The sequence below is a fragment of the Pagrus pagrus genome (genome assembly GCF_965226575.1).
Source record: "Pagrus pagrus genome assembly, chromosome: 18".
Taxonomy (NCBI): domain Eukaryota; kingdom Metazoa; phylum Chordata; class Actinopteri; order Spariformes; family Sparidae; genus Pagrus; species Pagrus pagrus.
Genome location: NC_140202.1, coordinates 9,630,040 through 9,889,135, shown reverse-complemented (window position 1 = coordinate 9,889,135; position 259,096 = coordinate 9,630,040). Strand labels below are relative to the sequence as shown.

Sequence of the window (259,096 nt, the reverse complement as noted above, 5' to 3'; positions counted from 1 at the left end):
CGGATGCAGTAGAGTAAAATCCTTTGCACGTTTTAAGTGTGTCCGACGTTTTAGCACAATGTAACTGTTAACTTGTCTGTAAAAATCTATTATTTATTTGAACAGGAAGTTTAGAGACACAAACGTATTTATCATTCCTTTCTAACTAACTGCACCAATGTTTTCTTCTTCTTCTTCTTCTTCTTGCTCATTTGCATGTGCAGGAAGTCAGAACAAGACAACAGTAACATGAACCGTAATGTTTGTGAAGTAATTTAGAGAATCTGTTTGAGCTGTAAAATGTTTGGCATTATTGATATCAAGCCACTAAGTAAGTATCATATTCTGACTACATTAATGGAAAGGACTAAGGGATGTCTTCCTCATTGAGACTTAGTATCTCTGAGGCTAAGAAGACATTAGTTTAAAGGTGCAGGTTCAAGATTATGCATCACACATACTGTACATCCAAAGAGTGAAGTCAGCACATTAATAATGTTACCATAATGAGGGTTTCCTGTCTGCTCTACTGTCTGTTTATAAAGGAGTGGTTTAAGTGGTTATTGCTACTGAGAAGCTAGAATTGCACTTTTATTCAAAAATATATGGAAACAATTAACCTTTTATTAAATATAATGTTTAGAGCAAGAATGAATTAAGTGAAGGAATTTTGCAAATGTTTACATTTTTATTCAAATTATATTCAGTGTTGGTAAAAGTACCCAGAAGTCATACTGTGTAAAACTAAAGATATCATTAAATACTACTTTGGTAAAAGTGAAAGTCACCTACAGTATATGAAAAGACTTGTTATGAATAGTACTTGAGTGAAAGTCTTAAAGAATATGATATTAAATGTAATACATGTACTATCAAAAGTAATTTTCTGGCAATAAATGCACTATAGTATTAAAAGTGCTAATGAAAGTAAATTAAACATATATGTACTTACATGTACGGTATATCTTGTATATTGCGGGTCGACTGATTAAAGGTCTGGCTGGTTATTTGATCTGATATTTAGCATTTTTTCTGATTTAGGTCAGCGTATTTTTTTCATCTGATTGCAAATACAATGGATCTGTTTGTTTTGGCTCTGATGCAGCGTGCAATATGGAAAGTAATGAGTAACTAAAGTTAACAAATACATCTGGTGGAGTAAAAAGTACCAAAATGTAGTGAAGCGGAAATATAAAAAAAAATGAAAACACTCAAGTAAAGTTACTTGCACTTGTAAAGTACTTGAGTAAATGTACCTAGTTACATTCCATCACTGAGAGTATTATTATCTTGAAATATTTCAGATAAACATAAATACATTTATTTGAATAATGGCTGCAATAATCTGCTCTCAGCATAGATAATAATGTTATTGTTTGCGTTTGCTTTATATCACATTTTAATACAATCACAATCCGTTTGTTTAGCCTGGACACACAGTATGAGTCCTGCTCCTCTCCATGTATTTGTGGTTTTAAACAACAAAGGTAGAAGTGGCAGTGGCAGTAGTCTCCTCCCTCCCGAGCTGGCACACTGCACTCCCTTCTCCCGCATCTTGTTTGAGTTGAGTGGAGCTCATGCAGGGCAGGGCAGGTGTTTGAGTGATCTCCATAGCCCATTTCCCCGGGCCGTTTATCATTGTCACAGCCCAAATCAAACTCTCCCCCCTCAGCTCCTCAGCCAGTTTTCTTAAAGATTAACAGATCTGCCTCAGACGTAGCTGCCTATAACAGCCCACTGCTCCCTCTTTCTCACTCTGCTCATCTCTCACCTGGTTGATTTTGTGCACCTCATCACCTGTGTTGCTCTTCAGTTGCCTCATGCCGTTCCTCTCACCGTAAGTTCACAGGTCCTGTCCCTGTCTGTAAGCACAGATAAATCGCCTCTATTTTTCCCCTTTGCCCCCCTCCACGATACATTTGCAGTTAATTTATTTTGCCTTGGTTTCCTCTCCCCGTGCCTCTCCTTCCCCTTGATCCGCAGTGGAGCAGTCTGGAAATGATTTTGACGCTTTAGTTGTAGCGTGCAGCTGCCTATTGGGGACATTTTGCACTCCCTGACTTTTTATTACGAGGGAAATACCATAATAGCTTGTGAGGGAGAGATCTTTAATAGAAAATTGCAGAAGGGATTTTTTCTTTTATAACTGTAAAGCTTTAAAGTATTGCTGTTGTAAACACGGCAACTATTTTGAGAGGAAGCATTGCTGTTGCAAGCAAGATACATAGATATAATCAAGAGTGTCTAAATGTAAAAACAGCCTCTAAGTATGTTGCAGATATACTGCGCATACATCTTTGCTTCCTATACGTTGTGGAAGTGGTCAGCTAAGGTAGCTGTGAAGTTGTGAAGGCGTGACCTCTGAGGTTTGCTGCGTTATGGGGCCTCCACCCTGACACCTCTCCCCGCCCTGCTCTTATCCTGCTGACACTAAAACACCCACCGACCCTCACGTGTACTGCAAGCATTCAGCTGACCGGGCAAATCACTTTTGGCACTTCTACATTAAGAAAAAACATCAGTGGCAACCACAGGTCAGAGATAACAGCACAGAACTCCCACCATCATCAGTTTTTCTAACTGAAGAATTATGTGCACGAGTGATTAGTTGTTTAGCGGAAGAGACCAGCTTTGTGGTTAACATCTTGAAGCTGTTCATGCCGTATTTTCTAAGTCTAACTTGTACTAAAACATGGAAATACAAGACTGCAAAACCTCTGAAGATGCTCTACAAATGTCCAACTTTCCACACAAATATAATCTGTCCTCCCTTTTCAGTCATGATTTCAGAATGACTTTTAAATGTATTTCGTTTCACATCGCATTATAACAACAGCATGAATCTGCCGTTAAAGTAGTCCTCAAAAGTTCTTATATATTGGTATATTTGATTGGAAGACAGCAATGAAAGAAAAGCAGTTTTATACACAGTACTGAGAGACTGTCCTCACTATAAAAAAAGAATTGTTGTTTGTTAAAATATCTAAAACAACCTATGGGATTCAAGGTTTAGCTGGCAAATGCCTACAGACTGTGTCAATTGACTTTTTCCACAACAGACATTTTTTTGACGTGCTATTTGTAAGAAAAGTTGATTTTTGAAATAAATAATAATATAACACTAATAATAACACTCCAGGACTGTAGGACGGGTCGGCTGCCATCCCAAAGATGTGCTTTACCTGCTATGACAAGTCAAAATGTCTGCTGTGAAAAAACTGTGAAAAAACTTTTTCACAGCAGACATTTTTTTTGAAATGTGACCTTGATGATATCATGAAGGTTATCTAAAACGTCTGAAAAGATTTTAAACATGGCGTTTGAAAGAAGTGGGCAATCGCCCGACCCATGTATGTTCCTAAAAGTCAGCATATCTCAATTCGACCATTCTTTTTTTTGTATCTGTATCTTTTGAGCCTCCAACACTTAAGGACGTTCAAAACTCAGAACCTGGAGTACCCTTAAAGCCAAACCATTCAATTCCCCTGAACTTAACCAAGCAGTTTTTCTGCTTTAGCGTATTCAAAACCTTAACTGTGTTTTGGCAGACGAGAAAATGGATATATCAATCATTTCTGTAACATCTGGGCATCAGATAAGAAAATTCATTTTAAGAAGACCGACTGCATGTGTTGTAATTTAGACCTTGAGGTCTTGTCTCAGACAAGACTTTGAGCGGTTGAGACCAAGTCAAGACCAAGGCAGAACGAGACAGAGTCAAGCCCAGTGCAAGTCCCCCACACTGCATAGGAACAAAACTTTGTTAGCACATGCCCTGTTCCCTTCAACCGAAACTAGAGCCCTGAAACATACAGCATTGGTAGCTGATACATATAGCTAATATTTACTACATTTGTTTGGGTGAGGGTGAAGAGATTTTTGAAGAGTTTTGGTACAGAGGCGGAGTGTAAACATCAGCTAGCTAGCTTTGCTAGCATCACTTAGACTAATCTAACCTTTCTTTGTGCAGATAAAAATTTGACATTGTCCCTGCTCTCCGTAAGCGTTGCAGAATTTACATACTTGGACGCCATTTTGCAGATGAACTTTTTGTGGTTTAGGGAGCCAAATTTTATTCCAGAAGATTTGGCTGACATCTCCGAGAGACAGTTTCTTCTACTGTCTTCTGCTTTCACTGTCTTGTCTTGGTGTGCATGTGACGGGTGGTGGGGAGTCTTGAAATAAAATTCAGAGTCGTCTTTGTCTGAGACTGAGGCAAGACTGAGAAGAGACAGCTAAATAGTGATCTTAAGACCAAGGCTGATCTTGAGTAGCACAACACTATTATGGACTATTAAAACATGTGATAGAGCAGGAATTTAAAAAAACAACAACAAAAAAAAACCAATATGTCTGCACAATATTACATTTTGTGGTGATGGATTATTGTGGAGAGAACTCCCTCAAGATAGTGAGATCTCTTCCCATTTTACAGCCAATTATGTGGCCACTGGTCAAACAGTTGTTTATATCACCACCACTTTGGTCAATTTGTTACCGTCCCTCCATATTTCAAGTGTGCATGTGTGTGTGTGTGTGTGTGTGTGTGCCATCCCACAGTCCCACAGCCTAGTGGTCGTCTGGCGGTTTAAGGGGGGGAATCTCCACCCCAAGTACAAAGTTGGCTAATTGCCCCCCATAACTACACCACACACCCATATAGACACACACACACACACACACACACACATAAATAGTGACACTCACTCCGATGTTCTCTGTTGTTCTGCCGATAGGAGGGAGGAGGGGAGGATTAATCCTAATTGCGGTGTGTGGGAGCCTGGAGAGAGGCCAGGATTACTGGGGGCTTCTCCATGATCCTCAGAGATGCTGATGGTAATGCTCCCTGCCCATCCCCTGGCAGTTGCCTGCGGCGTATACGCATATGCATCGGACACATGCCTCCCACGCACGCATACAGCGGAGTACAGTTTCATGAACACAGCAGCCCATAAGTATAGGTTCTGCGTCCTGAATCACCGGGGTTTGGTGATTCACTTCTCCCAGTGCAACCTTAGCCTCTCTCTGAGTGTGTGTGAGGCTGTGGCCTTGCGTCAGGGCTGCTGCGCTGCTGTTTATGTCTGCTGTCGTGTACGCAGGCTGCACCCCTAGCTGACGCACTACCGCCTCAGTGGGGTTAACCTAGTCTACTATGGGAGACATTTAGCCTTCAGTCCACTGTCTTCTCAATCACTGACTTTGTAGGTTATTTTTTTTAGCTAATAAACAACATTATGTAACTTTTTAACCTTAAAATTACAGCTTCAAAATCATTCTGATGGTACAGTGTCTTGTATTAGGGTGAATGGTGTCTCTAGCCCTTTTCACACAGAGACTCCGCATTCTCCCGCAGCGGAAGTTCGCCAATTCTCCGCCTTTTTTCTCCGTTGAGTGAAGGATCTGTTTAGTTGTCAGACTGTGAACACCATCAGATCGACACGCCCCTGCTCCGCACCGCCGGCTTATCCATTCACACAGACCCCGGTTAGCCTCTGCTGCGCCTCTGATACTACCTCCGGAGGCACATCAGAGCCGCAGCGAAATTTCACCCCTCGCCACATCTGAAACTTTCACACAGAGGAGGATGCGGAGAATCGGCGCATGATCCCCGCACTCAAAGGGCAGCGTGAATGGGGCTACTGTCTCAGTCACTCCAACCCCCTATTACTTGTTTTTACACTATGTAACTTCAGTGAAAAGGGAGGATCACAGCGTTACATACATGTTTACATCAAGATACAAGTTTTCAACACATGATGTAATGATGTTTTGTTTGTAGTTAGCACCTGCCTTAGGTCTGACAAATAGTTACAGACCTGGGATTTGTATTTATAACAGTGGTCTTGCACTCAGAAACTGTGGGGGGCACCAAATCGCACAAATATGTTGCTTTAACTTTGACTGTTAACCAAATGGTGTGCTTGTACTTACATTGAGAAAAGAAGTAGACTGCATGTGGTGCCCTGATTGCTCAGTGGGCCGAGTATTAAAAGAATATTTCAACTTTTTGGAAAGAAGCTTATTCACTTTCTTTCTGAGAGTGTGACCAGTATGGGTTACACCTGCTGATATAAGCTTGTCATTGGCCCTTCCGCTATCTTCATTTTAGCTCTTTTAAAATTTCTGTTGCTAAAGGAAATAACAACCTCTGAGCGAACAACCTACACATTTTTTAAAAAAGTGAAAGTTACCCTAACCTTAACGATGTCGCTAATCTACAAGTGAAAACAAGCAGTTATTACTTTTTCTTTCGTGGGGATTTAGCCATTTTGAGGCCCGGGGTTCACCACAACGTTTCACCAGGATAAGTTCCTCGCCGACAATATTTTGCAGGGGTATGTCTGTATGCTAGATATGAAGCTACAACCAGGAAAGGCTTAGTTTAGCTTAGCTTAAAGACTGTAGCCTGGCTCTGTTTTTACATTTTAACATTTGTCAAATTAAATAAATAACATATAATGCAATGTGCTTTAGAAGCGTAGTGAAGCAGATTTTGTCACTTTCGGACAGGCTAGTTGTTTATCTGTTTCAAGTTATGGCTTCATATTTGATGTATGGACTAGAGAGTGGTATTGATCTTCTCCTGTAACTCTCAGCAATAAGGCAAATTTCCCAAAATGGGTTTAAATTTGGCCCATATACTTGTTTCACCTGCACTTTTCCTTTTCGTTACCCTTTCATTTCTGCAGTTCTTAAATGTGATTATGAAAAGATTTAAAATCTTAATCTATATAGGATCTCCTCAATCAATAGTAATACTAGTGTACAAACATTTTGTACATAATTTTGGAGGTAGTGTGTATGAAAAGAGGTCTATCTTGTGAGCTCGTCTACCTTTCAGCATGGAGCTCCATGCTGGGCCCTTTCTGCCCCGTCAGGCCTCTCCACCATTACTGACCATTGTATGAGAAGCCGCAGGCCTGCCCTCCTCCCTTAACAAAATCACGTCAAAAAGCAATTAATATCTTAATACCTCCATCAGCGGCGACCGCCAAGCCGCCAAAAGGCCGACTCTTTGTTTTTTCCGCCCCAGCGTCGGCGGCTGTGGTGCTCTCGCCTGGCCCGTGGTTTCCTTGGTTTCATTTCCCAGTACCCCGGTGGTCAGCTGTGGTTTTCCAGGGGGCATGGGGTAGGACGTTGTGGGCAGGAAGGTCCCCCACTCACCCTGAGCATTAAGTACTACTCTCCAGGCTTGAGAGCTCCAGTAGCTGCAGCCCTGGCCCCATCTAATGCAGTGGCCTATGGATCAGAGCTGACCAGAGACACTTTGCAGGCGGTCCATCCATTAAGGGCATGCCAGGATAATTGTCGACACCTCTGATCATTGCAGTGTGTTTGATCTCTGGGGATGTTTACTGTGTTGGACTGGGTGTCTTCTCATTTATTTGATTGTTGAGGCAGCTTCACTAAAGAGCCCTGCTCTGTGGTTTGTTGATGTTGTGTTTAGAACAAGAATTACTTCAGCATTTTTTGTCTCATACAGATCAAGGCATGTCGGAAAATGATTAATGATGTTGTCTCCTCTGTTCTTAAGCCACATAAGTTGAAAATGCTGACACGGCCATTTGTTTTGTCTTTACATAGCTTACATGAGCTTATGTTGCACAAGCATCAGCCAGGTAATATTAACCACACAAATTCTTCTCGTATCACTAACCCGATTAAAGTGTTTTCCCTGTCTCCCATCCACACACTCTGCGAACACAATACCTGGTCTCAGTTAGGTGTTTCTTTTATAGCTTAGCCCTTCAAAGGGAAGAAAAGGATTGGTTTTGACTTCTGAGCCATGGCTCCACAATATTTGGTTTCTCTACATTTTCATTCATTTCTCTTGGCAGGCGTGACCAGTGACTGGTGGAAGGTCTTGGCAGAACATGCGATAAAAGCTCATGATTAAAGGGACTAAAATAAGTACTGTATATAACTCATGTATTCATTAACCACTGAGAAGAGAAACAGAAAGAGCAAAAAAATATGTTTTTCTTTTCTATCCTGGCTTGGCCAGTTAGTCTATATTATAAATGTACAATATATTCATCTTCATCTCCTCCTCCTTTCTTCTCTCTGTTTATCTCTGCTTCTCTATGCTATATTGTACCTCCTCATTGGGAGGGCTATACGTGTCCTCTTTGGCTCATGAATTTATGTGAAGCATAATATATGATCAGTGTGGTTGACTTGCTTCTATGCCTTTTGTCAGCTCTTGTTCACACACATACACACATACACACACACACACACAGTTGTGTAATATATGTATATCTATATATATATATAAATATATACAGCGAGTGCACATCTACACGTCGACTGTCCAGGGTCATCTGATCCCAGCCAGCAGGCCCAGGCCCACACACCTTGGCCGGCTGGGTGGTGGTGCCTTTGAGTACACTGTAGTGGTTTGGCCCCGGGCCCCGGCCTGGCTTGCCTGCCAGCGTCTGTGCTTTAGCTCCTCTGGACAGTCCATCTCACAGTGCTGTCAGAGACTTTGCCATACTGCTTTCCTTTACATTCAGACGGCAGCTAAATAGCAGCTGTACAAACACATATACATTAAACCAGGCAGTATTAATGACTTTATGTTGGAGGCTCTCTGCGGCGGCAGTTCTGATATTCTAGGGAGTTGTAGTGGTCGATGTAGTGGTGGTGGTCTTATGCGCAGAAACGCTGACTCTTTCAAGGGCACGAGGTGGCGGAGAGTGATGGCGCAGTACCAGCTGGAACTGGCTAGACTTCAGGAAGTGGATTTTGAAGCATAAGAGTGATCACCCGGACTTGGACAATGTAGTTGGCGAAACTATTGGGTTACAAGTGATTTGGCTATAGTGAGCACATTGTCTTCTCATAATGACAGGTTTTATGATTATGGGGTTCGAATACTACATCTGCCTTGGGCTGCAGCCTTTTCCAGAACTTTGATTTATCTTCAACGGGATGAGACAATGAACAGATTGAACAGCTTCAGTCGTGATTGTTGAGGGTTTAAGACAGAGAGAGGTTGTTACGATCCTATCCTGCACAAGCTCTGAGTGAGGCCCATTGTAGAAAAGATTGATTTACTATTTATCCCTCTGACAGCGCAGATAGGGAAGAGTCATAATTCTGTGCACTGGGGAGATTAAATTCCTGTATCGCTGTCAGCTACATTAACTGACTTCCTGGATCTCAATTCAATTAGCGCAGCAGCATTCTCTAGCATTAATAAATCAATAGTGATGGCCTGCTGATAGGCGTGCTGCGAGCAGTATATTGAAGATGCTTTCTGCGCATATGCATACACTCAAACTCATCGCTGTTCATTACTGCTCATTAATGATTCCCAGCCCTGCTGTAGTCAGATGAGCCAACTAGAATGTAAGCTGATGGTTAACTACACTTCCCCATGGCAGGATGGGACGTGTTTTTTAAAAACAGACACAACACAACACACACCTATTGATATAATCTCTGGCGATATAGGAAATTACAGCTCTACAGCAGTATTTACCCTCTTGATCAGCTTACTATTGCTGCCGTTCAGCCAAGTAATTAAAGACCGATTGTCCCTCAAGGCCCCTAACTTTTTACTTAGTACTTCAGCAAGGACTCGAGCCAGGAGACGTTTGTGCTTGTGAGCCGGAGAAAAGACACAAGCTATTGTTTTCCAGCCGCTAAACCTCCACAGCTGTTTGGAAACCTCTGTGACAGCCAGTGGAGAAACGGAACCAGAGCAGAAGGAGGAGGAGGAGGAGGAGACAAGACATGCTATTGCAGTTGACCTTTAAAGCGCTTTTCAGCACTAGCAGAAATGTCAGAATGGGTGGAATAAAACTCATAATACACTCCCTTTGCTTGAAGAAAGGGTTCAGCGCCATTGGATCAGCTATCTGGTATTTAAAGTATTATTTCTGTCATATCAGCCTGTAAAGCTCATCCACAAACACAGTTTGATTTATGTTCCTGCCCAACATGTCACGGTAATGGGCTCTTGTGTATAAGGTGTCTTTCAGTACCTGTGTACACTTAAAGGTTGTGATTTGTTGACTCAGATCTTTATCATCCTCTTCATCTGTTCCTGTCGCTGGCCATCTCTCTAGTTAACTGCTCTGCTCACTGTTTTCCCAGTGGATACTCCTGTTTCTTAGATGTTGATTTCTCCCTGATTACACAAACTGTGCGTCACTCTGTGAATTGCCAAGGACTAATTTGGCCAGCGGGCCTGATGAGACAGTTGATAAGGGCATTGATTGGCTTTCCTTCTGAAGGAGGGAAGGATTTCATTGGGACAAAGATATGGGGGTAACACAGCATTCATTTCAGTAATCAGCCCACGGTCCTCCCTCCTTCCTCTCCTTTCCCCATTTGGACAAACTCTTCCCAGAAGTCTTTCAATATGGATTACACTGCGTGGTGCGCACAGTGGTAATTCAAGGTGAAATAAAACTCTTCTAATCCGATTGGCCGCAGCAGTGAGAGAGAATCGGAAAGTCTAGAAGGACAGACATCAAGCTAGAGGTGATTAGATGTATGTGTCCCTTCCTTTGATGCCCATATCTGCCTATTTCTACCTCTGGAAGTTGATTTGGTAGTAACGGTCTAGTGAGCGTGTCCTCAGTCAAGTCCCTGTCTCCCCCTCTTTCTGGATGCGAGCGCTGCTCCAAAAAATCATAGGCCTTCATTATCTTCAGTCAGGCAATTTTGGGAACCTAATACTGTCTAAGGATTGGAAAGCTTGCCCCCATCAGGGCTGGGGCCTGATCAAACTACTTGCACCAGGAAGGGGAGTTAAAGAGAAGCACGCCCGCCAGTCGGTTCATCTCCCATCAAAGGCATATGGTGCAAATTTGATCAAAAGTGTAGGGGGGAGGGTTTCAGGGGCCATTCACGTCGCTGATGTGAAAAATAAGGCCGGACTGTAAAAAACCAAATCAAACCATGGTCGGCTCTCTGGGAGTGATTAGGGCAAAAGAAGAACCAGCTGCCGCATCGTCTACCGCATCTCAATCTCCTCCATGCACTGGCAGCCTGCTGGCTGGGCAGGGCAGAGCGAGAGGGGGAAAAGACAAGTGCTCATCCCTTCATCTGCCTCAGCGGCTTCTGAGCTCTGAGGAACCACAGAAAGAAGAGACGGCGGGCAAGCGTGAGACGTGATGGTAAGAAAAAACTGAATTTGGAGGTGTGGAAAAGAATAACAAAGGAGGGATTGAAAAAGTGTGGGGATGGAAGCAGAAGAAGTGCAATAAGGTGACTGAGGTCAGGGTTAGGAGAGAGTGCAGCAAGGCAGGAGCAAGGATATGGGGGCCTGCTTCAACTCCTGTGGGATTTCAAATGGAAGAGTCCCAGTTTGTCCTTAAATATTCATGTGTAGTGTGAGCTCAAACCTCTCCTAATGTGCAGTAGTGTCCCTCCCTAGTGACCAGGCCCTCTGTGGATGAGTATACACTTCATTTCAAATTACAGCCTCTCATTTGGACAAACACTCATAGATTGTTGCTTTATTGCTGTGCCATCCTGCGTTGATGGACTTTAAAATCACTGAATTATAGACCTTTAGTGTCAAAAGGTAGAGCAGTTTATTAGCAAAACGTGAGGGTTTAAATTATTGGTGATTCGAGTGCTTATAGCAACCAAGTTATATCCATTATAATTTAAGTTTGCAAACATCAATTTTCTTAATTGATTTAATTAAGAATGCTGACACATTTTAAAATTCAGCCAGCATTTCTCCATATTTCAGTTTCTGGAGAAGCGTCTCCATTCCCACAAGTTAAGTGTACTCTGAGTGTAACCCTGGGCGACCTCCTCAGTGTCCTTTGACTTAATGACAGCAGTAATTGAGACGAGATGGAGAGAACTCATCGCTCTCTGACTCCGGCTGCATCCTCATCAAACCCCTAAAAGCCCCTTTGTCCTCCACAAGGGAGGGGCGTGGGACGGAGCTGAGAGGGTGTAGGGACCAAAGGGACTGTATACTTTGTATTTTACGCCTAGAGGTAGTGACTGTTCCTCATCACCATGAATCATTCAAAATACTCAACAGAGCCATTCAACATCCATCTTGTCCCCATAATTCAAGGCCATAAGTTCGTTTCATCTATTAGCAACGCTCACACACGGTCATGCCTGTGCTAATACACGCACATACACACACAGTCACAAACCTTCGTGTCCAGGAGCAGTAATCAATGCCATTACCAATAGAGTCACAGTAGTCAGTGCAGGGCACGGCCTCCTCTCTGTCCTCCAAAGCCATGACCAGGTCCAGAGGTGAAGGTCAAGTTGCCAGAGTGACTGTCCCAGCTGGAGCTCGACCACAGAGCAGAAGGCTCAACCTCGCTCTCCGTCTGTTTGCGCATTCTGCACTGACCTGAGCTTTTGTCAAGGCCGAGGACCCCCAGATTGTGAATGGTCCCTCCGTGGGCCCTTGTGGTCACAGTCAGCAATGACCAGGCTGTTGGAAAGAGACGGGGTCACGGCACAACAAAGAAGTCTCCTGTTAGCTGCGGGGTCGGCAGCAGGGCAGGGTGACGGCTGATGATATTGATTAGTTATCTTCATATTGGAGCCCAAGGCCTTACTGTATCTGTGCAATGATTGATCCGTTCAACTATTAGTTTGGGCATTCAATTAAGAAGGCTCCTTTTTACAGATCAATGACTTGAGCTTCAACTCGGCCTGATATTTTTTTGGTAACTTTATAATATTAGAAATGCTGAATTTGATTAGAAACACAAAATAATGAGGATGAAAGCATTCCACAGCTCTTCCCTAGTCGTTCTTTGGTCCCAGCACTATGGTGCACGCTGTCTGTATTATTGTGGTGTCGCCATGGTGGTGTCTGTGTTTGTGTCTGCCTGTCTGTGTGTGGACACATTCCTGCAAACACAGTAATGATGAGTCATTGTATAAACTTCATCCTTACGCCATAGCCGTCCTGTGAAGACAAGCACAGAATGGTGATGTAGAAATATTTGCCATATTATAAATTAATTTACTTGGTTAATGAGCTAATTAACATAGTTAACTCTGTTTAAAAGGTGTTATTAGTAAGATGATGCTTTAGTCGCATCTATTTGAAGCTGTGATGAATTACTACAGCAAAATCCTGTCTTCCTTCATAACCCTTTTTTATTCATTTTAAAGCTAATTTTTATGAATTGTCGAACAAATATGGCAACTTTGCATCAATATTGCATCAATAGGCCTGCAAGATATGTACATTTTGTGGAATAAAGAAACAAAATACAACTGTGTACACCATTAAAATGTTATAGTTTGGGCATCCTGCTGGCCTTGTGGTAAATATGTTTACCTTATACTGTGAGCACATCACCCTGGTTCAATACCAGCTAGGAAAAAATACATATACCAATCATTACAAATGGCTGGAATTTATGTCTGTTGTAATGGATGTCACATTTAAGAGTTGCTCTGCAAGCTGCGATGCAATGAAATATATGTGTTACATCAGTTTGACGAAGCAGGTGAACTGTACCAGATTTATTCAATATACCTAACCATCTTCACATGGTCAACTTTAACCTACGAAAGTATGATATATATATCTGTGTGTGTGTGTGTGTGTGTGTGTGTGTGTGTGTGTGTGTTTCTGAAAATGATATTCCCATGTTTGATACAAGAATTGTACAACATTAAACTTCTCTCATATCATGTGTTCCACTGCATCATAATCACCAATGTGCCTTTGCAGCTGTTGTGATCACATTGCAAGATATTCTCTAGTTTGACTTAATGTCTTGGAGTGGACATGAATGATTGGGATGACTGAGATATAATGACCTGTGACTTAAAATTAATGTGGGTCAGGTGTATTAAGTGGTCCTCTCCTCCCTTCCCACAGCCATCTTCAAGCTTGGCTTTCATTTGGATCTCAGCTACACACCTGTAAAGTTTGGTGACTGCATCTTGCACGGGTGTGTACTTAAAACCACTTCTGTGGTAGCTCCCGCTACAATGGGTGTCTCTAGGACCACATTTTGCCTGCTGACACATACACAGACACACGATGAAAACCATACCAGCACCCCTGTCGCCACTGGTAATAAATCTTTGAGCTACATTGCCTAGCAACGCAGAACTGCAGGGATCCTACACCTGCACTTACTGTAAATAAAGGAATAATCCAAACTTGGACAGCTTCTGAACACTCTGACATATGGAAAAGTGAAAAAAGTTTGACAATCACCCCCCTTCCCTGAGTCTTAGTCATTTTTCTTCCCCTGTGCTCAACCGTATGGATGCATTCAATCGGAAGCCGTTCCCACTGAAACATGCTCTTACACAGTGAGCGAGTAAACCTTTATGTTACCGCCAGTCGAGTGGGGAGCTCATTTGATGGAGAGCCCCTCTTGATTTGTTTGTGGCTCCAAAGAGGCTTACGACACGCAAGCTGCCCCTGTTCTGCTCTGATAAATGGTTCTGGTGAGAGGGAGGAAGGAGAAAAAGTGTGTGTGTGAGACCTCGCCAAAGACTTTGGGGTTTTTAACAGCTTAAATATATTAAGAGACAATCCCCTGCAGGCACGCACACACAAAGCACACACATACATATTCAACTAATAAGTATGAATCCAAACAGATATATGTTGAGTCATGTGTTAATGTCCATGAACATTCTCACACACGCACACACACACACACACACTGGGTGGTATTCATTCAAATAAACCAGCGTGGTGGGAAGCTTTTCAGTTCAGACTCCAGAGGACAGGGTGGCTCCCCATACTTCCACTCTCTCTCCATCCTCCTGCAGAGTGTGGCGTGAGTTTGCTTAGTAACACGACGCACTGAGCTGTCTTTTTGTCTTCTCCATGCCGACCAGGCTGGGCTGTAATTGAATGTTACCTGTCCCACCCAGCCGGTCCTCGGCAAAACACTGCCACAACCGATTAGCTCACACTGTAGCTATGCTAATGGTCCATGAATACCCAGGGGCCCTAGTGGAGCGTCTGTTCTTGACAATGTGTGTGTGTGTGTGTGTGTGTGTCCTCTGCCTCTTTGTCTCTGGGACTATTATGTGTAATGAGTGAGTATTATACAGCGAACGGCTGCTGACCGGCCACACAGAACGGAACACAGTGGTCACGCAGTTGTCCTATCGACTCCCCACAACACACACGACTGCATGTCAAGAGCGGGCTGTGTGTGTGCCAGTGGAAGGCATATTTGCTCCGGCTGATGGCAAACCGCAGCAGTGGAGCCTGTGGTGGCCTGCATTTCCTTTAATATCCTTGCTAATGTACAGAGAGAAGCCAGGGCCTCTAGAAAGCCACTGGAAGCCAGCCAGACTTCCTAACCTACCACCACACCAGTCTTATGTAATGTTTTGATGAGTACAGTAGGTAGTGTTTAGTGTGGGAGATGTAAATGTGGACACGGCAGTGTCTCCGCTCACATGAAAGGTCTCCATTTGTCTGCACTTTTCCTTCACTTATCAGTTGTACTCTGTTTTTCTTGGGATTCACGGTCCCATTTTAGTTCAGTTTTACTGTTTCACTGGCACACAACCTTTACTTTGACAATCAATGAATGCATTAAAGCTAAAATATAATATTGGCACCAATAAAAGACAAACTCAGGCTACTTTGGATACTATTAGTCCAAGGGCAAGATAGTCCATCTCTGAAGCTCACACCCCTTCTGGTAGATCACTATGTATTTCAAAAAATGAAAAATGTATGGTAGTGAATGGTGAGAGAGGAATAATTTTTGGATCCTGTTCGAATTTTACCATGAATAACACATATAATGTTTGTCAATTTAAAAGATATTTTGTCAACTCGAGAACGTTGCAGTTTTTCATAAAATTAAATATAAGACTGTGAAGATACGAAATTAGAAGGACTACACATCCAACAGCCACGCAAATGACGTCTTGTTTAACCTTCAACAAAACTCAGAACCAAAACCTTGTAGAGCTGATCCTGTATATTAGCTAGCTCACCAAACCGGCTAACTCTCCTTTCCCTAAACTGCATATACTTGGCCAGTGGCGAGGTGTCAGCCGCTGTAGTTCACTGAGCGGTTTTATACAAAACTAAATGGCGTTTCATTGTATTTACGACAAACTGACTTCATGCACTTGCAAAATGATGTTTTAAATTGACAAACATTTTATGTATAATCTGTGGCACAATTCAAACGGGATCAAAAATATGCTAGCTGTTTGCCCCCGTTTATTCATTCCTCTCAGCTAACTCTCTACAAGAAAGCTAATAAGCGTCTTTCCCAAAATAAAGAAACTTTTGCTTCAAGGCAACAAACAACCCGTAAATCAAGGGGCCGACACTGTTGTTGTGTTTGTGCACATGTTTAGTCCTTGAATATAACGTGACCCCGCCTTTTTAGACCTAATCACTAGAGAAGAATCTCACAGGTAAACAAAGCAGAAGCTGAAATCAATCATGGAAAAGAAAGGCAGACTTCGGAGTGACAATACATAGAGATGATGCTGGCATAGAGAATATTGAGAGAGAGATGTTGGTGGAGTAAAGAAGTGGTGGGGGTGTATTGCAGCCTCGACCACACAAATTAAGCATGGCTTCATGCACAGACCTTCATTGCAGGATTCACAGCAGCTGGAGAAACCACATCTCCTCCCATGGAGCAGAGCCAGGGCCACAGCCAGACCCGAATAAGCATCATCTTTTTTATACCACAACAGAAAAAGAAAGAAGAGGAGATTGAAGGGGGGCGGGGGTGGGTAGAACGGTTTAGAGGGCTGCAGTAAAAGGGAGGCTGTCTGCAATGGGGGTTTGGGGCCGAGGAGCTGAGGAAGGAAACCACAGGAGGATTACAAGCGAGGGGCTCCGTGTTTCAGTTAAACTTCTCTCTCTCTCGGAAACCGTTATATAGACTTGCTGACCCTCTCAGCCTTAGTCAGAACTTCCTGCCTCTGTCTACCATGCAGAACCCCTCACCCGCTTCGAGCCAAATCACACCTTGCAGCTGGACTGTGGCAGTTCATGAATTACTCTACAGAGAGGAGTTCTTGCCCAGACTCACTCCCTCGCTTCCTACTTACAGCTGGGGGGGCACATAGAGTTTTCAGCTTTCTGTATTCTTAGCTTAAAACTGGCAACTTTTGGGTTGGCTGTCACCAAGTCGCTGAGTAGGCACACCTGAGGATTGCCTGTCTGACAGCCTGGGACGTAGCAGCTGCTCCCGGCTCTTTGATGAATGGCGAATGAAACAAGAGTGGGAATAGGAGAGGAAGGCTCACTCACTGGTGTCCTAAACCTGCCTAGCACTCTGTTATTTCTCCCGTTCTGAAACTGCCTGTTGACCTTGGTCATGTGACAGGTCTGGCTGTGGCCCGGGTGTTCCGGCCCAGTCTGGTCAGGTCTGGTCTCTCTCCTCGCGTGGGAGGAGCTGCGCTTGGCCCGGCTCGCCGCTCAGCTCGCCTTGCCCACGGAGGTTAGTGTTAACAATGGGTGAAAGTTACAGCTAGTGTCAACGCAGGATAATTGCACCCTTTCCAGTGGTCATCCTTGGACCAGAGCTATATGCGGTGTGTGTATTGACTTTTCTTTTCCGACCCTGTACTTTTCTTATTTAACAGTTTTTCTCTTTGTCCTTTTGTCGACGGAAGTGGTTTCGAACTGTTATCTCCTCACTTTGAAAAGTTTAAAAGCACCCACTTCTAATTAATGCACAGCTACCAAAGTCTGTCTCTTCACTGTGTTTGTGTGTCTTGTGCAGATTAAGGTTCTGACCACCTACATCGTACAGTAGAAGCCCCAGCAGTCACTCCAGCTGCTGTGCATTTGCTGTTGCCTTTGTAACACAGCAGTTGTCAGGGAAATAAATGCAATTAATATTCTGCTATCATATCCTGTTGCTGCCTGCACATCGTTGAGAGAGTCTTAACATTTATATTTATTATTTACGACTTTAAAAAGAGAGAGAAATGTGGTTAATTAACAGTCTGTAGAGCGAATGCCCCCTCACATTACTACTCATCTCCTAAAATCTGGATAGCAAGAAGAAGGGAGAGCAGCAACATCTGCAAAAGAGCCTCTGTAATTATATCTGAAGATGTGGAGAAACCGAGGGGGGGGGGGGGGGGTATAAAGGAATAAAATGAAGGGGGTGAGTAGAGAGCAGGGGGAAAGAGAGACAAAAAAAAAAAATCTGACTGTGAAATGACTGCCAGATTTCTATTTGTGCGTCTTGAAAGGCCCGTGTCTCTGCCGCAGCATATGGGATGTGGGATGAGAGCTCTGGCAAATCAAAGGCGCACTGGATAAAGATCTCTGGAAGCCCATGCTAGTAAACAGGCCCATAAAAGCGGCTTGCGGGGTGGAGCGTCAAAGAAAAACTTGAACGTCTGCCCACCTCCAATAAAGCCAGAGCTTCTGCAAGGCGTTGCTTCCAGCGCCGCACATGACGGGGCGCGCGGGGCTGCCAGTGGTTTGGACCTTCATCATCGTATCATATCCTCTGATTAAGGGCTATCAGTCATGAAGAATACTACCGTGTCTCTGATGGATTTTCCAACTTTTCCTTTCGAGAGTTTGTCCTCTTTTCATCACCCTGCATGCCAACCCTTCTCCAATCTTCACCATACCCTTTCAACCTATATTACACACATTTCGACCTCTTTATTTCCACATCCATCCTGTCATTTTCTGTAATTACTATCCACCAGTTCTCTTTAATATTACCCACTCAACTATTCTTTTTCCAACAAATGAGACCATCCTGCAGTAGCACTTGTAGCATTAGCGGTAGCTGTCCAAACCCCTGAGTCAGCAGATCTGCTCTGACTTTGCAGCTGCCTAATTTTTTGCACTTTATCGCTGCCAACTGTCGTTGCACACTGCGCTTTTTTTTTTTTTTTTTCCTCCATCAAGGATGTAAGTGTTTGTGACATTGTGGGTAGAGGGGGCGGAGGTGTTGAGGCCAAACTATTTCATTTGCAACAACTCAAACCCGGTAGCATTCCAGTGTAGGCAACCCTCCTGCAGTTTGCCCGTGAGGGGAGAAAAAAAGGGAAATAGAAAAACATGGCTGCGAGCTTTGTGGTAGAGGAGGCTTCATGCTGTGTGGCATTTGTGTGTTGTTGTTTTTTCTTTTCGGTGAGCAAAGTACTTCACACCACAGAAAAACCTTTTACCTTGAACACTGATAACAATAAACATTATGAGTAAATGTAGGTGTCCTCTTTATCACAGTTATCAATATATAAAGTTTGGGGAGAACTGAGCGTACACTGGAAGTCAAGAAAGAAGCCTGCATTAAGCTCTCATCTTTGAGAAAGCAGTCTGTACATTAAACCAAAGCTCAATTTCCCAAGGCTTTGAGGAAAACGAGTTTAAAACTTACATCACACATGTTGAAAAATGTGGCAAATATTTAATCCACTCACTTTAGCCCTAGTAATCTTCCCCAGTGTCTGTGGACAGCATCTCCCAACAAAGAGCACTCTGTGTGAAGCCAGACAGAGCAGTGCCCTCCAGTGGTGTAGCAGCTAAAAAGGGGCCCTTCAGAGCCGCTTCAGCTTTACATGCATTCCTCCTTGGTCGTAGTCAAGGGCTCCTGGCTGACAAAGGCACACACAGCAGCTTTAAAAAAAAATCTGTTTCCACCACAGTCTGAGGAATGTTTATCAGTGGTAAGCACACTGCCCTGGAAGCATATGGTGTGGTTTCACTGCTTTGGGTGCACGAGAGGTGAACTTAAGGAAAAGTCGTATGATCATAGGAGATCAACGGATGGTTGAGCATGTGAGTTACTGTAGTAGAAGATTCTGGTCTGTGGTGTTCACTTACAGTATTCATCTGACAAAATCACTGATAACATAAGTGCAGCATTAATTGATATCCTTTTGAAAACCTTTCCTTCAAGCACACACTAGCTATCAGAATCAACCTTAAAGGCATGACATAGATTCTGCCATCAGATTTTATTGTCTGAGATGCAATTTCAGGGAGACACTCCCAAAGCATGATGGGATACTAACTGGCACATTATCTTTGGGTCACACCTGCTTTCATTATCATTTTTGTTCACACTTTGTAACCCACACGTCAATGTTATAATTATTTCATTGTAGCTTTTTTTAATTTTTATTTGAACACAACACATCCTGAGAGTGGTGGAAGGTAAAGATGTTTATTTAGGTTGTAAAAATGTTGGTTGACGTGATATTTCAGCATCAAACGTGCATTTTAGAGGAATGATATGCACACACTTTGAGATAACATAATTAAAAAAGGCAATCTAATAGTATGTAAGCTAGCGCGTGATACAGGGGTTTTCTACCCGAAAGTTATTGTTAAGCAAACTATGCAATTCTATACCACACAATTCATTTACTTCCTAACAAGTCCTGCTTTTCAAATGTATCACCTCTATAATAATTACATGAGCAATGCGCAATAGAATGCAGTTTGCAATAGCTGCATAGTAAATATTACATTATAATGTTCAGTTTCTGTTCATGTATTGGACAGCATTATACAGTACTACAGGGGCCATTGTATTACAGGTTTTTACTCCCTAACACTATTTGTACATCACATTCTGCTGACGGAATTACTCAATACTTGAAAAACACATAAAATCTCTTCTTAAAATATACATATTAATGCCATAAAGTCTGTTAAAAGACTGCTAACTCCACAGACTCATCATATATTCACAAAGGCTCCTTGTCTCTGTCAGCAAGGCTTCCAGTGCCCTCACTTTAATGACCCTCTCCCCAGCAGGCCTCGTTAACTTCTCCTCAGAACAAATTAGGAGGTGTTACACATGTCAGAGGTCACTCTGCTCTCTTTGCAGCTATGCAGCTCTCCCCAAATTCACAACACATGTTCACATCGTCTGTAACCCTAAAAGGTGTTAACTCAAAGTTCACCACCTCATTTAAATCCCTGGTTACGGCCTCGGCTCAGCTTCGCTGAGTCACTAGAGAGCAGGGGCAGTTTAATCAGGAATGAACAGACAGGAGTTTATGCAATGTGCTGAAGCGTTGCTGGCTGAAGCCCCTGCTCTGTGACGGACAGTTGTTTATCTGTGGTCCAGATAAACTGGACCTGCTGGATTGTGAAGTAGAGGGACTGTGGTGGGTGTATCACAGTGGGTGCAGGCCAGGGATGAAGAAAGAAGAGGAAGGTGAGGAGACTGTTCTTCAGTGTTGTTGTGCCACATGCTAATCGAATTTTTTATGATGATGCTTTTTGCTCAGAAGCATATTTTGCTTTCTAATGTGGTATTCAGTTTGCAGCCCATGATAATAGTTTCATCAAAAGTTGTACTGAATATTCAGCCCTTCTGTGTTTCAATTTTGCTAAAAGGGAATGCCTTTTTTTTAATAATTGATTTGGTCCCCATTGATAAATGGTGCATTAAAATCTGCTTTTCCAATATGAATCAAATCAAGCTCACAGTTGCTGTTTTACAGTGAAGATTATCAGTGAAATCAGAGCCCACCGGATAGGATTAATATAACACCCCCTGCACTCTTTGGAACAAATACACTTGTTTATTTTGGTCTGTACCCCGTGATTTCTCGAGTGTAAGTGTAAATTACATGTCGCCACCATTAAATATTGAACCCGATGGAGCGTGAATAATTAATGACATCACTTCTTATGCAACGTTGGCCAAGGAGCTGGCCCAGAAAGGGCCCCGTTTGCATTAGGCTCTTCTTGAGGTTAGAGGCTGTGGCCACCGTACCCACCCATTTCTTTTTAGCAGGCTGATGGATGATCGCAGGAAGTTCATAAAAGAAGATCTCCCCCACCAGAACAGCATCGTCTTGGGCAGGGAATGGCAGAGTGCTGAGTGGATGTAAGTGCTTCTTCAACCACAACTAAGTATGTTCTGTGGACCTGAGGACTCTCAAGATGTGGGCAGGATGGGTATAATGATTCGTTTGGAGGGGAGAATGGTGTGTGTATATATGTGTGTGTTTGTATCTGAGTGTGTGTGTGGAGAGAGTGGAGAGAGTGGTACGGGATAGGTTACCCACACAGCTTCCAAAGCCTGTCAGCTGCTCCATCTGCCCCCAAAAGTGGTGTGTTTGGGGTGGCTCTGGCATCTGAAAGTGCTACCGCTTCAAAAGTTTATTCAATAAATGGAGAGCCATAATTATTGTGACGATAAAAGCTCGAAACCACTGATGGAATTCGATGAATACGACTTCCCTGACACGGGTCCAGCGAAAAATACTCAGAGAAACTGAGCACTAAAATATAAAGCTAGAAACAAAGCATGATAGTAAACACTGTGTTTATTGTTAAAGATTTTAAGCTGCTGTAAGTGTCCAATAGTGTGCATTACTGCTGTACAGTGTACTGTAGTGCAGGGAGCTGTAAAAGTCTCTCCCTATACAGTTCAACAGTATCTCTCCAGCACACTTAGCTCCCCCTGGCAGTAATCAATACAGCTTAATAATAACCTATAATCAGTCTCGTCACGTTGGGAGTGATGGTGACTGATAGGCCTCCGCTGTCCGCCTGGCGCTCCTGCTGACACTAATGCACCGACTGTCTATGGATGACTGTTTATTACTCAATAAGGACATTTGGAAATAGCCTGATCAATAATGAATGGTGCTCCCTTAACTCTGCCTGCATGCATTGAGGAGGAGGCAGAGAAATAACATGTAAACAACAGAGCATCTTGTCTCTTGTGTTGACTCCGATAAGAAGAGTTTTACAACAGTGAGGGTGAAGAGCGGGCTTTAAAAGTGGTAACTTACTCCAGAAAAACAAAAGATCAGTGGAGTTTGTTTGACTGCATGTTTAATAAAATAAACAACCATGAAGCACTCAGATTCTTTGCTTAAACCTGCAGTGCAGACCTTTTTCTTATATAAATTAGCCTCAGTTGCCAAAACAGAAAACACAAAGATTCTTGGTTTCACGTGATTAAACAGTAATTAAAACATAAATCCTACACACCGGACCTTTAATGTTCGGGTTCAGTGTCACTGCTCTCCTTTGTGTTGGCTGGCAGATGTTTTCAGTAATTGTAAATTTGCTACTTGCCCAGAACAAAATTACAAACAAAGTTAACAACTAGCTGAGCTAAAATGAGGATTGGACAAATTAATGATAATGTGCCCAGAAGCATGTGACAATTTCAGCTGATGAAGCTTCATGTAATATTAGTGATGCTATAATGTAAAAAATGCTCCCTTTACAAGTAAAAATTGTAAACATTGAAGTGGGTTTGAATGTTCTGGTTAGTCAGAATGGAGCAAATGTATCTTTTTTATATAAACATGTTGATTTTGTATGAAAAGTCTTATTATTCGAGTTAACTAATAAGTAGTACAGCTGTCAGGTAAATCTAGTGAATTAAAAAGCTCAGAAGAAATATGGTGGCTTCAAATGGGATAACTGCTTGGTTGACTGAACCACTGAGTCACTGTCTGCTGTGAAGAGAGCACACACGTCAAGTGGCAGTATCCTTGTTATACTGCTTTACAAAGCTATTCAAGTGGCTTGATTCATTTAAACATGACCACCAGTGATTGAGTTAAGGAAACAGACGTGATGCTGTGTGAAGCTATAATTTTGCTCTGTGGACTGAGGTGGCCTTCCCTCTCAATAGTGAACCATTTCACACGGTCAACACGCTTTGATTCTGGCCACTGAATGGCCCTTTTCAGCTGACGCTCTCACTTTGAAACAGCAAGGGCGACAGATATATAAAAGCAGCTCTTCAGGCCTTAGAAAATATTTGGGAAAAACCAAAATAGTCTGGCACTTACGAGAGAGTGAGCGAGAGAGAGACAGAGAGAATGACGTTTTTTTTTGTCAGTTTACCTTGAAGGGCGACAGGCAGTATATCTGCCTGTTGAAATCTCTTTGGAAGAAGAAGATGTTTATTTTTTTTCCTTTTGACCACAACTTAGAAACCCAAGGAATCTGCTGTTCTCTGTGCGCCACCGTCTGATGGTTCAGTGTTTGCCTCCAGAATCGTCGGAGCAGGGTGGAGGTTGGCGGGGGCCTGATTGACTCTAAAAGTGGCTGAGGTTTCCTCAGGTTCTGTTTGGGCATACCGAGACCATCCTGTGCTGAGCCCGGCCTAACACCAGAAGTATCCCAGCTAGAGAGAGAGGAGACGCCCCGTCGTCTCCCCATCTCTGTCAAAATATTTGTTCCGCATGGATGGGGGCTGGATGTGTGTGTGCGTGTGTGCGTGTGCCTATGTGTGTGTGTTTAATAGGATGGTCAGTGGGACTTGTGGCGCTCCATGTGTGGCCAGTGCCCAGGCTGTCCTGCCACCCTCTGCAACCACACACACTCACTCATCTCACCTTTGCAGGACGAGTGTATGTCCGTCCCTGTCCACACACACACACCCACACCAGAGTCAGACCACCCAGGCAAGTGGGGAACCATGAGAAGGCCACTTTATGCTCCCAGACAGCCCAGTCCGACCACAGTGGCGCCCCTCTAACACCCATGCAGCCGCTATTACCCACAGAGATGGTGTGTATGTGCGCAAGCGCATGTGCATCTGTCGGTCTATCCGCCTGCACTGACAAATGTGTGTGGACGAGGTAGTGACTCTTCTCTTTATATTCTGCCAACCACAGGCTCCAGCACATTTAACTGGGTTAATTTAGTTAAATGACTCCAGTACAACATCAGACATTTCACATTTGCTACCTGGCAAGCCCTGAAGTGTCCAGCCTCAGTCATTATTCCACTGCTGTCTTGAATACCACCACTATCCTTGCTAATATTTACTGCAGTGGTGTGTGTTGATAGAAGCAGAATGGGAGGCTGGATTGGTCAAAGTGCTGACATTTATCCTGTGTGTTTGTGGCTGCAATGGTTTGGTTGGGGCTTGTCATGTGACCGCCCCGGTTTTGTTCCATCTCTCTCTGTAGATCATCACCCAACCAGAATGGAAATTGCCAGGGACAAATTAGCCACATATGTTGAATAATGGTTACAACAATTGATTGGGCACAGCTTGCCTTAGTTCCTATGTGTGCGTGTGTGTTACTGATACAGCATGTGTGCTGTAGATTTCTGAATGATTGTGCTCATGAATTAAGGTTGCGTGCCTGCGGAGCACTGTGTCACTCGTTGCATGTTTCAGCACGCCAGCTGGTATGTGTAGAGAGCAACATTTGCATTTGTTTTTGTTTCATCCTTGTATCGATTCCTTGTAAGCGATCAACTATACGCCCGGCGTTTTCTCCGATTGCTGACATTCCTGATGAGGGAGGAGGAGACGCGAATTGTGCCGACAAATCTGGAAGAGCATGAGTCAGTCTCTGTGATGCTTTTCCAACCAAGCCTCCCACCACGCCACGCATGCCATGGCAGCCATTCCACCTTTGATTGACGACTTCTCCTATTGTCGGCCCTTGTGCCTGTGATCTTTTTAATAACGTTTGTTTTTGCGCCCGCTGTGCTGACTCATGGCACGGATGGTGCTCCAGCCCAAACAGTGTGCCGTGAAATACTCGACTTCTGCCTTCATGTGAAGCAAATACAATAATACATTCACATACTTTGTTGTCATCTCCGGAGCTCATTTCATCTGTTGATCAGCTGCTATGCTAACCAGCTAGCCTGTCTCATACAACTACTTTGTAGTGCAAGAGGCAGGTTTCAGCTGGGAGATATTTGCCAGTGGCAGTTGCAACACTTCACAAGCGCTCTTAACTTTTTGCGTAATAAACGAACAAAAAGGTCAAGAAAGGAAATATTCTAACATCTATTTTCCATACCAAACAGTAAAATACAATCCAACACCTTCTGAATTCAAGTTTCTCTTTTTTTTAAATCAGGCTAGCTTAATTGCCTTGTTTAGTCATGTAAAACACAATGGCAAGGCTGCGTTCAGTCCCAGTTTGGCGCACAGCCGTGTCCACCCTCAGGCTGCTAAGCCTGGTTGAGCTGCGCGCCGTTGCCTGTGATGTCTGCCCTGTGATCCAAGGTCATGGTTCAGGCAAACCCTAACTAATTAGCTAACAGTATCTAGCCAAAGCCAAGGATAGCTAGCAAAGAGCAGCAGTTGTCAGTCACTCTAGTGATTGCTATATTCCTGGAGCTACCTTCAATGCTGGTCGTATTTGACAAATTACATCTTTAAACCCACAGTCCGTATCCAGTGAGTCAGACTAATACGAGTATGGAAAAGGTGGAAATTGCCATGTTGTAATGAGATAATTCTTCCAATATATCAGGTTTCTAAAATAACAGCACGTTTGCTTTATTTTGTTGATTATGTAACGCACTCTGATTTAGTTACAAATAGTTTTAACCGCATGTTACCAAATGACGTTTTATGTGGCGTGTTTGAAAGTGGTCATCAATGGGAAGGATGAGAGCGAAGGAAAAGCAGAAGAAAAAACAGAAACATTTTTAGAGACACCGTTGCTATTGCAGCCGACACCCCAGTAGGAGGATGAAACTGCCGGGGTGAGCTGTCCATTGAGGGACAGAGCCTCCTATTTATTTTTCTTTCCTGCCTTCTGATTGGCCGGCGGAGGCGTGCGGCCAGTGAGCGGAGCGCTTCCCTTCCAGAGCCTGATGACAGATCTAAAGGATAGTTCCCTATCCCCCTTGTTACAAATAACTTCCTCTGACATGTTTGGGCACGCTGACAATGTTTTGAGTGAAAACAGCTTTCAGGGTTGGATGGGATACAAGCTTTCAACCCCTAGGGTGGGCTACTTCTTCAACCGCTGCTTTATCCCTCTGAAGAGAGAACGCAAGTGGGACCAAAAACAGAGACGGAGCAAAGCTGGGATTAAGGACTGCAGAAGACAGTGAAGTGCCATGAATAAAAACAGTTGGGACTGTAAGCATTTTGGCTTTACAGCGTGACACAGGCCTGTTTTGTCTCTTTTACTCTGTCAGTGCTTTAAAGACAGCAAGAGGAGGGAGGGGACGAGCTGGAGCAGAGGTGTGTCATTGTTGACACAGACAGGGAAGAATGCCTGGACAGTTTTCCTCTGTTACTGTGACTGGATCCACTTCTGTGGTCTTGGCTGTGTGTTTAGAAGCAGTTCCAGGTCGTTGCATGTGATCTGTGTCGTGGGCACAGACGGGCTTTGTGTCTGCAGTCTGCCCTATGGGTTGGAAATCATTGAGCAGAACATATTGTGCTGCTCTGTTTAAATGACAAATCCTTTGTTTTGAGTCAGCGTAGACATACAATTGTTGTTGGTAGTCCTTCTGTTTTTAAGTCCATCACTAATTGTCCACATGCTGAGCTCGTCATTTGAACAGCAATTGTCTAATTATAGATTAGCAGCCGTAACAAAAATGGCAGGCCTGTGAATTTCTCTGTTTTCTGGTCATTTTAAAGTAATAGCAAAACTCAGCACTTAAAGGAAAAGTTTTTAAGCAATGTGTTGGTCAATGCATCCTGGGCCTCACTGAAGTTGTGCCGACCCAACTGGCGTCCGCTGCATAAGAGAAAGGACCTACTCGCCGCTAATAGCGACATATTTAAGTCCAAAACAAGAAAAAGATGCCACAACGAAAGGCAAAATTCGATGCGATTTCCATGTGGAGCTGACAGACTTACAGATGTCCACTTGTCATCGGATCCCCCAAGACACATGTCAATGCCAGGATTGGACTTTTACCCTCTCTTTTTATCAGCGGTCCTTTGGGGCAAGTCCTCCTGATCAGGCCCATCAGAACGCTGGTACAATTGCCTAATCAGAGGAGATGGTGAAATCAATGAAGTGGATGGATCCTAACAGGAATCTGAAATGAACACCAGCCCCGAGGATCAATGTGTCTTCGCCTCTGTGTGTTTGTATGTGGGAGTGTGAGCGGCTGACGAGATTCGACCTTCGCCAGGACAGCAACGCTTTCTGCTTTGGCTGTAATGGACCACTTTTGGGAAATGATAGAGGGGGAGGAAGCGGAAGACAGAAGGGGTGTTAATTAGAGGTCGAAGGTCTGCAGAAGCCACCACAAGCCACTTTACTAAAGTCAGAGCGCAATCTTTTTGAGGCCAAATCAATCTATCTATCATATGAAAGGACAACTGATCCTGCATGATCAATCGTAGCCACCATGAAGGATGTGCGAGTTGAAGTGAATACATATTGATTTAAATCACGGCAGTTGCATTGGAAACCAAAAGCAATAAAATACATTTCGATAGCTACAGCAAGGACTAAACCCCGAGGATCTGACAGATAAGATGAGCAAGAGAAAACACATGAATGAGAGGTGAAGAGCAGAGAGACTAAGGAGTTGCTCATCACCATCTCTTCACCATCTGGTCCCCATCACCTCTGCCATGACTCCAGTGATGTCACTCTAAGAGGAGATGGTACCAATTAGAAAGCAGACTGAAGACATCTCCTGAACAGGGAGATATGGGCTCAGTCCCAGATCTCTGTATCGGTTAGAGGCTTCGAAGGATAGCACCTTTCATAGACGATGCATGTATATGTTTCTAGTTACGGCGTTGGTGTTTCCACGTACAAAAGTATTGATCCTGTAATCGTCATGAAAGAAAGTTCTTCAGCTTTGTAGATAATGGCATTCTGGCTGGGAAAATCCACCACGTTTTAAAGCTCTTCTGTCACCTCAGGAGCGAGACGACCAGCGCTGGCTCTCCTCTTATTTCTTTATCAGGAACGGAGACGGGCCAAGCGCTTTCCCAGAATCTGTCAAGGACCGGCGAGCACAACGCTTCATCCATCACAGGAGCCAGCTCCACAGGCTTTTCATTTTACTGGGGAGGCCCACTTCAGAGGCCAGGCCCATTAAGTTTTCACATTCGTGTCCCAACGCCTGTCATTTGGCTCACATCAACCGAAACACTCTTTCATTCTCGCTGTTTCTTTCTCTCTATTCCTCATGTCCCATTTATCTTGATTTTTCAGTTTCTCCCTCTCTGCCCCCCATCGCTCCATCACTTTTCTCACTTCTAATGAGGAGTGAACTCGTTTTGAAAATTATGACGTGGTCCTGAGGTCAAAGCTGCAAATGAAACACATGTTTCTGAGCTCACCCAAGACAAAGCAAGGGAAGATCTGCCGGGCTTTCAAAATAAAGCTGCTTCAGTGTATGTGTGTTCTGTTCATGGTGTGACGATTAGTTCCCAGTTATCCCACACAAACTGAACATTGCGCTGTAATTGCTGGTTTCACAAAACAATGTGCCTTAATCCTCAAGTCACGTGCGTAACAAACATAGATTGCGAATGGTGCTGGTCTTCCTCAGCAGTGAAGCAGAAAATTTCTGGATCTGCTGAATGGTTGAATTGACCATCTAAACACTATCAGGTTGCTGCTATTACTCTATTTCCCCTCCTAAAAGCATTCCGTGCAGTGTGTGTCGTGCTGGAGTGCCAGATCACAGGCTAACATTGTTGACAGTCAGATTTAGTCTTGGAACAGACCTGATGCCTCAATCGCTTTTTCCCCCTTCATCTTCTCTGACCATTTTAAAGTGGTTCTGGTATCACTGCCAATCATTCTGCAAACATTTTCCCTAATAGGAATCCGATGACTCAAGGCAATTTATCCTTCATACTGGCGCTGCCTAAAATTGTTTTGAGTCCGCAAATGTGGCGTGATAACGTTTGGTCTCAAAGGAGGTGAAATGGCGTCTCCGAATTATCCTTGTTATGGGTCTGTACTGTTACACAGTGATGCAACAATAACCCCGAAATACTCTGTTTCAGACTGGTGTCTGTTGTGTGGGCCAGTGGTTTTCAATGGAGGGGGGCTCGGCCTCCCTGAGGGCATCAGGTTTTGCCAGTGGGGCCTCAGGAAATTGGGGAGAAGATGAGGGAAAATGGTAAAAATGAAGGAAAGAAATATAGAAATAAATTATATATATATATATAACATATAAAATAAGTTGAATTTAGAGGGCAATAAAATGCACCACAGTTTCCTTCCTGGTTTTTACAGATACAGCCTTACTCATTGCGTTTTGACTTTAAGCGTATTGGCTAGTTGGCAGGTAAGCTAATCTTGGCTATTGCTGTGTAACTGACATTCAGTTTGAAGGCTTGTGACACAAGAGAGTTTGTCTTAATTGTAAATGTGCTGTATTGTAGGTCCTCCCCTGAGAAATCTAAGAATATCTAGAATATACTGTATAACATTACTTAAAAGTTGGATTATTTTTTTAATCAAGGGATTAAATGTATCTTGTGTTACATTTCAATGTTTCTCACCAAATCTTTGAGGATAAATGCCGCTTTTTTTAAATTTTGGAACCAGCATTGTGCATCCGTGTTTACAGTATGTCAGCTAGTAGTCCTCTTTCCCCCACGCTGGCCCATTGCTGTGGTTTTTAGGTGCACTACCAACATTGTTATTGGTTGATCAGTGAAGTAGCAATAACGACGACCTCGAAGGAATGTGTTGAATCACCCGCGTGTGTGCTGCACGCTCTGACCTGCTCTTAAAAACTCTGCTCCATGGCACCCCCAGTGGAAGAACAACTCCAAGCGTACCTTTAATTCATTTCTTTAAGTTTGAACATTTGAAGCTTTTATAGCCAAACCAAAGAGTGAATAATTTGTTCTGCACAATATCATATAAAACATAGCTGTCAAGTAGCGCACGACTGAAAGCCACTAAAGATTTTTGAAAAGATTTTGAAAAACACTTTAATAAATGATAACAACCATTATCAGGTAAATAACAACACACATTCTGTTCATTTGAAAACGTGTGTGCAGTGAAATTTACTTCCCTCCAGCTCTTCATTACTGAACATGCCACACACTGTAGTAAACCCCATGTATTACTCCTGTAATAGGTGTTCTGATTGTAACCACAGCTCCCAACTCATTAGACATGAACAGACATGACCGGGGTTCGGTTCTGCCATCTCATTTGCATGCTCTCATTGTTGTTGTGCCAAGCTGAAATTTGTGGCAGTCCACATCAGACTGCCAATAAGGCAGCATTCAAAGTAAACACGCTGAACATTCCTGTGTGTTGTGATTGTGGCGCAGTGTGTTCTCACACGTTTCTGGAGCGGCGTTTGAGCCACGTCTTGCCCTCTGCATGTCAACACTCGACAGTTAGGGTCCAAAGAGAGAGTATTGATTAGGGGTCAGCGGTGTGCCGGCAGTTTATTTACCCTCCTCTGCAGCTCGCAATTTGAAGGGAGGAGCTGACAAACTTTTCTAAACAACCTCTTTGTCAATTTCGACCTTTTCTCCTCTCTTATCCCTCTCTAGCCCTCGAACCTCCATCCAGGAAGGAAGCAGTTGTTGTGAAAGACTTGGCTGGCTTCCTCTGCACATCATCTGTCAGCTGTCTCCAAAAAACAGCAACAAAGACAGAAGTGGTTTTGGACATTGTTCTATCACTCCATCGACGTGTTTGGGTTATCTTGCAACGCACCAAACATTTAGTCTGAAGTCTTTTTGCATATGTGCAGCACTCCAATGAAAACTCCACATTTACAGTATTTAATCTCTAGATTTTGATTCGTTTACTCTTTTACTCTCTTTCCCTCTCCCTCCCAGCTCTTTAAGGTGTTTACATAATGAACATATTGAATTTGTTACTGGGCCCAAGTCTTATTTCCACTTCGCTCTGGGTAAATAGAAGGAAAGACCCTATATTAAAACATATTTTTAAAATTATATGATAATTAAACCAATTAGAAGTTGTTTATGGGCCCGTGCTTGGGTTATGGCCACTTTGGGCATGCCATTGAACAATGTGGATCTTGTTTGGCTGACGTTTGAAGCGGTTTGGCTGTTTGGAGGGTCCTGTTAACTGAGACTTTTAAATAGCTGCTTTTTGAAGCCCTGTCGTGTGCTCAGCACTCAGCCCAATCCGTGGGCTCCTGGAAACCCGAGGGGAACATTATCAAATTTAACACAAAAACACACATTCTGTTTTATATTTTGTCAACCATATCCCCTGCACTGACCCGGCTCCTGTAAAAAGACACTGATCCCTTTTTTCTGTCAGGGCTCCACCTACTGTATTTCAACATGTTCGTCTTGACTAGCAAGTGTTGATCACAGTTGGCTGTCTTTCAAATTCCCTGGAAATGTCGTCGGTGTGTTTCATGTCGATGAATCATGTTAGCATGAGTCCTTAAATCACCTTTACACGGGCCTGATCTTTCACAAGCTACATTATGCATCAAAATATTAAAATGTTTATCTAAATTCACATTTAGATGCAGCACAAGTTAAGTTGTAAGCCTGTAAGCTTTTAAAAGATCTCATTCAACTTTCAAATTTCATTACAGCCACCGTCTTGCTGCATGGAGTTGAGCAGAGACGGGCGAGAAAGCCGTGCGTCAGTGCCTTTCCCTCCCTTACATTTCAGAAAAGGCTTTCACAAACCACTGGTAAAAATGTTTCTCTCAAGTTAATGGTCCTCTCCTCACACTTGAGACCAAACAGAACAAACAAAAAGCACTTATGTCAAACAGCATCCTTCATTACATAGGAGAGAGAATGTTTTATTAACTCTAAATAAGCCCCACACCTATCGTAAACACCTATATTACTGTAATGCTATCATTAAATGAGCCAGAGGAAGCCTTTCAGCCTGATAAACAGCAAACAGCTCTCCATTTGCCTCTGACTAAAATGATTTAATGGCCAGATTGAATCAGTGAAATTAAGTTGTTGTTTCAGTCCCAATGTATAAGCGGCTGCAACCGAGCCAATGGGAACTTACATTATATTCCTCTAACTCCGGGTAACTATGACTTCTGAGAAATTGCAGCTGTTCTGATCATTTACAGAAAGAAGGCCAAAACATAATATAGTAAAAGTTTCCCAGACATGTCAAGAATATAAGTGAAGAGGACATTAAATATTATTAAAAAGAAAATATAAAGCCTTTTTCCAAAAACAGACCTTGGACCAATGCCTGTCACGTCAATCTCATTATCATATCAGCACGAGCAAATTTATAAATGTGGCGGGAAACATAGGAAGTAGGCCAGTGATCAAATGTGTGCCAGGATCCAAATAGGAAAACTAGGTCAAATTAACCAGTAAAAGATGAAAAGAAGAGTGAAATAAATCGAGTGTTAAAGGAGACCTATTATGCTTTTTCGTTTTTCCCTTCCCTTCAGTGTTTTATAGGTTCATGTAAAAGATGTTGAAAGTCCACACCAACAGAAGCTCCTCTCTCCCACAGAAAACACTGCTCCTGAAACTCCTCGTCAGTAGCGCCCCTTTAATTCTGTGACTTTGTGACATCACCCTGCGTCACCCATATTCCGGGGTGGGTATTGAAGAGACAGGAGCTAAAACAGACAGTTTCAGATAGAGGGGGAATACAGTGCTGCAGCACTGGACAGTATGAGAAAAGTGAAGTGTTTTTGGGACATTAAAGCACGTAAAACTTTTCTGATAGTAATCAAAAATACAATTCTGAACCTGAAAATGAGTTAATATGTCTTCCCTTGACTTTATCAAGAGATTGCTGGTAAAGAAAACAGCTTTTCCCTTTTTTAAACCCACAAATTGGAGGTTATGCAACCATAAATCTTTCCACGCCCTCTAATATTGTTGAGTGTAGATAGACAGAGCATCATTACATCGTCATGCTGCATGATAAGGCCTTGTTTACTATTAAATATCAAACAACTTGATTCATCCACATGCCTCCATGTGTGGAAGGACTCCCAGGCCTGCAATCACACCTCTGGTTAACCATTATCTTACATCAGGCTTAGCATGCTAGGCCGCAACCCAGATCAGGCCTGAAATGGGCGGTTGATGAAGAGTGTGTGGGGGGTGCGAGCGTTAGCGGCGTTAGCTGCAGCAGCGGCAGCAGCAATAGTCCTGCTTGGGGTATTTTTAACTGTCGGCACTAAAAGCCTCATTCAGCCCCACCGTATCCCCCCACCCACCTCGTAACCTCAGCCAGAATACCTTCACTTCTGTTTACACAGCACCACAGGCAGGCTTGCCAGCTGTTTACACATGCGCACACACACTCAGACGCACACACACACACACACACACACTTGCGCATACTTAAAAAACGCAAATATGCCGCATGCTTTCTCTGCTACACACACTCAAGCACAGAACACATCTATATAAACTCAGCCTCCATGAAAACATATTCATATTTGTAGACACACAAATAGACTCGTCCCCTCACGCTGTACGCACACACACCATGTGATTTGGCCTGGGCCTGTCCCGTCTGTTGGTGTGTTAGAGGAATGGAATGTGTAAGAAACGGTGCCCACACATCGAGCAGCCGCCCAGCGCTCGAGTTGGCATCGCACACACAGCGGGGAAGTGTACTGAGTGAACAGCAGGAGAGGAATGCAGACAAATAACTTGTCATTATTGGACAATACTGCTGCAATTAAGCATGCTCTTTCTCACCTTCTGTCTCACTCTCTCTATAATAATGTCGGGAGATAATGGGTGGCACTATGTGACGAGACGATGGTTATCTCTGAGAGCCAGCCTGAGGGCAATCAATCATTTTGGTGAGACAGCTTTATGACTTCTAATGAATTTCTCCCACGCCACCACCAACGCTAGATATTCAGTCGCAGCCAGAAGTTTTTGACTCCGGGCTGAAATCTGAAGGCATTTATCCGAAGTTGCGCTCTTCTGGCAAAAGAGTCTGAGCATCTTCTTGGATGTGAGTGAGATCTCAAGTTGTCTCTGGGTAGACAGACATTTTTTTTTTCCCACACCTACTGTTCGAGATGTTTCAAAATTGCATCACCCCAAGTGCACAGTGGTCTCCTGGGCCCCTGCCTTTCTTTCCCTCTGTTAGCTCCTAAGTCTGGTCAGTGCTAATGAATGAACGAGCGGAGCTGTGGCTAAGACTCTCTGTATTTTTAGGGCTGTGAGCCTGCGGTCTATGCGGCCTGTCCCATTCAGAGGAGCCATGGGGGGATATTTTTGGCCACGGGCTGAGTTGAGTCCAGGCCCACACAGAATCGCTGACAGACGCAGGCGAGGAGGAAAGAGGGATGTTTTCCTATTGGGAGGAAACCAGACCTGATTATGGAGGGGAGAGAGAAACCAAGAGAAAAGGCAGATGACTGTGTTTGACTGTGTTTGACTGCGTGTGTGTCTGTGTGTCTGTGTGTTTGGGTGTTTGTATGGAGCAGAGATGAGAAGAGATTAAAGATAATTTTTCTGATTTTCACACCCATCCTCTTTGCAGCACACATAATTGAAGGCTTAAATTTGACATTTAGGTTTAACAAAGAAGACATTGCTAGTTTAACACACATACACACACAGACACACACACACACAAGGTCAAAGCAACCATACAGCATGCTCACATGCAAATCAAAACAAAATAATGATAATTACAGCTATTGTTTCCCAGTTTTATATTATTTTATCCGTCCACAGTTGGTTTAGTTGGTATTAATGATATTAAAGATACCCAGTCTTATTTATACAGCTCTCCAGATGCTATTTCAGTTGGCTCACTGATTGGGGCGATTTGCATGCTCCATGTAATGTGGATACAGCTCTCAGGCTATGATTCCCCATATTAATATTTAATTGCCATCAAAGTGTGTTTTCAAAGTATAGGGTGACGCTCCGGTCTCTCAGCCCAGTCACGACAGAGCTGATTCCGGAGCGGGGTGAGGAGCGTAGTGCGGTTCCAAAGAGACGGGTTTTCGGTCATCTTATCCCTCCCTTCTAATGCGCTGGCACCTGTAGCGCCTCTCCAGCAACAGTAAATCACATGACCATTTCCTCGCAAAGAAATCCTAGTCCTCGTGCCAGATCCGTTCAGCTGCCTCGGCCCAAGACATGTTGAAACCCGAGGCGACGGCATTAAGAATTAAAAACGCTAGAAAGTGGTCCCCGCGCGCGCCTTGTTTTGTCATCAATGTTCCATTAGTGTCACTTTATTCCACGACTCCCCTCCTTCTTTGCTCGCCGTGTTTGAGTCAATATCGGGAAAGCAGGCCCCTTTCTGCCCAAATGGTTACAATATACCTTCTTCACGCCTTAAGAGCTGACAAAGGTTATTAGGCTGATCTGCGTTCTGAGCAGCAAACAAAGCCAAGCTGATGAATCAGAGACGCTAAAGATATGTAATCTCAAGCCCTGGGAATTCGCTTGGAGAGAGAAAGTGTGAGGGGGACATGAGCTTGATGAAGTCCATTAATTATTGCGAAGCAGCAAATTGAAACCATCATAAACTCCAGAATAAGAGACACATTTCTCAGTCGGTCCTTCCTCTGTAGTTAACCTTTAATGTCTTGGTTTCAGAGTGGGGTACCTGACTTCCTGGACAGTGGCCTTGGTGTTTAGAGGGCTGTCCTCCTGCAGGAAGCCTCATGGATATAATACCTATGTGTGGCTCCAGCCAGTGGCCAGTGTGGTGATGTTGATACAGAAGCAGACCCGACACACAGCTGTTGTTTATGATGTGGCTAGCCCAGGTGGATGGGCCACAGCCACAAGCCAGCCTAACCCCGAATCCACAGATCTATAGTCCCAAACACAGCTGTCTGAAAGTCTTTTGGGGGAAACACAGTTCGATCTGTCCGAGCAGGCCTGAGGCACAATTCCAACAGCTTTTTAGCAAGGACAAGCCAAGTCTGATCACAAACAAGTCCATCTCTTCTAAGTGGGGCTTTTTAAAAAGAAAAATATGTTCTACAAATGTATGAGAAGAAAGAAGTAGTGTTGCTCAGTCAATAAAGTTGCCTGTTCAAACGAAATTAAATAAATCCAGAAAATTGTGTGTGAATATCAATACGTTAGGTCGCGTTCCACTTTCCATTTTCTAATAATTTCAAGAAAGGAGCATCTTTGTAACTAGTAATTTAGTTAGTTTCCTGGAACCATTATTATATATTTATTATATTTAAAAAAGAATAAAAAGTGCCTGAAGCACAGTCAGTAAAGGCCGCCCAGTTAGTTTTCTACAAAAAAGTCCAGTAATTATATAGTATTACATAAAAATGGAAAAAGTCAGTTTGATTGGGTTCATAAGAAACTATTCATGTCTAAAAATAATTTCCTGGAAATAACTGTCCGGAAACTGGGTTCATTGGAAAAATTGAGTCAGACATCCATTGGGTAAGTGAATGAAGTTTATTTAAATGTCGTAGCACCTTTCTAGAACGAGCCTCACAAGTCATTAATTACATAAATAAGCAAATTACCATTTTTAGACACAAAAACATCCGTGAGGGGCCAGTCTGTGCAAGTGAAGGTTTTCAGAGGCTGTTCTAAATACAGACCAGGCTGCTGTATAAAGTCTATAGAAAGGCTGTTCCAGCAAATGGAAACCACAATGGGAAAAGCTTTGTCACCCTCACTGTTTTGACCAAGCAACTGGTCCACAGTCATCTACTGTCTGTCTGTCTTCTGTCTGTTTGTCTGTCCGTCCTTAAAGGAGTCTGGATGAGTGGGGAGACATGGTCAGCTTTATTTTTTTTCTCTTCTGCAGTGAGGTAACTGTAGGTGCAAGTGACCTAAATTCATATCTATTCTAAGTAATTCTTCTGCTTTCCAAAATAAAGTGCTGCAGGGATGATACATTTTTTGTGAGCTAACCCAGAAATTAGCATCGCTCTGGTACCCTCTACAAAAAGCCTGTGGGGTTTTTGAATAGGATTTTGGATTACTGCCAAAAAAGCTATGTGGCAAACACAAGTTTGTGATACTTAGATGTTTAGTCTGACAAGATAATCTTCACAGATGGACACCACCTGTATGGCTTTTGAAGCATAAATGGAAAAAAAAGAAGGTCATGTTAGGCTTTAAACGAACTACATTGCAGTCGCATGACTTCTACGTCACCAACACTAAGCATCCTCATACTATACACACTTATCTATAAATTGATCAATCTACAAGTTGTAAAGTTAGAAGTTAGAGTAGTTTGCAAGTAAAGTACACATGCACAAGTACAAGTACGGACTACTAAGTAGGTGAGTCTCTGTGTTCAGCGTGATGATGTTTAATGTCCCCGACAACCTCTGTAGTCTCATTTAGTCCCTTGATAGCAATCACTTGTGACACTTAAATGCTCAATAATTGAAACATGGGGTATTTACTGACCTTATTTCAGACATTTACTGAAAACCCATTCAAAAAAAACATCGACTTTGAGACGAGGGAACTGGAAGTGCAAAAATGCTTACTAATGTCAGTGTTTTAGGACTCATTCCTGTTGCCTGTATGATTGCATGGCGATGATTTTAGAAATCATAGCCTATCATAAAATCTTCTAATCAAACTGCTGACAATTTCTGTGTAATTAATATTTGATTTTCTGTTTTGTAGAAACTCCCAGCTGTATTGCCCAAATGTGCCTGCTGTAAGTCTTCTTCGTGTTCACTGTAAATGGCGCATTATTACAGGAAATTTCTCAGGGCACTACCATGTGCAAATAATGTTGTTTCTGTGCTGTTATTAAGAAACAAGAGGAACTCAAAGAAAAATGATAATCAGTTCTTTAGGGCCAGACAAGGATATTGCACTCTGAGAAGCTTTCAGTGTTGTCTAATAAGGAAAATACAAGCTTTATATGATTTTTTATCTCATGATATCTAAAATTGGTAAACCCATAAGCGGCAAACATCCTCAAACGTTGTTAAAGCCCAAAGGCTTTGTACACTGCTTGCATTGAGTAGCACTGATATGCATCTACACACACAAACACAAAGGGAGTAACAAAACTCTCTGCTCCCTGTCCTCCGAGTCATCTTACTACATCAATAAATACAGCAAAATAGCATTAGCAATAACTTCAACTATATGACCAGGCTCTAATATGATAGAATTAGTATCAGTGTTTTAAGGTTTGGCCATTTAGGTGAAATCCTAAGCCGGGCAGGGAGTAATTTGGACACAGGGAAAATTGATTTTGACCATCAGCACTTTCTCATTTTCAAACAGCGCCTGCGGCTAAATGGGTTAGCCTGTTAAGCACATTACACAGGTAGCTTCTCCTTTCCTCCCCAATGATTATGTGTCCGCCTTGAGCAATTGATATTTCTTGCAAATAAGAAAATTATCATATTCCATGACTGGAAAGAGAAATTAGGGCCTGCTGTTATGGTGTGGAGTCTCAGGACTACGAGAGAAGAAGGGCAGAGGAATATTTTTCTTTTCTTTTTTTGTTTTTGAGGGTGGGGTGTGTATCAAATGTCCTAAGCTATATTGGAATTGGGGCGCTGTCAGGCCTCATCAATAAAAATATACAGTGATAGACTGTAAGTGGTGGAGGGGGGACAAGGAGACTAAAGGACGGGCTTTTACTCTGTGCCGAGGCAGAAAGAGCTGGGAACATACTGTAGGGTGTGTCATCAGAAAGCTGTAATTTCATCACCAAATTGTGCATTGGTCTCATAAATCATAACTCTAACAAAATTTCTCCTTTGAATTTTTGTTTTGCTGCTGCGCCTCACTAAAGTTAAAGAAGCATTTCAGCCAAATCAGCCATCATTTAATTGATACATTCATCTAAAAAAAATAAATAACAACAACAACCAGATTCCCTCTCTTCGTCTTATCTTGTCATCCCAAGTAAGCAAAGACACCCCGTAATGATCAGTGGCCAGAAACACATTCACTCGGGGCAGTCAGGCACCAAAGACGCCATGAGGCACCGGTTGCTAGCAATGAGGTGTGTGCCATGATATGAGTTATTGAGCCTGCTGCATATGCAGTCGGTGGGGCCTTCCCCCTGCACCGCACCCGCCCTGTGGCCTGAGAGGCTGTCTGCAGACTGTAGCTGGAGCCCCTGGTGGTCTAAGTGGAACCACATGGGGGAACATGATAGTGGCGCTTGGCCAGAGGAGAAGTTAACCTGGGCAGTGCGGCACGCGGCTTCAGGCTTGTGAGATGGATGGTCACTGCTGCAGGGCCCGACCCCTCGGCATATACACTGAAGCACTCATACACAATATTATCACGTACATACTGTGTGTACGTTAAATGGCAAGCCTGAACAGACACTTTCCCTCATTTTCCTCAATGTACACAACTCATTCATCCTCCATCCTCTCAGGGGTTTCCTGCGGCTGAAGTGCCCTCAGGATTGGCCAACCGATAAGGAGCATTTACCGTAGGGCCAGTCAGCATGTGAACAACACCAAACACACTAATGGGAGGGGGACAAAGCCACAGGCCACAGACATCCAGTAAACAGCAGACCACAGTCCACGAGATGTATGCTCTCTCCTCCATTTGACCACGCAGGTATACCGAGGCACCAACCAGAGTTGTGACTTCCTCAAGTCTTTTGTGTGTTACCACTTGCTGTGTGGCCAGGGTAACTTGAGTAACTGTCTACAGTAGCATGTGTATACCAGCAAAGGGCCAGCTACTGTGGGATAACAGTGTCATGAGGTTGGTTGCTGTCTTACACCTCAGAAGGATCTTTAATCGGTGGGTCAGTTGTGAGGAATAATCAGTCTCTGGCTCTATCTAATGTGCTCTGCAGCCATGTGCTTCCAGTTAAGTTGGCGCTCAGCCCTGAGCAGAGGTTAAGTGAAACTACCTGCTCCTCTGTGTCTGGCGATTATTTGCTTTGTCCGCGGCGCTGCCAGATCATAAAACATTTGCATCCACTTTCCCCCTGCGCTCAAAGTCCCTGAGGTTCATTATTGTTACGCCTGGACGTGTGGCTGTACAAGGCTGCCTTTTTAATGTCATACTGTGACAGCCCACTGAGGGTTTCCCTAACAACATGTACCACGGGCCAATATTTCAACAGCAAACTATTATGCGCTTCAAACCTTTTCCAAAAAAGGTTTCGCCCCCTCCCCCCACTTCATTTACACAATATTGATGATCATCAGTCTGGAAGTGATACAGTAAATAATGAAAAATGAGGTTTCTGCAGGCAAATGGGATGAGACATGAAAGCAGACTGGAGTGCTGGCTCTGGTTTCCTGTCTGAATGGCTGTTAATTAATGGAGCAGACGAAGGCCATAATTCTTCACCAGCCCAGGACTGCCACATTGCCGGGCCACTCAGTGATCGCAGTTGTCCACATGCTGCTGGCCTCTTGCTTACATTGTTTTGCTCTTCTTTTTTTTTAGTTTGAAAGAATCCATGTCTATTAGTCTTCGAGAAATCCAAGCCACTCTCTCTCTCTTTCTTTTTTTTTTTCTTTTTTTTACCACACACACTCGTAGAGAAAAAAGACAGATAGGGAATCTGAGGCAGCAGATCTAACTAAGATCAAACCTTTTTTACCCCCTATCAGTTTGGAAAGCCAGTCCGTTCTAAATGATCTCCAAAACCGCAGGTGATTCGTCTCTGTCTCTCCCCTTGACTTCGTTTGCAGGATTCAAAGATCAAAAGGCCACGCAGCTCGTCTGAGATGAGCTCTAATCGCTTGAACTCCAACGCAGTCATTAAATACAGTAGTGTGGATGTCTCTGCCCGCGTGCCAGCTAAAAACGGCCTGCTCTAAATTTCTGCTCTCTTTAGCAGACGCCACTCATGGGGAAACATTGGCGCCTCCCATAGACTGTGATTAAAGTAAATGAATGAAACAAGATACAAGGAAAATGAAATGATTAGTTTTTATAGTAACCACGACGACTGGCAAGGCCCCACTGCTCCAGAACGGGACCGACTGAGCCAATAAAGCGATTGCATTCAACTGTAAACCAGGGGGCGGGCAGGAGGGTCGAAGAGCATAAAGCAGAGTAAGACAATAATTACATTGGTTATGTATTCCAACCCATAGATCTCTCTATGAAACATGGTCGGCTTTCAGACATGTTTGAAATTCAGAGGTAGAGTCAGAAATCCCCTGAACAATGCCTGGTTTCCATCAGTGACAGACAGTACGCCTGATGTTTCCGTCAAACATGTGACTTCCATCAAAACAAACAGGAACAAACTAAACAGAACATCAACATATTATTACCTTTTAAGCAGTCTTGCATCGAATTCCTTCCATTAAAATGGCTAAATCACTACACAGGATGTTAGGATTACTTGCCATTTTCAGTGTGTAGGTTGTTAGGGCGGAGGTTGTTCCGTTGTCGGAGGTGGACGTTGAGGTGGATGTTGTGTCGGAGGTGTACGTAGTAACCGGGATTTTGAAAACCCTACATGCACATAGCAGAAGAGAGGGCAGTGCTGTCTGAAATAGGCGCCCAATGGTACAAACCCAAATATATCAGGCCACTTACAAACTCTGTTCTCATCCTCCTTCTCTGCTTTGTTCCCCTTCCCATGGATTATTTCATCTTTGTATTGTTTTCTTTGTTTTGTTGTTGTTCTTTGTTAAGCATCTTTGAGTATTCAGAAAAGCGCTATGTAAGTCCAATGTATTATTATTATTTTTAGCTAAATACACTATGTTTACCTGCTTGTTGCTGACTTTGTCTGTGTGTCTTTTTGTAGTAGGCAGATAGGGTAAAGTCGGTTGCTATCCCTTTTTTCTATAAACATTTGCCTGAGAAACAGCCAAAAACAGAAGGTGAACAAAAGCACTAAACTTGGGGGCCGAAAAACCAAGACAGTAAGCTGAAAGATGCTATGAAGTTCTGAATATTTGAGGAAAACTGCAGTCGGGTGATAATTCTGACTATAAATGACCCCTTTGATGTCTATGTGGTCATGTGATGCATTAAAATAAAGTCAATATAATGGCTGCTTTAATGTTTGAATTGCAACAAAAGTTCAGGCTAAAATTACACTACAGCTTCACCTTTGACCTCGATTGCAATTTAAAAATTAGATTCCTCTAAATTCCTCCCCACCATAATGATCACCCAGTCACTCTCATAACCCATTCCCACAACATAATGTATGTCTCTTTTTATAGACTTAATCTATGCATAATTCATATTCATGGTATTTGTTTTGGAGCTCACTTCGTGACCTTGTTTTGCAGTGTCAGCTTCACTCTTCTTGGCCGTATTTCTTTTTTATTTTTGTGTTTTTACACCTCGTTCTCCCTCTCTGGGTCTTTAGGCGTGGGTGTTAAAAGGGACCGCATTCCCAAAGGGGACAGTTTAAGTCCCTCACAAGGGGAAGCAATCAGACCAAAACCTCCAAATGACGAGTGTCGTCTTCTTCCCTCCTCATCCGGCTGGAGCCTGTGAGCGGTGGTTGGTTTGTCCCATCGTCACAACCACTTCTGGGCTGGGGTTCCCCACTGAGAACCCACACGCCTGAGCTGGAAGGGCTCGGATAATGAGACACTATGTGGACAACAAAGGCATCTGCCCTTGCTCTTAGTCACATTGAAAGTATTTATGTGAAATTCCCAACCTCAAATACAGTATGTAGAATCAGAGTTTGGACAGTGATGCCGTTGACTGGCAAATTACAGACATGGTCATGGTGGAAAAGGTAGTATATGTCAGAGAATATGCTTTGCTAGTGCACATGGAGTAGCAATTTAATACATCGCATTAAATTATTGGGCCTTTCAACTAAACAATAAACAGTATAGGATCTTTTTTCAGTTGAATGTTGTGTGTCATTTTGCTTGCTATCAGAGAGGGATATGAAACACAGCGTCCAACATTTAATGAGTGGGTCATTAATGGCCTCAGTAATATTCGTAAACCAGAATTGGGCGGGGGAGGCTGCAGTAATTAACCACATATGAATTAAAACCGTCCACTCAATTGGCTACTCCTCACACTCATCTCACAACCAGCAACCCCCACCACCGTCACCCTCTACTGCCTCTCTTCTGTTTGATCCCGGGCCTGTCGACCCACCAGCCCCCCAGTGCCCTCTTTCATCCCACACCCACCTGGCACGAGAAGAAAGGCTGCCTCTAAACACAGCGCGCAGTGGGCTGGGCCGAGCCGGCATCATGCCATGCGTACATTTCCACATTCTCTCATCGCCTGTGCTGTGTTTCCTCTCCAGAAGCCATACATCAGCCACCGCTGGGCCTGAAGCCTCGCCCTGCTCTGCTCCTTTCCGCCTCGCAACACGACTACAAAGCCATGGGGTAAATGACAGGAGTGGAGACGCTGTACAGCATGACTGGAAAAGAAGAGGAGGGGGGAAGTATTAAAGTGAGCACAGATATAGGGGCATAGTCAAAAGCCCTCTGGTGTATTAAAACATTCAACTGCATCGCTGATTGTCTCATTGTGGAAGTGGGTGAGGGTGTAGATGTCATGGCTGCTTGCCAAGTTGGAAGCTTCAGGGCTTCCTAGAAGGGCACAAATTGTCACATGCACCAGTGGCCAAACCCAAACCACCATGACCAAGGGTGGAAGTGACATCATTCCCTAAGGCTTGGCAGGCTGGGATGATGGCATTATAATAGCGATGGCTTCACAATTGGAGTTACGGGCCAAGAATTGGTTAACCGCTGAGAAAAAGACATGGGGGTGCAATGAATGACAAGAAAGGAAAGAAGGGATTTGTCTCGCTTGTCAGGTGAAGGTTAATTTCTGTGGCATGTGCCATCTAGTGGTATCCTCCAGTAAAATGCATTAAACAGTAAAATACAGAGTGAAATATATTACATGCGATAGAAAAATATCCAAATATCTAACTTATAGTTTGTTTGTTTTTGTTTGTTTTTTGGGAAGTGAAGGTCACATGACTCCTGGCCCAGGTGTGCTGATTAGGCAGCTAACACAGGTGCTTTGAGGCAGTTCATTCACTGTTTGCACCATGGCTGAGATGGACTCCTTAATTCCTGAGTGCATTAAAAAACAAAACCGCTCACCTCGAACTTCCTCTTGAAGAAGAAATAGAATAAATGCTTTTAAAATGGAGCTCACTGACTGCTTCTCCTTCTGCGATCATAGCAGTTAAGTCAATCCGGTGGATTCCTACAAAACAGCTCCCCGTAGACAGTTTTACAGCCGCCTCATCAAGTGGCACCATTTCAACACCTATGTTAGGATTTGCTCAGAGGACACTGAAGCTCTACGCTCAGCACCGGGGGCTTTCAAACGAGTGATACTCCCGAAGCATCCTGAATGTGTGTTTATAAACAACACTCAATATTATTGTGATGTCTGAGCTGAATTCGATAGATTCCTCCTCTGTCAGTTGTGCTTCCGCTGCAATACGATCCGAAATTACATTCAACAGCAACAGGAGACGGGCATGGCTCATTCGCTCTCTGTGCTGTAGCGCTCCTGCAGCCTCTCTAACTTCATCATGGGGGCTCGGCGGGACTCGCGAGGGGCCATGGGAGTCTGAAAACACCCTGGTCCATTACTCAGAGTGGGAGGCTAACCTGGAGTTAGAGTGTCTTGGCTACGTCCATCAGAGTCCCATGTCTGGCTAGAAGCGTTCCCTCAGAGACTTTTGGCTTTAATGGACTCTGCTAAACGCATTCTCTCTGTATATTACCTTTAGCATTGGCCATATCTGGTTTCTATATACTGTGTTTACACATGGCTCAAGCTTGTTCAGCCCAATGCTCTCCTTTTCTTTCCTTTCCATTGCTCCACTCCTGCATATATTCCTTTTTACTCTTTTTCTACATTCCTATGTTTTTGTTTGCTCTCCGTCGACAGAATTTCTGTTTTCCCCTGCATGTACAACATTTAAAAGTGGACCTCCAGTCTGAATTTATTTTCCACAGCACGCCTCCTGATCCTCCCAAGAGGGTCAGATTATAGCCCACATTAGGGCAAACACCTCATTCATTCACACACATAACCCTCCATCACTGCAGATTGTCTGGCTGAGACAGTTCATTGACTCTGGAATATCCGTCATTGTTTTCCCTGTCCTGTTCAATGCTCCCACGTGCGCGTCTGGTTTTAATGACTGCGAGTCACCCACAGGCACGTAATAACTTGACGGACCAAATAGTGCCAATACCACACTGGAAATTTTTACACTTTAAAAAAAGTGTTTTTCAGCAGCAATTGCTTTTGTCATTAATTGTATTTGGTTGTCATGGTTTGGTTGCATGCCGTGGCTCTGTCCCCCTATCTTTCCTCTTCTGCCTCGAGGTCTGATTCATCACCTCAGCTCTCTCACCTTCGTACAGCTCCTCATCAACAACCAGTCCTTCTGTTTTTAAAGGAAAGCAGAGCCAATATTTGCAAGGATGTCGCTGTCGCTTCAGTTTTGAATGTTTGGTTCTGCTCTGTCCGACTGTACCTGACCATCTGCCTGCCTTTAGTAAGTGTCTGCCTGAGTAATGGGTAACATCGAAAGTGGCACAGCAAAATTATTTTGTGCGTAAATAAGCTGATGCTGGATGCTTGCAGGTTCTGCAACCCAACTAATATGATATCTTTCTCCATTTTGGACTCCATTCCAGGTCAGTGCTGTCAAGACGGTCATTGGCATGTAATTAACATGTCAAGTTCACCAAATGTTTTTTAATTCAAGATGTTTTTAATCAACAAAACCAAGAAGACATAATGCAATAGTTCTCAGTAAATTTCTGGGGAACAGACAAGAGGAAAAGAAATTGAACAAATCTGACCACTTGAAAGTAACTTGAAGACATAAAACAAGACAAACTAATTAAGTACAAACATGGTGCCACAGTGGTCTAATGGTGAAGGCACATACCACATAGCTGAAATATCACCCTTTTTTTCCCTTCTCCCCTTCTCCTTACTTATGTTTTCTGTCTAGTTCTACCCTGTCGACTGTCAAATAAAGGCAAAAATGCCAAAACATTAATCATTTTAAGTGCAAATAAGTACGACAAAAATACAGAGCAGTGGCAGCACATTTTCACAGTCAAAAGAGTAGAAATATATACTTTCTATTACATTTTCTTCTTTGTATAAATTACAGAATGAGTTCAAATGTCAGAAATATTCCCCTGTTACTTATTATTAGTCCCTTTGAAAGAGGACATGTCCGTCAGCAATTTTAACCATTCAGCAAATTTTGGACATGACTTTTTCTGCCTCCTCCAGTAGTGGAGAACAATCCTCGATGGAGAATACCTGCCAGTGCAAGTCCACATTCTTGTTGGATATATTGTTTCTTTTACACTTCCATTAATAATCATAAATGAGTCTCATTTTATGAAGTTTAAGCGGTGTAAAAAATGATCCTCTGTATGATTTTGTAGTTCGTGGTGTTCGGCACTGCACAAATGTTGCTCATGTATTAATGCTTGCTGGCTTTTAGTTGCAGAATGTCAGCCTGCCTTTTAACTTTTTAACCATATAACAGCTGCTTCTGAAACACCTGCTTTGTTTCCTAAATCAAATGAAACCATATCTATGAACCTGTGTTGCAGTGTATCTATCAAAATGTTCACAAAAGGTCAGTTTAGTCTTGATATCACATGATCTTCATCATGATTTAACCAGTTGTCATGAATTTGTAGATATATGTTTCAGAGCACGTTACAGCCATTCTTTCCCTAACTTCTTCTTTGAAGCTCAATTTATGACTGTTAGGGTTGCATTAGTGGTCAAAAATATAAATAAAAAAACAATTCTATGATTTACAACACTGTATAAATGTATTACTTTTCATTCATTCATTCCCAGGAGAAAACTCTGCACCTTGAAAATGACTAAATTTAAAATTTTCTGCCTCACAAAATCAGTTTGTTCATGAATATAAAAGATCTCTTCAAGCCCTAAATAGTTCAAAGAATAAACCTTACTGACCACGAAGAAAGGGCTCATTTATCACTCTGCAGTTCACAGTGTGTTGTTGTTGACACTTGTTTTAGATATTTGGCACTGGCTCGCTCATCATCAGATTTGGAATTAGATCATCGGCGCCTTGAACTGGAGATGAAAGGAGCCACTACAGTTTTTGCACTAAACAGATTGTTAGTTCTCAGAGCCCCAAATTGGGTGGGAATGGGATTCACTTTTTGTGTGTGTGTGTGCGTGATTGTGTGCTCCCACATGCATTTTGACACGTGTGTGTGTCTTTGTGAGGTTACTTGATGTGGCAGCTGATTTTGCGTGTGAGGCAGAGGACAGATAGGGGGAGGCCTTTTGCCTACACAGCTGCATGTCCAGAGGCTGTTGACTGGCCACCTCTTATCGCAGCCCTCGACAACAGCGTATTGTTAAGCCAAGTGAGAACTTTACTCTCTCATTAAGGTCACTGGGTAAGAGGATGGGAACTCAGTAGCGGAAACCCATGACACTTTTGGACCCCGCTTAAGGGAATACACTTGTGTTGAACTTGCATGTGGGTATGGTGGTGAATAGATGCTTCACAGCAGATATGAAGCTCAGTGCTTTCATCTGTGGTGAGAACTCAAATCTATTGGTGATTGTCGCTGTGGTAAACAGAGACACAATGGCATAAGTGAAATCAAACATGAAAATGTGGCCTTTTTTATTTAATATTCCATCTTAGGTTTAATAGGACTGCCACTTCTGGTAAAATATCAGGGAAATGCCTCCCTCTTGTGGTAAATGTGAGTTTAATGGGCTGTTGTGGGTTCAGTCACTGCTTATCATCACTTCAGTACGCTTTTCTCCTCAAGATGCACATCTCACAAACACTTACCTCTGATAGTCCCACTCGGCCCCTTTTGCCGGAATCACTCAAACTTCTTTTTTATCGCGTCCTCTGAGTTTATGTTGTTGTTGCACTTTAATTTTGATCAGTAATTATGATCATAAAGTTTGTGGATCAGTCTGAGTTCCTTTGGATGACAACACAGGAGACATCTGTGTGCCCGCAATGTACGGCCCGTGGAGCTGCTCTCCCTGTGGTTGCAGCGAGTGGAAAACCCATAATGGCCTTTAATTGGGACTTTAATTGTGTGTGGTGGAGCAAAAGCATTGACTACAAAACTGGTGGTATTTGAGTGCATGCATGCAGCTTTTGTGTAAGTATATGTGTTGCTCACCAAATCCTCTTCCTCTCTTGGCCTGTGAACGGCTTCAGTTGGAATCATAGCACCGTGTCAAATCATACAAGCCATGACTTATATGATAATTATTTGGCCTACCGGGGAGGATGGTAATTCAGTCAGTCAAGCTCTGCAAAGACATATATACACTGACGTTTGTGCTGACACAAAGATGCTTTTGGTGTGAGATGTTTACTGTCCGAAAGGCTCTATATTCACTCTATTCATCGATGCCCTTTGGATATGTTTAACACCAGCAGCAGCTGCTTTGAAATCAATGGGAGGCATTTTGAAGACAGACGACTGATAATGACGCTCTGTGAGGAATGTTTCAGCTGAAAAATTGCTTGATAACATATGACCTTGTGAAAGATTGTAATTTCTCTCCCAGAACATGTATAGCTGGAAAATTACAGACTGATGCCCGCCGAGCATGTGAGTTTTATCATCACCCTATTTTTTATGTTAATGAGCCTGCTACAATGTGGAGTAGATAGCATTGAGAGGCATTTAAAAAATAAGGCAGTGAATGAATGGATTGGAAGTGTTGTACAAATGTGGTGGAGATAAAGGTGGCAGAGCATGTGTTGTACACAGAGAAGAGAACAAGAGCAGGAGTGAGGAGGGGAGGAGGAAGCAGAGAGATGACACGGGACGGGTTGTGTCTGTCATGATTACACTGGCACCAGCAGGAACATTTGGATGAGATGGAAAAGAAGACGCCATCTTGTGTTCCATTCATGTCTGCAGTGCCTTGGCCTCTGTTCCTATACATACACACACACACGTGAATACAGTCACACACACACACACACACACACACACACACACACACACACACACACTGGCAGAGCGAGGCAGAAGCTTGTGGTTCCAGTCCAGTGACAGCGGCCTGTAGTCAGGGTGGCGACGCTTCAGGAGCAGCTCCTCATATTGGAGAAGCATGTTTGTGTTGGCCCTGAATTAATAACTTTTCATTTAGTGCGGAAATGACAGGAATAGTAATTAAGGAAATGGAATGATTTTATTGGCCATGATGTTTATATTAAGTTCCAGATGTGAAGCAGCTGCTTGCGCAGCAAGAGGCCCTGCCCCCCATGCGCTATCTGGAGGAACTCTTATTAAGATCAAGATAACAACGGCAGTTAAATGTATCTCTCTGTGTACAAACAACATAGTATCTCATTCACAGCGTGTAGCAAACTGAACTAATATCATGTCCGGGACAAGGTCATGAAGTACAATGGGTTCTGCCCTGTATTAATACATGTACCCCTAAAGTGCAATTTATTTGCAGATATAATGTTACTCTATTTCAGGCCTGATTTGCCTGACTGGAAAAGTTAATATTGAGGAGTGGCTGTTCAGCATTTTTGGGTGGCCCCACCACATGGGAGATCCACATCGTACTGCACTAAAGTTCAGTATTGTTAAAAAGGCAATGACAGCGTGTATAGATCAGAAAGCCAGTTTGGATGTCAAACTTAGATTGAACCAATCTCTATGATAACTAATGAAGCACAAGAATGAACAAAAAGACTTAGAGGGTAACGCCACCAATTTTACACATTAAAATGTGTTTACAGGTTTTGGGGAGCAAGACTGCATATGTGAAAAAGTAGTAAAAAGTCTTTTGTGGCTCCAGAGGAAGCTGGTTGTAATCTGATAAATTGCCTCCAGTGATGTCACTCAGTGGCTAAGTTGCATTGGGGGGTAATGTAGGCGCCAGATTTAAAAAATAAAGAACAATGTGTGGAATAATAAATGTGATATCTCTGGTTCTGCTGTTTCAGTTTTGATCACTTGTTTTCTGTCCACAATGAGTCCACCAGTGTTATAGGAGTGCAATGAGGACCAGCAGACTGCTTTTGAAAACCTGGTGCCTACATGACCCACAATGCAACTTAGCCACTGAGTGACATCACTGGAGGCAATTATTAACATCAGATTACACACAGCTTCCTTTGGAGCCACAAAAGACTTTATACTACTTTTTCACATATGCAGTCTTGCTCCACAAAGTTGCATTGTGGGTCATGTAGGCACCAGGTTTTGAAAAGCAGTCCACTGGTCCTCATTGCACTCCTGTTACCTTTTAACCAAATCTAGATTTTTGTTACAATATGTACCTAAATTAACAATAATGTTCACACATACTTTACTGTTGATCCTGATGTTTCTGTACTCTCTTGACTGATTTATATCAACTAATGTTTGTTCTGTGCAGTTTTTTCTTTATTTGAAAAACTGTTGCTAAGCCGCTATACCTTGTGTTTATACAGGACATTAACATTAAACATGAAGGTGCAGTTGTTCCTACATAAGTTCTTGCTATCCAGCTCTCTGTGCAAACAAAACATGTCAGTGCTTCCAGGGCAGTGAGTGAAAGCACCCTGAGGGGAGTTAACACATGAGAATACTTGAGAGCTGTAAAGGATGTGTGGGTGACTTTAACAAAGAGATTAACAGCGATTGAAGAAACACACCCATAAGACACATTGTAAACTCTCACGCTCGTTTTGTACTGATGTCTGGGAAATTAAAAGTCATATACACAACTCTGAAACTGTGTCTGAAACTCTGCCATTAAATCTGAATGAAATACAGAGGAAATGCGAGTTAGTTTCATTCTCTTTTTTCAAGTTACTTTCCTGTGTCTCTGTCTTACTCATTTTGAGAGTCATTTATTATGAAGATGTTTTCTATTTTGCATGGCGGTAGTAGAGCCCAGCCCATTACTGTAGCTTATGATGTTTTGTTCTGTTGTGATGTGCTCCCATCTGGTTTCCAGCAAAAATGCATCACTCCATTAACATTGCCTGTGATCTAGAGGATGCTTTAATCTAAGACTATAAACTCCACTTAATTACATCCTCCGAAAGAGCTCTATTAGTATAATGCAATCAAACAGGGAGCACATCCATTTTGGCAAGTCAAACATGCTTAAATGGCTCTTGAAAGTGTTTACTTTCGTCTTCTGATCAGATTGTAGAACCATATTTGCAGGTCCTAGGTTATGCTCCAAAGCCCTGATTGATGCTTATGTTTTTATCGTCAAAAATAAGATGCACTGATAATACGAATGAGATTTCATTTTGCTGCAGCAGGAAAGGCCATAACAGTTGAGTGTAGTGGAGTCTAAACAGACTCTCTGTGTGGCACACTGATGACTTTATGCTTGACCTTTCATGCCTCTCACTGTTTTACCTCCAGTCATATTCATAATTACTGTCTGTGCACGTCATGCCAATTTCCATTAGTCTAGCAGTATTTTTCGATGAATTTAAACTTCAAAAGGCTGTGAGATGGCCTGGTTTAAAATTATACACAAAGACATTACTGTAAAACAGAAGTTGCCTTGCAATTTATTTTGCCACGGTGCCATGATAAAAAAGATCTAGTGCACACAACTGATGCAACATTATTGGAGATAATTATTCATTTCTGTGGTTATATAACAGGTTTGACGTGGTATAAAATAAATGGACTCTGATGACATTAAACTTCACGAAAGACACTCTAAGCAACAGTACAATAGCATCTGTTCAACAAGGGAAAACCTCCAGCTCTTTGAGAGAGGATTTTATTTTATTTTTTAATCATCTTCAAATATTTTGTGTATGTAGCTTCCTTGTCATTATGGCCCTTTTCATGTGGTTTCACTTCTGTCTTCTCCTGCACTTTCTTAATGAGAGTAAGACATAAAATGGCAGCTCTGAACTATGCACACAGTCATACAAAAATGAAAAATAAAGGTCAGAAGCTCAACTTATTATATATGATGGAGGAAAGTAAATAATTGGAGATTAAATGTATTTGTGTTGTGATTTGTAATTGTTAACAAAATATCCGCTGCAAATATTAGAATACCAAAATCCTTAGCTTTGTCTTTATGTATACATCTTTCATATGGAAGAATACAGCTCACATAATTCAAATGGTGTTACTTTTACTGATGCAAATAGTTATGTCAGTGCCACTGTATTTCTGAAATATAAAGAAAGGAATAGTATTCAAGATTAGAAAAAATCTAATAATAATAATAATAATAATAATAATAATATGTATCTTTCAAGAACAGACGTCACAAATTCACATTGATGTTTTGTTTGTTTTTTCATATAAAAAATAATGAAATTTAAACGTTTACGTTTTCTTCGTCATATCCGGTCTGAACGTCACACTTCCTGTCTTCTTCCTTCTCGTAACGTTAGCACAGCAATGGCGTCCTGTAGTGAGGTTAGTACTTTCTTGAATTTAATGTCAAATGACCCAATCTAGTCGGTGTTGTGGCAGATCACAGTCTGTTAATTTGATGCCATGAAAGCGATGTTTTCATTTTGCCGGCGGAGAATGTGTTTCTGTCTGCTGCTTGTTGTTTACAAGCTCGTGTTGTTGTGCTAAGCTAACCGACGTTAGATATTGCTATGTTAGCTCGGGACATCTGTTTCCTTCCCTTTGCTGTCTGGCAGATACAGTCGACTTTCTTGTCTGTGTTATACTTAAATCCTACTTCATGGCGGTAACGTTCACTGACGTTATTTTCAGGAGTCTGTTACAGCCACCGAAGAGGAGCCAACTGAAACGCCAGCGTCCCAAAAGAGAGAGTCGAGACTGCGCAAGTTTCGAGAGTTACATTTCAAACGGGTGAGCTGTTTCACATTTACGTTATAGAGAGAAAATACTGTTTTCTACTGTTATTCCTAAGACGTGTGTCTGTGTCGTGGTGTTAAGGTGGACACAGCTGTGAAAAACACCCTTTAACACAAGCAGCAGTTCAGCATCATGTCCACATACACCGTCTGGTCTAAGTAATAAGGTGTTTGGACCTGGATTTCTGATAGACCCACTCGCATCCAGTTGCAGCATGTCAACATGTGCTGTTTTCTACTGCAGAATGAAGCACGCAAACTCAATCACCAGGAGGTTGTGGAGGAGGACAAGAGACTGAAACTCCCTGCCAACTGGGAGGCTAAGAAAGCCAGGCTGGAGTGGGAGCTCGCTGAAGATGAGAAGAAAAAGGTAATTAAGTATAATATTCATGAACTCTATAGTGCTGTGCATATTCAGCATGATGATAACATGTCACCGATCAGATCCTAAGGATGCCCAAGTTTTTGTTTTTTAAACTGATAAAAAACTGCTTTTCATGGCCAGTACGGATCAGATAAACGAATACATTCACATTTGTATTTCAAAAAGAAGTTACTAACCTGCAGTTTATGCACACCTGAGGGTCGGGAAAGCTAAGATGTAGTAGACTTGTTCCCTCCTCTCTGAACCCTTGCAGACCATGTCTTCAAAATTGCAAAAGAGTTGTCCTGGTTCTGTAGTCTGTACTGGGTGTCTCTACACGGGTGCAGCAGTTTGTCTGACGTCATGATTGCGACAACAGGTTACTTGAAGCAGAGATCAGACAGCGTTTCCGTATCATAAACTAGCACGTCTGTAGGTTCAGTCGTCTTGTCATATTTGTCTCTAATATAATTTGTGTCCCAAATTGACATACTTGTACTCGAAGCTGAAATGCCATAAAATTAATGGATTATATTATGATAATTAGATTAATTAAAGGATAGGTGAAGTTTGCTCAAGATTATGGGCACTTAGGAGAAATAGTTGTTTTAAGTACAACTGCACTCACTAAAGAAAAGTGTTGTGCTAGTTTATTGATTCACTGCGTGAAGTATTTAGTTAACACTTTGTCCTAAGTTTAGTTTTGTTCATGGCTAAAGGATCACGACACTACTTCACAGTGCATCAACCTCCATTTGGCTGGGATTTGTTTGACTCCTCCTGCACTGTGTAATTTCCTTATATCTGTGGCTGTCTGATACCTATATGCAGCCTAGACATGATGTTAGTGCTCCCTTTTAAGAGAATGATGATAATGATTCAGTGGGTGCTCCCAGAGAACCTAAAAAAAGCCACCATTGAATTTTGAATATTCCCACAAACTCAACCCAGGGAAAGTTTACTCATGAAATATCAAATGAAAGAGTCTGATGCATTGAGGTCTGCTTTGTGTTTACTAAAAAACAAACATTTGGCTTTTAGGCTTGTGCTGACAAAGGGGAGGACTATGACAGAGTGAAACTGTTGGAAATCACTGCTGACGATGCAGAGCGCTGGGAGAGGAAGAAGAAGAAGAAGAATCCAGACACAGGATTCGCAGGTTGGTGACAGACGGACATAGAATGTTGCAGTGTACCCTTTGGTTGCACTTGGTTTATATTTAAATGGTAAATAATGTATCAATCAAGTTGGGCTGGTCAATGTTTTTTAATTTTATTTATCTTCAAAATATATAATAATTTAATCAGGTATTGGTCTCAGAAGAACCTGTCTAAGGCCCTGGCCACTCTTAACCCTGTATTTCTTAAAATTTTACTTTGGTCTTTCATACACACTTAAACAATGCTTTAGGTCACTGAAAACTTAACTTTTGGAAAACTCCTTCCAGGGTGAAGATACTCAGAAACTCCATTGTCTGTGTTTATGTAGGGAGCAGCAGAAATAGATTTTTGGAAAAATTGTCACAGACAGCCACGTTTATCAGTGTTTGCATCTTTGGCAAATGTGAACTTGGAGTATGTCATATGATGTTGTGGAGTACTTGAGTTTGTATATTAACAGAATGGATGTTACAGTGCATTCAGAAAGTATTCAGACCCCTTCACTTTTTTCACTTTTTTTTTATGTTGTAGGCTTATGCTCAAATCATTTAAAAGGGAAAACTGAAATATCACACTGACATAAGTATTCAGACCCCTTTACTCAATACTTCATTGAAGCACCTTTGACAGCGATTACAGCATCGAGTCGTATTGGGTATGATGCGATAAGCTTTGCACACCTGGATTTGGGGATTTTCTGCCATTCTTCTCTGCAGAATCCTCTCAAGCTCTGTCAGGTTGGATGGGGACTGTCGGTGGGTGGTCTCTCCAGAGATGTTCGATTGGATTCAAGTCAGGGTTCTGTGTGGGCCACTCCAGGGCATTCACAGAGTTGTCCCTAAGCCACTCCTGCATTGTCTTGGCTGTGTGCTTAGGGTCATTGTCGTGTTGGAAGGTGAACCTTCGGCCCAGTCCGAGGTCCTGAGTGCTATGGACCAGGTTTTTACTAAGGATAGCTCTGTACTTCGCTCTATTCAGCTTTCCCTCAACCCTGACTAGTCTCCCAGTCCCTGCTGCTGAAAAACACCTCCAAAGCATGATGCTGCCACCACCATGCTTCAGCGTTGGGATGGTATTGGGCAGGTGATGAGCGGTGCTTGGTTTCCTCCAGACATGATGCTTAGAATTGAGGCCAAACAGAACAGAGGCGTTCATGTATCTATCACTGAGGAGAGGCTTCTGTCTGGCCACTCTGCCATAAAGCCCAGAGCGTCTAAGTTTTGCAGTGATGGTTGTCCTTCTGGAAGTGTCTCCCATCTCAACACAGGATCTCAGCCAGAGTAACCTTCAGGTTCTTGGTCACCTCTCTTACCAAGGCCCTTCTCCCCCATCTGCTCAGTTTGGCTAGGCAGCCAGCTCTGGGAAGAGTCCTTCTTGTTCCAAACATCGTCCATTTATGAAATAATGGAGGCCACTGTGCTCTTGGGACCTTCAATGCAGCAGCTTTTTTTTTTTGTAGCTTTCTGTGCCTTGACAGAATCCTGTCTCTGAGCTCTGCAGGCAGTTCCTGCAACCTCATGGCTTGGTTTTTGCTCTGATATGCATTGTCAGCTGTGAGACCTTATATAGACCGGCGTGTGCCTTTCCAAATCACGTCCAATCAATTGAATTTACCACAGGTGGACTCATGAGAAATGGGAGGCACCTGAGCTAAATTTGTGTCATAGCAAAGGGTCTGAATACTTATGTCAATGTAATATTTCAGTTTTTCCTTTTTAATGAATTTGCTAAAAATTGAAAAGTTCTGTTTCCACTTTGTCATTATGGTGTATTGAGTGTAGATTGATGAAGGGGAAAAAATTAATTTAAACGATTTTAGCATAAGGCTGCAACATAAAAAGAAGTGAAGGGGTCTGAATGCACTGTACTTTGTCTATGTTTAAAAAGACACATACCAACATTGAAAATACACTGTTAGTTTTTGTGTTATACCCCCGTTTTTATATATATATGTGTGTGTGTGTGTGTGTGTGTGTGTGTGTATATATGTATATGTATGTATATATATATATATGTGTATATATATATGTGTGTGTGTGTGTGTGTATATATGTATATGTATGTATATATATATATGTGTATATATATATGTGTGTGTGTGTGTGTATATATATATAACATATTATATACATATATACAACAGCAGCAACATTGTATAGAGCTGGTTGCATGTAAGGACCCATTGGGATATTAATCATCCCAATTTGATCTACCGACAAAAGACTTGCTGTGTCTCCTAAATATGGCTGCCATCTGTTGCATCAAAACCTCTTCTGAATTAAAACCTCTGGGGAGAAAATTATCACCAGAGGGGCTTCAAGAGAGGAAAGGAGAAGGAGAGTTGCCTCTTCATCCCCCTCTTAACCAGCCGCAGGTTGTGCTGCTGAGCCTCGTGCCTGCTTGGTGTTTGTTCCGGTAATTATAACTCAGTCAAAAAAAATTCTCTGTCTCACACAATGGACTGCAGGTTATGCAGAGGCCCAACTGCGACAGTACCAAAGGCTCACCAAGCAAATCAGACCAGACATGGAGAGCTATGAGAAGCAGAGGGAAGAATGGTGAGTAACGCTGCTCTCCCATCTTTCTTTGCTGTGACAGTACTGTACTGTTCAGACAGACAGCTCAGCATAGGAAGAAATGTCTTTGTGCATTCCCACTTACAGAGCCATTATACATCAGGGTGTCTCTGCTGTTAAGAGCGTAACTGTGACAGTTTTAGTCAAGTAAAATAAATAGTAACAATTTGTTTGGCATAATCATCATAGAATTCAGCCATCACATGTGCACAAAGCATTTTCTATATGATAACTTGTAACCTTGTCACTAGCCCTGGGGTTAGTGTTGACATATAACTGCCAACTCCTGGAATAAATCGAAGATTTTATAGTGCCTGCATGCTAAGGCAGACAAAAAGTTCACTGCCTGCAGGTTTTTCATCCTTAAAGGCTGACGCATGCAGAACCGTGAAGGATGCACCAGCACATTATGCCCTGAAACCAAATCTTCTCTCATTAGGAGAACCATAATCACAATGGTGGAATAGAAAAATCAGTATAAGCATGTTGAAATGCTCGTTATCTGTGGTTATGCATTTCTAATTCCTTTGCTGGTGCTTCACAGCGGTGAGGACTTCCACCCCACATCCAATAGCCTGATACACGGTACCCATGTCCCTACAAAGGAGGGCATTGACCGCATGGTGGAAGATGTTGAGAAACAGTAAGTCACACTCACAAACATGCAGGAGAAGAACAATGCCATACCCTCTCTTGACTGTCCACTGATTCATCTTGCTCTCAGCCTGACTCACTGGGCACCACTAAGATAAACCTTAGTACCAAAGGACTTTTCTTTGAATCCGCTCTCTGTGGCTGTTGCCATTTAAGAAGTAACAAGAATCATTTTACCAGACTAACCAGCTAAACACTAATGATGGAAAACTTTGATACAATAATGAACTGTACTCAAGGCAGGCGATTAGTCGTACATAAAATGTCCCTTTAGTAGATTTTCCACCCCCGTTATCTAAAAAAAAGCAGCAGTGAGCTCAGCATTGTTGAGTCAACCATGCCAAAATATGATTTGCTTATGCAATTCGAAAACCAAAACTTTTCCATGTTTCTCAGAAAGACAGTGGGCTCAGGCAAATGTTTTTATCAGCACTAGCCACCAGAAACGTAGTGTGCGAATAGGTTTGGTTATATGACTATCTCAGACTTAAATTATTTATGGATGAGTTTGTGACCTTGTTTGCCAATTTGAAGTGGAGGGAGTTTTGTGTGAACCAGTATGATCTGACCAAATGTCAGTTCATCCACGCTCTGTCAGTCTAAATGTTTGTCTCAAATATAGTGGTAGACAGAAGTACATTTGAAAAAGTTGAAAGCAATATCTCTTTTTAGAAATCATGACCTGGTTAGTGAAGATGATCCACAGACCTTGTTGTGAGCAGTTTAATGGAGGAACTATTGTCTATCTTCCGAACTACACCCACCAACCGTGTCACTGCACATGATTAGATCCATGAGGAAATGCACATGTCCTTCTGTGCGGTGATATGGTTTCTGGTTGTATTTCGGTAGAAAGAAAATCCGACATGATACGACTCACAACAAAGTCTGTGGATTATCTTTTAAGCAGAATATTTCTCAGCGTCCTGGTCAAACAATGGCAGACTATGCCAATGACCATATGTCAGATAAATGGCCCATACTGTACTTGTGGTGAGTGGGTCTGGATAAATGGTTAGCAAAGCTTTATGAACGCCACAAAAGAGGCCATTATAAAGACAAAACGGGGATCAAACGGTACCTTTAGTTTCCGGTACATTTAAAAGACCCCTCCTTCAAAGAGTGAAGTTTTTCAGTAAGTTTTTGTCTATGCTGCAGATGTCCCTCGCACCTGTGACTCCCCTGGTCTTTCTCTGAGCTGTTCTATATTTAAAACAGTCTAAGACTTGTGTTAGAGATGCAACTGTGGGGCATTAGACAAGGATTCAGCTGCCAGGGTATGACGCACAACAATGCTTTGAAGACAGTGAATCAAAGACTGGGAGCTCACAAATTGACAGTATTTTCCTCTGAGTATGTATGTCTGTGTTAGGTTTTCCATCGCCACTCCTTGCCAAATTTAAACGCACCCCCCCCCCCATCCCAAATTATTGCCTGTAGCCAATTATTGCTATTGGATATGCCATGGATAGAGGCCATACTGGTTTATGAAATCCTCCCTAAGCTGCTTTTTTATTTGCAATTGTCAGGATCGAGAAGCGTGCCAAGTACAGCCGACGCAGGGCCTACAATGACGACGCAGACATTGACTACATTAACGAGAGGAACGCCAAGTTCAACAAGAAGGCGGAGCGTTTCTACGGAAAATACACAGCAGAGATCAAACAAAACTTGGAGAGAGGCACAGCAGTCTAGTGGGTCCAGTCACCTCAGCGGACATGTTCGCTGTTCTAGCTTTTTGTCTTCATTGAGGAGTCTTGGATGCATCTTTTTCTTCTCAGGACTTGCTGCATACCAAGAGTGTTGAAATACTGAAATGGGCTCTGTATTAAAAAGGCGGTGTTTTTTTTTTTTGTTTTTCTTTTATATCATGCTGAGGTTTGAAAGATAATTAAATTTTCTGTAAAATATGTAATGTGTGGAGTTCTTTGTACAGTATTAGAAGTTAAAACAACACTGTTATGATTCTTCTTATTCTTTATTTTTAAATAAACCACTTACAATTATCCAGTTATCTTGCACGCTTGTTGGTTTCTCTGTTGGTTTAATGCGTGTGGTCTCATGACGAAGGCGTTGTGAGCGTGAGAATGAGCCACCATTAACTACCATCAAACCTCGGGGCATGTCTAGGAGGAGATGCCAGCCAAAAGAATGTTTTAGTGTAGGTGCACACAAGAGATAAGGCCCAACAATTGAGCAATTGAATTTATTTATTATTATCACCGGCATCTCAGTATAACCAATTAGCCCCAGGGCTGCAACACAAGCAGGAGAGCCTTGTGACTGCAGAAGATTTGAAAATGGGTTCTCATGCAAGTCTCCTTTTACTGAACTCCTGCTTGTGTCAACATAGGGGTGTTGTTCCCTCAACAGGGCATTGTTTTGTGTAGGCAAAGGCTGACCAGCATTGAATTGAATCAAAGTTTATTACTATAATTGTTGTACTGGTGGACCACGCTGACTAAATTTAAGGGGAAGTACTCAACAGATAATGTGCGAAGACGAGTTGTTTATGTCTCGCTGATGAAGGGTAGGGGAGGTCTTTGATAGCTGACTCCGGGTGGATTAAGTGCTCTGGTTTATGATTGTGATATTTTTGTAGTCTTATCTGATCAGCTCGAGGTTAGTGACTGGGAATAACACGGCATAAATCCACTGTTTCAAATCTGACACCTTTGATTCTTTCAAGGCCAACTGCCAGTTAAAGGGTTCCCTGTGAAGCAAAATAGGTTTAATTTAAGCCAAGTCAAGAAGAAAATTACTGGATAAATAACAATGAATGTCAATAATCAAGTTTTTCCATAGAAACAAGGAGCCTAAAAGTGAGTAATTGGTGACAACTCTTTAAAAATCTCATAAGAATTAACGTGTATGCGATGGCTCCACAAGATAAACCTGCCTGTCGTCTATGCTTTGTAACTGCATATTAGTATCAAGTGAACAGTACCTTCTCCCTGGTGCAGTATCTCTCCTGATCTAACCTCACCGGGTTAGGTATTTTAATGTTTTATCTTCTATCAGGGTAATTAATCAGGATTACAGGTCAGTTTACAGCCGGAGACATGCAGTCTGCCAGTCAGACATGTTCGGAGCTGTGATGTTACCTTTTTTACTACAACAGTTTGCAACATACATCTTAATATCAGCCTGAAAAGTCTTCAGGGCTGACTGAAATTTATCACCTCAATAGATAGTTATCTCACCGAATAGAAGTTACCTTCTGGCAAGAATTCAACAGTAGTCTTAACATATGCCAAGAGCCCGGGAAGATAAAAACACAACAGCTCTAGGGAAAGAAGCACAGCCGCCACAACGGCAGGATACATCAAGATACTCAAGAAGGGGCATGTTTAAATCCTGTGTAAGCAGACAGCCGATGGTGATAGATGGTTGGTGATCATCTGAGTTCAATTGGCAATAAAGAGTTGTTTGTGTGGCTGTGATTCCAAGATAATGACTGATACAATATTACAGGTGTTTTACATAGAAGACACTTTGACTTCTCATTGTGGGAAAAGCCTGGGTGGTAATAAAAACATTTACGTGGCTCTGTTCCATTCAGGTGTCTCAATAAGAACAGTTATCCACTTTGAAGCTAAATGAAATTCAGCCATTTCTATTTTTTCCATTTTACACCAGTTCTTTCTCTGCTATTCGATGTCAAAATGTCCTTCATGAAATGGCTGATGTCAAGAGAACTAGAAATCATAACGAACAGTGTGGCTCTACTGTGGAATGGTTTTAAGTATGTTCTTGAAAACACTTCTGAACTAATACAGCAGCATTATATCTACTTTTGGAACAACTTCATCAACTAGCCTGATTATCTAAGTGAATTTACTTTTTTGTCACCAAGTCACCAAGCAGACATTGGAGGTGATTAAGAGGTCCGAAACCAGCCAACCTGTCGTAAAAATCTCCCAAAAGAAATATTACCCATGTACAGACATTAAGTCATGTAATACTGGCACCTTGTGGTCATTATGAGAACTTGCATGACTTGTAATCATTTTCATGTTGACTTATTCAGTCATGTACTTGTCAGATGCAATATCCCAGAAAAGGCTATCCTGTACTACAGACCTATTCAATTGGCAGGCTTTCGATCATTTTGCTAGTAGGCTAATTTGCCCATACATTGGTTATGTCTGTTGGTAAACAGCAAAGCCCTCTGATTTGATTACGAAGTTTTAAGCCAGGCTGAGGGCATCTCCAAAATCAAACTGACAGCCTACTTTTAACATTAAAAAGGTGCTTTTTCCCCCCCATCGCTTTTGTATACATGTTTATTATAGATTTAAACTCTGAGCCTCACGGGTCAGACATAGGGAATGTAAGTTATAACATAACCCTTAAAACAGAAAAGTATCTTTTACAGTGCAGTAATTGTTACCCAATTGTAGATGTACTCACTGCTGTGGCTACTTACTCGTCACCAGGCTATTCCAATCGATATTTTTAGATTTCTCTTTTCAAAATAAAGATATTGCATCACAAAAGGTGAGATTTTGGTTGACACTAGCATACACCACTATAAACTTTTTACTTCAGTAATGAGTATGGAGTTAACATTTCCCAAGCATTCAGTTGCAGAGTTGTGTATTTATCCTCAATTGTTTGTGTACCCTTGCATGAATACGTCATTAGGTTGCGCTAGAAACTGACTAGAAAGTACTAGAAGGGAATTCCTGTAGGAATAATTTACCTTGATATTGTTCAACAAGTCAAAACTTTCTCTACATGTATGATTGTAGTCGGTATTGGAAGCTCTGAAACCTTCTAATTTGATTAACTTCCAACCAAAGCTTTTCCCTGAACACCTTTTCAAGGCCCAACATTGAGTCACCGAGTGCATATCAGTGATTTACCAGACTAGCTACAAAAACAAACGGAAACAATCACTTTTTATTAAATAAATATCTTTATTGGACCAATGAACAGCACCACACAAAAGGGAAAAAAATAATCCCACCTGAACGAATTCTCCACTTTCGTGTCACTTAATTCTTTAACATCTGAAAGAAAACGTCGGCCATGAAAAGAAAGAATGTGATATGTACAAGCTATTTACAGTATTTACAGTGTCCATGTATTCTGCCACACACTATAATATGGCGAGTGTGCGTTTGCGTGAGTTATGGCCTGCTCTGACTGGAACCCAGTGGCCATAGGGCTTCCTGCTTTCATAGATGTCCACTCTTGGTGTTACCTTAGCAGAAGATGGAGCAGCTACCGTTGGTTTGGCCACAGAATTCTGATAGGACAAGATTAGGAGAGAAGACACAGCTGTTAGAGCACATCAATATATGTTCAGGTTAATGTAAAGCAGTGTTTAAGGGAAAAAAAATATTAAATTCAAGTCACTTACATTAATGCTGAAAGAGATTATTTTTCTTGTTGGGGACATCTTTGGGCTAGGCATATCATCAGGCTCCACCTCATCGCTCTGTTTCAAAAAGACAAGAAAATCAGACAGTTAGAGATGTTCATAACACTTTTGTTAAAGGTGAGCTTTGACAGTTTGTGAAGTTCATATAGATGGTTTATAGCTTCCATTGCTAATACTGATATATATACACATATAAAAAGTATATAGAGTACTTCTATTGCACAAGTAATTATTAAAGTATTAGCTTCAACAAACTGCAGCGTCCCCCCTCCCCCCCACATACAATTGTCAAAGGCTAGGCTCCCTTACATGAGTGCTTCAAGAACAGACCTTGAAAGAGAATAAAACAAAAATAAAGCCAACAAAAGAAAGTAAAAAGGATGTCTTCTCTGTCTAAAGTGGCAGAATGATGGTGACGTAGGTTTCCCAGCCCCTCAGCACACCGCCCGTGTACCAACTTATCTTTGGCAAAAGGAGAGGAGTTCTTCGTCTGTTTTTAGCTCTCTTGACAGGAATAGTCACTACAACGCAGTCCACACGCCTGCCCTCCATCAGCGAGTGGCAGACTCTGCTAAATAACAACGACCCATTTCAACTGCAAGCATAAATACAATTGTCATGTAAAAATTCTGTAAGTCTATATGAAGTGGAGTCACTGCAATATAATATCTGATTTGCTTGATCATTATGTGTGATATTAGCATCTGTATGAACCTTGTGTATCATGTCTAAATGCAATTCATCTACATATGTGTGTGTTTACTTGCAAAACTCTGGTTGATAAACTAAACATTGTCAATATTACAAGAGTCATCAATTAAACTTCAACGCATACACATATTGTCGTCACCCAAGTCACATGACAGCCCTTTAATCCCAGGTGCCGATGAGTGAAGAAGACCACTGTCATGTTATCTATGAAGACAGGAATAAATACAGAGAGTATGTGTGTTCCCTCAGGGGTCCAAAGGTTAACACAAGACAGGAGATTGAACACAACACAGACCTCAGGCATAATAACAGACATTGCACTGTGCTTAATATACTGTGTATTTGTTGAAACTTTGATAAAATGGTGTGACAGTTCGGATCAACTGTTATAAAAAACAATAATTCTTCCTGTACAGCAAAAGATGTGAAAGTCCATTTCCCATGTGTTGAAAATATAAAAAGGTAAATATAAAAGGTGGTATGGAAAATCTTTTAGCCATCCCTAAAATGCCTCTTGCCTCGTCTTCACATCTAGTCCAAGATAGAAGAATGTATATTTCTAGGCCTATATTTTGAATTCCTGACAAAGCCTTATCTTTGGTGTGCAATGTGTTCAGTGTGAAGCTGACAGTCACTCCCAAACACCCACCTTTGATGGAGTCTTTTCATCGGGATCATGTCTCACCCATGTCTCTGGCTCTGGTGACACCTGTTTGGACTCCATTGACTGCTCTGACAGAATTGGTTTCACACTCTCCAGGAGTTCCAGCTTCTCTGTTCCTAGGATCTTCACAGCCTTGACCTTCGAAGCTTTGACGAATTCCCTTTTATCTGGGGAACACAACCAAGATTTGAGAGAAGATTTAACATTTGCAGTTCAACATTTCTGTCAACTTCAAAGTCTGCCTCCCTAGGCAATATACAAATACAGTAAATATTATTCCCTTATTTTATCCAATCAACTTACCATCTGAACTTAAACTGACGGGGTGTGTTGAGGCTCTGGACTTCGAGTGGCTCCTGTAGGCTCTGGATGGGGATCGAGACGACCTGCATCTTAAACGGCTCACATCTCTCCTGTGCCTGGTCTGATGACTGGAAGACCTGGAAGATGACCTGTACTGACTGTGACGCGAGTACCTGTCTGGCGAGGGTGAGCGGCTGAAGGAGCGAGAGTGGGCTCTGCCATTTCTGGGATGGTTGTCACAGCGACAGCGGGAGGACCGTCTGTGGCATCGGGGGTGAGAGCGGGACCTGGAGTGAGAGGAGGACCTGCTGCGGGAAGATGATGAAGACCTATAACGTCCCCTGTAGCTGCCACGTCCTCTGTGGCGACCAGAACCAGAGGAGCGGCTGCTGCCACCGGGGCTTCTGGAACGGGAGCGAGATGATGAAGGGCTCTTCTGATCAAAGATCACATTGATGCCATCACTCTGGCGAGCTTGGGCCATTTCAGAGTGTGAATCCTTCACCTTGGCCATTGTCTTGTTTTCTGCTAAAAGCTGAAATGAGACAAACAAAAGTCCTTCAGAATATAACTTTATACAGTTGTCAGTATACCTTTAACTAGCGGACCCCTTGCAGTCATAGTAGCAATTAAGTGCGTCATAGATGCTTTTTGAAGTGCCTTGATGATATCAGCCATTGTTTGTGGCTGTGTGTAAGCCTGTTGCATAACAGGTTTTTCAGTGCTGCCCCTAGCGAGCAAAGCAACGTCATTGCAACAGCTGGCAGGAGAAGGCTGGAAATTTCCACGATGACGCAAGCTAATGATAGCTTATCTAGCTTGAGCTAACGCCTGGTAGCACGGTAAAGACTTCCCATCTAATTCCTTCGCTTATGTTTATAAACAATGTTTACATAACTATAACGGTTACATGAACAATGCATCAGTTTTAACAAAGAACGATTAAAACAAGCAGTCGTTTAGCTACATGTTACAATAGACTGACAAACAAAGTTATAGTTGCGGCCTGTGAATTTCTTACCAGCTCGATTGTAGCTTGAAACCTTTGTCCTGATAACGTCGGTGAAAACGATGTAGAAAGTCTGGTCGACAAACGTTATTCGAGATGATGATTTAGAAATATAACTCAAAACTCTGAAATTTGTTGGTTTGAAGTATAATATTTACGATACCGAAAGAGTTTCTTCCTCGAGGTAGCGCGTTCAACCGTCGTCACAAGCGAGTCCGTAAATGGTGGACGAACCAGTTTTGAGTAGCCTCTGGGACGTTTCAGTCACGTGTTCCAATGTGACGTCTCAGTCACGTGTTCCACTGAACGATTTGATTCTTTTGAACGACTCACTGTCCGGACGGCTCTGTTTGGTACAAATGAGAGGAGTCGATTCGGTCGGGCGAAAAATATTACTTTTATTTAAACTTCCACGATTCTCCAAAGTGACATTGCCACATGTGCCATTAACTTATAATGTGTGAACCTGGATTTGGGACTAAAGAAAGCCGATTCAACATCAACTCGTTCTGATTCTGTCTAAAATGTTCAAAAGAATCATTCGTTAAGTCCAACTGGCAAACCAGCAGAAAACTAAGTGTTTGGATCCACTACGCCAAAAAATAGTGAAAATATGGTAGAATATGGAAAGCAGTATCTGTTCTAAATGCATATTTTGTAAAATCAAGCTCCACCTTGGTGTCTGAGTGCATGCAACAAAAACACATACACATGCCAAATTTCATGGATGTTTCTTAAATTAGAGGTTATATTGTCTCCCTTTAAAACGAGTGCTGTATTTAAGTGTGACTAGACACGGTCACGTGACAAGAGTGAGATAAGGAACAAAACAAATGATGTTGATGATGAGTCTACTCTTATTGAGGGGTTAAGAGGGGGGAATTGAAAACAGCATGTGGACTGAAGTTGGTGGTGTTGCCCTTTAAATATAACCTCGCCAGGCACGCAATCTCGCGATATTTTATGTAACGCCCAATCTGTTTACCTTGCTTCCTCCCTTTTCACTTGGCTATAAAGTTGCCTGCCGTGTCGTCTGCACGCCGTCCTTTTGTAACCTGCAAACGATCGAGCAGAGATGGATATTCTGACTGTGCTGCCGTCCAACTTTGGATATGTCATATTTACCTACCTATACAGCTGGGTGATGCTGGGGTACTTAGCAGTCAAGGTTGGGGGTGCCAGGAAGAAGTACAATGTTCAGGTAACGTCCGTTGAAATGAGTGGAAATATTGGATAAGACGTTTGATTGAGTAAAGTTAATACTGGACGCTCATTGCTGTTCAGAATGCATTTTCATTCAGTGTCTCTGGCTAATTCAACCTATATTTGAACTCTCCTTCACTCTGCAGTATCCCAATATGTACAGTGACAAGGATCAGGTATTCAACTGTATCCAGAGAGCACATCAGAACACCCTCGAGGTGTACCCTCAGTGGCTTGTTTTCCAGACCATTGCAGCTCTCGTCTACCCGGTATGTATCATTTGTGCACACTTATTCATATACAGCCAGGAACTAGTTTGTGTGCTTTGTCTATATCCTTTCACCGTACACGTTGGGTTTAGAGACCTTTACCACACATAATGTCTGATGTGTGGGTGGGGCAAGCAATCCTGATGATCTTTGCCATAGATCCTGCAAATAACAGTCATGCTCAAAAAGACAGTGTCACAGTGATTCAGCATATTTTTTATCAAACCGTGTTTCTCAGCTATTGTATAATTCTTTCTGTTTTTGTTCATGATCCCAGTTATCAGCATCTGTGCTGGGGGCTATTTGGGTTACCAGCAGGTTGTCCTATGCCTGGGGCTACTACACAGGAGGTAAGAATGACATTATAAAATGTAATTGGGAAGCACTTAATGGAGAGCAAAAACACCTTAATTCAGCTATTCCACTCTTTTTTATCTCTCTATGAAAAATTGAAGAAACATTTACCTTTTTATATAGAGACCACCTAATGTTGATTATAATATAATAGTATATGTGTCAAAGTGTAAGGGCCCTTAAGGAATAACACACCAAGTATGATAAGTTGTGCTGAGTCAGATGTTTTTGTAATGATCACTGATTTAAGGTCATAAGTCATCCACCTTCTTATCTATCACTGCACTGCCAGTATTTTGGTAGGTCACAAAATTACTGCAGTACCAACCAGTGTATTTTGATCCCAACAGTCTTGTCAGACTCTCAATAAATCATTTCACAATTGCACAAAATAAGGATAATGCAAAATATAATTTTGTCACTTTAATAGTAAAGGCTGCAGTCCAGTTGCCAAAGAGGTGACAGTTTAGTGACTGCCCCAGCACTTTTATTGCTCCTCACCCTTTTTTGGTGAATAATTTACAGAAGATAGGATATGAGCTCAAGGTAATGACTAAATTATGGGAATTGTTTAGCTGAAGTGGTTTTAGAGCAAGTAACGAATTTCATTTAATGTGTTATCTGTATAGTATAACCTGCTCAGAATTTCAAAATCAGACCAAAACATTCCCTTTTGAAAAAAAAAAAAATCAATGATTTTATTGTATTATATCCATCGTATTCATTGTGGTTTCATATAATTCTCCTTTGCTGAAAGTTTGTCCTGTTTTATGTTTTGTTCTAGATCCAGCAAAGAGGATGAATGGTGCCTACGGCTACATTGGATACTTCGGTGTCATCATTCTGTCCATATGTGTCGCCTTGCAACTGCTTGGAGTCTTTTAAGACGATCGTCATCTTGTTTACTCATTTATATTGGCTTGGATTGCATTTTCAAGTGTACCAACTGTATCAAAGCTGAACAATTCTACAAATGCTAATGTGAAATTATGATGCAAACATATTTTTATGGACCACTAACTTGATATCTTTATATTCCAATATTGTTAGGAATGTAATCATGAACAATAAAGTGGATGCTGACTGATGCTACAGCACCAAATATTTGTCCAGCAGTGCTCTGTTCAGCGTTGCAGGAATTTTAGTTTGTGAATAATCAAAGGCTCAGCAGCAGGCATGACGGCCCCATGTGACTCACACATGATGTCTCAGGAACAAATCTCCCATTAGAGCGCACAGCAAATGGCTTAAAGAAGATCTACTCGTCATTGTGACAATATAAAAATACATATAAGAAAATGTTTTATTGATTGTGCCCAGAAAGTTGTTTCCTCTGAGATAATCAAAGAGTAAACTTTTCTCCTGTTATTTGATGAACAGCATGATTAAACATTTATTTAACTGCTCTGCACCTGCACCACTAAACCAACACAGTCAAATGCAAATAGGCTTATATTCAAGAAAACGCATACATCCATTATGTAATAAACCTTCTTTCATATTTACAGTGCCTATAAAAAGTATTCACCCCCTAATTGTTTTCCCATTTTATTGCTTTTATAAATGGAATTATGGTCAACATATAAATAATGTACAAAACAAAAAAATTACAAAAGAAACTTTAATGTCAAAGTGAAAAAGATTTCTACAAAGTAATGTGAATTAATTAAAAATATATAATGTACAATAAGTGATTGCATAAGTATTCACCCCCTCTAAATAAACTGACCTGATTCAACAGAGGACCAGCCAATTGGTGCTAGTAGTCTCACAATTAGTAAGACTGAGATCACCTGCGTGCAGTGAATGTGTCTCAAATGATTGTAGTATAAAGACACCTGTGTCTGGAGGTCCAATCAATGGTTAATCAGTTTTCCTGGCTACAATTACTCCGTGAAGACAAAAGAACACTCTAAGCAACTATGTGAAAAGGTTATTGAAAGACTGCATACACAACTGTTGCCCAGGTTCTTCACCAGTCAAAGCTTTATGGGAGAGTGGTAAAGAGAAAGCCACTGTTGAAGATAGCTCATTAAATCTCAGCCAGAGTTCACCCAAAGACATGTGGGAGACTCCAAGGTCAACTGGAAGAAGGTTTTTTGCTCTGATGAGACCAAAATGGAGCTTTTTGGCCATCAGACTAGACACAATGTTTGGTGGACATCAAACACTGCACATAACCACAAACGCACCATCCACACTGTGAAGCACGGTGGTGGCAGCACCATGCTGTAGGGATGCTTCTTGGTAGGAGGCCCTGGAAGGCTTGCAAAGGTAGAGGGTAGCCTACAATGAATGCAGCAAAATATAGGGAAATGCTGGAGGATAACCTGATTCAGTCTACAAGAGAACTACGACTTGGGAGAAGATTTATTTTCCAGCAAGACAATGACCCAAAGCATAGGGCAAAAGCTACACAGAAATGGTGTAAAGACAACAAGGTGAAGGTTCTGGAGTGGCTGAGTCAAAGCCCAGACCTCAATCCAATAGAGAATTTGTGAAAAGAGCTGTAAGAAAGCCCGATTGAGACCTACCCACACAGACTCAGTGCTGTGATTAAGGCCAAAGGTGCATATACCAATTATGGACTTGAAGGGGGTTAATACTTATGTAATCCCTTATTCTACATTATATATTTTTAATTAATTAACATTACTGTATAAATCTGTTTTCACCTTGACATTAAATGGTTGTTTTTGTTGTAAATTCTTTGTTTTGTATATTTTTTGTATATTGACCATGCTTCCATTTATAAAAGCAATATAACTGGAAAACAATATAGGGGGTGAATACTTATTATAGGCGGTGTATGTATATTATATATTATTTATGTCTATTATGCATATTTATGGGTTCATCTATGAGCGTAGATATGTGTTAGTTTAGTAGGCCTCTCATGTATTATTTTCAGGATCAAGTCCAGCTTATGTTTCAACCTGCAACAGCTTCAAAAGAATGTGAAACTATTGTAAATTGGCTCTATAAAAGACTCATCCATTGTGCTACCTTAAGGAACTAGTGCTAAGCTCGTACTTCCAACGTATTGACCCCTAAATAGCCCTTGTGTACGGAAATGTAAGCATTTTCTTTGTAAATTATGAAGGCAAGAGTTATGAAGTACAATATGTATAGTTTGGGTGATTGTAAGATAAGTATCACATATATTCAGTACTTTAGACTATACTACACTGAACTATGTGTAGTATAGTATGGTTTCGTATGAACTATGTTGCACCTTGTTGATTTATATTTAATCTCTTTTAGTATGAACTTGTTACGAGGTGGACCTGCCCACATCAATACGCATACTCATACATCACGTCTTTGACCTTATTTTGAGTGGTTCGTGTGCTTGTAATGTTGGACAAATTCCTATTTTGTCCACAACACCTGAAGGCACCAATATCAACAGCGTCAGAGGCTCCCTCATCAAACGAGTGTGGATCAACTGCGCATGTGCATGATCGAGCTCTGTCGGAAGCTAAGTCGGATTTATCCAGGGGGTCCACAACAAAAACCAAAAATAAAAGGTAAGAATTGCTTTGAAAATGACATTACATTACACCAATGCTGCCAGGGTGAGTGTTTCTGCTTGGTACGACCGTTGTCGTTTGAGTTTTTCTAATATTTTAGCGACTTCGTTGCTAGCAGAAAGCTTCAAGGAAATGTTTGCTAGTGCCAAAGCAATGAACAAAAGAATCCGACGACACTGCCGTGTTTTTATTTTCGGTTTCAATACACTCTGTATTTTAACAGCTATAAAGTTTACACCTCGATAGACTTGTTGTGGACAGTTGTTAACGAGCTTTAGTGTAAAAATCAGGAGCTGGTGATTGTAGATGCTTGGTGTAAAAGCTATGGAGTTGAGCATCATACTTCCTACAGTATTTACAGCGACTGCGCACAAACATTTAGCTTACATTGTATTATAAAGTTCTGATATCAGTTTGTGGGGTAATTGAATTTGGCTTTTAATCATAATGAACATTTGTGTTGTCGAGATGACTGAGTATTTCTCTGAAGTGTTTGATGTTGTGATCCCTTTGACGCCTTGTTGGACCTAACGCCCTTTTCCCAGAGTCATGTCTGGTTTTCTGGACGGAATCCGGTGCGGAGACTGCGAGTGCAATGTGGACTGGGGAGAGAGGAGAAACACCATCGCATCTGTAGCTGCTGGAGTTCTGGTATTTGACACATTTCCCAATTTAAGCCAAAGAGACTGAGGAGAAATGTAGCCTAACTCTGCTTTGTCTTCCTGGCCTTTAGTTACACATGATTTGTGTATGCATAGCTGAGGATTCCTGTTTTAAAAGACTGGGATTCAGATGTATTACACACTAGACATGCATGCTCATACTTGTCATTAAAGCACTCAGGCTAACTGTGGATCTTGTTCTCGCAGTTCTTCACTGGTTGGTGGATCATCATCGATGCAGCAGTGAAGTATCCTGATGAGGGAACGTTTCATCATGCCTATCACACCTGTGGAGTCATCGCTACAGTGGCCTTTCTCATGTAAGACACACTTTGCAGACTGTCTGTCACAGAAAATGTCAGATTCTTCGTCACAGGGTTTGATTGTTTGGTGTTGCTTAATCCTAAAACCCATCTCCAGGTCTTTCTCAGCATATGTTTCTCATTTGTCATGGATATTGAATTGTTGCTGTCACGTGACTCAAGTATAGGGTTTTAGTCATGTGATAATCAGTGGTTGTCCTATTGGGAAGGTGGGGTGGTGTTGTTGCCCTCGTCTGTGCTCAGCGATAGTCTCCGGTGTCAGATGTGGGCAGCCTCCTTCATCTTTCACTGGCTGTCCACTGACTCCTGATTGATGACTACTCAGTGAAGTCAATCGATGCTGTGAACGATTTTAGACTAGTGTTCACAAACGGCTGCTATCACATGATTGAAATTTTATATTTAGGTCACATGATAACAACTAAACCATCTCCATGACATCTTAGCAATGCCATCTGCTAAGTAGGGCCATGACTTGGGGCTAAAAGCTTCTGATACACCAAGTAATTGGACCATCTTTAATCTATTTCTGAGCTTGTTTGATCCTTCAGCTTTTAATTAATGTAATGCCTTTATTCAGACTGCCTGCAGGTACTTTCAAAGTCTCAAGATGTCTTACATTTAATTTTATAAATATTAGGTATTTAAAAGTCATTTAATGGTTTTACATTTGATTTTGTGACATCTTATTTGCCACAAACAAACAATTCATTTAATTTTTATTTGTCCTTCTTGTAATTTCTTTTTGTCAAAAAGAAGCAAGCTCTTCTGTGTGAAAGTTCATTTTTCTGATGTTACAAATCTTATAACCTGCCACTAAACCTAATACTGTCTTTTTACTTCTTACTTCCACCTATCTGTTGGCAAAATGTAGTTAAACCTAACTGATTCCAATAACCATATTCCCACATAATGCTTACCTTTTATATTTACCTGCAATGCTTGAAAAATAAAATGATTATTGGTCTTAAATTTGATTTAAAAATATCTTCAAAACACATTACATTTAAGTGTCTGTTACCTCTTGACGCCATGTGTAATTCTTTCAGTCTAAGGGACATGCATACTTATCTAAATGTTAACATGGGATCTGTCAACATAAGCAATTAGGTAAATGTAATTCACTACGTAGCATCTGATTTATTTGTAATGATTATTTATATCATTTGACTCATCTAGGATAAATGCTGTTTCAAATGGCCAAGTGAGAGGAGACAGCTACAGTGAAGGCTGCATGGGACAGACAGGTGTGTATGTTAGGATATGATGAACTACTCTATATTGTGAATATATTTCCTTATAGACACTTAATTTTCTTCATTTACCATTTACAACGATGTCATATTGACTGGATATTTTAAAACTGTCACTCCTTTTCTACCGTACTTGTGACCTATTTACAAACTGTTTATTTTATTACTGTTACAACATACATGCAGTAAACACAAACCCTAAAAAGAAGCGCCGTGTGCAGTCACTCAGTGACCCACCCTGTCTTATCTCTGTTTGCAGGCGCCCGAGTGTGGCTCTTCCTTGGCTTCATGCTGGCCTTTGGCTCCCTCATCGCCTCCATGTGGATTCTGTTTGGAGGATTCGTAGTGCCTCGTAAGTCCTGTTTGTCAGCTTGTACAGACAGTTAAGTGAGCAGTTTTGAGGCGTGACATTGAGAGGCATGTTACAGTATGTAGCAACTCAGAAGTGTGTTTTGAAAATGTTATTGTAGAGAGGCCAGTATGATGCAGTAACTTATTATAAATGTTACAACCCTGCTCATAAGAGAAATAGAAGCAATATAAAACAATATGTTGTTGGTAAAAGTAAAGTTATTTACAGGGGGACAAGAATTGTTAAAAATGAAAATAGGTAAGGCCAACTACAAAGGAAGAAGGCTAGTGGATGCTGTTTAAATCAAAGAAATAAATATAATCAAAAGAGGACTGTTGCAACAATAAAGAGATGTGTGCAACTTTTTTTTAAAAAACTAAGTCTGGCGCAGTCCCCAGGTAGTTAAACCGGTGTCTCAATACTAGTTCACAAGTAATCAACACTGATCAACATAGCAGTACCGTCAGTACTAGCAATAAATATGAATTAGCATTAGTGGTACTGAAATTTCTAACTTTGATATGATACAAAACCATTGAACTACAATACAAAATTGACACATCATTGAGGGTATAATCTTTTCTCTTTTGCAGAAAAGCCTGTTGTGTATCCTGGAATTGCCGTTTTCTTCCAGAATGCATTCATTTTCTTCGGGTAAGCTAATTTTCCTCAGTGGCATCTTACTTCAAACCAATGCTATTTTGTGGAACTATTTTTCTTATACTGTCTTCTTGTCTTCTGATCAGGGGTTTGGTCTTCAAGTTTGGACGTACAGAGGATCTGTGGCAGTGATCGACTCTTGTGTGTCTTTATGTCCACTGTCTACACTCTGCTTTCTATATTGTATGACACAATATGCTTTAGCGGTTATTCACTTTATATATCAACTTTTTTAGCTTTCCAATTAACATATTTAATTTATATCATTTGCTGTATAATGGCTTAACCATAACTAAGCACAAATTCTCAGATTCCTTGAAAGTTGAATATTTTCAAGTGTGGCACATCTTTAAATGTGTCTGTTTGCACTCAGACTGTGTAGCCATGTTGTTAAAATGGTTTACAACTGTATAAAAAAAGTGTATTTTGGGAGCTTTACTGTCCACATTTCCTTTTGGTATACTTACTTTTATGACATCCTTTAATTTCAACTGTCTCTTAAGTGAAAATATCATAAATTATTATGGTACAAATTATCATTGAGGGCAATATTCAATAATACTGTACACATTTACTGAATGTAACCATATGGGGTTGTTTGTATTTTTCTTGAAATAACATCAGCTCTGAAACTTTGCAGTCATTCAGATTTATTGTTGACAGATAAGTAGCTCAATACTGTTGACCTGAAGTCGACAAAGGGTTTCACAACTGTCGGTTGTTGTATGTGTACTGGAGATTTGTATTTGACTGCAACACTTATCCATTTACTTGTGTAACATCCAATCCATGGGGTCATTTTCTGACAACCATGGCAGCATTAAACAGAAACATACTGAGCAGTAAATGACTCTTACGTTCATGCTTCTACTATTTTTCTCTTGCAGAGTTCCAGCTTTGAAGTTTATTTATCCGAGTCTTGCACACACAAAAACATATACGATCTACTTTCCACAAAAGTAAAATTATAAAATAAAAATAAAATTATGTATATCAAAAGTTGGTATTTTCAAGGGCAGACTTCTCCTTCTTCTTACTTTCGCACTGCAAGATGGGGAAACTGCAAAACATGAAAATGTGGTGTTTTATGAATCAAGCTTGTTATGGTATAGCACAACCAAAGTGTCAAGTGCATTCACTATAGCTAATTATAATTGATGATATCTTTATCAGTGCAGATATAGAATTATTTTCAGCTCATAATGTGTTTGCTTGTGAGAAGTTAAAGACTCGATCGCCTACCTCCCAGAAAGCCTGATCATCAAAACACTTCTTGTCTTGGGGCGGTCTCCAGAAGTTCCACTTGAGTAGGAGTCCTTTAAACAATGACATATAAAAGTAATTTAGGGAAACTCACAATTGGTAGATATGACATATAATACAAACAATTTTATTCATTCCCCAAGGGGGAAACTGCCAGGCACAGTACATATAGAGCAGTCAACAGGTGGGACAATAGAAAAGGGCATACACATTTCAAGGCAGTACAAAATAATAATAAATATAATTAATAGTGTCATCCACAATGGACTTTCTGTCTTTTCTGATGGTACCAGGCTGTTGATAGAGAGAGGACTTACCAGTAATAATGCCCATGAACACACTTAGAGAAACGGTGAAGAGGACAGTGCAAGTGTGAACCACAGCACATCGGATTGCCCTACAAAAAAAAGGTTCAGTTACACAGGGTGTCACACCTGTTGTGTGTGTATTTGTATCATATGACAGTTGTATTCTTACGTTGTGTGATCATCACGATCTCTTATCTGTAGGAGGAGCTGTGCTAGCCATCCCAGTAGACCAGGGAGTCCATGTGTGCTAAGGATAGCACAGGTGTCATGGCATTGAAACACAAGAAGCAAGTGGTTCTGGAAAATAAGAGTTTGTGAGAAGTTATGATGCAAAGATTATTTATTCAAGAGGGTAGGTGTGCATGTGGTGATGGAAACCTTGAGATATCGGAATCCAATGGTTGATACGACAGCAGCAGTGAATCCAATCGTCATGGCTTCCCATGGCTGATGAACCCCTGAAATGGAAACCCCAACAGCAACTCCGCCAGCAAGGATGCATGACTGCATATGGATCTGAGAGAGAAGTGGAGATATACAGTATCAGATCTCACTGGTATTAAGAGTATTGATTGATTAAAATTTTTACATAAACAGGTGAAAATCATTTCACTCCAGCAAACAGTGACTCTGTGAAAAGGCGTAATCGTGAGCTAACATCAGTGTCTTATCATACCAGGTTGACTTTTCCCTTGGGACTCGAGAGCACAGACAAAGCAGCTGCTGTAACAGCACTGACAGCCAGGGCCAGGTAGGTGCTGCAGACAGCCCCCAGCTTCCTCCCAGGTGTATGGGCATCCACGAGAACTGAATTAAAACTGGGCCAAAACATCCAGAGAAATAGAGTCCCTGGAGAAAAGAGGATTTCCATTCAGATTCTGCTTTGCTAATTCATGATTTGATAATCCTCCCATTTGAATCACCAGGAGTACTACAAGTAAAAAAAACTTGGACAATACTCACCCAACATGGAGAATAATCCTGTTTTGCGGTCAAATTTCTCTTTTTCAAATTGCTGTTCTGATCCATTCCGATACAGGATCCAGGTTAGCATGAGTCCAAAGAAGGCCCCAAAGATATGAAGCCGCATGTCCTTCAAAGGCTCGACCTAGAGTAAGAAAACACCATTATAAGCACATAAGGCAGCAGGCCCAGTTAACATCCCCAGACGGGCCCTCAGTACCTACAGAACTGGCTGATGTTCTCACCACCATCTCTAACCTTCCCCTTGCAAAGGCCGCAGTCCCAACCTGCTTTAAAACCACCACCATCATCCCAGTCCCCAGAAAGAGCCCATTCACTTGTCTGAATGACTACAGGCCAGTTGTGGCTTCTATAGCCACATTATAGAGAGCATCTTATAGAGAGCTGCATCCCTGGAGCACCACTGTAATGGACTGCAAACGCCTGCAGAGAGTGGTAAAGACTGCTAAGAAGATCTTCGGGGGAATCCTTTCCCTCTCTACTGGACATCTGCCACCTGAGAGTCCACAGAAGATCCTGCAGCATCACCAAGGACTCCACCCACCTCCAACACAGGGTTTTCACCCTTTGACCCTCTGGCAGGAAGTACAGACGTGTGAAATGTGGGACCTCGAGACTGTAGACCCTAACCTAACTCAACATATAGGAAGCTTCACTTTGCTGCCTGACCCCAGTTCACACACACAGATACACACACATACACGTGTGTGTCTGTCTGTGTGTGTGTACGTATATATATATATCTTTTACATATTTTATCTGATGATTCTTAATGTTTCTTATACTGTTGTACTTCTAGATTTTTAAGATATTTTTATATCTCATGTTTCATTGTAAAACAGCATTCAGAATAGAGGGCAAAGGAAGACTTTTGATTGTAAAGGGAAACTTGTTTCTTTGCATTATGACAATAAACCCTTTGACTTTGACTTAGAAGCACACAGAAATCGCTCACCTGCAGCAGGGTGTGGAGGAGCCATTCATTCAGGACAAACCCTAAGACCTCCAGCAGGGCCATGAGGACGAGTTGGACAGGGTTGGTCTTCCCCAGCACAACTCCGATTGAAATGAGGGCAGAGGCTGCGCACATCTCTGCATCTACTAAGCTTTAATAAAACATTATAACCATTGACTTAAATAACAGAGCTGTATAAATAAAAAATAAAAACTTCTGGATATTGTGTTTGAAATTTTTCAGAAGTTTGTTGATGCTAATTGATAAATTCCAATTAAGTGACGTTTTATTTTGCTATACTGTAGGTATGGCTGGGCGATATGGCCTTAAAATTATATTGCAATACTTTTAGGTTGTATTGCAATACATGATATATAGCTTGATATTTTGAAATCTCCTCAAAAGCACTTCATAAATGCTAGGACTATGCTACAAAATCAAATTTCAGTATATTTTTAAACATATATTAATTACCTCAATATCGATATTGCAACAATATAGTGTATGACAATTGGTACTTTCACAAAATATTAACACAATGAGAGTTTTGAAAAGTAATCATCAGTAATGTGGATATAATGATTAGGTAGGTAAAGGCAAGTATTAGAACAAGTAGAACACTGTGGTAAATTCAGAAAATTACATTACTTTACTGTAATCCAGCTTTAAAACCAGGAAAGGACATACCATAACACTGTAGAACGATATCCAAAAAATAAGATAAAAGTCTCATATTACGATAACGATATTATATCGAAATATTACCCAGGCCAAGCTGTTGTTACTGTATAAGCACAAATAGTAGTGATTGTAGTAGTAGTGATTCAATAGTGACTTACCTTCTCAAATTTATCCTGATCTTTCCTCTGTAATACCAGGAATCAATTCCATTAAGTATGACAGCCCATTGAGTGGCCACAGCAGCCACAAGGAGGTTGAACCCAGTGCCACTGAAACCATATCGCACAAGAAAAGTCCACAAGAAGCCAAAACCAAGTATCACCATCACATTCACATCCTGGAACTCTGCAAGAGAAAAGTAGTGAAAAGCTTTCAAAAGTGTCAAATCACAGTACAGTCCTATACAATACATCACTTCTGATGGGTTGGACTTTCAGGAGACAGCTGAGGTCATCTGCCCCTTAAAAACCAGCAACTGTATGAGCTTATCAGTGCCCAACAGTAATAACTGTCGTATCTCCCCATATACTCGTGGATTCAAGTCAATATCAAGCTTGAGAACGAATGACACAGCTTAAAATGTTTATTTTTTTTGTTTGTTTGTTTTTTAATACACTATTGTGTTATACAAATGTAACGTGATATTTACTCTTTTCAGATGATCTCACCCTTTAACCCACCCACCCTCTTCCAAACCCACTACTTACCTGGGTAAAAGTTGCTGAAAGTGTTCCCATGTACTTTTACATTGCTGTCGATCTCAGCGTAAAAGGCATATATGAAAATGAAGCCTATCTGCAGAAAAAGCAACAAAGGTGCCAGACGGGAGCGCAGACTCGGTGCGTACTGAGGAGCCATTAGACACGTTCCCTGACCACTTTCCTTACAACTGACGCATTTGAAGCCCCGACGGTTTGAGTAGGGAGCAGCCCGAAACTCAAAGTCGTTTTTATCAGCTGCTGGACGTCTGATTCGTCTGGTTTGACTTGAAAACCATGTTAGCCTGTCTTGAATTGCAAATGATGAGAAAACAAAGCCACACAGCAACACTTTCATAATATGTAAAAGTAAAGTCATTATAGTTCTCTATAGACCCTCTCTATGGGAAACTGAAAGAAAGGTCAAATTATTAGCCTATAATACCACCACATGTAGACAACTATAGACTGTACACTGATTAGGCTCATAAACACCCTAAAAGTAGCCTATGTCACAAAATAAATTACAGACTGCCCAGCGAGAATTTTATGGAAGCCCATTTCCGCCAGTTAAAGAGAAATGGAAAGTAAGACGTACACTAAACTTGATCAAAAACATATTCCCATCATGATAAATCATAAATGTGAGATCAAAAAACCCTCATTATCTCATAATTATGACTTTTTAATCCCATATTATCGATTTTTTGGGTAACTTTTCTATACTAATGTTGACCAACATTGAAAAACATGAAATTAAAACCGAAATTATTAAATTAAATACCAGTATTTACTTTCATAATTTCGGTTTTTATCAGAATCAGAATCAGAATACTTTATTAATCCCCGGGGGGAAATTGTTTAAATTGTTAATTTCATAGTATTGACATTTTATATCACAATTAAAACTTTTTATTTTTTAATATTTTTGGATTTTTTAATTATCATCTATATTTAGCAGGAACGGGCTTCCATACATTGACAGTAGGCCATATATTATAGGTCACTGCAGAATTGGCCATACATCTTTAAACATCTCTCTAGTCATTATTTTTAATATGCCACTTTGTTAGGGTCCGAAAGACAATGGTAAACAAAATGCCATGCGTAAAGTTCAGCATAAACAAGGATGACTGTCTGCATCCCATACTTTATGATCAAATGCACGCACACGCGCGCGTACACTATGCCCACGTACACTATGCCTACATTTTAACCTGAAAACACAATTGCAATACAAGGCCTTGAGCCAAGTCTGTCCATGAACACACACAAAGGCACTGATATAAATAACCCCCGTATGCTGGAATGGATGTTTTGTGCGGGGCACAAAGGGAATTTTGTCCCAAAGACTGCATATTTTCTGCTCATAATAAACCAAAGGAAGAGGCTCCAAGAGAAGAGCCCGCCTCCGCGACGATCTCATTGGTCGATCAGCGATGCCCAATTTGTCCACAAAAATCTGATTGGTTGAACGGTGAGACCTTCCACACGCAGCCGCCCACGCCCCCTCGCTCTCCCCTGTTGTGATTGGCGGAGAAGAGCTGCGCGACCGGCCACGGCACAACATCAGTGGCTCATCTCTGTATCCGTCATTGAGAGAGGCCTCGGCGGACAGATTGATTGGATATACCAGCCGTCTGACAAGTGGACGTAAGATACAGCGCTGTTTGGACTTACAGAGTCTGCGCTAACAGAAAAAGAGGAGGTTCCCGAATAGAGTCCTTTATTTATTTCTTTGTTTCCAGTGGGGAAAAATAATAACAGCGACGTATACCACCGTCACTTCATTTATTATCATTGTCCGTATACACAAGAAAACTGGATAAGATTACAGTTGTTACTCGAAGGCCAAAGCCAAGGGGAGGAGGATGAAGCGGCGCAATGCGGACTGCAGCAAACTCCGACGGCCGTTAAAACGGAACCGAATCACTGAGGGTATATACGGCAGGTAACTTATATGGAGCCTGACAAGAGGGTCTTCCTCACGACAATAATGGGGGCCACTGAATGGGGATGTTTGCGGCTTGATAGCTGCAGCACGCATAACTTCACAACGTTACCATTAATGTCAATGAACTGCCACTGCTAGCTATCTTATTACCCTAGCTAGCTGCTAGTAATAGCATTAGCGAAAACTAGCAGTATGTTTTCGCTTTACATTAGCAAGTAACGTTAGCTGGTAAGCTAGCTGTAGCGCTAGGCCCCGAAACAGCCTGTTTTGAACCATGTCACAATGGTCAGTTCACAGCAGTGTTAAAGTTTGAACTAAGTTGTAGTGGATTTTTGGATAATATTAAACCCTGACTATATACAGTGTGCCCACGCCAGTCGTCATCTGTTTGCAGCGTCAAAATTAGCCGCTTCACTGCTAGCAAAGGTAACTTGTGGTAGCTAGCACCGCAGCAGCTTTGTCTACTCATTGCCAACTTCTCCACACTTATTCAGGGATACTGTATATTAACACTAACTCTAAGCATGAGTTGATGAGACACAGTCAGTTAGTCTGACCTCTGAGGAGCTTGTGTTGCACTATTCAGTTCTGTTGACTTATAGATGCATAGTTGTCCTTCCCAGCTCTACCTGACAGGTCCTACCTCTGTGCGACTTCCTATGTTTCTGAATAACCAAACGTTTAAGGGCCACTGGTTTACACACGTGGCATCTAGACTAAGAGGTGTGGGGCCCTCCTTGAATTGTAGAACAGGTGCCCCCTTCACAACACAGTCATGCTTTGAGATCAAAGAACACCCCTACCTTGTCACTTTATGGGTCTCAGTGCTGTAACAAAAAATGTCAATGGCTGTCAAATATATCTACCTTAGTTAATTGTGGCACAAGGAAAGAGTCACCAACTAATTGCCATTTTCTTTGTGTAAACCTTAATACCACAACAGAATATACTGTAGTTTGACAGGCATTTCCCTCTTCCAGGTAGCCCCTTAAATTTTGGTGTACTCCCAAACAGCACTAGGCTCCAGACATACGTCTTACACTTGATTCACCTCCGGCACACACCTCTTTGATGTAATGACTTAATGTTTATCTGCCATATACTCACTTCTGAAGGTAAGATGAATACCAGAATAAGAAACACTGTTGTGGCATATTTGTTTTCCAAAACATCTTGTGTCATACAATTTATCTTTTATTTTTTTAGTACCTTCCTGTACCTGAAGTTCCTGGTGGTGTGGGCACTGGTTCTACTGGCAGACTTTGTGCTGGAGTTCAGGTTTGAGTACCTCTGGCCGTTCTGGCTCTTCATCCGGAGCGTGTACGACTCCTTTAGATACCAGGGGCTGGTAAGTGCAATTGTTCTCACTATTTATTATGCTTTCATAAAGGTGGAGACAAACCACGGTCTGAGACATACTCATCCTTTCAAATTTTTTTCAACACTTGATTTTTATAGGTTGCAGTAAAATATGCTAGTTCAGTTTTAGATTATCATCCTGTTCGGATTTGCCTGTTTCAGAGTTGAGTTTGCTGTAACAGTCACTGCTTTTGCATGCTGTTTTGCGGGGTTTCTGCAGTAACCTGTTTTATTGAATGTCATTTGAAACAGCAGCGAGCAATAATTAGATAAGCCCAGATAGATTTCTGTAGGTGAAATACGACTTGTTGTCCATATACTGTACGTATATGCTTAACTGGGCTTTTAACAATGTTTGTGCAACAGATATTCAGAACAACAGAAATGGTGCTTTGATAGCAGTGTGGTACTGTGTGTCTTTTTAGTAAGTAATTAAATCCTAAATCAGATTAAACCTGAAATACAGCTACAAAGAAAAGTCTAAATGCTGTCGCTAAGTCATACGCCACCACTGGACTGCTTATGGTTATTTGTAAAATACTGACACATGCCCACAGTACCAAACTGTGGTCCACATGCTTTGAACTTAATATAAACATCTTAATGCTGTAGCATTATTACAGTAAACCTAAACATGTTAGCTTTGATTCATGGATGTTATATCTTGCTTTACCTGGTTTCACCCAAAAATCAGATTTCATGTTTGCATGCAAAGATGATCAGCTTTTTTCTTAGTTAGAAAGGGGAAAAGTGATAGTGTTTAGTAATGAGTCAGGTGATATCCTGTCACAATTATAAAATAACCCACAAGATGTTAACATTGATTGCGGGACTGCCAAACCCCAAATAAAACGAGTAGAGACTACTTGAGAACCTGCTGCAGGGGTTCAATGACTATTAGATGATCAGATTATGAACACGGCCATCCTCGAATAATCTGAACCTTTCAGTTACTGTAAATTGAGTTGTACCACTCTCAAAATGACAAGTCCTTTTCACCTTAACTTGTTTGCTGCCTAACTCTTATCTGACATAATGTACAAACTACAGACCTCATCTTCCTGTTATCTAAATGCTGTATGCTAATGTTAATGTATCATAGTTTATTTTTCCGTGGGTCTGTTTTTGATGCTGGACAGCTTGTTCTTATTGAAATGCATTGTGGAGGTGTGTGTTTGTGTCTCACAGAGGAAAACCAAAAATGTACAATCTGTATAACCAATGTAATTTTTCATCAATGAAACATGGAGTTTAATCACCAAGGACCAGATCACTTCCGATAGAAAAGATTAAGATTTGACAACCAACCCTTCTGTTAAATGGCATCCAACATTTTAAGGCTGGCTGCTAGCCTGAAAACAATGTTTCTTTCTTATTTTTTAAGGAAATGGTTTAAGTTTTGAACATGCAATATTAACAGTGACAAACTTAGATCTCTCTTTACTGCATTTGCTGCTGGTTTATCGTAACCACCTCTCTTCTACCCAACAGGCCTTCTCAGTATTCTTTGTGTGTGTTGCGTTTACCTCGGACATCATTTGCCTCCTCTTCATCCCAGTGCAATGGCTATTCTTCGCTGCCAGTACCTATGTGTGGGTGCAGTATGTTTGGCACACAGGTAAAAGATTTCAATGTATTGTTGTCTTACTGCATATAAGAAAACTGACAAATGCCAGTGATCAACTTCATTGATGTTTTGCAAAAGGCTCTGTCTGTCACACAAGCTACATTCATTCTCTCTACATCAGTTCTGTTTAAACATGCAGATGAAGAAAGGAAGAACCTTTCAGTGTAATCACATGTTGGGCTATTGAAATAATTTCTTTTAATTTACAGACCACACCATATCTTAGAATTTGGACTGTTTTTTGTTGTTTTTCCATGTAGTGCTTCAGGGAAAAGCAGGTGTGAAAAGCGTTACCCATGCACATTGTGTTATCTTATTTACAAATAGTTGGCTTGCTTCTTAGAATTTTGCATGTCGAGTGTAAGTGAGCTGCGCTCTGCGGATTAGTTGTCAGTCTGATTTAGCGGTATCCCCCTGTGTTGACCAAAGGCCAGGTGTCAGATTGAAATCCTGGTGCCAGTTGGGGGAGGGAAAAACACTGAGTGGTCCCCAGTTGCTTTCTCTGCTCCTTAACTTTACTCACCAGTGGCATTTACATCCATAGGATTTTTGCTGGAGTATTAATATCTCTTACCACTCAACAGCCTGGTGGTGTAAGTGGTTGAATTAATTGCAGCCAAGGAAGAAAAATCTATATATTTGGACCATTCACTATCAAAGTGCATATTTGATAACAAGCAAGGATGTGTTAGATGAAGCCCAGGAAGGACTCTAACAGTCGGGGGATAACCATAATGACTCTGCCAATGTTCATATTCTTAAAAAAAATATATGTTATTTTGGTACTCATTGCTACAGACAAAATTCAGGTGGTACTCAGTACTGATCTTCATTCATAACATGTTTGTCTTGCTTTGTTTTTTCAGAGAGAGGAGTCTGTCTGCCCACTGTGTCTCTATGGATACTCTTTGTGTACATAGAGGCAGCCATCAGATTCAAAGACCTGAAGAACTTCCACGTGGACCTGTGTCGTCCTTTTGCTGCACACTGGTGAGCCACTGTTCTCTTTCAACTAGCGGCAGTGGAACACTGTCCTTCACAGACTTGCTCTGACTGAAAGGCATGTCTAGGTTTAGTGCTGACTATGTCCGCATGCTGCAGAGGAATGATGAGAAGTAAAGACAGCATTATCTGGACTAATCTAAATTTTCACACAGCTTAACTTATTGTGACATACTACATAAAGTCAATAATGTCACATGATGGATCATGTGGTGGGCCAAATGCCCCTTTTCCCTTCCCTTTGCTAATTTGTCCATGATGAATCAGTGTATGGCTTGATTCCCTGAAAGTTTCAAAGAATAAATCCACTTCAATATTCTTTTAGCAGTATGCAGTGTTGAGATATTTGCTGTGCCATGCAGCTTTGTGCGACACTGAATTTGTTATGTTAGACATTAGCTCAGAGAACTGTATGTTTACATCCATGTCTTGAATTCTCCTTAAGACTATTTTTATAAAGTGACATCATATTTATAAAAATCCTGAAAGAGGTTTATAGTAGCACCTCTACAGTGCAAAAGTGTATACTGTGTAAATCTAGGAGAGGTCTGCAAATCTACCTTCAAGCTAGATTTGGCTTTGGTTGTGTTAACCTATCTTATGCTGTGAAGTTGGGCTACTACACTATAATGAAGATGTGTAACATATTGATTATCTAAGTGCATTTTTACAGCATCGTTTCCTTGTTTGGTCAGTACTTTGACCAAACAACTTATGAGTGTACTTGTGTCCATCTCTTTAGCATTGGCTACCCAGTGGTCACGCTGGGCTTCGGCTTCAAGAGCTACGTAAGCTATAAGATGCGCCTCCGGAAGCAGAAGGAGGTCCAGAAGGAGAATGAGTTTTACATGCAGCTCCTGCAGCAGGCTCTACCTCCAGAGCAACAGATGCTTCAAAGGCAAGAGCGAGAAGCAGAAGAAGGTAAGATTCAAACACACATACATGCATACTGTCTGCACACAGGAAACACCTGTTTCAGGAGATTTAAGGCTTGCATACAACATGCACTAGGACTGAACAATACAATCCTATTAGTTTAGATATTTAAGTAGGCATTTTGTGTTATGATTTCTCTTAACTGTTTAGTTAGCTAGTTCACTTCCTTGAGTCAGTGATGACACAGCCATGGATTGAGTAGTTGAAAGATCTGCCAGTCAGTCTTCCTTCACTCAGTCAGTCATTCAAGAGTGTTGATGGAGATGAAGGTAGCTGCCAGAAAGAGGCAGTAATGCCTGTCTGATACAGTAGTGTTTTGTCCTGTAAAGTTACTAGAGTTCAAACTCTCTAGTAATGAAAAGTTTGAAGCAGTGCTGAATCTGAATGTTAACATTACTCCAAAGAACATCAGCATGTGCAGCATTTCCCTCTCTATTCTCTATTCAAAGTCTGTGGTTGCACTCACACCTGCCGCATAGTTTAAACAAATTCACCAAGCACATAATGATCATCTAAGGCTGTGATTAGTCAAAGATTTGAATGGAGCTTTCATTTTCTCACTGAACAAAAAACTGGTAAAAACATTGTCAACATTAGCTAGCAATATGTAGTTGTGTTGTGCACTTCTTACACAAAATCTGGTCATTTCACACAAGTAACACTTAGGCAGCACGTGCAAATCCTGTGTCACTGTTCACACCATTTACATAAAGTCATGGCAGTTAGTCATATGTGTTTCATGTGTATCCCCCCTATTCATACAGCAGCAGCAGCAGCTAAAGGAATATCTGAAGTGGACACACCTCCAGTGTCACAAAATGGCGCCCCAGCCAATAAAAAGACATCGGCACTGCCGGAGTTAGAGTATAGAGAAAAAGGGAAAGAGGGAAGGGGCGGCGGGGACGCTAAAAAACAGCACAACAGCAACAGCATCCTGCCATCAGTGGACTCTAAACTCCAGGAGATGGAGTATATGGAGAACCATATGAACAACAAGAGACTGACCACAGAGCTGGGCAGCACAGAGAACCTGTTGCTTAAAGAGGACAACAATTCCTCCTGCTCATCCTCATCCTCCTCCTCCTCCAAAAACTACAAAAATGCTAGCAGCAATGCCGCGACACTCAACTCCTCACCCCGTGGCCATAGCGCTACCAACGGCAGCGTGCCCTCCTCTGCACCATCATCCTCCTCGTCCACAGGGAAGAACGAGAAGAAGCACAAGTTAGCGGTGGGGAAGGGGACATCAGGTGGCTCCCACAGGGATCCCACAGACAACTGTATCCCCAACAACCAGCTGAGCAAGCCAGAAGCACTTGTTAGGTAAGAAGTGTATACTACACTGCACTGCCTCACTAACAAATAAACAACGCATTTTGACATTTTAAGGGCTTGCGCCTTTTAAATTTAAGACCAAATATCTCTGGACAACATCTTGAACAGAATATTGAAGTTTAAAACTTTCAAAGAATGATGTAAGTGTTTGAGTTTGCTTTTTCTTGCCTCACTTGCTGCTGCTTCACTCTGAAATTGAATGAACTGAAACTCTTTAGTAGGATGCTGTTTATTTCATGGCTTGTTTATTTTATGCTTCACCCATAAAAGTAAATGGTTCCAGCATTTTTATGCTGGTGCACCTGGAACAAACAAACAAAAGATATAAATTTGATTTAGCTTCTTTGATGCTAAAAAATCTGAATTGGCCCCGTATTCTGATCAGCTTGTGACGCATATTGCATATTACAAACCGATGGCCATTAAGAGGATCTCTGGCTGGAGTGATTTAATTGGACCGTGGGTGTTGAGACATCTGATTTCACTCCTGATATATTTGAAATCATTAGCGCGTATAACAGAATGTTGATTTAATAATGAATAATATTTATTATGGGAGTTATTTTTCCAGTGTAAAAGAAGGTTTAGCGTAGAAATGATGAGAGCAGATAATCTAAAATATCAAAGAATATGCACATTTCAAGTTTAATTGGTCAGTGTTTTACTCCTTGCATGTAGATTTTTGTTGCAGATTTTTCTTTGACTGTCACATATGACAGCAGATGAACCAGCATGAATTTCTACCAATATCCTTATGTAGCATTTTTGTTTTCAGAATATTCTGTCCTTTAAGTAGGACAAAAAAATTACTATTTCACCTGCTTTCAGATCCTGTAAGAATGAAAGACATTACCATTTTTACAATGTTCATGAGCATGAAGTAAATGGTTCTTGGTTCCACTGTATTCGACTCACTGAAGACGTACGCTAGTCTTTATTTATAGTTTGTATAGACTGAATATGAATGTGTCTTGGCTTCAGTAAGAATAACCACATCTGGATAAATGTCTCCACACTAAGGTATAACATTTAAGAATATACAATATGTAACAGGACAAAAATGTATTATCACGATCATTAACAGCTGTAGGCTCATAATGAAATTATATTCAATAAATAGAGTCAATAATACAAAGCCAAATTGCTTTTATTGACTTAACAAGCGCAGCTTCTGTGCACAATACAATAGGTGGTGGTGTGACCCTTTTTAAAGTTGGTTTGGAAGGGAAAAGTCTGACCTATGGGACATTAAATCATCCATCTTTGTGCACTGCATCTTAGCCTTTCTCACCCTGAGATGTGCATAAACTACAGGTTAGGAACTTTAAAAAAAACAAAACTATTTTATTATCGGTTTTTAGTACCTGCTGAAAAAAATCCATATCGTGCATCTCCAATAACATCACTTGGAATCCGAGGGTGCACTTTTTAAGCAATTGTTTAATTCATGTTGACTGTCATCATGTAAGCAGTATGTGAATGTGTCTCTCCTCTGTTCACTCACCCACCTGGGACAGATTGGAGCAGGATGTTAAGAAGTTGAAGGCAGACCTGCAGGCCAGTCGGCAGGTTGAGCAGGACTTGCGCAGCCAGATTGGCTCACTGGGCAGCGCTGAGCGCTCCATACGCACTGAGCTGGGCCAACTTCGCCAGGAGAACGAGCTGCTGCAGAACAAGTGAGTGGGGTGACTTACTGGATCAAAGCAAGGTCATACTTGTGATGCTTTTGGTTTTTGGTCATTGCTAAATGGGGCATTGGGGTGTTTATTGTCATGCATCAGAATAAATTTAAGCCTGTAGGGGAAAAAACAGTTGGCAGCAGAAAAATCATCACATTTAAACGGGTTTGCATTCACAAGTTAACTTCTAATTAGGTAATGACTGCTAGAGAGGTCCCTCAGATTGCAGACTACAGTCGAGTTTCACAAGGACAACATGATAAAATCAAAAATACCAAACAATTTGTATGAGCTGCTAAAATATATTCTATACTTGTGATTCAAACACAGTGACAATTCAAACAGTGATGGATACAAGTAAGAAATGCTGATCCTGCCACACTGTAGCTCCTGTTTGTTAATGTGCTCTTCTATATGTGTACGTGCACTTGTAGGCTCCATAATGCTGTGCAGGCAAAGCAAAAGGACAAACAGGCAGTGGGCCAACTGGAGAAGAGGCTCAAAGCAGAGCAGGAGGCTCGAGCCACCGCAGAGAAACAACTCGCAGACGAAAAGAAGCGAAAGAAGTTAGAGGAGGCCACAGCAGCCAGAGCAGTAGCACTAGCAGCAGCATCCAGGTAAAAATACAGCAATATAAACTTCTGCCTTGTTGCTTGTTTCTTGCTCTTAAAATGTATTATGAGCACTGGTATAAATTAACCACTTTTTTCCCTCTATTTGTTCAGAGGGGAGTGTACAGACACGCTGCGGCGGCGAATCACTGAATTAGAAACAGAGTGTAAGAAATTAACAATGGACATCAAGCTAAAGGAGGATCAGATCAGAGAGCTTGAATTGAAAGTTCAGGTAAGGATTTATTAAGTATTTATGAGAATTGTGACCATAGAGTACAGATACAAATGATCTGTGTCCCTTTGTTCATTCAGTTGTGTGAAATGCTTTTTGCCAGGCACAGTAAAGGTGTTCAGTGTTGGATTTCAAATGTATAATCTGTTGTCTTTTGTACATTGCCAGTTTGCAATGCCATTTGTCAGTGCATGCAAATAGGTCTTGCAGTAGGGTGGGCCAGTACTAGTGCTCAAAAGTGATGATGCCTCACAATTGACAGAAACACAAAATGTTACATACAATTTAATGATGGAGGATTTCTTGGAGCTCTGTCCAAGTTATCGTGCTCCATCCTGCCAGGATATACAAGTCCACAACAGTGTAAAAACTGTTAATATTCAAATTGTTCATGGCAACATAGGAAATATAACATTTTTGACTTTGAGACACCTAATCATTTTAGACATATAACTGCTAGTAGGGCAGAATAAGGATTTAATGAAATCTCAAACTGACAAGCAGAATCAAATTAAATGTAAATGTTATACAGAACAGTAGACATGAAACAAGCGGTGAGCTACAGGTTGATGTTCTGTATTTACCATAAAGACTTTCTAAGAGGAGCTAGTCAACATGGTAAAGGATTTCTTTCAGTCAATAACAAGTATCTTACCACAGCACTGTAGTGCAAACAGGTGAGGTTTTTGAAGTTTGTTTGCATTGACTCATTGCAGTGATGCATACTTATCTTGAATTTACATTCTAGGTCAGAATGAATTTCTGTTTACATCAGTTACCAAAGTTATGCAAATGAGTACAATTTGCACTATCCCATTGCTTCTGTGCCTACTCTTGCATCTAGCAGTCTAAAAATGTTAGAAAAGCAAACAGCAGCCAAACAGAAGATTCAATCACCAGCGTGCTTAAGTGAACCCCTGACTTGACCCTAACTGTATCTCCTCCTCTTCTTCTTCTCCAGGAGCTTCATAAATATAAAGAGAATGAAAAAGACACAGAGGTGCTGATGTCAGCGCTGTCAGCCATGCAGGACAAGACCCAGCACCTGGAGAACAGCCTGAGTGCAGAGACCAGGATCAAACTGGACCTCTTCTCTGCATTGGGAGACGCCAAGAGACAGCTGGAGATTGCACAAGGTCAGCCTGATTGCCTTAAACTTTGTGTGAACACACCTACAAATGTTTTTGGTTTTGAACAATATTCTCAATCATGTTGTGTTTGGACTGACATGTTGATGTCTGTTTACAGGTCAGATCCTGCAGAAGGACCAGGAGATCAAAGATCTGAAGCAGAAGATAGCCGAAGTGATGGCTGTCATGCCTAGCATCTCCTACACAGCCGACACCAGCAGCATGACCCCCGTGGCCCCCCACTACTCCTCCAAGTTCATGGACACCAATTCCTCCGGCCTCGACCCCAATGCCTCCGTTTACCAGCCACTCAAAAAGTGAAAGCTTCGTCTCGCCTCTCGCCTCCCTCCATCCTCCCATCATTTTTTTTTTTTTTCCTGCAGGCCCACCACCTTCCAATCTGCTCGGCATGTCTGCGGCTGAGAACATTGTTTTTCTTGGGTTTTTATTTTCCTCCTCGCCAGGTCAGAAGGATGTTGTATTGTGTGACTGTATTTGTTGTAGTTAAAACAAAAGACAAAAAAAACTTAAAAACGGACATCACATGTCAACTAGGAAGTCCAAGGTTTTTTTTTTTCTCTAAAGTGTCTAGTGAAACCTCACAGAATCGGGTATGTATCTTCATCTCAAGGGTGTTGCTCTCCCTTTCCCACCGCAAACCATCTGCAAGCAGTTACCTGTTCTTTGGTCCTGGGGAGTAGCTGCTTATTATTTTCAGTCGATTTTTCCCTCCTAAAAATTTGAAAAGTTCTCCTTTATCATACTGTCATACAGCCTTACTTATCCCAATTTCTTTGACAGATTGTTTTTTCCCAAGGTATTAAGGCAACATCTTTACAACCAGAGGAATGTAGTGCAAAGTTGGCACAGACTCTCGCCCCTGTTATGTTTCAATAATTTTTTAAGACGCCAAATCAACCCTGCTTTCAGCTGCTTTGGGATTTGGTGGTAAATAGTTTTTAAAGCGTGTCACATGGTTCTATTTGTTCACTCTTTAAGATTTAAGTGTTGATTTCAACAGGCTGGATGTGTTAGTTGCAACAAGTTGGAGGAGATCTTGTGTTGGAAAATTAAACAAACCCAAGCAGCTCGTAATGAGTTTTTGAGTTGAAGAAAGAGTGCAGTAAGAGAAGAAGTCTGTGTGTGCAAGTGTGCCAGCTTCTCAGTACTCTTCAGGTCTTTCATCAGTTCTCATGATCACAGTGCCTTGAGTCGAGGACATAGAGTGAGTTTGATTATGAGATTCGGCCCAGCCCTTCTGAATTAGCGGGGAAGCATCTGGCTAAGCTGAAACGGATACGAATTTGACCTCACCCAGTGACGTGGGACAGAGTTGCCTTTAGATGCTGATTTGGCTTTTGGAATCCCTACTGATTTCCCAACTGGTGGGGAAGCTGATCCAATGTGTCCACTCAGGGCAGCTTTGTCTCTCACTTTAGTCACATTCAACCGATACAATGGACAGCACCATTTCCAGTACTTTTTATTATACTCCTATTTGCCTATTCACATGAAGTCTACTGCACACAGGTCTCCGGCTTGTCACATGTCCACTCACAGAAGCTCATCTCTGCTGCTATTAAACCCCAAACTCCCTCGGTTTTAGCTGCTGCCTGGCTCGTTTCTTTTTGATTTCCAATTTGAAGTTGCACTGTAGGAAACAGAAAACGCGCTGTTTGAAAGGGAAAAAGTGTAAAAGATGGACCGTGCAATGTAAACAAAGCTTTAGAATTGCCAACTTTAATATAGCAATTAAATAATTTTATTTAATTAATCCTCCACTTCGGTTTGTGTGCCAAGACAGGAATGCTTGTTTCTCTAGTAGTGTGTAAGAATGTACTGCAGATACATTGGCTGACATGTTGGTCAAATATTCAGCTGAATATTACTTCATGGAAGTTTCAGTTAAGCAGGTAGAGAAAGTGGTCACCTGTTTGTAGTAGACCGTGTAGTTAAAAGTAAGGGACTAGAAAAGTTTATTTTTGTGAATGTTTCAGTATTTGCAGCTGTTGGCCAGATGGGTGTTAAAATCAGTTTTCCGTACTCCTGTTTTCTGGTATTCATGTTATTTTCCTGCAGGGAGAAAGACGCTCGAGTCCGATGGGGTTTCACCGTCATCTGAAATGGTCATTGTTGTGCGTGTGGTTTTCACCTACTGTAAATGCAGAAGCTTTTATTTTCGCTCAGATTGCTGTCATTGGGTCCTGGAAAAAATGTTGTGAAAATTACAGTTTAGTCAGTTGTTTGGTCAACTGATTGTTGGAAGCATAGAGAACTGTTTTGTTTGTTTTTTGTTTTCTATGCCCACAGTCACTGCTCTGTTTCTCCCCAGGTCTGACCTTGGCTATGCTCTCGCTCTGTGAGGTTTACAAGGAATAAACATTTTTTTCTTGCAAATTCACTTTTCTCTGCTTGTTACTCTAACCGTATGTCTAAACATGTCAAAACAGCGTGTCAACTTTGAGTTTGCTATGTATACAGATTTTAAACAGTTATTCCAGTTTATTTGCTTTCCAAACTCTGTTATTTGGGTGAGTCTCACAAACTAAAGTTGTGGGGTTTAACATAAGTGGAATTTAGGAGGCAGGGGGATCTAATGACATACTATTGCATTATGGGTAAGATAGGTAGTGTTTTCGGAGACAAAGCCAGGATACCTCAGCATATGTTGCCTCTATTTTGACCTTTCTTTTATTAATCTGTCTCGTAAATTGAAATTCTATGGAAGTGTAATACATAAAAGTTGAGTATTCAGAAACCCTAATTATGCCATCCCAAATATCAGTTCCTTTTGTTGAAATTTAAAGGAAAATTGCATTCTTCTTATAGGGTAGTTGGTTAATGAAAGACATCAAGCACAGCTGAAATAAAACTATATTAACTATGGATTATCTTCAAACAATTCACAAAATTGTTCATCTGGCTAGAATCTGGTATTCCTTACTAGCTGCACTGTCATTTAAATGCCACAAGGAGGCAGTGTCTGTCCTTTTAAATTAGCTTAAAGGAGATAATCTGTCCTCACAGACTCTGGTTATTAACTCTGTCAAGACCTGCTAATTCCTTCTTTTCAAGCCCAGAAATCCCATTTAGCTCTGACAAAAGGACTTTATGAATAATCTATTCGTGCTTACCACAAATCACAGCTCGTCAAAACATGGTGACCACTGGCGCTCCCACGAAGCTATCCAGCAGCACTGGGCCGGTAGGTAAATGAAGCTGGGAGTGTGCACCATTTAAATAATGCCAGAGGGGAATGCCAGCCTTTGATGTTAAAACTCAGCATTTAAGCACACCTTTCCACACTCTCCTCCTTGTCTGCGTTTCAAATTCAGTAATAATCACCATCAGGGATTTTTTGGGCTCTGCTGACCTCAGGGCTCGAGATTGCAGTCAGTGATGGAACCATGAAAGGGAGCAAATTATGGGCTGCCACATGTTTTGATTTGAGTGATAATTCATTCATCTAAAGCACTTGGAAATTTTGGGAGGGAGATAAAGAATCCCTTTGCCAAGGACACTGGATTTCAATGCATGAAAGAAGCCCTCTGCTCAGCATTCTGTCACATGCCAGGCTTCCCCAAATACGCTTGATTAACCTGTGCAGCGAGACAAATGTGGGTAAAGCTCCTTGTTCCTTTCCTCAGCATTAACCAGTGCCTAGGTTAGGCATAAATTTGTTTTATACTCTATCCTCTATATTTTATCACTGTTCCAATTTGGCACCACATTGTTTGGCAGAGTCAAGCATGTGGAATTAACAGATTATGATAGGTCTTTTCTAGCAGTTTGCATTTGGCACAGCTGTACTCGCAACGGCATTAGGCCCAATATAATCTACAGCAAATCCAGCTGTTTGAGGAGAAATTTCTCAGTAGTGGGAAATTCCAGATATACTGTAGCTCTCCTGTTTCTCTTGACCTACTCAATTAACAAAGTCCATGAGTAATTCTCATGGTGGAAATACACTTTCCACCCCCTGACTCTGTACCTGTTCCTCTGGGAAACAAGGAACATGGTGAAACAGAGTGTTTCTGAATAGTAGTGTATAGATATACTCTCAATGCTGATGATAATAGGCAGCCTACTCGTGTTTGTCCTCATGTATGAATAAATCATGTGTATTTTGTTTTTCATATTCACCTCTAGACTGAAGAATCATCTCTATTTGATGTTGGGCAACCAGCTACCTCTTTTCTGTCAGTTGAACCCTTTTTCTCTTTCCCAGCCGAAACTCATTGATTTTCCTCCCAAACGCACTTACTGTAACTATTACCCGTGTTGCTGCTTTAAAAGTCAAGATATGTCTTGCACGCTTCAGTAAGTGGCAGATTTACTAGCAGAGAGCGCGCTCTTTTGTCTCAAGCCTCTTAGTGAAGCATGGTTGTAGCTGCCAACAAAGAAACAGTGATTTAGAAGCAAACACCTGCCTGAGTACAGGGGGGTGGTTTATTTTACAGTGCAACACTGATGTGGTGATATTTCTCCCTTGGAGTTATTTTTGTACAGAATACACCCTTTAATATGTCACTGCTGAACTGGGCTTCAGATTGAAGACAGCGGCAGTGTTGCCTAATATGTCCTTGGTGACGTATTAGCCTGTTGCACTGTTGTATCGGAGCTCGTCATCTCTGACAGATCTGGTCCTGCAAGAGTTTTTGAAATTCCTCTGAGTGATTCATTTGGTTGGTGATGATTCAAGCACATTGAAAGTAAATACAGAACATGGCTTGGCGTGATATAACATGTTTTGTGATGCAGAAGTTTTGACACCAACACACAAATATTATTTTTTTAATCTTACTTTGAGGAGGATTCTTTTACTTAAAAAAATGCTTAATCTAAGTTCACCCAAAAATGAATACAGCTCTTCAGGTGTAATCCAAATCTCTGGAAGCCCCGAGATTTGATTTGTAAAGGCATTATTTACACTTTTTTAGGCCGAAATCTTCACTGTAGTTGTAAAGTTTAAAGCGATAGCACTCACCGAGGGTGTAAATATTGCTTTTCATTTCAATTTGAGATCTTACGCCGGACAAGCTGTATAAAGACCCATCGAAAAAGTCCCCATCTACTCTAGTTGTTGAGGAGAATGCTGCAATGCTGTTTTGCTGCGACGCTCCAGAAATGTAACGAGACTTAATCTGACTTTACTTCGGCGTGAGGGTGAGCAGATAATGACTGAATTTACATTTTTTGGTGAATATTCCTTTAAGTCACAATGTGTAATGGACATATTTTTGTCAGCACTCAAATGGTATTGAAGTATAACCCAATCATAATCAAATCAAAAAATATGTTATTCATTGCTATGGTGGTGCCTGTAAAATGACTTGACCTATCACACTAAACAACATGCACACTGTTTCCTTACACCATCTAAAAGGTCCCACACTGTGCAGAAAGTGAAACTGTAAAAAGGTCAAAAACGGTCAGCGTGATCTCAGAGAAATTTCCGCTGACATACTTAAGTTGACCACATCTTGTCCTTATGACATTAAACATGTATTTTTTAGTCATGCACAAAAGAGGTCAGTTTGACCTGGTGTCCTCCTCAGTCCTGCAATCATCAGTCTGGATCTCACTAACTTTATTTATTTTTCCCATAAGGAGACACCTCTCCTCCAGATGTCCAACAGGGTCTCCGTGGCTTTCAATTTTGAACAGTTTACATCAAGGTACATCTTTTCCAGGAAAGACACTATACAGGCTTCCTGTCCTGCAGCTGTTCACTTGTACGATGAGCCATCAGAGCACTGGGGCAGAGTATGGGGGCTGGGGTCACATACACTAGAGGGAATAGGATGCACTTGATCAGACATAATATTATATCAAGTGAGTATATAATAAAAATAGACATTGAAAGGATATATATATATATAGAGAACTGGAGTTATTGTAGGATGATATTTAGCCAGTTTCCCAAAGGAAAGCATACTAACAACCCATTAATAAAACACACATTAATACATGTTTTAATTACTGATGGTGAGATATTATATTTATAGAGCTAAATCAACCTGACTAGATGAGTTCCCTGAATGGAAGTAGTCCCACCCTCCAGCCTACCTCTGGTGACATTACTGACATTTCCACTGAAAAGACGGTGAATTTAGAAGCTCAATAAAGAAGAGGCCATGTGGCTGAATTAAACATGAGAGGTCTAACCACAGCCCGTGATGTGACTACCAAATCATCTGTCACACAAGACACTGGGTGGGAGCAACACCGTGGGGTGTGTTAACAGGAACAACAGAAACAGCAGCACCGCCCGCCAGGGATGCGAGCGCCGCCGCCGCCTCTGCAACAACCTCACTCGCGTGATCCCACAAACGGGCGTCACGCACATTATCCGGTTAATTTACATACATAACGCCGCCCAGGGGGACGAACATGATAATCTGCCATCGATTGAAAGCAAACCGTGCGGAGGGGAGAAGAAACAGCTGAAAAAAAAAAGTTTGGACGGAGGAGGGTTGTTTTAAACCGAGCGAAGTGTTTCGTCAGAAACGAAGCGGCGCTTGTCGGGCTCTTTGCCCCACTTTTGGATTACGATATGGACGCTTTGAAATCCGCTGGAAGGGCAATTATACGGAGCCCCAGCATCGCCAAACAGTCGTGGGGTGCGGGCAGACATAAAAGTGAGTACCCTGTTGTTAAATACACTCCCATGAAGGCGTTAGCTGGTGCTAATTTGTCTAAAGGAAGGCTAACTTAGCCAAACAAGCTAGCCTTGACACGGAGCTAACACTACAACCGGCGATACTTCACACTAGCGTCACTTTACAACTCGTCTTGCAGACATCCGCTTCATGTTGAGGGTCAGTGTGCGGGGTGTTTGTCAGACCTGGCAACCGGAGAAGTGAACATTTTCAACGTTAGAGGGAGTGTTTAAAGTCGGATATGTGTGAACTTGACATTTAAACTGACAGCAGCGCTCCTCGGCTCGTAAATTGACTCCCGTCGGGGCTTTCCTAGCGAGTTCAGCTCCCAAACTGGTCGTCCGCGCATTTACGTGGTCTCACGACTTGCTTACTGTTGGCCGCTCGGACCTGAAGCGACCTCATGTCACGACAAAACTTCTGAGTCCTGTGAAACGCTGTTGTCGCCTGCCACGTCACTGAGCCGACTGACGGACACGGGTTGGTAATGTGTACACCAGAGGCTCAGCGGGGGAGCTAAAATGCTGTGATGTGGACTGTCAGTGGGTGCAGGAGAGCCACGGGAGTGAAAAGGCACGGAGGGATGAGTGGTCCTCTTCCTGGCAAGGATGTAGGATCCTCGCAACGCACTGTTGCTAGGCGATACACTGTGTGAAACAAGAGAAAAAATAAAAAGAGAGGCTGCGTGAGGAGTGGTTGCAAAGCCGAGATCTTATAGTTCATCCTGGTGCCAAGCTCGTATTAGGGGGTTGATTATCATGAAAGCCACCTTGGGTTTTGTTATTTATTTATTTCTATATGCTCGAGCTACTGCAGCCTCCAATGTGTACAATCAGCTGAGCATGAGCGCACACACTATGCCAGTGTGGCTTTCACATGCACATGTTTTTTTATGTTTGCTTACACAAAGGAGCAATGTCCCCTGCTTGCATGCACCCCCCCTCGTGTTTTATGCCATAGACAATGGAGCAATTGGCAGCAAGATGTGACGCGTGCCAGACAGTGCAATTGATGCTTTGTTTTGGTCCACTCCTCCTCTCTGGGGAGGGGGGATGTGATGCCTCCACATCTGACCAGGCAGTGGTCACAGAGAGGGCTAATAACGGCCACTCAGTCCCCGATGCTGGCAGCTCAGGCTGATGTGAAACTTGGCCGTGACTTCATGTTCAATCTGTTGCAAAAGTCATATTCTCCCCCCTTCTATGACGAAAGTCAATTAGAGGGAAGCTGGTCCTGTCAATAATTCTATATCTGTTATTTCATTTCTTCACCCACATTACTCATGCATGTGAGCTTCCTGTTTTTTATGCGATCAAGTTAACCCTTCATCTTGTCTTTTTTTTCATCTGTTTCTATAATTATAGGCTTAACTGTGTCTCAGAAGGCACCAGTGAACTGCAGAGACATGAATAAGAAGGCAACTTGTTTCATCCTGTAGTGTCAGTAAGCTTTTGCATCAAAGTGGACCAGGTTTTTCGCATGAGATGCATTCATATACGGCTGTAATATATGACACAGAAAATCCTTTTAATAATGTGCCTTATGGTTTGGATTATATCATCTTAAAACACAACATATCTAGGTTTAGAAGGGTAAAGTTTGAGGCAAAGTTTTGATTCATGTCTCCACTAAGATTGTCTATCCCTCATGTGTGTAGGCTTGGCCTTGTTAGAGCTGCCTATTCACTTCTTTGGCAGCTATCAGCACTGCATTCCTTTGCTCCCACTGTCAGTGTTGGATCTTAACAGGTTCCAGTATTGTTTTCATGAAACCGCCCTGTGTCTCTCTTTAATGATTGCTGCATGTCAAGTAACATGACATTTCCCTTGCTTTTGCAGACTTCTTCCTCTGCACGGGCAAGCTTGTGTCCGCTGTGTCATTTCCTGCATAGTTTTAAAAACAACTGTGTTGCTTTCTGCCAGTCTGTGGAGGTGACACAATGTTTATCTGCACTGCCCCATTACATCCAAATTGTTCCAAATTTGAGGGTGAAAAATTGGTATGTAACATCAGCCATCTCTATAGGTCACAAAGCCCCTGTTTTTTTTCCTTAACCAGGCTGAAAAGTGTGGGAGGCCGAAAATCCCTGTCTGCATTGAAGAGAGACGGCTCCCTCCCACGCTCCGGGTCAAGGAGCTGACTTCTGTGGGGTTGTCAATATTGAAGCAGCTACATATCAGGATGTCAGTCGACCCATGCAGATGGCTAATGGGGTGTGTGTGATCTTCAACCGTGTGGGCTGCATCATATTTAACACCAAAAATGTGTGAGCCAGTTTTGTGATACTGCCAGAGGAGATGGTAGTTGGTGTAGCAGTTGACTAATTTGCATTTAGTACATTATTCAGATAAGAGTCGGTGCAGTGACAGAAGTTGGGGTTGGTGTTAAATAATACATCTGTAGGTTTATTTTAGTTGGCATAATGGTTAATGACATGTTTCAGTGTGTGTACTGAACAGGCACCTCTGGCCCTGCCCCGGCCGGCCAGTGCTGTGTCCCCTGCACAAAGTCATCCAACGTGGGTTGCCGTAATGGAGATTGCTTCCTGCAGGATTCTTTTATGGAGTTGTTAAGTCCACGCTGATTTACAGTCCTGTTAGATCTCCTGTATCTGTAGGCTGCCTCTGCACATGGAGTCAGTCACATGTGTCTGCGGACAGGACTGCACAATCATGCTTTGTCACCATTCCCTCTCGGAGGACGATTTATAATCTCGTAGGGAAATGAGTGTTTGACTTTCTCTTGTTTCAGCTGACACAGCAGGGAAAATAGGATACTTTAAACATCAGAGTTTCTGTCATTACACCAGTAACTGGCACAGGCTAAGCTGAGCTGTAAATTGCAGGATGATGAATTTGTGAAGTGAAGACCATCCACTTGCATCTATTGTTCACTAAGCTATATTACATTCAGCTGATGGAGATTAGAAAAATGTACATCTGTTCCTTTTTTTTTAAATTCACAGTGTGTAAACTGCTAATTTATCTCCAAAAGACATCAACAACTAAAAACCCCACAGAAAATGCAGTGTAACGCTCAGAAACATGTTTCGTTGAGATGTTTTCTTGTATATGCCTCTGCTATAAATTCATGATTACTTGAGTTGATAAAGCCATTAAAAAGTGATTAAATGTAAGAAATAAAGTTTTAAAAAGGTAACATTGATTAAAATAATCTGTTAAAAACATTAACCCTTAAAATGATATTTGTTTAAGACATTTAGCGCTCTTAATGTAAGGTTTTATTTTTTTGCAGAGGTTACAGGACCAGAGTTTGAGTTAAGGGCACTATGTGACATTTTATGACGCATGGTGATGTCATGGGTCAGAACCAACATGGCTGCAGAGGAAGCGCATATGGCTCCAAAATAATGTTGTTCTACATGTGATCCAAGAGACACAAACATTACTATGTCGTTTTTGTGTGTTTACATGGGCAATTGTGATACATGTTCAGTAATTTTAGTCACTTTCAGCACATTTCTGATGTAGTAACGTGTTTGGGACTGCTTATCAATGGACACTAGCTTGAGAGACTTTAACAATGACTGGGTTCTGAACCTTTTATGTCTTTTATTTTCTTGTGGTTTTCATAGTGTCAGATGAGGAAACAGAGAAAGAGATACATACAACTTTAAAAGACATTTGTATGATTTCTCTGTAATCGAGGAAATGGAACATCTTTTATGTCTTCGTATTTGTCACAGTAGAGACTACTTTGAAAGACTACAGTGCACCATTCTGTGAAGGCAGACTGGAAGTATGGGCAGGACGCACAGTGGCTAACCAGTTCACCTTCCTGGTGAGAAATAATTGATGTAATCTCCTTCAGCCATATGTCTAGACATATGGTCAGTGTGGTAGTTCTTTAGCTTCATTGTTAGCAGGTGGACTTGGTCGATAGGCCTGAATTAACACCATCTGAGACTTTTTCAGCAATGGGAAAGCCTACAAATCCTGATTCAGTATAATTAGACATCCATCTCAGCCTTAAAGTAGTTTGGCTATTGGTCCTTAAGTGGCCTCTACAATTACAACTTCTTCTCTTTTTAATCTCTTCTGAGCAAGGGAGTTATTAATACAAGATGCTACTGCAGGCATGATGAACTCCTAAAGCATGAGCAAGATATTTTTTGCACTCACAGTAGGAACAGCCTTCTTCTCTCTAACCTGTTAGTCAAGCTGTGTCGGTCTATGGATGTCTTCTGGGTAGAAAGGAGGAGGTGAGAATGAAACTCAGGTAGTTGATGAATCAACTTGTCCTTCCACTCCCCCTCCCCCACACCCTTTACCCGATGCTTGTTCCAAAACTTGTCTTTTCTTTCTTTTTCAAGGTCCTAACATTCCTGTGAGCTGCGGCCTGGAGAAAACTCTAGTTTCGTTGGTAGTGAGATCTTATGAAACCTCAGATGACACACCCTTTACCCTAAATGCATCTTGTGTATGAAGACCGTAGGAATGCGGAGGGGATTGTTTTTATTAATGGCAGATTTCTTTGCCTTTCACTGACCTGTCTTTCTCCACCTGTGTGCAAAAATTACAAGTTGAAACGTGTCTCTACTAAGTGCGTAAATGTATCAAGGATGCAGAGAGGAGATTTGCAGAAGAGCTGACATGCACAGCTCCAAAATCATTCAAGGCCAGATTGTGCAAGTCTCTGGTCCTGTGTTTCAAACACTAACGGGTTGAACAAGAAGGAGTTTCATCAGCTCTTGGGGCAATATGTGACTAGTCAACGAATCAAACAGTCAACCCGAATGAATGGTTTGTTTGAATGGTTAGTTTAGGCTTTTTGTATTGTACTGGTTTGTAGAGGTCCTCATTTGTCCTTTCAGTTATTAGTTCTGACACCTGACCCTGGTTGCAGGTCAGGCCAGATCCAAATTATATTGACTTTAATTGGATCCAGGTAGGGTCTCATTGTGTGTGTGTGTGTGTGTGTGTGTGTGTGTGTGTGTGTGTGTGTGTGTGTGTGTGTGTGTGTGTGTGTGTGTGTGTGTGTGTGTGTGTGTGTGTGTGTGTGTGTGTGTGTGTGTGTGTGTGTGTGTGTGTGTGTGTGTGTGTGTGTGTGTGTGTGTGTGTGTGAGATAATTGTTGAAAACGTTTTGCATTCGGATGCGGTGCCTAGTAGCTCCTTCAAATTTTGTTTTTTTCCCAGCTTTGTTGCTGGAACGTGTATTGGCTATGGCAGAAACACATTCATCAAGAATGGAGAATAAAGTGCAAGGTTTGAATTAAGAGCAGCGGTCTTTTAAGCAACCAGTACCCACAGCATCTTTTGACTATCCAACCTGACCAGCCGCACCGCCCCAGGGCGGAAGAGAGTCTAAGAGTGCTAATCCATCTTGCTCCAGGCTAATGTCTGATCACAGGAATATGGAAAGGATGGGACAATCAGATACTGTTGTGATCACCACAACATTCAGGATCAAGCTGTTTCACTTGACAGGCAGACTGTATTCTGAGCTGACAAAGTGTTAATGCTTGGTAATTGCACGCAGTCAAAGTTGATGGACAATGTTTACCTGATGTTGAACTCTTGTGCACCACAGTATTGTTTCCTGGGTGTATATATGTGTTTATGAAGGCGTTACAGACTTTCGATGGCAAATGAGACCAGCAGGAAAATCTTCACATTTGAGAAGATGGTTGTGCATCTTGTTGCCAGTGTTGGCTGTCTGTCTCTATTTTGGGCTTTTTGGGTCAATGACGTTTTGTTAAATGTGTCCGTACCCTAACACACCTGATTCAAATGAATGGGTCCTTTTCAGGCTTCAGCAGAGCTTGATGAGGAGCTGATCTAATGAATCAGGTGTGACCCCTGGACGAATAATTAGATTATAAGATTGTTGGCAACTAATTTTCATTCTATTGATGAAACGATTAAGCAACTTAGTATTGCTGCTCCCCCCGTTTGCATGTTAATATTATCTACAAGTATGTTCTTCACTTCATATTCATAAACTTGTTGATGCACCTCACTTTATAAAAATTGCGTCATTACTTGACATGGTCATTTGAACTGCAATAGAACCTGACTCTTCGTGCTTAGCGTGGCTGTGCCCATGGTGCTTTAAGGATCAGTTTCATAACCCTGCTTCTTGTTGAGAGTACATTCTGGCCTCAGCTGGTCATCAGCTGTAATCCCTCACTGGCATGACCACTAATTTCTCCTGCCTCTCCCTCTCATCACTTTCCTTCTTTGAGTGGATTTAACCAATACTGAAAGACGCTTGTCTCATGTTACAATTTAAACCACGACTATAAGACTCTTATCCTCTGCAAATCCTTTCCCTCACCCAACTGGAATTGTTTTGGGTGGTCATCAAATTAAACACGGATAGCTCTATAGTCATGCAACACTTCCGATGTATTGGGAACGGTCCAACTCAGATATTTAAGAGTATCATAAGCCTGCTGTGAAATTAAAGAAGCACTCTGGTGTCCAAGGACAAAGACAGAAGAGGTCACATGCTGCTGGGCATAAAGGATCCCCACTGACTGTTCATCTTACTTACTTTGTATCGATTGCTCCTTTAGTGAACTGGCCTCTAGTTTATGTCTCTGTGGTCATTTGTATCTGATACTGTTGGTGTATTTGTGTGTGTTGCTCAGAGACCTGGGTTTCCTATAATATGTAGAACATTTCCTGTATCCTTTCCATACAAGCTGAAGTTAGGAGGGGGAACAATAGACTGTATGAGTGTTTGTACCAGGCACAGACAGACGGTGACAATTGCCCCCATGTGTAGTAACACACTTTTTCCCTTGGAGTAACACTCAGCCTTTCTCTTCTTAACAGTGCTCCATCTCAGCCTTTTCCTGTAATGCTTTATCTCTTTTCAAGATGTAATGATGATGGTTCCCCTCTCTGACATGCACTGAAATCAACAGTGCAGTGTATCACACAGTTGCCCAAGACTCAACCACAGAAGAATAGCGATGTAGGACTTAACTTCTTTGTGGCATAGTTAGAGGTTGTCTAAGGCTCTTTCCCGCAACAAGCTTTGTGCTGTGTCTCTGTGTATCCCTTCAGGCATCTCTTCTCATCTGAGTCGGCAGTTTCTAAATTAGCCCAAAGTGTCCTGATTGGAATCTAATAATGCTGGAATAGGTCTTTTCTGCACGTGTCTTGTTGTCGTGAGATAAGAGCAGGGTCATCTCTGTACAGGTCAGCTGAGGCCCTAAATACCTGAGGATACATGAGCAAACTTTAACTTTGGTTGCAGTTTGATTACATCATTAATTTGGGACTATTTATCTTTGAAAACCTCCCTGTTTTAAAGGTTGTTTGTGATTTATTGTAAAGCACAAGTCAGGTAATATTCAATGTTTTTCTTTTTAAAAAAAAATATTTATTGCTCTTGTACATTTAAGACAATGTTCATACATAACTGAACTGAACTTTCGCTCAAGGTGAACGTATGGCAGTATATAAAACAATAATAATAAATATGGAAATATCACTTGAAAAGAAATAAAAAATACACAGTTTATAGCATCACTGAACTCCAAAATCTTTTAATCTCCTCACATCCAATGAGCAGTGATATAAAGTACCTTTATGGATATTGCAATTATAGCATTGGTCAGGGATATTAAGATCAAATTTGTTTAACTTCAGGGCGGAGACGTACTTTCTCGTTATCCAGTTATATTGTATTAATCTCAGTTGAGTGTTAATGGTTTGTGTTTGGGCCTTTTTGAACATATTTTACCCCATTCATCCTCTTGAGATGTCTCATCACAGATGTCTAAGTCTCGAATCCGCTGTCTCTTACATTCACAGTTGTCTTAATGGTTTTGAACATCGAGTTATGTAATTGAGTAACCAAACAATTTTTGTAGCAAATATCTCCAATGTGATCATTGAGGTTTGTTCCACTGAATTATTATTCTATATTTTTCTTGTTGTCATCAGATTCCATGTAAAGAGCTAAACCAACGGATCGATCACACTGAATACTGTGTGTGCATCTGTGTTTCTCTGTGCTACAGACTGCCATTGCTGGCCAATGAATAATAAAACACTTCAGTGAACCCCTCCTTTGCAAACTTCTTTGTTCATTTATGATGAGCATTTTGTTTTGTGGAGTCGATTCCAAATACACCGCCCTGCTGCAGCAAGTGCTAGCTCATAAAATGTGAATCAATCCATTACTGAAAATAGTCTCCAACAAATGCATCTTCTCAAAAACTACAATGCCCAGCTTTTAAGGACATTTCTACTTAAAGAGAGTGTGCTGTTTGCAGCCAAACATGATTTGACAGCAGGTGGTTTCCTACCATGGCAATTTTTGGGGGTTGAGAATTGTCGGCGACATGCACATGAACACACAAAGCGTCCCTGGTGAGCAGATGGCGTTACCTCTGAGAGGACCACATGAAAGGCAGCACAGTGTACACACCTTTTCCGAATATCCCAGGGTGATGCAAATTCCCAACAAAACAAAAACTGAGACCCTGTTATTTGGATTCACTGATTGGCAGCCAGTGTGAAGCCCCACTGGAGATTTAATCATTTCCCATCTTGTTTAGTCGAAGATATGCAGGTGGGCAGGCATGTAAACAATGAGTCATTCACAGTTTTTTCTAAAAAACAGCGTTTTTTAGAGGGGTCAGATGAATGCGTTTGGATTCTCTCCTCTTCACTCATTCAGAAACACCACTGCAACACCACGCGGAGAGCTCTCAGTGCTCAGAAGCTCCTTTCAAATCTTAACAAAGGGGAAACTGTTGATGCAGCAGGCTTGACTCGTGGAGCGTGCTGGAGCTGTAGAGTGGGTGGTGGGGCTTTGACTGTTGACCTGAAAATCTTTTATTTGTTTTTGTATGTTAAACCAAGTCCACCTGCCCTTCCTGAGAATCCCAAAATAATCCTAACTTAATTTAACTTAACTGGCATAATCTGGTATCACTTGTAGAATAACAGGGATGTAAAATGATTTTCCCACATACTGCTTCAACATTAACTCCTATTATATGATGTGTATAGTCACTGTGGCTCTGAGTCACCATAGTCGTGTCACCTGCTCAGCCTTGTCACCTTGAAGTGTTTCTTTTGGTCAAGGAATGTCTCATTGATCGGATGAAGAGTGGGTGTTTTCATCTTGAATTCATCTGTATGGGAGTATACAAGATTTTATTGCGGGAAAAATGCGATAGGATAAGTTGATTCTAGTGAATTTCCATTTACGGGCTAATTGTGAATACTCACGACTGACTTGAAAAATCTTTCTGGCTTGATAACGTACAGTGAAGGCTCAGCTTGCCTCACTTCCTCTTTCTCTTTTATCTGCTTGTTTTTCATATATGAATGTCTCTCTGCCTCCGCCTGCCTCGCTTCCCTCTCTCTCCCTCTGACTGTCTGTCGTCTTCCCTCTCATTACTGTCTTTGCCACTGGTTGTTGATGGGGAAAGCTATATTGTTCCTTTCTGACCCTTGCTTGTCCAAATCGCCTGCGTCATTTCCTCTGTGTTGTCTTTGACCAAAATACCCATACCATCATCCACCCCTTCTCATGCTCTGCTGCTGCACAGGCTCAGCCCTCACATCCCTTTGATTATAATGGCTGAGACCTCTGTGCTGTCTTGCCTCTCCAAATCTCTTGTTGCATCAAAAGCGGCCCGACTGCCTCTGTAGTTTTAGCTTCATTAAAGCTGCATGAAAAGTCCAGGCTTATGCATTAACTCAAATGATCGGGTCTTAAAGATGTTCTAGTGCGTTTTCTTCGACAACGGTCTTGTCTAACCACCAGAGGAGTTGGATGACCACAGCGTGATTTTACACCCTGACAACAAACTCTCTGGGTTTCTGCTCACAGGTTCATTGAACCCCACAGCTCCAGTAACCTGGCTGATTTCTGCAATGGTTGGCTGCTCTTTTGGATGCTGGTGTTCATTTGCATATCAGAGAAAAATCTGGCAAATCAAGTAAATGGGAAAAGGTAGTCTGATATGGCGTAGGTGCAGTCTTGAATAATTCCATTTAGTTTTTGAGAAGTTTTCTTTCATTGATGTGTGAACTACTTCTCTTGAAATGATAATTGCATTGAAAATACCACAAATTTTAGGAACTTGAAATGTGCGTTCACGTATTCAGACATCCTCATGCAGTCTAAAAAACCACCAGACTTGGTGAAGAAACCTCATTGCCTTAATGACGTGTCATCGCACTCATTTACCGGAACATTTTATCTAGAAGTCTGATGTTCCTGTTTTATTAAAGCTGTCTTCCAACTTTAACACTCTTTATCAGTTGACAGTGTGATATAGAGATATTAATGGTTTGTAGACTTGCACCACAGTTCAGATGAGGTGAAGCGCAGAGCGAGGAAGTAGCTGCATGTACTGTCTTTGTTCCTCTCCTCTTCTCTGGGACGAGCCTTGGCGGTGGAGTGCTTAGACTTGTCAGAGGCAGGGGGAGACGGAGTGGGTTTCCATCTGACTGGCAGAGTGGACTTCCTACTGGCTGTGTGTGATTACAGGCTGATTACGCTTCAATGAGTGACTGCCAATGGGTTTTTTTGTGACTGACTGTTATCACAAACGACATTTGAAATGTCTCATTATGGGCAGTTTAAGCTGACTAGCCAAAAGTGTATTTTATGTATTATATTTTTTTCACACAGGAGGAAAAGTTACTTTTCTTTTTCATAGCTTCTTGCCTCTGACAAGGATAATTTCTTAAGTTTAGAGTGGTTTACATCAAACCGAACTTCAGTTATAATTTCCTCGCCTCCTGAGATTTCTTCCATGATTCTGGTGAGCTCAGGTTTGGTGGAGCCTTTTTTGTCGTAGAGAGCTTGGCTTCTGTGATATTACAAGGTCTTGTATACGATACCACAACCAAGGCTTACGTATGCAGCCTTTTTTGCCAGTATCATGTGTAGCTGTGCGACAGATGAAAATATCAGCAGCCAAAATATCAGGTTGGAAATATGTCTAATAAATAAATTGATTAACAGCATATTAAACAACCTAAAAAAGTGTGACCTATAAGATGATGACAAATCATTGCGGATCATATAATTTGTGTTTTTGTATTTTATTGCTATCTAAATGTACGTTATACATGGCTATCGAAAACATGTCGAGATGTCGTTCTACATGGCCGAAATTCTGTTATATTAACGGCCAAATTGACTGCAAAAAAAGAGTCTAACTCTTGACAAAATACATGCTGGGATACTTATTGACACCAAGATTACACAAATCAGCTCTCAAGGTGTCCTTGATAAAACAGGTGGTCTTAACAGTGAGCAGTGTGACTAAAGCATCACAAGTCCACTAGAACACATGTTCCAGCTTGCTTGAATACTATCAATGTTCATAAATTGATTACACTGTACATTATGTCAAAGGATATCTGAAAAACTCAACACAACATGAATTGTGTTTTAGGGTGGATTTCCTTTTCTTCTCACAAAAGCCCGACAACAGCGCAAGGGAGATTGTCACTACTTTGGGTGAGGGCTTTAGTGTTTCTTTATTTAGAAGACCCATCACTGAGAAGAATCTCATCTGGAAGTGAGTCCAATGTTGACAGATGCTGGGAACTCTTATGTTTCAATCCCCATCATTCGGCGGTCACCCATCAGATATTTTTGCTTCTTTCCACGGAGTCTTCGTCAGTAACACACATTTCCCTCATCCTCATTTATGGCATGGTTTGTGTGTTTGTAGAGGTGGCGAGCTGGGCAGCTGTGAAAAGTTTTCCAGAGGATACTGGTGCAGGCACCTGGTCCTGTGAAGACTTGCTGGAGAAGGTGCAAAATGAAAGACCAAATGAACCCCACTGCTTCATTATCCATGTTAGCTTTTGAAGATGATTGGTTAAACAAACCCTCACATGTCTTAACACTCACCGATGTTGACAGCAGCTGCAGCCCTGTACCTGCCTCCCCAGTCCCTTCTCCTTCCACTCGGCAAACATCAGTACTCCATTGCCTGCTCTCTCTGGCTCATTTACAGGCAGTGTCACCCAACCAGGCGAGCAGTGTCACTGACCAGCCAGAGCTCCGGCGGAGCCAAGAAGCCTTTGAAGTTTGCTCTAATCAGCACTGCAGCTGCAGTGAGCTGCCGTGGAGGGGGCTGCTGCTGCTGCTGCTGCTGGTGTTGGGTGGGGGGTTGGCTGTGTAAATGCAAATGTGACCAATATGAAGCTGGATTATTATTCCATACAAAACAGCACTCTGTGAATATGCACCAGTCTAAAAATAGCTTCGAAACAGAGCTATTTCCACTCCTTTTAACATTTGTCATTGTGTCCGTTTTTGAACAAAGCTGTTGTTTCATTGCTCACTCAAACTGCTACTGCGAGGCTGCAGATATTTGTATTATTTATTTTTTGTGAAATATGTGAAACAAGTGAAATATTGATCTACTCATCTTTTTTTAAGGATTTCCATCATCTGTGTAGTCTGGTCTTGCAGGAGCGTCCTCTTGGGATGAAGGCATTCCTAAAACTCTGCAGCCAGTAGCCCCATTCACGCTGCCCTTTGAGTGCGGGGATCACGCGCCGATTCTCCGCATCCTCCTCTGTGTGAAAGTTTCAAAATTCTCTTTTGGACCCGCAGCACCGGCGTGCTGTATGAATTGACACACTGGTGCAGCCTTACGCCGGAGCTGCTTGGTTCTGTGTGAACAAACAAAGGCGGAGAATTGGCGAACCTCCGCTGCGGAGATAATGCGGAGTCTCTGTGTGAAAAGGGCTACTGTGAACTGCTGGTCATCCCCAGAGACTTGCCTCCTGCAAGCATTAGTATGGGCAGTTGATGTGTAGAGGCTCGCTTCTGATATCTTCACTGAACCAGCACAAGCCTGCTGCTGCAGCTGTTTTTATTAGGTGTATGACATCTCTCCTAAGCCATGGATCACTCAGAGCATTTTCAAAGCACATCTGAAAGATTGTTGAAATCCACTGAAGCAGACCTGTTGGCCATGTTGCCTTTCGTTAATACTGGATATCTCTGGACTGGACTCTCGACTCCAGCAAGTAGGAATGGTTAGAAATGTCATGCAAGGTGAGGATAAGCCTGAATCATCACTATCATATCTGTGTAACTGACTGCAAATGTCCTAAGTGGCTACACCGTGTAATGGACATTGATTGTCCACTTGGTAACTTGATCTAAGTCATGAATAGGAGCTAATGATTCCTCACTGCTGATTATATTACAGCCAGGGTGCTACTTATCTGAGCACTAATGTAGCTACAAGATCAGCAGAAGAGGACACACTGATCTGTTCCCCACACTGAGGAGCTCAAAGACCTTGACCCCAGAGTGGGTGTTCACTGTCAGACTCACCCATCACTTAAGTATGGGCTTGGTTAGAGCTACATTTAGACCATTATAAACCCTCCTCCATAACCACTCACAGTTGGCTTGGTTTGGCTAGAAGGGAAAGCAATATTAGAGGTTAGCCTCTGCTGCGGTTTAAGTGATCACAGAGTGTAACATTCAAAAGGCTTTAAAAATAACTCATTCACTGGGCTGACATCTGGCCATTTTGCAGGTGATTAGTAAAAAACACCTTGAAATAGGTCTGTTATTATACGTTTATTCTTTCTGCACATTTTATAAGTGGAAGATGCATATAAAATGGAAATGCTAATCAATAACTGTTTTGACATTTAATGCTATTACAAGGCTAAATCCGTCCCTCTAAAGCTTGAATTAAACCGTAAACATGAGCAAGCAACAAGATCCAGCAAGGCACAGTAGGTATTGCTTAAGTCAAACAAGTTTAAAAAAAAAACCTCTGAAAGAAAAATAAAGCACTAAAGCAATAACGTGGAAAACATCTTGAACCTTTATTTGAGTGCTTGATCACCTGACGGATTAATCAGCTCCGTTATTGATAATCTTTGTTTTTTCAAAATTTCTAAAAAAACATTTGATTTTTCTTTCATGTAAGGCATCGCCTGACTAATTCACAAATCCATATTTCCTGTCTGAACCTGGTGTTACGCTGGACGGATCAGATAAATCTCAAACCAATCAGAGTAGTGAAACAAATTACATGTGACTTTTCATATCTGGACCAGTGACGCTCCTCTGTCAGTCTTCATATAAAACTCACCCCATATTAGATGAAGGGTAGTGATTTGTCCAAAAGGGACGACATCAGATGGAAATTTGTCTGAACTGGAGGGGGACCAGATGTATCTGCCAGAACAAATAACACATGAGCTTGGCAGATTCGTCTGGTTCCCAGGCTCATATAAGACCAAGGGAACCAGCAAATAACCAATTTCAGAAGCTGGAACCAGACAATTGACTTGAATAATTAAGCGACTTATCAACATTATCACCAGTGATTTTTCTGTCTGTCAATTAAGCAGCAAAGTGTATGACAGAAGGCCAAAGTATTCATTCAGTGAAGACTCTGTCTCTTTTAAAACATTTTTTGCATTAACCCAATATTTAAGACCATTGATAGTATTGTAAAGCACGTGATCAGAAGCTTTTTTGTGAATTCAAATGGATCTCTCTGCCCACACTCACTATCACCTCATAGTAGGAAGCCAGTAAACATTTTATGAGCTTCAAGGAGAAGTTAGCATGTTTACTGTCAGAGCAAATGGCTGAATACTGAAGCCGTTTGTTGTTGACTTATGCGACCTTCCACTCTGAAATGTTGTGTCTGCTTTGGCTGTATCAGAAAACACGTGCAGCTGCCTAATACTGAAGTTTTGGTGTTGACTGTCAGCAGAATTATAAAGCGAGTCTTAATGTTTTGGGGTTATTTAAGGCAGACCAGCTCACACAAGTTGTTTTCTCAGTCACTGCTCCCTCTCGACGGTGTAGTCCTGTGACCAGGCACCTCCGGCTATCTTCATACTGATATAATATGAAGAGAAGGACATTGCCCAGAGCAGTTCACCCAGCATTCCTGTGAGAAAAGAAATGAAATGAAACTACAGCCTTAGTGTTTCATTCTTCAGAAAAATGTACAATATTGAGTCCCGGATAAGTGTAATTATCTATGATGCTGGAGGAGGTTATCTTTTATGAATGACTCCACCGGCAGTAGTTGACAGGATCGTAAATGAGTTCTGGCAAACAGTCAAGAGGACCAGATTTGTCTTCTCAACATGTATGAAAGCTGTAGAAAGTGTCAGGGATGGGCGAATAAATGTATTTTCAGTTAAGATTTGGGATTCCAACGCTTATAAAAACTGTATAATCGAGATAAAAGCTCCCGTTTTGTGTTGTTATAACTGTTGGTTGGATGATCTATGAGGAATCTGGAGATGCCTTCAGAACAGCAATAGGTGTTGTTCAATTATATGTGCTAATACTGTACATAGCCCTCACAGTCTGGTCTGTCCACACACCTGCTTTCCCTGCCATTTCCCCCTCACTGTACAATCCAGTCCAGATGAGCAGAACTACAATTTGGATTTTTATTTCGATTTAAGACAAACTTTCATTAAGATTACTTGCTTTAACTGTCTTGCAAGGAGGAATAGCAAAAGCATGTGCTCATCACACACACCCATAGGCTATGAGGCTATGTTTTGGCTGCTGCTGTCGCATCTAAAGCAGCTGGGTCTCCGATCCTGCAAATGTGCTGTACTGACACATGTCTAATAGAGTATCTCTTAGCCTACCTCACAGTACAAGCAGTGAGGGTTGTTGGTTGGCAGAAGTGTCACTGGTGTGTTTCTCTCATCTGCAGAGCTTCCAGAGAACTGGACGGACACAAGGGAGACCCTGCTGGAGGGGATGGTGTTCCAGCTCAAGTACCTGGGGGTCACGATGGTTGAGCAGCCCAAAGGAGAGGAGCTGTCTGCGGCTGCTGTCAAGAGAATAGTGGCCACGGTGAGAGACCACACATACACACACACGCACCCACACACCTGGAATAGCTTAAACACACTCAGAGAGCTATTCCCAGAAAGTTTCTCTCAAACACATATAATATCCTCCCCACATAATCACCACTGCTAGTTGGAAATCATAATCATCCAGTAGTTTTCTCTCATGTTTATGACCTGACTGACACCTTGGTGAAAAGTGACTGCTTGCCTGCCTACTTCTCCCCCCCGAGGCCCAGGCTGACATTTAGAGGAGGATGCAATTAGTTTGGACACTGTTGCTCAGTATATAGCTCAGCCAGCTTAATCATGGTAGAAAAGGCTTAGTGTTATTGGATCTGGCAGCTCAGTGGATAATGAAGTTAGCGGTGGCAGAATGGTGGGACTCGGGACACGGTGATGTATGGAGAGCAAGGCGGAGGCTCTGATTGGGTTTAATCTGTTGGCTGCCCTTGGTGTTGCTCCGAAAAGGATGTTAGGCTGCTGAATGGGATATTTTTTAACTTGTCACACTGTATAATAGTTTGTTAAATATGATGCCAGCATGATGCCGTTGTGATGTTTGGTTTGATGGTTTATCATATATCCATGGATTTAACTTATCTTTTGATTGGCATCTTTTGACCTCCCTGGTATCGATTTTGATTGGCTTGCCTGATCAAAACGTAGCAGTCTGAGTTGTAATTTGCATGAATTAAAGGCTGACACTTGCTAGATTGTTTCTCTTTCTAATCTCTCCATCTCACTCTCACACCCTCTTTTCTCCACCCTTTGTTTCTCCTTGTTTACGTTCTTCTAGGCAAAAGCTAGTGGAAAAAAACTCCAGAAAGTCACATTAAAGGTCTCCCCGCGAGGAATCATCCTCTATGACAGTGCCTCCAACCAGCTGATAGAAAACATCTCCATCTACAGGTCAGTCCTCCGATTGCCACTGTTCCTGACACTTTCAGTGACCCTGATTCAGTTGGGCGGCCCCAGTTATGAAATACTTTCACCCTAAGCTTGTCCTTATCACCTACAATAAAACAAAAGTTGTTATTCCCCCCATTGCTCACATCCATCATTGTAAGGAGGTGTGGTACACAAAGGAGAAAGAGAGAGTACTCAGTCTATCAGCAGTATTCCTCATCAATCTCAACCCTCAACTCTCCTGGGAGCACTACAACAGCTGTATGTCTGAGCTTGACACACACACACACACACACACACACACACACACACATAGACATGCACACATACACCATACACATGCGCATTCTCTCTAGTAAATGCCTACAGATCCAACTTGCCTGCCACAGCCTGCAAGCTTAAAGCTGCCTAACCTCCATTGGCCTCGAGCTTATGAGCCAAGCTTGAATCACTTTTCTAAAATTCCGCATTTATGAGTCTACATATCGAGGAGAGATGGGACTTTCCATCATTTTTCCAAGCATGGATAGGCTTACGTTAAATTATTTCTTCTAAAAGCTGGCAGATTGAGGACAAAAACTCAGCTGCTGACAGTTATCGAAAATCATCATCCTAGAAAAGTTTTATTTACAAGTTGTCTACACTGACTACGTTTCTGGCTTTGCAGTGTCACTTTGTGATCCTTAGAGAAGTTTTTTCATCCTGAGATAGACTGAGTGAGACTAATTAGATAGACTGCTCAGTTATTATAGTTATTGAACAACTACCTTGCTGTGCAGCTCAAGGGTAATCAGAATGGATTTAAATTCTCAGACATACAGCATTTATCTATCTTAAATATAGAGATAGAGGCAGAGATATAGAGATAGATATAGAGACAGAGATATAGAAATATAGAGACAGAGATATAGAGATAGAAATAGAGATAGAGCCGGAGAGATAGAGATAGATATAGAGACAGAGATATAGAGAAAGAGAGATAGAGACAGAGATATAGAAATATAGAGACAGAGATATAGAGATAGATATAGAGACAGAGATATAGATATAGAGAAAGAGAGATAGAGACAGAGATATAGAAATATAGAGACAGAGATATAGAGAAAGAGAGATAGAGACAGAGATATAGAAATATAGAGACACAGATAGAGACAGAGATATAGAAATATAGAGACAGAGATAGAGATATATATAGAGATAGAGATAGAAATAGAGATATAGCCGGAGAGATCGATATAGAGACAGAGATATAGAGATAGATATAGAGACAGAGATATAGATATAGAGAAAGAGAGATAGAGACAGAGATATAGAAATATAGAGACAGAGATATAGAGAAAGAGAGATAGAGACAGAGATATAGAAATATAGAGACAGAGATAGAGATATATATAGAGATAGAGATATAAAGAGAAATATAGAGATATAAAGATAGAGGGACAGATATAGAGATAAAGAGACATAGATATAGAGACAGAAAGAAATAGAGAGCGATATAGACAGATACAGAGATATATATATATATATATATATATAGAGAGAGAGAGAGATAGAGAGAGAGAGATAGCAGTGGCAGTGAATGCACTAAAAGAAAGAGCCTGAAGAGCCCTACATGCAATTACGAGAACATTTTATAATTTCCAAATTCCAGTCAAAATCTGGCTTAAAATATTTGATAGTGTCATCCAGCCCATTGCGCTGTACGGTAGTGAAGTATGGGGTCCACTCAGTCATCAGAGCTATACCCATTGGGACAAACATCCAACTGAGTCTTTACATGCAGAATTCTGCAGACACGTTTTACACATACACAGAAACACACCAACAAATGCATGTAGAGCAGAATTAGGCAGCTACCCACCGATAATTAACATTCAAAAGAGAACGCTCAACTTTTTCAACCACCTGAAATCCAGTCCCCGAGACACCCGCCACTCCAAAGCCCTCCAAACTCAAGAGCTGAGCCCAGAAAAGAGTCCCCTATGTCAGCTGGTACTGAGGCTAACTGCCCCCTCTCAGACAAAGTCTGACCAGCCTCACAACAACACTGCTCTCCAAACACCAATCAGAGTAAAGCAAAGTATAACACATTGTAAAGAAACCTACCTGGAACATTGGAAAGAAGAAACTAAAAGCCAAAGTAGATCAGAATGTTATCTAGCCCTAAAAAGAGATTATGAATTAGCAGAATATCTCTCTACTGTCAGAGAAAGAAAGCAGAGACAGATCCTCACCAAGTACAGGCTCAGTGACCACAAACTGACAATCCAAACACAGGAAGACACGGCATGGGAACCAAAAGAAAACAGAACATGTGATCACTGCTCGACAGGTGAGGTTGAGACAGAGATGCACTTTCTCCTACAATGTAAAGCATTCAACGAAACGAGGAACATTTATTTTAGTTCAAGTTCAATTCGGTAGTCTCAGACTTCAAAGAGCTGAACGACATATCAAAATTAAAAATACTCCTGGGAGAAGGAGACAGGGCATACCTTGCTGCCCAATATGTATCAACATGCCACAACCTGAGGGACAGTGAGTGACGCACAGGCACACACACACATGCACACACATACTGTATATATGATTAATGTAAATCAATCAAAATTTTACTTACAGCAACTTTTTCTTTTAGTTTATATGCAAAAATACCCCTATCTTTGAATGCCTCTCCAGTAAAATGCTGCACTAATAATGGATTCTCTCATTCGAGGAATATGAGGAAAATACGACAGCAGTTAAAAGGCTGACTGCGTGAGGTGAGTCCAGCTGTGACCTCAGGATAGTGTGAAGACATAAAGCAGCTGGTTGTATCTCGCACCCCATTGGAGCTCTCCTCCCCAGACATCTGCTGGGAAGATGGATGACCAATAAAAGAAATGGATTTGCCTAGACACCCAATTTCCCAGACGCCCTCCCTCCCCAACATGGGCCCGTAAATTTCCGGTGTGTTGTGCAGACGGCAGCCGTGATTCTTAAACCTCTCTAAACTTTTCCTCCCTTGCTTTTATTTATTCATTTAGCATTCCCACACCTTCTATTCATTAGTTAACCGAGTGGGCAACTATCCCCCAGTGAAGTTTGAGCACAGTGCTGATGTTCAAAGGGAAAGGAAGGACAGATGGCAGACATTCATTATAGCCTCCCTCCATCGTTTTGGGTCTCCCTCCCCAACTGGCCAGTGTCGCTGTCACTTTGGTATTACGATGATGACATGGTGATCAAATAGTGCAGAAAATCTATTTGTGAAGCATTACAGCTTCATTTTAAACTCCTTCCCTGCACCTGAGACTGACAAGCAAGACTAATACCTCTCTCACACAGGCCACAGAAAAATCTCCATTTAGAAGATGACCTTCTACACCACAACAAGACGAGGAACAATCGCCTCTGTCTGCACAAGTCTTTTCATGTGTCTAACAGGAGCCAGGCCCAGTCTAAAAGCTTTAATTCAAAACTCTTTGTGTATCAAAGCTGTTAAACAGGTGGACACAGTGGGAGTATGATGTAGTAACTTGTTTTGAAAAGCAGAAAGAAACGGCATCCGTCAAACGGCACAGATGTCCCCTGTGCACGTGCTCAGTTCAAATTCACGACATTGTTGAGCTTGGTACCTGTGCACAGCTGGGGCGTGTATTTGATCGTGTGCCGAGCAGTGAGATTATAAGTGCAGCCGGGAACATTTAAGAGAAATGCTAGATTGAACAGTTTGGATCAGATTGCTGGACAAGCTTAAGGGCTTAGTGCAGATGAAGTTGCATGATGGCTGCTCTTGATCTGTGATCACTCTGTAAAGTCTTAGAGTTTTTATTAAAGCGAGTGCATCTGTGTGTTTTTCGTGCAGAATATCATATTGCACGGCGGACAAGATGCACGACAAAGTGTTTGCCTACATCGTCCAGAGCCAACACAATGAGACTCTGGAGTGTCACGCCTTCCTCTGCCCCAAGAGAAAAATGGTAAGAAAATGAGTCTGTGGGATCACATTTCTGTGTAAACAAGCGTGCTGTTTACTGTAAGTGGACAAAGAGTTTGAAACCAACTGGATCAAATTTAAAGGAACAGCTGAACATTTTATGAAATTAACTTATTTTCTTTCTTGTAGAGAGTAAGATAAGGAAATCTATACCACACTGTCTGTTAATTGCAGTAAATATGAAGCTACAGCCGGCATGTTAGCGTAGCTTAACATAAAGATAGGAAACAAGGGGAGAGAGCTAGCATGTCTTTTTCCGAAGGTCAGAATCTGCCTACCATCACCTCTAGAGCTCAATTAAAGCTGAATTAATCCATAGAAAAGCCCAAGTGTAAAAATTATTATTGCCTGTCACGTGTGGTTGTGTGTTGGACTATTTCTTGGCCAGCTAAAACCCCACACAACATCCAAACAACTGGAGTAATCAAACAAGATGCAGATACGTGTCTGTATCTTGTTGCCTTTTGACAGTTAAGACTTAAAACTAGCTTAGTATTTAAGACTAGCTGTTTCCATTGCTAAGCTATTTGGCTGCTGGTTGGAGCTTCATATTAAGCATACAGACATGAGAGTGGTATCTATCTTCCCATCTAACTCTAAGAATTTGAACTATTCCTTTAAAGCCATTAGTTGCATATAAATACATGTATTGTGAAATAAGGCTACAGACTGTCTCTATGAATACAGGCTACAGATTCTTATGGGGCAGAATTCTGCATTCAGGTATTGACTCAGCTTTCGCCCTTGGCAATCTGTTGTAAGCACTTCATGCAGCTACAGTATGTTGCGAAGAGACCTAAGAACAACTGTACTGCCACATTTTGAGTCACACTCTCCTTGTATGCATGCAGATGTCTAGGTATTAAGTCAGGAGAAAGAGGAGGAGTGAGAGCTTGAAGGGTGGGGAGGTTGTCATCTCTCTCTGGCATTCTCTCCATCCCTGGAGGTTTGGAGAACGAGTGAGCCACTCCCTCCTCTTCCTTCCCCTCACCAATTTAGTTCTAGCCAAAAGGCCACGTATCCTCCCAGTTACATAAACAACTTGTCATGGAGCTCACGGGTTTTCTCTTCCTCCTCTTCAAGTGTCTGTGGAGGAACTCCTCCTTGTGTATGTTGCCAGTTCCTGTTTTTAACTCACCCTCAACTTCCTGACTCCCGTTTCCATCGGGTGGATGAGATGCATATGAGTATTATTCATCTTCCTTTAATTCTTCACTTTATCTCCCTCTTGTCTGTGTCTCCAACAGGCGCAGGCGGTAACCCTAACAGTGGCTCAGGCTTTCAGAGTGGCGTTTGAATTCTGGCAGGCTGCCAAAGAAGGTACGCATGGTCGCCTCCTCCAATGACCAGAGGAGTGTGACGGATGAGTGAAAACGTCTCTCTCCTCTTCCCTCTTCCCTCTTCCCTCTCCTCCCCCACTGTTGTTATTCTCTCCACTTATTGTGTACATCCTCTTTCTTCCTTCTTAGCGGCCAAACAGCAATCCTGTCTTTTATTCCGATGTTTCTGGCACAACATGGAGACATACATTTCCTTTCTGGCCTTGGCCTTGACATCCTCAAGAAGGGTTCATGTGAAATACTGGAGGGCCGCTCGGCTGTTCCTGACAGTCACCTTTGTTCTTATCTCTCACACACACACACACACATTAGAGGAATGTCCCCATTGATTCAACCAGTCCCCCCCCCACAGTGGTTAAATCATCTCCCAGAGAGAACAGAGACCTGTTTTAGTTTAGTGATGCCTCTTTATAATAGGCAGCTAAGTCATGGCTAAAGACTCATCCTGGTATCGACGTGAGGAGGGGTGGAGTGGAATCAAGGCCAGCCTGGGGCAGAGGTGGGCTGACTGGAGTAAATCTTCTGTTTCCTTCACAGTGAGAAGAGTAGTCATACGTGTGGGAGCTGGGTTTTGTTAGTTTTCTCCACGTTATATTTCTATTTTTCTGTTTTTTTTTGTTTTTTTTGTCAAACTTGTAAACCATTCAACCTCGTTAAATGTCTGAGCACACAGAGGAGATAAGCAGACGGGGCGTGTTCGGGCAGTCAAAGTGCTGTGTAGGGACGGTGCCGCACACATTCTTTTGTACAGCTCAGCAGAACACGCATGTAATTTACTGCATGTATGACTCCAGAGTAAATGAGTGGTTCTCGCCACATAATATTGGCATCTGCATCGCCACCTCCCACTCTTCTTCACCGTATTTACATGGGTGTTGCTGTGTAGGTGCTCTTTGAATTTTATGATTACCCATTGTTGCTGTCCGTCTTGTTTTGCACCTGGCTCCCCCTTCCCTGTCGAGTTATTTTCTTTTCCCTCTCCTCCCCCCATCGCAGCGTTCGCTTCGGTTTATTATAAAGAAGGAGACGGGCGAAGAGGAGGCGAGTGAAAGAGGGGGATGGGGATGAGGAGAGAGGGCAAGAGAGCATGAAAGGCGGGGCAGAGAGGGGTGTCGGGGTGTAAGAGAGAAAGGAAAATGATTGTGCGCGTGTGTCAGTGGGAGCTCAACCCCCTGACAGATTCAGTGTCGGTGCCATTGATCCTGTCTGATGTGAAGGCGGGCTTATTTATTCAGTCCTTTGGAGACACACACTTGCACTGTATGATAACTCTAGCAGCCTTTTTTTTACTCCACATCTTCTTCTTCTTCTTCTTCTACTGTGGTGTTCAGGAATGTTTTCATGTGGGCACATTTCCATTCTGGGGAGGGATTATTTTCCCCAAGATCAAGGCCACAGCCTCCTTGCCTCACGCCTCTTCATTGGCTTGTTTGTACTTTTGAGTTGAATATTAAAATCTGCTGCCTTGTTTGCGCCTTCCTTTCCTCAACATTCACCTCTGCTCCTCTTCATTTTCTTCCAAGTCTAGTGACCCGTTTTAATTTGCCAAGCTGTTTCCCTTCTAGTTCAGTGTGGTGTCACTGATGAAGGGGAACCAACGCCTCGCTGATAGCAGGGCTGTGGAGGGGAAAGGACGATTATTTTTCAAAATAGAAGTAGTGGTGTTCTCTTGTGGCAGAGAGGAAGAGAGAAAGCTTGGGGGGGGAAAAGATCCTTTCGAGTCTGTTTCATGAAAGTTAGAAGACCCAGAGGAAGGGGCAGGAAGGGGGCAGGAAGAGGGGGTATCTACTGTATGTGAGTCTAGTTTTCCTGCTTCTGTTTCCTACAAACTCTCCTCTACCACCCACAGTGTTTCTCCACAGCCCACCACACATTCCTGACCCACATTCCTCTGTATATTACAGCTCCCATCTCTGTTCATAGAATATTCCCTGTAAACTCTACAGCTAGCTTTGAACTGGGTTATGTTTAGGGTTGCTTCCATGTTTAGCAGGAGTTTGATCCTCAAGTCAGACGGAAAACTACGCACAGGAAAGGCCATGCGGGAAAACGTGTGCCTGGGGAAGCTTTTGTAACTCTGCCATCGCTAAGCTACCTGGGCTCATGGGAAATGGGATGTTTTAGCCCCCGAGGATGATGATGAAATAAAAACACCTACTTGCTGTAAGCAGGTTTCTTCGGATGGACAGAAATTGAGTTTTAGTCTGTAACTGCAGTATTGAAAGTCTGAGGTAGGCTGGGTTAGCATTTTATCACACTTCATCACAGCAGTCTCATGTTTTCCTGTGATATTTGAGTTAAGGCAGAGATGTGTATGCATGCATTTGTGCATAGACTTAGTCCCAAAGTAGGAAAAAGTCAGAAATCGTATTGACTACCAGGAGATGTTGTTCAGGCCAAAATGTTCTACCAGATGCAAGATATTTTAGGAGTACTTGATGACAATAAGCTTAGTAAAAGATAATTTTGAATATAATTTGAGACAGAACTTGTGTGGGATCCACGGGAACCAAAAAAAGCGGCTGTTCCTGCAGAAACTGATGTCTTCAGTGTTTCACTTTATTGTAATAAGGAGAAGGCAGCTTCTGTCAGAGCCAACGATTAAGGAAGTAATTAATCAAACTTAACTGACACTTATGTGTTTCACAATGTGCATGATGAGGGTTCTCAGTGAGAGAGGACTGAAACATCTTTGAACACAATCATGTCTCCCAGCTCTATCATAAAGGATATCTCAAGTTAATTACATCAGGGCAAACATATTTACGTGGCCTTAAATCTTCTTTACTTTTTTTCAGTAAGTCTGTTTCAAATCGTAGCATGGCTGTAACATTTGAAACAAGAGGATCCACCGTAACAATTTACTAATGTTGTATATTTTCTGCTCATGTAGGTGCAGATGAGAGGTGAAATAGGGTCGATGCTGGGTTGTAACCATAGATTTGCAAGACTATTGCAAGATTTGTCAAATGAATTACCTTTTGAAATGATGTTTTATAATGTAACAATAATGTGGTTAAGATCTGGTTGGTTTGGGCACAAAAACACCTGCTCAGGGTCAGGGAAAGTTAAAATGATCACTCTTGCAAGATCTTTTGTGGGTCTGCTGTTTCCAATCTAGACATTATTGTAAATTGGAAAGTAGAAGAGAAGACTCTTTGTTTTTCATGTAAAGGTGCTCCACAGTGCACCAAGGGTTTGCATTGTGTGCCTGTTAAATATGTGCTTTATATGGGGCGGATTTTCTTGTGGGTCTTAGACAGTCTTAGACCAAGGTATCTCTAGAGAAAAATCTCACCAAATCCCTTATATTGTGACGTAAACCTGGAATTAAGTAAAACGTTTGAGGATTCAGAGAGTAAATGAAAGTGTCAGAGGTTAAATTGTTATTCTAAGCTATGAGGGGCTTTCTGAGCATCAGATCATGGCTAGACTAAGGTTTCTAAGGGGGCAGTGCATGAAACTGGATCAAATTGTATCCAAAGCACAATTGGGCAGACCCAAAGTGACCAGACTATCAGATGATCCATCAAGCTTAGTTCCCAGATACAGAATTTGCAAAATAAACAACTCTAGATTCCAATCAGTCCTTTCTAAAGAAGGCTGTCTTGTAGTGGTCTCAGGGGACGAGTAGCAGTTTCTAAACCACTTCTCGGGAGAGGAAACAAGGCCAAATGCTCGAGGTGGACTAATAAATACCAGAATTTCACAGTGGATGAAAAGATAAAAAGTCCTATTTACTAATGAATCAAAGTTAGAGATTTATGTCAGTAACAGAAGGCTGTATGTAAGCAAGAGAGAGAAAAATACCACTGCGTATCAAACTGTGGGAAAACTCAAGTTTGGGGCTGTGTTGCCTCCTCCAGAATTGACACAGTCCTGGAGAAAGATTGATACTGCAGCAGGATAATGAGCCCAACCACACCTCAAAGATTTGCAAGAGCTACTTGAAGAGCAAAGAAGACCAAGGAGTCCAGACTGTCATGGACTTTCTTCCATAGTCACCTGACCTCAACCCTATTGAACATATAGGCGGGCATTTGAAGAATAAGGAAGCCAAGCATTCTGTGACATAACAAGAAGCTTTCTAGTGGTCTCAGACTTTTGGACCCCATCAATAAAGTATAATCTTAAGATAATGTAAGTTATTAACCTGTATAATGGTGTTGTCTTTTCTGCAAATTAAATTTTACCACTGTCTTTTTGTTAAATTGTAATATGTCATCATAGTTTCTACCTTCTCATAAAACTTAGTCTATAAAAAGTGTTTTAGTCCTTGGTTAACGTTCAGCGCAGTTCCGAGGGGTGATTAAGGGGCTCTGAAGCTGCATTGTTGCACACTGAGTTTAAGAGAACAGTGTTGTGCAGCAAACAGAAAGCTGTTCGTTGCACTGTGTAGAAAAACCTTCTTCTCGGCAGGTGAGAGTGTTTAGAGCGAGCAGAGCCTATTATCCATCTGACCCAGATGCTGTGCCTCCCCTATTTAAATGCTGCAGTTACTGTACTTGGTGCTGTATGAAGTAAAGCATGTGTTACAATGTTTGAAGGCCAGGCCTCCTACAGTAGGTTTCAATTGACAGATGGCTTGAGTAACTTGTTTACACGTTCTATGCTTCGTTAACGAAACATGTAATATCCACTTGTACAGCAGCTAGAAAAAGTAAACAGTTCCCTTTATAGATGCACTCTGAGTGCACTGACCCCATGGTTACAGCTTGTCTTCACTAACCACTCTTTTTTTCCTTCCCTTTTTGTCTTCCTCTACTTGCCTGTCGTCCACGCGCAGAGAAGGAGAAACGAGTGAAGTCGGGTTCAGACGGGGAGGGAGCCAGTAGCTCGCAGTCGGACAGCTCGGCCAGCCTGGGTAGCCTGAAGGGAGGAGGTGAGTCGTGTCACCCATCATCACATCTTTCTCTCCCCCTCACCCTCCACATCGCAGCAACCGTAGCCTCGGGGCAGGGTTGCCGCTTGTCAAAGGTTGGCTGATATTGAGGCTGTGGGTCAGCTGACGACAATCTGAATTTTTCGAGGTTATTCTTTCTCGCTAGCATCATTACAGTGAACAGCCAATGACATTTTTAAAGTGATTATGTATGATGATAATAGCTCTCTTTAATTTGAAAACATTAAGCTCCCTCCCTGTGTTTGAGGCCCATTAAAAACAAATCTGTCTTCACTGATCCGCATGACAGTTTATGATGATAGAGAGAGCTCTTCACGGACAAACATTCAGTCTGACTCTGGAAGTACCGTTATGGTTCTGTTTGTGTTAAAATCACGAAACCCACATTTCCTGTGACCTTCTTGTCGATCAGATTTATAAGATTCCAGGGCTTGGGGCGCGCTTTCTTCGGTCAGGCTTTCTGAACATACTGTTGATATCCAGTGAGCCAGACGACCTAAAGGCATTATTAGCGCCACATTTTGTCCACAGCCTCAGATACAATGAGATCTGAACGTCCTGTTGCCCGTAGCACAATAGCTGTACACTTAGTCCTCATAATGCTCTCTCTTTGTTAGTCTGTTCTGTGCGTGCCTTTTTCCTGTCAGACTTCGTATGACTGAAAAACCTCCTTTTGCTGCTGGAGGTTTTGAGATAGAGGCAGTCCTTTTTTTTTTTTTTTTCCGGAAAACATCTGAAAACATCAGCTGTGTACTGAGTGTCCCCCTCTGCCGGGCCAGGTGGCCTCCAGCCAGAGAGGGATCTCTCTAAATCTGTTCTGACACTATATGTGGCCCTGAATGTTTATGGTTTTAGTTGCCGACACAGGTTTTAAGGATGATCCATGGTGAGAAGACTCAACAAAGTAGGACTTGGAAACAGATTCTAGTGACAGAGAGGACTGGTGTGCGATATGTACTCAACTGACCATTCGGTGCGTCTTCCAGCTGCAAGCGGATTGCATTTCTGTAAAAAATTGTTGTACCGCAGAGAAATGCATGGTGGAAGCTTCTGAGTGCCTTTTGAAACAGGCAGAGCATTTCTCTAAAGCAGTGATTGGGGACAACAGGACTTTAGTAGGTTACAGTTATGTACCCTTCACTTTGGCTGATCAGATGGCATTCCACTGCTGCTAAGTCAGAGGGACTCTCAGGATCAGTGGCGTTGTCAGAGGTGAGTCAGCTTTTATCTGTGAGACATGATACCTTCAACCCTCCCCTGACGCCAGGCCTCTTACAGTTGCCGGAAGACAGAAATGCCACTTCTTCTTGTGTTAGTCTCTGATTGTTGCAGGATTGTTGCCTGCCTGAAAGTGACTGCCTTTACACAGTCCCAACTCCACAACTATTGTTCAACTTTTTGATTGATCTGCTAGTTATTTTCACAATTAATCATTAATCCATTATTCTATAACATTTCAGAAATAGTAAAAAAATGGTCACAGTTTCTGACCTGAGCTTCCAGAGCTGAAAGTGACATATCTGCGTTGCTTTTGTCTAACCATGAGTTTAGAATAGAAAGACATTTATTTACTTTCCGAAATGACAAAGCGAAGCAGTAAATCCTTTGCAGATTACTTTCCTTTCCATTGATTACTTGCAAATCATTGCAGCTCTAGTTAAATGTACCAGCTGTGCTTTACTCCCATAGCCCCACTTCCACCTTAACAAACATCTAAGCTGTTAGATGAAGGACATTACCAACAGATGAGCCTTGATCCCCCCTTTCTTTCCCCTTGGATGACAGTCCTAGTCCCACAAGATTGCCTTCTTCACAACAGCAGAATACTCTAAATGCCTTGAAGACAGTGTTGACAGAGAGGACAGGTTGAAGGGACTCTCGTTGAAATGTAGAATATGGGAGGAAAAGGTAATTTAACGATATTAAGTTTGAGCATTGAAGAGCGAGTGTAACGGAGTCGGATTGTGCTGTCATTAGAAGAGTCATTACGTTTTTCCAGGTCTCTACGGGCAGCATTAGCCTAAAGACTAGACAGAAATTAGTGTTGACACAAGTTATTGACGCACATTAATCATCAGCCAGGGCCATTACAAGCCAATCCCATTACAGATCAGTGGTGTCACCGTGGTTAGGCGTGCGAGTCAGGGGGTTACTCTATGCTCACTAATCACAAAGTGACAATTTACAGATGGCTGCATCCATGACATACATTAGAGCCTTCATAAGTTAAAGTGGGCTTTAACAAATACCATGGCTACTGTTTCCTGTATGATAATCAGAGGATCCAATCAAATGAGCACTTGGGAGTATATTTATCGTCAATATTACACTGTTGTCTCCAGGCTGCAAGTCAAGTTTAGCACATTTATATGTTAGCCTTTCTCAAAGTGCTGCTTGTTTGTTTTGTGTTACAGAGGTAGCCACAGCAAAACTTCTGGATTTGGCAGAGGGAGCCAACGTGGCGCTGGTCCACTCAGGAACAAAGCAGACTGAATCGGATCCCTTTATGGTGCATAATCACGCAACAGAGAACAACAATACTGTATGGGTAAGATGAGAGTCGGGCTGGCCAGGAAGTTTCAGTTGCTTAGGCTTGATAAGATGGGAAGACGAGAATGCCACGCAGGAAACACTGATCAGTTAGCCTGGTGATGTACTATACCTGCTGTATTTCAAGGAGTGGATGCTATAGTTGTGCCGCTGCTATGCAGAGTCAGACAATAACCCATTGACGAGACTGACCTCATAATGGTCACATAGCAGGAGAGGGTGTGGGGCTACAGGCAGTTTAGATTAACCTCCTAAGACTTTCACTTCCAGTTTGAAACTGGAAAAAAGTAGCAAGAGTTGTCTGTGTCTCAGCATCTGGTGAATAAATATGCTTCTACTTATTATCTGTCAGGACATGAACTTTATCTTTAACCGTCATGTGTATGTTCTGTCCTGCAGGAGTTGGAGGACGGTCTGGACGAGGCTTTCTCAAGGTGAGGTTCACTGTGATTTTGAGTTTTCCCTAAACACAGCCACACAGGCTGCTGGTCTGGAAATAACCACCTGTGGTTAGGGCTGCCTCTGCTTGGCCCAACCCAGTGCACTCCCACAGGCAGGAGACGGGCTCAGTTTACAGGCCTGGTCGCAGCCAACAACCACCCTGAGTCATGCTGCTTTTGTAGGCTCAGTTTACCAACATCTCAGGCTCACACACTGATTTTTACAGGAGCTCATTAAGCCTGTGATTACCAAAGGGGGCTGCTGAGGGTAGGTCATTTTTGGTAAATAATAGTCTTTAGAGTGTTGTATTAGAATAAAAACACACATAGAAAAACTCTGAAAGAAGATCAGGACTCTGGGCTCTCTAGGTTCAAGGTTGACGGTAAAGTGGGAAGCCAGCTGCCTCTTGCTGATTGGAATTCCTTAAACTCCGTCTACGCCATCAACAAACTAATCAGCATGGAGCTGGAGTCATCTGTGATTAATGTTTCAATTTAGCGTGTATCGGCAGCACACTCAGATGAGCTGTGGTGGTCCACCGTCAGGTTGCACAGTGCAACTGTTTACAGCTGTTTGTTTGGGACCGTCTTTCAGCACTTAGTGAGTGCATTTATTTCCTTTGGCTCTGCTTTTCATTGACCCTGCTAATTCAACAATGGGGCTTCTTATTCTCTCACTTTTAATTGAGTGAAAGGGAGAGTGGGCTCTTCAGTCGCTGTAATCAAGTGCTAAGAGGCCATTTTAGCCTTGTTATCAGGCAATTCTTTTGACTACACACTGTAATTGCACCCTAACGCCGTTAATCTCCCGCTCTGTGATTAATGAAGATGTTCCCAGAGCAGAGATGCACCCACATGAAGATTTCTGTAATGGAAGGAAAGTCAGGGGCCCGAGGGACAGGTTGATGTCCATCAGGAACAGCTGATTGCACAGGTTGACTTTGAGGTCACATTCTGTTAATGAGGATATTGCAGAATGAAGGTGTTTGTGTTATCGTCACTGTACCTGATAGTTGGTGTGTGGCACATACAGGCTAGCGCGAAGTTTAAAATAAGCTCTTGATTAACAGATCGCTTATAGTTCAGCAGCAAAAACCTGTATTGTCATCACTGTTCCTTCTGAGTAGTTTAAATAAAAAAAGACTATAAACAGCAGAGGGGTCAGAGGGTGTAACTTTGCTTAATCTTGAGAAACACATGCATCATATACTGCTACTTTATTGTTTTTTATGCTTCCCAAGTGACAGATTATGCAATCCTAAATCTGATCAAGGTACTCTGTATGCCTCCCAACATGTGACCGTTATCACCGAAAAATCTGGTGCCTCACTGCAACTACAAAGTTTCAATCCTGTGGTTCAAAGTGGATGTTGCTAACTTTAAATTCCTTTTTATTTTTTGACAAGTGACATTTAAATTCTCTTAGATGAGCAGTTTTGCCCTCTTTCACTATGAACTGCATAAATTCATATGTTGAGATGTTTGTGTTGCATTTTAGAGACTGCACTGCCATCTGCTGGTGTTAAGGCGTTGAACAGTTGAGGATGTAGAGTATCTGTTGATCATAACAGGAAGATCAGTATGATGTGCGCAGGGTTTGGTGGAAGCAGACTACATGTAATTGGGATAACATAATTAGATTACAAAAAATAGGTAATTTTACTCAAACCAGATTTCACTTTCAAATCTTTTAACTAATATGGAGCTAAAAAAGTATTACTTGATTACATTTTTACAGTAAACATGGCTTTTTTATATTAAACTACAGCCCACATGTTGTAGAATATAAACATTACAGCTGTAATTTGTACCAGTACTGTTTTTGTAAGGGTGATTTGATTTTACCAAATTTAAATGCTGAACAATACAAGATGGAAAATTAAAATTGTAAAATGTTTAAAGGGGCTGTATGTAACAATGTGTAATGTACTCGGACTTCGGTTGGATTTTCCGTGTTATGCACGTGTTTGAGTGCCTCGCCTCAGTGCCTCTCAGCTAACAGAGAGCAACAGTACCTAATGTTAGTTTAGAAATGAAGTCTAACATAAACTAACAACTGGCTTCAAGCACAACACAGAGCCCCTTTAAAGAGGAAACAAGGAATATTTGTGTAACTTAAATTTTTGTGGCTGTGTCCATTTTTTTGGTATAATGTGCAATTTATTTATTTCCTATCTTGTAAAGATTGAGGTTAAATAGACCTGTTTGCCAATGACATAAGAATTTGGAAGTAAAAGTCACAGCGGCCACAATAAATGTATCCATTAGCTTTTCTATAATGCTGTTCAGAATAGTTCAGACTTTAATTGTTGCCTGACTTGTGATGTTTCCTTTACACCCCCAGCCGCAGTCTGGATAGCTTTGAATCCTACTCAGGTAACAATGTCATTCACCAGATGTAGTGACTTCCATTCTCCCCAAGTCAGCCCACTATCAAACCTGCTCATCTGTCTGGATATCAGTGTTCATCCAGATTGATTAAAACTCATGTCGTTTCACACATTCTTATATGGCCATATCCCATTAACAAGTCTTGTAAAAGTTACTAAGAGATGCATCAGAGGGCAAAACTCCCTCATTGTCATTGTCACAGTTTGATCCATCCCTGAGCCTCATAAGACAACTACCACAGAGCCTGATGTGGTCTGCCACTGTGTCCACGTCTTCATCACAAATGTTTCATGTGTGTCCGCCTCACATCCATCAGATGTGCACTCTGCCAGTGCTGTGGCGCTGGCTAAAAGATGTCATGGTGAATAAAAAATGGTGTGTGTTCACATGTAGATCTAACATGTTTGTGTTTAAAGGTCCCATATTGCAGAAAGTGAGATTTCCTTTCCATGTCATTTTTTTTATTATGAAGCAGGTCTAGATGCTATATAAATGCAGTGTAAGTAATGAAATGCTCAATCCACACGGCCCATATTTAGAAACAGTGCCTTTAAACAAGCCACTTATGTTAGGTTGGGATGTCACAACTATGCAGTCACCGCCTTCAGCCAAGCTCCCTGCACAGCTGTGGTTGCAAAAACACAAGCAGAACTGATGCAGATAGAGACGGTACTTCTCTTTTCTCTTACTTTTCGTTTTGAGCGAGGAGCGAGGACACGAGAGCAGCCTTCACGGAAGTCTTTTACCAGCCAACCCAACCCCCTTAGCTGTTGATTGGACGCACATCACAACATGACTGGAGTTTCATACCGGAGTGAAGACAGATATCAGATTAAACTCGAGTCTATCACCAACAAGTTTTATATTTTGTTTGTTTTCTGGTTCACCAGCGACTTAACATGTGTCAGCCTGGTTGTAGGAGAACAACAGGACCACAGACATCTTCATTTATTGGAAACATTTTTTTTTAGGTCTGTTTTAAACACGTGAGGCTGATCATTCCTGAGCATCGGCTTTCACATGTTGCATCACTTCAGTTTTCCCTGAAACATTCTTCTTCTTATTCTTATATCAATGCATACAGAGGCAAATAATGAACAAATATATAAATGCATTCTGTGAGTTGAAATGGTTCCTGTGCCTCTGAGCAGACACAGTACACAGTATAAATACAGACTGCAGCTGTGTGTTAAACAGGTAACAGACAGAAAGTCACAGGGGCAGTTTGAACTTTAAGGTTGTGGGTTCACAAACAAACAAAAAATCCAGCGGAAGTGTAATGTGTAGACAGACCGAAGCTTCACTTGCACATAAATGAATAATCAGGATATCGGAAGAAATCACATCCCGACATGTCTAATGAGTGATAAAACTGTGAGAATGAAACAGGAACTGGACTCGCACAAACCGCAAAACCTGACAGCAAAGCGGGACACAGATCCAGCTTTTAGAGTGTCTCAGGACAGGATTGGTTATAATGCAGGGCAGAGACAGCAGGTGAAATAATGCAGAGTACTAACTGCAAAAGAAGTCATATATTTATTTGAAGCCATCCATGAATCATGTTCATCACAATCTAATTTCCAAGTGGAGGCCACAACTATATTCACTATAACTTTAATCACATACATGTCTGAACTGATTACACTTTAAATTACACACGTTTTTATCCATGGATCCAGCTGTGACCAGCTGCAGCCGTCATCAGAAATGGATGTCGCTTCACGTGACGCCCAGAGGAAAGGACCTCTCATTTGTCTTAAAACAGATTTCCTCGGTCCTCTCAGCTCTCGTGGTTTCCTCGCGTCTATGAGGGGAAACTTGGAAACAATGTAGGTGAAATGAGAAGTACCCACAGTGGTCAGTGCCTGCTCAGGTCCATGAGAGCTGACCAATCAGAGTGGACTTGGCTTTTCATGAGGGGGCCTTAAAGAGACAGGCACTAAAACAGAGACAGGCTTAATAGAAGTCGTGCAGCAATGGACAATAAGAGAACAATGTGTTTTGTTTTTTTTATATAAAGTATATAAACATTTTCTATTAGATTCCCATACTAAAAGCATGAAAATGACCATAATATGGGACCTTTAAGATATATAATTCTGTCTCATGTTGAGTTCATGAAGGGAACCAGTCTTATCACTACATGTGACTTTGCTTTTATCAGGATTCTTTTCATTACATTATACAAGGAATCTTGATCATTAACCAGGTTTCCAGTTGTTAACAAAATGTCTGTTTTCCTTTGTTCCTCCAGACTCGCTGAGTCTCGCACTAACCCCCAGGTCCTGGACATTGGGGTAAACCCTCAGGATTTAAACACTGAAGAGTGCCTGTCCCCAGGCAAATGGGACCAAGAGGACACAGACTTCACTGCACAAAAAGACACTTTTGGGTTCTAATGTGAAGCCTCTGCCAAGAAAAACAGGGAATGATGTGAGATGGTGAGATGGTGGTAAAGCATGGATGGAAACTGGAGTGACAAAAGAGACATTTGTGACATCAGTAGGGTTTCCCACCATTTCCCTGCTGCCAAGTCCTCTCAGTGGCTCTCTGATGCTTCTGCATCAACACAACCAGAGAAGGACAACACGAGCAGGCTGCTCTCAGAACAGGCCAAAGCAATACAAACCAATTTACCCCTTTTCTATGAAACGACATGCAGTCATTTAATGTTTGTTACAGTCAGTGTATTACTTCCTTTTTTGTGTCTGTTTACCCATTCACTGTTTGTAATGTGTTTGTGGTATGTGGTATGTGCTTGTGTACACTGCGTAAAACAAATTGGGTGTGTGCGTGCGCAGGTGTGAATGTACAAAGTGAGACATAAGAACTATGGTGTGAGATGAGTTTGGAACAGTTCATTACGTGTCACTAAGGTAAAGGTCAAGAAGGGTGCTGTCACATACTTGCTTTACTTAGAGATGGAGAAGTGGAACTGGATACGAGGGAAAAGTCGCCGGTGAAGCCACCGATGCAGCAGTTCCAGTATTGGGCAAAGCAGTAAAGTTACTACCTATGTGCTTCAAGGATTCAGCCTGTTGTTGGGCAACAAAAGCTTTAAAAAAGTGTGTGTGTGTGTGTGTGTGTGTGTGTGTGTGTGTGTGTGTGTGTGTGTGTGTGTGTGTGTGTGTGTGTGTGTGTGTGTGTGTGTGTGTGTGTGTGTGTGTGTGTGTGAGTTGATGAGACAAAATGACAATCTTATTTTTTTTCTAATGCAAAATCTATTTTTGCACTCAGCATTCATTAATTTTTAAAAGCGCATATTTTTATTTGAGGGAATTTTATGTCCGTTAACTCAAACTCATTATTTAGATGCATATACAGTGTCTCTATTCAACCCCCTTGGACTTTTTACTGTTTTATTGTTTTACAACTTTGAATCACAATAATCACGTTACTCTGAGGTCAATGGCAAGATTTATCATCATTGTAGAGAACTGTGACTCTCCAAAGGTTGCGATTCTCTCTGTGGTTCATGGACAAGACTTGGATGGGAAAGTCTAGAGTTGTTTTCTTTTCACTTTAACATTACAGTGTTTTCTTTGACCATGTTAGCAAGTCACAAAATTCATAGTTGAAGAACAAAACATGAAGTCCAAGAGGGAAAATGTGTTTTATCTGCACTCTATGTTAAATTATATTGTTGCATTGACTTTGCTAGTTTACTTCTTTTTCCGGGGGGGATGGTTCCCAGTGTTATTTTTGGCATTTGTTTATGTATGAATTTAATTTAATTCATTAATTTCCATAAATTTTAATCAAAGTCAAAGTGTGTATGTGTGATGTTTATTTCATAGTGAGATTATTTAATTTTTTGTAAACTCTGATGTACCTCTTTACTTTCTGGGCTTTTTAACAGTACGCACAAACAAGTGAACTCAACTACGGCTCTACTATTAAGGTCTAAGTTCACATGCATTGCAAAGGAAAATAAACCTTTCCATGCAGGTATTCAGGTTTCATTTCTCGAGGTCTTGAGGTATCTGCTGTTGAGACTCGAGCAGACACCCCAATACAGTGGAGGTAAATGGGTTGAATATTTCAGAACTACTGACATAAGCAGACTGTAAAAAGAAGGATGAGATACAGGAAAATACATGTTTGATTTCTTCAGTGAACCCACAGTTTATTTCCCTTAAGAAAACATTTTTATTGAGGCAGGAAACAAAATTTAGTTGTAGTAATCGTACCACTATCTAAGGCAACACACTGAGTTATGAATCCTTTCAGAGCTCCAAAAAAACTTTCATTATCTGCCTATTATTTTCTTGATTAATTTATGAATTTCTGTTCTGTAAAAGGTCAGAAAATAGTGAAAATAATTTTCCTTAAAAAATAAATGGCAATTTCTTCAGATCATTTGTTTTGTCAGACTGCAAAAACAATATAAATTTAAAATACAGAAGAGGCAGCATCAATCTGCCTCTCCCTTGGATCACAATATCTCAACAACTATTATCATGACAGACATTCAGTTTACCCTGGAACTGCTACACTAAACATTCAAAATGTAATAAGTTGACTACCTTAGAAACATCTTACTGTATAGGTCAGTTAAAATGTTGAATGTGGGACAGCTTTTTGTTGCAATGTGAGAGACTGCACTGCCATCTGCTGGCTGTGATGAAGGACCTCTGAAGTACCTGTTGAGCACAGTGAGAAACAAGCCAACATGTTTTCCATCCTGAGTTTGGAAAAAATATGGGATGACAGTTAATTTGTTTGTTTTTTATATCACTTTTAGGGTAATTTACCATTAACACACTTGTGACTTGTCTGGATGAAAAGTCCCTCACTTGCAGCCCACAGTTGATTGATCCCTGTGCTTCATCAGTTTCTCTGCAGCAGGACCTGATGTAGTCCTCCACTGTGTTCACATCCTCATCATGCTTCTCTCTCTGCCTCATGCTCATCATGTTTGCACTGAGTTAGTACCATGTTACTGAATGAGAGATGTGACAGTGAGCCAAAACCATGTGTTTACACAGTATATACAGTCATGATCAAAAGTTTCCATATACTTGTAAAGAACAAACATGGCAGTCTTCAGTTCCAATGATTTCTACAGCTCTCATTTTCTGTGATGGATTTGAGTGAAACACAAACTACTTTGTCACAAAAACACTCATGAAGTTTGGTTCAATAACCAATCCCTTCTGACAGAAGAAGAGATAAACTGGTTGGTCAAAATCTCAATTCTGCCATTTCTTTACCACCTTCGTCATTATTCCATTGACTTTCTTTAGAGCAGCAGATCTACTTGAACCAAACTTCATGAATGTTTTTTGTGACAAAGCAGTTTGTGTTGCACTCATTCCACCACAGAAAATGAGAGCTGTAGAAATCATAGGAACTGAAGACTGCCATCATATACTGTACTTCATGTTCGTTACGAGTGTATGTAAACCGTCAAGTAAAATGGTATTTTCGTGTGTTTGTAGCAAAGTGAACAAGGGAACTATTTTTTGTCACACTTTCCTCTTGTTGAACTTTTCGTCATGATTGAAATGAATTGCGTTAATAACTTTAACTAAATCAAACATTGTAACTGTGGTATTGATGATTTAACAGGAAGTAAATAGATAATTTAAATAGATAATAGATAACATAGGCGAAATCAGAGTGTGTAATCCATTCTTCCTGTCGCTGCGGCTTCTTCCTGTTATTTCACAGAGGACATCGATTGAAGACACCGAGTTGACCTTTTTAGTCATATCTGACCATTGTGCCTTTTTTCATCACAATTATTTTTTGATAAACACAGAACTGCTCTGTTGTACAGAAGTCCGTCCTTTCAGCTGAAATAGATTGACTGTTATACTCTATTTTGTGTTTATCATTCTATTAAAAAATACAACAAACAACCTTTTGTTGATCCACCTTTTATTTGTTCACTTCTCTACAATGAAATACAATCATTTCAACCACAATATCAACCTTGAGCATTGGCAATTTTTCATCTCAGCAGTTGTTAATAAAATGGCTATTTTCTATTGTTCCTCCAGACTCTGAGTCTCACACTAACCCCCAGGTCCAGGACATTGTGGTGAACCCTCAAGACTTCAACACAGTGGAACTAAGAGGACACAGAATTCACTCCATTCACTGCACAAAGAGACAATTTTGATATGATGAGGAGAAATGGTGGTTGGAAAATGTAGAAGTAGATAAATAGACGTTTGTGAACCTTCTTCATGCTACACTGTCCTCTCAGTGGTGCAGTCTAGTGTCTCTTTGATGCCTCTACATCTACATTACCAGAGAAGGACAACATTAGCAGGCTGCTCAGACAGCATGACATTTATGAAAGTGTATGTATGAGCAGTGTATATGTTTACAAGCTGAGACATGACTGTGTACATAGATCTTCTGATAACTCTGCACACATCTTCAGTGATGTTCCTGGCATGTTGGTGTTTGGGGTCTTTCAACATCATACACCCTCCTCCAGGGGCGCCGCCAGAAATCTTGGGCCCCATGACAGATTAAAATATTCAAGATAGATAATAATATTATTAGCCCCTCAAAGGGCCCCCTGTCAGTGCCGGGCCCTTGGAATCGTCCTAACCTTTCCCCCCCTGGCCTCGCCCCTGCCCTCCTCCAGGTGGCGCAACCTTGTTTCCAGACGGCTAGCTACTTATGACTCCATGGCTCCCCTCTTTTGAGCCACAGCAATCTTGAAGCCTTCAATGTGGCTCAATTTGGAGCGGTGAGGTAAAAATTTCAGTGGTGCCATATTATATGTTATTTACTTACTTTATATACTAGAGAAAGACAATACAGCCTAGAGTATATGTTAAAGGACTCTATTTGGGCAGCAACATCTTAATATTTTGAATTTTTTTTTGTATGAAAATCTTTTTAGTTACATTCTCTTTTTCCCCCATTTTGAACCGTATCTGAATTCAACGTCAGTCAGCATCAAACTTATTTAGATTTATGTACAGTACCTGTGTTCACCACTCTCTTGGACCTCCTGCTCAGAAAAAGTGAGGTTGTAGGTGTCAGAGGATGAGATCAAATCACCTCACCTCTGCAGGACCCTTTGCTCATTGACAAACGACTATAGAGACATTGTTCATAAATCAAAGAAAGAAAGCAGGAAGGGGGGAAACCAGTAGCCTCAACTGAACTGTTCTTGCTGCAGATGAGTTTAAATGCATCTTAACAATCATTGTCTGTCACAATTTGTAAAGTAATTCTTATTCAAATAGTAATTTACAGTAGAGGTAATGCACACGAATAGCAGATATTATCATGTAGCAAGGCACTTGTTGTTTCTCTGGAAAAAAAGGAATACATTTCTTGACCTAAAGACATATAATCCAGATGAAGATTAGAGCAGATATCTGTCTGCCAACGGACTCAGCAGGAGGAAATAACTACACAGTGCCCTTTATTTGGTCAAAATATGCGAAATAAAACAATCCAATTTACTATTGTACCATTAAGTACATTTCATCATCCAATTTCTGCGTTTCCTCCCGCTTGCATCATACTTCCAAACTTTGACAATGCTGCAGACCGGTTTTCAAAATAAAAGAAAACCAGGAAATGACTCCGAACGTGATCATTAAAGCTGCATTCAATGACTCAAACACTGTTTGGTGCGCTTCATAAATTCACAGTTGTTAATGCCCACCGTAACGTATGCCTGTATTTGGACAGCTGTTGATTCAGTCACTTGTCGCACGCTGTTAAAAAAATCAGCGGCCATTTTATTTTGAAGGGCTTTCTCAAGGATCACGAGACACATCTTCAGAAGTGGTTCATACAGAAGGGGCGGCAAGACAGGCAGGATGAGGCACGAGATGCTGGAGCTGTGGTTACTTTCAGGTGAGTAATAATAATGATGTTTCATTTAAACGGTTAATTGAAACCAAATCCTGTAACATTAATAACAAAGTCTCAAGACCTCCAGTGTTTAAGGTTTCTCTGCTGACTTTGTAGCAACGTTTTATCGCGTCAGTCGGTTGCATGACACACTCAGCTCGTTTTATGAGCTGTGCACGATGACCGATGTGAAATTAATATTTTAATAGGAAACCTTTTTACATAGCGCCGACGTTTACATAGCGCACTCGGATGTTAACCACTCTGTAGCGACATGATAAATGGTTTGAGGAGTACTGAGCATTTACTTTGTAGCGTTTATTAAAGCATTGTGTATTTATACTACGTCGTTATTTAACGTTTATGTCGAGCGGATGAAATACAGATGACGCTTTATGTTATCAGCAGAGAGTGAGAGAGCAACTGGGTTATAAACACACACACACGTGGAGGGAGTGACAGGCGGTTGTACGTAGTAAGGGGGCGGGCTTAGTGTTATGGTGTGATCAACTCAGTGCAGGGCAGGAGGAGAGCTGGCACAGGGCACGGGGGAATACCCGCATAGTGATACGTGACTGTTTGTTCTTTTGGCCGGCTTTCAAAAATCCTTGAGACACATTAATAGTTAAAATTGCATTTTTTTAAATTTCACTTTCTAACTTTAGTTATTTGATTCATCAGTATTTGTGGCAGTCAAATTCTCATTTGTGTTGTAAACTAATGTCATGTTTCACAGGTGTCTGTTCGTATTATTACAATTGTCCATATCGCACAGATGTTGGCCTCTGGTGACGTGTTTGTCGTTTTGTCCCCAGCCTGCTTTCTAACACTTGGCCACGCACTCAACTGCAGTGTCACTCTGGATAATGGCCGAGCAACATACAGCGCCTCAGACTTGCCTCAAGTCTCAGCTGGAGACTGGGAATACACATGGGCCAACTCAACTGTAAGTTGGACCATCCAGATGAGTTAACCTCATTGTTTTCTGACTTTTCGTTGAGATCTCACAGCAGGGCCCTTCACAGGCACACCTGAAGTGAGTGTAGTCATTATTGATGATGAACAACAAGACTACCTTTATGTCCCGGTACCTTCACAGGGACATGCATGTGCCTGAGGGTTTGTTTCAGTTTGGTTTGTGCGATTCATTGACCCCCCCCCCCCTCTCTATATTGTCTTTAGTGGCACGTGATTGCTGATCACAAGGGGAAAAACCCTGGGCTGGTGTTAAAGAACGCCGACACCATTCTCATCACCTCCGAATTCATTGAAGGGGTCGTCTACACAGGAATCATTGTCTCAGAGGTATTACACTTTTAACAGGCTAAAAAAACTTTACTGTACGGTTCACACTAACAAACTCATAAATTAAGCTGTTTTCGTGCAAACATATGAGAGCTGTAAAAATGATTCAATTAAGAACTATGTTCTTTGGATTTTGTGAGGTAAACTGTTTCGGTCCAAATAATATTGTGAGTTTAGGAGACTGAAGAGAGAAACGGTAGATGGAGTATGGAGCTGAATTTATGAAGTTGAAAATTGTTTCCGCCGGTCTCCAGGCAGTGATAATCTTACCGTTATGTTTTCTCCCTGTAGGGGGAGCGTCTCGCTGCCCGCTGTCTGAGTGAGTGATCGTTTTCTTTGTTCTCACATTTACCTTCTGTCTCATTCACTCATCCAGCTGTATCTTTGATGTTATCAGTGTCTTCCTTTATCTAGAGTATTTTGAAATATGTTTTCCCATCTATCCAATGTATTGATGTGTTTCTTTTTTTCTTTTCTTTTTTACAGTCAACCGCACTGAAAATGCTCAGTCTTTGAAAGACAAAGGTAGGAATAGAGTTCAAGTCATACATTAAATAGTAATTAATCTTTGTGCAAGTTATGGGTTACGTCCTACCAAACATATGAATTGCTAAGGAGATAAGAATCAGACTTTAAATCATGTCTTAACATGATTTAAAGTGAGCAGAAAGGTCAGCAGTGCCTTTGTTTAGTCTGACTTGTGGTTTGCAGTCTAAGCACAAGCCATTCAGACTGTAAGATTACATCATGTGTCGTTACTTCCTGTTTGTTTGTGAGTGAACGCAGGAGCGCCTTTGTACTTGAGTTTGAAGTTCAATTGCAACATCGCAGATGCAACACTTTCCATTCATAAATAGTAGACAGCAAGTAGTTGTGATTTAAGAAGGCCTCCGGTAGAAAAGTTTCTTCTGCTCCCACTCCACAGCAACGAGAACATGTTGAAGCTGTAGGGACCGAACTTATGACACTATTAGGACACACTGTTTACCAAGAGGGACTTTAATTGTTTTTAAGTAATAATGACATTATTTGAATACACAAATAGGTGAAATAAAGTGTCTGATTGTAGATTAACTGTCACACTCTCTTTGCTCCTGACAGAGTTTTCCCACTACCCTCTCCCGAGTGGTGCCATTGCTGCCATTGCTGCCGTGGCTGTCTTTGTTTTTTTTATCCTGTTGGTATTGCTTCCAGTTTTCCTGTGCTACAAATTCAGAGATAAAATCCCCAGGTATTTTTAAGTTCAATGATGCTCAAAAATGACATGCACTGCCCTCATGTGACATGTTTTTAATAATGCTCTGTTGTCATTTGTAGCTGTGGCAGCAGGAGCACATGTGGGTGCATCTACACTGCTGTGAAGAAGGATGACCCTGATGTGGAGATGGGGAATGTGTGAGAGACGTAATTCTTATTACCTCACCGCCATCATGTCGACAAGCTACAGCTGTAGTAGAAGTTCAAGGGAACTGCTTATATTATATAGCCGACATATATATTTGATAGCTTCAACAATCATATGCAGTAATGTGATTTAGGTATATATGGTTATTTGTGTATCACTTTAGCAAAGCAGAGACTTACATGATTGTGAAAGATGTTGAGTCACAGTTTGTCATGTAGCTTAGCATTGTATGCTTCATTCACTGTTTCATTTAAGACTAAGATATGAGAGACTTAATATGCCCAAAAAGTTTTCCCTTCATTAGTCCACATGTGGCCTTTTATCAGTCTCATGTTTAGAAGAAAGAGCATTTAAGCATTTTTACTTGACATTGAAGCACTAAATCTCAGTAGCACAGTATTTTAACACTCTCAGCCTTGATAAAAAACAACAACACAGCCAGTAGTTGAATTGGTGCACAGCTGAATTGTTCTCGAGACTGTGGAAGCTCTCAGACTCTTTGCTGCACCAGCGAGTGCACTTTGAGGACCAAGGCCCAGTAGCAATGCAGTAACCTCCCCAGGAACCGTCAGGACTCCCTTATTGGTCTTTACTTGAAACGAAGCTGTGGAAGCTGAGGAACTTGTATTGCAGCACCAGGGAGTGCCCTTTCAGTGTCCTACAGCATTACAGCACCCCTCTGAAAGTTTATCTGAAGACTTGACATACCTCACTCATTCCTTGCACAGAGAAATATAGATACATTATATAAACTCTGCCAGGTGTAGATGATATAGATATCCGAGATACTGTATTTTTAAAATATGTCTGATGTACTGTATATCATATATATCTTATTATGTATACACTTTATATTTCATACTGTTACATAAATACATTTGGTGTATACATAATATACCTAATATAAATTATTTAATGATGCCTAGTATTTATATTATTTATATTTATACAGAAGCTGTATTTGATTGCATTAATTGTGAGGAGGCTATGTCCAGTCATTGTTCATCTTTTAGTCTTAAATTATTCATCATGAGTCCTTTTAACTTTGTCTGCTTTATGAATTTTATTCATCAAATCAATACTGTGTGTCAGCTGTTTAACTGTGATTTGTTTTCCTTATTATAAAAACACTAAAATTTGAAAATCGCTGTTGTTTTTATTGTTAGTGTTGTCGGATGTAATGTTACAGTAGGTGTAGGGTTTTCCCCAAAGAAATAGGATAAGTGGGTGTGTCCTAAGATCTGGTGATATGCCTCAGCCAGTGAAAGTGAGTGAGGTGAGAGAGGAGACAAGAAGATACTACTCAAACCACTTCTCCACTTCTGCTTCGCTGGGGTCATGACCTGAAGTCTAGAAGGAAGTCGTGTGACACCTACTAGGTGATGAGGTAAACTTCACGTGGTGGTGTGACTGATTCAGCCAATGAGAACAGGAATTCCTGTCTGACAAACCTCATGATGATGTCATCTGTCACCTCTTACTCAAAGTAAGGTATGCAGTCAGATAAACAGATGTTATAAACATAACATCAAACAACAGGAGGTGGCTGTGTTAAGTACTTATAAAGATGAGAGTTGTCAATAGACTTTACACCTGCTGTGATTGTGTGGCTCTGACTCATAAACAATAAGTTACCAAGACTACAGATGATGACAGTTTGGGTGTGTGTAGGCACAACACAATATGTAAATGCTAATGCCGGCATGCTAACATGTTGACAGTGGCAACGCTAACATGATGATGGCCATAGTGGTTTAGTGTAGCAAGTCTAATGTTAGCATTAAACACAGCTTTTGATGAATTTGAAAAGGTGGGGATCACCTTAGTGATTAAAATTCTTCCTAATGAATAGACATAAAATGTCATGGCAACCCATCCTATAGCTGTTGAGATATTTCTGATTTGACAGAAGCACTGGACCAACCAATAGACTGAACACCACCATCCTTAGAGCAGTGCCACTAAGATGGCTTAAAACACATCAGCATCTCAGCATGGATTCCTCCATTAGTCGAAATGAAACATTGCGTTCAGTACAATGGTGTCCATTGCTTTAAGTGTAAAGAAAACAATGCCAGTAATCTCCTTACTCACATACTGGTGTGTATCATCAGCAAATCAAAAAGAGTATTACATTCTGAATTTCTTCAGTGAATAAAAATGAGTTATAGTTGATGTTCTTTCAACCATGATGACGGCCATTTCAACTGCTGGAGTAAAAAATATTTGTGCACAGGCTTCTGTGTGTGATGCAATAGCCGCGTTTACACTGCAGGAGTTCCTGGTAAAAGGAGGGGGTAGGAACTTCTACAGGAACAGTCCTCTCACTCGGCCCTCTCAGTGGTCGTGTCTCCACTGCAGAGTCGGACCCCTCGGCGGCGTCATGAGTTTCGATTGCCGCGTAATCGTTGTGCGACAGTTTCGATCGTGACGCCTGCACCTCGTCTTCGGTCCATTTGTTGTACATCTTCTGTTTTCTTGTTGTTTACAGCGGCGTCTGCTAGGCTAATGCTCCCCTTCTGCTGGATTTTAAAAATGCCGGTTGTTTTGGTGCTTTCTGATGGCGTCAGAGCCTGCTCTAGCTTTAGCCAATCAGCGCCGGGTTAACCTCAAGCCCCACCCAGGAGGTTTTCAGGGCCGAACGGAGTACCTACCCTGGAGTAAGTACTCCGTTGGCCCCCGTAAAGGTTCCTGTAAATGGCCCTGTGGGGGAGGTTCCTGCAGTGGAGACACGCACCAACGGGGCCGGCCCCGTAAAATTACCCCGAAGTTCCTGCGGTGGAAACGCGCCTATTGAAGTCATCAGGATCCTGGCCTGTTTTTAGGACCTTGTCACACAGCTTGTCACACGGCATATTATCTCAGGTTAAATTCTTAGTCCAGGGCCAAAGATAGCCCTGGGTTAAGTGTTTAACCTGGGATAACTTAGCCCCTTCTTACACACAAATTGTTAACCCATGGTTAACCTTAACCCAGGGACCTAAGATTCACACTGTATTTCTACCAGCCCTGTGTTGAATGTCCATTGAAACATATGGCATCTGGTTTCACACTGGCACCTTGTAACCTTGTGTTTATTAGTCAATTTTAGGGGATAACCCCACAAACTCAGGGCTAACCCTGCTCTGGCACTGGCTTGGATTTGACTTCTGAAGCTGTGTTGTCTCATGGGTACAGGTGAGCTTTACATATTGCCCCACGTCTGGGTCATGCAGTTTATTTGGGCCAATATAGGAACACAAAGAACCAGATGTACTGTGTACCTCTGAGCACTAGCTGGTGGTTGCTAAGACAACACTAATGTTTATCAACAACACAGGAGTTTGGCGAGAGCAATGGGGATTTCCATTATCAGTGTTCAGTGATCATATTGAAGAATTTAAACCTCTCCGACCTGGGCTATTTTTAAATAGCTCAGCAGACTGAATGTATCTATCTTGACCCTCATTTCACACTTATTGAAGTATCCTAACACATTAAAGATTAAATCTCTTTCATTCATTTCAAATAGTGAAATGAATCTGTGGCGGAAGTTGCGTAATTGTGATCAGTCTCTTGTGTAAATAAGCTGAGGCTTCCTACTGTTTTGTTAGACAGGAGGAAACAGGTCACAGCACACAGGATGTTTTTGACCATTTTTCTGCACGAGGCATACAGTACACATGACCACATTTTGTGATGATAATTTTTTGAGAAATGACTCAGCTACAGCTTAGTGGGGGAGGTGTGTTGTGTTGCTGTTCTGGGAACTGTTCATCAAGATGTATCCTGACAGTAGTTGCAACAGTAAAATCTCATAATTTACCAGAACACACAGGGCTCAGATTTCAGGGGACGTCAATTTACGGAAAAATCAAAGGGGGTTGTTAGTCTTAAATCATGTGATCTGAACATCTGTCTGTGTGTGTGAGTGTGTGTGTGTGTGTGTGTGTGTGTAACACTCAGGAAACCATGCTTGGCAGTGTGGACATTTATAACCCTTATAAAGATAAACAAAGCTTTTGACAAAGTTTAAAATTAAATGTATATTGCATCTTGGCCCTCATCTTACCATTAGATCAATTTTAACAAGTTTTAAAAGCAAACTTCATCTGAACTACATGCCTCTCACCATTACTGACATCATAATCATCACATCAGTCTCTTTGTCAGGGTTACTGTAGGTCATGCGAGTGAGACTTGAGGTAACATGCTGCTGTGATAATGTATCACTGCCATCTGCTGGCAGTGGACTGACAGACCTATGAAAGGCCCCCTGATCACAGTGAGGAACAAGCCAACATGTTTTCTGTCCTGCGTTTGGAAAAATATGGGCCTGAAGTTTATTCATTAATTCAGTTCTAAATGATTCGAATAAATGTTTTTTTTACATCCTCATATACATAAAATGTCTCTTCTTTATTTTTTAGTTGTCTGATTAATAGCGGTAAAACAAAACATGAAAGTCAAGGGAGTGAATACTTTTATTTACTCTACCACTGTATGTTACATTTTACTGTTTTTTCTTTACCATTTTTCTGCTGATGATGGTTCTCAGTGTCGTCTTTGGCATTTTGTTTCTGTGTGGATGTAATTAAATTAATACAGTTAAAAACATTTCAATGAAAGTTCAGTTTTATTCTTTAATATTGTTTATAGTCCTCGACCCAACAGTTGTAAGCCATCATTATTTATGTGTTTTGGAGCTTTAGTCAGAATGCAGCTGATGAAGATCTTGATGGGTTATCTTGGCACTGACATTGTTCTGAACTATTCTGAAGAACTGCTGCCTACACAAGCAGTCATCTTTGTCTGCAACATAAAAATGTGTATCATGCTTAATGTTAAATGTTACAATATAATTATAATACAGCACTGACCAGATGAAATCAACGCCAACACAGGGGGGCGCTGTTCACTTGAATAAGATGGTGCCACTATGTGATCTGTCTTGGCCCGTTTTCTCCTCCAAAATAAAACTAAAATTAAGAAGTTGTTCATCCCAAATGAGCACAATGAGACAGAGTTTACATTTGTTTTCAATTTAAGAGAACAGATATGATTTAATAAGTGAACCCAGAGGTCGCTAATCGCTGAGGTGAACGAAATGACAACAATGCAGTGCAATGTTGATAAAGTTTGAGCCACAGGTTTGAACTTGATCAGTGCCCTGCCCCCACCACCTTCTGACTTCCGCTTGGCACGCTCTTCACGCACCTGAGCGCGTGGCCGCCTGACCCGAGCTTGAGGAGAGAGCAGCGCATTTTTCAATTAATGACAGGAGCTCAGTTCATGTCAGCATTGTATCATTCTGGTGGAGGATTGACAACTTCAGTTGGCGGGCGTCCACTGGAGGTATTTAACCGCGTACAGTTTTCCTTTTGCAAGTAATTGCTAAATAAAATGAAGTTAACTAGCTTGCTAACATTTACGTTAGCTCTAGGTAGGGTTAGCATAAATGCCCGCCGAGCATTTGCCATTGAAAACAACCATTAGTTTGCTTAGCTGAGAGTTGTAAAATGATAGTTTTGTTTAGCTATTGTGATGATAAAGTGCAACTAGAAGTTTTTCATCACTTTTAATTGCTTACGCTACATTGAGGGAATTAATTAAGCTAACAACGAGTCGGCTAATTCCCCTGACAAGTTAGCTAATTTCTGACTTTTAGCTTTGGTCCAGAAAATGACGGACTCATTGTGTCCTAAAATTGTGTGGTACAAACACATTTGCATTACTTAATGCACGTTTCTGCTGACAATTTTCAAATGAAAGACATTAATGCTTCTTTCCAGGACGCCATTATGCCGCCATTGCATCATCGTAACCACATGAGTCTGAACAGAAAAAAATGCTTTTTTTAAAAATAACAACAAGTATAATCTCCTGGTAGATTTGAACAGAGACCGACTACATTAAGTTTGAAGATAAACTCACCAGAATAGCAAGTGTATATTGTTGTTCAAATGGGTCCCCGATAGTCTTTTGTACTTATTAACAGGTCTCCTACTAATGAGTACTAGTCTGTGTAACATGGTGACCTAAACTATCAGCGTATTTGCTTAGCCTGTCTGAAGATGCATTATAATAGAATGATTAAAAAAGCCAAAGAAAGATGTAGAAAATTGAAACACGACTATACTGACATTATATTTTCCATCTGAGTATGTGTTAGCTGAAAAAACGTGTTTTAGGAAGCAGTAAATGCCCCTTTAGTTGCTCAGTAGATGATACTGTGTGAGACTGAGTCAGGTTTCCTGTTCTGTTTCAGACACAGAGTTTGAGAAGAGCGCTGAAGACTTGATGGACATGGCACAGACAGTCCAGGGTGAGTAGCAGAAGCTGTCTGATGGGTTCAGTTATTGGGGGAGAGTGTTTTTGAATCTTGTGTAGGATGTAGTGAGCAGAAATATCCCCTTTTCCCCCTTTTTAAAGTGTAACTAAACCCCCAAACCACTGGCTTTGTTGGAGGCTGCACAGAGTGACTGGAGTGTCTTAACTGCTGCTGGAGCCCCGCCCACAATGAAGGCATTTTTTGAATTTCCAGCAGAGATGCACCTCAGCCAAAATCTAGGGGTTTAGTTACACTTTAAATTGTTGTTTTTGAGCTACTACTATTAGAAATACTATTGGCAGTGGCTTAGTTTAAAATATTACTACAAAGATAAAATATTTTATTTGCTTTGTAACAATTCATTGATCATGGCCCGTGTCCGCGTGATGTTTTTTCTGAGCACCGTAGTCTTTCTCAATTGTTCCCAATGAGGAAAGACCATAAGTGGCAGAATGCGACCGCCTAGAGACAGTATTGACTACTTTGTGCAGCCGCACTGAGCACTTCTAGTCTAAAATCTCTAAACTTTTCAGAAAGGTGTCTTGCTCTTGGTCTTCTCCAGGCAACCAATCATATATTAGATGGGAGCAGATTGATCAGGCATTCAATGTTGCTGATTAATGCTATGCTTTTATCACCCCATGCATTATGAGCTTGGTGTAAGTTGTGTAGTCAGCCCTCTGTTACCGTAATGTTGCTGTCAATGTCACTTGAAACCAACCAGCAGCACTGTTTGTTTTTTCTCTCTCTCACTGTACAAGCACTTCAACCCGGCGTTCCCAAGCATACTGCTGGTGTTTTTCTACTAGAAAGAAACGCCATATGGAAAAAAGGCCTAAGTTGTCATTTAATACGTTAATCAACTATTTTGTTAATTGAATAATTGGTTTGAGTAATTTTTTTAAGAAAATAAAAATGATCTGATTCCAGCTTGATAAATGTTGATATTTTCCGTCTTCTTTATTTCTCTGTAAAAGTAAAGAAGACATTCAAGGATGTCAGCTTGAGATTTAGGAAACACTGATCAACCTGTTTTTAACCATTTTCTGACATTTTATAGATCAAACATCGAATTGATTTATCAAGAAGCCAATTGAGATTGACATTAAAAATAATTGTTAGTTGTAGCCTCATATCTTACAGAATGTTGATAACTGATCTGATATGTTTTTGTTTTGTTTTTTTTCCCTTGACAGACGTGATGCATTCAAGGGCGATCACGTGTGATCAAAATGCTGACGTGCATCCGAGCGATCCTTTGGTTAATATTAAAGAAGGGCTGCTTAACAACATTGCGAAGAAAAGAAAGGCTGATGAATGTTTCCAGACACCGGCCAAAAAGGCCTTTACTCCACAGAATTTGTCCCCTGACATGGGGTGTTGCATGGACTATTACAGCCCCCCTGACAGACAAAACTCTGCCTCTCCTCTTTCCACCTCTAAGCCTGCACTGCAGACCGAAGCTACTGAGATGAAACAAACTGTGCACCTCCACACACAGCCTGATTTTGATGGTGACGTTGACAGCATCTTGTGCCTCAATCCCAGTAGCACTGGTCCTTCTGGAAGATCATCTGACAATCCAGAGGAATGCAAAAGTCCCAGGAGCAACAAGTTTCAAAAGGCACTCTTAATCACAGAGGAACACAAACAAGAGATGGGAAGAGAAGATGACAGGGGATATTTATCTCTGTCAATATCGCCTCAACTGAAGGAGCCCCATTCTGAAAGCTCATCTTTGCTAAGTTGTCATAAACAAGCTGCGCTGTCTGGATCAGACAACTCCTTCACAATTAAAGACTTGGATCCTGTTGTAAGTGGGCCACTGTTGCCATCAGTGAACCCAAATGTAGAGCATTTAAAAGATGACGTTGAGGTGTGGAATATTGGTCTCCCCATCTTTGAGTCTTCTCTGTGTCACAACCTCACTGTGAAATGTAATGCTGCTGGTGAGCGGAGTATAGAGGTGTCAGAGGAGGTGCAAGGAGGAATGGTGGAGCCCTTGCCTGTGTGTCAGGCCACACTCGGTGAAGAAGAAGCCTCTTTGGACACCAGTTATGAAACAACTTTACCTCTCAATGTAAAGGTAAGTGTGACAGCTGATGTGCTGTGGTCGTACACACATGCAGTCGGGTTTGTCTCGTTCATTTTGTACGCTATAGTGTGCATGCTTAATGTTCACACACACACAACCTCTGCTTTTTCAAGGTGAAGTCAGTTGTCGTGCCTGTCAGTCAGCTGCGTTCTGGCAGTAAACCTGCATCTCCTCTTCTGCCGACCAAGCAAAGCCCAAAGGCGAGCAGAGTTTTCCAGACCCACCAATGCGTCAACAGTGCCAGGAGTCAAAGGTACTGTGGTGGTGGTGTCTGTCAGCTGTAGGGGGAGCAATATGACCATGTAAAGTCCAATGTTGGCTTGCAGTGGTTGTAAGGGCAACTGTCCCTGATAAGTCTCATATTTTCACCAGTCTGCCTTTTTGTCATCATTTTCTATAGGCCTATATTAACTGTCTATGACTGGTTTTGATTTCACTACTCTTGTGGAATGCTGTGTGACTGGCTTAATTTTGTCAAGAATGCACGTATAGGGGTATGTTTGTTTGTTTGTTTGTGTTTGTCTGTTACCCAGGCCGGTGAACTTGGACCGAGAGGCGGACTTGGAGCGTTATAAACGGTTGTATCTCCATTCAGTCACCAGACACTTGAATGAGAATTCTGGATCAGGTCAAGGTATGACCCTGATCTCGCTTTGATGCACTAATAATGTGAGAATGGTGCTGGATGATGTTTGTTTGGGTATGAATCATGTTTAGTTTTGTTCTCATGATGTTCTGGTTTAGGGGCGTCACAACATTTTGTAGACCGATTTCTAAGTATACATTTTTATTTTAACAAAAGCACGTTGTCAAGATGTCATGAAGGAGCTGCTAAACCTGATGACCCATGTTGCTGACCAGACACGAAGCCCTAATGGCACACAGTGGCAGCATCCCTCTGACCTTACAAGCAGGTACATAATTCAGATTGGGTTTCACTGTAGTTAGTGTAGTAGTTGTAGTTAGGCCTGTCACGATAACAAATTTTGCTGGACGATAAATTGTCCTAGAAATTATTGCGATAAACGATAATATTGTCGCTTTGAGACCATTTTTCAACTAATATAATGTTAATGGCATAATAATGTAAGTACACCCTTTCAAAGATCAATAAACCTTAATTTCTAAAGAAGATTTGACATTGGAACGTGAAGAAGACATTTTAAATATCCAAAGATGGAGGTTGTGGCCAGCCAAGATTCCTTATTGCAGCAACAATGTTAGCACCATTGTCTGTAGTGATGCGGAGGCGTGACGGTACACATCATGATGATGACGTATGTGTTTTTTTCCAAGGTGTTTCTCCGTGTCCTCCTGTTAATCTAAACATGTACCAGCTGTCTGTTTATAATCTTATGATGCTGTTATAATGTGCTGTGATTGAGATCCTGACCCACCAAACATCCTGGAAAGTGACAAAGTTACGTGTTTCTATAATTTACATAATTACATAATTGCCATCAGTAAACAGGACGCTGTCTGACTATTTCACTCGTGGAGTTCACAAAGTTCATTAAGTCTCAGTCGGGAGGGCTGACCGTCAGCCAACAACAAACACTTGGTGAGTTAAAGTTTTCTGCCGGGGACAGACGCTGTTTTGCAGGCGGTATTATTTTCCTCATATAAGTTGCCAAAGACACGACCAGTTACTATGTTACTGTTGTTTGGTCCTGTAACGTTGCTTTATGGGACATTCATCTTTATTTTTTTGAGTGAAGGATCTGTATAGTTATCAGACACCAACACCATCAGATCGACACACCCTCGCTCCGCGCTGCCGGCTCGGTTCGCCAATACTGCGCCTCTGATACTACATCCGAAGGCGAAATTTCACCCCTCGCTGCATCTGAAACTTTAACACAAAGGTGGATGCGGAGAATTGGCGCAGGATCCCCGCATGCAAACGGCAGTGTGAATGAGGCTAGTGACTGACGAGAGGGATCTAGTAAGAGACACGAGGAAAACAAACAAACAAGCATGCAAATGGAAATTATCAAGGCCGGATTTATTGACTATCGTGACAGGCCTAGTTGTAGTTAGTCATAAGACCAAATTGTTTCGAACAATGTAAAATCTGTCCCTTGGATTTGTGCTTACTTTCAGAAACTACCAACAACGATTCGGAAACATGGTGCCAACAATGTCCCTCCATGAATGGCAGGCCAAGAACTGCAAGATGCAGAAGCGCTTTGCAAAGGTTCAAACGATTTTCAAACGGAGTCCACTTCTGTAAACTAGGAGTTGTAATTCTTCTTTTATTGTTAACCAGTTGCACTTCACCTCATAAGAGTACAAGGGGGGCTCATCAGTGTTTGTACTGTTTTTCTCTTTGGTGTGTAGTTTTGGTTTGTCAGTTTGGGTCTTCCATATAATTATTTAAACTATGCATGTCCTTGTATGTGAATATTTATGCATGTTTTAAGGGGTTTTGGTGTTGTGTGAATTATGCAGAGGAGCAAGCACTATTGGGTTTCAAGCACCCTGCCTTTTACTCTATTTGAAGTTGTCCGTTTTATTGTGTATTTAAGTACATTTTGTACATTTCATTGAGTGCGAAGGTGTTAATCACTCATGTTGCAGCTAGCTGTATAAACAGACATATCAAAGTGTTAAGGTGAAGCCCGTTGTTAAGTTGATTGAAGTTATAGTTCATTGCAAAGCAGTGTAATATGTTATGTAATTCATATTGTGGTATGATATTCATGTTTTGTGTTGGCAGAAAGTGATGACGGTTGATTCACCCACATCATATAAACATTTATAAGCCATACTTTAAATTATAATAGGAGAATTGAGCCCATTAATAATGTTGTGGCTAATCTGGATTATCTATTGACTTCTGGATATTTTATTGCTTTAATTATATATTTGGGGGAAAAAAAATAGGAAAACTGTTTACAGCAAAGTCTGTAAATTGTCCTCAGAAACCCTGTTAAGTATGTCAGAAGTGGGGCCACAAACAAAACTCTTCTCTTCCCCCTTTGTGTGGTTTCAGCAGATGTCTTCGGTGGAGATTTCAAAACCTGACCACTAAAACTACCAAACACTACTACTAGGTGGTTGAATGGCAAAATGTTTTTAGTGATTTGTGTGAACTGACCTCGTTGATTGTGGAGCACCAGTAACCATGATGTCCTCTGTGCACTGATCTCATTTAAACTCTGTAACGTAAGAAAAGTGCCAGATAAGTTGCCTGGTTATCTCTGTACGTTTGAGCCAGAGCAGGACTGTTTGTGTCACTGCTGATATTAATGTTTAATAAATAATGCTGCATTTTCAGCTTTGCAGTATCCGAGTACTGTGCACAGGTACAGGCTGACAGGAGTGACCTCAGCAATAATGCATGGATTTATCAGCATGGCTCCCATTGAATTAACACAGGTTGTTAAAGTAATCCTGTCTGTACGGATAGTGGGGCATCCTGTCCCTGGCCAGCCATCCAGAAGGCGTGGGTGCCAGTGACGGCCTCGTGACACATGCTGTGCAGGGCACGTGTGCAGCCAAGCAGCCAGAGCACCTCTACACCTTGCAACAATGTTTTGCTCCCCTCTGGAGGTTGAGCCAGATCATCAGCAACAGTGTTTGTGTTTATCTGACATGCCTCACAGTTCTTCAGTGGCTGTGTTGGATTTTGTCAAAACAATCTGCGCTACGAAAAACAAAGGACTATGCAAGATACAAGTCATGCACGTCGGCTACAGAATCTGCAGCGCCTCATTTCTGCTGCTCAGCCAAGCATTCAAGCAAACAATTACTCTTGTATTGATGCATGGACAAAACAAACATGACCTAATGTGAGACTTGAAGATCTGAGTGATTTGTTGTGTTTTGCTCTTAAGGTCTCATTGATTTTCTAATTCATTACAAATTCAGGCACGTTTTCTTACACAAGGTGCTGACTCTTCAGTAAATGTACATAGGGGCCTTAAACCATGTTGTTGGGTGAATTTTTCAGGAGGACAGGCAAAACTCCTTTCCTCAGCAGTAACAGGAGGACCAATTGTAGGTCTGTGTGCTTTTTTTGAAGGAGAAAACTGACAGTTGAAGCCTGGTGAAGTCTCATTCACATGTATTATTCACTAAAGAAAATACCTGTCTTCCTGAGTTCTGTGAAACTTATTGTTAAAAAAATGCAAACAAAAAAGCCGTTCACAACCTGTTTGTTTTTGTTTTTTGTATGTCCAGAAAGGTTTAGACAATATTGTATTTTGTTTTGACTGTTTCCACTTCATATATGATCCCAGTTACGTTTAAGCAGACTCTTGGTGGAAAATATTTTTATTTTGTTTAAGCATACACAAGTAAGCATACACCATATCCTTCAGAATTGAAGTTGTGTAACCTTGTGCATAATAGTTAAACCATGCTAGCCCTCATTAAGCAATGACTGCTGTACACTTAACATGAAAGCACTAATAAAGCAGTTTGTTGATCGAAACCATGCGTCTTTTTGGATCTCATTCCTATATTTCAAGAACCCATAATGAAAAAGTCCAACTTCTCTAATATCACCATGATGCGTTTTAGTTTCCAGGCACATTTCTATACTCATACAAAACAAATTATTTGAGTTTTGAAAAATCCAGCGCCCCTTCTATCATGTTGTCTTATTGTAAAATAGTCCATCACTGCTACCGAGCAAACAGTATTTCCTGGCATTGTATCATACATACAGTATCATGAGAAAACGTCTTGGGCCTGTCACACTGAAAGAAAGTCTGCAGCGTGTTAAAGGTGGTTTTCCACCACAGGGCTGAAGTGGAATGTCGAGTTCATACAGTCGTCACCGTTAGTCGAGTTTAATTAAGGAAAAAGTTTTCATATGTGGTCGACAGCTTAACCTGTTCTCAACAGAGATACCAAAAGTGGCTGGATGTCCTCAGCTAGAAACACCTTGAATCCAAATGATTAGTTTCTCTCTTTAACAGCAGTAACGGTTAACTCTATATATAACAGACCCTGTTCCCACCTGGTATTGGTATCTGTCCTGAGTGATCCGATTACAAGTGGCCAACTCTAAGTGCTCCAACAAGCACTGAGGATGCATTTGAGATCCAATGGTTCAAACCAGGTGGTCTGGGCCACATGTGACCACATTCTCTTAGCAGTGTGTACACGTGTCCTGGGCTACATTGAAGGACTGTTACTCATCTGACGTCCTTTGTAAAACAAGAAACCACACCAACAGGCAGAATGGTCTGTCTTCCAATTGGTTCACTATATGCGAAATTGCATGTTTGGTTCTCTCTTAATCTAGCGATGTTAGCAGCTGTGAACACACTGTTTCTGTAGATCTAACCATTGAACTAGTAACCACAATATCCCCAGACTCCCTTAACAAATTACCAATTGTAAATCATTCGTACCTTCTTGTAAATTCTGCATTGAATACAATACATTGTTTCTTTCCTTTTAAAAGGTGTCAGTTTGTAGTGGCATTGCTTTGTGGCAAATTTATGAAAGAAGACAACATTTTATTGATGCTAAACATGTGAAATTATACAAATAAAGTAAACAGTAGTCAATATAATCTACTTTGTTGCCTGTGGAGAAAGTCCCCAGACTCCCTTAAAAAAAATTGCACAATTTTGTGAGTTGTTGAGTTGGGAGACACTTACAAAATTGGTGATTTTGTCTATGATAAATTCCTGATTATTTGGGCTTTAATATACATGCAAATGTTATACTCCTTTTTTTTGTGTGTAAAAACTACTGTGTCTGTTTCTCCCTGTGATGTACATGTTTATTTGCATATAGAGCTGTCCACTTGTGATTAGATCACTCAGGACAGATGGTATTATCAGGTCTGAAAAGGATCTGACTCCACCACCAGGTGTGAAATGTCTTCCAGATAATTCACCCAACATGCACGACGTCTGTGTAGCTCTGAACATGGTCAAACACGCTTCCATGTCGAATCAAACAGCTGTGTAGGAGAGCTCACTCAAACACATTACTTCTATGCAGTTAAAGGAATAGTTTGACATTTTGCTTTTGTGTCGACAGTTAAAAGAGAAGCTATCACTCTCACACTTACATTATGAAGCCTAAATCAGTAACAAAGTGTTAGCTTAGCATAAGGACTGGAAATGGGGCTAGTTAATGTACAGCTAATTTGGCTCCGCCCAAAGGGTACCAAGATCCCTTTTTCTCGTCTTTATGCTAAGCTACGCTAACCAGATGTGAGAGTGGTATCGATCCTCTCATCTAACTCTGCAAGAAAGCATATTTATCAAAATGTAAAACTATTCCTCTAACAGTAAAGTTGGAAAGTAGATGTTCACAATAGCCTTACATTTAAATCAGCAACAAGGAATACAATATGTACAGTGGCAACACAGAGGACTAAGCCATCATTTGGAGTTTCTAACACACTCAGAGCTGAACCTCTGTTCAGATTTAAAAGTTAATCTCTTATGTTGCTCAGCTGAAGGTGTACTCATTTAAGCAGCCTGAAACAGAGGGATGTAAATAATAAAACTGCATACAGGGAATGCTATTGAAAAATACATTGCTGGCAAACTGAAAATGTGTTCCTAGTTCAAAGAAATCACCTAGGGAGACGATCATCATTATCTGTTACTGTGTGGACGGAGGCCTATTGATCGGAGAAGCCAGCTACTGGTGCAGTGTTCCTGGGGAGAAATTGATTCAACTTTTGGCCACAGAAGTTTTCAGTGAAGTGCTGATTACTCTGTGTAACGCAGCAGAACAATGCTTCGATGCCTCACCAAGTTTGTCCTGGCAACAGCTTGAGTGTCTGTGTTAATCAGTCAGAGGAGAGGGGCCCCTGCGACTCTCCCTTTTCCCACTCTATGACTTTACTTTAAAGCCGCTCTCGCCTCTGACATGAATCAGTGCGTATTGAAGGAGCTTTTCCGCTGCTATTAAGAGTGGAAGTAGAGTGATAGGAGCCTGCCATTGCATTAGTCATCATTCTAACCATCTTCAGTGCCTTGCTCTTCCAGCATAAATGTATTTGTTTGAGTTGACAATAAATAACTATTTGCCAGATTATCTTTTCATCAATTTCCTCATCAAAAAGAGTCTTTTCTTATTGCACATAAACAACACAATGGCGTGATGTAATAGAAATACATAATAGTAGAAGAGAGTTATGGAAAGAAGCAGTGTATTAAGAATCACCTTTTACCCCTTTACATCAGGCATCTATACATTTTCCACATTAGTCTTCTCATGTCTCATGAAAGGCTGAATGAAATATAAAATGTATTTACACGTTAAATGCCTCAGCTCACTCTACAGGTCATCAATCTGTCATGTTTCCTTTTTACTTTGCACACACGTTTAAATATCATGTGAAAGCTAATGAATATGACACAAGTATGAGCTACAGGGCCTTCCGTCCTGTTAGATAACTCATAAGATATAGTTATTTTTAAGGCAGCACTACTGAGTTTGAATCAGCCCTCAAATACACCATTTGCTTTCTTAAAATCCTTGCCGTATACAGTGCACAGTATCACACGTTGATCCCTTATCGTTGTTTTTAGCCACAGAGTTTCAACACAAATGTTAACCTTGTGAAAAAAAGTTTTGGTAGAAGCCCTTCTGTTCAGGATGTCAGACGGATGTCTCGGGGGTTGAAAGTTGGGCTCGTAAAAAGGTTTTTTTTCTCCATGCTTTCCACCAGAAATGCAAGTTTTTACAACAGCGCTGAAAGACTTTTCTCCGAAAGGTCCGGAGATGGATCGCCTGCAAACGAGGCTCAGGACCCCTCATTTTGGATGTGCAGTTTGTTCATCTGTCTGAACATTGCATGCTGGGAGGTGGAGTTTTGGACGCAGAGGCTACAGAGTTTGAGTCCTTGCTCCTCCAAAGGCTGTTATTGCTGATACGAGGGATCTCTCCACGGAGGTAAGTTCACCTCTCCATAGACATCCATAGAGTCCAGCCCCTTTTTTTTTTAAAAAGTTCAGTAAGTAGATGAATGGACTCCATCATGGCAGTTCTCTTTTGCTCCCCAGTATGCTTTGAAATTCATCACCCTCGTAGAGAAAGACACAAGGGAATACTAAAGGGCTTGTCCTGGATGTGGAATGTAACACTTCAGAAATCTGCTCTGTAATAAAAGCAGGAAATAAGTTTGACAAGTGCTGACTTTAATAAATGTATGTGTTCCTTTCAATATGAGTGAATGAGTTTTCCGATAAGATTGGATGATTCACGCCTGGCGGCGAGCCGAGCGATCCCTCTAAGCTGCTCTGGCATCATTGCAGCACATCTACGCAATGGCTCCCGCATTAGCCAGGTGGAGTCTGGACTCCCTGAGGGGGGAAACAAGCTGGTCAGAATGAAAGCATTTCCCACAGGACGGCAGACCAGAGACAAGAGTTTCTGCCAGAGGGGAGATAGAAAAAAAAAGAATGGGGTATCAGAACAGCAGGGCTGTTCTGGTGGCACCTTGTTAAAAGTCTGATAAGTAAAACCAGAACTGAATGATCTACAGTGTTGAAAAGCGTAGAAAACAGGATGTGAAGAAAATAAGATGATCCTGGTTTGTGGTCGTCGATGGCGCCCTCAAAGACGGCGGGCGTGAGAGAGAAAGAAAAGTCCCTTTGGTCCCATGGGTTGGTTTATCTACAGACTCTTCACTGCCGGAGCCATTACGCCCTTATCTCTGCTGCCCCATGGTACAGTAGTCATTGAGAATGGCTCAGTCGCCAAACGCTCCACTGCCAACTCTGCTCTCTGACCAGCACTGGCCGGGCAGTGCCCGACCCCCCGTAGTCCTGCAGCTTTGCCTCCGAGCTGGGTCCCGTGTCAAAGGGGAGTAAGCGCTGCAGCGAGGGACCCGGAGGCCCGGCCTCATCCTGACGAGCAGATGGGCTTTAAAAGGAGCTCACATGTTTGTGAGAGCACAAAGTCTTTCGGATAAAGAGAAGACGTCCTGGCAGTCACACCTCAATGATGTTGACAGATGGCATCCTATTGTTGTTGTTGTTCTTGGGGAACTGCAGGAGGAAAGAGGAAAATGACAGGTGTGAGAATGCTGGAGGACTCACAGGAATCACACAATGAGCACCTTCAATGAGCATGAGGAAGCCTCTGCACCCGGATGCTTTATTGATGTTTATAGTAAGAGAGTGAACGGAATGCATTTGTTTGACTTTTGTTTTCTGCAACACAAGAAATGGATATGGTATGGGGCTCTGTGCGTTAATCAAACAGTCATTTATCAGAAGCCATGGCTCGTGTGTTTGCTCTGTGAATGCTGCAGACTCATGCACATACGGGTGTCATGCCGAAGCAGAGTTTAGCTGACGCTCAGACGACACTATGATTTTGCATGGAAAGAGTCTAGAAGTGGCCGGGACCATTCACCTGCCCGGCGCCGCTGAGTGGGAGGCACCCGGGGGGAGGAGGAGGGGTGGGTTATACCTTACTGCGCAACAGCCCCCCCGTCGGATGCTCAGGAGTGCTGCACTCTGAGGAGTTTTTGGCTTTGTCCTTGTTGTTGTTGGGCTCGTTGTCTTTGATTATGTCGTACTGGCGACAGAAGAGAGCGATCACACCTAGGAGGAGGAGGAGAGGATGATATTCATGACGGGCCAAACTCTGGTTATCCTCCAAACACAAACCAAGGCACAGCTGCTTTTTTTAAAGCAACATCAGGGGTTTCTGTTGTTTCGAGTCAGATTATGACAGAAAAGCTTCAGTGTTCAATAAACAGATTTGAGCTCACCTGCCCACATGATAAGCACCACCACGATGATGATGAGCTCCCCCGCCCTCAGCTGGGTGGTCTGGCCCACCTCCTCCATTGTCACTTCGTCTAAAGGAGTCAAAGGACGACACGTTTATCTGTTACTGGAGGTGGATTAGGATTGAACAGAGATTTCTGTGTTATATGCAAAAAACAGCAGAGAAGTAAACAATTATTCATTATTTATCATTTAATAAGATAGAGGAAATTAAAACACATTCACCATTTTCATTAAAGAACCCATATTATACATTATCATATATACAGTATATATATTTATTTTGGGCATCTACTAGAAAATGTGTACATGCTTTAATGTTCAGAGAGCATGTTATTTTTCCCATACTGTCAATTGCTGCAGCACCTCTATTCACCCTCCGTCTTTCTTCACTGTCATAGTGTCTCTTTGGATCTGCTTTATACATACATGGAAATCCCACTTTCTACAATATGGGACCAACTGTGTGTTTGCACTGTAATAGAGCCACCGTCAGTGTGCTGCTGGTCTTCATCAGAACCCATAATTACCAGCAACTTTGTAATTAAAATGTCTCTTGATTTCAACAACATGATAGTGATGTCCATTGTCTCACTGTCTCAGCTGGCCTTTCCTGACCTGAAGTTTGGACAGTTTCCCCCTCACACTCGAGGGCCTGTCGTAAAGTTTTTTGCATCATCGCAGCTTTCTGAGTTTCTGAGTCTTGAGGCGAATCATTGTTTGGAAGACGAGCAGCTGCTAACTGGCAGCCAAAAAGCAAAACTTTACAACATATCAGCAAAATGTTTTGCTAAAAAATCAGCGTTTTCACCGACTTTAATGACTGACACTTGAAGTGCGCCACGCTCGGAGGCAAGTAAGTCTGCATCAGTGTGTTTATGCAACACAAGTCTCTCGTAATAAGAATCGCCTGGTTGCTCTATCATAGAATGAGCACACAAATCAATAACTTTGCATCAACCATGACGTGCTTGAGAGATCAGGATGTCGTGTCAGAGAAGAGGATTGTATTTTAAATAACTCAAAATTGACACAGCTGATATAACATCCAGATATCAGACAGTAAACAAATACTAATATCCATTCCCTCTGCTTATGGTTATAAAAGGACTGTCTGACAACAATTAGAGGAGTAGGGGTCAGAATAGAAGGGAGGTTATTTGGTTTTACTTTTTGCCGCAGTAGTACTCTGACTTTTAAGAGAGCAGGGGAGCATGTTTTATCTTTCTATCACCACAAAGATTTTATTTCAGCCTTCCCTTGTTAACCCTCCCCAAAGTTCAGATAATTGTAAATTGTTGCTTTAGTGTGCAGAGGAGGTTTCACGGGTATTGGAAGTATTCACATCCTCCAGTATGCCAACTCAATGGCATAATTCAAGAATTCAGAACATTTCCCAGCTCACGTCATTGACCTCGGAAAAAAAAAAATCAAATTAAAACATCTATTAAATTCATGGGACCTTGCAAAATCCTATAGCTGTACTCCAAATACTTTTAAAGTTATGAATTTCTGTTCGGCACTCTAGGCATAATTTCAGCATTTTTGTAATTCTTTGTATTCTGAGCCTTGGATTGAGTTGAAATGCCCTGAACATATACTGTAAACTATATGTCTCTGACAATAGTTGTTTCCACTATATCTTACTTTTACATGATAAAGTATTTCATGTAATATGTCATGAGAAGTTGGCTGATATTCTATTTCTCATTCAGCATTTTATATGCAGTTTCTCTCAGTATGAAAGAGTGCTGGAGCATTCAGCATTGTATCATGACACACATTTAGGGTTGCTATTCCACTTCTAATGTTTGCATTCGCACCTCTTGTGAATTTTTTTTGCCAGAAACACAATAATTATTAGCAAGAGTTGTAATGACTGCATGCTACGTTTTGAGATATTGGGACATAATTGGATCAGTTCTTTAACATTTGACCATTTTCAGATATCGGCTTTGCTTCTGCTGAAGTATTGGTAATTATCCCCAGTGTGGAGAGGGCACAGCGTTCCCTCTCTCGACTTATCTACACAAATATGGCATAAAGTTATGCTTGTAACATTATTCTGTGTTTTCTGCTGGTCCTGCGAGGACACGATTCTTCTTTCTTTGCTCTCCAAGTTCTCAGTACATGTTGTAGAGCACCAGCAGACTTGACTAAACTATAATACTGCTACATCATTTTTTTTTTAATCAATTTGGGGTGTTGTTGACATACTCTTAAAATCAGACAGTTGCAGTTTAAAGTCTGTATTCTTACTCCTGAGATCTTGAACTTCCCCGTCCAGATCTCATTCTTACAGTAACTTACAGGTGCAGCACAGTAGGGAGCAGCACAGGTGCTGATAAGGACCTTGGTGCATGATTTTCAAAAGACAGCCTTCACACAGGCAGGCATTTTATACCATTAAAACGCAGGCAGGCAGACACACACATACATTACATGACCAGCTACACTAATGGGCCTGATTCTGCCAGCAGCTGCTGGAGTCAAAATATCACACAGTGGTAGAACATGAAGAGATTAGTTAAGGCTTAATTTAGGCCACATGAAATTGTGCTTACTAGAGCATGATGGAGAGAGAGAACAATCATCACTTTTGAAGTTGTCAAGAGGTATCAGAAATATCAAAGAGAGTTGCGAGTGTTTGCACATGCAGCAGTCTGCCTTCGGATGCCTGCAGGTTTCTCTCGAGCAGAGCAACAACATGCAGTAACTTTTTCTTGCTCTACTGAGGGTTGTGGAAGTCAGAGGCTCGATCTAAATTTCACTGCAGCGTAGAGACTTCTGTCCTTTTATTAGATGCAGTGGGTGACATTTGGAGGGCCCAGTGTGGCAGGAACCCAACGCTCCAGTAGCTTTTAGCAACAAGCAATTCTGCTGATCGATCGGCATCTGTTGCCCAGTATTAACTAATCAAAGCACAACAGCCCAGGGTGCCTGACACCGTTGCTAGCCGGCCCCACTGGGGCCAGCTGGTCAGATGTAACACCTCTGATGCATCAAGTCCCTCCACTCTAGATCAATTATCAATTGATCTGGAAATTCTCTAAGGTTTTCCTTTAATTTGGATGTTTAATTCATTCAGTTGATTGTTTTTCAATTATGCTATTATTCATAAAAAAGTTTCTACATGATGTGAAAGTGTTTTCCACTCCACCAGGAATAAATTGTAAGGTTGTGGAGCTATAAATTGCAAAATGTATACTGCACATCAGGTCCCCATATCCTACAGAAATACTGAGGACTAGTACTTTAATGCACAATACTGCGTGTAATTTGTACCACTAGGGGTCACTCTATCAAAATAAAAATATATATGTTTTTGAGTGTTGGGTGCAGAGCCTGGAGGAATAAACACCTGGACTCATATCCAATTCTGCTTTATCTTCAATCCTGTTTTTAACCTGACTGCAGCAGCAATCCGCCAAGGTGACTGCCGTTGCTGGGAAATTATGTTCTGTAATGTCGACTGCTGTCTGGAGTCAAAGGGGAAATGTAATTTGCCTCATGAGCATAATGTTACAGAGATAAGAGGGAAAAATGAAGGGAGGGAACTGGAGTCTCTGGTGACCTGACTACAAACACACAGGTACTCAAACTCTGCCTTTCCTCGCTTGCTAGTTTAAGGGTAATGTACAGTAACATGATCTGGCTGTTAGGGCAAAAAAAACACAGGCACAAATATTCATGGACTGGGCAGTTTAGTTTTATTCATGTAACGATTAATCACACTCACAGACTTCCTTCCTCACTCTCTGAATTAAGACATTAGAGCAACAGGTGACAAAATTAAATGTACCATTACCTTGACTAAACTTTTGTATTTCTCTGGGTTTGAAAATTGTTGTAAACATACTCAAGATGAATTTTTAATGGATCTGATTTTTATTCCACCACTACAAACATAACCTCTGTTTCTTCCCCATTTCCGGTCTTTATGCTAAGATAAGCTAAATGTGTCCTGACTTAGATCTGAGATGAGATCAATAATCATCTTCTCACCTCATTCTCGAAAAGAAAGGGAATAAGTGTATTTCTCAAAATGTTTAGTTATCCCTTTAAGGTGCCAAAGTCATATACAGAGGGTCCTTCCTTTGTCATTATGTGGCTACTTCTACTTCAGTGGCTACAAAGAGAAAACCCAGGAGTCCTGTTGTTCATCCTATGGGATGCAGCAGAGCTGAAGGATGCTGTGTTACAGTTTTTCACTGCAGCCCTGTTTTGACGTAGATATGAAACTGCTATGTGGCAGAAGGAAGTAGAAACATCTTTATTTTTGAGATTTTTCCTGTGGGCCAAAGAGACACAAGTTCTCCTTCTATCAGATCTGAGGAGACCAATGAGCCTTTTTATTTCAGTTCACAGTGTCAGGGTTCGAGTAATCTTTCCACAGATAGTGTATGTCTGTCTTCAAGTGAACTGTACTAACTGAATTTAATGGCCTGTTGCTCACTGACAGGATTTCTTATTGTCCTGCACCTCTGCATCCTCTTTCACTTCCTCCCTCTCTCTGATTCCTCGTCTTCCCCTCCTGTTTTGTGCACAGGTTGTGCTTCCCCCCGTCTGTCTTGCTTCCTTTGATCTCCTGCAGTTTAAACCCATTGTGCAAGAGGAAATAAGAAGAAAATGTGGAATAATCCAGCATTTCAGGCTCATCCCTTCCACTGAAATCAGCATGATATGGCAGAACAGAAGGGCTGAGCAGTTAAGCGAAGATAGTGAAAGCCTCCCCTTTCTTCTGCAGACGTCCGCCTGTCATATCGAGACAATGGACTAACAGCCGTACTGAAAGACTCTCTCCCACACTCTGCCCTGCGAATTATCTGCAGTAGAAGACAAACTCCATTTCTGTCTTTTTGTCACTTTGTGTGTCAGTCCTTTACACCACCACACAGCTCATTTCCCACTGCTAGGGTTGGTTGTACCTTAGCTTTAATGAATGTTTATGAAAGGCAATCTTACAAATGTTGTAACAGTTCAAACTATATTATTACCTTGGTGTTACAATTTATCATGGCCAGTATTACTTTTTTTCATCTCAGTATCATTTTCTAATTTGTTCAGTTGACTTATTACTTTACTTATTACTCATTACTCTGTTGTGTTTTCTTTGTCATTCTTATGTTCTGTAATTTCTCCAGCACAAGAACTTCATTCAGAATAAGTTCAATATTATTTTATATGAATTCTGCTGATGCAGTTTGCAGAACAATGAGCAAGTAATGTCACTCTGAATCATTGTATTAATCTCTTAAAATGTCTTAAATGTCTGAAATAGTAATTGCCTATAATTCGACTACATCATGCGAAATAAAGCCCTTCAGTATGAAAGCCCAACATATTATAATCAATTTAAAAAAATGACTGTGTCTGCTCATCTATCATTAAAAGGTTTTCATTGTTTCGGCGTAGCTAAGCTAATTAAACAGACATCCTTGAGCAAGTGCTACAAATGAGACTGAGAAAGATGTGTGGTGTTGTGCTAAACTGTGAAGTTGTTGAGTGAGAGTGAAGGATGATGAATCACAGACCTGCTCTCTGAGTGCATGGTGGGAAATGTGTGGAGGAGTGGGGTAATCGTTTCTTCTTTTCACTGAATAAGGACTTTCACTCGCTTTGTGTGTGTGTGTGTGTGTGTGTGTGTGTGTGTGTGTAGGTGCAGAGCCTGCAAAATATGTGAGAATCTTACATTTTTGTGTGTGAGTGAGCTAAGGCAGAGCGTTGCTTCCTTTAACAGCCTTCCAAATAAAACAGGCAAACAAACATTCATAGAAGCATTTACTTTCATACGACTCAACAACCTGACTTAACAAGCTGGATGCTCAACCTCTGGGAGTCATTTTGAAGGACTTTAAAGGACTCCTTCAATAACTCTTGGCAAGAATGTGAATGCCAAACGTTTGCTTTACAAGTGAAGTTTGTAATATTTAGGGGCAGAAATGGACTATAATATTCATAACTACAGTATGTTTTCACCTGACACTAAGAATCTTTGTGTTTTTGTTACCTTACAATGAGACTTTTATATCTACAGAGTGGGGGGGTCCTCTTTCACGGAGTTGTCCATGTTTCACCACCATTTCTGTAATGTAGCCCAGAACAGACGAACAGAACACTGGCTCAGATGGAACATTTTTAGCGGTCACCATAGGGGAGGGTGAGGGGCATTCAGTTGGTTCAGTCTGGACCTCTAAGAAATGTATGATTTGGGTGGGGTGGGGGAGGACTCCCAGTGGCTGGGAATCAACTTAGAACTGGCTGTAAGTTGGCTGGCAGCCGAAAAGCCTTTGGCTAGGAGGCGAACATCGAGGTGGCTTCAACTGTATCTACAACTTCAAGGAAACAAGTACGTGCATTTACTGTAAGGATGAATCCTGAATAAAATCACTTGTTCATCTCAATCCTGTGCAGCTATTGAGTTCTGTATATTCTTCCCCTCGCAAAAACAACACAGACACCACTTCCTGTGCTACAGTAATTCATCCTCAACAGTGAGAAGATCATGTCTTCAGCACTCTACAATGATCGTGTTTATATTCTACATGCCTCTGCCGGCCTACTCGCCACCATAACAAAAGTTTAGACTCTTCTGGCTCCGCAGCCTGGAGGCATCGAAGTACAGTATAACAGCAGCTCACATGAGAGATGAGTGTAAATGAGAGGAATGTAGCAGGGCTTGAGCCAGAGGCACATTGATTTGCCACCTCTCGCAGCTCTGACTTCCTCCTCTCTGTGACTGATAAATGCCTTTCCTCATTTTGGTTTACCGTGCAGCTGCGCTGGGTACTTGCAGGGAGTGGCCTGGCGAGGCATGTCAATAAACAATAAAGTATGCAACCCCCTCGGACGTTATATTCCCGAGTTGTGGTCAGTGGCGGCGAGTTTCAGATGCACTCTCTTGTGAAATTTCATTTCACGCTTTGTGTCTATTGATCGGTCTTCAGACAAAATCAGTCAAGATATTGCCAAAAGGCCAAGTCCCCTCTGCACTCACTGTCTTGAAAAGGATAGAATCAGAGTGTGTGTGGATATGTTGGGTGACCGAGCATTTGTCTGTGTGAGTCTCTTCGTGCCACTTTACCTTTACTTTTAGAGGCCTGAGTCTCGGCCTCCTTCGGCGTTCGGAAGCGCAGGGGTTCGCTCAGCGGGCTCGTAGCAGACATGCTGATCGACTGGACATGCACTATGTAGTCTGTCTCTTCCTCCAAGTCCCATAATGCACAGGAGCGTGTGGTGGTGTTGACTTCCTGGATGAATCGAAGCATGCGCACGTCTTTCTTCTGTCAGAGTATGACATGGGAAATGTCATATATTAATTATTTACATTATATATATTTTATATAATATTATTTTCAGCAGAAGGGCAGATGTTTTGTGCTCAACCATCAGGCTCTACAACACTGGTGACTCAATGGTAAAAATAAAAAAGGCACCAGCAACCATTTAGAGGATTCTTGGCTTATATTCACACAAATATGATAATTTGGCTAACGGGAGGGACGACTGGGCCACTCGGTGGGGCATTAATGGACATTTGGGCTTCTCGAGAGGCCTTCTGGTGCAACACTGTGGCATAAATATTGATGGGTCCTATTATGACAGAGGGAAGTCCTGGTTGAATAAGAAAATGCACTTCACTGGTGTATTATGTCACTGAGATTAATGCTATTGTTGTACGTGCTGTTATTCATAAACACCTCCCTGTCAAAGCACTGCTTCAACATGTTATAAACTATGCTTAAAGGGGGAAAATGGAGTCCGCGAACATAAACCGATTACCTGCTCCCAGCTCAACACAGAAGGTCCACAGAGCCCCTTTATTTGCGTGCCTGCCTCGAGTTAAATGCAAAGATTGACGTCTGTACTGTAAATATGAAGATGGAGCCAGAATCTTGTTAGCTTAGCACAAAGGGCTGAAAGCAGGGGGAAAACAGCTAGCCCGTCTCTGTTTAATTATTTATTGTAAGGATTAAACAAAAGAGATATAACTTGTTAAAAAGTAAGATTTAGGTGCTACTGATAAGTGGATTTTTTTTTATTTATCTATTTTACCTTTGCACAGAACCAGGCTTATTTTCCCTATTTGTCTTTATGCTAGGTTGAAATAACTGCTATCTGGCTGTAGTCACAATCCGCCCACATATGGCCAATAAAAATGTGATCAATACATTTAAATTGCTGCAAATTGTTACACAGAGCCCCTTTGAGCGGCCCAAACGTCCACAACTGGCATCAATCTTTTCATCGTTACCTCTTTGTAAGGAAACCGAATAAGCGTATTTCCCAAAATGTCAAACTATTCCTTTAAAAATATGATCTACTGCTGTGCAAATACTGACAAAAAGTATTGCAACAGACAGTAAGGTAAGATGAGAGAAATCAGTAAAATGTATCAGGCAGATATATGTTTCTTGTGCTACTTTAGCTAAAACAACAAAATGCCATTTGTTATTTGCATTTTCACAATGTCACAATTCTACAGCAGAATGAGTAGAAACGACTTCCTCTGTATACACACCTTGGTGCCGCTGTGTGAAAGCAACCCACGTTGACCCTGCAGCTGTCCTCCACACTCATGTCACCCCCCTCTCCTGTGAACAAGCGTGTATGTGTGTTTGTGTCTGTAAAGACATGCTTGTAAAGTGTTGTGATTAATGTCTGTGGGTGTGAGTTTGTATGTTTATTTGAGCCTGACAGCAGCACATAATATAACTTTTTTCCGTTTCACAGAGCTGTCAGAGTCTGCTGTTGTCATGGAGAAGACAGGCCTAACAGGATGCAGCGCCCTCGGATAATTCCCATTATGCTCACTGACTCTGAGCAGGGGAACAGCAACAGCATAAGGAGAATTGGACATGGCAGCCACAGCTAGTGATGAACCACAACTTAATTGAATGATTGTTTATGCTGATGTGTGTTTATACTTGCATATTCAACTACATCTGCCCCGTTGGTACATATATATTTATGCAGTGGGAGATACGTCTCTGTGTGTGTATTGCTCACCTGCTGTGTGATGGCAAAGCCAATGACGGGGTCTCCCTCGGGGATGTCCCATGTCACTACAGCAGAGTTTGCTTTCACCGCTTTGATGGTCACATTGACAGGAGGCGACAAGCTATCTGCAGACACACAGAGAGAGAAACAAAAGCTTGTTTTATCTTTTGCCGTATGAACCAAATGAGAAGATCAGCTCCTTTTATGCGTCTGCCGGAGTGCAGATACAGCCACCAGAATGGCAGGACGCCAAGTTCAGCAGTGTGAATAAATGGCTCTGCTGAATCCATTATGTGAGGTGGAAGCGATAGAGTATAGAAACAAAACAATGCCTCAGAGTGTTACAGTGGTAGTGCCCAAGGCTTTGCATGATGTTGGAGGATCAGTGTAGTCTGTGAGGTAAAGTCTGTCTCACCTTTCATGAAGGTAAATCTTTAATAGTTTAAAAATAGTATTTGGAAGACAGTAGGATTTTAAAGTTTGCAGCAATTCTTATAGTGTGTCTCTATGTATCGAAATGTTGGTCTGTCAGTCCACCACTTTGATCCAGGCTGAAATATCTCAACATTTAATGGATGGATTCATTCTCCCCAGATGATGAATCCAATGGACTTTGTTGATCTCCTGACTTTTAAGGAGAGCGCCATCTAGATGTCTACATTTGTGGTTTTGAGTGAAATATCTTGATGACCATTGGATGGATTGCTGTCAAATGCGGTGCAGATATTCTTGTACCCCTCAGGAGGAACTCTAATCACTTTGAAGATTGTCTGACAAAATTCAAAATTCACATCAGCTTCAGCTGTGCTTAGTGTGTAGTGATAACCAGCAAATATGTCTGACATGCTAACCTAAGCTGTTTAACACTGTAAACATTACACCTGGGTGATAGCACGCTGACGTGAGCATTTAGCTCAATGCTGTGCCTAAGCACTAGACCTACAGCCTCATGGGGCTTAAAATGTAAAGTTTGTGAATTTGACTTTCAGTTGTTTTGTGAATTTTACATTGTAATTCAATAAAGTCGTATCTCTTTGACATTCAACAAACACCTCTCAGGCATTCAACGCTTTTCTTTTCAGTATTGCATGCATGGATTAACACATTTACAAGCAACCTCGCACCAATGAAAGGCAATGAAATCTTTTTGTATTGCACTCTGGATTCAACAGTGTCTTGTTGTTGTTTGGTCTGTCTTTCTGCTGAGATTTCTATCCTTTTTTCACATCAAACAGCAGAATTCTGCACTTTTTTAAAGTCCCTCCCAGTGGATATACCCTGGACTCTAATTTAACTCGGCCTTTCAAATCTTAGTTTTAATTTCATTTTGTGAGGCACCCTGGTGGAATCCAAAGAAATATGGCTTCATCAATCGATCTCTTTCTCACTAATGGAAGCTGGTGGGGCTGATTTATAGTTGAACAAAATGAAAGTCTTCAAACTGACCAGAAGTCCTCATTAAATACTACTGCTAACTCTTTCCTGGAAGCGCACTGACCTGTTTCAATACATTGAAATATTTTGGGAAGTGGGTTAGGGTTAGGGTTTTCATGTAGGAAACAGGAGGATGTTTCAAAATACTGTCACAGTTTGCTTTTATTCAAATTATGTTCATATGTGTGTTGAACCATAAAGCCTGTACCCTGTACCACACTGAACCCTGAGAGACTGGTTACACCTTCACGCTGCAGCAAGCAGTTTTGGGATCGATTGATAAATGTACCTTGGAGCAGAACTGAGAGAGATGAATAGGGACGAAGAGAATTGGTCACTCTCAGCGATGCGACTCCTCTGTCTTTAATGGAGTATAAATCTAATTCTGCCCACCGAATGCAGCCAATGAGTTATTGAATAGGTTAACGCTCACTTGCCCTTCGACGGGTACAAATCACACAGCTGGTAATTACAGGATGATGGGCTGCTGGAGCGCTTGTGTACGCACTGACATACTGTACTCTCAAAACCAGCGCACCGCATCCGAGCAGGCCTCGGTTTTACGTTTCCACCCACCTGCTGCTGATGTTTTGATGAATGGCCTGACTAACAGCAGATGACAGGACGGAGACCTGCTGCATCTCTTCATCAGCGGGTACTCGGGTGTTTGAAGTGGCTTTGCTTTTGTTTTACTGGCTGCTGTTTGTTTGCTGTTTCCTGAGAAGCCTGAGGGATGGCGTCTTAGGTGGAGGGTGGTAATGAGACTGAAGTAGTGGCAAATTAAACTCATTATTGGTTGGCTCTATTCTCTCATGTGTTGACGCTGCTCTCAAAACACACAGAGACAGTTAACATTTAGATCCCAATGCTCCACAAGGAATACTGGGAAATTAACTCTGTAACTCCGACATCAGCCCATTACCTTGTTTGCACATATAAATACTTTGTTTATAATTGCAAATATCTATACTGCCCCTCTTCTCTTTCAGCGTTAGTAAAAGAACCATAACTAAATAGCGAGAGGAGTAGTCATGAAGTACTTTTGTACAAGTACTTTTACTCAAGTGCAACTCTGAGGTACTTTTGCTTATGTTGTATGTTAATTTTACGCTACTCTACACTTCTACTACAGTGTCTCAGTGGGAAAGATTGTACTTTTTACTTTGTTATGTTAATTTGACAGCTTTATTTACTTTTCAGATCCTTATGTTCGAGGCGTCATATTCCTTGTGACTAGTTAGTTTCATTTGTAAAACTGGTGAACTGCCTCTTTAATAGACTTTAAAAGAAGAGAATAAAAAGTGAGTAATGAAAAGAGGAGCTGATGTGGTAATAGGAACAGTCTGGCATCACTCTACGTCGCTCTCCTCTCAACGCCACAGTCTGATCTATAAGGCTGTGCTTGAAGCTCTGTATCACACACCTCCTGTCTTTTAAATCCTAAATCCTGCTGAAATCCTATAATTTGGCTTTTCAATGAGCTTTCAAAGCCTTTAAATGTCTGATCTCGCTGAGAGTACTTTCTCTTTGCTCCTTAAAATGGAGTAGCCTGCCGCAAAGCCCTTTGAAATTGCAAATTATTCTCCCAGTGGATGACCTTAAAATATGATACTTCATATATTTTTTGTTTTCTTCTCCCTTTATTGTTTGTATTGCTGACTGCCTGTTTGAATGTATAAGTGAACTATCATCTCTCCTGGAAAACAGAACTTGATTCCACTGAGACGGCAAAATTAAATAACAAATGATAAAAAAAAAAGCAGGAGAGTGCCACATTCCTCCTTCTGCTAAACAAAAGTTAAACCCTCTCTCTGAGTGTCCTCAGGTCCCGCAGCTTCCGGTCACTTTTTGTCTGTCTTCGTCCATCTCCAGCGCCAAGGGATGACAAGCGTGGACGCTGGCCATGACCGTGGGCCTAAAATATCCACATGACATGAGAGTCAGCTCTAATGAAACACCAGACAGATGTCTTCATAAACTCTCTCCCATTGCAGTGGCACACAGTTGGCCTCACCCGGAGAGATAGGGGTGACTTTGAGGAGACGGTGACGGGTGTCCCTGGTGTGTGTGTGTCTTTGTTAGCCCGGTGATGATCAGACTGACAGCTAGTTGTCTATCCCATGCTGAGAAGTGTGAAAGGTGACAGCTCCTTAATATCCACGTTCATTAGAGAACTCATTGGGAGGGAGGGTGACGTGTGTGAAACTACATAAGGTCAAGGAGAGGAAGCCGAGATGCTGCTTCAGGACACGGACATGTTGTGAACACACACACACAAACACACACACACACACACACACACACACACACACACACACATAGACACACACAGTGAACAGTCCTGCTTCATAAAGTCTTTCATTATTAAATGAACGTCCTCCTCATCTGTCCGTCGACCTCAGAAAGACAGGATCACTCCTCCCACACCTCCTCCAGGCCTGCTGTCATCCCTCCCTCCTGACTCCTCCTCTGCATCTCTTTTCAGCTTGTTCAGTGTGTACACACACTCCCCAAAGCTGGGTAAAGAGCAGTTCACTGCTTTTAAAGGTGGTGAATTTATGAGTGGAATTAAAGATGGGGAAATATTTCAGGTAACATGGGATGTTGAAAATGTATCCTGAAACAGATCGTACGTTAATACCAGGTGTAAATGGGGTTGAGGCAGTTACAGATTCACCCACCAGAGGGCCCCAGGGAGCGATTGAGCTGTGGCTCCCCATCTCTTTGCACTGTGCCTGCTTTTCCCTTTAAATAATCATCAGGTAAAGGGCACACGGTAAGGCTACACATGGCAGCTTTGAAAAACAACTAGTACTCTGAGTGCATCTGCTAGATTGTGGTAATTTAAGTAAACATAAATCATTTTAGGCTCATGCACCATGTAAGCATAATCAGAGCTGAAACAATAAAGGTATTACACCTAGTTTTTCATACAGGGCCATTTTTACAATACTGGGCCTAGAGGTGAGATAAAAAAAGCAGAGCTCACTTTAACGTCCCCATCGTTTCAGTTCATATTGTGCATTAGTGGTGCAGAATTGGCTAATGTGCCATTTATTTAAGAATTTTTGCTTTAACATATCATTATGAAGAAAATGTTGATTGCACAATGTAATGACTATAGAATAATGACACTATCAGGGAGTGATTTCCTGTAAACTTCGCTTTCACCGTGCTGTTTTGTCTGCCACCAGGCACAAAATCTCCCTGGAAACTGAAAGCTGACTGAGCCAGTCAGACTGGCAGCCTGCAGTCACTTCTATCTGGTTTCATGTCTTATTATAGACTAAATGAATAAACTGTAATGGCCCTCAGTAGAGCGCAAACCTCCGCCAAGGCCATCCAGCCCCCCTTAATTCAATCAAGCCTAATCCAATATCAAACTCAATAGCCCTACATTACTCTAAACCACCCATAACTGCTTCACCCTGATATTAGCTTGGATCTAGGATCTGCATCAAATTGTGCTCAGACATAGAAACTCGGCTGAGGGTCATCCCCCACCCAAGTTTCGTGGGAATCCATTCAGTAGTTTTTGTGTAATCCTGCTGACATACCAACCAACCAGTAATCCAGGAAAACAGAAATGATACAGTTGGCTTTATAACAGCGGCGTCAACAATAAAACTATGTGAAAAAGCCTGAGGAGGGGAGCCATCTCAATTTAAACTACAAAAACAATCGGCCACACATGGTGTTTTTCCACCAAATTAGCTCTGGATCTAGGAACCCTGGTGCCATCTGGCAAACCAGTCTGTGTTTCCACCAGATTTGCGTGGAACCGTTGTATCAAGGATGCGTCACCAATGTTGATGTTGTTGACGACCTGTAAATGTAGGACGAGATATCACTGATTTTACAGCGCTGCAATCCTTAGAAATACATTTCCAGAGTCAGGCCCCTGGACTGGTTCCCCTCCCTGGGACGCTTATAAGTGAGTTTGTAGGCCTGTGAACTAATAAACTAACTGCCTGTTGGCTACATCCTATTCCTCTGTTTTCTGCCATTTTAGAGATGGGCACAGGCCTTGGGTGTTTGTTACCTCCTGTTCCTTTTCTTTGAATCCCTTCGGGAACCACTTTGCTCCTGCTAATTAATGTTTAGCATCTTAAACAGCTTTAGCACATTTCAAGGCTAATAGTAAGTACACAGTCACTCTGTATGGAAGGTGTGTAATAACCAGCAGGTGGGGGTGAATATCAAAGCGGTGTGCATTTGAAGGAACACTTACAACTTTGTGCTAAAGCCATAACAGCTAGAAAGTGAGAGGCCACAGGGGAGTCAGCGGCTACAAATTAGCACATGTTGATTAGCGCAGCGGTGTCTCGCGCCACAGCTAACGACAGCGCCGGGGGAATTACAACTGCTCGCCTCTTGTTTTTCCCCTGCTAACAGTATTATTGTTATTGAGCCTCGTAGCCATGTAAGCTGCGGTTACAGCGTGCTCTCTGGGGTCAGCATCCATACAAGCTGGCAGGGACGTTGGCTCCCCCCCTCATTCATAGTTAATGTGCCATGATAGAGCCATTAGGACTTTGTGCTGATCTGGAGTTTGCCCTTTCATGTGTCAGGCGAGACCTCTGCACGTGGTCCACATGTACACATACCTGCACACCAGGCATTAATGTGGCTCATCTGTAGGCCAGAGCATCTGGTGGGTCATTTAGAAATGCAATGAAACGTGTGCGCTCACATCGGAGCCGCGCTGTTACGCTGCCTGCTGTTTCCCATACGACTGCTTGAAGTCTTACATAAACCACAAAAGGGAGCTCCCCTGTGGATGTCTGCCTTTCTTTATCTTTGTCCCACTGTTTGTACCATTCAGCTCCCAGAACTTTTGGATCCACTACCTCTGAATCCACCTCATATGTTTCCTGTATTTCTTCTTCCATTCACTTTCTATCTTTGTGACTGCAATGGACACTTGGTGCTAAACCTCCCCCTCACACACACACACCCACGCCGTCTATCTGTTTTTGTTTCTCTTTTCTTCTCATCTGTCTGTCTCTCCGACGCGCCTCGCTATATATTTCTCTACAGCTACTACACACTGGGGCTTTTTGGCAGCTCCTCCACAGCCTGGTGTGTAAAGCTCTCCGCCTGTAACTGACACTTCAATGGGAATCTGGGCGCAGGGGGAGACGGTGGGTGAAAGGGGGAGACGGGAGCCCAGCTCTGACTCACTCATGTACTATTCTGCTATTGATTAGCCTCATGCCACTCACGCTCACACTCGGGCTGCCGATCAGCTGGTTGAGACTGTTTTGAGCCTTTTGGTCTATCGGTTTTCATTTTCAGATTCATTAAAGATGTCTTCCTTTAGCAGCCACAGAGCGCCTGTTTGCGTGTGTGGGAGGCGTGTGTGTTTTCGGCATGTTTTGCATGCCAAATGGAGCCCGTGTGTTCTCCGTGGGCTGTTCTGCGTCCATGCACAGCAGCGCAGCGCTGTCAAACAATCACACCTGAGGCTTTTTCTATCCCATTGTAGAGAAATGAGTTATTTACTCCAAGGAAATGAATTTTCCAACCCCGCTGGTCACGAGAATGCCGAGAAATCTTTCTTTCTTTCTTTCCATCACACACACACACACACACACACACACACACACACACACACACACACACACACACAAACGCATTTCTCTAATTAAATGTCAAAAGGCACGGTATGAAAATCAATGCAGCATTGTGTGCACACAGAACGCAAGCCAGCTAATTCAAAAAGGCAAGGGAGGAGCGCCATGAGGCTGATTATTTGACAAGCCCACTGCTAATGAAATCTACTCGCACATCAGTTGCAGCCCTCCCTTCCCACACACACACACACACACACACACACACACACACACACACACACACACACACGAGGCAGGGAAACAGCAGTGATACGGATGAGGCTGACGACGCTGAAGGAGCTCACAGCTTGATTTAAGGTTGTGAATATGATATTAGAACTTCCCTCTGTTGTCTGTCTTTCACTTCAGACTGACTGCAGTGTCTCTCTGTGGAGGTCTCACAGTCCTGCTGAGGACTTGGGGACAGCTGGTAAAGTGACGCCGACAGTAGCTGCCTGGGAGGATTGGTGTCACATGCAGGCAGGTGGAAGGGGGTGGGGGTGGGGGAAGTGAAGAATACTCTCACTCTGATTCCTCCATGTTTCACTGTCTTCTGTTGCTGCCAGCACTATCTCCCTTTTGCATACATTAATTTGCTTTCTCTCTATCCATCACTGGCTTCATCTCCTTGTCTCTCTCCAGCAAGACTTCCCCTGAGAGAAACACATGCCGTGTGACTGACTACTGGCCCCTGACTGAATACTAAGGTCCCACGCCCGAGCTAGACTCTCAGCTCGCGGCACAAAGGTCGATCATTCGAAACTGACTGTTTCTGTATTTGGAAAACAGGTAAACAAGCTTTCCTTTTGTTTTATGCTGACACAACCTGTGGCTTCATGTTCAATAAGATACATTCAACAATCAATTCAATCAGAGTAATGCATCATACTTTTGTGTTACTTTCACCAAAATAACTGCAGAGGGACAGCTGGGCTTCCAAACTGGGAGCAGTACTCCCCGGGCTGCCCTGGGGTGACAACTGGACAGGAAGAGGTGGGGACACTTTCATGTTGGTGCTCATATTTGACGAAGGCCTTTTGTTTGATTGTGTAGACAACTTTTCTGACTTGTTTTAAACATGCTTTTAATATATGAAAAACCCCAGAACAGACCAACAAGTCTGCCACACTGAACACCCCCACAAACTCCTTCACATACATGCCATCTATTTCCCTCCAGATGGTAGCTCGGACCTTCCTCCACCTGCACACGACATGACAGATGCGTAACTGGACAGATGACGGACTGCGTCAGCGAGCCGCCGCTACCACGTCAGTCTTTTGGCATCCCGTCTCTTTCTCCCACAGGCCTGGTGTCCAGATGATTGCAATCTGTCCTCTAAAGCCTGCTTCATTCTGTTTTCTCCAAAAAAAGACCAACCTGAAATCACTTGTCGCTTCTGAGAACAATTACATTAAACACAATTTCTCAGTAAAAAAATCAAAATTGTTTTCTTTCAATCTCCTGCTGTTTGCAGTGCAGTGTTGCCACAAGTGTCAAAGACTGTGACTGTTTTTAAGTATTTTATATTGTTGCTTGCCTGTTTTGTTGTACTGCATGCTGTTATTGTTGCTAATTGCTTGATGTCTGCACTCCCCTTGACTAATGTGATTCCCTGATAACCTATACCTGGTGGATTTCTTGTATTTGTAACAGGCACTGGTGACCACCAATCGGTTTTCTGAGAATGGCGCAAGGGACCGATGGCATGGTTCGACGGGTGGGACCAACCACCTGGGCCAAATGTTAGGGATGATGAGACTGGCACAGAAGGAGAACAAAAGGAAAGAAGGCAGAGGTGAGCAGAGGACGGTGGTATACCAGGCGGCGGAGGGAGGGAGACTGACAAGCAACCACCCTTTCTCTGCTGCACCCACACCACACTGGACTGCAGCTTTTAAGGGACGCTGGGATTTTAAACTTTTTATACCTTGAAGTTTGGCTCTTTTGGTCTCCTCAGTGTTGCTCTCGATAAAAACGAAACCACCTTCTTTCCTCCTTACATTAAACAAGATCTAAAAGCTTTAGCATATATGAGCCCTCGCTATCAACCACAAGGCCATCGCTCTTATTCATCCGCGGCTCGCTGAGCCATTGGGCGAGCTCTCAAAGAGGAGCTCAAAGAGGCTTTTTGAAATGAAGAAGAGGCAGACAGGTGCCAGAGGAAAGAGCAGCAGCAGCAGCGCTACGTTGTTGATACACTGAGCAGCAATGACGCTTATGTAAGAGGACAAGTGACAATTAAAACGTGACAGGGTGCGAGAAAGATCAAGAGAGATTATCTGGGCAGGACTGACACGACAATGACAGCACAGCTACAGCGAGGACTGACTTCCCAAACATTATCTTTTTCTTTTGTTTTTAACTTTGAGCCTCGGTGCTGTGTTCCAGAAATACACCAGCTCTGTCGAGTCAGGCTTATAAATTAGTTGTAGCTTCATCTTTGTGTTTTAAGCTGGTTCTGTATTTATACACAGATCTACATACACAAAGCAAAAATACCTATGTGCCACCAGCAGCCAAAAAACAAACAAAAAAAGAATACCAATATACATACAACTCTAGCTGAGAGCTGATACTCTTCTTCTGGATTTTGAATTTGGCTGAATAAAGGATATTCAAGGGGAAAACAAATGTGTGAGCTGCGTGACTTGAGAGAAGCTTCTTTTGTATTCTACAAACCCTGAAATATTCTGGTTAATGAATGGGGATAGTACAATATAAGATACAACATTTCTTCATTTAAATCACAACACATGCAATAATATTGTGAACCGCAATCATATTGGCCAAGATAATTGTGTCCCATGCCTATTTATGACCCCAGAGGGAGTGTACACAAAGCATATTCTGCCAGGGAAAAGAAATCAGATTTGGAAAAAATATTAAAGTTTGGGTTTCTTTATGCTTTTAACCTTTTAAATGTTGTTTTAAAATGTAGGAGCAGAAGTTTGGATCTGGCTTTTATGATTTTTCTGGTGTCTCGACATGACACAATAGACAGAATTTTGATATTTACAATATTAATGAGGTAAAAAAACAAACTCAAAAATGTTTTTCCATAATAAACAAACTGTTCTCAGACGAAGATAAGGTCCCCAGGGGAATGGTGGCAGGGTCTGCCAAGCATAAACAAAGTAAAACAAAACTGTCATTTAAGGTCAGTTTGTTTATTTAGGCATCAGTCAATAAAGATCTTTCCCCTATGATTATTATTTCCAACCCCAAAACTACACAGTGCACCTTTAAAGAGCAGCAGAGATGCATTAGTGTGTGTGTCTACTGCAGCCTCGACACTTACGTAAGTTAACTGTAGTGGCGGCTTGCCAAAGTGTATTTATGTCTTCTTGTAAATAATGTGTTAAAAATAGTGCTGTTAGTAAAAGTCAGAAAAATTGCTGTAATTCTATTGTAACATTCGATTGCCCAGATCTGATGCAACACATCAGTGCTGACCTGTAACTGTACTGTAATAGGCTCTTGCAACAAAAGTGCAGCCAACTGCTTTTTAAAAACTTGCAAACAAGATTACAAACAACTAATAATTACACACAGCTAAATGTGCTCACACAACTGACCAGAGGGAAAATAATGAACAGATAATCACGCACTCACGCAATCCTGCATCCCCAACGACTCACACCTCCTCTCACGCTCTCTGTGCCCTGTTAAAGAGCAATGACTCAGTCCTCCAATCAGGAGGCTCCCCCAGATACCCAGCAGGTCTTAAGGACGCACATTAGAATAAAATCAGGGCAGAAGTGTTGCATTTACATGACTGAAAATACTGCTGGTAACGACTGGATTGTTTCAGTATGGGACCATGGAAACGAGCCCTCGCACTGTCCGCTCATCCTCTGACACCAGTGATGGAGTCTCCATGTGTTCAGGGCTGCTCGCTCGTTTTGTGCATGTAACAAACTGCCATCTGGAAACAGTAACATCGCAGACCTGAAGGCTGTTTTTCTAAAATGCATAATGCAGTATGTTGTGTCTTTGAGAAACTGCTGATTAAACCTTGAAATGAAACCTTATGAAACCACATTCATTTTGATTTTGCCTCTCTGACTTCTTGGACGTCTGATCAGAAATATTTACACTGTAAGTCAGTTTCTTGTTTGATGACAATTTAATGTTAGAGAAGAGAAGTTGAGTAGGTTTTACAAACTGTGGCTCTCACAGCTGAGGCCTGCAACTCCTCTCTATGGATGGTAGTACTTAACACTTGACACATAATACACTGTCCTCACAGGTGATTTATCACCTGGCAGGTTTTTTGTTTTATTTTACAGCTTAAAAAAATAACCACACTCACTGTTCAGAGCCTGGAGCCTTTACATCGCTTGCATCACTGTTCAATATGCTTATTGATTCATTGATGTTTTCCTTTTATTTCCTTTCTTAAAACTCAGAACTGTTAGGGACCGGAGAAAATTGCTTGCAAGGATTTATGGCCTCATTTAATTGAATGTGTGAGAGAGTCGATTTACATTTTAAATGGAAACATTACCTTTCCTTTCCCAGGATCAACCGACTGTTTATGAGTCTCTATAAACCGAGACACTGTAAAGACGTCAGCCTAGTGTAAATTTTATGGTGCCTTGGTGCTCACCCACTCACTTCTACAAGTCCACCTCTCCGCCTCAACATCAAATTGGCCTGGTTTTCTTGGTGCAGGTGTCTGACTAAGTGATAAAACAAACACAAACACTTGAACCAAGTTGAACTGTGAATCCAAAAGTGAGGCAGTTACTCACAATTTTTCTCAACTGATCATATCTTTATTTTATTTATGTATCATATCAACATTTGGACTCAGTAAGGTTCCTAATCTTTTCTTGAACTTTAATACAGCAGTTGACAATCTCCCCTTAAAGCCCATTTAGTAGCTGTTCTGGAGCTTTTGGTCATTTCGCATGGTCTTTTATCAGCAGATGACGGGAAAATTAGTTGTCATGGAATTTTTTTAATTTCTATTTTAGATACAATCAATCAAGAGTTAAAGAGAAACAAAGAGAGATGCGACAAAGGTCCCTGGCCAGATAATCAGTATTTTTTCTGTGGTTTTACGAAGTGTCCCACCCACAACAGTAAGTGGTTACATCTCACAAGTAATAGCCTATCAACACTGAATATTCTGAATCTGCAAAGTAACTAGTAACTAAAGTTATCAAATAAACATAGTCGAGTGGAAGTATGAAGAAGAAAATGGAAATACTTAAGTAAACTACCTCTAAATGTTACTCAAGGGCAGTATGATTAAACTGTAATAAGTTACATTCAATCACTGGTTATTATACATTTCGACATGTGGTTATCGTTCTCCTTGATCACTAATAATCAGCATCGACCCTGAAGAACCATATCGCTCAATCCATAGCATGAACGTTTTGACACTACTTTCAAAATGAACAAAAGCGTAAGGTGAACCGATGTATCGTCAATCCAGAACAGGTGCACGATTGTCATTGGACAGTTAAACAAAGTTTCAAATAAGGTCGGGAGGACGTCTCGTCAATGCTGGCTTAAAAGTTGAGGTGCAACGTTGTCATCTGCAGTTAACGTTTCTACTAACCACTGATACCTTCACATTTTGTACGTGTCATGTGTCACGTAGCATATTGACATTTCTACAACATGGTACAAATCATGTACACGTTACATGTTTAAGACCTCAGTTTCCAGATGTGTTTGTGTCCAAAACATGATCTTTTCCTAACCCTAACCGTACATATCTGTGGTTTGCAGAAACATACATTGTCAACATTTATTCTGGTGATTGGGTCACAATGAAGATAGTTTGACATCAGAATAGTTACTAAATGGACTGTAGGGTAAGATTGTTTTATCAACATTTAAGCAAATCACATGTGATCACATGATGACCTGATGTAATAGCTGGAATAAGGTGTTACCAATAACAAACCAGAAGGGGCAGGAAATGTTTGGTACACCTGAGAAACATTTCAAAACATTAGGACTACCTTTCTTTATTTAAATAAATGATCTATACTCTTCTCTCCACCTCTCCAATATAGTGGAGCTACTACAATGAAGTGCCAGCGTTCATTATAAACACCCCACTACCTGCCAGTTGAAATGCTGTGATGCTAACACAGTCTCTTTACAATGTGGGAACAGAATTGTTTGCTGGAGAAGAAAGAGAGCACACAACACAGAGTGTGTGCGAGTAATTTGCGTGTCTGTAAACTGTACACGGGCGAGTGTTTGAGTGTGCAGCGCAGCGATCCCTCGTCAGTGGAGAGGCAGAGGAGTGGGAGGATGCCGAGCAAACCAGAGGTGCATTATGATAGCAGGAGTGTGTGGTGCGGGTGTAGTATTGACTCTAACAAGCATGCTTAATAGATGCACACATGCAGTATATGTTGGACATCAGCACACACACACAAACACAGCACGCATCAGTGTCATTTCCATGGATGTATGTGAGGACCACTGTCCTTCCTCTGCAGTCCAATCATGTGCTTCCAGTGGCCAGTGGCAGTTCATTACAGTCACATTATCAGCACTTATGGACAGAAACGTCTCGTAGTAATGAAAAGATAACACATTTCCAGATTTAAAAAAAATCTGATTTTCATACTGACAGACTGTGCTACAGGCTTGGGGAGTAACTGAATACATGTAATGGGATTACATAATTAGGATACAAACAAGGGAACTGTATTCCGTTGATGTTACAGAAAAAGGATGTAATTTGATTACAGATACATTTAGTAAAAACACTTCATGGGTCTCACACAACATCACTCTGGTCTCCAGTGAAATATTAAGATTAAATGAAGTCACCACATGATATGTTTGGTGTTAAGGTAATCCAAAAGTAAGGGAAAGTAATCAAGTTACGTTACTTTAATGTTGTGATAATTGTGACTTTTTAACAGGTAATTAGTAACTATATCAGAGTAAGGTGATCCTCCCAAACCTGGTTATTAATACATGGCTCAGGTCAACATCAAGCTTCAAGTGTGTGTGTGTGTGTGTGTGTGTGTGTGTGTGTGTGTGTGTGTGTGTGAAGCAGTTTATAGTACCTGCCTGAAATTGAGATTCAAAGGTCAGCTTGGCTCACATCACACCATTACTCTCTCTCTCTCTCTCTCTCTCTCACACACACACACACACACACACACACACACACACACACACTGCTTTGCTTGACAACAACATGTCACGTTAAGGGTCAGTTTGGCCCCACTGATCTCAATCAATGCACACTACAACTGTCTCACATGTGAATAGTCCAAACCACCGTGTGTCACCCTGTGATGACCACACACAGATGCCTCTAGCAGCACGGACACACAGCCAGCCTCTCCACAAACACCACAGACTACGCAGCGTCTCCCAACAAAACCGATTACTGTAACACAAAACAGCAGGGTTTCACGCAAACACATGCCTCTGCAATCCCTCCACGGTTCGTCTGATTAGTCGGGAGCACACCAGTCTCCGGATCCGTACAAACACCCCTCCGATCGCACGCAAACACAAACTTACCCGCTGTGACTCGGGAGACGCAGAGACCGCTGAGGACGAGCAGGAAAAATCTCTCCATCTTTCTAACGCTGGGGCGACGTGCGGTCCCATTTACTCTGCCCGGCGGACTGCTGTGCCTCGTTGAGCTGCTCGGCATTCACGTCAGTTCGTGCGTATCGTCTGGACTGGAAAAGCGGAAGGACGCCGCTCCGTCGGCGGCTCCTCAGCACCTCGGACAGCGCTCAGCGACACAGCAGCCCCGACTGTCCGCGAGCCGCCGGCGACCAGCGAGCAGCCCCCGGCCGGCGTCCACCGAGCGTCATCACCGACTGGAGCTCGAGTCCGGAGCTGGTTTACGTTTGCTTCGTCGGCCCTCCAACTGTGCTTCAAAACCCTCCCCGATCTGCTGCTGGTGGTGATGCTGGAGGTGGTGATGCTGGAGGTGGTGCTCAGCCTCAGCACCGCTCGGCTGCTGCTGCAGAGTGAAACGTGCTGGCTTTGTATATGAGCGCCTGGACTGACTGACTCCTGAAGGGTTTACAGTGAGGGAGGAAGGCGGCAAGACAATCAAGACAACCTGGCGAGATAACTCGTCAAATATAAGTCAATAAATATCGAATAAAAGGATTTTTAAAATGATTGTTAGTGTCCTGGTCCCACTGGTCTCTATTGTTGAACAGTTAAGGCCAATACTTTATTTGAAGCAGCAGTCTTTGCCCCAGATTCCCCCTGTCCTCTACTATCTCAATCCCATATTTCACACAATCAGACACACCAGCTGAAATAATTCAGTATGCAAAGTTCTGTCAGCAGCTGAAACTTGTCGAGCCCGGCTCCTCTCTCTCTCTCATCCCCCTGCTTCACTTGCCCACTCGGTGAGCCACTACTCTGGATTATTGCTGCCCACTCCTCGATTAAATATGCATGCACTGGCCCACGCAAACAGTCGCCTGCTCAGAGATAAAGTCTCAGCTTTGGACTGCTTTTTCCAACTTCCAAAACAAACAGGTGCCTCTCGGCTCCAACTCCGAGTTGACCCCTCCGCGTCACACTGTTTCAGAGGCGCGGTGAAGCGGCTGCAAAAGTGGGAAAAAAGTCTGGTTACAGTACCTGGTGATGTCCCCGCAGCGCGCTGTGGACTTGAAGCTTCCCGGGATGTGTGTGTCCGTGTGCGTGGCGGGGAGCAGAAGTTCAGGAGACCCGGCACTGTCCCCTAGCTGTGTCCCCATGAAGTGTACCTCGATTCACAGCCTGCTGCCTCTGAAGTGCTGCAGAGGAACACTGTAGTTGTTGTTGTTGTTGTTGTTGTTGTTGTTGGGGTTGTTGTGCTGCTTTTTGTGCATTCTTCACTCTCCTGTAGGATACTGTTCTCTCCTCCGTGTGTTTGGTAATGTCTGCACAAACTCTCCTCTCTCTCACTTGCACAAACCCCTCTATCGCCACCATCCCTGAGCAGCAGAGGTGGAGGAAGTGTTCACATCCTTCACTTGAGTTCATGTAGTAATAATGTAGAAACACCTCTTTACAGGTAAAAAAAAAAAAGTCCTGCATTTAAAGAATGTTAAAGTATTGCCAACTATTGCATACAGCTATAAGTGAGAAGACCCCCAGGGTATACACGAGTGAGCGCTAAGCAAGACAATAAAAGCAACTACAGCTGGGGGCATATGGTCTCTGTGTCCTGCATGACTTAGCTAAACTTCATCTTACTTAAAATATGGCAATCTATGGCCTTAAAGATGTGATATGTACAGCATCATTTTTCCATTAACGGAAGTCTTATTTACATCGGAGAACAGCTTGTTTATTCACTTATTCACAGTTTGTTACATTACCTCATTCATTTTGTAAATATTAAAAGTCTGAGTTTGAATTTCTTCTCCCAAACTACACTGTGCCCCCTTAAAAAATGGCAATCGATCGCCTAAAGATGTAATATGTAACATTTCTGGATATAAGCACGATAAGATCTTTGATTGGCTATATATTTTGTTGAGTTGTGAATGGTCTTAAATGTTTCCAACCATGTGCAAACCAAGAGAAATCCTTAATGTTATTCAAAGTTATGGTGATCACTCTCCTCTTTCCTCCGTCAACGTTCTCTTTGATTTCTTGGCCTCTGTCATGACGTAGAGGCTGCTGAGCCCAGCTCTGTAGCCCACTGGCTTTGATTCTGTTGCCCATTCTGGCGCTGCTCCCCATCAGTGCAGGCATTGTTTTGGGCTATTTTGACAGGTTATGAGCTGTTTTATCCCCCCAAGCATTAATCTATAGGAGTTTGAACATACTGAATTATCTATTCATTTTTCTCCCCTTAATTTTTTCATTTTTTGTAAGATCAATAAGACTTTAAGAGATCCAATTGTGTATAGTTTCTACTCATGGGAAGAATGCAGAGCTGTATTTTCAGTTCTGTTTACAATGTATGTGAAGTGTATACAGGCCTTTACCCTGTATTCATGCATGTCCATCCAGCTGACTGGAAACACTAGGAAAAAAAAAAAAATCTCGGCTGGGCAGGAAAAATTGGTGATCTCAAATTGATTTCAAAAGACATTCACACCCTCAATGCACGGTCAAGCTCGAGTGCCCACTTCACACACGCTTCTGCTTCACTGAAGAAATGGAAAAATGGCTGAGGACATCGACAGTGAACAGCTCATAGGAATGCATTTGGCCACGAGAGCGATACAGTGCAGCAGCACCAATTTATTGATTTATTATTATCGTATTATTCATGGGATTTGTTGGCAGTAACAAAAATATATGCCGTCACCAGCCTTGTTATAAACTAATGTCAACTTGACTCTTTTGGGTGAATATGTGTCAGCTGGCGACTCCCAAACTTTAAAGAATTTGTCTTTATCTTGAAATATCAACGCCCAGGCAGCATGAAGACAGCCCGCTGACTTGTCAACAGATTCAATAGCGTGGACCTGTCAGCGATCTCTCAGCTTCCCGGGCCAACAGAATGATAATCGTCTTTACATTCAACACTCAGCAAACACATAAAGGACTCAGCCCAAGTGAGTCATTTGCTTCTGGAAATTGGCCTCACTGATACTTTACAGTCTTCGACATTAAACTCAGATCAAGCAGAATATCAGCAATAAATCTGATGTCTGTATGGATGTTCCAGTTCATCCGTCTTTTTGTGAGCTTCAGTACAGTGCAGGGAGACAGTGTTTATCTCAGGGAGGGTGTGGTAGTGAGGTTTTTTTGTGTTTGTTCGTTTGACAAGGGAAAAGGATTTGTATGCTCCCTGTTATCATTTTTTGCCAGGGGAAATGGGGATGGTATGGTGGGCGTCAAGTGGAATATTAGTCTAAGCTTTTCGAAGCAAAGTCCTAGTCGTGCCACTCGGCAGCCATCTTAGTAACAGTTATTTTGGGCTAACAAGACCAACCCCCTGTCTAAATGAATGGGGGAGAGCCAGAACTTCACTTTTAAAGGTGACCTGGACAAATAAAACTGCAAGTATCAAATGACCAGTCAAATCTGACAAAATCTTTTTTCTACACTACCAGGAACAGGTGGAGAAGTACCTAATCTTCAATATCTATTGACCTGTAAGTCAAATTCAAACATCTCATGGCAAAAATTACTAAAATCTGCAGCCTATAAAATACTCACGATATGTTAGTTTTAAATAGCACAACACCAATAATCTCCATAATGTCAATAATCAACAGCTGAAAATGCAATACAGAATGTGCTGATGATAAATATTGGAAATAAATTGTAGATTGGATCTAAAATTGTATATCTTGTGTTCCCATCCAGCCTGGGAATGGCATCAGAATACCCCAAGAGGAGCTGGAGATGATTGGGAATAACAATATCTTATCTTCCTAATAGTCTGCTGGCACCATGACGACATTATGAGGTGGTTGTTCAAATGTCAACAACAAATCTCAATCATGAACTTATATAACAGTGCATATGTTCACTTTTACTCAATATGGAAAATAAAACCCCATGTATATAGCAGGCAGGGGGCATTAGTCCATGTTTTTTGAGACAATTCAGACATTTCGTGATGCATTTAATTTGAAATTGCTGAGGCATGAAGCTCAGCCATCATCACTTTTAGTCACCAAGTATAAACTCCATCGGACAAAGCTCTACCGCCACCGAGGATTATAAAAACTCAAGACACCAGAACTGTTGCAAAAATCGACAAACTGATGCAGCATTTTTTTTTCTTAAACGCAGAATGTAACAGCAACGAGACCATGACGTGAATATTTAACACGCACCAACATTTCCTGTCGTGACATTGGATCTTACTATGACTTCTCTGCCTTTCCAAATGAGTTTGGATTATGAGCTCTGGCAGGTCGCTCAGAGGTGAGGACCAGGACCAAGAGGGGATTTGGTGTGTGGTGGAAGCAGGGATGGAGGGTATAGGAAGCGAGGGACCGCGTTCTTTGTTCCTGTTTCAGCTTGATAGGATTGGGACTCCAGCCCAGGGAGAGGACACACAACCAAAAATTGTGCTGTGACGGCAGACGAAGGTGTGATTAAACCTTCGAGAGGAAGAGAAGAATTATAGTCCACACATGGAAAAGGTTAAAAAAACGTATTTACTTTCTCTCCCTCTCTTCAGTCTTAGCGTGAACGTTTTGATTGGCACCCACTGTTGACACGTTGGATGATTGAGTTCCTGCTCATAATCCCATTACAGTGCTGCAGATTCAGACTTCATGTGTTGCTTTATGTGAAGACTAAATCTGAACTGGCAGCAGCTCACTGACTCAAAGCTTCTTATGGCAGAACATGGAAGATGAAGCTTTTCAACTGACCGAAAATTACGTTTAATTAATTTTAACAGTATAAGAGAGCACCGGCACCTCTGATGGGCAAGAAGTAAATGCCTTATTTTGTCAATGTACTCTCTCCTGAGGCAGATTAGAGGCATAACAACATTTTCTTACTGTCTAATTTGTCCAGTTATGTTGATGGCAAATTATTAAGCTATTTGCCTCCGTTCATTGGTTGTGAGTGAAGCGCCAAACTCATGCTCTTCGAATTGAAGCCAATGCGGAAGTACTAAAAAATGCAGTTCCTCAGATGGCCACTTGAGGCTGGCTCCTAAAGCGAGTCAATCCCGATAAGAACCCATGTTAAGTTAAGTTTACAGCAGAAATAAAGAAGTTTACAGCCTGGTACAAAAAATGTTTTTTGTCTCTATACCTAATGTATCCCTTAATGACAACTGTATGGACGGGTGCATGTTTACATAACTTTAAACATTTTAATTATATTGATGCTTTAAGTTCAGCATAATTAGTAGCATGGCCGCTTTGAGTGACAGATACTTATTGCTTATTAATATAGCTTATTGCAGTCACTGAACTTGATCTCCGGGCAGTATTTGTAGTGTTGATGCCTTTTGGAGATTTTGATTCAGATGTCGGACAAATAATACGTCCTTCTCTGTGGTTAATTGGACTAAAAGACCGAAGTGGCTGGCCAGAGGTCTGTGTTTTGGATTAATAATTGACTCTGCTAGCATAACCGGCAGACAGCTGCTTGAACTGGTGAGCGCTGTGGAGACAGCTGGAGCTTCTGGAGGAAAACACCAGGAGGGTACAGAGTTTGTTCTGTGAACTTTTGGGGTTACAAACTGGATATATCTTCACTCTCACCTTCAACAAGGAGCCACAGAGGTGCTGAAATCCACTGTAATGTGCTATAACTCTCTTATTTGACTGCTGAATCGAGGAAAAGTACCATATAGTAAAGTTACTTTTCTTCATGAATGTACAGACAGGAGATGGGGAATAGAAAAGTGACTGCAGGATAACAGAAAGAGTGGTAAAAAACATCAAGGGCAACAGCTGCATGTGGTGAAATGTGTGAAGCATTCATGGTGAAAACTATCTCAAGTCTTGTATAAACCAAAAGTGGTTGAAATTCAATTTCATTATGTCACTCAGATTTAAAGACACATTATGTAGAAATCGGCATTTTGGACAACCACTACTTTCTAACCACTGAAAGGGCATTTCAGATCGCACTGCCTCATGTTATTTTTTTTTTTCCATTTGAAGGGCACCCGTTAGTACGCTGCATCATGTTTTCTCATTTTATTAGAAAGCGCTTACGTGTCTGAAAAATGGCGGTTGCTAAGAAGTGGCTAAATGAGATTACAGATGTTGTCACGGACATTAAATGTCATCATGCCGAACACAGAGACTCATCTACTCACTCTAACTTCTAGTGATCAGTTTATAGAAAAAGTGTATAGTAATTGTGTAGTAAGACACAGTAGTGGTGGTGATGTTCGAGTCATGTGACTGCAATGCAGTCTGTTTATAGCCTAACATTAGCATGTTAGCATGCCCATTTTAGAGCAGTAAATGTCACTTTTTAAATTTTAACTTTTTCAAGTAAGAGCTGAAAAAAGTGTAATGTTGCATTTAGCTTTTGCCTGTCAACATACATTTAGACGCCAATATAAAGAAAGAATACTGTCTGTGCAGCTGTGTGCTTGTGTTAGCTCTCCTGCAGCTGCTGTGTGAACGACTGAACGAGGCTGAAGGCCGGGAGATTGCAAATCGTTGAGGGCAGGAGGCAGACGTGACTTCTCTCTTAGGCAAAGAGACCAGGACAGATAAAAGAAGTGAGGTCAGTAATTATTACAGTCTACTGATCCCACTCTCCTCACTGCCATTGCTGTCTCCACCCTCCCCCCGTCTCCTGTCTCCTCATCTCTACATCCTCTTTGACTGACTCCCCCTTGACCACAAGAGCATCTAATCTCTCCACCTATTGTTTGGGTTTAGTCTTTGTTCAATGTAGTCTCCCCTCCTTTATTTTCATCATCTTTGACGATAAACATCTATACATATTCACTGTCTTGTCTGTCTTCACTTTTTGTTTCTTAATCCTTTTTAACTTTTTGACCCCAGTCTTTAAGAGTTTGCCCACATGAGACTGTGAGATTTGGGGAAGGTCTACGTGTCAGGGCTGTTCAGGGCCGTCCACACAAATAACAGCCGCCGTAAATCAACCCATGAATGAGACAACCATTGGATTCAGCACCACAGTCAGCACTTCTGCCTTTAACTAACTCGACGAGTGGACGATAAAACTATAGTTGAGGCTGTTTGTGTTGTAATGAGTGTCACAGGCGCCTGCTCTCAGGTTAGCCCGAGCTGAATGATTTGATTTGGTGGAATAGTTACAGTGGAGAGGGAGCATTTCTTTCCTTGGCAGGGAAGTCAATTTAATTGGCCACGTTTTGCATCATAGAGCACAATTGCATCGCTGTTTTATGGGAGGCTGTTGCAGGCCTCATTGGAATAAAGCTTTCTGACTCTTGCTGCAGCACCTATTCATCAAGACTGTAATCTTAACGTTACTGGGGAAGAGTTAATGTTTACTCTGGGAAGTGAGGGAAATGACCTGCCTGCTGTGTATCAGAAAGAAAAAATAGTAAACCAATACCCTTAATGTGCTGTCTGGAAGGGTAGACATGCTCTGAACTTTTTATTGATTTTAACTGCACCGTAAGCCGCAATTATTTTATTTACCGCTTTTTAAAATTTCTTTTTACCGGTTTTAGGGGGTAGGACTTTGTAGTCTGCTGACATGACAGTGATAGATGCTCCAAAATGCTCATCAGAGGAGCAGAGAAAAAAACAAAAAGCAGAACAGATTGGGTAACTCTCCGTAGGCGTGCGAGCACCCATCTCTCTGATTCATAGCCCGATAAGTAAACCTCTCACTTTCTGGGCTACGATGTTCTGCTTACATGCAGCGCTGCAAGATGATCAAACATCCAAACTAAAATCGGCATTTGCAAATTCCCCCCTAGTGTTAATCAGAGCCGCTTCCAAATCCACCACTTCTAAAAGCTCAAAGTGCACAGATCATCTGAGATGAAACACAGGCGATTGATTGAGAGAAATCCCCTAAGCTGCTTCTGCATCTGGTTTCTGCAACTCCGACTCTTGATCTGCAATGTCATTGAAGTTCCAGCGCTCCAAGAAAGCACTCAGGAAAACTACTGCGGCTGCTGGGGTAAAAAAAAAAAAAAGGGCTGACATCACCTTCGGCTGTTGATGAATATTCATAAAGTAGGAAGAGTTGTGTGGAAGGTGAGGTGTTGTTTGTGAGTGAGTGTGTCCATGAGATAGTCAAAAAGTTGACGACATGATGAAAGTGCACATTTGACAAACGTCTCAGTGGTTTGTAGTTAAACTGGTGATGGAATAGCAAATCGGCACAGCTCAATTTGACTCGCCATGGACATAAATGCTGGTGAAAGACACAAAATAGTGCACCTTTTACTAGAAATACTGGTTTCACACAAGTTGGGTTGGACTTTCATAGAAAGTTTCAGCCATCCTTTTGAGAATTATTACTTTATGGTCATCAATTTACAGGTATCACCAAAAAGAAATCCTGGTTATCTTACAGCAGATGTACAGTCAGGTATTCTGGGTGTTTGGGGCGAATAAACCTGCAGCCAAACTCACCTGCCAAGATGGCCAGAGCCAACCACTTTGAGGCTCTTGAGAAACTAACGGATGACGTCACTACGGCTCTGTCAACTGTTTTCTTCACGGCTTTTCACGGTTTCAGAAGTTTTACCTCCCAAGCAGCTTAGGTAATCTAAACTGTTGGCTCGATGACAAACACTTGTGCTCCTGACTTTGTCGCAGCATTTGTCACCATGTTCCCTGCAATTAACTTGTTGAGTAAAGTATAGTAGTATAGTAAAGTATAATTACCACTGATAGGACAGAAATGAATTATTGAGAAGAAGACCTTAAATGTGACAAACTGGAATTTCCTTTTAAAGCTCCCCCCAGTCTTGCCAATACTGTCCACACACACAAACACACTCATTAGAAGCTGAGGATTTGAGGAGATGACTGGGGGCTCGCAGAAGGAATCAGCACAAATTATAGCAACAAGAGAAAAGAAATGCCCCCTTCGTGTTGCGCTGTAAGCAGTCACACTGAGCTTGTGTGGGTGGACTCACTGACTCGAATAGCACAATCACTGACTAACCACAACGCTCATTTGCAGTGCGTCGGCTGCCGTGTTCTTAAAGTACCTCTCTCGAAATCATTGTCTCCCTGCTGATATGATGCGCTGCCCAACAAACTCGAAGCAACACTGCCCTTCAACTGTGTGTGTGTGTGAGTGTGAGTGTATGTCTTGCCTTTTTTTGCCCTGCGAGGGTGATGCTGCAGCTGCGTTCTGTTGGCCACCCTTTTCACTTGGCCGGTCATCTCAGCCTCTTTTCCATCTCAGACATGGATACACTGAGCGGTAGCATTGTTAAGCCTCCACGCGCAACACATGGATTTAACATCATTCATCAGGATTATAGTTGCCATATGCTCAATTTACACTGGTAGTTATTACCCAGCGTATTACCCACCATATGGATTTTAAGGATAAAAGACACTGATTATATATTATTTGCATTAGACACACGCACGGCGCAAATATATATTCAGTCCACACAGAAAAGCTGCAGGAGCAGCCTCTAACTATCTGTTTGCCATTTCCCTCTGCCTTGTGGCTGTGGCAGGTCAGTAAATTGAGGGCAACTACACAGAGCAGGATCCCCACATATCCACCCTCACTCATGCAGCCGCCTCCCCATCATCCTGTCACTCAGTGCCTCTCTCAATTAAATGGACCACTAAGCACCAGTGCTCATCTGTGAGGAGTGATTTCCTCCAAGGCGAGGGACTGCGGGTTAGCAGAGCTGAGCCAACGGGTGGAGGGATGTTGTGTATGCTTGTGTTTGTCTGCCTTGTTGGATCATATGTTTTTGCATTTGTCTGCAGCTGCAGTCACACAGGAACAGCCAGCCTGACTTACAAGCCTTAGTGACACTGATCTCTTCACGGCTGTCTAACCATGGAAAAATACGATCCTGTGTGGGCTCACCCTGACTAAGCCTGTGACTTCACCTCACTCTTGGCTGATTTGTCTGTTGTCGTCCTGCGTCTCCAGCATCTGTCCCCATGTGTTCCCTGTGTTCCCGATTTGTTTCCCCTTGACTTTTTGGTTTCTCTTCAGTCATTGTATTTCTTTTTAGTTTTTGGACTTTGCTGCCTCTTTATCGCTTGCACGTTTCAGCTTGCATTGTGTCTTAAAAGTTTCATATTGTCATATCTTGGTCCAGGACGAACACAAGGTCTATGATTATATTTCACCTAGAAAGACAAACTCAGTATGAGTATGCAAATAAGAGACAGTTACCATTTTTCATTGGAGTATTTGTTTCAACCAACCATCAACTAAACATCCATCAGCTCTCCGTTCAGATGCTTTCTGAACGATTCGAGGTATTCAGTACTCACCCTATGTCTCATTGTCATATTCCTCACAAGTGATAGATTTCTTGAAGGTCTGCCACATCATGGTCGTCCACAATGTTGATGATCTTTATGACATCTATAACTCTGATGACGTCTAGGTTTTATCGGACGTCTAGGGTGTGCATGAAGTCTCTTTACATAATACATATAGGCATCACATTGCAAGCTTGATTACATCCTGTACATTTTACTTTCATGCTTAAATGTGTGTCCAAGACGTGTGTTGGTATCTCAGAAAAAGGACCCTGTGTGTTCCTCTATTCAGTTCTTCACAATTCTGAATGGGAAACACCTTCTCGATGCTCAGAGGTGTCCGTCTACAACAGCACAACCAATGTAGAAGTCTGGAACTTTTAATTCGTCTCATGGTTTGGGGTTTTAGTTTTGTGATTTCCTGTTTTATGTTGAAAGTATTTCCTCGTGTGTCATGTTTCACTTTCCACTTCCTCTCTTTGTCTGTTTTCCTGCCTTTTTCTATATATAAAACTGTGTCTCATTTATTAATCACTCCCTGTGTATTTGTTGAGGCAGACATGAAGAGTTAATCAGATGTGTGCCAATGAGTTGAAGATCAGGATTTTGAGCCTGCGTGAAATCAGCCGCCAGCTGAGCTGAGGCGCGCTGTTAGAATCCAAAATGAAACACGTCTTTGGTGACTTGTCTTGGATGGCTTCCTCAAGCTGATTGAACATGACTTGTCTCTTGATATTACCGCCTCTGTCTTTCATTCTTCACCCTCATTTTTCTCCTTCTTTCTGTGGCTTCCAGGTGCATAAACCAACGTATGCTTTTGTCTGTGTTTGTGTGTAGTAGAGAGGGAGGAGCATTTGCGTATTCAAGGATGCCAGCCCACTTGGGAGCTGCAGCGGGCGAAGCACTAATCCTCACTTCAAAATGTGAGTTGAACGTTGGCCTCTAATCGAAAGCTAAACGCCCCCTCAGTCCAGTCACTGATGTAACAGGTCACTTTCACACACCTACACTCTTTAACACCCTCCTGTTCATTGAACTAAAGATGGCAACAATCACATGGTAGTACGACTAGTAGTGATACAAGCTATTCATATGGTTCCATCCATTTTCGCGCTGTGCTTGAACCTCAGTCAGCTGTCCCGTTTCCTGTTAAACTTACATGTGCGAGGTTTGTCTTTGTTGAAAAGGAGAACAGCTTAAACCTGCTGTAAGCACTGCTTACAGCAGGCTTTAGCTTCAGCTTCCTATCAGTTTTGCAGTCAACAATCCCCTCCCTCTCTCTATGACACCACACTTGCATCACTCCTTCCTTTTTTAAAATGTCCCTTGCATCACAATGTACTCAAAATAAACTGTAAAATGTAAAAAATAAAGCCATTGTTGTAGTTGACTGTGAGGCCAAATAAACACGTTCAAGTCACCCTCTTTTTGTATCTGTCTCTACCTCTGTCAGTCTCATTCTGTCCTTTTCTTTGTCCCTCATTGTCTTTGTGTCTCCCAGGTTATTCGTACAAAACATTCAGCATGGGGCTGACAAAGACCTGCCTGCTGCATGCTGATACAGCCACAGAGCACCGCTCCAGCCCCTTTCCTCTGATGTAACGCCATGCGCATGCACACAGACATCACACAATAAATTCTCTTTATATTTAGAGCAGGATGATGTGTGCAGAAGCTGAGAAAGGCAGAAAGAATGGAAGCATTAACAAATAAATAATTTCCTTTGCTTGGCCAGAGAACAAAGGGCCGAGAGAGCTTCAGTGGGCAAAGGAGCAAATACACAGATTTTGAACGGCCAAAAGGATAGCAGTGCATGTGCAGACAAACGAAGGGCAGCAGACGGTGATAGATGAACACAGACAGTGGGCGACAGTGAAAAATGAGAGGATGGCAGTTGTTCTTGAAGTGACACATACTGATGATGGCAGCTGGGAAGTGAGGTATGACCAAAACAGAGGGGTAGAGAGGGGTGTGTCAGATGAACCTGAGCAGTCGGGTCAGTGGAAGTTAGTTTCTGTGCAGCAGAAGCGTCTGACATATGTGAACACACGCAACGCGCACAGCTTTATCAGCACTGAAAGGACTGACACGTGCAGGGAAGAGATGCAACTCCAAGTTTCACAGTTTTTGTTGCCTTTTCAACTTCATCGGCGATCCTTTTGATTTGTGTGTGAATGCAATCAGACTAAATGCCTTAAAGGAGAACTTTAATCTCTGCTTACAGGGGTTGGGGAATACTGCTGCACATGTAAAAAAACAAAAAACAAAAACTTTTGTGTCTCCTGAGGGGGCTGTGCAGCCTCTGATAAATTGCCTCAAGGGATGTCACTTGAGTCAGTGTCGGCTGGGTCTGAAGACTACAAGTTCTGGAGGCGAGATTAGATGAGATAAGATCTACCTTTATCGATCCCCAGTAGGAGAAATTCAATTTGGCACAGCAGCAAAATGGAATAAACAGTGTGCAAATAATATAGAAAGCAGCAGTGCAAGGTAGGAATTAACTGAGAGAAAAATAAAAAAGAATAAAATAAAGACTACTCAAATAAATAGAAAAAGTAGAGTGAAATAGAAATACTATATGTACCAGATGGATCTGTGTGCATGTGCCTGTGCAATATTCATGTAAATGTGCAATGTGCCGAAAATTTCCCAAGATATACATATAGTGTGTACGCACACAAAGGCTGTATCTACATGTGCCAGATCTGTCGTGAACTATAAGAGTTACAGCACAGGAACAGAAGCAGCAACTGTGTTTAGGACCTGAGCCAACAAACTATTTACCTATATTCATTTAAAATGTGACATGTCCAGGCTTTGTGCACAAAGTCAGTCAGGAGTTTCTGCTCTCTCATGTTCAGTGGCACAAATATTCACAGTGAGAAAAACATTATGACAAAAGTTTGAATAAAGTACCAGCCTTATTATGAAATTAAAGTTATAGTCATGAGATAAATTATTATTTGAAATTATGAGATGAAATGTCAACATTAAACTCAGTTTTTAATTAAATTTTAATCATTTTCATTATTTTTGTATCTCATATTAATGTCTATTTATATTTATATAAATATATAAATGGGAGAGAAGTCAGTCTCTTCTGGGTCATAGTGCAGCTAAAGATTTTTTTAATACGATTTTTTAATTTCTTTTTATTGCTTTTCCTTCTAGTAGCCCTATGCATGACCTCCAAATTTATAAAATCCTGGCTACGGCCCTGCAAGCGAGGAATTATTCTCATTTAAAAGATGCCGGTAGACTTTGTGAATTAATTCCCCCCTCCCCTCCAAACAGGCGGTTTGGTTCATTTTTTGGAATAGCTTAAAAGGTAAAGGTTCACGATGCTGTTGTTAAAAATAAAGCAAGCACACTCTCCGCTGTCTCCTGACCACACCGTCCTACCTGCCTGCCCTCCTTGTTCACCTCATTGTTTTTCCACTGTTCAATAAACACCCTGCCTCCGACGGAAGCCCTCATTGCTGATTGGATGGATGCTCTGTCTGTCTTTTAACTGGAAGAACAGATGCCATTTTCTATTTTTTTTTATTAATAGTTAACTAATAACTAATATAGTTAATTAATAACTTGTGAAGGTCAAAACCTAGACTACATAGTGCCCCTTTAAATGTACTTAGTTATATTATATCACTGGTGAACCTACTCCTTCAAGAGAAAGTTGTAACACAACCTTGCAAAGACAGAAGTGAATAAAAAATGTCCTCCTCTGCAGGAAACAACTTTAAACCAGTGTGACAGAATGCTGCCCAAAATTTGATTCACTGATTGGAGTTTCTCTTTGGCAGCGGGCCTTTAATCTAAATACCTGCAGCATCAATATATTTAAACCCTGTTAGTGCTGTAAACATACTTCCCTCCATTAGCAGAAGAAATGCACTTCAGAAATATGCAAATAAATAGAAGTGCTGAAGCAATTAAGAAAGTGAAGTAACTCGGTTTGATCGGATCGATCAGAGCAAAGATGAAGTACTTCTTATTTAATGTGTCCAAGCTCAATAAAGTATTCATTAGCAGGTGATGGATAACAAAGGCTGTTCTTAACCATCACAGCACATCTCAGTCTAAAATGAGTCATAAACAATGTACAGTACAGATATGACATCCATCAGGCGGGCAGGCAGGCGATCAATCTGTCATTCATTTGATCCCTCTGAGGAGGACTAAAAGGCACGTCGCTGAAATAGTGTGCCAGGCTGTCAACCTGTCATCGTCACTGCTTAAATATACTGTAGTGCACTCTGACTACTGTGTGAATGATGAGGAACACAATTGCAAAGTGGAATTTGGCAGTCGAACGAAGTTAACCCCGCACGACCTCTGTTTCCCGGCTCTTTGGCTGAAAGAGAGCGCTGCCGGCCACGGAGAGGGCCACTACTGTAATTGAACCAAGTGAAGGCCGCATTCAAGAAGGGCTTCGCCGGGGCTGGAAAAGAGGATTGCTGATCACAAAACAAGAAAATGATCTTCTTCGTGGCATCGCAGCGTTGTCTTGTCAGTTTAGATACTCTGGGCGACTTATTCTTTGTTGTCTTTAAAGCACCGGGGAGCAGCAGCAAACTTCAATAGGACAGCGGTGTCTTGTGGCTGGGTGACTCACTGAGTTTAATGAGGGTGTCTGTCAAAACAAAAGGATTTTCTTTTGATGTCTGGTGGTCCTGTCTTCTGACAGCTTTATCAAAGCTGCATTAGTTTGGTGGTGACTTGAGGTTTGTTTTTCTTATTTGATCTACGGTGATTCATCTTTTTTTATGAAATCCGTCCATCAGGATCGTTCCAAAATCCAAAGCTCAACTCTAATCCTGATATTGTTCGTCCGTGATAAATAAAAGATTGCGCTTCATTTTGGCGTATAAGACCTTCTCCAAGTGGCGCTTTGCTTGTGATTGGCTGCCTCAAAGTCCTCGACCCTGCCTGCCCATCGCTTGGCCGCCCAGCCATCTGCTTCAGTGGTCCTAATGAAGCCTGTCTTTCTTTGAGGTCCGCGGAGACACCACCTCCACGCTGGCCTAATCAGCCTCAGAAAAAGCTTTGGCCCCTCTGGTGGCATCCGCAGGCCAAATCTCAGTCCAGATTGGTCATTTCATCAACACCCGGCGCCTAATGAACTAAAGGATGGAGGGCAGCAGGAGGAGAAGGAGGGGAATAGGTGGAGGAGCGTGGGCCCTTTGTACTAATAAAGAGACTCTTTCCCTGATGAAAGTGGCTCTTTTGTTCCACATCGGGCACGCTCAGAGGACATGTCGGTCGAGGCATTCTGCAGAATTGACATTCAGCTCTGTTATAAATGGTCAAGCAGTGAATTATTTCTCCTCGCTGGGAGCTCTTTCTTCTCGCATGCCAGCTCTGCATGAAGCTCTTCATTTTAACTGATTGGTTCCTTTGTGCTACGAGGCCGGTGCGCCTATGTATGCAAAATGTATATGTCTTTGCAGAGGTAGCTATTTTTTTGCTCTACATCAACTGGAGAAGTCACATTCATTCAATTTCAAAGGACAGACTGTGTCACTAATGCAGGTGTGGTATAGTAGATGATTTTTATTTACAAATAGAACCTTGAAATTAATAAATTTAACTGATGAGTTACCCAGAACAGTGATTAGCTGAGATCTCTTTTTAAATGAGGGGAAAAGTGGCCTTGAAGAATATTACTTACAGCAGTTTCAATGTTATAATCGAGCTTATTAATCATTTATATAACCCCCATCCACAGCACACCCTACCCCAACTCATGCCAGATTGTGGCTCTAAATATAGTCCCTCCTGTTCTCTCTCTTCTACACACACACACACACACACACACACACACACACACACAAATGTACAGTGCACACACACATACACAGTAACGTAGTCAGAGTTGTCAGTCCTTCCCTGCAGCCATATGTTGTCTCTCTGATTGAGCTCCCAGTAGATAACTCACTTGTGTATGGACAGATGCCAGAGAGACGTCAGATACCTAGCTGTCCCCTTCCACGTATGTACATGCATCTGTGCGTGTGTCTGTGTGCGCACTTGCGCATTTCTGATCATCTGTAGTCCGCAGAACTTCATGCCAAGTTATGAAGCCGGGTTTTTAAACAAACTTGATTTATATGGTTATTCTCGTAAAGCAAGCCCAGGCGACGATGGCGGTGCATTTCCATTTAGAGGAGTTTTATTGAGGCGGTAGAAATGATAAAGCGAATGATTTATGAGCGGGAGCGACATGCCAGGCTAAATCTAATCCCGCAGAGGGAGGGGGAACCCACTGACTTCAGACTGAAGGAGGTAAGAGGGCAGTTTGGCAAAATTGCAGATAGTGAAAGGAGATGAGAACGGTACGTGATGTAAAGAGGTTTTGTGTGTTGAGTTTGAACACTTTAACATGGCAGTGGGATGCATCACAGATCGAAATCTAAAGAGGTGATAACTGAGGAGGATGGCCTGCTGGCTGTGTAGCCATTCATTCATTCATCATCTGTAGCTGCTTCTCCTTTGCAGGGTCGCTGGGAGGCTGGAGCCGATCCCAGCTGACATTGGTAAATTTTTGTGATGCCGAATATCTTGTTTTGTTACAGCTGTACAATCTTTATACTTTTCATATCAACCTGACATTACATCCGTCTAAGAGGTTATCTTTTCTCCCATGTCTTGGTTGGTTGGTTGGGTTGTCAGCAGGATTATACAACATCTACTGAACAGATTTCCAGAAAACTTGGATGGTGGATGGATCTCTCCCCAGTTACATGTTGGTGTGTATCCGGATAAAGGGATGGATCCAGGAATCTTATCTCACTTTCTTCAACATGTGTTGTCGTGTGGGCTTAAATTATGGTGAAGCAGTTATGGTTGATTAAAATGTTTGAGTGATACAGGGCCATCGGGCATTAACGCATGGCGACACATAATTGGGTGTGTAGCCATTCATTCATTCATTCATTCATCATCTGTAACCGCTTCTCCTTTGCAGGGTCGCTGGGGGGCTGGAGCCGATTCCAGCTGACATTGGGCGACAGGTTGGTTACAACCTGGACAAGTGGCCAGTTTATCACAGGGACGAACAACCATTCACACTCACATTCTCACCTATGAGCAATTTATAGGGACCGATTAAGCTCACTTGCATGTCTTTGGACTGTTGGAGGAAACCGGAGTACCCGCAGAGAACCTACACAAGGGGAGAACATACAAACTCACAACTAGGTCTCGAACTCGGGACCTTCTTGCTGTAAGGCAACAGTGCTAACCACTGCATCTATTTCCTCTTAATCTGTGTAAACTGAACTTGGAGCAAGCTCTTGTGAAGTGTGATCTTGCACAGCACTGCATACGGTCTGTACGAAATCTGCTTCAAAAAATACATTTTTTTCTTGAGGCACATTCCGAGCCGGGAAAAAAAAGTTTTGCAAACACTTTCGAGATCACAGAGGTTCCCATAGGAATGATTGGACTTTGGGTTGACTTACATACGTAAGCAGAGCTCTGTGAAATGAGGCTTAACAGTGTTGTCTGGCCATGAGAGGGAGTTAACCCGGAGTATCCCAAAAACTTCTTTTCGGAACGTAGCATCTGCTGGTGTCTTCTGGCTAATTTGCACTCATGAGCAGGCAGACTGCTGTGCGGCTTTCTCCATCTGGTAGCCCCAAGCAGCACAAACTGTACTGTGCTCAGTACAACACAGAGCTCATACTAACTACCAGTTACTAACAGTGGAGCACATGCAGCTCGACATGCACACAGTGTTTTGAACATGTGTGGTCTTACATATTAGACATGAAGCTCAAACAGCCTGGAATCCACACAGCTATGTGTGTAGATTATTTTAATGCACAGCACTATGTTCAAGCCACAATAATTAATGTGTTGTACTGTTAAGTCTTTATCAGCTCTTGTTCTTTATTAGGCATCAAACTCAATGCTTCTAACTATTATGAAAAAACACCTAAATTGGAAAACGATGAGTAAACGCAACAAAAGCAATGTTTTTGAGCCAGGGGTGCCTGTCAAAAACATTAATCTGCCAAAGAGTCCAATGTGGTAGGAAGACGGCAACTGTAACTGAATAAAAACCACAATCTCACTTTTTAATGCATGATGCTTCACTTTGACACAGTCTTTGTCAAAACATCCGTGCAAATGCAGAATGAGCAACATCCATTGTCTTGGTTGCTAACCAAGGGTGATTATAATGTTGCCTACAGTATGACATCAGAGAACCCATAACTCATGCATTTTTAGTGTGATTGTTATTAGGAGGTGAGCCACTAACCCTGGCAGTGTTGATGACATACTCTACAGGACGAAAACTTGCTTCCTTATGTGTTTTTTCCCTTGCAAATGAGTAATTTTTGACCTTGGGGAATATGATGTCTCAGCCCATAGCTTATACAAAGCAAAGCCACTGCAATCTGAGTGCCATATTCAGAAGCGCTGCCAGTTTTTGCTGTTTTCTTCCTGAAGTTGCAGTTTAAATCACCCACGAGGAGACGAATGAAACTCAGTGAAAATGTTTCTCAAACAAAACAAATCATTTGGGCCTGTCTGTCATTCTTCCCTCTCTCCTGCCTATCATCTTATCATACAGTATGTATTGCAAGAGTGTATTAACATGTCCGGGAGATTTGACATTATGTTACATCTGTAAGTTGTGGTATTTTCAGGAGAATGTGATGATCCACATGAATGACAAAGGCAGATTTTTTTCCCTCCGACATTTACTAGAAGACATCCTCAAATGGGCCTGATAAAGATCAACAAAGAACTTTTATTAGCTAAATCCCACTGAAGCAACAAGCACTTGTTCACTTTTAAAGCTTTTAGTGCAAATGCATTTATATAACTTGACACAGTTTCACCCAAATCAACTGTATAAGACGGGAAACAGGGCTGAACATGTGATGGTATGGACTATTCCCCATGCAGTTCATGTGGCACAATAGCAGGATTAGTGCCTTTCTGTTCACTGAGGGGATTACATGGAGGGGGCGGCACAGACTATATCTGTCTGCGGTGCAGATGAGACTTTTCTCTCACACTTAAAATGATTTATGGGAGGGAAAAGCCTGGAATAGGGAGAGTCAGCGGAGAAGGCACGTGGCAGAGCGTCTTGGGAATGAGAAGGAAGTTGAAAATGAGGTTGGCTTGAGTGACAGTTGGGTGAAGCGTCTGTGGAGAAAGGATGAGGTCCAAAAGGTACAATAAGCATGAATGTGTGCAGCAATTACACACTGAAAAGTCCTTTATATTACAGCATCTAAAATATTTAAACATATGCAGAGAATTGTTATATTTTCATTAGTATTCACACACTTGTTGACCACCATTGCAGTCCAGTTTCCTATAGTTTTGACATCACTGCCTCTTGCTAATTGCTTACATCAGCATGCCATAATGGTAAAAATTGCAATGTTAAAGTGACTCTATGTTATAATTTGTTGTGTATTAATCAATTTTTATTGGCCATATGTAAGCGGACTGTAAGGTGATGTCCCTTTTATGTAGATACTGCTTATATCCCTTCATTCTATTTATTTATATTTTTTAATTTTTATTTTAACTAGCTGACTTTTCTGTGTTGTGTTGTATATCTGTTAAGTGCTGTGTTGTGTTGTGTTGTGTACAACTGCTCCACGTGCCTTGAATTGCCCCCCGGGGACAAATAAAGTTTTTTGAATTGAATTGAATTGAGGACTATGACTCCAGGGATGAGAAGAATATTTCCTTTCTTAATACTTTGTTTCTTTAGAGTAGCGAACTTGCTGCTTGAAAACATCTCCAAGCTGAATGAGACAGGTTACCATGCTATGGGTTAGCAATACACAGACGTCTTTGACATAACATCAACAGTGTTGTTTCTTCACATTCTGTAGATAAGGTTCATTCTCTGAATGTTTTAAAGTAAACTCATGAGAACGTATAATTTGTACACGTCTAAAAAGGTAGAAGATAAAGACAAAGAAGAGGACAGTAGCTTTACTCTAGGTACCTTCTTTCTCTGCTGCTGTAAGGAGGATGGCCAAGACAGCTAGACCAAGTTTCATAGATGCATTTTCAGAGTGAGCAAAGATGAAACTTTAGCATAGAGAAGGATTCACAGTGTAATTCTGTCTGGAATCGTCCTCCAGTGACATTTCCTTGAGTGAGCTCTTACTCTTAAGTATTGCGTAAGTGACAAAATGCAAGAATCGTGAACAATAAACTAAAAATGAAATAACTGAAACCGTCCTCCAAATCCAAACACGTCTTACTGAATTCCCGAGTGTTTCTCTATGAAAATGCCTCTACACCAGTCCACCCGCTGGCTTCAGCCGAGGAGTGGCAGGTGACAGCGAGGCGGTTGTCACTGATGGAGGAGCCTCTTCCTCACCACGTCAAAAGGCCACTGGGCCAGATGGAGACCTGACGGGTGGTTCCTTATTGATGGGCCCCACACACCAGGAGAAAGGATCGATTGAGAGGAAAAGGGAGTTCAGCTGTGAATTTGGCATAGCTTTGACTACAAATCAAGAGGCAACCCACCTGTACCCACATGACGTGCATAAATATCTGCTGCCATAAGTGAGTGAATGAGTGACGTGCAAATTTTGCATTTTCCACATACTCACAGGCCTGCAGCAAACCCTCACTTGCTTTCCTCTACCCTCTCACAGTGGCCAGCTGTAATGCCCGCAGCATTTAGCTGGCAGAGCCTGATGGCATATTAGCAATTAGAGGAGAGCAGGTTTAATGACACCATCAGGCCCGCCGCTCTGCCCAGCTGTATTTAATTGCAGTCCAGAGGAAGGTTGTGCTGTGGGCACTGCCTGAAAGAAAATGCTGCTGCTGATGCAAGTCACACAGAGGTGACGGCGTGTCAACTGTGTTTGTCATCAGATTTGTCTTAAATAATGAGAATGTAATGACCTAAAGAAAGTTGTGGAATTGTCTTTATTTCAAACGAACAATGGAAATATAATAAAATATTATTTTATTATTTTCACAGCCCGTCCTCATCAGAAATACAAACAATATAGGCTGTTATGAAAGCTTATTTAGACCCATATTGACGTTTCTTGTTTGGTGACGACCTCTCGCAGCTTTAGTAACTATTGGGGCTGGAAAGGAGTAAGTGAGGAGAAGTAATATCAAGAGCAGAAAGTCTGTATAAGGTAGGGAGGTCATTAATGTGGGCAAATGACTTACATACAAATGAACTGATCTGATACTGAGCACTGTGTCGGAATATACTTCTTACCAGTACAGTGGTGAATGATGATGTAGCTACGATGTTCCAGATTGTAGTAACATGATCTTCAAAAATCTCATTAACACAATAGTAACTGCTAATGTCACTGCTATATATTAAGAGGTGAGTGTTTAACACTGTTTAACACAGAGGATCTGTTAGACTTGAAGGCATTAAACTGCAGCAGCTGTCATCATTGGTGCAATTTATGAACCAGTGGGGAAATATGATGAATTGAACCATGTCTGTTTTTGATATATAATGTGTCTGTGTCTATGTATTTTCTGTATTACAACCCAGTGATGGAGTTTACCTTTTGCCATGTAACTTCAGTAAATTATGGCTCTGTCAGGGTGAGCATCTGTTTGTGTGCACACTTCAGCGTGACGCTAGTTCTTGTTTGACTGATACACTCAAAACATGTACCTGCATGTGCGTGCACGTGGGTATTTATGTTGAGAAGATTCATTTTATGTGGTGCACTAAGGGATATATCAAGTTTATCTTTAAGATAGTACAGCATAATGGAAATAGAAGTTCACACAGGTGGAGTTGCAGGAGGCACATCAAATACAACTCTACATTTATGTATTTGTAACTGTATGTGTTATCTGTTACGGTTCATGTAGGTGAGCGTTGGACCCAAAAGCGAAAACCAAGGCAGGGGAAAGGTTTAAATCTATTGTAGAAACAAAGCAAGTAGTAGGAGCAGAGGCCGGCGTGTGGCTGGGCTGCTGACTTACTGTAGCTGGGGATCTGTGTGGTGGCTCGGCAGGTTAGTCTCAGAAAGAACAAGGTCAATCTCAAGAAGGCTGCTAGAGGTTACTTGAAGAGTGAAGCCATCAATACCACTATGTGGAGAGATTAACGTTCTGGCAGCCCAGAAGAGAAGACCAGCTCTTCTGAGCTGGTGCCGATGAGATGAGCTGCAGGTTAGCGAGCCGCAGGAGCTCCTGCCAATCAAGGACGCCACTGCAGGAGACTCAGCGCAGACAGCCAAAAATACACAGAAAATAACTAATAAGACAGTACCAGAATAAATTGAAAATATTATCGTGGAAGACGAGGGCATTCACTTCCCTCATCAGCTTAAAGGATGGATTTTAAAAAACACCTTGCACTTGAATGGCTGTTTATCCACACTACATGATTCTCTGAGAGGGATGATGGAGATTATTAGCAACACTGTGTTATCCCACTCACACATTTATTCTCAGGCTGAACACACACAAGACGTCAGAATCAAAGTCTGAGGTGCGAACAGGCTTTAAAATGATTTCCCAATCACTCACTTCCAAATAGAAAACAGATTTTAAGTGCCACTGAATCAAAACAGTCAAGATTTTGGTCAGAAAACTGAAACAATGAACTGAAAGATGCTAAAACACAGTGGAGAGCTGAGGAGAACAGCGTTGGATAATAATTCTCTGCATGTTTGTCATTATGAACAACCGCTTTCACATAGAGTGCTGTAGTGATGAGTCCTAAAACCTGCAAATCAGTTAGCATGTTCCTACTTCCGGTTCCTCGTCTCAAAGTCTTTTGAATGGGTTTTCAGTTAAATGGCTGAAATAAGGTCTGTGGTTACCACAGGCTCAAGATATTTACATGTTTTGTTCTATGTGTGGCGAGGGGCACTATGGGGGGAAATTCAGGAGGAATGACGATGTTGTTCCGTTTTCTCGTCTTCTCTGGATCTTTTAGCAGTTTTGACAAAGGTCCAGTTTGGGTAGCCACAGGTTTCAAGTGCTCCCCCGATGTTCTTCTATTGGATCCAATATTCAGCTTTTTTTTTTATTATTGAATTATTATTATTTTTTGTTTGTTAAAATATATGATTGCCAATAAAATCAACTCATTTAAATTCATTATTTGAATTAACACACAGCTTTGTAAGTAACTAGTAATTAAAGTTATCAAATAAATGTAGTCGGTAAATAGTATAATATTTGCTTCAAAAATGTAGTGACAAGCAAGTACAAAGTAGCAGAAAATAAAATGAAATGAAAGTGTACCTGATCCAATCAAGCTGGAATCTGTCCCAGACCCTCTGTCAGCTAATGTTGTCACTTCTTCATCATTGGCTGTAAGTCAGCACCTATTAACTCTCCGAGCTGCCCCTGCATTTTCCCGGGCCACCCTCTCCCTCCGCCTGTAATCACTGCCAACATCAGGAATACTAACAGTGCCCTGTGATGGGAGGACTCCAAGCTGACAGCTCCCCAAAATAATAACCGACTCCCACGTTTCCTGGCAGCAACAAAAGAGCATCGCCGCGGCATTATTCACAATATACACTTATTACAGCAGCAGTAATAAAGGTGCTTCAGCCGGGGAGGGGAGTTTTATGTTGATGGTGAGTAAATTAACCCTCAGGACAAAACTATTAACCACGCTCTTATTCTACTCTAACCCAGGGCAGTACAGTATGGAGCTGTATATCATCCTCGTGGTCATTTATCCAGATGAACACTGTAGTGTGGTGTTTCGTGCCCTGGCTGTGGGAGCGTTACAGCCCCAGACAAAGATGCCTCGCTTCTGCAATTGAATTCCATCGATCTGAGCAAACTGCAATCAAAAGCAAAAAACAGAAAAAGGAAGAATAAATAATTTTTTTCCGCCGGCACATTATTGATCAGGAATGTTTTTGCCTTAAAGGCACCACAGAATGAGGGAGGAAGTGAGTAACAGAGAGGAGAGAGAGGCATTTTTAGAATGGACACTGGTGGGAAAGAGATTAAATAAGATTCACTATAGAATGAGGAAATAAATCCTCTCTGTGTTTCATTTCATTTCTTCCCCTCGCCACAGTTATTAATGTCTGAGCCCTAATTACTTTGTGGACTGCAGTGAGTCGATGCTTTTATCCTGAGGAGGACTCATTTTTTTTGGTCAAACATGGAGAAGCTCTTCACGCAGGCTCGTTTTTGGAGGACCACTCTGGAGCATAATTAATGGATGGGGCGTAAACCTGTGAATAGCAATGCCTCAAACATGTCATTTTTTCGAACGCCCTCCACTCTGCTTTCTCTTTCATCTTCCTCTCGGGAGCGCTTGCTCTGTTTGACGGTCGAGGTAATTCATTTGTGGGGAGGCTGTTTAACAAATGGACGTGTGTTTAATCATGTTAACGTGTGAAAGGTTTGGCTGCTCTGAATCATCGTTTATTCTTATTCTTAAACCAACTCGGAGCTCCCACTGACCCTGATAAAATGATGCCAGAGGCAGAGCCGCTCCACGGTGGATGTTCAGACACGGCCTGATTAAAAACATACACAACTGCCTTGAGCCTGCTGTAAATTTCCCTCAGTGCCTATTATCATTTAAAAGTGTGGGGCGATGGCGACTTTTTGGATTGCCTTTTTGGATGCAAGAAGCAGCGTCAGCAGCACTCACAAACCATACACCCCCTCACCCCTTCTCTAAGGATGTGTGTGTGCATTCTTGTTTATTCATGTGTGAGTCATGTTAATAAATTCCCAGCCATTTGAACAGAATGGATGGCTGTCATTAACGGGGCAGCGTCTAAATCATCCGGCCTGTAGCGGTAGAGGCTGTGATGGCTTTGCCTATTGCATTACCACACAGCAGCGGACCCTGTAATCATCACAATTCCTCAATCGATGAGGCGTCCATTCAGTGCTCCAATTGACTAATCGACTCCTTAGCCTCCGGCTCACCCGGTCCTCCCTCTCTCTGTATTTCTGGCTCGAGATGAAAGTAGAAAAGACTCAGCATCCTTTTGTGCCACATTGTGTGTAACCCATTTCCATGGCTTTGGGGTGTTCGGCCTTTGGACAGAATATAGCACCGGATTGTTCAACCTAAGCATTGATAATGTAGTTGCTGGCTGTTCTTGGAGGGTGTCAAGCACAATAATTTCATTAAGTGTTCAGCTCCGCATCAGCATAGAGCACGACATTTGCCTCCTCAGCTTCCTCCTATTCATCGCGCTTCCCTGGGAAAAGATGCTTATTTCTGCCTCTGTACACATGCACAGCAGGGATGGCTGATAACCATAGATACAGTTGATATTCATGGAGATGCATCATTGGTTCATCAGGCTGTGTTTTACCACAAACTTCTACTCAAACGTAGTCAGCTTTTGTCGTTTATACACTCACTAAAGTCTAAAGGTAACCCACTGACCTCATCCATCAACTCAGTCACCTACATGCACATCAGTCCCTGAAGTTGTGCTCATGCTGCTATGATTGACGAGGAACAAGAGCCTCTTATGTGTATTGAGAACCAACTGTCTCTCCTTCTATATCATGTCCTGTCAGATCAATGTCCTAGAGGGGGATTATTAAGACCTTAATGGAGAAATGATCCGTTGGCAGTGGATTATTACCCTGCTTCACTTAGGCTGATGGATATACTGCATGTAGGGCTACATGAGGCAGTGGAAAGGGGAGAAGAATCAATATAACTAATATTAAGGGTGAAAACTGGTAGTTTGCCTCAACCTCCAGTAAACCTATGACAAAAACTGTATCTGTAGTCATGTCTCCCCTAAATATTTTGTTACAGAGGTTGAGTGTTTATAGTTTATAGTTATAGAGAATATTTTAGATCTAAGTTGAAACTGACAGAAGAGAAGGAGAAAGGTGAATAACCCGAACCCGTCTGCTGCTTCAGCACCATGGTCAGTGCCGTCAACACACAGAATAACAGTAGGCTACTGATGTTTCAGGGCCATGATAGAGGCCATAGTTTAAAACCTGTAGATAAAAGATCAAATAATAATATAAATAATAATATTCACTGCATGGACGAACATGCTGACAAGCTGATGTTTAAAATGGAAATACTAGCCCAACATAACGCACTGAAACCCAAGAATTACATACATGTGGCGGTAGGTGGCTAACAATTTCTGAAGTGAGCAGGTCAGACTGCCACTACAGATGGCTCATTAGACTAGCGTTTGATACATCCCCCCCGCCCTCATCTCCCATCCCTCCATCCCGCTGTCATCCCTCTTTCATCAGTCTAACACTCTACCAGCTGCTCGCATCTAACAACCGCCAGAGTTCAGACACTAGAAAAAAAAGACAGAGCTGGGCAACATCTTGCACTGTGAAAACTGCAAACAAACAGTTCATAGCTCACCTTTCAAAAATCCTGCCCACACAGAGAATTTAAGATTCAGCAGGCTGCACCATCTTTTTAATCTTAGCCTATTAAAAGTGACAGCTTACTAACTTTAGCTGTATCATATATTTCACAAATTAAAACCGGTTGTGCCACACAGATTAGTTCTTAGGTAGAGATCGGTGCTAAATGATTACAATTCAGTGGCCACCAGATGTGACTGTTATGCAGATAAATTAAGTTAGCTCGCTGAAGTAGTAATACTAATACACATACGACTCATTTCGACTGAAGAGGGAAAGAGGTCATATGAAATACAGTTGAGATATCTGATGTGAAACTCATTCAGTTTGACAAAGAAGTTAACTGGTAAGATGTAAAATTATATTTTACTGAAAAAACAAAATGTTACCAATACAGCCCTCATAACAGCAAATCAAATATTTAGCGTCAGTTATGTTAGCATCATAAAATATTCTCCGCTGATGCTAAAGAACATAAAGTGGAGAAATCGATGTTTGAGCCACCTGCAGGCAGGGGAAACAAGTCGTGAACACGACATTGACACATCGTCACCTTTTAAATTGATATGGCGGACCTGCAAACAGTTGCTAATGGAAACATCCAGCATTTATGGGGCGACAATATCAGTTAATGTTTCTGTCCACCTGATGAATTTAAATCTACCCTCTCTCTTAGCTCTGTTTTTGGTCTCTACCAGCTCCTGAGGGAAATATTTACATACGCTTCATATGTTCCCCAGCTAGTGTCTGTCTGATGTTCGGTGCTGGGCAGCCAGTGTATAGTGGGGTTTCAAAAAGCTGCTTGCTGTGGCTGAAAATGATGCTAGTTGAGGGTGGACCAAAAACAGTAAAGTTATGGAAGGATACCGATAAGATCACTGTAGGTTCATCACTTTGAGTGACCCCTTTCACATTTGTCACATTGTCCCCACATTATCATTTGAAGATTAATTATTATTATTATTATTATTATTATTATTATTATTATTATTATTATTATTATTATTATTATTATTTCCTTTTAACAAAATAATAATACCTTGTTAGCTTCTCATCTTATATGTTTAATTTGATGTTTTTATCTTATATGTTTTTATACATGTTTTTCTATCATTTATGTTTTTATTGTATTGTATATTATTTTGTCATGTATATATATATATATATATATATATATGTATATATAGTTTACTTTTATTTGTATTTTTAAGCACATTGAGCCTACGCCTGTCCTGTGAAATACGCTTTATAAATAAACATGACTTCTTCTATAACAAGCTTATTTGACAGCACCTTGAGATTTTTCTCTCGCAACCAATTCAAACATAACTGAAGTCTTAACTACATAAGAAATTTCAGAAGTTTTAACAGTGCAACTCGATGAAGGAATTATGAGTATGAAAATAACTAGTTGTCGGTCACTTTAGAAGGACTTTACACGCAAACTTTGTAATAAATGTACTCTTAGTTGCAACCCGGTCCACAAGAGAGATGATGATGAGGACAGCGAGGTTGTTCTTTAAGTACGTGTGCAGCAATTTATTGATTCGTAAATAAGATATATTTTATTACAGCAAGAGTCTCTTATATTTTTCTTCAAGCAATTACTAAAATGGATCCATTAATGTGTTAGTGTCCGAAGAGGTGACCTATATTCTGTTCTATAACATAAATAAAACACTTTATTACATCCACATATTATACAACCTAGTCTGTCGATGCACTACAAGGATTTATTACATGTTTGCTATGCAGGGCCTGAAATTGGATCAAACTGCAGCCATGCATTGCTCTCCATTGAGGCGATTGAATGGGTGAGTTTTATGACACTTTCATCATCACCCTGTGTGTATCCCTAAATTTTATGAGTCATTATTTATGGCCCTGGAGTAAAGACTGCATGTCTGATATTCCTGTTTGTTATCGATGGTTGTGTGAGGTTTCTTGTCTATGATCAGGTCATTACATGAGACCCTGTGTTTGACAGGCAGAGTCTATGGCTGTAAGCGTGTCACTGATCAAATGTTTCTGATTGAAATGCGTCCCCAGCGATGGCATTGACCTATAAAGAGCCAGCAGGGCCACGCTGCCTCATTGCTTCTGCAACAACCATCATAATTCAACACCTAACCCCCACACACTCTCACACATGAGTCTGTATTTTACAGCAATACCATATAAGCACTTGAGAGTGGATGTGCAAAATGTCAACATGACCTACAGATGGGTTTACTTTTCATACATGAGTGAGATGCTGCTCTGGAGACACAATATTGCATCATGAGCTGCCTCACGAGGAAAAATATGTGTGAGGAAAACACAGAAGAGGGCAAATGAGAGAAGATCAAAGGTATTTATAAACTGGGCAAATCGCAGGAAATTTCCATCAATATTTAAGTAGAGCTTATTGGCTGTCTGACTGAGGGGGGAAGAGATAGAATAGTAAAAACATTCTCTAAATGTGGTTTCAACCTTTTTATAATACGCTGAATATTTTATTACATCTGTAGCAATTAAACAGCAATATCATTTTCATCTCCTGCGACATTACAGTCTCTTCTCTTCTCTTCTCTTCTCTTCTCCGAACACATCAGAGCTTATCAGGAGATTTAGATACAAGCCTCTCCTTCCACTTCTTAGAAAGTGTTACCAAACACTTCACTCTCCTTGAACTCGCGGGGCACTTACAGACGCCTGGCAGAGAGGCTCAAGGAACTTTACCATGAGGCTGTTGAGAAAAAAAAACTGCATTAAATTTTCATCCATGAAGTGTTGTGCTGCGATGAAACACGACCCCAAACTGTGCACAGATGGGAAGGGAGGACCGTGAGTGGCTAAAACGGAGCTACAAAAACAGCCCTGGGGACGGAGATGTCGCCAGACAGAGGGTGAAGTCTTCCAGTTGTTTCCGTGTGAATGCCTCTAGCTTGGTTACATCGTCCCTGCATGCAAAGCCCGACAGACAATATTAGACACATGAAGCTCAGCTCCCTGCTCACATGAGATTTACATGTGTGCTTTGGAGGTAAACACCTCGCCTACTCTCTGCTTTCTATTGATTGTATCCCCAAGGGACATCAATAATCATTAACCATAGAGCCAGTTATGTACCCAGCCTCTGCACTCTACATTTTAAAGGTACACTATGTAGTTTTGGGGAGAAGAAGAGAAAGATCTTTATTGACTGATTTGTTAATGCCTAAACAAACTAAATAAACAAACTCTCTTAGCTTTCACGACTGAATAAACTAACTGACCTGAAACTCCAACACATTTCCAAACTGTTTAACTTTGTTTATATTTGTCAAACCCTGCCACCAGCTTCAAACCGTGTCCTTGGATTCTGGAGACCTTGCTGCAAATATTAAAATTCTGTGATTTGATTTTCTGAAGGTACCTCAAATAGCCAATAGGAGGACATTAAAGGTGCGGGAATTGTGTAAGAATCTTAGTTGAAAACATTAAAAACTAAAATTATCAACAGAATGTGAAGAAAAATTGTTCACATTTTGACGCAAATGTAATGTGGGATCTATTATACAGCTAGTCCGTACTCGTCCCGGTCCAAAGCTCCTGAGCAACACCTGGTCCCTGAGCTCCCAATCTGGACTGCTACTGTAGCTGCACGTCTAACTGAGCTAACTAGCTAACGGCAGCTACGGCTAGCAACATTTAGCGGCTACACTGGTTATATGCTGCCCCCTGTTTGGTTTGAGTATGAATTTAACAGGTGGCCAAAGATCCCATACTGCACCTTTAAAGGCCTCAATCACAGCAGAAACCAGTGAGCAGCTACTGAAGCTAAACAGTCCTCCCCTCTCGCAGACAGTCCTGGAAATTGACTCAAAGCTCCAGTTTGTGAAAGTGCAGAGGTGGCTGCAAGAGAACAACACATTGATTCATCTGAAAGGCACTGTTGGTTGGGTGCAGGGAGAGTGGCTCTGGAGATGGCTCATAACTGCTTGGTTACATTGCCTAATGAAAGCTTTGCTCTCCCTGCTTCTGGATTGGGCTCACCTCATCCATCACTAGAAGCTCATCACTGAGAGACGGCGGGAAAAGTGTGGGGCCTCTGGGTCCCCCTCCATCCCAATCTCTGAAAATGAAAAAACTAATAATAGGACAGGGCTGGGCATTATCGCAGAAGGTTTAGTGATTACTGATTCTCTCCTGTTGGAGCCAGGTACAGTGTGTTTGAGAGATAAGATGAGGTTTACTGAGGTAGGTCAAAGATCAGGGTCTAAACACACCACACAGTAACCACCGCTGCTGACACACATTCTTGTAAATCCTTACAATTTTTTCCAACCAGAGATTTCTCTCCGTCTCGGTGTGTTCCTCTCTGCCTGCATGACCTGTAAGTGGCTGGCGAGGTATAAATGAAGGAATGAAGAAGAACCTACAGATACTTGAGGGAATATGGCAGTGGATACGCTGCTAATGAACCCTGGCTTCGCTGACCTCTCTGGGCTCCAGAGAGTGTTAGCAGCCACACACACTGTAGCCAATTAGACTCGACCCGCAACCGAGACACACAAGATAACAAGGGAGCCGTCGACAGAGCCTCTGATGAGCGCGTGTGCTATGAGGTGGGATGGTGTTGGATGAGTTGGAGGCTAGATAAGCTACATTGTGGATGTGCAAATGAAAATGGCAGTGTTCATTTAAAGCAGCACTAGTCAATAATTTTACATTAACTATTGATTGAACTATGTGTAATGTGAAAGCTTATTGTAACAAACCTACTGAGGATTATCACGAGGAGTGAGTGAGCACACTTTTATCTGTTTCTGTACCCTTTCAACCAACTAAATCATCTGTACCTGTAATGGAGGCAGAACAGCCTCAGAATTGAGCTTTAGATGAGTGTTTTAGATCACAAGTGAGATTTTTTACAAACTAGACCATTAGACCATATTCACCCGGCAGTCCTTTTCCTCTGAATTACACTCACGGTAGGAAGCTAAAATATACTACTACTACAGGTTGCAGGTTGTAAGTCCTATAAAGGAAGCATTTATGATTTTCACCAATGGTTTCCAGTTGTGTTAATGACATCTTGGCAGGTATTTTCCACTCTGCAAAAAACTGAAAACATTCAATTCTCCCCTCTTCACGTGTCCCCTCTCTCACAGTGGAGACGTTATGCTCTCCTTCACCTCCTCCACAAAGCTCCCTGGGGATCCCATCACGCCCACTGTCTCCCATGGATACCTCAACACTCTCTCTCATCACCGTGGAGACCCAGCGAGCAGTTTGCTCCCAGCAGGCATCGGTCCAGAGCATGAATCAACCAATAACACCGCATTATTATCACCTGCATTAATGGAGTCATTTAGCTTGTTAACTTGGAAAAGGGACAATTAACGGTATTTTTGACCATCCTTTTTTAAAATCTCTCCAGCTGGTGATGTTCTGTAAACTGTTTGATGATAATTTCAGCTTTTACACTAGTAGACAACACTGCCTGTGAGGCTGATTTATTCAATTAACCCAATCTCTTGTGGGATATTCTGTTGTTTATCTATGTATGATTGGGTTTCTCACTTCCTCCCACTCCTCTGCTTCTCTGCCTGTAACTTCATAAATTGACCCGGTGTAATATGGATGTGTGCCTTTACATACAACCCTACAGTAATGTATGTTAAAGAGGTGGAGTTTCAAGCCAGAGACACCTTTAAAGCACCAAAAGGTGTATCTTTGCTCAGTATGTACAACAAATCCAAGTATTTCTTAATAATATTCAGTAATCTTCAATCAAACTACAATGTTCATAAAATAATCTGCTTCAATACTCAGCTGCAACATATCACACTGCACATTGTGACAAATACCGATTCAAGCAACATGCTCCTGGGACACATTGCTGTAAGCTCAGGAGCTCCTCTCCTGAGAAACATTACCCTTCTTAACTTAACCTTTACAATGGTGTTTTAGCTCCCATGTAGCGCAGGGACATGTGGGAGGTCTGGCTTTAATTATGCCCTTAGCAAATTAGGAGTCAGGTGTAGATTAGCAGGCTCTGGTCCTTCAATGTGTGCAGTATCATCCATTCGGTGGTGTTCACTTTTTGGTTCTTTGCTTTGTTGTCCGCAGGCTGAGAGCAGCGGACACCAACGGGATCAACAAACTTACCAGGCTGGCTGGCCCTGTTAAGATTAAGTCTCTGGAAGATGTGTAAGAGAGAAGGTTGCTGCCCCCAAGGGGTGGCTATAGCACCCCTGATGCAATTCTTGGCCACCTGACTTGCAAGTGCCGGCCCCCTGTGAATGCCCTGCCCCCTTCGCTAGTAAACCCCCTCCCCTAGTGAGTTGCACATGCATAATATGCTTCTATGTGATATCTAACATTAGGGACTATTTATTTACAGTAAATCAATAATGAGATATCCAGTGGTGGCCCCTTCTGCCAGGTCTGATGGATGCTGTTTTTAAGCACTGGTCAGATAGATCTACTACCAAGGATCGCCACATTGATAATTGTTTTGCATCAGTTGTTCAGGCAATTTTTTCCTCGCTTTGATATGATGCCAGAACAACATGTCTTCTCTAACATTATGACCAAAGGCCCCAACTCCAAACATTTCATCTCTCAGTTTGTTGACCTCTTTTCTCCGGCAACCCTCTCTCTCCATATTAAAGAAGCGTGGATCAAGGATAATGATGAAGTAATGAGTTATGGGTGGAAGGGCTAAATAGGATAAAAGCATCCTCTATCAACGCTACACTTCAGCTCATTCAGTTTAAAGTCATTCACTGGTTGCATTTTTCCATGACTAAACTGAATTTTCCCTTCTGTTTCTGCCACCTGTGATACATGTAAGTCGGCTGACAGGACTCTTGGGCATCTTTTCGGGTCCTGCCCTAAGCTCACAAGCTTTTGGGTTTACATCTTTCATTTGTACAGTGTCATATATAACAGACAATTGGTTCCTGACAGTCTCTTGGTGATATTGGGCTGCCCCAACGACTCACTGGCTCTTCCCTTAGCTTTACAACAAGATCATGTTTGGTGTGGTCATTGCAAAACAGGTCAAAACAGGTCATTTTAAGACAGTGGAAGTCAATTTCTCCTCCCTGCTTCAAAAAGTGGCTAAATCAAGTGACTGTAGTAGACTGTAGTATAAAGACACCTGTGTCTGAAGGTCCAGTCAATCAGTATTCCTGGCTACAATAACACTGTAAAGACAAAAGAACACTCCAGGCAACTCTGTGAAGAGGTTATTGAAAAGTATAAGTCAGGGAATGGATACAAAAACATATCCAAGTCAGTGAAGATCCCCCGGAGTTCAGTTAAATCTATCATTCAGAAATTGAAGGAGTATGGCACATGTGTAAATCTGCCTGGAGCAGGCCGCCCTCACAAACTGAGTGAGCGTACAAGAAGGAGACTAGTGAGGGAGGCCAACAAGACACCTATGACTACACTCAGTCAAAGCTTTATGGGAGAGTGGACAAGAGAAAGCCACTGTTGAAGGAAGCTCATTAAATCTCAACTAGAGTTCATCCAAAGGTATGTGGGAGAAGGTTCTTTGGTCTTAAGAGTCCAAAATGGAGCTTTTTGGCCATCAGACTAGAGGCTATGTTTGGCAGACACCAAACACTACACATGGCCACAAACACACCATCCCCACCGTGAGGCCTGGTGGTATCAGCGTCATGCTGTGGGGATGCTTCTCGGCAGCAGGCCCTGGAGGGCTTGAAATGGCTTAAATTAAAAAAATAATATTAACAAAAGCTCTATAGTTCAATAGTAATCGCTGTTAGATACCGGCAATAGTGGGACAGGGAAAGCTACCAAGTGAAGAAAAACGCTTGAAGAAAAGATAGATTGAGGGATTCAGAGAGGAGGGATTGCTAGCTGCAAAACAGCCAGGAAGTTTGCTAAAACGCTTACAGCAGCTTTAACATACGTAAATAGGTAATTTATGATACACGTAAGTTATGCACTGACATCACTGACATTTCATGAAGAGTTACACCAGTTACATAACTAACTTAATGAGAATGGACGTAGTTATTTTAAACCAAAGTATGATTATTTCCTTAACCTTTTGTTTCTTCTTTCTGTACAGAATAAACAAAGGAGATATGACATGAAAAAGTGGCACTGGCAGGAATAGTTTCCCTCTGCTTCAAGTCTTTATGCTAAGCTAGGCTAACCGTATCCCAAATACAGCTCCATGCATCAGTGTTTCTTACAGGTTGATAATTTACTTGTGGTGGTAATGGCATGTGGGATGTCGTGTTGTGTGTCTATGTGGCGTGTGACAACAATATAGTTCAATAATAAACAAACAAAGCCATGTAATTGACTCTTTTTGGCCTATAAGGTGCTGGCATGTACAGCTTATGATGTTAGGGTAAGGGGGGTAAGGTCAGCAGTCCTTGTCCCTGGATTCTTTAATCCAAGAATCTAGAGGCTTCGTCTGGGTTGGTGTGACATCAACTTCCAATCACCTCAAAAGACCTGACCTCCATTCATTGACAAGGCCAGAACTGTTCATTAATCAGGTAAAGCCTATGTATGGGAAACACTGATGTACAGACATGAGTGTGGGATTGATCATCTCACCTAAATCTATATCTATATATCTATTGTCTAATCTATTGTCAATAAGTTTCCCTGTTTTCTTTGAATATTTTTAGATGTGAAATTGTCCAGTAAAGAAAAAAAAAACAAAAACAAAGAAGAAGAACACAAATTACAATAATTTTATGTCACATAACTGATTTTTATAAGCTTACCTATCCTGACAATTGTCCTAACCCCTAGGTTGAGCTGCTCTATTTTTATGCTTACTAAAGACATTCTTAATTAATCGTTATTTCTGATATTTGCTAATAAATGATTTCCACGTATTGTGCCATGTCTTTGGTTCTTGTGGCTGTGCTGACAGCTCCATCTCCTCTCCTATGTTATGGCGAGGCTGGACAGGAAAGGAGATCCACAGCTCCCCCTGTCAGCATCTGAAAGTATGACAAGGTTGATATTTGAAAGCAGCATGAAAGCTGTCCTGCTGTGTTGTGGTGTGCATCCAGTCCTTGAACAAGCCAGTATGTTATGCAAAACACAATCAAACACACACACACACTAGATGCATATACTCTTGTCGAGTCCAATAAACTCCCTTTAGCACCACACCTCACCTCCCACCTCTCTGCACTCCAGCTTTCTCTGTCTCCCCTGAGGTCACTGGAACGGTGCGTAATGGTTGTCCGCCTGTAAACGCACCATAAAATAGACACCATAAAGTGCGGGACAGTTTCTGCAAAGTCACAGTGACATTGCTGAGGCGGGGCGAGAGTCCTGATGGTGGCATGAGATTGTACACAGATGAATATTCCACCGCTGAGATATATCATTAATCAGGAGCTTACCTGTTCTCTCAGGATGTGGTCGGGGCCGCCCCAGACAGATGCTGGCTAAGGTCAGGGTGTGATGGCTGATACTAAAATGTGAGAAAGTCTCTGTTTTACCTTCCTTGCCCTTGTCGAAACCATATGCTCTTTTGTAATTGTGTCATGCTCAGGTGTACATTTTAAAACTTTGTGATATATTTCCGTTTTATGGCCTTGTGTACCTGAGATGACACTTGGATGCCCTTGAGCTGCAAAGTCAGAGCTACATGGGATTTGTATGTTTCACAACCACCATCCAGCAGCTGTGATCACATCCTTGTTAGCTCACAGCTTTTGTAATTTAGCATGAAAGGCGGTAAAAGGAAGGACGAAGTTAACACAACCGTGAGCCCTTCGAGGCTCTTCCTCTCCTCCTCTTCATCTCTTTTATTCGCAGGATAAACTGGCAGCGGAATTAAATTACTTTTCATAGAGTGAGAAGAGGAGAAAAAAGAGGCTTTCTCTGCCTCAGGATATCATCGCTGTCTCCTTCTAGAGTAGAGGAGCTTTAGTGTGGTAGATTTAGAGAGAAATGGGAGGCGATAATATGACAATTTATCTGCCAAATATGAGTGGGACTCCATAATCCGCTCCGGCTCTCACCAGGAAGAATGGGGCCGATTTTTCTCAGGGATGTGCTGTTTAAATGTGGGGAAGAATTAGCTGAAGGTGAGTGGATGATCTTCATGTCCCTTATGAAGGACTCTGTGAATCTTTCATGTTTGTTTGCTTATTTAACACATGACATCTGGTTTCCTACATAAATAAAAGTGACTGAAAGTTTGAAATTACATAAAGCTCACTGCAAGGAGAGACAGAAACCCAAAGGGAAGTCTGAGTCATTAAATGGTCTTTAATCAGAAATGCACCTGCTGTGGGCCTGTTAGCGCACAAACAGGAGGTTCAGTCTTTCAGGGTTTATCAGCATTTCTCTTAATAATGCACAAAGGAAGCAGCTTCTTAGGTTGAACGCCACAGAAGTCCACAGCTCTTCCCTTCTGGCGGCGTGCTTTATAGTGCTGCTGATTTGTAATTTCCTTGAGCCTGCAGGTCTCCTGGGGCAGCAGGTTTTTGCTGGCCGCCCTCGCTCCCGGCATTAACTCTCATAAATGATTGAGGAGGCACGTGCCGACCTCGGGCCGGGTTTCTTTTTGAAACACACTGATGCTATTAAATATAAAAAAGGCACACATCCACTGTATGGATATGAGAGGAGGTGGGTAACGTTTGGATGAAGATGATGTAAATGTCAAGTGTGAGAGTTCTCAGGGAAAGAAAAAGCCTTTAGCCTTACAATGCCTGCCTTTATCGACCTATAAATAACCATGTGATCCTTCCGCTGAATCAAAAACTGCAGCTTAAACAGTTGCAGTGACTTAAGATGAAAGCAAAGACAGTTAAGTCAAATGCAGACCTGTGTTTCTACTATATTAATATTCAATCAAAAGAAGCCTTCTGGGGTAATTTAGCCTCTGAATGATGTTTAAATTGTTGCTTTCTTTCATCATTACTGTGCATCCTCTTTAGCAGCAGAGCCAGCCAGAGGTGGTGAGTTCAGACCCTCCGAGGATGACGATGGATCCCAGCGGGAGGCGAAGGTGGTGGGGGTGCTGTCTTCAAAGGCTGGCTTGTCAGACATCCTCAGCCAAGGCACTCTTATGTAACTGTACGCCTGCCTCTCAACTTGACAACCAAATGTGCCTCATCACTGCATTATTCATGAGGAAAGTGGAAATGAGCGACTCGAATACACTCCATCTATCTTAAATGATAAGATGTTCATTTAAGATAGATGGAGTGAGCCTGTGGCAGAGTGCAGAGAGGTCTGGGCTGGGAGTGTGTGTGAGTGTGTGTGTGGTCAAATCAGGAAAGTGCACATAATTTACAAAAGTTGATAAAAGCATTAAAGTTCAATTGATTCTGTGTTATTATCATGCAATGGAAAATGACTGATGTGTGCACCAAGAAGCAAAAATCTTAAAAATGCTTGTCAAGAATAACAAATAAACATGAGATGAATCATATTTTCAGCTTCCCCCTCTCACTCTTTGTTGTCTCACTGTTGGTACATTAAAGACTCATACTGTAACATGCTGTAGGGGTAGAGTGTCCTGTTCTGGGACTTGTTTGGGTGTAACCACTAGTGGGCGCATTAATTCCTAAAAACATGCACAACCTCCTGAGGACTTTATGATCACTATATCCCCTGAAGTTCATGTGCAAAATCATGCAATACAAGGAAATGTGTTTTACTTAGCTGAAAATGCAAATCTTTTAAAGAGCTAATGTCTTTTTCCACTTTTATGTTCACAAATCCACGAAAGGTACCCTTACAGTGACACACACAGTTTAACAAGTGAAAGGGGTGGGAACAGCAGAAGAATATATCACTCAAGAGGAATAAACAGTTATGATGGCACTCACTAGAGCTCATACCTCTGCCAAGGCCCAACAGTCGTATTTATCCACATATTGGGGTGCCCAAACTTTTTCCCTTGGAGGACCAAATCAAACCTTATGGCGGGCCAACTGGCCCACTGGCCCAACTATGGGCAGCCATGATCTACATCAAATTGTATTCAATCATAGATACCAGTGACCTTTATACACTTCTTCCTTTTTTATCAGAATGTTTTATTCCCTGAGAAATATGAGAAATTTTAAGAAAATGTTTAGGAAAGTGAGAAAAATGTCCTTTATGCATATCCACACCAAAGGTTAATGGGGTCTATTCTGGGCTGAGACCCTGTTACGTGTGACCAGGTAGCAGTAGTCTACCTGTATGTGTGTGTCCTCTGTCTCCGCCCTGCTCTGTCTGAGCTCAGGTGCTGGCAATCACCTGAGCAGGTTAAAAGGAGGCAGCAGCGGGGCGGCTCTCTCTCTCTCTCTCATTTGCAGGTGTGGTGCCGGAGGAGGGAGGTGGGCGCTGGTCGCGCAGTCTTTTGTGGTTTTCCTGATTTGTGTCTGCTTTCATTTCCCTGGCCTGTTAGAGTGTCCAGGCTTTGTAGTTTTCATTTGGGTTTGAGTTCCTGGTAGTCCTGTTTTCGTGTCCTTATTGTTTTCCCTTTATAGCTTAGTTCTTGTGGTTAGGCAGTTTAGTCGGGAGGAACCCCGGATGCGACGGTCGTGGCAGGCTGGTCTGGGGTCTCTTCTCTCCTTTTGTTCATTTTGGCCAGGAACTCCTGCCCCTTTTATTTTGTTTTGGGTTGTTTAATTATCGGGGTTTATTGTGTTCGGCTACGGCCGTTTTTGCTTTAATCAAATAAATCCTCTTTTGTTATTGACTGTGCTGAGTCGGCGTCCTTTATATGTTACTGGCCTCGTTGTGTTTGAGTCTTTGCTTTTGTTTACGTTAGGGCCGTAACATATTTGGGGGCTCTTCCATTTCGTGTTGGGTCTTCTCTTTTGCGGACTCCAACCATGAGTGCCGGTGTTTGTTTTGTAGGGTTGTGCAAGCCTACCGGGGTGACTTTGTGGTGTGCCTTTGTTGTCACTGACACGTGCGTGGCTTGTTTGTTGTTGTGATTGTTGCGCAAGCTGTGTCGTTGTGACGTGTGTGTTGGCACTGTCGTTCATGGTAGCTTTGGTTTGCTATGTGTTTACAACCTGTGTGTTTGTCAAACAGCGCACTCGTGCACCGTGTTCTTCTGGTGCTGTCGTTTTTCCTTTTCGGTTTGGCCGGTGTGTTGTTTTTTTTTTCCGCGTCATTATGGCGTTCAATGCCGAGGAATTTGTCGCTCACCCGACACTAGAAGAGTTTCATTCATTCACTAAAGAGCATTTAATTTCTCTGGCCAGTTTCCTTGAAATCCCTGTGTTTGGGCGTTTGCGTGATGCTAACTTGACTTTGAATCTGGCTAAGTGCGAGTTTGGCCAGGCTACGGTCACTTACTTGGGCAAGGTGGTTGGTCGGGGTCAGGTTAGGCCTGTGCATTCAAAAGTAGAGGCCATTCTCTCTTTTCCTGTTCCAAGATCACGGCGGGAATTGCGCCGTTTTCTGGGGATGGCCGGCTACTACCGTAGTTTCTGCAGGAATTTTTCTGCAGTTGCGGCTCCCCTCACTGATTTGTTGAGTCCGAAGGGGTGTTTCCGTTGGTCTGAGGGTTGTCAGCGTGCTTTTGAGTGCATTAAGGCTTTAATGACGAGTGCTCCGGTCCTGTCTGCCCCCATGTTCGATCGTCCGTTCAAACTGTCTGTTGATGCAAGTGATGCTGGGGCGGGGGGCTGTTTTGCTCCAAGAGGGTTTGGATGAGGTTGAGCATCCCGTCTCATACTTCTCAAAAAAATTCAATAGGCACCACCGGGCGTATTCTACCATTGAGAAGGAGGCGTTGGCTTTAGTTCTGGCTCTGAAGCACTTTGAGGTCTATGTCGGTTCTGCGAGTTTTCCCACTGTCGTGTACACGGACCATAATCCTCTAGTTTTTGTTAATCAGATGCGAAACTCGAACCAGAGGCTAATGCGCTGGGCGCTTTTCCTGCAGTCGTTCAACGTGGAGATCAGGCATGTTAAGGGGCGGGACAATGTCCTGGCCGACACGTTGTCGCGCTGTTAGGCTTGTGAATGTGTTTATTGTGTTTCTTTTTGTTTTTCTCACGTTCGCCTCCCTGATATTCACAAGCTCAGGGTGGGGGTGTTACGTGTGACCAGGTAGCAGTAGTCTACCTGTATGTGTGTGTCCTCTGTCTCCGCCCTGCTCTGCCTGAGCTCAGGTGCTGGCAATCACCTGAGCAGGTTAAAAGGAGGCAGCAGCGGGGCGGCTCTCTCTCTCTCTCTCATTTGCAGGTGTGGTGCCGGAGGAGGGAGGTGGGCGCTGGTCGCGCAGTCTTTTGTGGTTTTCCTGATTTGTGTCTGCTTTCATTTCCCTGGCCTGTTAGAGTGTCCAGGCTTTGTAGTTTTCATTTGGGTTTGAGTTCCTGGTAGTCCTGTTTTCGTGTCCTTATTGTTTTCCCTTTATAGCTTAGTTCTTGTGGTTAGGCAGTTTAGTCGGGAGGAACCCCGGATGCGACGGTCGTGGCAGGCTGGTCTGGGGTCTCTTCTCTCCTTTTGTTCATTTTGGCCAGGAACTCCTGCCCCTTTTATTTTGTTTTGGGTTGTTTAATTATCGGGGTTTATTGTGTTCGGCTACGGCCGTTTTTGCTTTAATCAAATAAATCCTCTTTTGTTATTGACTGTGCTGAGTCGGCGTCCTTTATATGTTACTGGCCTCGTTGTGTTTGAGTCTTTGCTTTTGTTTACGTTAGGGCCGTAACAGACCCATTCTCCATCCAAGTTTTGTGAAAATCCATTTAGTAGTTTTTGTGCAATCCTGTTGACAAACCAACCAACAAATGGACAGGGGTGAAAACACAACCTCCTTCCATCCTTATATTTAGCTCTACGCAACAATCTGTAGCAATTTTCACGTGTTAATCACTTTCTTTATTGGCCATATTTGAACGCATCGTAACGTGACATGACAAATGAGACCTTCCCCGCTCTCTCGGTTGCCTATACAAGCCTGTGGACGATTTGTTTAAGTTGTTTTAATGCTGCTTTACTGTGTATTTCTTTGTGAAGGACTTTGTGCACGTTCTCGAGCGCCTTGTGTTAGTGCCTCTCTCCACTTCACTAACAGAGATCAACAGAAGTCAACTTAAAAATGGAGTCTGCAGAAGTTCAACAGAGCCCCTTCAAACATCAGTTATTCTGTTACCTGCTGTGAAATATCCCAGTTTCTGCATGTTTCCAGATGATCAAAGTTATTTTCTTTGAAGCTCAAAAAAAAAAGATATTTTGTTTGCAGGCAGACCCTGAAGAAAATGAGCTGCAGCAATCTACATTCAAGGAAATGTATGCGACATAAGTGAAAGATTAAGATTTAACAGAATTACAAATAAAGACAAGTTGTCGGTAAGAGAAAGTGCAAGTGTGCAGTCTCTAGTCTGAACCAGTTATTCTCTGTAAAAACATACCTTCTCCTCACTGCTGTGATGCCTCAGCTTCTGAGCTTGAGTACCAACTCCAGCACATCTGCCAGTAGTGATCTTGAGCTTTGATCAATTATGTGTCTTGAGGGTTTGATATTTATTCGATGTGGTTTCTGTCTGTCTGTGGCTGCAGATGTAGGGGAGTGGATCAGCAGCAGAACACACGCTTGAAACTGTTTATCTCAAGTGAGCATCCTTCATTTTTTATCTTCTGCAGATACATTTTTGTAAAACAAGACACTGCTCTTCAGTGTGTCCCTATGCGACGTTACGATGCTACAGTCTACCACTGCCATGTTAGATGATTAATTAGAAATCCTTTGAGGCAAGTGAATGTTCATGCATCATGTAACCAACTGGTGTCTGAGAAAGTGATCTTACGTGTCTCCCCCAGTCTGTTTGTTTTCATCTCACCCCTCTCTCCCCATGCTCCCTGTATGTGACCTTTCCCCCAGCCCCACCCAAAGCCACGTACATTTTCTCTAGGGACAAAGGCACGTCCCCGAATCCCGCTGACTCCGGGGCTGTGGTCCGGTCCTAGGGCTGCACCACACTGAGCCCCCTTGGAGGCCCATGTCCTGGAGGCTGTGGCATCAAAGGGACGGCGGGTCAGGGGGCCGAGCAGAACCTGGTTTAACCCTCCCGTGCCCTTTGCATCACAATGTTGGGGTACGTTCCCACTCTTTAACCCTCACTTTCCCCGTGATATGCACATATCAATGACGGCCCCCCTCCCTCCCTAACAGCCTCATGTGTCTCCCACTGCTCACACTCTGAGCTACCTGACTCTTGTAATAGATTCATTTTGGCTGTGAAATCTGACCTTGATAAAGGCATGGGTTATACATTTCCTCTAATTGATGAAATCCAGGACAGAAACTATTCATATAAAAAATATCATTTTAAACTATGTTTTGGAGTTAGCAGTGAATCTCAAATTGCTATAATTACTCTCCTTAAGATCAAAATACTTTGTCTGGATGATGGTAATGTCAGAAATCAAACCACAAGTGAGCAAACAGTAAAATAATTCATGTTTAACATTGTCCAAATACTGTGTTTTTAAGCAATCCTTCAATAAGATATGGACTGACTGCTCATCATCAAATGTCCCGCCTTAAAGCTAAGGTAATGATGCAAACTCAGAAATATTTGTATTTTCAATAACTGGATAAACAAGCTGTTCTCAGAGGAAAATAAGGTCCCCAGAACACTGTTTGAAGCTAGAAAGGTGGCAGGGTCCGCCAAATATAAACAAAGTAAAACAGAATGAATTGTGTTGTCCTTTAAGGTCAGGTTGTTTATTCAGTCATGAACACAAAGACAGTTTGTTTATTTAGCTTGTGTGTTCATAAAACATATCAGTCAAACGATCTTATTAAAGTTTCCTTCCAAAAACTACATAGTGCACCTTTAAGACCAACTTTATTTTCATATTAAACTAAATGTAAAATTCGATCCATCCTTGAGAGTCGATGGCCCAAACTTTTTTCTTACGGTCCCACCGACCGTATTACTCCATCCATAAAGATGTCAAGGCATCACAAATCCCTTTATCTCACCACCAATTCCACCGAGATGGCAATTATCCATGCCGTGTGAGACACATTATGCAGCACAGTAATAGACTTGCCATTCAAAGTTAATGGGATTATATTTCAGTCTGTGCTGCTCTGACATGTCTATAAACAGGGTTTTGCTGAGGGAAAAACTTTTTTGGATTCTAGATTTTTTTTGTAAGCAATGGCTCCGCATTTAGGAAGTGTGGTTCATCTATTTACATTTTCAGTCGCTCACTCTGGCCTCCATGCTAGTGATAGTCCTGCTGAAGTCGGGTTTAGCCGCAGACAAAAAGGCTTGTGTCTTACACCATAAATAAAGAAAAACACAATAGCTTTCACTCAGTGTGTTGCACAAATTCTAAGCCAGAAAGCGAAGGCATCCCCTCCGGCCAGTTTAACATAACAACATTCAATGTATTATCATGAGTTGACTTTTCAGGGGGAGCACAAGGAGATTGTTTCAAAGGGGTGACCAACTTGGTTAACTTGAATTGGAGGAGGAGAAGTGGAGGGCAAAGGGCAAAATCTTACATGAGTTTCCTCTTTCTCTGATGCCCAATAAAGTTGTGAAAGGGCTGAAAGTGAATGGCAGGGATGGGGTCACTGAGAGGCACAATGGTGACTGAGGAGAGAGGAAATCTAATCAGCTTGGAGATGCTAATTTTATGGAGCACCAATTAAGGAGAGTTTTTTATGACACTTTTTTGGAGAAAACAAAACAGCAGAACGGTCCCCCTCTTGGTTGGGGGCCCCTCATCGAGCGGCCCTCTGTCCCTTCCCTTTGCCTCAGCTTTAGCAGCATTGAGCCCAGGCTCTAATGGGATGGCACCTCCTTTATGCCTGCCCTCGCCCACATTGGGGAAATGAGGCAGTGTCTGTTTGTTGTTTTGGAGGGCTGCGTGTCCCGTTTATCACTGTCAGAGCAAAGAAACACACAGAAAGAAGAGGATTGAGGGGGGGGGGCTCTGCTGTCCAGTGTGTCCTGCTTTGGGCTTTACGACCATGGGCCCCACGTGGCGAGTACCCCACCCTGGACCCATACATCTCCATCCCTGCCTTTCAGACACCGACAGCTTTTGTATTGGCTCACTCCGGCTGCCAAGATATGTGTCTGCGCTGCTAACGGGGGCCCGGGTACAGCTCCTAACTAGACAATGACAGGAGATCCAACACGGCCAATGTTTAACCAGCGAGCGGCCCACTCACGCCCCTGCCTGGCCCCACAGCCCCCTGTGCCTTTGTGGGCTCAGGGTTAATCTTTTAAAGTCCGGTGCTGGGGCTCACCCCCTCCTGCCCACTGTCCCCCAAATATACTGCCACACAGTCACTAGAGCTGTATTTTTACAGGACCTTTTGTTTAAGTGCTGCGTACTCTGCCTTTAGGTCTACAGTGCTTCATTACTCCCCGATCCTTAAATCTTTTTAGGAATCAACTCATCATGAATATTAGATTACTTGGAAAGTGAAGAAGAATGAAAACTTAAAGGGATGCCAGTGCCAGCTTGGTAAACATACATTCACAAAATCATTAATTAATGCTGATTACATAATTATGTATGTTCTTTCCCAAAACTACATAGTGCACCTTTAAGGGCTCTTCCAGTATCCATTAAAGACCTCTCCTCGCCCCACTTTCCGTCCTCATCCACATGGGAGATATGCGCTCTCTCTTTCACTGCTTCTCCTCTGTATCAAGTATTTACGGGCCCTCGTAAACATGTATTGATATTTAATGCTGCACTCAGCAGGGCAGAGCCTGTTGGGCCAAACTTAGAGGCCTGTGCCTCTCCGAGACAGGAAAAGTGAGACAAAGAATGATATCAATAACAAAGGTGCTGTAAAGCTACACTGGGCCTTCATGCCATGGAGAGGCCACACAGCCATAGGACCGCAGCATCTGTGGCATCTGTCAAACAGGAGGGATGTTCTTTGCTCTGAAGGAAGAAATCCTACAGAAGTGTCAGAGATGTCTTTCCCCTTCGCAAAAAATGTGGTGTCATTTGAGACAAAACTGTTTTCTGAAGAACTGGTAATAGGTTAATATAACATAATTTGCCAGTGAGGACTGCTAAACAGAGCTGGATTCTGCCTGTCAGTGTGTTAGTATTGGGAATGTACTTGAGGCCGTCTGTTGTCAAATCAGTGTACCACCTTATCCAGATGCAGTGATGTAGTGTATATGCTACTGATTAGTTATGAAGTGCCTTCATGGGGCACTGTTTAGCCTTGGAGAAGAAATTCAAACTTTTTAATATTTTAATATAATTTTAATATTTACAATGTTAATGAGATAATAATACAAACTCAGAAATATAATTTTTTTCCAAGTATCATCTCAGGCAAAGCACTTTTAATCACATGTGTGTGAACAGTGCTATATAAATGTGTTTGCCTTAAGGTCCAGTTCTTTGTTCTGATTGGCCAAAGCATCTACTGTGCACAACAGATGTAAAATGGCATTAAACTCTGTGATTGCATAACATTTCATAATAATGTGAAACCTAGAACTCACCATGGTTCACTTAGCAACCACGCGTTAAAAATGAAAATGATTAAAGAGTAATGATGACAATTATACTGCTGTTCTGAAATGAGTCACAAAATGCTTTACAGAGCTCGAGGAAACAAATAAATTACAGGAACAATAACATCAGCAGAAATCTAAGATATAGTGGTCAGACCCTTTCTACTGCGGTTCCAATGGTACAATCCTCTTTCTGTGAAAAACTGGATTCTGATGTCAAGCTAAAGCTAAAAGGAGAATTAAGATTCAGTCGGATCAAGTGGATATTTTTCAAAGACATATATCTTTTATTTTATTGCAAAGTGCCCTCTTGTTTCTTTGCACAGCGTTTCCTTTGCTGAGCTGCGGTGGAAGGATAGCAGCACAAAGAGGGAATATTACACTGGAAAGGTAGAAACCTTTTAAGATATCAATATGATTAGATAAAATCAGACTGCTGGCACATTTTTGCGGCGTGTGGGAGGACTGTGGCTTTTGTCTTCAATTTCTTGTGTCGGTCAGGGACCTGTTCATTGCAAACATTAAGACAGAGAGCAATTAAAGCGACCAGTAACTCTCAAGATGTTCAAATGGGCATATGTGGGTGTGGAGTGAATTTTCCAGACCTCTAGCCTTCATGTCATCTCTGCTTGAAGCTAACAGCAGGAGGCCACATTTGCCACTCAAACAATGCAAAATCAGTAACTTTTAAAGGATAAGCTCTCCCAAAAATGAGAAAACTCAGTCATTATCTACTCACCCCCATGCCATCGGAAAGTCAGGTCAAATTTCCACAAAAACATTTCTGGAGCTTCACAGCAAAACACTGTTGCAGCTTTCTCCTAAACAACTGAAGTAGATGAGGAAAACTAGAAAAATACAACTGAAAGAAAATGGCTCCATACTGCTTGTATAGAAAAATAACGTCTTATCGTCAGAATCTCAGTTTCTTGAAGCCCTGAGATCACTTTTAAGCAAAAGTTTAATTTGGAAACTAATCATACGTTCTCTATTTAATTCATGGAGCACACTGTTAATCAAGAGCTATAAGAAATATGATGTTAATATTATTTATTCAGTCATCATCAATGATTAAGATTTAAATATTTATTGTATAAATTGGTTTCCTCTGGTGCATTGGTGCATTTATTTTGTCTTATGAAGCAATAAGCCTTTTTTTCCCAGCAGACATTTTGACGTAGTTAGAAAATCCAGGTGTGACAAATAAAATCAATAATCACCACATTTGGGTTTACTATGTGAAATGTCCCATACTTATATACGATTGGTGTCCTTATTAATTACAGCTTTGCTTTAACGTTAAAATGTCTACTATTACAAAGTTCTCTCATGGCTGCTTTGTTTAAAAGACTCTTGTCTTATGTCTTATATCAAGAGCACTGTCCCCTTCCTTACCCCACTAGTTAAACAACAGGAGGTCTACAAACTACAGGGTCATGGCCTGATTGTTGTCAGCAAATCAGAGAAGAAAAACACGGCCACTTTGAGTTTGTGCAAAATGTTGTGTGTATGAGTGTGTGTTTTCCTTTATCCGTCACTCCTGCGGGACACAGTTGCAGATCTGCAGTGGGGCCCGTCTATGTTTCAGCCATGCTGGACACTGGATGATAATAGGCCAGAGGAGCAGATCTCCTCATCAGTATTCAGATCCAGCCATATGTGAATTAAGGTTTAATGTGCGTCCATAATCGCCCACCTGAGCCCTTTGCGTGGATCGTGGAGTCAATGTGTGTTTGACTGCCTGTGTGTGTGTGTGTGTGTGTGTGTGTGTGCGACGTGAAAAAAAGAAAGGGGTCGGGAATAAAAGACAGCAAAAGACGAAGGCTGATGAATGAAAACTCAGATTTTTGCACACGAGCAGCAGCCCAAGTAATCACAAGGAAACACAAGATGCAAAAACGATAAAAACAGAATATTAGAGCTATCACATAAACTCTTGTGACTTCCACACTTAACGAATGTCCAGACGAGGCATGTGCCCATTAAGCTAAATTGCAGTTACTCATTCCATTACAATAAGCTAAAAGCCAAAGAAGTCAATTGCGTGTCACTAACTAGTCTGATGCCCTCAATGGACCATTACTTAAAAAATGGACACGCTTGCTTCAATGGGCCTGCGGAGACTGTATAGAAGGCAAACACAAGTGGGCGCACACGCACTCACACTGACCATTGATCGGCTCGTCAATCACGGCCCAATGAGGATAGCCAGTGGCCACCAACACTCCTGTTATTGTGCGCGGTGACCCCGGGGTCAGCGGTAAGTAGCTGAGGGCTGAGCCCCATACAAAAGGACAGCATCATGTACCATCCACATACAGTGGCGTTGCCGCTGGCACCCTTGTGAATAGACACATGGCAGGCCTATCCACAGATGGGACAGGGAGGAGGGAGGGTGTGTGTGTGAGTTGCCGTGGTGAAGGAGCACATGCGGAGGTAACAGACTGAAACAATGGTGCTGATGAAAGGCAGAAGTCGTGCCTGGGCTTCGGGGAGGGAGATTATTGGGCGAGCAGGTCTCCTGTTTTATCAGACTGGGCGACAGAGAGACGAGGGGGATAGAGGAGGCAGAGGGGGGGCACAGAGCGGCAGAAGCCCGCAGACCGCCGACACAAAGCCACCCCCATGCACCAGTGAGCAGCCAACTGTTCAGAAGTGTGGCCAGCACAATGCGGAACAGATACACTTTGTGGGTGCGTTGTGTAAAAGTGTGTGCATCTGTATAGGCTTGAAGGCATGTGTGTGTGATGTTTTGATTGATAATGATTTCCCAAGTAACTGTTTTAATCCTTTTCCTGATCACAGTGATACAGACTCAGCAGGGATCCTTATACAGTGCTTTCCTTGTAATAAAATAAATCCATATCATTGTACTGTTTATTTATTAAACAAGCGACAATAGATATAATTTCACCAAAATTACCTTTTAAAAAACCCAATATATCATCTTACTTACCTCATGTGGTATCTGTCCATGCAGATGTATTATAACAGCCAAGTATCTTTTCAGAAACGCTGCTCTTAAAAGTTCATATCGAACTGTAGACAGCATGTCCTGTGGATTATCTGGACTAACACGGGACACCGTCTGACTCTGTTTCAATGCTGTGGCTATTGCAAGTGAATTTTCATTTATGGTAATTGTGTAATTGTGAAATTTCAGAGACAGATACAGTATCTCCAAATCTGACAACAAATTATGCCAAAACTTTGTGCATGAATGGAAATATTTTTGCTGAATTTGACCGAATCAACCCTTTAAAACAGCAGGTATGTGGACACTGAATGTAAAAGGTTTTCTGATGTAACCACTGACCCCTTAACATTTAGTAATTATTTGTCTCTTTGTCATTAATAACCATTTATTCCAAAAATCTGAAAAATACTGAATATCAGATCCGATAATTGGCCAGGCTGGTAATCAGTCGACCCATAATATAACATACAGTACATATAAATAAATGTATTTAACTTGTACTGATACCTAAGTACAGTGATTGCCCGGAAATTACTTTTTGCATATTTAATATCAGATAATTTAAGACTTTTACTCTAGTACTATTTGCATGAATGACTTTCACTTTTACCAAATTAATAATTTTACATGATACTGTTACTTTAACTCAAGTATGACTTGTGGGTACTTTCTATAACACGGCACATTGTGTCACTTGAAGATGTGAATCTTTCTCATTTGATGGTGACAGCTTGCAGGACGCTGCATCATTTGGGTCTCAGCAAGGCCAACATCTGGACCCGGGCCCTGCGCCTCCTGATGACGGTCTGCTCGGCAACCGGTTCTGCTCTTTCCCCTTTCACTATCTCCCCCTCTCGCCTGTCTTTCCTCCCTCGGCATCCCCCCGGGGTAATTGTGGGGTAATTTATGAAGTTCTAGCAGCATGGAGCAGGCCAGTGTATGAGACGGCCTGCTGACCGGGTCCCATTCAGTCCCTTTCATCCTCCCCATAATCAGCATCTCTCCCTGGACCTGGATCCCCCTCCTGACTCCCTTTGCCCTGCAGCCCTCCACAGCATGCGACCCTCCGCAGCCGCTTAAAGATGAAGGGGAAAGTTATTGGACTCTTTAGTGACTCATAAACATCCTAGGGGATTTTCATAGAGCCTTTGTGTCTTTTTGTTGTGGCCGAGATAATGCAATTGTTTCAGGCAGTGTAAATGAATAAATCACCGAGCAGTTTGTCCCAGCAGTGAGCGATAACAAAGGGCAGCACTCCCTGTTCTCAGAAACACTTGTCGGCCCGTTCAGACACTTTGTGAAACAATTTTATATCTCTCTCCCCAGACATTGGTACTCAGAGGGAAATGTTTAGATCCACAGATGAAGCAAACCAAAGCAATCCCACATATCTGCTCCCGCTGATCGCTCCTCCTGCTGTGATCTTGATCTCAGAGCCCTGATATCCAAGCGACATTGAGAAAAATGGTGGTAAACAAAGGCTGCTCTATGGGATCTAGTCCTGACCACATGCCCAGATTAAAGCCCAGTGTGTGTGTGTGAAGATCGAGCCACTGATCCTGTTAAACAATGACCAGCAGAGAGAGAAGGAAGCCTTACGGTACACAGCACAGGTTTGCTCTTCAGCTTAGCGCTTTATTGAGCCATGATAGGACCTAATCTAGCCTGATCCTGTGTTGCTACAAGCATATGCCTGTGATAATGCCCTCATTTTCTGGTCACCTGAGCACTTTCATTGGAGCGCACCCAACGAGCAGAAAGGGGGTCTCTGAAGCCTAAAGAAAGGAACTGTGACAGAGCGCTTGAATTGGATGAAGGGTCCTGAAAGGTGGCATCCAGAGAAGAAAGTCAAACACTCTAATGCAGGGTTAAAAATTGAAGGATTATGTGGAAACATGGAGGGTGGCTACGCTTTCATTTGTAAAACACAAAGCTCAGGGATGCTTGTGTCTCTCTGTGTGGCCCGTTGCCTGTGTAAACACATGAATAAGAATAAGAATGAGCAGGAGAATGGGATTTATCTGGCTCATGCATACAATAATGCAGTCAGAGGAGGAGTGATTACACTGCTTTTATTCAGCCAGAGCTGCTCACAATGATCCATATATGTGTTCTTAGTGATCGTGCTTTTACTAATGCACAACTGCTGCTAGCTGTTTCTGTGTCCAGTTAATATGAGTGACAGTCTCACTAATCTAACATCATGTACAGTTAATGAAAAGCCACGGCACGTTTTCCCTCAATTCATAGATAATTTATTAAGACCATTAAAGAAACATTATTGATTGTTTTTTTGGTCTTTGGAAGGAGTAGAACACAGTGAAAGCTGTGGCACAGAACCAGCCATTAAAAGATCTGAAAGACTCGGAAAGAATGAAATCCGGATCACCGTGTCCAACATAGTTAATTAGGATCTGGCCCAATTAGCAGAGGAGAGTCCAGCAGCCATGTTGGCTCCGAGCCTAACGATGGGAAAATCCATATGCTCCAAATAAATGGCCCGTGTTGGCTCTCAAGGTTTCCCAATTATAATATCACTGAACGTTGGCAGAGCCAAAGCACCCTGCAGGGCCCCCTGATGGAGCTTCGGTGGGGGGTCCTGAGGGCCCTCTTGATACCCAGTCCTAACTTTCTGTGGGTTCATGTGTGGCAGTGTTTGAGAAGGTTTTCCTAGTTTGAGAACACACAAACAGAATACTGTTAGTCACTATGAGTCAGCCCCTCTAGATTAAAATGATGAACATAATAATATGATATTGTTGCTGTCCAGTCAAAACCACTTATCTCTAAAATGTCAACTTTTCATGAGCTACTGTAAGAAAAACAGCCATGTTTTCAGCTTTGTGGCAATTCATTTTTCACATGATTCAACAACTTTGTAAATGGTTTGTTTGGCTTAAAAAAATAGGAGAATTGTCTCATAAAGGAGCACCCCTTTTCACTGGACAGTGATGATATGAACGTTTGTTTTTATGCTTACGGTATATGTGTATTTATGGCACCTGGTCATGGTTTCATGTGGATATAATGTACAGTATCATTTGACTTAAATGTATCAGTCATCAGTCAGTTAAGTCCATTGAACTGATATTTATGTAGTCAAGCTACATTTTTATTCTTCTTTATTTTCGCTCTATCTGTTTCATCATTGTTTGAATGTTTTTTTTCTTATGCTCTATAACTCTTTTATGACTATGTTTTATTATTTCTTAAAAACGCATTAAAATACATACGGGTTTGTGCAACAAACAATTGAGTGGATTGATTTCATAGGGTGTCATTTACTTAAGTCCAAAAAGGGTTTATAAGAAAAACATCAGAGAACAACAATGGAGTACTTCAAAATCAAAACATTAAAATGCGCCTTTACTGAAAAAAAAGAGTTCCACAAATATTCTGAGCATAACGGGTCTTTTGTTGCACATTTCTGAAGTTGAAGTGATGGTTTGCCAGATATTGCCAGGAATGGAGAGCAGGTATTGGGGGACTGCAGCAGCTTGAACCTTGCAAATATTACACACTAGTGTACTTAAAGTTAGTGGCAGCTTCAAATTCCACTCGAAGGATGACCAGTTTCTTGAACAATCATAAAGCTTCTCAAAGACGCCCACGGCTGCAGAAGAATGTTTGCAGCTGATGGGTAAATATAAACCTACTGTTCGCCAAGAAGAGAAAAGCAAATCGTTTCCTCCATGAGTCGACAGATGACGGAAATGCAGCACATTCCAGCCACGACACCTCTGAAATGTTTTTTCCATTTGATATGAATATAACCTTGTATAATCGATGTGCAATTATTATGCTCCAGGCCAAAATCAATGCTGCGTTGAAGTGTTTTTGTAAATCTTCTTTGCTACCCCGAATGCTGTCACAAATAATCAGAGTATTGTTATATTTTCAAACTACAAGCCCTGTAGCTTCACTGGAGGCTTTACTTGGCAGAGGGCAGCAGGAAATTCCTGAGCCGAGTGGAGAAATCCATCCGCAGAGAGAAATGTTGAAAAGTCAGCTTGATCCAAACACCAGATTAGATCAACAGATACATGCTGAACATTAAACCTGGCAGGAATTCATCCTTCTCCGTCTTAGAGAAGTTTGCCTCATACCATTTCATATCAAGAGTAAACAAAGTGTGCAAAAGACCTGAGAAAGTGCTAGTAGCTTCACGGTTGAATTAGAGGAAGACAACACTGTGCCCACTCTTTAGTACCATTTTAACTACCTCCTGAAGCTGAAGGACCCCCTGACAGTGGTAGTGATGTGATTTCACAGACTGGGAGCCGAGTCAAATTTATCTGACCCCTTTTGTCTCGAGCTCCTGGTTGAATTGTATCTAGTCTGCCATTAACGGCGCTCTTTACATGTTTAAGCACCTCATATGGTGCTTCATACCTTTCTCCGACGTGTCTCGTGGATACCATATGTAAATAAGGCCCTGAAGGCACCATATATCTAGTGTCATGGAGCAGGGGCCTGTGGTTCAGCCTCTCACTTTTATTTCACTTTTAATGTCTGTTTGTGCTGAGTAAAGGACTTCACTGGTGCTGTGTGAGGGATCGAACATTTCTATTGATTTCATATCAGGATTATTACATTAACCTTGTTTGCATTATTGTCATTAAAAAGTACTACTTGCTTAATTGGACGTTTTCACTAATGTTCACACATTCACTAATATCTTTAATGGAAGTTTGTAGTTAAAGGGCACTATGTAGTTTTAGAGAAGAAATTAAACTAAGGACTTTTATAATTAGAATATTAATGACGTAATAATACAACACAGAAATATTGATCTTTTCCATAACGGAATAAACAAGCTGTTCTCAGAGAAAAATAAGGTCCACAGAACACTGTTTGAAACTAGAAAAGTGGCAGGGTCCGCCAAATATAAACAAAGTAAAACAGTATGAAACTGTGTTGTCCTTCAGGGTCATTTTCTCAATTCAGTTTATTCAGTCATGAAACTGAATTGGTTGTGCAGCTTAACACAATATGTCAACATACCCCTGTTTTTTAATGTGCAGGGGGGTCCATCAGGGTTGGGGGGAGTTAAATGTGGGTGTGGGAAGGTGAAGTGGGGGCTGCACGAGGGAGGTGTGGGAGGGTGGGGGTGTGTGTGTGTGTGGGGAGGGTGAGAGTGTGTCCCTTCTGCAATTGGCCGTGGCTCTAAGTGTCTCATTATGCGGCTTTATTGTTCCTTTGTTGGGCTGGCCATATAAATGCACCCCAGTGGGCCTGGAGGGTGACAGTTTAGACAGACACACTCCTGTGGATCATCAGCCTGAGAAGCACAAACTGTGGCGACACTGCAGCGAAGAGCTAGGAAGCATCCGTAGAAAACTTCAGCTCTTAGCTTTTTTGGACCATTTTTTCAACTTTCCTGTTTTATCCAAGATGGATTCTGACTCTGGCTCCACCGGCAGCCGCGCTTCATCCCCAGACCTGGTAGTGGATGACTCCGCTGGGAGCTTCTTCTCCAACAAGATGTTCCAGACATACTGCCGAGAAAACGGAGCCGATAGCGAGGCCGGCCAGACCACGACGGAGTGCTGCAGCATGGGCGGTAAGACCAAGATCAGGTCTGATCCCAACAAGGACGAGGTGCAAGACCTGAGACTGAAAGTCAACAGCCGGGAGAGGAAAAGGATGCACGATCTGAACCAGGCGATGGACGGCCTGAGAGAAGTCATGCCCTACGCTCAGGGGCCTTCAGTCCGCAAGCTGTCCAAGATCTCCACCCTTCTGTTGGCTCGCAACTACATCCTCATGCTGTCCAGCTCCTTGGAGGAGATGAAGAAGCTGGTCGGGGATGTTTATGGTGGAAGCGCTGGCATTACGAGCCGCACCGCTGCCCACCCTGCTATCACCCCTGCGGCCCCCACAGCCCACCTCTCTCTGCATCCTCTCGCCCAGTCTCTGCACTCTCTGGTGGGCAGCACGCCTTCAGCCCTGCAGCATCACCCCACTTCTACGGCTGCAATCCCGGCCCCGCACTCACCTCCATCTGCCAGCTTCTTGGGGTTTCACGCTCCGGTCCAGGGCCTTCTAAAGGACCCGCTCCACCTGAGCAGCTCCTACAGGCACTTTCCCGGCATGCCCTGCCCTTGCTCACTCTGCCAGCCTTTGCCAACCACTACCTCTACATTACACAGCCTGTCTATGAGCAAGTGAGCAGCAATTGACCTGTGAAGATTGTTAAACAGACTGCTGGTGCCAAATTTTGTACATATTGTATATATATCTTCTGCCATGCAAACTGCTGCTATTTTTTTTATCATCCATCTCATTTGCATCATTTATACATAAATATTCTAAATGCACTAGGGATTTTATCAGAGTCGCAAATACTGTAATTTATCTGATATCAGTGGTGATGAAACATTGTCAGAAATGGAACTGGTGCATCCGATTGTGCAGGATTTCTATTTTCCTAAATTAAAAATTTGTTATAATAAAAACACTTGTTTGCCTTCTTATTTCCACGAATGTCATCTTTCATTTAATAGCATTATTTCTGGAGGTAACAAACAATGTCTGCCAGGCAGCTCTACAACATTACTGGAAGGGTTTTACACTCACTAACACACAGAAGCCGAATAAAAAAGAAATACAGCAACATTGTTAACGAAACAGAAGGGCTTTTATTGGTGCTTGAGAGCAGTGCAAAAATGCATATTTAGGGAAGGGTGTCATTGGTTGCTAACCAGCTCTGGGCAGACTAACCTCTAAAGAGCTAAAGAGGGACAGAAGGACGAGACAATATGCCAGCACAGAGGCTGAATGTGGCGTTCTTGAGCCAGGGGACCATCCATCTTCACCTCAACAGGGTGTAGGAGATGAAAGGACGACACAGGCGCCAGGAAGGCGCGTCACTTTTGTCTGACGCGGGCAAGGGACACGTCCTTAGCTCTAGGCCAGTGATTTGTCTCTGTCTCATAAGATCATGGATATAAGCACACACACAAAGGGCAGAATCAAAGCAGAGGACATCATTTTCACTTATTTTTCATAATGTCCAAGTTATCAACACATATTTGCTATAAGAGTTTGTTTTATTTGTGTTAAAAAATCAAGTGCTAGCCGATTCTTAATAATGATTAGTCCACTAAAGTACTAACAGAACTATTATACACTGATTGCCATGAACATGATTTAGTCAAACAAGCTGACAATGGCTGGCCTTCACTTAGCAACAAATCAAGCGTGTAAAATACATGCTTATCCTCCCACGGCTGACAGATGAGTTGGCGATCAGGGGAGAAATGAAGAGATGTAACTCATTCTCACCCACCTCCCTCCTACCAAGCCTCCTCCTCCTCCTGAGAGCCCTGAATAGGTTTGAACAATAGCCATGCGTGGGACACAAAGGCCGGGGGAGTCCAAGCTCTCGTGCCTGGGACACAGACCCCCTCTATTCAATCTACATTTCATCATGGTAACAAGCGATGTCGGGCCAAAAGGCCTGACACCCTCTCTCGCCACAAAGGCGGTTAGCTCTAATATATGAGGCTATTGACACTGAAAGAGCCCCCGTCAGTACTAGGGGATTGTCAGCTGTGGGATGTCTCAGTGGGGGGAGGCAGCTGCCAGCCAAACCAAGCGACAGAGCTTCTGTCGTGGGGACTGGCGCGGCAGCGTCACCTGGTCTCTGGTCCCTTGACACAGAGACCCCGGGTCCTCCCACAAGGCCCCCCTTTATTTGGGCACAGGTGGGAATGGGAAGCAGAACACATTGTGGAGATTAGTGGGGATCTGCTTCCCTTTGCTCAAGGTAGATGATTAGAGACACTGACTTGCGCAAAGCTGGTGTTTCCTGATTGGCACCAGATGGTGTTAACCCACGGTGAGGCATCAGCAGTCTGAAGTGTGTGTGTCTGAGGGGGGGTGATGTGTAATGGATATGCTTCTTAAATCATACAATATGGGCAGGTCTTCTGTGTGCCATTATGGTCAGCCACTGCTGTCATGGTGCTCTTTAGCATACGCTAACCAGCAGTGGCAGCTCTGCTTTGAGTCATAATGTTGCACACAAGTAACTCTGAAAAATGAACCACTGAGAGAGAAAAAGAGTCATTTTATGCAGAAGCGGAGGATTCAGATCCTGTAGTTTAAAGTAAAAGTAGAAACATACTGTAAAAATCCTGTATTCAAAAGTTAAAGTACAGAAGTGTTTTCAGCAGCATGTACTTATTGTAACAAAAGTAAAAGTATGGGGTATATCATTATGTATAAGTATATCACTTTGTTACTACATGTTTAAAACATGACTAGCATGCCTTTTTTGGTGTGTTGTGTAATATGACGCTAGTGTTGTGAGGTTAAAACTGGTGGAGAAACAACATTAAACCTTTTTTAATCAACTTGTTAAAAATGCTCTAAAAACAAGCGTGAGTCTTGTAAAAGAAAGAAATAGGCACTCTACATTACTATATTATCAAAAAGTTGGAAATTATTGCATTGAAAACAGATTTAAATATTCCTACTGGCAGATTTTTAAAAAACTTTTTTATTTAAAAAAACAAAAAACAAAATGTGTCCTTCACATCGTGGCCATGTAGACAGATGGATAAGTTAACTGCTTCAGATACTGATCAATAGAGGAGCACTTGTCCCGTGTTGGCTCGGCACATTCTGCATTGACAGAGTTAATTAGGAGACTGAAAGACCCAATTAAGAGGATGGAGGGGCCGGAGAGGGGAGACATATTGCGGAGACATAAGCACACATTGTGCAGCGTCTGGATAAAGGGGAACTTCAATTAAGGGAGAACACACTTCCAGAGGCTTGTTGCCTTTTCTTTTTCATTTTGCGCTACAGCCCCCTTTTCACCCAGAATACTGATGAGGGGAAAGCACAGCTGCTGGGGGGTCAGCACTCATATGCAATATGGCGCTCACATACGCTCACATGCACGTCCACAGATGTACTGAGAGCAGCAGATTGATGAGGAGATTCAGGATTGCTAAGCATTTATTAACAAATATAATGTCTGACGATGATAACGTTTGTTTGGTTTCATATGCAGCTTAAATGAGTTTCAATTAAAAGAAAACATCTTGCATATGCTTAAATCGTTATCCTCCATTGTGGAAGCATCGTTCTACAGTTTGTCCTGCTTTGTTTTGTTGTTGCACTTCTACCATTGGTGTGACTTCAAATGCATTTACTTAACTTTTGGTGATTTCTGGTTCTTTTCAAACTGTTTTCTTGTCTTTTCACACAACTACCACATAAAAAAAATTATTTGCAGAGAATGAAACAGTGCCCACACTAGACTCCAGATTTCTAATGAGAATCTTCTTCTCACAATTAAACAATAATAGATACATGTGAATCTATCTGTGTCTCATGTGCAAGAGTTAGTTACCTGCTGGTTGGAAACATTTACAGACTCAAACTTCATGTCCGGTTGACATTCAGAGGTCACAGACTTGGTCTATGCTCTCTGTGTTTTGCCAAACTGCTTTTAGAATAGCTATGCAAGCTCAGATTACATCACAACTGAGGAATAACTTACAATGTACATTGAAATTCACATGCAGCAAAAATGCCTATTCCCCTTTCCATGAAGCTTATCCTCATCCACATAAAACATACTTCAATCCCATAGATCTGGATTTTTATCTAGATCTGCATCAAATTTGACTCATTTATAGTTACCACCTAAATACGCCAGATTTTTTTTTCATCCAGATCAATGCCTTATTCCCTGACAAATTAAAAATCTTGCAATGTTAAAGAAAGTCCTGGATCTGACCCTTTTTCCAGATCCACACCAAATGTTAGTAAGACCCATCCTCCATCCAAGTTTTGTGGGAATCCTTATCTGTAATCCTGCTGACAAACCAAGCAACCAACAAATGGACACGAGTGAACACATATCTCCTATTCACTATTCATTGGGAAAGCCAGCGTTGGATTTGTACACCATGTCCATCAGCCTGAAACTAGAGCCCAGGTGGGGGTATTTGCACAAGTAGGAATAGACAGTTTGCCACTTAACTTCTAAATCATGCAGCCTCTCTGAACATGTGTTAATAAACAACATCAATATCAACACTATAAACAATCCAGACTGAAAAAAACTACAGCCAGATATTTTACACATTCTGATCTATGAACTGCTTGATTCACTATACAAATATTATATAATAATATATGAAAACAACAGAAAACAAGTGGAAGTTATCTCATGTCCCAAACTACTGGAGTCTGCCACTCAGTCTTTAGCGTTGCCGTCTAGTTTGATCCTCCGCAGCCACCAGAGATAACCCAAAAACTGTAAAACATTTTTCTGCTAATAAACTGGTGAAGACAAGTATTTCAAACAGCGGCACCTCTGTGTACATGTTAATGATACAATCTGTACATCGCATACAGGAAGTGCGCCGTGTGTTGTTATCCCTGTTCAAAGCCACGCAGCCGGGGTAGGAGTTCAGTAAATACTGATGATGTCATCGTCTGAAGATGGCTGAAGGGTGAGAGTGAACTCGCAAATTACTTTTTGTTTTAAAATATCATACAGCAGAGAGCACTGTCGTCGTCTACATGTCGTGTTCCTCGCTGCGTTGTGTGTCTCGTAAGCTGTGGCGTGGTTACTTTGAGCAGACGCTGCACTTTACAGCTCACGGAATCAGTTCAGGAAGTGCATTTGTTTACCAAAACATAGCATGGCTAGCGTTAGCATAGCCTGGTTAGCCACGGCGCAGAGCAGCTTAAATCACGCAGTAAATATCAGAGGACTGTATTTGTGCTTCATTCCCACATTTAGCACTAATGTTCAGCCTTTCCAGTCGTATTCGTGGCTTGTTTTGTCAAGTTAGCCTGCTGTGCACTGATAACTTACGCTAGCTAGCTCGTTTAGCTTGCTAGGCTGTATGTGCCAGATTAATGTTAGCGATCAGTAGAGAAAGTCAACAGCTGACACAGAAGAAGTTTGAAGTCTCGTCAAATTCACCAACGATGTTGAGCCTTTGATACATTTGTGATGATCGCGCAGTTGTGCTGTTATGTTCGTGTGAACCTTTTTCTCTGCTGTTTTCGTTTTATGAAGTAGCTAACGTCAGTTTCTAAATGCCTGTGTGATTACAGAGAAGGCTGGTGGGGAGGCTGGCTTCAGCAGAGCTTCCAGGCCGTCAAAGACAAGGTAATGGACGTCATGAAAGCTAGTAGATGTTTTCGTGTCTTTTCCAGCTGCTCAGCATTTACAGTGTTCAGACAGTGTTGCATTCCTCCTCTAGGCTAACCACACAGTTGTCACCTTTTTTCTGGTGGCATGATTGAGGAACCTCTGTCAATAAAAACTGATTACACAGTGTTGTTAAGTTTAAAGGAAGGTCAGATTACCTCAGCTATCTGTTAGCATGAGCAGACTATCGAGAAGGTTACATAGATTCAACTCTTGTACTAAGTGATTAGTCATTTGTTGTTATGATTAATGAATTTCCCTAACTGAGATGATAAACTTGAATCTGTGTGTTGATCTTGATGATTAAATCCTTTTCTGCAGTCATCTGAGGCCTTAGAGTTCCTAAAGCGAGACCTGACAGAGTTCTCCACTGTGGTGCAACATGACACAACCTGCTCCATTGTGGCCACAGCCAATGCTGTCAAAAACAAGCTCGCAGTAAGTTGCAGCCTTTCCCTCGGTCATTATTTTGTAATCACAGCATCTCCTTACAGTCTGTGTTCATGCAGGGTGAAAATCGCTAAAAGCCAAACGTAACCTGTGTTTTCCAGGTGGAAGGTTCCTCCGAGACCACGGAAAAGGTGAAGAAGAGCCTCTCGAGTTTCTTAGGGGTGATATCAGACACACTCGCTCCACCCCCTGATAAAACCATTGACTGTGATGTCATCACATTGGTGGCGACACCAGCAGGAACAACGGAGGTTTACGACAGCTCTAAGGTGGGCAGAATTCAGACTTGTGCTTTTAGCTGAACGGTTGACTTTGGAGTCACCTGTTAGAAAAACACATTACTGTACCACAGACAATGAGTTTCTAATGATAAAACAGCATAGCTAAGCATGATTCTTTTGCAGGTGGGAAACATAAGGTTCTGGTTGTCCCCTATGAAAATATTAAACAAAGTGTTGATTCAGGACAGATTTAATTTGCTTATATTTTTCACAAGAGGCTGCAGGACTTTGAAAGTGAGCACATGATGTGCATGTGGGAACTAAACAACCACAGCTAAGAGTTTGTTTTCCCTGCAGGCACGTCTCTACAGTCTGCAAGCTGACCCTGCGACGTACTGCAATGAGCCTGACGGTGAGACAGCACACAGTGAAGTGACGCAAGTCCTCAGACAGAGAGATAGACTAGTATTAGTTATATTATGTTTGAAGTAGGGCTTTATTTTGTATAGTTCAAAGCTAGTTCAAAAGGGCTGTCACGATGTCAGATTTCCACTAGACTAATATCTAGGCTAAATTAATTTGCAATAATATCATCGCGACTTCTATAGAAATTTGAAAAAAAAAAGTGCGATCAAATCCCTCTTTAACTTTGTGTACTGTGTGCTTTATTTCTTTTTTCTGGCAAGTAAATTACCCTCAAAATACAAGTGTAGGTAGGTGGAGAAGAGAGTTTGTAACCATAACTATAAAAAAAGGTGTACACAAAGAACAATTACCATCAACTATTCAATTACTAGTAAAAAGGCAATCAGATGAACTCAAAAACAAAATATGCCTATCAGTATTCCATTTCATTGTCAAGATTATCACTATTGCACTAACACCCCTAGTTGACATAATCTTTTGCATGTCTGTTCATTCTGTTTAAACCTGGTATAGTTGCAGATATACAGTACAGACCAAAAGTTTGGACACACCTTCTCATTCAAAGAGTTTTCTTTATTTTCATGACTATGAAAATTGTAGATTCACACTGAAGGTATCAAAACTATGAATTAACACATGTTGAATTATATACTTAACAAAAAAGTGTGAAACAACTGAAAATATGTCTTATATTCTAGATTCTTCAAAGTAGCCACCTTTTGCTTTGATTACTGCTTCGCACACTCTTGGCATTCTCTTGATGAGCTTCAAGAGGTAGTCACCTGAAATGGTCTTCCAACAGTCTTGAAGGAGTTCCCAGAGATGCTTAGCACTTGTTGGCCCTTTTGCCTTCACTCTGCGGTCCAGCTCAGCCCAAACCATCTCGATTGGGTTCAGGTCCGGTGACTGTGGAGGCCAGGTCATCTGGCGCAGCACCCCATCACTCTCCTTCTTGGTCAAATAGCCCTTACACAGCCTGGAGGTGTGTTTGGGGTCATTGTCCTGTTGAAAAATAAACGATGGTCCAACTAAACGCAAACCAGATGGAATAGCATGCCGCTGCAAGATGCTGTGGTAGCCATGCTGGTTCAGTATGACTTCAATTTTGAACAAATCCCCAACAGTGTCACCAGCAAAGCACCCCCACACCATCACACCTCCTCCTCCATGCTTCACGGTGGGAACCAGGCATGTAGAGTCCATCCGTTCACCTTTTCTGCGTCGCACAAAGACACGGTGGTTGGAACCAAAGATCTCAAATTTGGACTCATCAGACCAAAGCACAGATTTCCACTGGTCTAATGTCCATTCCTTGTGTTCTTTAGCCCAAACAAGTCTCTTCTGCTTGTTGCCTGTCCTTAGCAGTGGTTTCCTAGCAGCTATTCTACAATGAAGGCCTGATTCACACAGTCTCCTCTTAACAGTTGTTCTAGAGATGTGTCTGCTGCTAGAACTCTGTGTGGCATTGACCTGGTCTCTAATCTGAGCTGCTGTTAACCTGCGATTTCTGAGGCTGGTGACTCGGATGAACTTATCCTCCGCAGCAGAGGTGACTCTTGGTCTTCCTTTCCTGGGGCGGTCCTCATGTGAGCCAGTTTCTTTGTAGCGCTTGATGGTTTTTGCGACTGCACTTGGGGACACTTTGAAAGTTTTCCCAATTTTTCGGACTGACTGACCTTCATTTCTTAAAGTAATGATGGCCACTCGTTTTTCTTTACTTAGCTGCTTTTTTCTTGCCATAATACAAATTCTAACAGTCTATTCAGTAGGACTATCAGCTGTGTATCCACCTGACTTCTGCACAACACAACTGATGGTCCCAACCCCATTTATAAGGCAAGAAATCCCACTTATTAAACCTGACAGGGCACACCTGTGAAGTGAAAACCATTTCAGGTGACTACCTCTTGAAGCTCATCAAGAGAATGCAGAGTGTGTGCAAAGCAGTAATCAGAGCAAAAGGTGGCTACTTTGAAGAAACTAGAATATAAGGCGTATTTTCAGTTGTTTTACACTTTTTTGTTAAGTACATATTTCCACATGTGTTAATTCATAGTTTTGATGCCTTCAGTGTGAATCTACAATGTCAATAGTCATGAAAAGAAAGGAAACTCATTGAATGAGAAGGTGTGTCCAAACTTTTGGTCTGTACTGTAGGTGAGGCTGCACTGATGTTATTTGTATTCTACTATTTATAGAATTAGTTTTCTGTCGTGGATTTGTAGGATTGTTCTGACTTGTGCAATTCAATTCAAAAGTCAAAATTTACAGAAATAAGATCGATGTTATCTTTTCCAAAATCCAAAACATTTTCTGATCTAACGTAATATTCTGCTTCAATACATACTTGCTGATGTTTAGCCTTTTAAAAACAACATTTTCACTGCAGTCAAAAAACTGTTTGCTCTCCAGCTTGCAGCACACAAAGGGAGACGTGCATCTGTATCAACCAAGCAGTACATTTATATAACCACGATAACAAAAATCTCATTTCTGCTCTAAAACTATTGAAATTGAGGCTTTTTTATTTATTTCTTTTTCGGGTGACATTGTCATAAAATATGGCAACAGACACCCCACACAGCTTTGAAGAAGTAACTTTTCATGGTTTTGACAGTGTGTACTAGAGGTTCACAACAACAACAACAGGATAGTTTTGAAGATTGCTTACTGTGTATGCTACACGTCTTTTTCATTCTTCTAGGTCAGATCATAATTGTTATTTATTATATTATTATTATTATTATTATCTGCCTTTAAATGCTGCCCTCATAACTTTTGTTCAGTATTCGTAAAGAATTACCGGGATTTGAATGCTAATTAGCAACGGCACTATTTATCAGTGCTGAATTTCTGGTTTGCTGGATTTGTGTACTTATCCTCTACAGATCGATCAGATAATGCATGCTTTCTAAATATTTGCTGATTCCCCCTGGTATCTTCTGAGTGTATTTTAATGAGAAATTATTTTTGCGCAGGTCCCCCAGAGCAGTTTGATAACTGGCTGTGCAGCTTCAGCCTGGAAGATAAGAAAGGAGAAATCTCTGAGCTTTTGGTCAGCAGTCCCTCTATACGAGCCCTTTACACCAAAATGGTAACTATTGTTGCTTTCGCCAACACTTACTTTCACAGAGCACAGCCTCCCGTTTTGTTTTGAACTCATACTTTACATTCACTTGGCACACTTTTGTCCACAGTGACCTGCCATAACAGCATAACGTAACCTTTTTTATTTTGTATTTACAGGTGCCAGCAGCTGTAGCCCATTCTGAATTCTGGCAGAGGTATTTCTACAAAGTTTTCCAGTTGGACCAGGTAATCATGCAGTAGTCTTTCACATCAGCTTAATTCATCTTTGGTGCCACCTGCTGGCTGATTTTCGAGCTGCCTTGAATTGATAAGTAGTTGCTTAAGTAGGGGGAAAAATTTGAACATTCTTATGGTCTGAAGTTGTTTCCAGTGGCACCATCTGCCCACTGTGTCTGTAGAAAGCCCTGCTTATGTACTTTAATTGAAAACTCATTGCGATTGTTTGGGACAAAGGGACAGACAAACAGCCCTTCACTCCTCTACCTGTGAGGCTGACCGTACCATATTTGACTTTTTTTACAAAGTGTTAGAGATGTTGGTTCAAATATAAATGCTGAAGTCTGTGGTAGTGTTGTGTTGTTAATGATGCCGTCCATCAATTTTATTTTACTATATCTTACCTTTTCTCTTATTTATTTAATTTTATATCATGTTTATTTATTTTATTTAAAAAAACATAAAATCTAGGTGTTAAGGTTGTCTTCCTGTATCCAACAACATAATGGTGGGACAGAATTTAAGCCAACTTTACATTTTTTATGCAGAAACAACAAATGTAACATTCATCTCATTATGAAGATCACTAAAACTGTCCTTTTACACACCCTGAAATTTTTACATTGTTGAATATATTGAAAATTCTTGCGATTGTGTCTTGTAGGAGGAGGCCAGGAGAGTGGCGCTGAAGCAGAGGGCAGAACTGACCACACACACAGAGACTCTGGGCTGGGAGGAAGAGGAGGAGGAGGGTATGCTGTCGTCAGTTTTACGTGCTTCATAAACTGATTCACTTTCAGCCGTGTCACTAACTCTGGTATTCCTGCTGTCACTGTCAGATGACTTCCTCGGCACCCCGTCATCATCTCATCTCAACTTTACACCTCAATTGGACAACAGCTCAACCCGGCTGCCCATGACTTTGACAGGAACAGGACACACTCTGCTGAGCCCCGTGCTGTCTCCCAACGAGGAGCGCGATGCCACCCTCTCGGTCAGCAGCGACAGCGTCAGCCTGCCAACGCAGGTGGAAGTGAGGCCAGAGCCTGTTGCCAGGGAGCTGGCCAAGAAACTGACAGAAGCTAGCTTGGAAGATGTTGAAGACAAGACACAAGAAGAGCAGAGGCCTGGGAAGAGTGACTTACCTCTTGTTACTCAAGTGGAAGCTGTAACCCAGCCGGAGACGACTGTAGAGGGGGCATCAGGGCAGGCTCCTGCCCCCACCTCTAAACCAGAAATGGCAAAGGAGGAGGGGCCGCAGGACCTGAGAGTGTTTGAGCTGAACTCAGACAGCGGGAAATCTACACCCTCTAACAATGGAAAGAAAGGTATGATGACCTGAGGATGTGTTTCAGTTGACAATGAGATCCTTAGTGTGTCAGTTGAATCGAAACAGGATTAAGTTAAGTGATGTGGCTATGAGTTTTCCACTGAATAGGCTTAGAAGTAGGTCACAAAATCTGTCTTTCACGCTCCAGGGTCCAGCACTGATGTAAGTGAGGACTGGGAGAAAGACTTTGACCTGGACATGACAGAAGAAGAGGTACAGATGGCGCTCTCTAAAATAGAAGCTTCTGGAGAGGTAAGTGAGAAGTCACAACCCCTAGTCCAAATAAGTCGGGACGCTGTGTAAAATGTAGATAAAAACAGAATGTGATCATTTGCAAATTAATACCATGTAGCATTGTAGGTTAAAAATGGGTAGGTAAATACATTGTTGTTTTCAATTGAGTATATGGCAAAAAGGATCAAATCATCACATTCTGTTTTGTTTTACACAGCGTCCAAACTTTTTTAAAATCAGGGTTGTACCCTGATACCTTTTGTAGCATTAACCAGATTCTTACATTAAAATATAAAGTGTTGAACGCTTTACTAACCCCTTTTTGTGATGTTTTGTACCAGGTGGATGAAGACTGGGAGAACTGGGACTGAGAGCCGCCGCAACATGAACTCTGTGCCGCCATTAAAGCTAGTTCTCGGCAGACGAACCATGCTTAACGTGTTTTAACTCTTTGTCCACACTGTCACCATGTCATGATTGTCAGTAGAGGATTTTCCGCCGGGTTTGGACCACATTGGTGAACCTGTTGAACAGAGCAACGGTAAGACCAAGGCAATAAGAATTCGACTGCTTTGTCAGTTTAGTGCAGATAGGCCACTCGAGAGGGTAATGACTCAGGTCTTGGCTATTTCTTGGAGTAACGTCTGACTTAGAGAGCGTGCGACACTTGTAATAGATAGAAGTTGCAATCCTTCTGACCTTTAAATCTTAAGGACAAAGTGACGAGTCAGAATGCGACAGGTGGAGCTGTTTCCCTTTTTTCTTTATGCCATTAAATACATTATGTACATTGCGAGTGTATTTCAAGTTGGGCAAAGACTTAAATGCGGGCTGTAACATAGCCATAAACTCTAATGCTGCTTGTCACCTTTCTGAGATTAAATACTCTGCGAGGGATTTGTAAATGGTGATGATCGATTCATTTAATTCTACCTGTGTCTTTCTTTCTTTCTTTCTTTCTTTCTTTCTTTCTTTCTCTTTCATCTTTATTATGCAAGTGAATCTTCAAAATGTGAAAATACTTTAAATACTTTGGCCTTCATTCATAGAGCACCTTTCATTTTGGATTCACTCCCAACTCTAGACATATGGCCTTGTAAAACACACTATGGTGTGATGATATTCTCCAAATGTTTTTGTTATGTCGGACATCTAAAAGTCTCAGTTTCAGTTCTTTTGCCCCTCTGTCATGTTGTGATTCATTTGAGTGTATGAGCTTCATGTCACTTTGTCAGTTTCAAGTGTTTCACTTCTTTGAGTTGTTTTCATTTCATCATTTTGTCTTATTTGGTTAGAGGGAATTCATTAATTTCACCCATTAAGATATTAAAGAGAATTCAAACCAGTCCTGGTGTCATACCAGATTCTTTGGCTTGAAATTAAAGACCGCATCTCTCGTTCTTTACGTAAATAGGAATGATGACAAATCTGGGGAAGTTAATAGCTCAGCAGGTGTAGTGCCAAGTAGACAAAGGAGCGATGTGAGCACACTCCGTGCTTTCCTGATTTTCTTTTCCATCGTCTGTAATGTAACTGAGAAATAAATCAATCCTAGAGATGTAATATTTATACTAAAACGCGTAATTATTGTATTATGTGCTTTGGATTGCATGTCTGTGCGATAACATGCAAAACATAGTGCAGATGGTTACTGTTGAGTTGTATGTTTTTGGTAAAGACATTGGCTGTTCTTCAGGTTTTTGTGTTCTGTCAATGTGTTGCATGTCTATAATTCTCAGCTGTGTATTCCCTTCAGATTGACACTTTGAACTAATCAAAGCTCTACAGCACACATCTGTTCTCAAAGCTGTCAAGTTCCTTTTTTAAGTATTTCACGATATTTTTCAAATGATCATTAAAGGATTCATGGCAAGTGGACTTGGTGTCGTGCATTGTGAAATAATCCAGTGTGGCTATTTTACTTCTGAAGAAGATAAACCAGACGGGTCTTTTTAAACCAGACTAGACTTCAAAAACATTGTAATTAGTGGAGTGCTTTGTAGCTTTGAGCAATGCCCCGGAAATCACCACTCATACCTAAACTCTTGGCTCATATATCAACACCTAATGTGCAACCAAGTTGTCGTATAGAAACGACAAGTCTTTTAAACAAAAAAAAAGTGGAAGTTCACAATAAAAAGGAAACACTTTTCAATGTTTTAAATCTTCAAACACTGGAACCACTTAAATGGTACACCTTCTCATGTCTCTCATGTTGGCCTGGGAGATACCACCACAGCAGAGTTTTAATGCTATCTGTGCTCCCATACTAAAAGTGGCTGTCTGTGGGTGGGGACTTTACAGAGGAACAATGAGTACGCTGAACAAAATAGTCACTAATACGAAGGTTATAATGTGGTACTGTAGGAACCCACAGTTTGGGGAAATGGTGAGTGGAGACTTCTGGTTTGTCTGACTAACTTTGCAGTCAGTTGTAACGACTGGATGGCAACGCTTTGAGATCAAAACAAAAAATGCAATTATCCTTTTCACCCTTAAGTAGCTTCGAGGTTGGAAAAATCCTCTAATTTCCCACTTACAGCATCATATATACAGTACTCTTTATCAGCTTTTCCCGAGTGGAAAATGCAAACGATAAATAGATAATAAAAGATAGTACCATTTAAATGCAAATTTCCATATGATTTTCTTCTTCTTCATCCTTTTGTACACACTTTTTTCCAAAATTCAGCTTGCCATAGTTGCTGTCTTTGGAGATTAGGGACCTCCAACAGAGACTGAGTGTTGTCGGTTTGAACAATATTTTTCTACACAGAATGTGTTTGCAATAAATGGCTCACCAGTGGGTCAGTAAGGTTTATGAAACAAACAAACAAACAAAAAATATCTCGCACACTGCAGGGCTCCAATATTCTCTTATTAAATGCACCAAATAGTGATGTTTTGAACATCGGCCTACATCAGACTAAACCGATGCCTGAGTCTGTGATGAGTAAAAATGCAAAGGTACACAAATATATACAAACACAAACAGGAAGATTGCACATCATCCCTAATAGATGTATATCTGACATACAATTGTGAGATGACACCCCAAAAGTCTCCCGTACCAAAACATAAAAACAGACTCATACACACATAGCAGACTATATCATAGAGGAAAAGTAATATATGTGTCTATAAAACATCCACAAACAAGAAAACCGCAGTGCTACAGAAAAAATAGATTTGTATATAAGTGTAAATAGGCAGTGACCGTGTAAACATGCCTGCAGTATAAGAAATGAGTCACCTGATGGCGCTGTTGCTCCATTTAGGCACCATCAGTCAGAGGCAGCCACTCCTTTTCTTTCAGCTGCAGCATCCATCTCACAGACATGGATTGGCCACATGATCTCTCTCACTCCATTGTTCATCATCAGTTGCATTAAGTATCTCATTTCTGCTCTTTTCTTTTTACATTTGCCATTTTCACAAAGACTCTCTGTATTTGCCCTCCATGGATGCCTCAGGAGAAGCAGCAGGCAGACAATGAAATGTTTATGGGGTCTTTGTGGTGTCATCAGCTGGGCTAATGTAGGTCACCGTGGAGGGACACCTGTACTGCGTGCAGCTGCCTCTGCAACATGGATGCCGCCTGTAAAGATGGCTACTGTCTGTCTGGCTTTTTCTCTCTCTCCCTCCTACCAGACAATAACGAGTGTGTGTGTGTGTGTGTGTGTGTGTGTGTGTGTGTGTGTGTGTGTCCTAGGGGGGATTGGTGATGCAAGAGACAGGGGCATGTATGACGATTAGACTAATACACCAATGTCGAGACTAGCATAGTATCAGTACAGAGGAAAATTCATTTGAGGCACCAAGCTCTCTTTGAAATTTACACAGTTTAAGGTTGAATAAACAGAAACTTGAACCTTTATCTCCTGCCAGTATGGTTATGGTATGTTAATATATTATGAATACATTAGGCAAGGGCAATCCAGGTGAATCAAATTCATCACCCTGAACGCTACAGGCCATAAATGTGACTTTTTGAGATGTGATTTTGTGGCTACAGTTGGTAAAAATCATCTGAAGCAGTCTTTACTTTGTTTACTTGCTTATTTTCTGACTAATATTGCTGCTCTTTTATTCTGAAACTAGCGCTTTCACCTCCCAAATAACACAGACCTCCCAAATAACGCAGACACCATATACATTACATTCTTTCTTACTCTGTTCTCACTCAGAGGCCTTAGTCAGCAGAAAGGCTGTAAAGGAATTTCCTGTCGAAGCCCACTGCTCCCTGGGCCTGTCTGTGTGTGTGTGTGTGTGTGTGTGTGTGTGTGTGCGCGCTTTACATTTCCACCGGCTCCCACCAATGTCATATACAGATCATTTTGCCATGGACAGAGAATGAGGGGTTGGACGCCAATCAGACAGCGGAGAGAAATACTTCCCCCCAGAGGATCTTTTCAGCGTCCCCCCCTTTCCCCTCGTAATCCATCACTGAACACTTCCTGCTTGTCTTTCTGCCTCTTTGACTTTCTCTCTCTCTTATGCCAGTCCATACATACAGTATACTGTCACAGACGTAGTCACACTCGCTTCTGATGTCTCTCAAAGACATGCACACAGAAATGCATAAATACATAGAGAGTCAGGATGAGGTCATTGTCTTGAGAGTGAGTATTATTCTAGGCACCCTAAAGGGAGAAACCCTGTAACCCCTCTGCCTTTCAATAAGCACAAAAGACTCCCTTTGAGGGAGGAGGCGGACTCCTATGGAATGTGTTACCAGGGTTTTCTATAACGACTTGCCTCCGAATTCACACCCATTTCATGTGTGTGCGTGTGTGTGCATCTCTGTATCTTTAGGCTTTCATACAAATTGTGAACATTCTGTCTGAATTATGCTCTTTTTATTTTACTGAGCTTCTACATTAGATGTCCTTTGTACAGTTTTTATACTCTCTATCTAAATGGACTTGACATCTACGTGTGAACTACATGTCCAACATAGTTTTGAGAGAAAATGCAGCCACCAGGCAAACTGTTGATCCATTACTGAGACGGGTTGTGGGGGGGCATCTAAAGTACTCTTGAGATGCCTCCGGATTTTTCCATGACAAACCATCGCCTTTCCCAATGTCGAGCGGTGGGAAACAGGCCACTTTGTTTGTATGAAGCGGTGTCTGGGAGGAATGCGGGCTTTAGTCGGGGAGGGGATAGAAAGGGGGAAAGTATGATAACTCCCACTCCATTCAGATTTATGGTCAAGACAGAGGGGCTCCTCTGGATGCATGTCAGGGGACTAGTAGAACGCCGCCCCTCTACTCTGGGCCTGCCAAAGCAAATGTTTAGTCAAACAACCCCTTGCTATTCTTTACATCCTTCTCTGTCTTTCTTTGTCTCTCTTTCTTGCCATCATATGGAAAAGTGAACAGCAGCCTTTTTCTGCAGATTTTACAAAGCGTACTGTGTGTTTATATTTCAATCTGCAGTTTGTGTGAACAGAAGCTACAGAAGTGTGTGGTTTTGAGTTTTAAACATGATTATAAACCAAGGCTGTGGAGTGTCTGCACAGGCCATATTAAAACAGTGTCAGGTCAATAGTGTGAGAGAGGGATTCAAGTTTGAAAAGTCTAAAGGGGTACTCTGGTTATTTACTTTTTCACTTCCATTAAAGGAGACATATTATGCTAATTTTCAAGTTCATCATTTTATTTTGGGTAACTATTAGAATAGCTTTATGCTTGCTCAGTCTGTCCAGTGCACTGTTTCCCCCTCTATCTGAAAAGCTCTGTTTTAACTCCTGTCTCTTTAAGGCCCCTTTTTCCTAATACCTAGTCTGCTCTGCTTTGTCAGCTTGCACATTCCTGAGCCAGCTCCGCTAACAACAGAACAGCTTTGCTAATTTAATTCTTATGTGCCAAACTAGCTGCAAGGCTTAAATCATGCAAATGTTACTCTGTGACATAGTATGATGTCACAAAGTCACAGAATTAAAGGCGGGCCAACTGACGAGGCGTTTCAGGAGCAGTGTCTTCTGTGGGAGAGAGGAGCTTCTGTTGGTTCGGACTTTGACCTTTTAAACTTCAAGATCTCTCACATGCACATGAACCTATATAAAACACTAACGGCAAGGAAAAAAAGAAAAACATAATAGATTTCAGAATCCTAGCTGCACAGGGTGGGTGGGATGAGGCAGCACTACAAGGTGTTTTTCTATGGGGATTACCTGTGATGAGACCACCTCCCTTGAGGATGAATGGAAGACAGCCTTCAATACTCCTTTTGGCCACTTCGAGTATTTGGTCATGCCCTTCGACCTCGCCAACGCACCTGCAGTCTTCCAGACCCTTTTTAACAACATCCTCAGTGCTGAACCAGTTTATATTTGTCTATTTAGATGATATTCTCATCTTTTCACGGAGCCTGGAGGAACATGTTCAGCATGTCTGGTTGGTGCTCCAAACATTATTGGAGAACAAGCTGTATGTGAAGGTGTAGAAGTGTCACTTCCATTCATCATCTGTGGATTTCCAGGGTTTTGTTATTGAGCAAGGGCAGGTGAGGACTGATCCCTCCAAGGTGCAGGTGGTGACCGACTGGCCGGCTCCGGAGAGTCGTAAGCAACTCCAACGCTTCCTGGATTTTGCCAATTTCTATCAACGCTTTTTTCGTGACTACAGCCGCGCAGTAACAGCCCTCACCCAGCTCACCTCCACCAAGCTCCCTTTTCTCTGGTCCCGTGAAGCCAAGGAGGCTTTTGTTCGACTGAAGAAGTTGTTTTCCACTGCTCCGGTTCTTTCCCATCCTGATCCTAGTCTCCAGTTTGTGGTGGAGGTGGATGCCTCAGACACCAGAGTTGGAGCGGTGTTATCACAGCAATCAACAGCAGACCAGAAGCTTCATCCCTGCGCTTTCATCTCACGTCGACTTACCCCAGCCGAGATTAATTACGACGTGGGCAACCAGGAGCTGTTAGCCGTTGTCCTCGCCCTCCAGGAATGACGACACTGGCTAGAGGGAGCAGCTTATCCTTTCCTCGTTTGGACCGATCATAAAAACCTTGCCTATCTACGCTCAGCCAAGAAGCTGAACTCTCGCCAGGCTCCGGCTCCAGGAACGCCAAACCTGACACCCACTCTCGTCAGTTCTCCTTCTCCTGCTGCCATCAAGTGTTTGATGGCAGCAGCTCCATCCTGGCAGCCAAGTGCTCGCAGCCTTCCCCAAGTGACTGTCCACCTGATCGTTTGTTTGTCCCGGATTCAGCCATATCCCTAATGCTCCAGTGGGGGTACTCCTCTAAAGTGGCCTGTCACCCCGGTTTCCAGAGAACCTTATCCCTCATCCAACAGCAGTTTGGGTTGCCCAAAGTATACGCTGACACCAAGGAGTTCATCTCTGCCTGCTCCATCTGTGCCCGTGGCAAAGCCTCCCATTGTGCTTCAGCCAGCTTGCTACAACCATTGCTCCACCGACTCTGGTCCCACATGGCCATGGATTCCGTCACAGGTCTGCCACCCTCTGAAGGTAACACCGCCATACTCACCATTGTGAACAGATTATCTAAAGCTGTACAGTTCCCCTGCCTAAACTCCCATCTGCCTTAGAGACTGCTAACCTGCTAGTCCTCCATGTTTTCAAGCTCCATGGGATCCCTATGGACTTTGTGTCGGACAGAGGTCTCAATTCATTTCCCAGGTGCGGAAAGCTTTTTGCCAGGCAATAAGTGCGTCCCCTCCGGTTCTCATCCTCAAACCAACGGGCAGACAGTGGACTAACCAGGACTTGGAGTTGGCACTGCGCTGTGTTTCTGCCAGGCATCCCGTCTCCTTGTCCACTCACCTTCCCTGGATTGAATACGTGCATAACTCCCTGGTCAGCTCAGCCACAGGTATGTCGCTGTTCATGGTAGCTAACAGCTTCCAGCCACACAAGTTTCCCAAGCAGGAAGCTGAAGTAGCGGTTCCGTCTGTCCAGGAACACCTGCGGTGGTGTCGCCGGGTTTGGCAGGCTGCCGTTCCGCCCTCCCCGTTCGGTTGGGCAGAACCAATACCTGGCAGACAGACACCGCACCCCAGCTCCTACCTACGAACTGGGTCAAAGAGTGTGGCTCTCTTCCAAGGATCTTCCTCTCCAAACCGACTCCCGTAAGTTGGCACCCAGATTCATTGGACCTTTTGAGATTGTCAAAATGATTAACCCTGCAGTGGCCTGACTCAAACTCCCTCCGGCACTCAAGGGGCACCACTCTTTTCATGTGTTGCTTCTGAAGCCTGTCTCTTCCAAGCTCTTTCAACCTCAGCTATATCATCCCGGTCCAGAGTTTTTTCCTGTGTCGTGATTTTTCTCGTGCTTAAGCTCAAGTGTTTTTCCCTAACTGGGCTAACTGGGCACTCTCAATTTGTTACGCAGGCTTTCTGTCAGAAATATGTCGTTGGGATCCACAGATGAAGTAATTCATTGTGGATTTCAAAATGGACACTGAACTGAACTCAGTTCCCCAGAATTCTCCGGTCTTCACACCAAGGTCCAAAGACTGCTCATAGACCCAGTTTTGAGCTGTACTATTGGTCAGGGTGGCGGACCCCCGACTGACCAGGTAGTCAAAACTCCAGCTCATTCCTTTGTTCTCTCTCTTCTCCACCCTACACACTCACACACTTGTATACAGGACATGTTAGTTATTGTATTTTCATTGTTTGTGTTAAATAAAAGACTTTGGAACCTACATGCTGTCTCTTTAATATTTTATAAGAGTGAACATTGCCAACCTCTACTCTGTTAAGGACTCCAAAATCCTTCCACCATTAGTAGCTGTTATGGTAATTTTGGTTGTAGTTAGTAAGTTAATTACTAATCGGAGTTACAAACTGACAGCTGAGTACCTTTTATGAGACTGGATTATTGAATTGGCTATCTTTTCCCTTCTTCAAGGGTGGTGCTCCTGAGGTGATCTAAAGTCAATTAGATTGCATCATTTATCATAATTAATAATTATAATCATTAATTATTATTGATAGCCAAATTTAGCACAAATTTCCTGTTAATATTGATTTAAAACACAACAGTCGTCTCCAAGCCCAAGCTGAAATTACGTCATACTGTAGTGACATATCTGGGTTTACTTTCTTGAACTTGACAAATCCCCCCCAGAGACACAGAAATCATAGTTTTTGAGACTGAACAGTACTGCCCATGACGAGAAATCTAATCTTTACGGGTAAAATTGGTGCACTGTCCCTTTAATTGAGCACTCCACCAGAATTGTGTCAATCAAACTGGATTTTTTACTGATCAGGACAAAGTCATAAAAAATGTCTCCACCCCATTTTCTCAAGTTTGTCCCTTACAAACGAGTTACTGACAAACATGAAGCTATCACATTTCTGTCTTTAATCTGCTGATATATGACCAGATTTATCATCAATCATCCATTAAACCAGGTTATACTTAAGCTTTCAGTTGTTTAACAGATTCCTGGGCGTGACGTGTTCATTATTTCACAATGGAGAAGGACTCAAATCTCTTCAAAAACTTTTCAAGTTCTTCAAGCCCCATCTCTTCCGGGATGAACCCACCAGGCACAATGCAGCCCTCAGCTGTGTCCATTTTATCCTCTCTTTTTTAAAAAAAAGCTCGACCATCCACTCTGAATATCCTGTTCCCTTCCGTCCCTCTCCCCTCCACCTCCTCCTCTTTTCATTACTGTCCCATTCATTCATTCACTCATTCATTCATTCTCAGCCTTCTCTGAGACACCAGCAGGCCCATTCATCTCTTCCCCTTTCTGCCTCACCCTCCCTCCCTCCCCAGTCTAATCAGGAGACCACACACTCCCTCGTCTCATCTGATGACTGGAAATTGAAGGTGAGATCGTTTTGGTGGTGGAGGAGAGGAGGGCGAGGGCGAGGCGAGTTCGACTGTCTGCAGCCATGCAAATTAGACTGTAAAAACTTCACTGTAGTCTCCATTATGCCATGAATAAAAGCAGACTCTAGCTAGCCTGTTACATAAATCTGCCTTGTAAATTGCAGCATCCAAGAGGGAAACCGCTGCAGAATGCTCCCTGGAGACAAGGCGAAGGGTCTGCTGAGGACTTCTCTTGCACTAAGTTTAGTAGTTTAAAATAGACCAGTCTCTCATGCTGCTGCCAGAGATATGC

At 42.0% G+C, this 259,096-nt stretch overlaps 12 protein-coding genes across 22 annotated transcripts; 9 read left to right on the top strand and 3 right to left on the bottom strand.

Annotated features, from left to right (window-relative positions):
- The first annotated feature begins 52,829 nt into the window (after window positions 1-52,829).
- Window positions 52,830-60,070, top strand: syf2 (SYF2 pre-mRNA-splicing factor). Its single transcript, XM_084381149.1, has 7 exons — window positions 52,830-52,897; window positions 53,207-53,305; window positions 53,555-53,680; window positions 54,716-54,833; window positions 57,302-57,392; window positions 57,955-58,053; window positions 59,594-60,070. Exons 1-7 carry the CDS (start codon window positions 52,880-52,882, stop codon window positions 59,757-59,759), a joined length of 717 nt encoding a protein of 238 aa, XP_084237275.1. The 5' UTR covers window positions 52,830-52,879; the 3' UTR covers window positions 59,760-60,070.
- A 2,896-nt stretch (window positions 60,071-62,966) lies between these two features.
- Window positions 62,967-66,381, bottom strand: rsrp1 (arginine/serine-rich protein 1). The gene is made up of 5 exons (XM_084381694.1): window positions 66,153-66,381; window positions 65,132-65,666; window positions 64,814-64,995; window positions 63,433-63,510; window positions 62,967-63,318 (listed from the first exon to the last, which is right to left on the bottom strand). Exons 2-5 carry the CDS (start codon window positions 65,643-65,645, stop codon window positions 63,169-63,171), a joined length of 924 nt encoding a protein of 307 aa, XP_084237820.1. The 5' UTR covers window positions 65,646-65,666; window positions 66,153-66,381; the 3' UTR covers window positions 62,967-63,168.
- Window positions 66,382-67,107: 726 nt separating this feature from the next.
- Window positions 67,108-69,068, top strand: mgst3b (microsomal glutathione S-transferase 3b). Its single transcript, XM_084380961.1, has 4 exons — window positions 67,108-67,341; window positions 67,490-67,612; window positions 67,890-67,962; window positions 68,751-69,068. Exons 1-4 carry the CDS (start codon window positions 67,216-67,218, stop codon window positions 68,849-68,851), a joined length of 423 nt encoding a protein of 140 aa, XP_084237087.1. The 5' UTR covers window positions 67,108-67,215; the 3' UTR covers window positions 68,852-69,068.
- Window positions 69,069-71,386: 2,318 nt separating this feature from the next.
- tmem50a (transmembrane protein 50A) lies at window positions 71,387-75,599 on the top strand. The gene is made up of 7 exons (XM_084381391.1): window positions 71,387-71,496; window positions 72,045-72,150; window positions 72,369-72,481; window positions 73,664-73,731; window positions 73,997-74,089; window positions 74,683-74,743; window positions 74,836-75,599. The coding sequence occupies exons 2-7, from the start codon at window positions 72,049-72,051 to the stop codon at window positions 74,879-74,881; spliced, it is 483 nt and encodes a 160-aa protein (XP_084237517.1). The 5' UTR covers window positions 71,387-71,496; window positions 72,045-72,048; the 3' UTR covers window positions 74,882-75,599.
- rhd (Rh blood group, D antigen) lies at window positions 74,832-82,746 on the bottom strand. Of its 2 annotated transcripts, none has more exons than XM_084381390.1 (10): window positions 82,150-82,746; window positions 79,099-79,285; window positions 78,260-78,410; window positions 77,284-77,428; window positions 76,997-77,169; window positions 76,699-76,836; window positions 76,490-76,617; window positions 76,330-76,409; window positions 75,992-76,065; window positions 74,832-75,809 (listed from the first exon to the last, which is right to left on the bottom strand). In XM_084381390.1, the coding sequence occupies exons 2-10, from the start codon at window positions 79,263-79,265 to the stop codon at window positions 75,783-75,785; spliced, it is 1,083 nt and encodes a 360-aa protein (XP_084237516.1). In that variant the 5' UTR covers window positions 79,266-79,285; window positions 82,150-82,746; the 3' UTR covers window positions 74,832-75,782. The 2 variants fall into 2 exon arrangements, with proteins under 2 accessions (XP_084237516.1, XP_084237515.1); XM_084381389.1 differs by lacking the exon at window positions 82,150-82,746 and adding an exon at window positions 79,648-79,815.
- maco1b (macoilin 1b) lies at window positions 81,299-93,907 on the top strand. 2 transcript variants are annotated; one of them, XM_084381388.1, is made up of 11 exons: window positions 81,299-81,589; window positions 82,799-82,940; window positions 84,443-84,569; window positions 85,445-85,568; window positions 86,323-86,501; window positions 87,284-87,839; window positions 89,369-89,527; window positions 89,965-90,147; window positions 90,256-90,376; window positions 91,338-91,512; window positions 91,625-93,907. In XM_084381388.1, exons 1-11 carry the CDS (start codon window positions 81,510-81,512, stop codon window positions 91,825-91,827), a joined length of 2,049 nt encoding a protein of 682 aa, XP_084237514.1. In that variant the 5' UTR covers window positions 81,299-81,509; the 3' UTR covers window positions 91,828-93,907. The 2 variants fall into 2 exon arrangements, with proteins under 2 accessions (XP_084237514.1, XP_084237513.1); XM_084381387.1 differs by having other exon boundaries at window positions 87,281-87,839.
- Window positions 93,908-97,820: 3,913 nt separating this feature from the next.
- ldlrap1b (low density lipoprotein receptor adaptor protein 1b) lies at window positions 97,821-134,459 on the top strand. 8 transcript variants are annotated; one of them, XM_084382067.1, is made up of 10 exons: window positions 97,823-98,147; window positions 113,855-113,997; window positions 114,793-114,905; window positions 118,750-118,864; window positions 120,129-120,201; window positions 125,008-125,103; window positions 127,539-127,633; window positions 128,074-128,108; window positions 130,459-130,490; window positions 132,763-134,459. In XM_084382067.1, exons 1-10 carry the CDS (start codon window positions 98,063-98,065, stop codon window positions 132,807-132,809), a joined length of 834 nt encoding a protein of 277 aa, XP_084238193.1. In that variant the 5' UTR covers window positions 97,823-98,062; the 3' UTR covers window positions 132,810-134,459. The 8 variants fall into 8 exon arrangements, with proteins under 8 accessions (XP_084238192.1, XP_084238193.1, XP_084238190.1 ...); XM_084382065.1 differs by having other exon boundaries at window positions 97,825-98,147; window positions 127,539-127,672; XM_084382066.1 differs by lacking the exons at window positions 130,459-130,490; window positions 132,763-134,459 and adding an exon at window positions 131,208-132,031 and having other exon boundaries at window positions 97,821-98,147.
- A 3,831-nt stretch (window positions 134,460-138,290) lies between these two features.
- On the top strand, window positions 138,291-142,152 carry LOC311273462 (uncharacterized protein). Its single transcript, XM_084380546.1, has 7 exons — window positions 138,291-138,344; window positions 139,157-139,287; window positions 139,524-139,646; window positions 139,938-139,965; window positions 140,133-140,171; window positions 140,748-140,877; window positions 140,964-142,152. The coding sequence occupies exons 1-7, from the start codon at window positions 138,308-138,310 to the stop codon at window positions 141,043-141,045; spliced, it is 570 nt and encodes a 189-aa protein (XP_084236672.1). The 5' UTR covers window positions 138,291-138,307; the 3' UTR covers window positions 141,046-142,152.
- A 4,072-nt stretch (window positions 142,153-146,224) lies between these two features.
- Window positions 146,225-153,894, top strand: kop (askopos). Its single transcript, XM_084381754.1, has 7 exons — window positions 146,225-146,385; window positions 147,299-147,355; window positions 148,558-149,447; window positions 149,570-149,709; window positions 149,990-150,090; window positions 150,259-150,370; window positions 151,560-153,894. The coding sequence occupies exons 2-7, from the start codon at window positions 147,331-147,333 to the stop codon at window positions 151,687-151,689; spliced, it is 1,398 nt and encodes a 465-aa protein (XP_084237880.1). The 5' UTR covers window positions 146,225-146,385; window positions 147,299-147,330; the 3' UTR covers window positions 151,690-153,894.
- Window positions 153,895-156,573: 2,679 nt separating this feature from the next.
- Window positions 156,574-184,757, bottom strand: fndc5a (fibronectin type III domain containing 5a). Of its 2 annotated transcripts, none has more exons than XR_014624734.1 (6): window positions 182,749-184,754; window positions 168,191-168,306; window positions 166,266-166,464; window positions 159,163-159,252; window positions 158,802-158,992; window positions 156,574-158,431 (listed from the first exon to the last, which is right to left on the bottom strand). XR_014624734.1 is itself a non-coding variant. In XM_084381755.1 (6 exons), the coding sequence occupies exons 1-6, from the start codon at window positions 182,882-182,884 to the stop codon at window positions 158,375-158,377; spliced, it is 732 nt and encodes a 243-aa protein (XP_084237881.1). In that variant the 5' UTR covers window positions 182,885-184,757; the 3' UTR covers window positions 156,574-158,374. The 2 variants fall into 2 exon arrangements, 1 of the variants encoding a protein (XP_084237881.1); XM_084381755.1 differs by having other exon boundaries at window positions 158,859-158,992; window positions 182,749-184,757.
- Window positions 184,758-237,110: 52,353 nt separating this feature from the next.
- olig4 (oligodendrocyte transcription factor 4) lies at window positions 237,111-238,306 on the top strand. The gene has a single exon (XM_084380517.1). It carries the CDS (start codon window positions 237,225-237,227, stop codon window positions 237,999-238,001), a length of 777 nt encoding a protein of 258 aa, XP_084236643.1. The 5' UTR covers window positions 237,111-237,224; the 3' UTR covers window positions 238,002-238,306.
- Window positions 238,307-242,156: 3,850 nt separating this feature from the next.
- On the top strand, window positions 242,157-250,863 carry bsdc1 (BSD domain containing 1). Its single transcript, XM_084381685.1, has 11 exons — window positions 242,157-242,308; window positions 242,922-242,976; window positions 243,340-243,456; window positions 243,570-243,737; window positions 244,047-244,101; window positions 247,094-247,209; window positions 247,362-247,430; window positions 248,086-248,173; window positions 248,261-248,749; window positions 248,900-249,003; window positions 249,327-250,863. Exons 1-11 carry the CDS (start codon window positions 242,298-242,300, stop codon window positions 249,354-249,356), a joined length of 1,302 nt encoding a protein of 433 aa, XP_084237811.1. The 5' UTR covers window positions 242,157-242,297; the 3' UTR covers window positions 249,357-250,863.
- The last annotated feature ends 8,233 nt before the right edge of the window (window positions 250,864-259,096 follow it).

Bases quoted from the DNA above. Each gene is read 5' to 3' on its own strand.
- syf2 (XM_084381149.1), top strand. The intron at 53,306-53,554 runs GTGAGCTGTTTC...TTTCTACTGCAG, and splicing joins GAGAGTTACATTTCAAACGG to AATGAAGCACGCAAACTCAA. The intron at 53,681-54,715 runs GTAATTAAGTAT...TTTGGCTTTTAG, and splicing joins CTGAAGATGAGAAGAAAAAG to GCTTGTGCTGACAAAGGGGA.
- rsrp1 (XM_084381694.1), bottom strand. From the start codon at position 65,645: ATGGCCAAGGTGAAGGATTCACACTCTGAAATGGCCCAAGCTCGCCAG. The intron at 63,511-64,813 runs GTGGGTGTTTGG...TTTTTGAAACAG, and splicing joins ATGAAAAGACTCCATCAAAG to AGCGATGAGGTGGAGCCTGA. The intron at 63,319-63,432 runs GTAAGTGACTTG...TTGTCCTATCAG, and splicing joins TAATCTCTTTCAGCATTAAT to AATTCTGTGGCCAAACCAAC.
- mgst3b (XM_084380961.1), top strand. From the start codon at position 67,216: ATGGATATTCTGACTGTGCTGCCGTCCAACTTTGGATATGTCATATTT. The intron at 67,342-67,489 runs GTAACGTCCGTT...TTCACTCTGCAG, and splicing joins GGAAGAAGTACAATGTTCAG to TATCCCAATATGTACAGTGA. The intron at 67,963-68,750 runs GTAAGAATGACA...GTTTTGTTCTAG, and splicing joins CTGGGGCTACTACACAGGAG to ATCCAGCAAAGAGGATGAAT.
- tmem50a (XM_084381391.1), top strand. From the start codon at position 72,049: ATGTCTGGTTTTCTGGACGGAATCCGGTGCGGAGACTGCGAGTGCAAT. The intron at 72,151-72,368 runs GTATTTGACACA...TTGTTCTCGCAG, and splicing joins CTGTAGCTGCTGGAGTTCTG to TTCTTCACTGGTTGGTGGAT. The intron at 73,732-73,996 runs GTGTGTATGTTA...CTCTGTTTGCAG, and splicing joins AGGCTGCATGGGACAGACAG to GCGCCCGAGTGTGGCTCTTC.
- rhd (XM_084381389.1), bottom strand. From the start codon at position 79,798: ATGGCTCCTCAGTACGCACCGAGTCTGCGCTCCCGTCTGGCACCTTTG. The intron at 76,410-76,489 runs GTAAGAATACAA...TTTTTTTTGTAG, and splicing joins GATCGTGATGATCACACAAC to GGCAATCCGATGTGCTGTGG. The intron at 76,066-76,329 runs GTAAGTCCTCTC...CATTGTTTAAAG, and splicing joins GTTCATGGGCATTATTACTG to GACTCCTACTCAAGTGGAAC.
- maco1b (XM_084381387.1), top strand. From the start codon at position 81,510: ATGAAGCGGCGCAATGCGGACTGCAGCAAACTCCGACGGCCGTTAAAA. The intron at 86,502-87,280 runs GTAAGATTCAAA...CTATTCATACAG, and splicing joins AGAGCGAGAAGCAGAAGAAG to CAGCAGCAGCAGCTAAAGGA. The intron at 87,840-89,368 runs GTAAGAAGTGTA...CACCTGGGACAG, and splicing joins AAGCCAGAAGCACTTGTTAG to ATTGGAGCAGGATGTTAAGA.
- ldlrap1b (XM_084382062.1), top strand. From the start codon at position 98,063: ATGGACGCTTTGAAATCCGCTGGAAGGGCAATTATACGGAGCCCCAGC. The intron at 113,998-114,792 runs GTGAGAGACCAC...ACGTTCTTCTAG, and splicing joins TCAAGAGAATAGTGGCCACG to GCAAAAGCTAGTGGAAAAAA. The intron at 128,109-132,762 runs GTGAGGTTCACT...TTGTTCCTCCAG, and splicing joins CTGGACGAGGCTTTCTCAAG to ACTCGCTGAGTCTCGCACTA.
- LOC311273462 (XM_084380546.1), top strand. From the start codon at position 138,308: ATGAGGCACGAGATGCTGGAGCTGTGGTTACTTTCAG. The intron at 140,172-140,747 runs GTAGGAATAGAG...TGCTCCTGACAG, and splicing joins TCAGTCTTTGAAAGACAAAG to AGTTTTCCCACTACCCTCTC. The intron at 140,878-140,963 runs GTATTTTTAAGT...TGTCATTTGTAG, and splicing joins TTCAGAGATAAAATCCCCAG to CTGTGGCAGCAGGAGCACAT.
- kop (XM_084381754.1), top strand. From the start codon at position 147,331: ATGGACATGGCACAGACAGTCCAGG. The intron at 147,356-148,557 runs GTGAGTAGCAGA...TTCCCTTGACAG, and splicing joins CATGGCACAGACAGTCCAGG to ACGTGATGCATTCAAGGGCG. The intron at 149,448-149,569 runs GTAAGTGTGACA...TGCTTTTTCAAG, and splicing joins CTTTACCTCTCAATGTAAAG to GTGAAGTCAGTTGTCGTGCC.
- fndc5a (XM_084381755.1), bottom strand. From the start codon at position 182,884: ATGCCGAGCAGCTCAACGAGGCACAGCAGTCCGCCGGGCAGAGTAAAT. The intron at 168,307-182,748 runs GTAAGTTTGTGT...GTGTGTCTGCAG, and splicing joins CGTCTCCCGAGTCACAGCGG to ATAGCTTGTCGCCTCCTGTC. The intron at 158,993-159,162 runs GTGAGCTCAAAT...TCCTCCTCCTAG, and splicing joins GGTGCTTATCATGTGGGCAG to GTGTGATCGCTCTCTTCTGT.
- olig4 (XM_084380517.1), top strand. From the start codon at position 237,225: ATGGATTCTGACTCTGGCTCCACCGGCAGCCGCGCTTCATCCCCAGAC.
- bsdc1 (XM_084381685.1), top strand. The intron at 248,174-248,260 runs GTATGCTGTCGT...TGTCACTGTCAG, and splicing joins GGAGGAAGAGGAGGAGGAGG to ATGACTTCCTCGGCACCCCG. The intron at 248,750-248,899 runs GTATGATGACCT...TTCACGCTCCAG, and splicing joins CTCTAACAATGGAAAGAAAG to GGTCCAGCACTGATGTAAGT.